Source organism: Girardinichthys multiradiatus, chromosome 5 (assembly GCF_021462225.1).
Source record: "Girardinichthys multiradiatus isolate DD_20200921_A chromosome 5, DD_fGirMul_XY1, whole genome shotgun sequence".
Classification (NCBI taxonomy): Eukaryota; Metazoa; Chordata; class Actinopteri; order Cyprinodontiformes; family Goodeidae; genus Girardinichthys; species Girardinichthys multiradiatus.
In genome coordinates this window covers 39,074,581-39,315,235 of record NC_061798.1, presented here as the reverse complement: position 1 = coordinate 39,315,235, position 240,655 = coordinate 39,074,581, and the positions used below count along the sequence as shown (strand labels likewise).

The window sequence follows — 240,655 nt, the reverse complement described above, 5'->3', positions numbered from 1 at the left end:
AAATAAGACAATCTACATACAGGGGTTGGACAATGAAACTGAAACACCTGTCATTTTAGTGTGGGGGGTTTCATGGCTAGATTGGACCAGCCTGGTAGCCAGTCTTCACTGATTGCACATTGCACCAATAAGAGCAGAGTGTGAAGGTTCAATTAGCAGGGTAAGACCACAGTTTTGCTCAAAATATTGAAATGCACACAACATTATGGGTGACATACCAGAGTTCAAAATAGGACAAATTGTTGGTGCACGTCTTGCTGGCGCATCTGTGACCAAGACAGCAAGTCTTTGTGATGTATCAAGAGCCACAGTATCCAGGGTAATGTCTGCATACCACCAAGAAGGACCAACCACATCCAACAGGATTAACGGTGGATGCAAGAGGAAGTTGTCTGAAAGGGATGTTTGGGTGCTAACCCGGATTGTATCCAAAAAACATAAAACCACGGCTGCCCAAATCATGGCAGAATTAAATGTGCACCTCAACTCTCCTGTTTCCACCAGAACTGTCCGTCGGGAGCTCCACAGGGTCAATATACACGGCTGGGCTGCTATAGCCAAACCTTTGGTCACTCATGCTAATGCCAAACGTCGGTTTCAATGGTGCAAGGAACGCAAATCTTGGGCTGTGGACAATGTGAAACATGTATTGTTCTCTGATGAGTCCACCTTTACTGTTTTCCCCACATCCGGGAGAGTTACGGTGTGGAGAAGCCCCAAAGAAGCGTACCACCCAGACTGTTGCATGCCCAGAGTGAAGCATGGGGCTGGATCAGTGATGGTTTGGGCTGCTATATCATGGCATTCCCTTGGCCCAATACTTGTGCTAGATGGGTGCATCACTGCCAAGGACTACTGAACCATTCTTGAAGACCATGTGCATCCAATGGTTCAAACATTGTATCCTGAAGGTGGTGCCGTGTATGAGGATGACAATGCACCAATACACACAGCAAGACTGGTGAAAGATTGGTTTGGTGAACATGAAAGTGAAGTTGAACATCTCCCATGGCCTGCACAGTCACCAGATCTAAATATTATTGAGCCACTTTGGGGTGTTTTGGTGGAGCGAGTCAGGAAATGTTTTCCTCCACCAGTATCACGTAGTGACCTGGCCACTATCCTGCAAGAAGAATGGCTTAAAATCCCTCTGACCACTGTGCAGGACTTGTATATGTCATTCCCAAGACGAATTGACGCTGTATTGGCGGCAAAAGGAGGCCCTACACCATACTAATAAATTATTGTGGTCTAAAACCAGGTGTTTCAGTTTCATTGTCCAACCCCTGTACAATGCAAAACTTACCATAATTCACTTCTGAGAATACACAAAACGTTTTGATTAAACTGAGTTTAAGTTGTGTTACCTTTAATAACTGGAGGGAATGTGGACAACAGTGGCATTACAAAAACAGGGGTTTCCTTTAACGTTGTTGTAAAGCCAAGACAAAACATTCCAGGGAGGCTGCAAAGAGGCAGACGGTAACTCTAAATGAGCTGCAGTAATTCTCAAAAAGGACCTTTTTGAAACAAAATTTGGATTTTCGAGCAACCAAAAGTAATGTTGGGCTCAAACCCCAACAATCAGAATAACCAAAGGTAACACAATGCCCACAGAAAAAATAGAGTTGGTATCATCATCTCCAATAGGGTTAGCTTTTTAAAAAAAAATTATGAGCAATTCTAAATGCTTCAGGTTTCTGTTACAAAGCTGAGGATGAAGAGATAATCATAGGCTAACTTTCTACAATATTCCTAATAATCACTCATTTAATTGTTTATTAAAGGGCCTACCTTCACTTTCTGTTGTTTTATTGTATCCGAAGAAAGTAGGCTATTAACAACCCTTGCATTTGTTTTTACATTTTCTCTTTTTAGAATAATTGATAATGAATTTTATTGAGATTTTAAGTGACAGACCAACAAAAAGCATAACTGTGTGGAAGGAGACAATGGTCAATGTCTTTTAAAATATTTATGAAATGAAAACATAAGCAGATTTTCTATTGAGTCCACCTGTCTATGCAATAATCCCAGTTTAGAAACAATTGTCCAGCTTGAAGGTAAACACTGTTTCAGTCTCAAGTCTTGCAGCCCCCAACAGGTTTTCTTCCAGGATTGTCTTGTATTTAGCTCCATCCATTTTCCATCCAACTTTGACCAGCTTTACAGTCCCTGCTAAATAATAGCATCCCCACAGCATGATGCTGCCACCATCATGTTTCACTGCATGTTTGCTGTGCTCCCACTGATGTGCAGTCTCAGTTTTCTGCCACTCATAGTGTTTGCTAATTTGTTTTTGGTCAACTTTAAACAGTGCTTTTTGTGTGTTGCTTTCAATAACACCTTTCTTCTTGCCATGCTATCATCAAGGTTCCCTTTAGAGGCAGAAATGTGGAAAATCATGGATCACTTCACATTTACATATGTACCACTTTTTGTTGGTGTGTCTCATAGAATCCCAAGAAAATGTAAAGAGATATTATACCTAAATCACAATATCAACCAGGAACAATGCATTAGGTTAATAGTTTTACAATTAACTGCGGGGTTACTAAAACTTTAATTAGCCACCATTAACTGTGTCAGTAACATGATCAACACTCTATTATAAAGCTGAGCTTAAGGTACTCAGTTGTGAGAGAAGCAAACCCGTTTAACTTGATTTGGGTTTGCTTGCAATGTAGGTTGTGTGTGTGTGTGTGTATGTGTATGTGTGTGTGTGTGTGTGTGTAAATGCGCATGCATATTCAAATAAATTTGAACTTCCCCCAAGGGTTAGATTAAAAAAAATTTCATTGTGAGACAGAGGGCATTTTTTACATTTTTGTGTCATATCTGCACCTTTCATTGAAGGAAAAACACAGACATGCTTAAAAAGGGGAAATGAATGTTATAATAAAGACTTTATTCTTCACCTTATTCTTTAAACAAATGTTATGTCTTTGTTTTTTCATTGGTGTCAGTGACCAAGTTGCCCTTATTTTTGGTGTCTCTGAGGAATGCAGTGGGTGTGATACAAGCAAAAAACAAAATGATTATTCCTAGAGGAGCTGTTTAGTGTTCAGATTGGCTCCATGTTAAAGCTGGGACTGATCTGTGAGTTAAACATCACCGTCAGCTTTCAAATGAAATTAGTAGTATTTTACTTCAAACAAAGGTCAAATAAACAAAACAGTGGAAAATCCTGCTTCAGCTTTATATTTTTTTATTTTCTGGCTCAGCTTTACAGCAGCACTGATTTACTGAAAATCTGGTTGTGACTGCAGTGTAATACACACCTGGAAACCAGTTTGGCTCTGCCCCCTCGCGTCTCACCAGGGAAGCCACCTTCATCACCTGTGACATAGTCGGAAGGCAACACACCCTTTGCAGGTTCATCTGTGTCTAAGGTGTCAGGAGAGAGACGCTCCACCGCAACAAAGGACTCTACAGACAAACACGGTAAGAGATTTACATCTGATTTCAGGGAGTTGTTACACTTTATTTCTGTGCCAAAGGCTTTCTTAATGAAGATCATAAATCATAAACCTTAATGTCTACAACTGCAGATGAGACTTTAAGTTTTTTATATGATTGATCTTTGTAAACAGAAAACTAAGAAATGCTGATTCATGTTCAGTTCACACTGCATGGACTGGTTGTAAAGTGAATGCAGTTGAGGCTGATGAGACTGAAAATAAGTGACGTTGAAGCTGACGCACTTTGATCCTGCATTGCTTGTTTCTCATTTATAAAAAAGCTATATATATATATATATACACACACACATATGTTAGGATGGTTTTAGTTTGTAACCAAAGAATTATAGATAATAAAATTTGCTAAGAAATTGGCAAACATAAAAGTGGAATAAAACTTAAAAACCCTAATATGTAAGCTTGATTTGGGTAACCACATACATTACATACAACTTTATGCCCATAAAGTTGTAATGGTTTTATCCTCAGACACATTCATTTTAATTGTTGTTTAATCTTTTTATTCTTAACATGTTGAGAAGATTTACAGTTTATCAATAAAGATTAAATCACATTTTCATGTATTTTTTATTTGGTTTTGTGAAATTCATCCTTTAACAACAAATCTTATGAGAAATTTGGAATTCTAAAGAAAGCAAAGAAGGACTTCTTTAACATTTTACATTAAATCACTGTGACTTTTTCATTTTTTTTTTCTAATTTAAAGAAGAATTACTTCAACATCTACAGGGAAAGGTATTATTATTTATTGCTGAATGACTCATAAGTTCTCAACACAAACTCTGATGTGTTTTCTTTAACATTATAATTTAGTTTTTCCCCTTAAAACAATTTATTTTAAATAACCTAAGTTGTGTTTGCTCTTTCTTGCCTTTTTTTGTATTTTCAAATGTTTGAACAAATGTTCCTGAGCAAATATTTTTGATTTCAACCCTTCATTTATCCATATTATTTAACAGGAGGGTAAATGCCTCAATACAACACTTTTTGTTCTCATAACTATTACATTTATTGTTAGTCAACTAGATAAAGTCAGCAGCATTAAAAACAAACTAATTCCTAAAGTGAGCTTTAACATTCTGATTTTGTTATGTTGTCATCCAATAAATTCTCTGCAGAGAGCCTGAGACATGTTTGTGTTTCCAAATCTAATGCAGAAACATTAAACAGTTACTGTGCCCACAAATAATTTTAATTGGTGTTATGTTCGGCCTGATAACTGACACTATTAAACTGTGGAAGATAATCTCCCATGTGTTGCGGACTTAATTAATTGTAAAGTAAAAACATAATCAAGGGTTAGTAAGTGGTTTAAACTGAGTCCTTTTCAAAGGGCTTTAAAAACAAAAGAGTAGTAATTAGTACAATTAATTAATTAATGATTACATTTTAGTACCATCATTTTCATCTGCCATATTAGTCTCTTTTTGTCTGTTAATCTAGACTTAATGTTGTTTAAATCAAAGTTCAGTGCCCAGATGAGAAGATAAAAAAATAGGAAAAAATCCTGAAGGCTGAGATACCTTAACAATCTTTGGCAATTCTGGAAGAGAAAAAAGCAAAATGTTTTTCTTTACACCAGGATGACACTTTTTACTGCAGATTTCCTAATGTTCTCACTTTGATTTTTCACTCTCATTTTCATGCATTTACCGGTTTAAAAACAAATTACCAGGGAAGAAATCTATACCAGAAAAAAACCCTGATAGGAAAGTAATACCTTTAAATGGGGTTTGTAAAGTGGATGATTTTTTTTCAGCAGCTCATACTTTACGTCAACTTTTACTGTTGTAGAGTCGATCATTTTTAGTTTTTAAACTTTTTTTTCGCCGAGGCAAAAACAAAAAAACAACCACAACTCCTCTAAATCCTTAATAGATGTTAATTTAAGAAATACGTTGCTGCAGTGTCGTGTTTGTAGTTTTTCTCTGCTGGGACACATCTCTCAGGCTGGAATGTTCTAAATATCTGTGAATGTTACAAACGTTCTCTAACTCTGAGGTGAGTTTGTTTAACAGTATGACGCTGTTCAAATGATTCTGGCTTGAACACCTGCTCATAACTCCAACCTCAGTTTTATTTCTTTTCTCCAAACATTGAGAGAACACAAAAACCTGTGTTCGCAAAATCCCTTTAAAATGTGTCACAGTTACACCTTTCTGTGGACCTTTTAGTGACTCTATGTGTTATAAAATGTAATTGCTTTTCAGAAACATCTGAGATTTATAGCTGAAAATGAAGGCTTATATTTTCATGTTGGGAAACAACCGTCCCCCATCCACTGAGTGAACGAGAGTTACCTACTCAACGCCTACAGAACTAAACTAAAGTTCCTGGATTTTCAGAGGGGAAGAACACTCCTTGTGCAGTCCTTGTTCATTCCAGTTGTTTTAAATTATTGCTTTAAATGTAGATATTGGCAAGCTTAGGACAGTAGCTATTTATATTTATCATTTACTTGTGCCCTTCCTTGAATGGTACCTCTCCTGTCTTTCCCATTTTGAAGAGTGATCAAGAAAAATGGACCTCTTCGTTAGGTTCCTTGACCCTTTTACCAAGTTAAAAAATAATCTTATAAATAATAAAAATGTTTCAATTACATGTAAGAAAGAAGACTTGTTTGGGGTGCCAATAATGGTGCCACTAGTGAATTAGTAAAGACAATTATTTCTTATAGTGGAATCATTTCCCCAACAGAATAAAAGTGTTCATATTAAGGATGATTTTCAGCATTATTATGCTACTGAAACAAAAGACTGATTTATTGTTAGGTGTTTTACTTTCATGGGAGAGGGTGTTTTGCTTTGAGGTTTTGGATTTTCTTTTCAAGAAGCCAAATGCTAAAACAGGTTTTTTTCTCATTTTGACCTGAACATTTCATCTTTCTGATTCATTTCCTTACAATAAAAACTGTACAGTTAATACTTAAAGGGCACCTATAGACATCTATGGGACCTTTAACATCTGAATCTTTTTGCAAACTGAGATTTCAGATGTATGTATTTAAAGCAGTGAAAGCACATATTAATGAGCAGATACACAGTATTTGGGCTAGTTACCATTTGCGTGTACCTACCCTAACCCTAACCCTACCCTCAGCAGGTTGATGTTTACATACTTATATAACACATCAAACATACGAAAGAAGCCCAGCTGGAAATACACACACAAAATGATGTAAAACAGTAAAACATAATAAAACACAACAACACAGAGCATGATAAAACATGTGAAACAACAGTAAAAGTGACTATATTGAACATGATTAATGAATATATGTCCATACCTTTTGCATATTTAATGCACGACTGACAGACTAATGCCAAAAGTGCTTCTGCACATTTAAAACATGATTAATAGAAAGGCCTTTGGCAAAAAAAAACCCTGCTGCATAGGATTCCAACACTGAGAAGTCATTGGTGCCAACCTAATGCAATTGTTAGCATGATCACAAGGTGAGCTCAGAGCCACACCTTTTATTGTTCCTTAAAACCAGAAAATGTATTTACAGTAGATTCTAAGTAAAATGTCTCCACTGTTAGTCATATTAAAACTGATGACAGACAGAAAGATAATAAACATTAAACATGACTCGTAATTCCAGGAACATTTTTACCGTGCATTGTTTTAATGGGGAGATTGACTCGATATCCTAAAGTTCATTGTCGGTATCTGGATGGTGTACAGTTTCAGCATTCTTTCCCCTGATCTATTATTGGCTCTGCATGTGTCTGCTGTTGTGCTAAAGCTCTCTGGATGCCAGATTGACAGTAAAATATCTGATTGCCACTCCCTGACTCCTGTTTGCACGAACCACGCGGGCATTAAGGTGAAAGGACAGGAACAATGGTCAGACAAAGCCTTCTTGACAGCTAACATGTATCAAGCTTTGAAATACATGGCTTTAAGAGGGGTCCCACCTCTGAGAGAAAATGTCACAGTGTACTCATTAACATAGAGGATGAAGCACTCTTATTACTAGAGTTTAGTTCAAAATATAAAAAAGTCAATTACAGATGTTTTTAATACCTAAGCCAGGCTTCTAACCCTGTTAGTCACCTGTTGCTCCTTGAAGAATAATGGCTTATGTCACCTGTGTTGTCTTGTTCTCTCTCTCTCTAGTGTTTTTCATCATAAAGCCCTCTGATCCCATGAGACTGGTCCCATCATGAAACGCTATCTATTCCTGCTTGTTTACTTTCTTGGAACCACCTTTGGTAAGAGCAGGTTTTTCTTCTTTTAGTAAAACGCCCACACTCAACCAAACCTTACAGAAATAAAGAAATCCACCATCCTTTACAATCTATTTAAAACTCTAAACAAAAGACTCATTCTAACACAGTATGTCATTTTGTTCAACTTTTTCCACTCTTAGTCATTGAGATACACTGTTGGGCAAAAGTTTCAATCCAACCACAAAGTACCAGTAATATTGTCAGTCAGTCATGTACTACCACTTCTTCCATAGTGGGTCACGGGGAAGCTGATGCCTATCTTCAGTAGTCTATGGACAGGTCGCCAGTCCAGGGTGTACTGGACTGGTCTCTCCAAATCTCGCAGTTTAGAGAGACCAATTAACCTAACAGTCATGTTTTTGGACCGTGGGAGGAACCCACAAATGCACGGGGAGAACATGCAAACTCCATGCAGAAAGACCCCTGGCAGGGCTCGAACCCAGGACCTTCTTGCTACAAGGCAACAGTGCTACCAGCGCTTTTTTGTTTACATCATTTTCATCCCATAGAAGAAAATGTGTCCATCCTCTTTTTGCAAAAGTTTCATTTTTTCTTTTTTTGCAACCTAAAAATAGTCATAAAATGATGGTTTTTTAAAACTGACCACAAATATATATATTAATTTATCAAAAATTATAAGTTGTCTTTTTTCAAAGGGTCATGCATTATTTGTGGCTCTAAATGAGTTTTATTTAGTTAAACTGAGGGCAAAAATGGCTCTTTAGACTGTAAATGTTGCAGACCCCTGCTCTAGAGTTTATCCTTTTGTCCATCACTGTCAATAATCTTTGAAGTATTTAGAGACTGAAAAATAGCTAACTAAATTAGTGACAACTTACATTGTCACTGTACATTGACAATGACAAAGAAATATGGCATTGTAAAATTTAAAACATTGTCATTGAAAAAATAAACATTGTCAGTGAAAAAAAAATTTAACTGAAAAAAGAAACAGCGACACTGAAAAACTTATAATACTCTGTTTTTACGCTGCAGCTTCTTTTTCTATGAGAGATGTTTCCAACGTCCCTTTAAAGTTCTTTCAGTTACATTGCCAAGCTGGTGACGGGTTAAAAGAAGCATCTCCTTCTCTGGCTTTCCATTTTTCCACTTCCTGCAGTCCACCAATGGAAATAAGCCAATTGGTGACATAAACCTAATACAATACAATATTAGGAAAACCTAAATATATATGAAACAACTGAAGTCTTGAGAATGTCTTTTAATGTTAAGATAGCTGGCAGCTAAAGTAAGCTCTGGTTCACATCTTATAAATCGGCAATTAGCTTATTTTAAAACTAAACTTACAGAATCACTTTACAGCTAATAATGATAAAATTAATGATGTTTATATAACAATAATGATTATAATAATGATGTCAAATCTCTTTTTCGATGTCAATGTTAGCTGTCACTGATTTAGCTCCATAGAAAAAATAGAAATATAATAGTGCAAAAAGAAACAGCTAAAGAAAGCTTAAACAAAATGGAAATCATAACTGTGCCAGGAAGAGACAAGAAAATTAAAGCAGGGATTCTGTCAGGAATCTTGATTATGTTTTGTCTTTTAATGTGTGTCCTTCCGCACTGAGAGCAGATTGTTAATGGAGCATAGGATCTGTGGATCTGTTTGTCCATAACAGGAAGTAAATTCATGTATTTACCTGGGAATCTGTACATACAGTACAATGGATGCAGAGATGATGGTCTATTTTGTAAAATCTGCTCCTAAAATGTTGCAATACAAATGTTACTCTTGGCTCTACAAACATTTTTCAATTTTTTAGATATAAAAATTCTCATGATCTTTATTAAAAACCATCACTGAGGCTTTTATTAATATGATTAAAAGGTGCATTTTTCACCAAGTTTTAGAATAAACCGATGTATAGTTATATTTATGAGCGTAACTTTTGAGTTTCATTCAATTTAAAAGAGGATTATAACAATCACAATGTAACAAGTAATTCAGATTTTGTATACAAGTTTAGTACTTTTGATCTCACTGGAAAATCACAACATAGCAGATGCAGATTAACCATAAAATCTAACAATGAACTCTGTTTGATCCCAACAGGAGAATCTAGTGCAAAAGGGTAAGTTCAATTCCTTTAATATTTCATGAGGAAATCAGATGTAAATCACTTTGGGCATAGTTAATAAAGGATTAAACATTATTTTTAATTTGTAAATATTTCACTCTGTTCTTAATATAATGAGCTCTGAAATATTTCAACTCTAAATTTCTTTATTTACCCAATTAAACCTGCAGAAATACAACATGTGGAACAGAACACTGTGGTCCAAAGCCGGTGAGTTCTTCCTCTGTGTAGTTTAGAATTTGGACAACCAAACATCTTTAGAAGCTGTCACTGTAAAAGTAAGATTTTAAGAATGAATTTTATTAGTTGTTTAAAGCAAAATTACTTATAGTGCTTGCTTATCAACAAATTACAGTTATTTAATAAGTGAAATTCCCCTCCATTCAATACAATGTCCATGAAGGTGGCTGAATTTGACATAATTGTCAGATTCAGCACCTGTAATGTGTGTTTTGGTGAAGAGTCGGTTTTTCTAACTCCTGTTAAAAAATTTACAACACTCCTTTTTACAACATCAGTGAGGTGTTGCCAAACTGCTCCAATCACATTCCAACAGTATTGTCAAGCATCACCTCTTTAGTAAAGTACACTGTAAGCCTTTTTTGTGTAACAGAATTACTGGATTAGTGACGTAGCTAATTCTAACTCTCCACAAAAGTTGGTCAATTCTTTGTTCCATGAGTATGACAAACATGTTTTGGAAAAAACCTGTTAATGAGTTGAGTAATCAATGGAACATACATAACCTCTCAGGATGTCAATGGGAAATTTTAAATATGAATTGTAGGAGAATCCCTTCCCCCTGGTTTTCCTTTGGGTTTGAGTCTTCTACTTTTACACACAGGCGTCACCAGGCCAAATGTCTCAGCTGAAGAGTTTTCAAGCAAACTACAACACACTACCATAGACTACTCGTTCTTATTGTGAAGCTAGTTCTCATGACTTTATGGCTTTTTCAAATTAGGTATTTTAATTTCTTAAAATTTAAAATTAAAAACTGTAGCTTTAAATCATATCCAAATTGATTTAAAACATGCCTTGTACATCAGATCAGTGGCGGTTCTTGCATGTTTACTTCCCTTGGCAAGCCCATCTTTTTTATTATGTACCTTATCAGAAAGATGTAGAACAAAAATTGTCGATCTGTGAAAAAACATTGGTCTTGTACTTTACAAAAATAATTTTATATATGACCCAACTATACCTGTTAATATTTTGGATTTAGAACTAGGAGCAATCAAACGCAGACCAGTTTCTTCAAAAAAATCTAAGAAATAGCCCTTTAATTCAGTTCTGACTTGGAAGCGTCATTAGCTGGCTGAGGTAAACAGCTATGTTTTCTCACAGTGCTTACATGGTACAAAACTTCAGGGAGCGCTGTTCCAATTGACAGGACTTGCAATTAAGTAAAAGCACATTTGTTCATGTTGCAGCTGTGCAACAAATTTGTTTTGTCAGTGCAAATGGTGTACCCCGGGACATGCCGCTCTGGGTGAAGAGCCATAATGCCAATTTAAGAGCAGATGCCTTATCACAGAAAAACACAGTTCACAGACATTTGCATATTAGACCATCTATTGGATAGAAATCTTTGACGTTTGGTCTTTATTTGGAGCAAAGAACATTGAAAGGCTGTGTGTACACCTAAAAAAAGCTAAGAATTGGTCAAAGTTACTTATACCTCAGTAATGGTGCAGAGATGTTGAGGAGGGAAATGTGTTTATAGAGAATGTTATTTGTTTTATGCTAGATTATCAACCTATATTATATTTATTTAAGATTTAAAGCTTTGTTTTTTACCTTTACCCTTCTTGTTGGTCATGTATTCTGAGAAAGATTTATAAGATCCTTCTAGAACCATTTACAGATTTGCTGATAGAATAACATAAGCCTGAAAAACTGTGACTGTCTGTTGGAACTATAACACATCTGGCTCAAAGCAACTCATGAGTGGTGTGTTGTGTCATGGCGGATTGAACAGCATACCTCTTATTTTAACCTAACCCTGCTTTAAAATTATCCACAACGTCATCCCTGACCTGTCTGCTGTGTTCTTTGGTCTTTGTGATGCTGTATGTTTTTCATTATTGATATCTAATAAAACTTGTGACACTTTCACAACAGCCATATCTATACTGAGATTTAGTGAGTTAGTCACGATAATTAAATGACTTCTGTAGGCATTTGGTGGTAATGGATTTTATTTAGGGGTATCAGAGTAAATTGGCTGAATGCAAATGTGTGTGGTACCATTCAGATTTTGATTTGATCTAAGGTATTAGAAAAATTTGTTTTTACCCAACTACAACTATTTTTAGAAAATAATGAGACCTTTGAAAAATTCAAATCGGGCTTTATATCCTGACATAGCACACTACAGGTGCATTACGACATTGCTATGTCTGTCAATGGAATGTGTCTGGTTGTTTTGGTGCTGCTGGCCCTCACAGCAGCCTTTGATACTCTGGATCACTCCTTCTTGTCATGGCTAAACCACTACATTGGTATAGGTGGCTGAGCACTTATGTGTTTTACATTTTATCTTACTGGCCGAACTTTCACAGTTATGATTAATGATTTTGGCATCCTCCAGTGGTCCTCTGTCATGTGGGGTGCCACAAGACTTCATCACATTTGTGTTCTCCCTCTATATGTTGCCACTTTATGTACGATTATAACGTGGTACTACCTGTCTTTAAAACCAACTTACAGTAACCTACAACACTCCCTTCTTGACTATATTTCTACAGTTAAACAGTGATTGAGCCAAAATTTCTTGTTTTTAAATGAGCAAAAGACAGTACATTTTATTTGGTAATAATGCCACCACTGATGTCAGTGCTCTGAATTTTTCTTTCAGTTATGCAGTAAAAATTTGGGAGGGATTTTTGACAAGGATTTTAACTTCAATAAGTAGATTGATTCAGTAGTAAAGCTTTTACCATTGCGGCTTTTAGCTAAAGTTAAGCCATTTTTAAACAATTCAGATCTTGAGAAGGCCATTCATGCTTTTATCAACTCAAGAGTTAATTACTGGAATACTCTTTATGTTGGTGCACTCGGCCGTCTCTCAATCGTCTCCAATTGGTCCCAAATAGCTTCTAACTGGTACCTCCAGATGAAAGCACATCACTCCTGTTCTATTTTCTTTACACTGTCCGTAGATTTAATAAAGCTCCAACTAGTCTGACCCAATCTTATTTATCTAATTTATTGAGTTTTTGTGTGTATGGTAGATCCATGAGGTCTTCATCCCAGTTTTTAATGAATGTTCCAAGGACTAAGTATAAACACTGGGCGTTCTCAGTAGCGGCTACTAGACTCTGGAACCAGCACCCTCTGGACCTGCTCTCTATCACTGACCTGGGCCTTTTTAAATCTAAACTTTTTTTCAGAAAGGATTTTAATATCCAGTAGCATGGAGGCATTTTATTTCGATTTCTTTATTGTTTTCATTGTTGTTTCTGTTTTTGGTTGTTTGATGTTTTTCCTTCTATGACTGTAATATAAAGCACTTTGGTTGCCTGGTCGGCTGTTTTTGTCATAAAAGTGTTTGCGGGCGGACCAAAGTGCAGACAAGAGCTGGGCAGCAACATGTTGCAAAAGGTTTTCAGCTTTATTTCCAGGGGTTATCAAAGAAACCAAACAAGGCACTGTAGATACAAACAAAGTCCAGATCCAAAAACTTACAAGATCGGTCCTGCAGGAACATGGAAAAACTCAGCACAAATACGTGGGTTGAGAACGGGGTATGACAAACACAAGGAACCAGCCACAAACAATGACACAAAACCAACTAATATACCGAGGGATAACAAAGGGCAGGTAATCAGAGAAAACACGGAACTGGTGTGACAAGGAAGCAGAGAGGCAGAAGGAAAAGGTGAAACAAATACAAAGGCAGAGGATGGGCAAAGTAACTAATAAACAATAAACAGAAACACAGACCAAGCAAACATATAGACAAAGATAAATAATCAAATGGGAAATGAGAAAACTAGAATAACCATGACTAAAGTAAACAGAGAAACTAGAGGGAACATAGGAACAACAATAACAACCTAAGAACAAACAAAGAACCCATAAAGAAAACCTGAATACATAAGTAAACAAACATAACCACACTGACTGAATTAACTGGAAAGGAAACAGAAAATAAACTAGTAAACAAGAAGAGTGCAAAGGAACAAATAATAAAACACAATTAAATACAACAATACTAAAGAGAAATAAAACTAGAGAATCCAGGGAAGACCAAGAACTATAATAATTACAATAATAATAAACCATACAAAGTAATAAGAAAACAACCATAAAAGAACTTAAGAAGTAAACACTAGGAGGCGGAAGAGGGAGAAAAGAAAATATGATACAAAAACCAAAACAGAAACATCTAAGCAACAGGTAAACAAACACAAAGCCACAAACAAAGTCCAAAAATGTCACTCCATGACAGTTTTTGAAAGGCAATATAAATAAATAAAAGGAAAAATAAAATATTTGTAAAACCTTTTTTAAAACGTTGGCTCATTATCCTTCCACTACTTTGTGTTCCACAAAAAATAAACAGCATAGACCAACGTTTGTGGTTTTAATGTGACAAAATGTCAAAAATGCAATGCTTTTCCAGGGGCCAGACTCGACCTCCCGGTTCCTGCAGTGTGTCGGCTTGCCCTCCACAGACACAGGAAAAGACCACATGCACAGGCTGAAAGCAATGCTTGAGGGAGCAATGGACGTGTACACCTTCATGGTATGGCTTTTACTGGCACGCAGTGGCAAAAATGTTGCACACATTCCACCCTGACCAGTTGTTGCTGTTATAGTCTCTGCCTATTTTTTTATTCTATAACACTTGTGCTTTTAAAACTGTGACACAGTTGTAGCGAAAAAGGCTTATGCGTTCTATGCTGAAACCTTTTCAGAAACCCATGAACTCTATGTATTAATTTTGATTTTGACAATTATCACAGAAATCCAGCATGACCGGTGTGCCGATCCTGAGCCTGGAAGGAGCTTTGGATTTTAATCCCGGAGCAGAACCTCTCCAGAATGAAGCCCTGGTTCAGATGTGGCTTGAGGTCAAAATAAAACCTCTGCTAGGTTCCATCACCAAACACTTCCTGTCATGCCTCAGCACCAAGAATTTCAGCTGCTCCACTTATCAGACTGTGTATGTCCTTTACTTTTCTTCTCAACATTTTTGTTTTGATTGTAGCTGCTTTTGAACATTTCTGTCTTACTTTTCAGAGTGAGAGAGCTCAGCCACTATTACTCAGAGATGAATCCAGTCAGACAAAAGTGGATCTATACATTCTTTATGTACCCCTTCCTCTCTGGAGACAGAGTTACAGGTAATGTGTATTACTAATGACTACTAAAAGAGTAACTAGATAAGATCAACATATATAAAAACAAGAAAAAGGCAAAGATCTTTGTGGAAAAGACCCAATAATGTGAGAGAAATTTACAAAGTCTGTTGCTGGAGAAACAGATGGCTCTGCACCAGCAGAACAACCAAAACTGCGCACAATTAAACCTAATCCCAGAATGTAAAGTGGAAAGAAAATTCCAATTAAAGCTGAAAGTCTTTTTTAAGTTATGTCTCTACCAGATTTGCACTTTTAGAGACCATTGGCTAGCTAAAGCTTAGTCAGACCAGTTTGCTGTGTTTCTTGGTCTCAACAGGCTGTTTGTTCATTAATGTTCTCTAACAAACCTTTGAAGCCTTTACAGAACAGCTGCATTTATCCTGAGATTTTAATTTCTCACAGATGTACTCCAAATTAGGTTACTTCTGAAGCCAGTTGGTTGTACTGGATTATTTCTAGGGACGAAAATGGACTGAATAAAAATGCACTGCATACTTTCCAGATGTTTATTTAGAAAAAAAATTTAAAACATTTATTCTCCTGCCACTGCTTTGTATTGCATGATTATTTTAAATTTAGACTTAAAATTGCCACTTGACAAATCAAAAAAGGAGTTCAAGGGATGTAAGACCTGTCAACTGTCATATCTGTCTAAAATGTGTGCAATGCTGTCCTCAATTGAGTGCCCCTTGTCCTAGAGATGTTGATAAAACATTATTAATCTGAGACAATTGTGTATAGGCTGTGTTGACCATGATGAAACCAGCGAAGAATGGCTGATGAAGAATTTTGGAGCTTTCAGAGCAATGGCCCGAATAAATGACTTCACCAGCCTCAACATGGTCTTCAGTGGCGTGAGTTAGACTGATTTTGTACAAATTGCCCAAATGGAGTTTGAATGCCAGGAGATCATTGTTACACCACTCCCTCTGTTTTTCACCACAGCTGGAAGTTCTCCACCTGCTGTCTCCTGTACAAAAGGCAGAGCTGCTCTTAAAACCTGAGGTGGCTGGTTTAGACAACGGCACTCTAACTCTGGTCTTCAACAGTTTGTTGTCCGGGGGCTCAGGTCCTCATCCAACTGCCGGCCCTGGAAACACATCTATGGCCCCTTCTGGTTATTCATCTCCACAAAACACACTCACAGAGGTAAATATACTTTATTGTATTTAATACTTTAGTACCTAAAGCAGCAGCTATAAACCCCACTCCTAAATGTTGTGACTGATGTGGTGTCCTTCATATTTTACATAGCTTCCTCAGACCTTTATAAATGGCTTTATAAATGTTTTAATATGTACGGTGAACATATTGTTTTTTTCTGTTTTAGTGCAAACTTTGTGGTAGAGGTGGCTCTTCACATTTACACTTCAAATTAAATATTCACAAAGACTGTTTAAAAATATGCATAAGCTTTTTTTCTTACTGTCTGGCGGTAAATCAAACTAAACTTTTACTATTTTAGATCAGTTAGGTTTACCAAAATTGTTTCTATTTGCTAAATGCCACTGTATGATTTGGCTGAAACGTTTGGATATCCCTCCTCAAGAATCACTATAATTTGCTGAAATTTTGGTCCATTCCTCCAGATAGAACTGGTGTAACTGGGTCAGGTTTGTAGTCCAACTTTTCCGCTTTGCTTATAAATTTTCCATGATACTGAAGTAAGTCCTTTGCAATGCTCACTCCAAAACATTAACTTTCTTGTCCTTAAACCACTTTGTAACTATTTTGGTTAAATACGTAGGTTCATTGTCCATTTGCAAGACCAATTTGTGTGTGAGCTTTAACTTCCTGATGTTGCTTCAAAATTGTCACATAATCTTTTTCCCCATGATGACATCTATTTTGCCAACTGCACCAGTCCATCCTGAACTAAAACATCCACCCTGTACATCACAGTTAGGATAGTGTTCTCAGACTTTTTCTTCCAAATGTAACCCTGGTAATTTTGCCCAAATACTTCAGTTTTAGTTTCATCAGACTATTGGACATCAGTCTTCCTCCCTGAGGGCATTTGCAAACTGTTTTTTGATTAATGGCTTCTTCTTTTCTGAGTGGTCGTTCAGCCCATGTTGGCACAGGACTTATTTCACTCTGGATAAGGACACTTTATTACAATCTTCAGTCAGAATCTTGATCTCTTGCTTTTGTTTTAGAGTTGATATACACATTTCACACCAAAACACGGTCAAACAGGACACTGAACCTGTCACCTTCCTGAAGGTGTGATAGCTGGACATTCCCATGCTGTATATTACTTAAATTCTTTGAAGAGATGAACATGGCACCTTCTGGCATCTGGAAATTCTCTTTTTTTTTGTTTTTCCTGAATTGTTTAATCAATACTGTAGTAATGTTACTGTATACAAACTTCTAAATGTGCAATAAACAATTCTCCAGAAAAATTATCCTCATTATTCTTGCACATAGCAAATACAAATAATTTTGGTAATTTTAACTGAACTAAAACTGGAATTGTTTTGACTTTTTTACTGTTACATAGTTATTTACATAGAGATATTTTTTAGCTTAGTTTAGCTTAGCTTTGCTTGAGATTACGTGAATACATCTAATTATTTTATGACTTTCTGTTTCCCTTTGGTATAAATTTGAAATACCATGTTAGATTTAACCAGTTTAAACTCCTGTTAGTGTGTAAGATGACTGGTCTCTGTTCAATTGCACAATTTATGTCGCAGTTTAGAGGTTGGAGCCACAACTCAACAATATAGGCATAAATGTCATTAATGATTTCGTTAAAGAAATGGGGATCAGAAGGTTGCTTAATACTATGATTCCACAGGTGGACACAAATGTGATGTTTTTACTTTAATGTTTCTGAATTTTGCTTTTGTTCTCATATACTGGTTCTTCCAAATACTCATAAAGGAAAAGCGAAAAAAGGAAGGATTCACATCCCAAACTCATTGAACTTCCTCCAAAACAGGAAAAACAGAAAAACAGAAAAACTTTAATTCACAATCTTTTCTTTTCACATTACAGATCGCAAATGGATTCATGAAGGCTTTCAAACCGATTGGGAGTTTTGCTCATGAATTTGTTTACTTTACACATCAGGTAAGTAAACTCATACAAACACATCCTGAGATATTTAAACTGACCTTTTTATGGTGGCAAGTAGTGCGTTAAAATGTCCTCTGGCCTCATGTGTCTTACAGAGAAATGTTTCAGAAATAAAAAGCACCACTTTGACTCAGTTCCTGCTCAACTGGACTCTGGCTGAGCTCGCAGACGTGTACACTCCACATGAAGTGCCCATGGTCCCAGAGACCCCGCATTTTGATGTGACCAATGTGGAGGACTGGTTCCAGCAGGTGGTTTTGCCGCTGCTACGCAGATTCCTGCCAGACGATGGAGCCCTGATGCACCAAAACATCAAGCTCGCTTTTCACGAGCTGTAGTAAGTCAGACTAAGTTTGAACGGAATACACGCTTCTTTGAGTTATGTGCACATACTTCCTTCTCAACAGCTTTGTTTTATTTACTTTGCCAACAATTTTCTGTTTTAGTGGTTTTTTTTTGTTTTTTATAGTTTTTTGGTCTATTTAGCTTTCATCATAAATTATTTGGTTTGCTTTTTGGCTTTGGATTTGTAATTGTACACAGTATAGCCCAGAGGTGGGTAGTAACTAGATATATTTATTCAGGTACAATTACGTTGGTAACTTTTTTGAAAAATTTTCTTCTAGAGCACAGCACCATACTTTTTACTTCTACTTGAGTAATATTATTTTTGAGATATTGTTACTTTTACTTGAGCACAATTTCTGGATGGATACTCTGCCCATTTTGAGTTACTTTATTGAATCAAGAACAAACATGTTTGAACCAAAAATGAATAGTGAGACTTCTGGTTTGAAAACCAGCTTCATTGTTTTAATGTTATTTTCTATCTGCTGAGCTTGTTGTGCCATATGGAGGTCAAGTGAACATATATAGTAAACAGTATATATTGCTTTGGGATTATTTCAATTGCAATGGACACGGAGAAAGAAACGAAAGGGAACAAAAAAGAAGCAAAGAAGAGAGAGAGGTGGGGCAAGAAGGTAGAAGGGAGAGAAGGAGAATAGAATAAAGGAAAGAAAGAAGGATAAAGACAATACAAGATAACACCCTTGAAGACTGCTTCTACACCTGCAGAAATGCTTATATAACAAAAACAATATTGCTGAAAGTACACGGTACTAATAAATGCAAGATGTATTTAGTGGCAAGCACAGCTCGCGCTTCTGTATAAGGTTTCTCCATAAAAATATTCAATAGTGAGTGTGAGGAGCCTCAGATCTGCACCCCCTGGACCTAGGGTGGGAACGTCCTCCTCCGATACGGAGGTGGACGTTCCCACCCTCATGTATACACATAAAAACACTCACACCCACACACCCAACATAAAGACATACAACAATGGATGCAATGGACTTGGGAGCACTCAATGCTCCCAGGTCCAGGTACTGATACCCCAGAGGGGCAACCAGCCCACGGACCCAGAAGGTGGTCCTTTACGTTCTGAGGTGGAGACTGTCAGACCGCACAAGTCCAGAATAGTGCTGGCACCGCCTGAACCCGAAAAATCCTGGCCCAGACCCTGACCCTGGCCCCCAACGACCCCTGTCCCCATCCAGAGAGAGGGCCACGAACAAAAGAGGGGTTCACCCAGTCCAAATGAGTCTGCCAACCAGAGCCGTCCCAGGACAAAACGGTCCCAACCACCACAATGGATTCTGATCTCAACACCATGAACCTCCCACCCTGCATCAATGAATTTCCACGATTATAAGATTTGCATTGTAAAATTAAGATTATCAGGCTCAATAACTGCAACTGAAAACTGTGATCATGAAAACCTGTCAACAAAAAAATAATAATGCATCAATAAATAGCACAACCAAACTAAATATCATTCGCAAACAAAATAAAATGTATGTATTTTATCAAATAAATAATGTAAGACCTAATAAAGTGTATGTTTAGTCATTTTCACACTGCTCTGTGGTATTTTAATCAGAATTTCTAAATATGTCTCAAAAAGTACTGTGATAACAAGATGTTTTAGTAAAAAAAAAAAAAAGTGTAAACAGTAAACACATGCTATAACTTTAAATGGACAAACTATCAGATGCATACTTTTTTGTCCAACTGAGACCCTCTAGTGGCCTAGTGAGGCTTTGGTTGACCACTCAACCACCATCTATGGCCATTTTAAAGGTGAAGGAAAGTAATTTTATGGTAATTGTTGTCTGAAGCTGTGTATTCCATCTTTGTGCAGCTTTTTGGACAATGGTGAGGAAAATGAATATGATGAAATCCATGATGTATGCAGTGTCACCCTTGATAAGGGCCCTTGTGGGGTAAGGCTTTTACTTTTATTCAGATTTACTCAAAATGTTTATATGTTTCTTGAAAATCTAGAAAACTATTTCCTCAAAGCTGATAATCCTGTTTTACCTTCACTCTCATCATGTAACGATGCCCTCAGCTGACGGATGCAGTGGAGAACATAGCCCACATTTTGCACTGTGCTGCTCAAAGTGAGCTGAAAATGACTGAGACAACAATCATGAGACTGATCGAAGAGCTGGCTGAACGTCTAAACTCCCTGATCAAAGAGTTCTTTACAACAGTGAGCATATTAACATCTCCGATCTGCCAAATATTAGATTTTATTGTGAACGCCATCACTGTGATAGTACTTCTGTGAGTTTTTACTGCTCTCGTGACTCGAACAAAAACGCCAGTCAGTGTTTTGTTGTCCTGTAGAACTTCGCCGAGCTGGCGTCTGAGTTTAAGGAGATATTCAGCGAGAACGAGTCTCCATCTCTGACCCAGCATCACTTGGACGATCCAGAATTCATCAAACTTTGGTTCCGGATCAAACTACTGCCCTTGCTACCAGACATAAACCCAGACCTTCTCTCCTGTCTTAGCACCAAGAACTTCTCCTGCCCTGTTTACCAAACCCTGTGAGTTCAAACGATTTTCTTGATTAAAAAAAAGGTTATTTCAAGGTTTAGTCTCACCATCATCATTCTGTTTTCGACATGCTGTGTGCAGAGTGGCGGCACTGAGTGAGAGCATGATTTACATGGATGCTGACATGATGTACAGTCAGAACATCTACAAACACTTCATCTACCCTTTCCTGCTAAATTACAATGCCACAGGTAAGCAGAAACATCAACTGAATAAAAAATAACTAATAACAAATTGAGAACATTATAAATCATATCAAAGGTTTTTAACATCCTGCACAATTCGACAGAAAACAAACATATCTATGAAAGACAATGTAAAACTTTTAAATGCAGCAAAATGGTTGCACAAGTCTGTACTAATAGTTAGTCAAGACAGCTTTTGGAAAGACAAATCTTGACAATGGTTGCCCATTCTAGCTTGCAAACGTTGTCCAAATCTGTCAGATTGCGAAGATATCTGTTGTCTACAGCGGTCTTCAGGTGATCCCGCTGATTTTCGGTTTAGTTCTGAACCCTAGCTTGGCCATTCCAAAAAGTTGGACTTACTTCTGCCATTCTTGTGTTGATAGTGATATATGCTTGGACTCACTCTTCATTTTTTGTTTTCCAGCAGACAGGTTTTGGGTCACAACTGACTGCTATTTTGAACCGTTTTTGATTTGATTCACCTTGAGAAAAGTCTAGTTCTATCTGAAGAAAAGAAACCACAGATCATGATGCTGCCACCACCACATTTCACTGGTGGTCTTTTAGTGTGAAATTTGTTGCCAGAAGTTTAAGCTTAATTTATTCAGACCGTTTTCCAACAGATTTCTGTAAGATTTCTGCCAGGCATGTATGTTTTCTTTGTAAGCAAATGGTTTTGTCTTTCAACCTCACTCCTTAGTCCAGACAAATGTAGAAAACAGTTTTTTTCCCTGTTTAATCAGATTCTCTAAGCAGGTGTGTGCCTTAGAAGACTGAATGCTGGATCTGATAGTAAAATATGCTTCAACAACGTAACAGTTTAGGGGGGAAAACACTTTTTAAATTTTCGGACATTGTACAGTTTCTTTCTTGGGATTAAATTGTACAGGGTATGATCCATTAAAGGTGGTAAAAGATGAGGAAATATTTATCAAAGTCTCATTTTAATATATAATCAAAGCCTAGCATTTTAACATTGATGTGTAGGCTTTTTACAGGATCTAAAAGTTTTCTAGCACATCTTTACCTACTGAGAAAGAGCATGAAGAGGGAAAAACCTTACACACTAGATTTTTTTTGTATTGAATTTACTATGAGCACATTTGTCAGTTTGTTTTAAATCTTCTATTTAAATATATTTTAAACAACCCTGCTGATTTTCGAGGTCCCTATGCAGCAGCTTATTTCTCTTACGTCTCAGGCTTGTGCTGCTCAAGTACACAAAACTGTACACCACAGATTCATTAAGCCTTCATTAAGCCTTGAGTGGAAAAAGTGCTGCAGCACCGGACCATGAAATAAATATGAAATATTCAAAACATATTTGTTAAACCATATATTTGATAAATTATGTATTTCGTTAATCATTGATTTTGTATTTCCAATTTATGTGTAAAAAATGTTTGACGCATTCATCATAAATATAGGTTAACATGTTTGATTGTCCAAAATGTTTCAGAACTTCGGTGCGTCTCTTCAGCAAATCAAAGCGCAGACTGGGTCAAGATGAACTTTGGGTTCTTCTCAAGATTTGCCTCTCTCCTTGACTTCTATGAGCTCAACCCCCATTTCTCTGGAGTAAGTCTGGGAACTGTTAACGTGCTGGATAAAAGCAACCAAAGCCTTGTGCCAAAGTATATAGAAACATATTTTTCCCCTTTTTCTTAGTTGGAAGCTCTGCAGGTCCTGTCCTCAAAGCAGCTTGCAGAGATGTTGCTGTTGCCTCTTCGTACTCCACCAGAGAGAGATGTTGTGATCCACAGTGTGTTTAACTTCTTGTTGGAGTCGCCAGAAGACAGAAAATTTGCAGATGTTCTGCACTTTATGGTTCAGCTTGCTGGAGAGGTAACGTCTGTTTTTTTAATCTTCAATGAACTGCTAAGCAAAGTTTAACAAGTCCTGAAAGACTGATTTTCAGTTCTATTATTTTTTTCAGGTGAATCCTCCATGCAGTGTCTACAAAACCATGTGAGTACCTTCTAAATTCTTTTTTAGATATGCAGACACATCAAGCTTGCTGAAATGCCTTCTAGTATTTTCTATTTTGAAGAGTGGCTATGAGAAATAAGCTCTATGTCACATCATGACACAGAGAGCTCGGTGGCGCTGATTGGCAGCCTCACCACTGTCAGTGTATGATTGGATGAATGACTGATTGTAGTGTAATGCGCTTTGGGGTCTCTGGGGACTTGATAAAGCGCTATACAAGTTCAGGCCATTTACCATTTACCATCATATTAACACCCTAAGAATACATGAAATTGTGAACTAATATGAACCTTCTGCACAATTTGATTAGCTTACCAAGTGATGTTGAAATCACAAAACAACTTTAGTTACCTGGATTATCCAAGTGTTGTTAGTATGGCTGCTAATTCAGGTACTGAGTTTATAAAACATTATTTCATAATCAGTTTTATTCATGATGTTTTGTTTGTGATTATTTACTTAAAATGCACATAGTTTTAAGCCAAAGCCAAATTATAAACAGTAGGATATTTCTAACATACATAAAATCTGTTTTGATTTGTTCTTTTTTTATGTCAACATTTGTGAATTTTCCCAATTCACTGAAGCTCATAAAATCTAGTTTTCCTTTAGGTTTTTTATGCTTGTGGCTTAATTTGTTTTGTTTGTTGTCTTCATTGCATCAGTTTTGATCGAATGTATGGAGCCATAACAATGATTTCCCCAAACCTGGAACCAGTTATTTGGGCTGGCATAGATGAACTGATGAGCATTGCACCAGAGGGTGAGTCTCTGGCAACAACGATTAAAAGTTTAATTTCTATATTTGTGCTGTTGTTGACTAAATATACATTGTTTTTTTTTTTTGTTTTCGACAGAGTGTGTACCAGTAGACATCACAGTGAGTATTTTATACTAAAGTCATAACAGTAACTTGTTTTTTTTTCACAATATCAATAAGCATTTAAAACATTTATTCATTCACAGTGCCCAGACACTCGGATCAACAGTAAGAATTCTGTGCCAAGTTTTATTTTGTCATTCATGAAGTTTATATATGTGTTTTTAAAATATGTAAATAATATTAAATATATTAATAATATTTTTTACCTATTGTTTAAAAGGTACTTACATCTGCCGAGGCATCAACAGGTAATTCCATTTTGGATAATTTGTACCCAATGCAATAAAAACAAAGATTATCTTTATACTCACTCAAAATTATTTCTTGCAGCTCTGATCTTCAGTCTTACCTCAGCAATTCCAAGCAAGTTTCATGTAAATTCACCTTGGAGGAATATGCTTGTGCACAGGTGACTGCTGCCAACTGAGTCAAAGTCAGGATGGAAATATTCAGATGTGTTGCAGATTTGTCTCACTATCTTATCCTTACAGCTGGAGGACTTCACGGCCGAACAACTGGCTTCCCTGATGAGATGTAATCTGCCTGGTAACAGCAGCCATTCCAGGGTGCTGTGGAAGTTGCTGCTCACCAAACTCTCCAATGTTTTGGACCCAGCACTGGACATGCTGGCTAACACGGTCAGTAGCTTTTCTAATATGTAAAATTATGCAGACTTATTTGAGGCTTCTATATTCTATATTTTAAGCTTGTATTCTATTAAATGGGTTTATCTCTCCTACAGTCACCAGGAATAATCCCATCAGCAGATACAATCTTGGATGTAATTGAGGAGATCAGGTTGTCAGCACTGACCGCTCAGGACCTGATGAACAGCAGCGTGATCAGGCTGTGGTTCACAGAACGTCTCAGCAGTTTCTTGCCATCTGTATCGGGGCAGTTTCTGCTCTGTCTGACCAGCAGGAACTTTAGCTGCGCATCATACCAGCAAATGTGAGTTAAAACACTGTCAACAAACCAACACCGTGTTGGAGTGGTAATAGTATGTTTGGTTCTTGTTTTTTCATAGAAATATTATAACAAAATCTTAAATATTAATTTTAAAAACATTTCAGTTATACCAATTCTTTCAGATTTAAGCAATTTTACATTTACTACAGTTGGTTCATAGTTAAACTGAGTTGATTGAGATCATTTTAACCTTTTTGCTATGTGACCCAAGATGTCTTTGAAAAGATTTCATCCTTTTAGTCTTGTTGTTTCAACTTGACATGTTTACATTCATTAAAGAGATGCAAAGTATTTATCCCTACATGTAGCTTTAATGTATCATCAGGCACCTATTTTGATCCAATTTAATATTGTGGGATCTGATATTTGTCATCAGACTACAGGTATTTGTTAAGCACTTCGGGGAGATGCCGTTACAGCAGCAGCAGGTGGTCTTAAGGGATTTCATCCTACGTTTCCTTCTAAAACCCTATTCAGGTACTCACTCTTTAAGAAATCTGCACTGATATATTCAAAGTCTTTAAGTATTTACATATCTTACTCCATCTTCTTGACCTGCTCCAGGTCCAGGATGTTTGTCCTCCTTCAACAACAGTGCACAGTGGCTGACCGACAATTTAGGTCCATTTTCAGAGCTTCTGCTCGTCAGCGAGCTGCTTCATCTCAACCCGCTCCTCAACCCTGTGAGACTCGGATTTATCAAAAATCATCAGCACCTTTTAAAATAAAGCCAAGGGGCAGCTGTTACAAATAACTTTGTTCTTTTTGTGTAGCTGGAAGCCATACAGGTCCTCACACCAAAGCAGAGAGTTGAGCTGCTGGCCCTGAACCTTTCTGTAAATACAGACACTGTCATCAACATGCTCTTTGAATACATGACCGCAGCGCCAGAGGAAAGGGGACTTACAGAGTTCCTGTCACACCTTGTCATGTTCACTGAGATGGTAAAAAGATAATTTATTCTTATTTTGGATATTTGAAGGACTTTGTGTTTAAGGTAAATAATTCTTTTCACTTTTTGTTTTGGTCCAATAGGGAAACCTTTCCTGTTCATCCTACAAAACATTGTAAGTTCAGATGAACCATACAAGACTGTTTGGAGAATTTTTATTCAATTCAGCAGTTTGCATACAGTTGATCACAATACTTGAAAAGCTCCGTGGAAGTTGAGCTCCGTGGAAGCTCAACTGATAATTTCATGGCTTTGCAATCGTTTGACTTAAGTTCAATGTTTGCACATCTGTGGATGCATTGTAAGGCAACACATGATTCATTCTGTGATAAACTCAGAAATTTATCAGAAGATATCAGGACAATTGTGGACCTTCACAAGTTTGGTTCATCCTTGAGTACAATTTCCAGATGCCTGAAGGTGCCTCTTTCATCTGTTTAAATGATTAAATGCAAATAAAAACACACCATGGAAATGTCCATGTCCTAATTTAGGTTTAACAGGGACCGAAATGGGGAGTGCTCTTACTCTATTAGACGTTAAATAGTATTCATTAAACCAATGATTAAAGATATAGCCGGAGATGCCGATGCAGCATACGATGTATATCTAAATTGGTTGTTCTGAGATAGTATTGCACCTTGGGTGTGTCAGCTAAGGAAGTGGTGCGATGTAAGGGAGTACATCGCATCACAAAGGCAAAAAATCTGTTCTGTTTTAGCAGATGGGCTCATAGACAGCAGCTGAAAGTGAGGCTCACAGCAATTGGAACCAGACCCTCCGGCAATTAGCAACACTGGAGAAAAACAAGAACACAGCCAGCAAAGCCCCATGGTCAGGACAGTCCATTAATAAATCTGTTAAGAAAGCGGACAGATTCTGTGTCCTAGAGATCAATATGTGCATACCAATCTCACAATGGAGCAAAATACCTTCTATAGTGTCATCATCCACAGTCATATGAGTCCTGTACCAACATGGGCTGACCATACTGTGATAAAGAGGCATTACTCTGAAAGCAACGTTAAAAGGCAGATTACATTTTGTAAATGCACTCAGGGACAAAGACCTGCACTTTTTGAGACATTTCCTCTGGAAGAAAATACAACTGAAGTGTGATGACCTTTGTAGTATTTGGGGAAAATAAGAAAAGCTTACAAGCCTAGGAATGCCATCCTAAATGTGTAGTACATGAGTGGCACCATCACGTTTTGGGAGTGTTTTTCTGTAGAAGGGACTGGTGAATATTGAAGCAACATCTAAGTGCATCAGATAGGGAGTTAAAGTCTGGGTAAAAATGGGTCTTTCAACTGGAAAATGACTATGTCCAGTGACAGTATACAGCTAAATTAGTTAGAAAGTGGCTTAAGGACACAAAGGTCTATGTTTGGAGTGTCCATCATAAAGCTCAGATCTTAGTTCCATGGAAAATGTTTGGACAGCACTGAAAAGGTGTGTGTTAGCAAGGTGGACTACAAACCTGACTCAGTTGCACCACTTCTGTCAGGAGGAACGGGTCAAGGTTTCAGCAAATTATTATGAGAAGGTTGTAAGAGGAAAACCTAAACATTTCATCCAAGTCATACAGTTTAAAAGACAGTTCCACATAAAATACTAAGGAAATGTTTGTAAATGTATGTTTTGCCTCACAGGTTCACCAGACTGGATGACGCCATGGCAACAGCTTCTTCTAAGATAGCTTCATCCATCACATACACCAAACTGGCTTTATCCAAACAACTACCACTTGGTAAGTTTTACAGAAACAAGAGAAACCTATTTACTTGTCTGTAGAATGCAGCTGTTGTCATTTATGTTAAATCTGTTCGCAATATTTTGTTCTTCTTTCATTTTATTGACCTTATTTTACATTTACCTAACAAACTGCAACACCATTTTTGATTTTAGTAACATATAAAGATGATAGCACTAAGGTACACTTAATTTCCTAGCATTTCACTACCATATTAACTATAATGAGAGATATAATATTCGAAATGCAACTATACTGATTGCTGGTCATTACTATACTCAAGGGTGTAACTTTGGGTCTAGCTTTGGGGTGGGTGGGGGGTTGGTTGGGGGGTTAAGTTCTCTGCCTAGTGATTTATTTATTGAATCATTTACTTTTGTAAATGAGTCAGGCAAATTTGGTGTTCCTGTTTTATGGGGGAGGGGGTGGGGGTAATCTTCATCAGACAGCGGCCCAGTTTATAAGTCACTTAAAGTTACAGTAACACAAGACATGTTGTAGCAGCTCTCTGCCTTGGCTAGGTTTTCACTGAATGTAAATTATTGTGAATCAAACAAAAAAGCTTCATAATAATTTGACTTGGTTTTAAGTTTTTGTTAGTTGACGTGAAGGATAAAGAGAAACAGTTTACAACTGATGAAAAAAAACATTTGGCTGAAGCAGATAGTGACATATTTGTGATATTTAGAAAATACTTTCTGCTCAGTCTGTCTGACTAAAGTTGTTGTTAAACTCAGAGAAACAGTTTATTGTGGCTCAAATAAACGTGTTTCTTTTCTCATTTATGTAAATGACTTTTTTAAATTTTACTCTCTCACTCTCACCCTCCCCTGAGGCTGCATTGTCATAATTTCTTACATTTCAAAAAGTAAAACTGGTATAAAATTGATTTTCATAGATTTTAATGGAATGGTAAGACCCTAAAAACACATTTATCTGTTTTAATTACGCTATCTCAACATGTCATTAAAATATGTTCCTTCTTTGATGAACCTGTTCTGTTTTACTGCCATCTTTCCAGCCCTTCATTCACTTAGTCTGTTGTTCTCCACTGAGCCATTAGTTCAGTCTTTACTATTAAACACTTTCTGTAGCGACAAATGTGTTTAAAATAGAACATGGAGCCTCATTCTGGACCTTTCTTGGACTCTCACCTTTTGTCCTGTCATCAGTACTAATATTACAGATATTAGTAAATGTATACATAAAGTGGTATGTATTAGATTGAGTAAAACTGTATCCTTGTTTAATGAGTTTAGTTTATATATTACAGGGGTTGGACAATGAAACTGAAACACCTGTCATTTTAGTGTGGGAGGTTTCATGGCTAAATTGGATTAGCCTGGTAGCCAGTCTTCATTGATTGCACGTTGCACCAGTATTAGCAGGGTAAGACCACAGTTTTGCTCAAAATATTGAAATGCACACAACATTATGGGTGACATACCAGAGTTCAAAAGAGGACAAATTGTTAGTGCACGTCTTGCTGGCGCATCTGTGACCAAGACATCAAGTCTTTGTGATGTATCAAGAGCCACGGTATCCAGGGTAATGTCAGCATACCACCAAGAAGGACGAACCACATCCAACAGGATTAACTGTGGATGCAAGAGGAAGCGGTCTGAAAGGGATGTTCGGGTGTATCCAAAAAACATAAAACCACACCTGCCCAAATCACGGCAGAATTAAATGTGCACCTCAACTCTCCTGTTTCCACCAGAACTGTCTGTCGGGAGCTCCACAAGGTCAATATACACGGCCGGGCTGCTATAGCCAAACCTTTGGTCACTCATGCCAATGCCAAACGTTGGTTTCAATGGTGCAAGGAGTGCAAATCTTGGGCTGTGGACAATGTGAAACATGTATTGTTCTCTGATGAGTCCACCTTTACTGTTTTCCCCACATCCGGGAGAGTTACGGTGTGGAGAAGCCCCAAAGAAGCGTACCACACAGACTGTTGCATGCCCAGAGTGAAGCATGGGGGTGGATCAGTGATGGTTTGGGCTGCCATATCATGGCATTCCCTTGGCCCAATATTTGTGCTAGATGGGCGCGTCACTGCCAAGGACTACTGAACCATTCTTGAGGACCAAGTGCATCCAATGGTTCAAACATTGTATCCTGAAGGTGGTGCCGTGTATCAGGATGACAATGCACCAATACACACAGCAAGACTGGTGAAAAATTGGTTTGATGAACATGAAAGTGAAGTTGAACATCTCCCATGGCCTGCACAGTCACCAGATCTAAATATTATTGAGCCACTTTGGGGTGTTTGGAGGAGCGAGTCAAGAAATGTTTTCCTCCACCAGTATCACGTAGTGACCTGGCCACTATCCTGCAAGAAGAATGGCTTAAAATCCCTCTGACCACTGTGCAGGACTTGTATATGTCATTCTCAAGACGAATTGACGCTGTATTGGCCGCAAAAGGAGGCCCTACACCATACTAATAAATTATTGTGGTCTAAAACCAGGTGTTTCAGTTTCATTGTCCAACCCCTGTACATATTACATGCATTATTCAGAAGCATAATTAATGGTCCAGATGTGATTAACAATGATTTATTTCTTATTAAGTCTGCACCTTAGAATAACCCAGAGCTGAATGTTTGGAATCAGAAGATATGAAAGAGAAGAGGGAGGCTTACTTTTGCTCTTTCTACTATGTCTTTCTGGCACCAGGCAATATTTTCATGGTGTATTGAGCAACACCTGTTTCTGTCTACATGTAGAACCGGACTATAAGCCCGGCTGCAGCCATGAGGTGCAATGTGGTGATCTGAAGGACCTTTTAATATGTTTAGTAACTTTAAGATTAAATGCTTTGATTTTAACTGAGGTAAAGGATCAGATATTTTTTACATCATGATGCAGATCCAGCTAGAAGCTTACCGAGAGGATTCCTACTGTTTTCTATCATGGCCAGGTCATTTAACTTTACCTGTAGCTCAGGTGAAAGACCCTCATTATGACCCTGATGACGCTCATTTGTGAACCTCCACCTCATGTCTTGCTGGGTGAATAAGTGATTAGCGCTAGCTTACAATTAGCCCATTCTGACCCAGCTCTCAGGTTTAATGCTAACTTCAGTCTGGGTTAAGCCGCTCTGCTTCCACCTGTTCCTGGGCGAACACACCCACCAGACTCCCTTTCATAGCTGCTCTGAAATGAGCCATCTACCCTATTGTAGCCCTGTTTGATACGCTCAGAGTAACTTTTCGGGTAACGCTCCAGGACTGAACAGCTGTTCTGGACCTTTCCAGAATGGACAAATTGCCAGTCCGCCTGAGCCTGTGCGCGTAGTTGCTCGGTTGCAGTGCAGCGTGTGCGCAAATTACCACCTTTTCTCTTCTTTTCCTTTAGACTCATTGTCAAGTTAGGTGGATCGGGCAGTGATTATATGGAACACAATGGAAACAAATCTGATTGTTTTTAAATAAAAATGTCAAGTCGGTCATTTTGGGGTTTAATGCGTCTTTTGAACAGACATGAACTCCTTAATGTCTTCTTTCGCGAGATTCGGGGCTATTCTGAAAACATTTGGAGCTTCAGTTTCAGAGGTCTAGGTGACAGGTAACAAAGCACCTGGGTACCACTGTATTTCGGAGCTAGTCTACATGCACCACCATTCACTGTGTCTGTGTATCATCAGCTAACTTAACAATACATATATATTTACCTGAATTAGATTTTTGCTCTTTTTACAAAGGGTTGTTGTCAACCAACATTAAAAAAGCGTCTGTCCGCTTTTTTGAGAGTACAACCCTCCTCACCTGCGACTGAATCAAAAGTACAGCAAACTGTGAATGCTTGGTGGAGACAGCTAGTTGAGTGATACCAAGTTTTTGGGAGGAGGAGGAGGGGTTACAGAACCAGATGATGATGCTACTTTGCTGGCAAATGGAAATTGAAGAAAATTAACACGTTCTTCATGCGGGATATACAGGTCCTTCTCAAAATATTAGCATATTGTGATAAAGTTCATTATTTTCCATAATGTCATGATGAAAATTTAACATTCATATATTTTAGATTCATTGCACACTAACTGAAATATTTCAGGTCTTTTATTGTCTTAATACAGATGATTTTGGCATACAGCTCATGAAAACCCAAAATTCCTATCTCACAAAATTAGCATATCATTAAAAGGGCCTCTAAACAAGCTATGACCCTAATCATCTGAATCAACGAGTTAACTCTAAACACCTGCAAAAGATTCCTGAGGCCTTTAAAACTCCCAGCCTGGTTCATCACTCAAAACCCCAATCATGGGTAAGACTGCCGACCTGACTGCTGTCCAGAAGGCCACTATTGACACCCTCAAGCAAGAGGGTAAGACACAGAAAGAAATTTCTGAACGAATAGGCTGTTCCCAGAGTGCTGTATCAAGGCACCTCAGTGGGAAGTCTGTGGGAAGGAAAAAGTGTGGCAGAAAACGGTGCACAACGAGAAGAGGTGACCGGACCCTGAGGAAGATTGTGGAGAAGGGCCAATTCCAGACCTTGGGGGACCTGCCGAAGCAGTGGACTGAGTCTGGAGTAGAAACATCCAGAGCCACCGTGCACAGGCGTGTGCAGGAAACAGGCTACAGGTGCCGCATTCCCCAGGTCAAGCCACTTTTGAACCAGAAACAGCAGCAGAAGCGCCTGACCTGGGCTACAGAGAAGCAGCACTGGACTGTTTCTCAGTGGTCCAAAGTACTTTTTTCGGATTTAAGCAAATTCTGTATGTCATTCAGAAATCAAGGTGCCAGAGTCTGGAGGAAGACTGGGGAGAAGAAAATGCCAAAATGCCAGAAGTCCAGTGTCAAGTACCCACAGTCAGTGATGGTCTGGGGTGCCGTGTCAGCTGCTGGTGTTGGTCCACTGTGTTTTATCAAGGGCAGGGTCAATGCAACTAGCTATCAGGAGATTTTGGAGCACTTCATGCTTCCATCTGCTGAAAAGCTTTATGGAAATGAAGATTTCATTTTTCAGCACGACCTGGTACCTGCTCACAGTGCCAAAACCACTGGTAAATTGTTTACTGACCATGGTATCACTGTGCTCAATTGGCCTGCCAACTCTCCTGACCTGAACCCCATAGAGAATCTGTGGGATATTGTGAAGAGAACGTTGAGAGACTCAAGACCCAACACTCTGGATGAGCTAAAGGCCGCTAACGAAGCATCCTGGGCCTCCATAAGACCTCAGCAGTGCCACAGGCTGATTGCCTCCATGCCACGCCGCATTGAAGCAGTCATTTCTGCCAAAGGATTCCCGACCAAGTATTGAGTGCATAACTGTACATGATTATTTGAAGGTTGACGTTTTTTGTATTAAAAACACTTTTCTTTTATTGGTCAGATGAAATATGCTAATTTTGTGAGATAGAAATTTTGGGTTTTCATAAGCTGTATGCCAAAATCATCCGTATTAAGACAATAAAAGACCTGAAATATTTCAGTTAGTGTGCAATGAATCTAAAATATATGAATGTTAAATTTTCATCATGACATTATGGAAAATAATGAACTTTATCACAATATGCTAATATTTTGAGAAGGACCTGTACAGGGGTTGGACAATGAAACTGAAACACCTGGTTTTAGACCACAATAATTTATTAGTATGGTGCAGGGCCTCCTTTTGCGGCCAATACAGCGTCAATTCGTCTTGGGAATGACATATACAAGTCCTGCACGTTGGTTAGAGGGATTTTAAGTCATTCTTCTTGCAGGATAGTGGCCAGGACACTACGTGATACTGGTGGAGGAAAACGTTTCCTGACTCACTCCTCCAAAACACCCCAAAGTGGCTCAATAATATTTAGATCTGGTGACTGTGCAGGCCATGGGAGATGTTCAACTTCACTTTCATGTTCATCAAACCAATCTTTCACCAGTCTTGCTGTGTGTATTAGTGCATTGTCATCCTGATACACGGCACCGCCTTCAGGATACAATGTTTGAACCATTGGATGCACTTGGTCCTCAAGAATGGTTCAGTAGTCCTTGGCAGTGACGCGCCCATCTAGCACAAGTATTGGACCATGGGAATGCCATGATATGGCAGCCCAAACATCACTGATCCACTCCCATGCTTCACTCTGAGCATGCAACAGTCTGGGTGGTACGCTTTTTTGGGGCTTCTCCACACCGTAACTCTCCCGGATTTGGGGAAAACAGTAAAGGTGGACTTATCAGAGAACAATACATGTTTCACATTGTCCACAGCCCAAGATTTGCACTCCTTGCACCATTGAAACCAACGTTTGGCATTGGCATGAGTGACCAATGGTTTGGCTATAGCAGCCCGGCCATGTATATTGACCTTGTGGAGCTCCCGACGGACAGTTCTGGTGGAAACAGGAGAGTTGAGGTGCACATTTAATTCTGACGGGATTTGGGCAGCCGTGGTTTTATGCTTTTTGGATACAATCCGGGTTAGCACCCGAACATCCCTTTCAGACAGCTTCCTCTTGCGTCCACCGTTAATCCTGTTGGATGTGGTTCATCCTTCTTGGTGGTATGCTGACATTACCCTGGATACCGTGGCTCTTGATACATCACAAAGACTTGCTGTCTTGGTCACAGATGCGCCAGCAAGACGTGCACCAACAATTTGTCCTCTTTTGAACTCTGGTATGTCACCCATAATGTTGTGTGCATTTCAATATTTTGAGCAAAACTGTGGTCTTACCCTGCTAATTGAACCTTCACACTCTGCTCTTACTGGTGCAATGTGCAATCAATAAAGACTGGCTACCAGGCTGGTCCAATTTAGCCATGAAACCTCCCACATTAAAATGACAGGTGTTTCAGTTTCATTGTCCAACCCCTGTATTTGTAAATGTTAATTGGAATGATGTCATTTTATTGGGGGGTTGTATTGACTGCATCAGATTTTTTTGGGGTGGTCATAACCCCCCTAACCCCCCCCGCAAATTACGCCCTTGATTATGCCCTTTAATAATTCAGGTACAGCTTCATTGAGATTAAACATCTCTTTTATTGAATAAATAATTTAGAACTGCCTTTACAATTATAAATGTGTGTCAATTGACAATTATTTTCTTATTTCTATAATAATTAAGATTTGTTTTCACTAACTGAACTGTTGTGCTTTTATCACAGGCTGCATCATATACAGTGGAGAGGTAAATATATGTTTTTGCGGATAGTTTATCTTCACTTTACTAAAACTTGTCTGGTTTTTGAAGATTCATAACCATTTTAATTGTTTTCTCCGCCTAGTGTGATGTAACAATGCCAAATGGTAAGTATTCTCTCACTGCATAAGGACCTTTATTTACTGAGATTTTAAATTATTTATTATATTTATATTAATACTTTAACCTATCTTGTAACTTTTTACAGAGACAGAAATCTGCATTGGAGTCAACAGGTAGGCTTTTGAAACCATGTAATATCTCACCTCTAACATTTCATGTTAAATAAAAGAAACATTCACAATAATTTTGTATCACAGCACAGAGCTTCAGATCCGCCTAGACAACGGAGCGATGGCCGGACAGTTCTGCAGCTTCTCTGTTGAGGAGTTTGCCTGTGCCTCAGTAAGACTGTCTTTACATTGCAGCTGTGTGAAAATATTACCAGGCATTGTTCAACATCTGATCTGTTTTCATTTACCTTATCAGCTGTCAGATTTAACAGCCCAGGACCTGGCAGCCATGCTGAGGTGTGATAGGGCCTTTAACACAAGTGGCTCCAAACCCGTCTGGAAGCTGTTCCTCTCCAAAGCCACGATGGTCCTGGATGAAGCTCTGGATCTACTGAACAACACTGTAAGAATACATTTTGGTTACAATATGAAGTGTTAAAATTCCAGGTCTTTAAAACCTATAGTTTCAGGTGAGCCCACAGATTTTTAGTCAGATTTAGTGCTGAACCTGGCGAGGTCATTCCAAACATACATTTTCTTCCGATTCTTTTGTTGATTTGGATTTAGGTTTAGAAGTAATGTGATGCTTAAAAACAGAAACTCCTCCTTATGTTCAGCTTTCTAAGAGACACCTGAAGAGTTTTGCAGCACAGCTGACTTATAATTGGAACAGTCCCAATTATCCACCTTGATAAAAAACCCAGTTTCATCTGACAAAAAGTTACCACAGAGCATGATACAGCCACCCCATGTTTTACTGTCGATGTGGTGTTCATGTGATGTTTTGGAGCCAAACTTATAGTTTAGAAATATGGCCTAAAATTTCCAGTTTGGTTGTTTCATACAATAACACATTTTCCCACAATATTTTAGGATATTTGATCCAGGCCTGGATGCTTTTTTTTTTTAAAGAGGCTTTTATTTTGGAAACATACATGTGGAGAACAGGGCTGCACGGTGGCGCAGTTGGTAGCACTGTTGCCTTGCAGCAAGAAGGTCCTTCTGCATGGTCTTTCTGCATGGAGTTTGCATGTTCTCCCCGTGCATGCATGGGTTCTCACCGGGTGCTCCGGCTTCCTCCCACAGTCCAAAGACATGCCTGTTAGGTTAATTGGTCACTCTAAATTGCCCTTAGGTGAATGAATGAGTGTGTGCGTGGTTGTTTGTGTGTTGCCCTGCGACGGACTGGCGACCTGTACAGGGTGTACCCTGCTTCTCGCCCATAGACTGCTGGAGATAGGCACCAGCTTCCCTGCGACCCACTATGGAATAAGCGGTAGAAAATGACTGACTGACAAATGGAGAATACAGAGAATTGCTGTCATATATAGAACATAGACTGTACTTGGAAATTGCTGCAGCTCCTTGAGTATTGATGACAGCCTTTAGGCAGCACATGTGACAAGCGTGACAGAGTCTGGAGACACTGTGGACAGCGATCTGCTGCCTGCAACATCCTTCAGCATGACTGGTTTGGCAGTGGGTCAGAAATGGTATGGGGTGGCATTTCTTTGGAGGGCCGCAAAGCCCTCCATGTGCTCGCCAAGGTAGCCTGACTGCCATTAGGTACCGAGATGAGATCCTCAGACCCCTTGTGAGACCATATGCTGGTGCGGTTGGCCCTGGGTTCCTCCTAATGCAGGACAATGCTAGACCTCATGAGGCTGGAGTGTGTCAGCAGTTCCTGCAAGATGAAGACATTGAAGCTATGGACTGGCCCACCTGTTCCCCAGACCTGAATCCGATTGAGCACATCTGGGACATCATGTCTCGCTCCATCCACCAACGTCACGTTGTACCACAGACTGTCCAGGAGTTGGTGGATGCTTTAGTCCAGGTCTGGGAGGAGATCCCTCAGGAGACCATCCGCCGTCTCATCAGGAGCATGCCCAGGCGTTGTAGGGAGGTCATACAGACACGTGGAGGCCACACACAATACTGAGCCTCATCTTGACTTGTTTTAAGGACATTATATCAAAGTTGGATCAGCCTGTAGTGTGTTTTTCCACTTTAATTTTGTGTGTGACTCCAAATCCAGGCCTCCATTGGTTAATAAATGTGATTTCCATTGATGATTTTTGTGTGATTTTGTTGTCAGCACATTCAGCTTTGTACAGAACAAAGTATTTAATGAGAATATTTCATTCATTCAGATCTAGAATGTGTTATTTGAGTGTTCCCTTTATTTTTTTGAGCAGTGTATAATATTTAATGCTGCAAATGTGTTTCTCTTCTTCTGGCTGACCCCTTTGTACAATGGGATTATAATTTGATATTTAGCTAAACATTGCAAATGAGCAAATGTCAAGGATATCCTTCTTATTTTAGGTTTATCATGATAATTTTAATTGTTGGCTGGTTTTTGATAAAGTTTAAGGATTTGGACACTTATGCAATCAGATTAAAAAAGCTTTTAACAGGATTTTAACAGGTGTTTGTTCACTTTTGATAGTTGCTGTACATTATGATGGCAAAAAGATTATTGGGAATCTTGGTTGAATATTTGTTTTACTTGATGCTTTTAGGTTGATATCAATGTAAATTTGAAAAAACTTTATTAAAACTTTATTAAATTATTTATTGTTGCAGATGCTTGAACCCCAGAATCCTTCTGCCTCCATGATCCTGGACTCCATACGAGAACTCCGGTTGGATGTTGCCAAGACAGTCATCCTCAACGATCCCACCTTCATCCAGATGTGGTTTGGCCGCCGCCTTCGTCCATTCCTGCCGGCTGTTTCCCAAGACTTCCTTTCATGTCTTACGACAAAAACACTAAACTGCAGCACCTACCAGTCCATGTAAGCATGAATTGATTTGTCCTTTATATTTACCTTAGAAATATCTGCATTTCTTTTATTTGACATATTTCTTATATTTTTTGATTTTCAGCGTGCAAATATTGGGTGAGATCCAGCTATACATGAGGAATGGAAGGGAGATGTCTGTCTTCACACACTTCATACAGGTTTTTCTGACAAAGAACAACACTGCAGGTAGGAACCTTGAAGCTGCTAACACACTGTTCCTTGCCATGTATGTTGGCATATTGAAAACTACGTGTTACACAGGTCTGAAACATAGAGAAATAAAGGGGTTTTGGGAAACATCAAGTCCTTTCACTTCTATAAAGTATATGTATTGCTTTTGAAACACAGAATGGGGTAGGAGTATTAATGTTTTCATGCATATATTTTAACCTACAGCTACCAACAAACACATAACATGTGAAAAAGGTGAAATTATATTATTAATGTTTGAAATAAATACATAAAAATGTGAAACAATGTGTTTCCATCATTCAGCATGAAAAATTCCAAACACTATATTGAGCTAATGTCAGCTTGGTAGGTGTCCTTTCTGTGTCACAATATATGTAATAGTGTGGAATATTTTGCAACCTTTTCCTAACTGATACATATGTGCAATGAGATCCTTTTGATCCTTTGTAAAATCTCAGCAAACTGTGGCTTCAGCAAGAGGATGCAAATGCAAGAAAAGGTCAGAAAAATCCTACCAGGACATTTTCACTATATTTAAAAGCAGGTGTGTGCTCTACAAGAATGAATCCTGGATCTGATATTAAAATGTACCTCAACAACTTGTACTTATGCATTTAGATTATTGTAACTTCATTTATTTTTGCACATTTTTAAATTTCTTTTTTGGGGTTAAATTGTAGAGGATGTGATCCATTGAACGTGGAATAAAATGTGAAAAGATTACAGATCACAGTCTCATTTTATTAAATAATAGTGTGACAGTGTGTGGACTTTCTTCAAGACTCCAAATGTTTTTCAGCACAACATCACATATTTAAAAGATGCATAGAGAGACAACTCACTTAAAACTGTGCACATATATTTATATTATATTGTAGATATGTTTATACTGTTTAATTTGTACTGTATTGCACCGACTACGCCAAAACAAATTCCTTGTATGTCCAAAAACGTACTTGGCAATAAAGCTTTTCTGATTCTGATTCCGGAACCCTTACTCACTGGACCTATTATATAAGATATATGATGCATGTTTTGATCTAAAAATATTATTTAGCTTGTAACAAGATGCCACATATTTACTTTGGTTGAAGCTCTTTTTGTACAGTCATGGTAATGAGAATATATGTATTAGGAATGCTAAAAATGATTTGGTTTTTACCAAGTTCTAAATAATTTTAAATGCAACCTAAAGTACAGGCTAGAGCAAGTTTGTATGGGCCTATGGGGAAGTAGTTCTGGGGCCAACTTCACCAACAAGTGAGCACACCATTAATGACATTTATTTTATATTATCCATGTTTTTCCATTTGTACAATTCTGCATTTAAAGCTACATATAATTAAATTGATCTTATAGTCATTTACAGTATTTGATTCATCTACATTTCCCATTATATGTAAAGATTTATTTTCAGACATGTAACATTAAGGTTTAGATGAAATGACCAGCAATGACCCAAGCAGCAGAAATCATTTAACACATTAGATTATGACACAACATAACTTTTAAACTGCAAAGGCTTTATTATTATGTTTATTTTGAGTACATTTGTCAGTTTGTTTTAAATCTTATATTTAAATATATTTTAAACAACTCTGCTGGTTTTGAGGTCCCTATGCAGCAGCTTATTTCTTATATGTCTCAGGCTAGTACTGCTCAAGTACACTAAAATGTACACCACAGATTCATTACTTGTTAGATATAAATGAAGTCAAAATCCATAAGCCTAGATTGGAAAAAGTGCTGCAGCACCATGACATAGTGAAATAAATAAATAGTCAAATAAATATTTGTTAATTAATAATATATTTATTAAGAAACATATTTCATTAATCATTGGTTTATTTATTTCAAATTTACATGTTCAATAAAAGGTTAATGGATTCATCATAAATTTGGGTTAACATGTTTGATTGTACAAAATATTTCAGAACCTCGGTGCATCTCTTCAGCCAGTCAAAGCGCAGACTGGGTCAAGATGAACTTTGGGTTCTTCTCAAGATTTGCCTCTCTCCTTGACTTCTATGAGCTCAACCCCCATTTCTCTGGAGTAAGTCTGGGAACTGTTAATGTGCTGGATAAAAGCAACCAAAGCCTTGTGCCAAAGTATATAGAAACATATTTTTCCCCTTTTTCTTAGTTGGAAGCTCTGCAGGTCCTGTCCTCAAAGCAGCTTGCAGAGATGTTGCTGTTGCCTCTTCGTACTCCACCAGAGAGAGATGTTGTGATCCACAGTGTGTTTAACTTCTTGTTGGAGTCGCCAGAAAAAAGAAAAGTCACAGAAGTTCTGGACTTTATGGTTCAGCTTGCTAGAGAGGTAACATCTGTTTTTATCTTCAAACAACTACTCAGATAACTTTAAAATGTCCTGAAGAATTGATTTTCAACTCTATCATGTTTTTTCAGGTGAATCCTCCATGCAGTGTCTACAAAACCATGTGAGTACCTTCTGATGGTTTTATATTATACACCCCAAGGTTGGTAATGTACTCAGCCCTTAACATTTACCATATACAGAAATCTTCATATTTATTGGCACCTCTGGTTAAGATGTGTAAAAAGGCCTTAAAACAAATGAATTTTTTACTACACTAGATTATCGTCCTCTAAAGATTTTTTTTTTTTAGAAACATTGTATAAATCAAGTCACATCTGCTTTGCTGAAGTGCTTTTTGGTCTTTCCCATTTTGAAGGGTGGCTAGGACTAATGAGCTCCATGTCACATAATTTTAAGACCCTAATAATGCATGAAATTGTGAATAACTAATATGAAGTTTTTGTACAATTTGATTAGGTTACAAAGTGATGTAGAGATTACAACGGCTTCAGTAACTTGTATTTTCTGAGTATTGTTATGAAAGCTGCAAATTCATGCTGCTTTATCTGAGTTTTTTATCCATTTCTTCCTCATTAAAAAAAAAAGGACTAGATTTCGGTCCTTGCCAACAGCAGGTTGTGCAGAGTAGCTGTATGCACTCCGGGATGTGTCAATAATTATTTAAAAATAAAATAAACCTAAAACACACAAAGTTTTAAGCATAGGTCAAAATATAGAGAGTAGGATATTTCTGTTTTGCATGCAAAAAAAAAAAGATTTGTTTTATTTTTTGATGCCAAAATTAACAGTGTCTTCTTTAATTGAAACTAAATTAATCTAGTTTTGTTTTAGTTTTTCTATGCTTGTGGCTTAATTTGCTTTGTTTGTTGTCTTCATTTTGTCAGTTTTGATCGACTGTTTGAAGCCAGAACATTGATGCCCCCACAATTGGAACCAGCTATTGGGGCTGGCATAGATGAACTGATGAGCATTGCAACAGAGGGTAAGTCTCTGGTAACGATTAAAAGTTTAATTTCTACATTTGTGATGTTTTTGAGTAAATATATATTGTTTCTTTTGCTGTTTTGGACAGAGTGTGTACCAGTAGACATCACAGTGAGTATTTTATACTAAAGTCATTAGCAGTAAGTTGTTTTTTTCATAATATCAATAAGCAAAAAAAAACCAAATAATAATAATCTATCATTCACAGTGCCCAGACACTCGGATCAACAGTAAGATCCTTTGCCAAGTTTTATTTTGTCGCTCATCAAGTTTATATATGTGTTTTGAAAGTATGTAAATAATATTGTATATAATATGAATTTCTTTACCTGATTTTTGACAGGTACTTACATCTGCCGAGGCATCAACAGGTAATTCCATATTGCATGATTTGTACCCAATGCAATAAAAACAAAGATTATCTTTATATTCACTCAAAATTATTTCTTGCAGCTCTGATCTTCAGTCTTACCTCAGCAATTCCAAGCAAGTTTCATGTAAATTCACCTTGGAGGAAAATGCTTGTGCACAGGTGACTGCTACCAACTGAGTCAAAGTCAGGATGGAAATATTCAGATGTGTTGCAGATTTGTCTCACTATCTTATCCTTACAGCTGGAGGACTTCACGGCCGAACAACTGGCTTCCCTGATGAGGTGTAATCTGCCTGGTAACAGCAGCCATTCCAGGGTGCTGTGGAAGTTGCTGCTCACCAAACTCTCCAATGTTTTGGACCCAGCACTGGACATGCTGGCTAACACGGTCAGTAGCTTTTCTAATATGTAAAATTATGCAGACTTATTTGAGGCTTCTATATTCTATATTTTAAGCTTGTATTCTATTAAATTGGTTTATCTCTCCTACAGTCACCAGGAATAATCCCATCAGCAGATACAATCTTGGATGTAATTGAGGAGATCAGGTTGTCAGCACTGACCGCTCAGGACCTGATGAACAGCAGCGTGATCAGGCTGTGGTTCACAGAACGTCTCAGCAGTTTCTTGCCATCTGTATCGGGGCGGTTTCTGCTCTGTCTGACCAGCAGGAACTTTAGCTGCGCATCATACCAGCAAATGTGAGTTAAAACACTGACAACAAACCAACCAACTCACGTGTTGGAGTGGTAATAGTATGTTGTGATTGGTTCTAGTTTTCTCATGGAAATATAATGATTAAAAACTGAATAAGGATTAAAAAAACATTTGACAGACATACAAACGTCTTTTAAATTTAGGCAATTTTACATTTACTACAGTTGGTTCATAGTTAAACTGAGTTGATTAAGATAATTTTAACCTTTTTGCTATGTGACCCAAGATGTCTTTGAAAAGATTTCATCCTTTTAGTCTTGTTGTTTCAACTTGACATGTTTACATTCATTAAAGAGATGCAAAGTATTTATCCCTACATGTAGCTTTAATGTATCATCAGGCACCTATTTTGATCCAATTTAATATTGTGGGGTCTGATATTTGTCATCAGACTACAGGTATTTGTTAAGCACTTCGGGGAGATGCCGTTACAGCAGCAGCAGGTGGTCTTAAGGGATTTCATCCTACGTTTCCTTCTAAAACCCTATTCAGGTACTCACTCTTTAATAAATCTGCACTGATATATTCAAAGTCTTTAAGTATTTACATATCTTACTACATCTTCTTCACCTGCTCCAGGTCCAGGATGTTTGTCCTCCTTCAACAACAGTGCACAGTGGCTGACCGACAATTTAGGTCCATTTTCAGAGCTTCTGCCCGTCAGCGAGCTGCTTCATCTCAACCCGCTCCTCAACCCTGTGAGGCTCGGATTTATCAAAAATCATCAGCACCTTTTAAAATAAAGCCAAGGGGCAGCTGTTACAAATAACTTTGTTCTTTTTGTGTAGCTGGAAGCCATACAGGTCCTCACACCAAAGCAGAGAGTTGAGCTGCTGGCCCTGAACCTTTCTGTAAATACAGACACTGTCATCAACATGCTCTTTGAATACATGACCGCAGCGCCAGAGGAAAGGGGACTTACAGAGTTCCTGTCACACCTTGTCATGTTCACTGAGATGGTAAAAAAAAGTTTATTGTTATTTAGGATATTTGAAGAAGTATTTGTTTAAGGTAAATAATTTTTTTCACTTCTTGTTTTGGTCCAATAGGGAAACCTCTCCTGTTCATCCTACAAAACACTGTAAGTTCAGATGAAACATGTGAAATATGTGTGTGTGTGTGGTTGTATGTATGGTTTCTTTTTTTCAAACTTTCTAACACCGTTTCCAGATGCCTGAAGGTGCCTCTTTTATCTGTTTAAATGATTAAATGCAAATAAAAACACACCATGGAAATGTCTATGTCCTAATTTAGGTTTAACAGAGTCTGAAATGCAGAACACCTTTACTCTATTAGACATTAAACAATGTTTATAAACAAATGATTAAAGATATATCCAGGGATACCAAAGCAGAGTAAGATGAATGTGTAGGTTGGCGGTTCCAGTAGCCCTTGGTGGACCTCCAACGGTACTACCGCTCTGTACCCACACCTGATCCCCCAACCCTACACCAAGACGGGATCAACTCACCGAGCAAGCAGTCCTCAGCAGGCGGCACACACCCAGAGCCAACGGCCCTACCATGCCCCGGCAAACACATAACATCACTGCCACTGCAATGCCACCATGGGGAGAGCCACCAACCTGCTCACATCCACCGTCACTGCCCAGACAATCCAAATGCTGGTGACCCCACATCCAAAAAGGGATGCAACATCCCTCCACACACGCTGCAACCCCCTCTGTGCCAAATGCACCCATAACAGCCTCTTAAAAAATAAAGCTCCCCCATGAAAGTGCACCAGCACAATGCACTCCCTGAAGGAGAGCGCACCTGCAATGAGATGATAAAAACAAAAAAGAACTGCTCCCCACCAGCTCAGGAAGCTCCGAGGCCCACCAATGCATCAAGGCCCTCATGCCAAGGCCAACACTGGCGCATACACGGGCTCAAAACCCATAGCTGCCAGGACCCAAGCCCTGCAGGCAGGACCCCAGCCTGGGGGTGACATGTCCTGTGAACTCCAAGCCCACCCCTGACCCAACCAGGAGCAGAACGGCCACCAGGCCAGTAACCTGGGGGCCTACAAACCTAAGTTGCACCACTTCTGTCAGGAGGAATGGGCCAAGGTTCCTTATTGTGAGAATAAAAAAACATTTCACCCAAGTCATACAGTTTTAAAGGCAATTCTATCAAAATATTATGGAAATGTATGTAAACATCTGAATTTGATAACTTTTCCAAACAATTATCTCTAACCCTCTCTGTTGTATTCTAGTGTTTGGCACACAAATGAGTTTTGTAATCCTAACTGAGCACAGAAAAAGCTCAGACTGACCAAATTAAAAATGTTTTGCCTCACAGATTTAGCAAACTGGATGACATCATGTTGACAGCTTCTTCTAAGATAGCTTCATCCATCACATACACCAAACTGGCTTTATCCAAACAACTACCACTTGGTGAGTTTTACAGAAACAAGAGAAACATATTTACTTGTCTGTAGAAAGCAGCTGTTGTCATTTATGTTAAATCTGTTCCCGATATTTTCTTCTTTTTTCATTTTGTTCACCTTATTTTACATTTTCCTAACAAACTGTAACAACATTTTTAATTTTAGTCACATATAAAGATGATAGCACTAAGGTATACTTAATTTTCTAACATTTCACTACCTTTTTAACTACAATGAGACATGTAATATTCAAGATGCAACTGTACTTTTGGTAAATTCATGTAAGATGAAAATTAATTTCTTATTTCAATAATAATTAAGATGAGCTTTAACTTACTGGAATGTTTGTGCTTTTATCACAGGCTGCATCATATACAGTGGAGAGGTAAATATATGTTATTGTGGATAGTTTTTTTTTTCTATACTCAAAATTGTGTTTTTTTAAGAATCATAACCATTTTGATCATTTTCTCTGCCTAGTGTGATGTAACAATGCCAAATGGTAAGTTTTCTCTCACTGCAAAAGGACCTTTATTTACTGAGATTTAAAATTATGCATCATTTTTACAATAATACCTTAACCTATCTTGTAACTTTTTACAGAGACAGAAATCTGTATTGGAGTCAACAGGTAAGCTTGTGAAACCCTGTAATATCTCAACTCTAACATTTATTGTTAAATAATAGAAACATTAATAATTTTGTATCACAGCACAGAGCTTCAGATCCACCTAGACAACGGAGCGATGGCCGGACGGTTCTGCAGCTTCTCTGTTGAGGAGTTTGCCTGTGCCTCAGTAAGACTGTCTTTACATTGCAGCTGTGTGAAAATATTACCAGGCATTGTTCAACATCTGATCTGTTTTCATTTACCTTATCAGCTGTCAGATTTAACAGCCCAGGACCTGGCAGTCATGCTGAGGTGTGATAGAGCCTTTAACTCAAGTGGCTCCAAACCCGTCTGGAAGCTGTTCCTCTCCAAAGCCACGATGGTCCTGGATGAAGCTCTGGATCTACTGAACAACACTGTAAGAATACATTTAGGTTACAATATGAAGTGTTAAAATTCCAGGTCTTTAAAACCTAAAATTTAAAATCATAATACATCATTTTTAAATATTTTTCTCTTTTAAAATGACATATATCCTATACAATCCAACGGAAAAACCAAAAGATCTGTTAGGGCTAAAAGTGCAATGCCCCGGTTGGTTAGGTGTAAACACCCTTCAACTATTTCTTTGTCAAACCGCTTACAAGTTTAAATTCTGCATTCTGTCTTCTTTGATTGGAGTCTAAACGTATCCAATATCTTCACAACTCCAGCTTCTTCTGGTGAGCCCACAGATTTTCAGTCAGATTTAGTGCTGAACCTGGCGAGGTCATTCCAAACGTACATTTTCTTCCGGTGAAGCGATTCTTTTGTTGATTTGGATTTAGGTTTAGAAGTAATGTGATGCTTAAAAACAGAAACCCCTCCTTATGTTCAGGTTTCTAAGAGACACCTGAAGAGTTGTTCAGCACAGCTGACTTATAATTGGAACAGTCCCAATTATCCACCTTGACAAAAAACCCAATTTCATCTGACGAAAAGTTACCACAGAGCATGATGCAGCCACCTCATGTTTTACTGTTGGCGTGGTGTTCATGTGATGTTTTGGAGCCAAACGTATAGTTTAGAAATATGGCCTAAACATTCCAGTTTGGTTCCTTCAGGAAATAAAAAAGTTTCCACAATATTTTAGGATAGTTAATCCAGACCTCTATAATATATATATATATATTTTTAAAGAGTTCTATACCAGATTCTGTCCAGTTTTTTTCATCAATTTGAGAAAAACATTAGGTTTTTGTTACATATTTTCTCCTATTATTCATGATTCTTTTCAGTGTACAAGATATATATAAATATTTATTGCTCTAAATGTGTTTCTCTTCTCCTGCCTGATGCTTTTGTATAATAGGACTATAATGCTATATTTAGCTAAACATTGCAAAGTTCAAGAGTATATTTCTTATTTTAGGTCTATCAAATTAATTTTAATTGTTTGCAGGTATGACCTCCAGAATAATAAATGCTTAAATTGAATAAAAAATGTTTTTGATAAAGTCTAATTTTAAGGATGTGGACGTTTATGCTATCAGGTTAAAAAAGCTTTTTAGCAGGATTTTGTACCCCTTTTGACGGTCACTACATTATTTAATGAGATGGCAAACATTTGACTGGGGATCTTTGTTGAATCTTTGTTTTTGCTGAATCTTTTATTTTCATAATGTAAATTTGGAAAAATAAATTTAGATTGGATCATTCATTGTTGCAGATGCTTGAACCTCAGAATCCTTCTGCCTCCATGATCCTGGACTCCATACGGGAACTACGGTTGGATGTTGCCAAGACAGTCATCTTCAACGATCCCACCTTCATCCAGATGTGGTTTGGCCGCCGCCTTCGTCCATTCCTGCCGGCTGTTTCCCAAAACTTCCTTTCATGTCTTGCCACAAAAACACTAAACTGCACCCCCTACCAGTCCATGTAAGCATGGATTGATTTGTCCTTTTTAATCGCTTTAGAAATATCTGCATCTCTTTTCCAATCTGTGATTATCAAATTACTTTAATTTTCAGCGTGCAGATATTGGGTGAGATCCAGCCATACATGATGAATGGAAGGGAGATGTCTGTCTTCACACACTTCATACGGGTTTTTCTGACAAGGAACAACACTGCAGGTAGGAACCTTGAAGCTGCTAACTCACTGTTCCTTGTCATGTATGTTGGCATATTGAAAAACACGTGTTACACAGGTCTGAAACATAGAGAAATAAAGGGGTTTTGGGAAACATCAAGTACCTTTCTTTCACTTCTATAAAGTATATGTATTGCTTTTAAAACTTTCCAAGTATATAAACAGTGTGTGTGTAATGGGAATTCACTGTGACTGCGTGACAACAGGGTACTGCCTTTGCGGTGATGCCACCATGTTTTGTCATACTTAAGGCTCAACTGACCATGTGGGAATGACATTTTGATGCTCTATAAGTGCCCCAAATGGTCAGATAATTATTAACTGAAATAATCAGAAAGTAGGTCATGCAGTCACATTAATTTTTGGTTGTAAACCTCTGTCATCCTAAGGTGACATCAGCACAGGGAGTGTGCTTGGATAATGTTTAAAAAGTCCAACAGAAAATGCATTTTCATAAAATCCCAGCAGGACACTGTTTCTTTACTCTGTTTTAAGGCTACCTTCTGAACAGCAAAAAAAGAAAAGCGGTGTAACATGACTACATTTTTGTTGTTCAGAAAGGTTTTCTTAAAACGTATTTCCATTGTATTTTACAGTGTCCTGATTTAGGAAAATATGTTTTTTGTGTGACTTTTCAAGCAGACACATGGTAAAAGTGGCTATTTGTGTCACTTTTGGATTGCCATTCTTTTGTCTCTATTAAATGTGCGGCATTAATTCTGTAGAACCAAAAACAACTAAAACTGTTTTTAAGTGATCACTTCTCCCAAACCAGAAAACATCAGAATCTCTTAAAGTTACAGTAATGCACCAGCATAAAAAGAAACACAATGTGCAAATCACATCCCAAAGAGCAAAGTATGCCATCACTGCATTAAGAGTGTTCAATAACCTCCATAAAAAATATGAAAATTGTGGTCTCAGAGAAATGGAGGATATCATTTGTGAAAGGGGGCCCTATTTAGAAATGCCATGTGTCAGGACAATTGTGAAAAGTATGTATTTTATTCTAAAGGGACAAAATTGTGAAATAGTCAAAATAATTAACGTTAGCAAAGTAGAAACATAAATTGGTTTAAAAAATAGACAACAATAAATCAATAAATAAATAGACATCTAAAAATATCAACATGAAGAGCAGTTGTTAAATCCAGGTAAAAAGAAAAACCACTGTAAAATGCATGAAGACTTTCTTTTTTGTGCTTTTAAAACAATACAGGAAAGAGTCATACAACAGCAAACTCTGCACACATATGGAATAAATTCATAAGACTTTAATAACAGACTCCAGGCTACAACAATGCAATTAAAACTACCAAGCAAAATGTAGGAAGAAAGAAAACTAAAGAACTATAAACAAATGAAGGAACAAGTGAACCGATAAAAATGGTGCAATGGTATGGCAGTTCAATGCGGATATTTATGCTTAAGAACAAATGTTTATTTTGGGGAACTTAAAAGTGAGGTCAAAGTAGTTTTAAAAAAAAGTTGAGGATAATAATTTGTATGTCTTTAAACAACCAGTCACGCTGCAATTCAAAAAAGTAGATAAAACATAATTTTAATAAAATACAATTTTAAATATTTATTTGTCAAATTAGAGATCAACCTTTTGGGATAATGTATAATCTGCCATTGTTATTTTAGTGAAATAATATTTAAGAAAATATTATTTGTTGGATTAGAAACTGATAGGCTTTGTGGATAATTGATTATTTTTTGTTTTGGGCACTAGTGGCCTTTATTAATATGAAAAGTATTTTTGAAAGTGAGCTGACAGGGAATGGGGTGGAGAGAGGAGGAAGACATGCTGCAAACGTCACTGGGCCGGAACTCAAACCCATGACAACCGTGTTGAGGGCTAAAGGGTAGAACATAGTTGGGCGTACTGTGAACAGCGCAGATTTTGCGCGCACTCTTCATGGACATTTATGCTTCATAGTCAAGCATACTAGTTTCCCACATTCCTGGTTACAAATGTCTACATTTTCTGCTATGGGCTCATTGGACGGGGAGGCATAGCAAATTTGCCTTGTAGCTTTGGAAAAACAAAAAGAAAAGAATGAGGTGGTCAAGGCAAATAATCCACACTAGGGATGAAGACGGGCAATACACCTGTCAGTGCAGAGAGTGGCACTCGCTACTGTCTGCTTGGAGCAGTGTGTCACATATAAAACAGTTCGATGTGGAGATTTTTTCCCACCGAGCAGGTTTTTATGTGACAGCGCGTACACATGCGTAAAAATTGAGGTTTGTGCGGGCAGGTCCGGCAGATGTCTGCTTTAAGGCTACGTGGAGTCAAGTACGCGCGACTATATTTTGCCCTTTAGGCCTCCGTACATGAGTTGTGCGTTTAGCCCCTGCAATTCTGCCGCTGAGATGATTCATTTTTAATGTTGTTTAATTTGCCATCCTTATTTTAGTAACATAATATTCAAGAAAATAATATTTGTTGGATTAGAAACAAACAACCTCTTTGGATAATTGATTCTTGATGTTGTTTATTTAGCCATCGTTATCTTAGTAAATCATACTTATGGAAATATTCCATGGATCAGAAATCAATGTGGGTTTCCTTGTTGCCTTCTTGCTGCATAGTGCCCCTTCCAGGGTCTCCATTATTCTGCTGGGAGACTTCAACGCCCATGTAGGAAACGACAGTGACACCTGGAGAGGTGTGATCGGGAGAAATGGCCTCCCCGATCTAAATCGGAGGGGTGTTTCAATATTGGACTTCTGTGTTAGTCACGCAATGTACATAATGAACACCATGTTCAATCATAAAGGTTTTCATCAGTGCCGTTGGCACCAGGACACCTTACGCAGAAGGTCGATGATCGACTTTGTTGTCATGTCGTCAGACCTTAGGCCGCATGTTTTGGACACTAGGGTGAAGAGAGGGGCTGAGGTGTCCACTGATCACCACCTGGTGGTGAGTTGGATCCGCTGGAAGAGGAGAAAGACGGACAGACTTGGCAGGCCCAAGCGCATAGTGAGGGTCTGCTGGGAACGCCTGGCGGAGCCCTCGGCCAGGGATGTATTTAACTCCCACCTCCGGGAGAGCTTTGACCAGATTCTGAGGGATGTTGGAGACATAGAGTTCGAGTGGACCTTGTTCCCTGCATCTATTGTCGATGCTGCTGCCCGTAGCTGTGGCCGTAAGGTCTGCAGTGCCTGTCGCGGCGACAATCCCCAAACCCGGTGGTGGACACCTGCAGTAAGGGATGCTGTGAAGCTGAGGAAGGAGTCCTTTCAGCTGAGTTTGCCTTGTGGGACTCCTGAGGTGTATGACAGGTAGCGTGAGGCCAAGCGTGCTGCAGCCTGGGCTGTGGCAGAGGCAAAAACTCGAGCCTGGGAGGAGTTCGGTGAGGCCATGGAGAAGGACTACTGGCTGGCCTCGAAGCAATTCTGGCAAACCGTCCGGCGCCTCAGGAGGAGGAAGCTGTGCTTTTCCAACACTGTTTAAAGTGTGGGTGGGGAGCTGCTGACCTCGACATTATCGGGCAGTGGAACGAGTACCTCGAGGATCTCCTCTCCTGCCGTCATGCATTCCCTGGTGGAAGCAGAGGCTGGGGCCTCGGGGTTGGACTCTTTCATCACCCAGGCTGAAGTCACCGAGGTGGTTAAAAAGCTCCACAGTGGCAGGGTTATAGGGGTGGATGATATCCGCCCTGAGTACCTCAAGTCTCTGTATGTTGTTGGGCTGTCATGGTTGACACGCCTCTTCAACATTGCGTGGCAGTCGGGGACAGTGCCTCTGGACTGGCAGACTGGGGTGGTGGTCCCCCTTCATAAGAAGGATGACCAGAGGGTGTGTTTCAACTATAGGAGGTTCACACACCTCAGCCTCCTTGGTAAGGCCTACGCCAGGGTATTTGAGAGGAGAGTCCAGCCAATAGTCAAAGTTCGGCTTCGGGAGGAGCACTGTGGTTTTCGTCCCGGCTGTTGCAGGGTGCTCGAGGGTTCATGGGAGTTTGCCCAACCGGTCCACATGTGTTTTGTGGACCTGGAAAAGGCATTCGACTGTGTCCCTCATGGTGTGCTGTGGGGGGTGCTCCAGGAGAATGGAGTCAGGGGCCCTTTATTAGGGGCCATCCGGTCTCTGTACAAGTGAGCAGGAGTTTGGTTTGCATTGCCGGCACTAAGTTGGACCTCTTCCCGGTGCATGTTGGACTCCGGCAGGGCTGCCCTTTGTCACTGGTTCTGTTCATAACTTTTATGTACAGGATTTCTAGGTGCAGCCAAGGGCCGGAGGGGGTCTGATTTGGGGACCAGTGGATTTTGTCTCTTCTTTTTGCAGACGACATGGTCCTGCTGGTCACCTCTAGTCAAGACCTACAGCATTCGCTGGGGCGGTTCGGAGCCGAGTGGGAAGCAGCTGGGATGAAGATCAGCTCCTCCAAGTCCGAGGCCATGGTTCTTGACCGGAAAAGGGTGGTTTGTCCTCCTCAGGTGCGAGGGGAACTCCTACCTCAAGTGGAGGAGTTCAAGTATCCTGGGGTCTTGTTCACGAGTGAAGGAGAATAGAGCGGGAGATCCACAGACGGATCGGTGCGGCTACCACAGTAATGGGAACGCTGTGCCGGTCCATTGTGGTGAAGAGAGAGCTGAGCCGAAAAGCGAAGCTCTCGATTTACCGGTCGGTCTATGTTCCTACCCTCACCTATGGCCATGAACTTTGGGTCATGACTGAAAGAACGAGATCCCGGATACAAGCGGCTGAAATGGGCTTCCTCCATAGGGTGGCCGGGCACTCCTTTAGAGACAGGGTGAGGAGCATGGCCATCTGGGAAAAGCTCTGAGTAGGCTCGGGCATCTATACTGGATGCCTACTGGATGTCTTCCTCAGGAGGTGTTCCAGGATCGTCCCACCGGGAGGAGGTGAAGAGGACGGCCCAGGACATGCTGGAGGGACTATGTTTCTCGGCTGGCTCGCTCACTGCCTCTCCTTTAGCTGCTAGGCAGTAGGACAGAGAGAAGGGGAGAGTGAAAGTGTTTTTGTTAGTGGCTGCATCTCGGGGATTCCAGATGTGACTCCTCCTTCCTGCGCTGGGCTAAAAGTAGGCTATTGCTGTATTTAAAGGTGCAGAGTTACCTACAAGCATATTTGTTAGTTTACAGTTCAGTCTAGTGTTTTTATCCAAGGCTGGGGCACAACAAGTATATATGTTGATATGTTTATATTTTGACCTACAGCTACCTACAATGACATAACAAGCGAAAAGGGTGAAATTGCAATAATATCAATGTTTGCAGATCTTCCAAATACATCCAAAATTAAAATGTAAAGCACTATATGTTTCCCTCATTGTGTAATGAGGTGTGACAGTTTGTGAACCTTTTTCAAGAATTCACAAATATTTACTTTGGTTGATGTACACTTATGGTAAAGAGAAAGTATTTCAATACCGAGGTTTATATTTAAATGTTTATAACCTGGTTTTTACCAGGTTATAAACAATGTTGAATGCAACCTAAAGTAAAGGCAAGACCAAGTTTGTCTGGGCTTATGGGGAAGTAGGTTTGGGGGCCCACATCATCACTCACTAGTTACCACACCACTAATGATTTTTCTTGTATATTGTCCATCTGTATATATGTCTGCATTTGAAACTAAATTTTATTTATTTCAGTCATGTAAAGTATTTGTTTCATATACGTTTTCAATTATTTGTAAAGATTTATTTGCAGACATATAAAGTAAAGTTAAGGTTTAGTTGAAATGACACGCCAACACTGACCCAAGCAGCAGAAATCATGTAACACATAAAATTATGACACAACATAACTTTTCAACTGTAAAGGCTTTACTTTGTATGTTTGTTATGAGTACATTTTTCAGTTTGTTTTAAATCTTTATATATTTTACTATTATATATATATATATATATATATATATATATATATATATATATATTAATAATAAATTTAATAAATTATGTGTTTTATTAATCATTTATTTATTTATTTCAAATTTAAATGTTAAATAAGAAGTTAATGCATTCATCATAAATTTGGGTTAATATGTTTGATTGCACAAAATATTTCAGAACCTCGGTGCATCTCTTCAGCCAGTCAAAGCGCAGACTGGGTCAAGATGAACTTTGGGTTCTTCTCAAGATTTGCCTCTCTCCTTGACTTCTATGAGCTCAACCCCCATTTCTCTGGAGTAAGTCTGGGAGCTGTTATTGTGCTGGATAAAAACAACCAAAGCCTTGTGCGTATTTAGAAACATATTTTCCCCCTTTTTCTCAGTTGGAAGCTCTGCAGGTCCTGTCCTCAAAGCAGCTTGCAGAGATGCTGCTGTTGCCTCTTCGTACTCCACCAGAGAGAGATGTTGTGATCCACAATGTGTTTGACTTCTTGTTGGAGTCGCCAGAAGAAAGAAAAGTCACAGAGGTTCTGGACTTTATGGTTCAGCTTGCTAGAGAGGTAACATCTGTTTTTATCTTCAAACAACTACTCAGATAACTTTACATGTCCTGAAGAATTGATTTTCAATTCTATTATTTCTTTCAGGTCAATCCTTCATGCAGTGTCTACAAAATCATGTGAGTACCTTCTGATGGTTTTATATTATACACCACAAGGTTGGTAATTTACTCAGACATTAACATTTACCATATACAGCACTCTTCATATTTATTGTCACCTCTGGTAAAGATGTGTAAAAAGCCAAATTAATCTTTTATTATACTAGATTATCATCCTCTAACACTTATTTTAGAAAACCTCATGAAAATCAAGACACATCCACCTTTCTGAAATGCCATCTGGTTTTTCCCATTTTGAAGAGTGACTATGAGAAATGGGCTCTATGTCACATCATATGTACACACTAAGGCTACTTGAAGTTGTGAATGACTAAAATTAAGTTTCTGGACAATTTCATTAGCTTACAGTGATGTTAAAATTACTAAACAGCTTCAGTTACTATTATCTTATGAGTGTTGTTAGTAGGGCTACTAAATCAGGCGGCTTAATCTAGGTTTGTTCTTCCATTTTTTCCTCATTAAACAGAAAAAGACTAGATTCTGGTTCTTGCCAATAGCAGGTTGTTCAGATCAGCTGTATGCATTTCTGATAAATAGTTTGTGATTATTTAGCTGATTCCAGGATGTGACAATATTTATTTAAAAATAAAATCAACTTAAAGTGCACATTGTTTTAAGCATAAGCCAAAATATAGACATCAGATATTTCTGTTAACTTAAAAAAAAAAGATTTTCTTATGCTTGCAGCTTAATTTGTTTTGTTTGTTGTCCTCATTCAGTTTTGATCGACTGTATGGAGCCATAACAATGATTTCCCGACAATTGGAACCAGTTATTTGGGCTGGCATAGATGAACTGATGAGCATTGCACCAGAGGGTGAGTCTCTGACAACAACAATTAAACGTTTAAATTCTATTTGTGATGTTTTTGAGTAAATATATATTATTTTTTATTATTTTGGACAGAGTGTTTACCAGCAGACATCACAGTGAGTAATTTATACTAAAGTCATAAGCAGTAAGTTGTTTTTTTTTTCACAGTATCAATAAGCATTTAAAACTTTTATTCATTCACAGTGCCCAGACACTCGGATCAACAGTAAGAATTCTGTGCCAAGTTTTATTTTGTTGCTCATTAACTTTATATATGTGTTTTTAAAATATGCAAATAATATTATATATATTAATAACATTTTTTACCTATTGTTTAAAAGGTACTTACATCTGCCGAGGCATCAACAGGTAATTCCATTTTGCATAATTTCTATCCAATGCAATAAAAACAAAGATTATCTTTATATTCACTCAAAATTATTTCTTGCAGCTCTGATCTTCAGTCTTACCTCAGCAATTCCAAGCAAGTTTCATGTAAATTCACCTTGGAGGAATATGCTTGTGCACAGGTGACTGCTGCCAACTGAGTCAAAGTCAGGATGGAAATATTCAGATGTGTTGCAGATTTTTCTCACTATCTTATCCTTACAGCTGGAGGACTTCACGGCCGAACAACTGGCTTCCTTGATGAGATGTAATCTGCCTGGTAACAGCAGCCATTCCAGGGTGCTGTGGAAGTTGCTGCTCACCAAACTCTCCAATGTTTTGGACCCAGCACTGGACATGCTGGCTAACACGGTCAGTAGCTTTTCTAATATGTAAAATTATGCAGACTTATTTGAGGCTTCTATATTCTATATTTTAAGCTTGTATTCTATTAAATGGGTTTATCTCTCCTACAGTCACCAGGAATAATCCCATCAGCAGATACAATCTTGGATGTAATTGAGGAGATCAGGTTGTCAGCACTGACCGCTCAGGACCTGATGAACAGCAGCGTGATCAGGCTGTGGTTCACAGAACGTCTCAGCAGTTTCTTGCCATCTGTATCAGGGCGGTTTCTGCTCTGTCTGACCAGCAGGAACTTTAGCTGCGCATCATACCAGCAAATGTGAGTTAAAACACTGACAACAAACCAACCAACTCACGTGTTGGAGTGGTAATAGTATGTTGTGATTGGTTCTAGTTTTCTCATGGAAATATAATGATTAAAAACTGAATAAGAATTAAAAAAAACATTTGACAGACATACAAACGTCTTTTAAATTTAGGCAATTTTACATTTACTACAGTTGGTTCATAGTTAAACTGAGTTGATTAAGATCATTTTAACCTTTTTGCTATGTGACCCAAGATGTCTTTGAAAAGATTTCATCCTTTTAGTCTTGTTGTTTCAACTTGACATGTTTACATTCATTAAAGAGATGCAAAGTATTTATCCCTACATGTAGCTTTAATGTATCATCAGGCACCTATTTTGATCCAATTTAATATTGTGGGGTCTGATATTTGTCATCAGACTGCAGGTATTTGTTAATCACTTCGAGAAGATGCCGTTACAGCAGCAGCAGGTGGTCTTAGAGGATTTCATCCTACGTTTCCTTCTAAAACCTTACTCAGGTACTCGCTCTTTAATAAATCTGCACTGATATATTCAAAGTCTTTAAATATTTACATATCTTACTCCATCTTCTTGACCTGGTCCAGGTCCAGGATGTTTGTCCTCCTTCAACAACAGTGCACAGTGGCTGACCGACAATTTAGGTCCATTTTCAGAGCTTCTGCTCGTCAGCGAGCTGCTTCATCTCAACCCGCTCCTCAACGCTGTGAGGCTCAGATTTATCAAAAACCATCAGCACCTTTTAAAATAAAGCCAAGGGGCAGCTGTTACAAATAACTTTGCTCTTTTTGTGTAGCTGGAAGCCATACAGGTCCTCACACCAAAGCAGAGAGTTGAGCTGCTGGCCCTGAACCTTTCTGTAAATACAGACACTGTCATCAACATGCTCTTTGAATACATGACCGCAGCGCCAGAGGAAAGGGGACTTACAGAGTTCCTGTCACACCTTGTCATGTTCACTGAGATGGTAAAAAAAAGTTTATTGTTATTTAAGATATTTGAAGAACTATTTGTTTAAGGTAATTAATTTTCCCACTTTTCGTTTTGGTCCAATAGGGAAACCTCTCCTGTTCATCCTATGAAACACTGTAAGTTCAGATGAAACATGTGAAATATGTGTGTGTGGGTGTATATATCTCTGTATGTATGTGTTGTTTCTGACTCTATTGGTCAGATGCTTGAATAAGTGCTGTGTTTGGAGAAACATATTTATTAAATTCAGCAGTTTACATACACTAGATCACAGTACCTGTAAACGATTTGGGGAAGCTCAAATGATGCTTTCAAGGCTTTGTAAGTTTTGGACTTGAGTTCAATGAAGTCAAATGTGGATGCATTATAAGGCAACACCTCAAACACTCTGATTCATTCTGTGAAAACCTCAGACGTTTATTAGAAATCTGTCAAGACAACAGGATGACAAATGCGGGCCGCCATTAGTATGGTTCATCCTTGAGTACAATTTCCATATGCCTGAAGGTGCCACTTTCATCTGTTAAATGAATAAATGCTAATAAAAACACACCAGTGAAATGTCCATGTCCTAATTTAGGTTTAACAGAGACCAAAATGCAGAACACCTTTACTCTATTAGATGTTACATAATGTTTATTAAACAAGTGATTAAAAATAAAGCCAGAGATGCCAAAACAGAGTAAGATTTATATGTAGGTTGGTGGTTCCAGGATAGTATTGCACCTTGGGTGTGTCAGCAAAGGAAGGAGCAAGCTCAGTGTGTCTGAAAGGTACAAGGTGAGATTCAGCTGAGTACAATGCACCACAGAGGCAAAAACTGTTCAGAAAGGGGACAGAATCTGTGTCTTAGAGATGAATATGTTCTTATGGGAAATGTGCATTTCAACCCCAGACAAATCAAAATACCTTTTATAATGTAATCATCCACAGTCATATGAGTCCTGTACCTACATGGGATGAGCACTCTGTGAGAAAGAGGTATTACCCTGAAAGCAACCTTATAAGGCAGAGTACATTCTGAATATTTTCTCAGAGACAAAGACGTACACTATTTATACTTTTATAGACGTTTCCTGTGAATGAAACTAAAACTGAAGTGTTATGACCTATGTAGTATTTGGGGAAAAGAAGAAAAGCTTGCAAACCGAAGAACACCATGCTAAATGTGTAGTATGTGAGTAGCAGCATCATGTTGTGGGAGTGTTTTACTGCAGGAGGGACTGGTGCACTTCACAAAATAAATAGCATAAAGAGTAAAGAAAATAACATGGAAATATTGAGCCAAGATCTAAGGGCATCAAATAGGAAGTTGAAGTCTGGGTAGAAATTGATCTTTCAACTGGACAAAATTAGTTAGAAAGTGGCTTAAGGACACAAAGGTCTATGTTTGGAGTGTCCATCATAAAGCTCAGATCTTAGTCCCATGGAAAATGCTTGGACAGCGCTGAAAAGGTGTGTGTTAGCAAGGTGGGCTACAAACCTCACTCAGTTGCACCACTTCTGTCAGGAGGAACGGGTCAAGGTTTCAGCAAATTATTGTGAGAAGGTTGTAAGAGGAAAACCTAAACATTTCATCCAAGTCATACAGTTTAAAAGACAGTTCCACATAAAATACTAAGGAAATGTTTGTAAATGTATGTTTTGCCTCACAGGTTCACCAGACTGGATGACGCCATGGCAACAGCTTCTTCTAAGATAGCTTCATCCATCACATACACCAAACTGGCTTTATCCAAACAACTACCACTTGGTAAGTTTTACAGAAACAAGAGAAACCTATTTACTTGTCTGTAGAAAGCAGCTGTTGTCATTTATGTTAAATCTGTTCGCAATATTTTGTTCTTTCATTTTATTCACCTTGTAAAGATGAAGAAGATGTAAAGATAATAGCACTTAATTTCGTAGCATTTCACTTCCATTTACATTAAAATGAGACATGTAATAATCGAAATGCAACTTTACTGATTCTAAATTCATGTCAGTTGACAATTCATTTCTCATTTCTAAAATAATTAAGATGATTTTTAACTAACTGGATTGTTGTGATTTTATCACAGGTTGCATCATTTACAGTGGAGAGGTAAATATTTGTTATTGGGGATGGTTTATTTTCACTTTACTAAAACCTGTCTGTTTTTTGAGGATTCATAACCATTTTAATCATTTTCTCTGCCTAGTGTGATGTAACAATGCCAAATGGTAAGTTTTCTCTCACTGCATAAGGACCTTTATTTACTGAGATTTAAAATTATGTATTATATTAATAATAATACTTTAACCTATCTTGTAACTTTTTACAGAGACAGAAATCTGTATTGGAGTCTACAGGTAAGCTTGTGAAACCCTGTAATATCTCACCTCTAACATTTCATGTTAAATAAAAGAAACATTCACAATTTTGTATCACAGCACAGAGCTTCAGATCCACCTAGACAACGGAACGATGGCCGGACGGTTCTGCAGCTTCTCTGTTGAGGAGTTTGCCTGTGCCTCAGTAAGACTGTCTTTACATTGCAGCTGTGTGAAAATATTACCAGGCATTGTTCAACATCTGATCTGTTTTCATTTACCTTATCAGCTGTCAGATTTAACAGCCCAGGACCTGGCAGTCATGCTGAGGTGTGATAGAGCCTTTAACTCAAGTGGCTCCAAACCCGTCTGGAAGCTGTTCCTCTCCAAAGCCACGATGGTCCTGGATGAAGCTCTGGATCTACTGAACAACACTGTAAGAATACATTTAGGTTACAATATGAAGTGTTAAAATTCCAGGTCTTTAAAACCTAAAATTTAAGATCATAATACAAAATAAAAATAAGAAATCCTCTTTAAAACGTCATATATCCTGTACAATTCAACTGAAGATCCAAAAGATCTGTTAGAGCTAAAAATGAAATAACCCGGTTGGATAGGTGTTTAAACCTTCAACTAATTCTTTGTCAAACCGCCTACAAATATTAATTGATTGGAGTCTAAAAGCATCCAATATCTTCACAACTCCAGCTTCTTCAGGTGAGCCCACAGATTTTCAGTCAGATTTAGTGCTGAACCTGGCGAGGTCATTCCAAACGTACATTTTCTTCCGATGAAGCGATTCTTTTGTTGATTTGGATTTAGGTTTAGAATTAATGTGATGCTTAAAAACAGAAACCCCTCCTTATGTTCAGGTTTCTAAGAGACACCTGAAGAGTTGTGCAGCACAGCTGACTTATAATTGGAACAGTCCCAATTATCCACCTTGACAAAAAACCCAATTTCATCTGACGAAAAGTGACCGCAGAGCATGATGCAGCCACCTCATGTTTTACTGTTGGCGTGGTGTTCATGTGATGTTTTTTAACTTATAATTTAGGAAAATGGTCTAAAATTTCCAATTTGGTTCCTTCAGTCAATGACACATTTTCCCACAATATTTTAGCACATTTGATCCAGGCCCAGATGTTTTTTTAAAAGGCTTCTATTTTGGAAACAAACATATAGAGAATACAGAGAATGGCTGTCATATGTAGAACATAAACTGAAATTGCTGCAGCTCCTTGAGTATTGATGACAGCCTCTTGGCAGCCTTCCTGACCAGGTTCTGTTTTGAATTTTATTCAGTTTGGGAAAACAAAGTTTTTGTTTTATATTTTGTCCTATTATTCGTGATTCTTATCACTGTACCATGACATATATAAAGATTTAATGCTGTAAATGTGTTTAACGTCTTCTGGCTGACGCCTTTGTACAATGGGATTATATAATAATATTTACCTAAACGTTACAAAGGTCAAGTAAAAAGGCTCCTTATTTTAGGTGTGTTATATTCATTTTAATTGTTGGTAGGTATGACATCCAGAATAATAAATGCTTAAGTTGAACAAAAAAAATTTTTTGATACAGTTTAAGGATGTTGGCGCTTTTGCAATCCTGTTAAAAAAGCTTTTTTAACAGGATTTTCACAGGTGTTTGTACTCTTTTGAGAATCGCTGTACATTATAATGGCAAAAAGATGATTGGGAATCTTTGTTAAATCTTGGTTTTTGTTGATGCTTTTAGTTTGATATGAATGTAAATTTGGAAAAAGTTTATATTAATTAATTTATTTTTGCAGATGCTCAACGCCCAGATAACTTCTGCCTCCATGATCCTGGACTCCATACGGGAACTACGGTTGGATGTTGCCAAGACAGTCATCTTCAACGATCCCACCTTCATCCAGATGTGGTTTGGCCGCCGCCTTCGTCCATTCCTGCCGGCTGTTTCCCAAAACTTCCTTTCATGTCTTGCCACAAAAACACTGAACTGCAGCACCTACCAGTCCATGTAAGCATGGATTGATTTGTCCTTTTTAATCGCTTTAGAAATATCTGCATCTCTTTTCCAATCTGTGATTATCAAATTACTTTAATTTTCAGCGTGCAGATATTGGGTGAGATCCAGCCATACATGATGAATGGAAGGGAGATGTCTGTCTTCACACACTTCATACGGGTTTTTCTGACAAGGAACAACACTGCAGGTAGGAATCTTGAAGCTGCTAACTCACTGTTCCTTGTCATGTATGTTGGCATATTGAAAAACACGTGTTACACAGGTCTTAAACATGGGGACATAAAGGGGTTTTGGGAAACATCAAGTCCATTCATTTTTATAAAGTATATGTATTGCTTTTAAAAGTAAAACAATGTGTTTGTGTTGGGATCAAGGATGGGGAATTGACTGCATGAGGACAGGGTACTGCTGTTTTGTCATACTTAAGGCTCAACTGACCATCTCGGGATTACATTTCTATGCTCTATAAGTACCCCAAGTGGTCAGGTTAGGCGGTCACGTTAAGGTTTGGTTGTAAAATTCTTCTTGAGGTGAATTAATTTCCATCAGCACAGAGAGAGTGCTTGCATAGTACTGCATGAGATTAAGTAATGGTATTTTCAGGTCATTGCAATACTGCAATATTTGACCTGCAATTATTCAAACGCTGTAGATTTTTGATTCTATGCCTCTTATGTCCCCTCGACATCATCAACATGACAATTTCCTCATCCTTCAATGACAACAAAAATGTTGGGCTTCTCTGGATCAGATTGCTTTTCTGAAGAACCTCAGAAAGAAAGTTTGATAATAGATTGTCTTAATTACCACTTTCACTTGAATGCTGGATTACTCGAACAGCAGATCATTCTTAACTTTTGGTTGTTGTTCGATTGGCGGGTACAGAAACACCAGATCATAGTCAGCACTGGATTAAAATTTGAAGAATTATTCGGCCAGCAAGTCGGACATTCAGTTTGTCGCTCACTGCCTCTCCTTTAGTTGCTTGGCAATAGGATGGAGAAAGGGGGAACAGGGAAAGTGTTTTTGTTAGTGGCTGCATCTCGGGGATTCTAGGGGTGACTCTTCCTTCCTGCGCTGGGCTAGGTTAGTGCTGTATTGAAAGGTGCAGAGTTACCTACCAGCATATTTGTTTGTTTACAGTTCAGTACAGTCCATGTTTTTATCCAAGGCTGGGGCACAACAGGTAAATACATCGATATGTTTAAATTTTAACCTACAGCTACCTACAAAGACATAACACTTGAAAAGGTGTAACCTCTCAGCAAGCTGCGGTTTCAGCTAAAAGATACAAATGCAAAAAAAAGGTAATAAAAATCCTACCAGGACAGTGTTTCCCAGTATAATCAGATTATCTATAGCTGAAGAAAACCTCATTAAACTGGGTGCCCTAGAAGAATGAATGCTGTATCTGAAATTTATCGTGGTATAATTTTTTTTTTTTTAAATAGTGTGATAATGTGTTTACTTTTTTCGATATTCAAAAAGTCTTCTAGCACAACTTCACCTATTTACATGGAGAGAGACAACTCTTACTAGACGTTTTATATCAGATATATGATGCATGTTTTGATCAAAAAATTGTATTTAGCGTGTAACAAGAAGTCACAAATATGTTCTTTGGTTGATGTGCTTATTTTACAGTCATGGTAAAGAGAATGTATGTATCAGGAATGCTACAAATGATTTGGTTTTTACCAAGTTCTAAAGAATTTTAAATGCAACCTAAAGTGCAGGCTAGAGCAACTTTGTATGAGCCAATGGGAAAGTAGTTCTGGGGTCCACTTCACCACTAATGACATTTATTTTACATTGTCCATGTTTTTCCATTTGTACTATTCTGCATTTAAAGCTAAATATAATTAAATTGATCTTATAGTCATTTACAGTATTTTATTCATCTACATTTTCAACTATTTGTCAAGATTTATTTGCAGACAAGTAAAGTAAAGTTAAGGTTTGGATTAAATGACACCCCAGTAATCACCCAAGCAGTAGAAGGGATTTAACACATTTATTTATGACACAAAATAACTTGTAAACTGCAAAGGCTTTACTTTTTATATGCATTCAATTTGTTTTGAATCTTATATTTAAATATATTTTAAACAACCCTGCTGATTTTCGAGGTCCCTATGCAGCAGCTTATACCTCTTACATCTCAGGCTGGTGCTGCTCATGTACACAAAACCACAGATTCATTACTTAATAAACAAACATGAAGCCAAAATCCATAAGCCTTGAGTGGAAAAAGTGCAGCAGCACCATGACATACTTATTAAATAGTCAAATAAATATGTATTAATTACTGTATTTGTTTATTTATTTAATTAATCATTGATTAATTTAATTTAATTCAAATTCAAATGTTAAATAAAAGGTTAATGCATTCATCATAAATTTGGTTAACATGTATGATTGTACAAAATGTTTCAGAACCCCAGTGCATCTCTTCAGCAAATCAAAGCGCAGACTGGGTCAAGATGAACTTTGGGTTATTCTCAGGATTTGCCTCAGTCATCAACTTCTATGAACTCAACCCCTATTTCTCTGGAGTAAGTCTGGGAGCCGTTAATCTGCTGGATAAAAACAAGCAAAGAATTTGTGCCATTGTATTTAGAAACATATTTTTCCCCTTTTTCTCAGTTGGAAGCTCTGCAGGTCCTGTCCTCAAAGCAGCTTGCAGAGATGCTGCTGTTGCCTCTTCGTACTCCACCAGAGAGAGATGTTGTGATTCACAATGTGTTTGACTTCTTGTTGGAGTCGCCGGAAGAAAGAAAAGTCACAGAGGTTTTGCACTTTATGGTTCAGCTTGCTAGAGAGGTAACATCTGTTTTTATCTTCAAACAACTACTCAGATAACTTTAACATGTCCTGAAGAATTGATGTTCAACTCTATCATGTTTTTTCAGGTGAATCCTCCATGCAGTGTCTACAAAATCATGTGAGTACCTTCTGATGTTTTCATATTATACACCCCAAGGTTGGTAATTTACTCAGACATTAACATTTACCATATACAGCACTCTTTATATTTATTGGCACCTCTGGCTATGTGTAAAAAGCCTTAAAACAAATTAATCTTTTATTACACTATTTTGTCATTTTTATTATAATCTCATGAAAATCAAGACATATCAGCCTTTCTGAAACGCCTTCTAGGTTTCCAATTTTCAAGAGTGACTATAAGAAATGGGCTCCATGTCACATCATATTTACACCTTAAGGATACATGAGGATACAGATTCAGTCTACACTCAGGGGGACAAAGGCGGGCCAGGCCGCCTGCGACTGCCTCAGCCACAGAGGGGAATCTTCCAGAATTAAGTTCCTGCACAATTTGATTAGTTTATAACGTGATGTTAAAATTATAAAACAGCTTCAGTTACTTTTGTCTTAAGAGTGTTGTTAGTAGGGCTGCTTAATACATACTGCTTAGTTTAAGTTTCTTCCTCTATTTCTTCCTTATTAAACAAAAAAGACTAAATTCTGGTCCCTGCCAGCAGCAGGTCGTGCAAAGCAGCCGAATGCATTACTGATGTTTTGTTTTCGATTATTTAGGAGATTCCGTGATTTGTAAATAATTATTTAAAAATAAAATGAATCTAAAATACACTTATTTTTAAGCATATGTCAAAATATAGACAGTAGGATATTTCTTTTCGGTTTTTTGATGCCAACATTAAAACAGTTCTCACTGAAGCTTAAAAAAATCTAGTTTTATTTTAGTTTTTCATGATTGCGGCTTAATTTGTTTTGTTTGTTGTCTTCATTGCATCAGTTTTGATCGACTGTATGGAGCCATAACAATGATTTCCCCGAACCTGGAACCAGTTATTTGGGCTGGCATAGATGAACTGATGAGCATTGCACCAGAGGGTGAGTCTCTGGCAACAACTATTAAAAGTTAATTTGTATATTTGTGTTGTTGTTGACTAAATATATATTGTATTTTCTTTGCTGTTTTGGACAGAGTGTGTATCAGTAGACATCACAGTGAGTATTTTATACTAAAGTCATAAGCAGTAACTTGTTTTTTTCATAATATCCATAAGCATTTAAATAATTTAAAATAATCTATCATTCACAGTGTCCAGACACTCGGATCAACAGTAAGAATTCTGTGCCAAGTTTTATTTGTCATTCATAAAGTCTATATATATGTTTTGAAAGTATGTAAATAATATTGTATATAATATGAATTTCTTTACCTGATTTTTGGCAGGTACTTACATCTGCCGAGGCATCAACAGGTAATTCCATATTGCATGATTTGTACCCAATGCAATAAAAACAAAGATTATCTTTATATTCACTCAAAATTATTTCTTGCAGCTCTGATCTTCAGTCTTACCTCAGCAATTCCAAGCAAGTGTCATGTAAATTCACCTTGGAGGAATATGCTTGTGCACAGGTGACTGCTACCAACTGAGTCAAAGTCAGGATGGAAATATTCAGATGTGTTGCAGATTTGTCTCATTATCTTATCCTTACAGCTGGAGGACTTCACGGCCGAACAACTGGCTTCCCTGATGAGGTGTAATCTGCCTGGTAACAGCAGCCATTCCAGGGTGCTGTGGAAGTTGCTGCTCACCAAACTCTCCAATGTTTTGGACCCGGCACTGGACATGCTGGCTAACACGGTCAGTAGCTTTTCTAATATGTAAAATTATGCAGACTTATTTGAGGCTTCTATATTCTATATTTTAAGCTTGTATTCTATTAAATGGGTTTATCTCTCCTACAGTCACCAGGAATAATCCTATCAGCAGATACAATCTTGGATGTAATTGAGGAGATCAGGTTGTCAGCACTGACCGCTCAGGACCTGATGAACAGCAGCGTGATCAGGCTGTGGTTCACAGAACGTCTCAGCAGTTTCTTGCCATCTGTATCAGGGCGGTTTCTGCTCTGTCTGACCAGCAGGAACTTTAGCTGCGCATCATACCAGCAAATGTGAGTTAAAACACTGACAACAAACCAACCAACTCACGTGTTGGAGTGGTAATAGTATGTTTGGTTCTTGTTTTTTCATAGAAATATTATAACAAAATCTTAAATATTAATTTTAAAAACATTTCAGTTATACCAATTCTTTCAGATTTAAGCAATTTTACATTTACTACAGTTGGTTCATAGTTAAACTGAGTTGATTAAGATCATTTTAACATTTTTGCTATGTGACCCAAGATGTCTTTGAAAAGATTTCATCCTTTTAGTCTTGTTGTTTCAACTTGACATGTTTACATTCATTAAAGAGATGCAAAGTATTTATTCCTACATGTAGCTTTAATGTATCATCAGGCACCTATTTTGATCCAATTTAATATTGTGGGGTCTGATATTTGTCATCAGACTACAGGTATTTGTTAAGCACTTCGGGGAGATGCCGTTACAGCAGCAGCAGGTGGTCTTAAGGGATTTCATCCTACGTTTCCTTCTAAAACCCTCTTCAGGTACTCACTCTTTAATAAATCTGCACTGATATATTCAAAGTCTTTAAGTATTTACATATCTTACTACATCTTCTTCACCTGCTCCAGGTCCAGGATGTTTGTCCTCCTTCAACAACAGTGCACAGTGGCTGACCGACAATTTAGGTCCATTTTCAGAGCTTCTGCCCGTCAGCGAGCTGCTTCATCTCAACCCGCTCCTCAACCCTGTGAGGCTCGGATTTATCAAAAATCATCAGCACCTTTTAAAATAAAGCCAAGGGGCAGCTGTTACAAATAACTTTGTTCTTTTTGTGTAGCTGGAAGCCATACAGGTCCTCACACCGAAGCAGAGAGTTGAGCTGCTGGCCCTGAACCTTTCTGTAAATACAGACACTGTCATCAACATGCTCTTTGAATACATGACCGCAGCGCCAGAGGAAAGGGGACTTACAGAGTTCCTGTCACACCTTGTCATGTTCACTGAGATGGTAAAAAAAAGTTTATTGTTATTTAGGATATTTGAAGAAGTATTTGTTTAAGATAAATAATTTTTTTCACTTCTTGTTTTGGTCCAATAGGGAAACCTTTCCTGTTCATCCTACAAAACACTGTAAGTTCAGATGAAACATGTGAAATATGTGTGTGTGTGTGGTTGTATGTATGGTTTCTTTTTTTCAAACTTTCTAACACCGTTTGTCAGATGCTAGACTGAGTGATAGGTTTGGAAAAATATGCTTATTAAATTCAGAAGTTTATATACACTAGATTACCATACCTTTAAATGATCTGGGGAAGCTCAAATGATGCCTACATGGTTCTGTAAGTTTTGGACTTAAGTTGAATGAAGACACAACTGTGGTGGATGCATTATAAGGCAACACCTCAGACTCACTAATTCCCTATGTGACAAGATAGAAATCTGTCAAGATATAAGGAAGACAATTGTGGACCTTCACAAGTACTTGAGTACAATTTCCAGATGCCTGAAGGTGCCTCTTTTATCTGTTTAAATGATTAAATGCAAATAAAAACACACCATGGAAATGTCTATGTCCTAATTTAGGTTTAACAGAGTCTGAAATGCAGAACACCTTTACTCTATTAGACATTAATCAATTTTTATAAACAAATGATTAAAGATATATCCAGGGATGCCAAAGCAGAGTAAGATGAATGTGTAGGTTGGCGGTTCCAGTAGCCCTTGGTGGACCTCCAACGGTACTACCGCTCTGTACCCACACCTGATCCCCCAACCCTACACCAAGACGGGATCAACTCACCGAGCAAGCAGTCCTCAGCAGGCGGCACACACCCAGAGCCAACGGCCCTACCATGCCCCAGCAAACACATAACATCACTGCCACTGCAATGCCACCATGGGGAGAGCCACCAACCTGCTCACATCCACCATCACTGCCCAGACAATCCAAATGCTGGTGACCCCACATCCAAAAAGGGATGCAACATCCCTCCACACACGCTGCAACCCCCTCTGTGCCAAATGCACCCATACCAGCCTCCTAAAAAATAAAGCTCCCCCATGAAATGCACCAGCACAATGCACTCCCTGAAGGAGAGCGCACCTGAGATGATAAAAACAAAAAAGAACTGCTCCCCACCAGCTCAGGAAGCTCCGAGGCCCACCAATGCATCAAGGCCCTCATGCCAAGGCCAACACTGGCGCATACACGGGCTCAAAACCCATAGCTGCCAGGACCCAAGCCCTGCAGGCAGGACCCCAGCCTGGGGGTGACATGTCCTGTGAACTCCAAGCCCACCCCTGACCCAACCAGGAGCAGAACGGCCACCAGGCCAGTAACCTGGGGGCCTACAAACCTAAGTTGCACCACTTCTGTCAGGAGGAATGGGCCAAGGTTCCTTATTGTGAGAATAAAAAACATTTCACCCAAGTCATACAGTTTTAAAGGCAATTCTATCAAAATATTAAGGAAATGTATGTAAACATCTGAATTTGAAGAATAACTTTTCCAAACAATTATCTCTAACCCTCTCTGGTGTATTCTAGTGTTTGGCACACAAATGAGTTTTGTAATCCTAACTGAGCACAGAAAAAGCTCAGACTGACCAAATTAAAAATGTTTTGCCTCACAGATTTAGCAAACTGGATGACATCATGTTGACAGCTTCTTCTAAGATAGCTTCATCCATCACATACACCAAACTGGCTTTATCCAAACAACTACCACTTGGTGAGTTTTACAGAAACAAGAGAAACATATTTACTTGTCTGTAGAAAGCAGCTGTTGTCATTTATGTTAAATCTGTTCCCGATATTTTCTTCTTTTTTTCATTTTGTTCACCTTATTTTACATTTTCCTAACAAACTGTAACAACATTTTTAATTTTAGTCACATATAAAGATGATAGCACTAAGGTATACTTAATTTTCTAACATTTCACTACCTTTTTAACTACAATGAGACATGTAATATTCAAGATGCAACTGTACTTTTGGTAAATTCATGTCAGATGAACATTAATTTCTTATTTCAATAATAATTAAGATGAGTTTTAACTTACTGGAATGTTTGTGCTTTTATCACAGGCTGCATCATATACAGTGGAGAGGTAAATATATGTTATTGTGGATAGTTTTTTTTTTCTATACTCAAAATTGTGTTTTTTTAAGAATCATAACCATTTTGATCATTTTCTCTGCCTAGTGTGATGTAACAATGCCAAATGGTAAGTTTTCTCTCACTGCAAAATGACCTTTATTTACTGAGATTTAAAATGATGTATCATTTTTACAATAATACCTTAACCTATCTTGTAACTTTTTACAGAGACAGAAATCTGTATTGGAGTCAACAGGTAAGCTTGTGAAACCCTGTAATATCTCAACTCTAACATTTATTGTTAAATAATAGAAACATTAATAATTTTGTATCACAGCACAGAGCTTCAGATCCACCTAGACAACGGAGCGATGGCCGGACGGTTCTGCAGCTTCTCTGTTGAGGAGTTTGCCTGTGCCTCAGTAAGACTGTCTTTACATTGCAGCTGTGTGAAAATATTACCAGGCATTGTTCAACATCTGATCTGTTTTCATTTACCTTATCAGCTGTCAGATTTAACAGCCCAGGACCTGGCAGTCATGCTGAGGTGTGATAGGGCCTTTAACTCAAGTGGCTCCAAACCCGTCTGGAAGCTGTTCCTCTCCAAAGCCACGATGGTCCTGGATGAAGCTCTGGATCTACTGAACAACATTGTAAGAATACATTTAGGTTAAAAAGTATACATATATTATATATATATAAATACAAAATCTGGACAAGATACAGTTCTATAATCTATATACACAGTATACACAGAAGGATGATATAAATGAGGTGAATAAGTATTTGCTGTATTGTCCATGATGATGTCAGCAGCCTAAGCCTAAATTGTCATCTACAACGCTGCCCGTCTGTGGAGAACGTCTCAGGTGTGCTGCTATCTCCTCTCTTCCTTCTGAATGCAGCCGGCATCACATTCCATGTTCACATTCCAGACTAGTGAAAGCAGAGGGAATGACACCATGATCTGCTTGGGAATGCATGTTTGTTCGCACCGTGACCAAATCTACCTTTCAACACTTCTATTTTCTCCTCCACCAGCAGGTTCTGCTCCTCTGTTGAGTTCGGTTTTCACCACCTTTTTTTCTCCATTTTGGTCTAGTCGTTTTACCAAACTAAACCTCATTATGCAAGAAGGAGATCACAGTAAAATGCTGAATTTTATTATTAATATGACATTAATTAATATGAAATAGATGCAGTATAAAAATGACCATCATGGCGAGTAAACATGATGTAAAAGCAAATCAAATTAATTATGAGCATTTAAATAAGAAGGAGGGGGCTGATTAACACAGAAGAGCAGGGAACTATAGAATGCAGGAAGGAACATAAGTCAATAATTAAACAATGGGATTAACTAAACATAAACAGGGGTGGAAACAGATGGACATTCAAACTAAAACAACTAACACAGAGGAATCAAAGAAAGTGACGTAAACACAAGAATGAACAATGAATCTGATCTAACATGAACAGCAACTAAATAGGGAAGTGCAAAGAAATAGGCAAGAAACTTAAAACACAGAATCAGAATCAGAAAAGCTTTATTGCCAAGTACGCGTTTGGACACACAAGGAATTTGTTTTGGCGTAGTCGGTGCAATACAGTACTCAAATTAAACATTATAAACATATCTACAATATAATATATGTGCACAGTTTTAAGTGAGTGAGAGTAAATATAGAGCAGTATAGGATGCCAGAGCAGTACAACAGACATATTATGACATACGGTATATCCTGTACATCCAACTGAAAAAACAAATTATTTGTTAGGGCTAAAAATAAAAAAGGTGCCAACATCCCAGTTGGATAGGTAGAAACACCCTTAAACTAATTATTTGTCGAACCGTTTACTAATTGAATTTAATGTTATGCCATTATGATTTAGCTCCTAGCCGCTGCTAGCTGATGGCTGACCAGCCCGAACAATAGCTGTAAAAAAAAAAACACACAGGGACCAGCGGGGGGAGAGGGTCAATAAACAAGATGACACTAAAGAATGATCAGATCCAGTGCCAAGGCTCGGATCGCAGAATTACTTTAAATAACATCAATAATTCAACTTTGACTCACGGCTGACTTGAAGTCGGCTGGTCGAAAACACAGAATCACTTTCAAAACAAAGTAAAAACACCAATATTTAATCAAACTTTTCATAGGAGTATTCAGCTTAATGGCTGGTTGCACACAGTTCAGAGCATATTGAACTCAAACAGTGATGATCCTGGATCCTCCTACTTCAACCTACTTCATCTTGCCTAAACTATAAGAAAAGTACCAAACGAAACAAATTTACTTGATTGACGTCTTCTCTCCAAGGAGGTAGAATCGTTTCTTTGGGGAATCCCTAGTCGGATTCTGCAGAACCAGGATTGCAAACTGCTGTAATCCAAGTCATCGATCGGGATAGATGGGAAATCTTCTTGTTGCACCCAGCACGTCTGCTGAGAGCTGAAAGCAGACAGCTCACAGATTCCAAAAACATGCGAATGAGCAAGGATATCCTCCTTATTTTAGGTTTATCAAATTAATTTTAATTGTTGGCAGGTATGACCTCTAGAACAATTGAATAAAACATGTTTTGATAACGTTTAAGGATGTGAACACTATCAGTGCAATCAGGTTAAAAAAGCTTTTTAACAGGAATTTGTACACTTTTGAGAGTCTCTCTACCTTATTTTATGAAATGGCAAAAAGATGATTGGGAATCTTGGATCTTTGTTTTTGTTGATCCTTTTAGTTTGATAACAATGAAAATTTTGAGAAAAACATTTAGACTGGATCATTTATTTTTGCAGATGCTCAACCCCTTGAATCCTTCTGCCTCCATGATCCTGGACTCCATACAAGAACTCCGGTTGGATGTTGTCAAGATGGCCATCCTCAACGATCCCACCTTCATCCAGATGTGGTTTGGCCGCCGCCTTCGTCCATTCCTGCCGGCTGTTTCCCAAGACTTCCTTTCATGTCTTGCCACAAAAACACTGACATGCAGCACCTACCAGTCCATGTAAGCATGGATTGATTTGTCCTTTATAGTCGCTTTAGAAATATCTGCATCTCTTTTCCAATCTGTGATTATCAAATTACTTTTTTAATTTTCAGCGTGCAGATATTAAGTGAGATCCAACCACACATGATGAATGGAAGGGAGATGTCTGTCTTCACACACTTTATAAGAGTTGTTCTGACAAAGAACAACACTGCAGGTAAGAACCTTGAATCTGCTAACACACTGTTCCTTGCCATATATGAAGGCATATTGAAAAACACGTGTTACACAGGTCGTAAGGATAGGGAAATAAAGGGGCTTTGGCATCAAGTCCTTTCACTTCTATAAAGTATATGTATTGATTTTGGAAATTTCCAAGTTTGAACAGTCTGTGTGTATTGGGATCAAGGATGGGGAATTCACTGTTTGACTGCATGAGGACAGGGTACTGCCATTGCCCTGATGCCACCATGTTGCTGTTTTTCTTGTTTTGTCACACTTAAAGCTCAAGTGACCATCTGGGAGTTAAATGTCAATGCTCTGTAAGTGCCCCAAGTGGTCAGGTCATGCAGTCAAGTTAATGTATGGTTGTAAACATCTGTCATCCTGAGGTGAATGAATCTCCATCAGCTTGCATAGTGTTACGTTAGATTAAGTAGTGGTATGATCAGGTCATTGCTGCAATATTTGAGCTGCAATTATTCAAATGCTGTAGCAGAATTTTAAAATCTAGAGAAATGGGGATATTATTTCTGAAAGGGAGCCCTATTTAGAAATGCCCTGTGTCAGGACATCTGCAAAAAGTATGTGTTTAATTTAAAAGGAACAAAATTATGAAATAGTTGAAATAATTAATGTAAGCAAGGTAGAAACATAAATCAGTTTAATAAATAGACATCTACAAAAATATCATGATGAAGAGCAGTTGTTAAATCCAGGTAAAACAATGGCACTGTAAAATGCATGAAGACAGTTGTTGCTTTGCCTTTTTTGTACTTTTCCGGTTTAACAATGAAAAACCGAAAAAAATCAAAAGTTAAAAATTTGCTAAATAGTTGTTAAACTGCTAAATAGTTGTTAAACTGAGTCACATAATGGGGTTAGATTATATATGTTTATATTTTAACCTACGGCTACCTACAAGGACATAACATGTGAAAAATCTTAAATTATAATATTATGAATGATCTAAGATTTTTACAGATCTTGTAAATAAATTAAATGTAAAGCACCATGTGTTTCCTTTATTGTGAATGAAGACTTAAGTGAGCTTATATCAGCTTACTGCAGAATGGCACTAATGGCCATACAACAACCCTGTTTATTTTAGTATTGCAACTAAGTGGCTGTTTTCTTACATTTTTGTGAGGATGTCAAGTACCAACAGATCTGTTGTTCTATAAGTTGACACTGAAAATCTTTTCAACATATTTTTCTCTACTTGTTACAATCCTAATGTCCCGGTCTGCGGTTTTGTTGGACCAAAATGCAAACAGGCGCTTGGGCTCAGCATGTTGTAAAACAGATCTTTGAATTTAGGCTCAGAATGCAGCACTTACAAAGTCTCAGGAGAATCACAGAGGAGATAACTCTGGTAGTGTAATCAAAGAGGCACAGGGAGCTTGAAGAAGAGCGTGACATTCATGGATTACATGAAGTGAGGAACCAACGGAAAATAAGAACAACCAGGTGTATGGGAGAGGAGGATAGTGGACCAATAAGAGGGGAGCTAAGGTGATCAGATGAGAAGTGGAAACAGGTGCGGGAACCAGCTGTAGGGACTGAGGGAATGAATGGTTACTATCGTGACAAATGCTGAGGAACGCAGGGACACGGGGAACTAAACTAGACTGAAAACATAAACAAACTAGAAACCAGGAAGTTGGAGACTGAGTAGGGAAGGGATAACAAATACTGAACTAACCGGGGGGTGCAGAGAAAGCGAAGACCTAAAATAAATAATAACTAAAACATAAACAATAAGTGGAAACTAAGCCTAGCAGGAGCAAATAACCAAATACTGAAAACTGCCAGAGAAGAACTGGACAGAAGGAACTAACAGAGAGAACTATACAAGAAATCTTAACTGGGAAAATAAACAAAAAACTAAACAAGGGGAAAGCTATACTCGAAGTAAGGCTGGGGAGAACTACTAATATTAAGGGAAACAAACAGAGTAAATAACTAAAGGGGATCTAAGGACAAGGAAGGAACTAACAAACTAGTGGGGCGGAAGAGCAGAAGAACTAATAAACAAGAACGCGGCAAGGGCCTAACAAACAGTAAAACAAACACGAGAGTAACAGGTGAGAAACTAACTAACCAAAGAAGGGAAATAAACAAAGAGAACTGTATATATTAATAAACCTGAGGAAGAACAGTTCAAAGGAATAAACAACTGAGTAAAATAATAACCAAAGGAACCTAATAACAAGGGAAGAATGAACTAACTAAGGGGCAGCAGTGTAGACAGTACTAAAACACCAGGACAACAAAAGGAATAAATAACTATTAAACCAAAGGAACAGGAACACCTAACAGCAAAATCAAACAAACATAAAACCCCAAATAGCAGATCCCGACACTTAAAGCATGTAGAAAATTATCCACTTCTCTATGGAAAAGTTAAGATTGACTTTACTATGTTTTTTTTTTTTATCAGATCCTGCCTGCAGCTCCAACACAATCAACAGCAGTGACTGGGTGCAGAAGAACCTGGGAGGGTTTTCTGTCTTCATCTCCATCCAAGACCTTCAGAAGCTCTACCCCAAGTTTTCACCGGTAAATTATGTTGCATGGCTTCTCTTCACGTTATTTCAATGTTTTTTTTTTGTTTGTTCTTTTGTATTTTTCTCTGTCAAGCATTGGTGTTGCTGTAAATATGGATGTGTTTGTATATGCACAGCTGGAGGCCCTGGCATATCTGTCTGTCGGACAGCTGGCGGCCATGTCCGCCACACCTGGCCAGCTCACATCTCCTGACCAGGTTACCATGGTGATGAAATACATCCCTGACCTAAAGCTTGCCTCCTTCTTTGATGACTTCTCAGCTGCCATCGCGGTTAGCAAACAGCTTATTTTACCTGTAATGTGTTAGATGACACAAGGAATCATAATAAAATTGTTTTACTACGTATTAAAAAATTTTCATTTGAAGATAATTGATTTTCAACTTGTGTTTGTTGGTGGCTGTTTTTTCAGGGCAATGAACTCCTGATGCCCCCTACAGTGCGGTCTGCCATGCTGGAGGTTGTGTTCAGCCGTGCAAACCTGTCCTATCCCTCAGTGGAGGATTCAGTGGTAATCCAGTGGCTCCAGTATCGACTGCCTCCCCTGCTCATCAACCTGATCCCCTCCCAAGTCAAACCATATTTCCAGATACTAGTGAGAAGGAGCTGCAGCATTGAGCATCAGGGGTGAGTGTGAAAACCACAAGAGCAAGACTCAAGATATAAAATACTTTAACAAAAGTATACTTACATTTTGAAGTCGCTCAAATGTTGTCACATGACAAGCACCAATTGTAGCGTATTGCCTTGGAATGTCATGTGACACACCAACATAAAGTAGTGCATAGTTGTGAAATGGAAGGAAAATTATTTTTCTTCACTAAAGTCTGAAAGGTGCGTTCTGCCCCATTTATACCACAAAATAGAGAGAGCATTATTTAAAGAAGCAGCCAAAGGGTCCAGCGTAACTCAACCGTTAGTTGTCTAGCCTTTAAATCTAGTCTTTAAGAGTAGTTAAAAGGCAGTCAGAAGAAGTCTAGTTTTTAGTTTTCTACAAGCAATGTATGGGACAGATCAAACACATGGAAGAAGGTGCCTTGGTCAGATCAGAAGAAAACTATACTTTTTGGCTACTTGGGGTAGAAAACTAGTACTGCAGATAACCCTGAACACACAAACTCCAGTGAAACATGGTGGTGGAAGCATCATGCTGTTCAGTTGCTTTTCTTCTTCAGCAGAGAAAGGGTCAGTGGCTCCACAATACTTAAAACTGGGTCTGAGGTTCATCTTGCATCCAGCAAGAAAATTATCCCAAACGTAAGGTCAGAGCGACACGTTTAGATCAGGTTGCTCAAGTCTAGTCCTTGAGAGCTACCATGATGAAAATTATAGCTGCATCCATTCTCCAACATACCTGAATCCAGTGAATGGCTCGCCACAAGGCATTTTCAGAGCTGAATTACATGCTGATGAGGGAACAACCATTTGCTTTAGATCAGAATCAGAATCAGCATCAGCTTTATTGTCAAGTTCGTACATACAACAAACAAGGAATTTGACTCCGGTACACTTTGCTCTCTGGGTTTTTTGTTTTCTTTTTGTTTTTGTTTTTTTGCGTTATAAGATATATTCTGCATATATCTTTATGTCCTTAAATACATATATCCAATATACAAATATACAAAGGTGGAATTGCGACTTCAGTATGAGGTTGTTTGGTACTTTATTAAATGTTCCTCAGAGAAACAGCCTGGGGGAAGAAACTGTCTCTGTGGCGGCTGGTTTTAGTAAACAGTGCTCTGTAGCGCTAACCTGAAGGTAAAACTCTAAACAATTTATGTGCAGGGTGTGTGGGGTCTGCAGAGATTTTAGCAGCTCTTTTCCTGATCCTAGACCTGTATAAGTCCTGGATGGAGGGAAGGTCAGCCCTGATTATTTTCTCTGCAGTCCTGATTATTTGTTGCAGTCTGGACTTGTCCTGTTTTGTGGATGAACCAAACCACACTGAGATGGATGAAGACAGGACAGACTGAATGATGGCAGTGTAGAAGATGACCAGCAGCTCCTGTGGAAGGTTGAACTTCTTGAGTTGCCTCAGGAAGTACAGTCTCTGCTGGGCCTTCTTTCGAACAGTGTCTATGTGTGAAGACCATCTCAGGTCCTCAGAGATGGTGGTTCCTAAAAATCTGAAGTGGTCCACAGCTGACACAGTGTTGTTGAGGATGGTGAGCGGGATGTATGGGGATGGTGTTCTCCACCACCATTTCCACAATCTTTCCAGGTGTCTTGGTATCAAAAGTTGCAGGATGTTAGCTCTTAAGTACTGGACGCTTATTTGTGTGTTAGAATGGCCCAGTCAGAAACTTGAGAACAAATGTTTGCAGACACTCTCCTTCTTATCTGACTGAGTTTGAGCTATTTTTGAAGAAAAATTGTCAGAAATGTCTAAAGTTGGTAAGGACATAACCCAAAACCGTGAGGCTGACAGGGTGAAGTTATTTTCAGACACAATTTTCTGATTTTTCTTTTCTCTAAAAAAATCTAAATTCAAATATTTAATCATTTTACTTTCAAATAACAGTTATTTACTAGTTTGTATTGGTTGATCACATAAAATACATTGAAGACAGTGGCTACAATGATGGAAGGTGTGAAAAACTTCAAGGAAGGATACGTTTTGTTACTTTGATTCTTTTTTGTTTGTCTATTTCAGTGTAAAGCTTCTTAATTCGACAATCCACACACTCAGTGCGGATTCACAGAAAGAAATCTACAATCACATTGTTCTGGCTCTTAAAGGTAAGGAAATTGGGACCAATAAGAAGATTGAAAGATTCTTTTCATTTTCATTCAAACTGATTGTTGATGGTCGGGAAGTTCAGCCAGCTGAGCAACATAACCAGCTGCAAGACACTGACTAAACACTTATATAATTGTTGTGGGTTATTTTCATTTTTATAATAAACTAGCTTTAAATCTTTAAAAGTCATAAGTATCATGTGGTCCAACAGTCTGCGTACTGCTTACCTGAGCAGTACATAGGGGCTTGTATACTGGTCAGGGTAAGCAGCTAAAAATTCAAAAGGAATTTATCTCATATTTTTTAATTTAAAAAAATATGAGATAGGAGGGAGCTAAGCCCCTCCCTCCTACTCCCGAACCCTGAGAGGTTTGCTCAAACCAGCTCTCCATCTAACTGGATCTCCCTAAACCTGACGAGCATTACCCTGAACAGGATTACTGAAGAATCTCTTTAAGCTGGCGTCAGGATGGACATGTCTAGCGTCTAACAGCTTACATCCAAAATCCGATGAATTGGCTGGACAAGTCACCACTCCCAGTTCCCCATTTATCAGCATCTCCCTCTTTGCCCTACTTCAGTTAACATTACATTTCCTCCTAAACACTGACTTCGAATCTTACAACAGCATTACTACTCAACAGAATTTACTTCAGTTAGTTTTAAACCATTACTTTAACTTCATTCTTTCTATTCCTACATTAGAATTGATTCACAATATTTCTCTTACATATATAGTAGATTAACAAAGTTCAATAGCACTTATGAAAATCAAACGTTATGATATTACTATTCATCAATCATCAGTGTGAAAAACATGATTCAATCACACAATCACTGATATATGTTCAACATAAAAATCAAAGAAATCACCCCTTATTCTTCTCTTAATTTCTTGTTATATATTATAATCATTCATATCATTTGACAGTTCAAAGAATCGTTTCTCTTTTAATCACCTGTAATTTCTTTAATCAAAATCATGGTTAATACATCTGTAAAAGGAGAGATAAATAATACATGACTCCATATAGGCCTCCCAGGTATATATTTAGAATGTGAATATTTACTGCTTTCATTTCATTGGTTTATTTCTGATAATCTAATAATTTCTGCATGAATGCATGGAAGGATCTCACCTCATTTTGACAATCTCCAAAAGCAAAACCTACAGAGCACCAGAATATCTTTTGCTTTTGACAGGCTCTTCAGCTCTCCGTTGCTACGGTGACAACTACAACAACAGTTTCTACAGCTTCACTGAGGATTCGTTCATGGGATTCCAGTTCCCCAGCCTGACCACCTTCCTGTCCCTCATGCCCCCCGATCGAATGCATCTGGTGTGTTGAAATGAAAGCTGTCTGGTATAAATACAGCTAAGAAAAAGCAAATCGACTCACTTTATATAATTTCTGCTCTTCCAGCTAGTGAACTCTATGCCTCCGTCACATCTGGGGAATTTGTTGCGCCGCCCAAATGGTATTGACAACGAAGAGCAGCTCTGTGACCTTTACAGAAGCTATGCCCAGACACCAGTGTTTTTGGAGACTGTATGTACCACACGTACTGGAATCTCAAACACATTATTGCAATGATAAATATATGTTCAAAAACAACAACTTGTTTATATACTGCAGGAGTCTTTACCAGAAGTGGTCAGGCGCCCTACACTGCCCTGTGTTTGGCCCATGGCCCTCAGGAGTTCCAGCAGGTCAGAGGTTAACGCTTGGTTTGACCGCCGTCTCCAGAACTACTTGGTCTTCCTCTCGAAGAGTCTGATCAGTCCAGATGTTACATACAACACCTCGTGTCTGGCCTTTCAGAAGCTGTATGTTTTTAAGCAGCTTTTTGCTCTGTTTGAAGTTTTTAGTTTTGTTTCTGTGTCCTGACTGAATTTTGTGCTGTTTCAGTGTCTTGGTTCTTGGTCAATACAACTACACTGCAGCAGATTTTACGCAGCAAGACATGTTCAACTCCATCAGGGCTTACCTTCAGTCAGGTGAGTTCAAATGTAACTCCAGAATAATCTTACACTTATATATGTCCCCCATTTTCATTCACTTTAAATTTAAGATATCAATACATATTATGGCCTGATACTTACAAGTGATTTATATAGGGTCCATGCAAGATATACTGTACAAGGTAACAAGTCACCTCATAAAACAGACACATTCCTTTCCATGTTATATTTGTATCCCCATAGGTTTGCCATAAGCAGTCTTATAGGTACCATGTAGGTTCCTTAAAGGTACATGTTAAATACAGGAGAAAATGTTGCCTGTCAATACCCATGCGTACATAGGTTTATGTACACTGTAACCTTCAGGTACCTTCAAAGGATCCTTTGGGTAATCTTTAAAGACCTATAAGTACACCCCTAGGTACCTCATTAGTAACCTAAAAGATAACATGTTGGAGTTAACTTGTTATTAGTGTAATCACCCAAAAAGTACGAGATCCTTACAAGGTACCCTTTAGGTAAGTCATAAGGATGCCCCAGGTAACTTGTAAGAACCCCTAAAGTAGCCTGTACTGTGAGTACTCTAAAAGATACACATTTGATTCCATGTAAAAACCTTAGAGGTACTCTGTTGGTGTCTCATAGTTACTGCGAGTACCCAAAAAGTGTCCCAAAGGTACCCTGTTATGGTACACAGTGGGTACACTGTTAGTACCTTCTTAGTTCCCTTTAGGTACAGTTAAGCCCAAAAGTATTATACCCTTGGCAGATTTAAAGTATTTTTATTTTTATTTTATCAACATGTTTCTTCTGACTGGAAGTAATATCAACATTTTCAAGTGGCCATGTTCATCCTGACAGTAGACCTACGAAGGGAGATGGCAATAAAGATTTATGTTATGTTAGTAGAGACAGGAAAAGGATTTTAACATGCCATCTTTTTTTAAGAAATGCAAAAAAATATTTTATTTTAAAAACATTATACACTTTTTATATTCTATTATTTTATGAGAGATACCATTCAGAACCACATATGTACCCTTTAGACACCCTGTGAAAGCCCTGTAGGTACCTTGTTAGTAACCTCTAGGTAGTATCTGTTAGAACCCCAAAAATAGCCTATTAGTATACTTTGGGCATCCAAACACTGCCCCCTCAACCCATGCAATTATGTACCTTGTTGGTACGTAGTAAATACCAGGTGGTGTTAAGTATTGCTACCAAATGTTAAAATTTTAACCAAATTTTAAACTGTGATGTTCAGGACACAATGTTGTATTTGTAATATAAGTTTTAAACTTTTGATAAAAAACAACATACAGTCTTTACATAGTCGCATGATGGTGAATCACATTTTCATCTGTTGTAAATACAAAACCCTCCCACCTAAATATTTTTAACCTTTCACTGTAGCAACAACACCAAGATGTTATGATCCCAACAACCCAGTACTCAACTCTACAGCTTGGTTTGCTGAGTACATTGGCGCTTTTATGCCTTTCCTCACTCTGGAGATTCTTCAGACGTTTGGATCGGATGAGGTACTGAAATAAACTTTTAAATAATTCAGGTAAATTTAACAAAAGAGATATAGGAGATTTGATTGTTTTTGCTTCTTATAGGCTCTCCAGGTGTTCACAGTGAACCCCCTGAACATCGCGCTCCTCAACCACTCAGTTTTACCACAGAACCTCACCGACTATTACACTAGGCTGATCTACCAGCAGGACAGTAACTTCAATCCCCTTCTGTGAGTTCATGTACACTGATCAGTCAGCTTTTACAAAGATGTAGTGTTTTTGTCTTTATTGTATTATTTTATTACATTCTCTGCAGTCTTCCTCTGCTGTGCCGGTGCGTTGCTCCTGCTTTGGCATTCACCCAGTTGACTGCAGCAGAAAGTTGGATAATGTTGAAAAACCTCACCACTGTCTGTGTAAACCTCGATAAACAGGTAACAAGCACACAGATGGAAAATAAGGATTTGTTTATGTTAGCATTTTGGGTGTAAAGCCATTTTTGACAAAAAGACAGGAGACAATTTCAAGAAATTACTAACGTGAACAATGTCCAGCATTTGCTTTATATTACTATAGAGTGTCTGAGAGTTTTGTAGGAGAAATAAACATTACAAGGAGTTTGTATGTCACCTTAAATGGGGATTTAAAATATCAAACTTGTTTAGAAATAATAGTGTGTGCAAACATATGAGCTAAAATGGGCAAATGTGCTGAACAACATGACTCACTGTCCTGTATACATGAAAAAGGTCTGTTACTAAAAAGATTTTCCATTGCACCTGTAGATTTCTGTTGCTCTGACAAGTAACTTCGGTTCAAACATTGATTCCAACACCATTTCTGCCCTCGGCAATGAAAGCACCAGCATGTCTGCGAGTCAGATCAAGGCCATTCAGCCTGAGCAACTGTTGATCGCCCTCAGCACTCTCAGGACTGTGACTGGCTGGAGCGAAGGACAGGCTAAGAACATCATTGCGTCTCTGATGATGATAATGAAGGTATAGCTTCTGTCTTCACACATTTCAGTTTTAAACAAACAATCCTGCCCATGAGAAAGTCGTGTTTATGCTTAACGCTCTCTAATCTGTGTTGCCGTTATTGCTTTCTTTATCCTACCAGATCAACAGCTCTTCATCACTTCTTACACTAGGTTCTCTTATCATTGGTGTACCCGCCAGTGTTTTCAGCAGAATTAACCCCTCTGAGATTTTGGCCGCATCCAAAAACCCGTTGCTTATAGGAAACATGATGTCTGCTCCAAAGGTCGTCCAGCAGGTTTTTGTCACTCAGGTATGCCAATATGATTTATGGTACAGGTTTTCAGTTATTAAATTACCTTAAATACCCAGAAAAAAATAGAAAATTAAAGAAAAATAAAGTATTTTTAAACAAAAATATATTTATTTTAATTAAAAAGTATTACATTTATTCAATGAACAATTAAATTAATTTAAATTTGCTTAAAATAATTATAGGATTTAAAAAAAAGTTTGATTTGAATATTAATTTGGAATTTATTTTATATTATATTTTACATTTAAGAAATAAAAAACATTTTTTATTTGATTTAAAAAAATATATTTTTTGTATTATTCTATGTACTTAATGTTTCAAATACAGAGGTTAGAGGGTGCTGATGAAATGATGTCTTAAATTTTACTAGAAAAACATGCAAACAGTATCAGGACCACTATTCTGTCAAAACATACTTTCTGTTGGAAAACAACTCTAGGTTCTGCAGACGTTATAAGCAATCAGACTGATTTAATTCACAAATATAGCTATATCAAGTCTGGGTTCATCACAAATCAAGGCTCACCATTCTTCTGTCAGATTATATCCTTTAACAGCAACGGTGAGATGATACTCCAGAACGTTCCAGATGAAATGGCCACTGATGTTCCTCGGGTTCAGCTACAGGCCTTTACATCCAGCAGCAGCAGCGTCATCACCAACCTCAACAAGAAGAAATGGAAACAGGAGCAGGTAGAAGAGATTTTTCATGATTAAAACCTGCAGATGTTTTTTCATTCATATGTTGTCAGAACTGCTGCTTGAGTTGATGACTTGTTTTGTCAGGCTGAGATGTTTTTTGATGTAATCGCTGTGGAAAGTGCCACAACTATGCTAGGAGGTGCAAACAAGTGAGTTAAAAATATTTTTAACAGACTGGTGTGAACATATTTATGCTGTCTTTTGTACCCGTATGTTTTAGATTGCTTAGTGATCACAGTGTGTATGTGTGTGTTTGTGCAGCTTGTCCTCCTCTGTGCTACAAGGATTCACATGCACAAGTGTGAGATCAATTGAAAAGGTGCAGATCAAAAATCTGATCAAAAGCTGTCGGCGGAGAGGCCAAAATAAAGTCAAACTGGTGGAGACTCAGGTGAGGTCAGGGGGTATAATTACACTGCTGATATTAAGGAAAACATCCAAACACTGTCTAAATAATGATGGCGGTCTTGTCGTAGAAAAAGTTGGAAATCAGATGATTTGCTGGCCATCATTTTCTTGTTTATCTAAAAACATTCCCCCTGAAAGGTTTCTGTTATTTTTGCTTCGAATCATCAGACAAATTTTAATATCAGACAAAGACAACCTGAGTAAAAAAACAAAACGTAGTTCACAGATGAGGATTTCATTCATTAAAGGAAGAATCTATCCAAAGAAACATGGCTGTATTTGAGAAACTAATTCTCATCATCAGTTGAAAACTGCCTTGTATACTTGCTTCGGTTATTACATTAAAAAGTTTTAATTTGTTTTACAATCTGAAACATTTAAGTGGGGCCACAAAATTAAATAAACCGAGGAAATCAGTATGGGGGCAAATACCTTTTTCTTCAGCTGTAAGAATACAGCATACAGTACTCTACATACCGTCTGTATCTTTGTAATATCATTTTACCCAGTTTTATAAATACCATCTAATTATCTCTGTTGTTACTGTTTCTAAATCAGCAGTAAAGGCAATATGGAGTAAAATTGGTAACAAATATATGATATTTTTTGTATCCCAACTCATCAGTTGACCTGCATGTACAACCAAATCAAAGGAGAATCAGACATCAGCACCTTCGACCTTTTCCCTCCAGATGTTCTGCTGTACTATGAGTAAGTCCCTTGTTATGTCTCATCTGTGTTAGATTATTGATTGAGTGTTGATTTCATGATCTTTGTTTCCCCGCACAGTTACTCGCTGGTGCCGCAGACCAGCTGCATTTCCTACTTTAAGGAGCTGGGTGATGCTGACTTCTCAGTTTTCTCCTCAGACCTCAGCTACAAACGAACCGCTCTGCTTAATAATGCCAGAAGCTGCCTGGTAAGGACAGCAAAATAAGTTATATTCTTGCACAAAGATTTACTCACCTTGGCATGTGAAATACTGACACAGCAGGGGGGTTGGGTCTACATTGTGATTAATTCAACAACTTATTATTGGACAACTTCAGCGCACTAGCAAAGGGCATTGAACTTTCATCGCCAGATGGTTAGATGTTATTAATTTAGGCAAGATTAGCTAATCCTCATGCTGGACCACAATGTACATGTTACACTTTTCACTCCAAAGCACATGCGCTATACAAAACAGGGAGACATTTATCATAAAGGTGACAGGAATTTTCACAAAATGTGCTTAATTTCATGTAGACCTTGGTAAACAATGTTTACAGAGTTATCAGTATTTGTGGTAAGATAAGAAGTTGTGTGAGGCTTTTCCAGAACCCAGGTTATTTTTCTGAGGTCTCTATTAACCCCCTTCGTCTATCGTACATGTACCAGGGTAAGAATTTACCCCTGAAAAAAGGCCCTGGAAGGACAGAAGTACTTTATTAGACAGGGGAGGAATTTTGTGGAAAGAGAGTGCTAAGTATTTTAAATTAGGTACATTTTTCAACCTTATAATTTAGTCACATCAGTTTAAAGTCATCTACAGCTCATATTTTCTGTTAACTTTAGCTGTAATATTTTAAATGCTCCACATCTGATTACAGGCAAATTTTAGCGTTTCAATCATTTCTGTTGTGAGGCGCAAATAAAAACATCCACATCCCTAGTGTGTCATTAATAGATTTTTAGGAAAACAATGTGCTGCTGCTGCAGCGCTGTGTATAATTAATGCTAATGGAACATGTCTCTTAGGCTGTAATTATAGAATATCAGTGAATGTTACAAATTTCTTCTGACCTTAATGGATTATAATACAGTCTTCGAGTGGAAATATTAGAAGTTTATGAGTAGATCAATTGGTTTTCATCCCCACTGGACCAGTCACCGCTTGCTCTTCTCCTGTCTCAGAGGCATGCAAATTCATGCTGGTAAAATAACATTTGTTACAGTTACACCTTTCTGTGGAGTATGTAGGGACTCTATATGGGTTGCAACGTGTAAAGGTATCAATGACTGTAGTTTTATAGCAGAATAACAATGATGTTAGCCTCTCACTCCCACTCTGAGCAGCTAAACCAGAACTCGGTCGACGCACCTTTTGGTGTTATCAGAATCAGAATCAGCTTTATTGCCAGGTTCGTACATACAAATAAGGAATTTGACTCCGGTACACTTTGCTCTTTGGTTTAGTTTTTGCATTACAGAATATACAAATTTACAATTTACAATGTACAATATACACATATATAATAAAAAAGGTGCATTTGCAACATCTGTATGCTGTTGTTTTGTACTCTATTGAATGTTCAACAAAGAAACAGCCTGGGGGAAGAAACTGTCTCTGTGGCGGCTGGTTTTAGTAAACAGTGCTCTGTAGCGGCGGCCTGAAGATAAAACTCTAAACAGTTTATGTGCAGGGTGTGTGGGGTCTGCAGAGATTTTAGCAGCTCTTTTCCTGATACTAGACCTGTATAAGTCCTGGATGGAGGGAAGGTCAGCCCTTATTATTCTCTCTGCAGTCCTGATTATTCGTTGCAGTCTGGACTTGTCCTGTTTTGTGGATGAGCCAAACCACACTGAGATGGATGAAGACAGGACAGACTGAATGATGGCAGTGTAGAAGATGACCAGCAGCTCCTGTGGAAGGTTGAACTTCTTGAGTTGCCTCAGGAAGTACAGTCTCTGCTGGGCCTTCCTTCGAACAGTGTCTATGTGTGAAGACCATCTCAGGTCCTCAGAGATGGTGGTTCCTAAGAACCTGAAGTGGTCCACGGCCAATACAGTGTTGTTGAGAATAGTGACGGGGGTGTATGGGGGTGGCGTTCTCTGAAAGTCCACCACCATTTCCACGGTCTTGAGTGGGTTGAGTTATGTTCGCAGTGCTTCCGCTACCAGAACTCGAAAACAAACACCTTAACCCAAAATACCATGAAAAAAGCTCAAAATTGCAATGTTTCTAATGAAAAGTGATTGATCACCACTTTAAAACCCAAATCTGCCAAAAAAAAAAAACTCCTGACCATTGATCATCATAGCATCACAACAAGCTTTATATGAATAAAGGTCTGTGGAAAAAAACCTCATGTTATAGAAAAGAACACTCAAGCCAAGTCCTGCTGGCCAGTGGTGAAAAGAATATTGCGATTATTGAAGATAACTAATTTCTCATCAGATTAACATCCTATTTATTAAATAGCTAACCAAATAAACTAAATAAAATGTAAAATATCCCTATATTTTACAACAGTTGTGTAGGTAAAGTGCTCTAAGGCAACTTCCCCAAACTTTTGCAGTGAAAATGTATTCAATATTTTATTTCATATTATTTATTAGCTAAACATTAGCATACTAAAATCAGAATAGAAGCAGTTAATTTAGCAGCCCACACAAATATATATTACTTATTTAAAGATGGTATAACATCAAAACCTAATCGGAAACACACTCTAGAGTGAAGAAAGCATCTTTTCTGCAAACCAGGGTTACATTGGGAAGCTTGAGGAGAAAAAATACTTTTCAAAAACCTATTTTATGCATCTAATTCATCTTCGTCTTTGGTCATAAACAGGTTCAGTATGAGAAAATGTTCAAAGGGGTGATCATGGGGAGGGCACTGATCATTTGAGTTGGCACATCTACAAATAAGCCCAAAATTACTCATAACCCTGGAAGATTTATGTTTTAAGCAACCTTTTAATTTTAATGTTTCTTCTGACTGGAAGTAATTATAGGACTTTAGAGCAGCACAGCCAGAGTCCTGACTTGAATCTGGTATAGCATCTGTGGAGGGAGCCAGAGATCAGGGTGATGGCAAAGAGGCCTTCCAAGCCTAAAAACATGGAGCTCATCACCAAACATAAATTGGTGAAATACGAGTGGAAATATGCAAAACACTGGTCCGCAATTACAAGAAAGGTCTAATAGCTGTAATGTCAACCCTATATTTTACCATTGGTTACTGGAAAGGGTATAAATACATTTTTGACCTGCTGTTTTTCAAAACATTGTAAATAAAAACAGCAAAATCATTTTCTTCAAAGTGACATTCCCTTTAAATTGTTTTATTATGTCTTGAGAGATTCTTGTCTCATTTTCTATCGGAAACGTAGATGAAAATCATTTTAAATCTAAATGTGCCACTGGTATGAGTAATTATGAGCCTAACCACAAACAAAAAACCTTTGAATTTGCTGTTGAGTCTGACCAAAACATTACATTAAGAAATTACTTATTTTGCTTTTCTTTTACCTTTAATCAAAGGGAATAACAGATACAAGCTTGACTAGGGATCAAGTAACCGTTTTGGGAAACATGTGTTGCTACCTGAATGCGTCCTACATCATGAAGTCTGATGTGTCCATCTTGGAGAAACTGAAGACCTGCCAAGATCTCTCTGATACTCAAGCAGCTGCAGTGGAAACTTGTCTGATCAATGAGAACACTACATATGGGTAAACTGCAGCAGCAACATAGCACTCACTTTTTAGGTCTCAATAAAAGATCTGCATCTTTGGCAGAGATTTATTGTCTTTGTCGCCCAATAAAAGAACCATTTTCTTTGTTTTTTGATATCCAGACATCCTTCAACATGGACTGAAACCACTCTGAGGAGCCTTGATATATTGCCTTTGTACATGTCTTCAGCTTTTTATGACAAATTTCCCAAAGTGAGTAACTAATGCATGTATTCCTTCAGAAAATATCTTTTTATATGCCACTGAAGGAAGATGATGTTTTTTTCTCATAATTTTCCTTCCATTCCCGTTTACAGAAAACAACTCGGCAATTCCTGAAGTATTTCCTGAAAGTTCTGCAAAACAATGGAGTCCGTAGAGCAAAGAGACGGAGAATGCAAGCAGAAATAGGAAAATCTGTTAAAAGCAGAGTGAAGCGAGCTGCATGTCAGTCACTAATCACTTGTTTTTTATGTCTGTTTGTTTATCCAGTAAATATTGATTTTCATATTCCTTTTATTTTAGTCACTGAATGCACCGTAGGAACAATCACACAGGCAGTTATCGGCGATCCCACCTTCCCCTTTGACTATGACGACATCAATCAGTTCAACAGCTGTCTCAGTGCTCCGACCGTCAGAGACAACCTGGAAGGCATCACTCAGAAGGTGGATCAAGTGGATTACCTAAAGATTGTTCTCAGCAAGCTGCAACAAGTAAGCACCCTGAGCCTTTTGTTTATAACAGGGGGGATGAGGCGGCAACAATCATGATCCATTGCCTGTTCCAGTCTGTCACTGTACATGAAGTTTTTGTGAAAATGTTTTAGAGGTGTTGTAGAGTATCCAGCCGCTACATGATGTATAATTAAATTATTATTTTCCCAGCTCATGTACAGTATAACATGTAGAAATGTTTTTGTCATGATTCAGTGGATGCAAGCCTGCGTATCAACCTGTAGCCACAGTGTCTGTACGTCATATACACTTAGATTGTTTTTTTCTTGCTGTGAAATCTAGACAGTTGAATTGTTTTATGAGCTGTTGTTAATAACAACTGTCATATTTTTAAATGAAAATTTGTAGATGTTAAAACACTTCTTGAATGATCTTATTGAATGTGGGCAGAAAGCACTGAACTCATTTGACCTTAAGGTCAATGCCATCTACAGTATAAGCGACTTCTACGGAGCAGTCAAATCTTAAACTACATTTTGTCCATATTCAGTAAGAAACATTTGCTTTGTGACACTGCAGAATCTAGGTCTCCTGTGTTGTCCCATCTGGAGTTTCTACAAAACAGCATAAATATGTAGGTCCAACATGAGGGTAGCAAGCTTAGGAAACTGCCATAATGTCCTCTAATGATTTCATAGTTTGCCTGAAAGTATATATTTAGAGTCTTCAGTAAACCTTTGTCTTTTTCCTGCTGATGATTTGCCTTGTAGACCCGTTTTCAGATGTGCAAGGCTAACGTTAGCATGTCTGCTCATTGTTTTGATATTGAGACTCGAAAAAATCAGCTTGTAACATTTTTCAGTGCAGTTCAGATTCATTGTGTGTAAACGAAACATACAGAAAAAGTTGTTCTTCTGCTTCATTACATTATTTCTTTGTTTTGTATGAGTTACTGAGAGGTTTTTCAGGCACTCTTCACAGTTCTCACACACATTTGTAGCCATCTGATCACATCACATTAAACACAGACAGGAAACTGCAGCAGCCAATGGCATCTCTCACAGTGGACATCATTATAAAGTGTGAACAAGTCTTAGAGAGAAACATGTAACGTGAAAAACCTTCAAAGTGTTAGAAAAAACTGAGATTCTTTAAAAAAGGAAATGAATTGCAGGCAAAATAGGATATGAGTTGTAAACGATGTCTGCACACATTGTGGTATATATTTTGCTGAGGGCTCAGTTGAAATAAAATCACTAATGATAGAACAACTACAGGTAGAGTATGTTGAGGTTAGTCAAGGACTGATCATTTAGAGATCAATCAGGATATTCCTCTTTACAACCTATTTTCTTGCTATTTAATCTATATTGGACCTGGGACCTTTGTAGGTTATTCTCATGCTGGATGGGTACTAAATGGGCCCAGGGTCAGAATGGATGTCTGGTATGGAACCACTTTTAGTGTAATAAATACAACTCATGTTGGCAAAGCCTGTTGGCCACCCTGTGTAGGTCTTAGCTGGGTCCCAAATGGGTATTAAGCTGTATGGACCCATATGGAACCCAGTTTTTATCCAGAGTTAACATGCACTAAACCTACATAAGTATTTTAAGTTGGGCCCATTGGTAACCCATTGACAAACCCATCTGGGGTGCATTCTCCAGCCTATTTCCTACCCATATGGGTCTCACCATAAATATTGGCTAGGTGGCAACCTTTAATTGTGCCTGTAATAAGGCAGATTCTTGGTTTGTGCCTGTTTATGTTGCATTTTGTGTACTTTGTTATTTGTGGCTCATTTTATACCATTTCATACAAGGAGCCTAATTAACATTTAATTGGGCTCCATGCAAATAAAACCTGATAATTTTAGTTGCAGATTCCCCAACATATGTTTAGGGCAAAATTAAAGTAATTATTTTTTCAGAGACAAAAATAAACCTGCTCTGAGTCAATATTTTTTTTTGGACTTGTCTCCTTAACTTTTTTTCTTATCTTTGTAAAATACTTGTAGGCTTACACCACCACCATCCCTGAAGATCAGGTTCTGGTCTTGGGTGCAGCATCCCGTGTTGCCACAGTCGATCAGATCAATACATGGACTATCACTCAAGTGGACACGCTCGCGTCTTTGATGGACACCTCAAATGAAGAGTGGGATCCAAGCTTGGTGAGCAAACAGTTAAATGTTTCATACTTGTATTTGCCACCTCTAGGCCAGTTTGATCACATAAGTGTATGTTTCCGCTTTAGGCTAAAGCTATTATCTTAAAGTATTTGAGAGTGCAAGGCAACAAACTTGGCAGCACAGAGCTTAATACCATTGGAGGACCAAACCTGTGCTCTCTGGATGTTGAGGTTCTTCACAACATTTCTCAGCAGAGCTTGAAGTAAGTACCCACTGTTTGTGTTTGACTCTTAATCCTATTGGACGGACCATCCATCCATCCGTCCGTCCGTCCATCTCTCCCTCTGATTTTCAGACGATTTTAAAGTTCAATTCCCTTTATAACTTAAAAATCTCAAAACAAAATTATTAGTATGATTAAATTACATATTTGGTCAAATAGGACTCAAATTTTAAAGCTTACAACTTTGACTGGACTCCAGACTTGAATGCCTTGACTTTGGGACTTGACTTGATACTTGGGTGGAAAGACTTGATACTTGCAAAACAATAACTTGGTCCTCTGGCATAATCCATTTCAGAAATGAGCAACAGAGTTTGGAACATTTATTCTTCTAGAAGCAGCTTCTTTTGCCCCAGTAGAACAAACCTCTGATGTATTACAGTCTGATCGTAACTTGATGAGGCACATTCAGATGCTGAACTCTTTCAAGTGTTTCAGTCACACGTTTTAAAGATTTTTTCCATTTTTGATTGTCTCAGAGAGGCCGATGCTCTGGATGTGTCCAACTGCACCGCAGATAAACAGAAAGTACTTTTCAACATTTCCAATGAAGCATTTACAGCTGCCAGCAAAGCACTCATCCCCGTTTCAACGTACCAGCTTGCCAAACCGTACCTCGGTGAGCAGACAGACACTCATACACACGACTGCAACGGCAAACATAACTCTTTAACTTGAAGAAAGAGTTAGTCAACACACTTTTTTTTTGTCCTGCAGGGGGTGCATCTATGGAATTTGTGCAACGTTTGGCAGCGTCTAACGTCAACATGGACCTGATGACGTTTAAAAACCTGGATGCAGCCGTTCTACTGGTCAGTATCATCCAGAAGTAGTCTAGGGTTCAGAAATCATGCCACATATCATGATTTCTGCTAACTGTGTGGGTTCATTTTTCATGCTTTGTTCATCTGGTTTGAAAATAAAAATTGATCTGCTTTGCTCTCTGAAGGGTCTGACTGTTAACGAAGTAAAAAATCTTCTTGGCACCAACCTGCCAGATTTAAAGAGCTTTGAAAATACGGCAATAATACAGAACTGGATCACAAGGCAGTTACAGAGTGAACTCAACACACTGAATATTGGTCTTGTGGGAGGCCGAGCTGACACCACTACAGTTCCAACGGTTACCACCCCTGCTGTCACCAGTCAAACTACTCAAACTACCAAAGGTGAGTCTTGTTGAAAGAAGTTTTCAGTAGAAACAATATTCAGAACACAGTGGAATCGAACCCACAGGTTTCCAATTTTCAGATGACTGCTCTTCCCACTGCTCCACAGTCACTCCACAAAAATACATTGATCCCAATACACATGCACTATTCAAACAGGGGTGCATCAAAACCAACACACACACTTCAGAGATGTGACAAAACTTTATGTTCCACAAGCAACTCCTTTATTTCCTGACGTTTGGGTCTAAGTAACACGTTTTCCAACACACCAGTACACATGGCAACATAGGAGACAGTGGCTAGGTGGTACGGCATTTTATAAACATTTTATGGGTCAGTTTCTGTCTCATAGCTCACAAAAGTACAGGCTGAAAAAATAGACTTAAGTTGCAAATCTCTAACACGGTTTAAGCAGGATTACTTATAAGATCGCTTATCTTTTGTAAAAGTGTGCTTTAAACCACTTTCAGGTATACGCAAGAGACAAAAACAATTAAAAGATTTGAAAAGCTGACCAGAGCTCTGTTGAAAAGTGTCAGGCTGTTTACTTTATGTGACCCCAAAAGTTCTGTTTGACCTTATGAACCCCAAAGCTTGCTCAACGTTTCACACAAGGAGATGGCAACGTGGTTTTTGAGTGACTGGTTCCCAACAAACACAAGATATTACATGTAATGTGTTCTGGTTAAAATTGGGTTTTCTTTTTGTGTGTGACCATCTGGGGTAAGTTTGGATCTGTTCCCAGTCTCTAAAACACGTTTCTGTTTTAGCTGCTGGAGCCCGGATCCAAGGAGACTGTGCTGGCTTGACCTTCCTTGTTTTCCTCGCTCTCCTCATCTCGTCCCATCAGACTGTGATCTGAAGAAACACATGGCTGATTATCAAGCACACACTGTGGGCTAAAATTAATGTTTGGATCCAAGGGTGAAATTATTTTTCTATTTATATCTAAATGAATACAATTATATTATGCACACTATGCTGCTTACAATTAACAAAATGTCTCTGAACAAGAGTGGGTGCAAATATTGTGCTTGTGATTAAATAATTATCTATTTTAACCACCGTTACGTTGGATCGTTAATATCAGATGTACTTTGTTATATTACAATTCGGTTTAGATATGTGTGAAAGAAGAAATATTTGTTATTTTTATCCACCTTATATTTTTTCTGATACATAATGCGAAGGTTGTCTCTGTTAACAATCATTGAAATAAAATGTTTTTTGTTACCTCTCACTGTATTCATCATGGAACAAGTCATATTTGCATTTGTCTCTATTAACTTAAACTATAAAACTTTTACTGATTCATAAATATCTGTTAAATGCAACCATTTATGAGTGAGGTTATATGCTTTGGTGAGTTGAAGCAAGGTTATTCTCACTGTATTTTATAATAAATCTAGTGTCTGTTCTGCAATGATGTTTCAACATTTCTTCGTCTGGTGGTGATAGTTATAACAGCAAAAAGAAAGCAATTGAAAGCTCCTCATATTATGCAGGATGATAAAACAGAAGAAAAGCACATGAAAAGGCTGCCAATGCTGGAGAAAGAGCAAAAAAAAAAACTCAACAAATGATTAAATGTTCTGCCTGCAGCAAACAGATATACAAAAAATGTCATAACTGGATATTTATCATCTAAATCCTTTTAAAATGATTTAAAGGAAAAATCAAGGTGACTGAATCATGACAAGGACAAACAAAAACGGCTAAAATTGTCAGTTGACAAAAAAAAAGTGATTTTAGGTGTGTTTTATTTCAGATCAGGTGATTTATATATGAGCCGCCGGTTTATAAGCGTTTATACACTCCCAGGACAGTCCTGCAGGTAGGACAGGTGTGCTTGGCATCTTTCAGACGATCCACACAGAACGGGATGAGGCAGCATCCTAAAACAAAGCTGGAGAAAAAAAGTAGATAGATATTCAGAAGCACCTCTTTAAATCAATGCAGAAAATGAACAGCACATTGGGTTTTTAATACCATCATAACTCGGTAAATTATATATAATTATATAGAATTTTAGACTCAGGTCCATCAAACTGATTGGCTGTCACTTGTCACCAGCTCAGAAATGTCCTCAGTTATCCAGATTTGTAATGATCAAGAAATCAAGGGTGTTTTCAGAAAGTTTTCAAAGGGTTGTCCAGGTGGGGGCTATTGATAACCTTGGTTGGCATAAAAAGCAGGTAGTCGTTTTTGAATTTATTTATACTGCTAATATATTGTTCCTACATTTATTGCAAAACCTACAGTGTATGCAGATTTCATGACATTCAATTTAGCATTTGTGTGAATTAATGAATTTCTAAAAATATATAAAATATCTTCAACAACACAACAACTAGGTATTAACATATGAAACGGCGAAGGAAAATGTGGCTTTGAATGTGCTGCTATAGGTTTTTCATTAAGTGGTTTATTTAGGAAAATAAGTACGAATGTTAAAAGCTCTTCAGGCACTGAAGATGTACAGTATGTGTAAAAAAAGTTCTAAAAATTATAAAAACAAGCACAATGTTTCATCAGTCTGATCTGACCAATCAACCACTGCATATGAATTTTTAGGTGAAAAGCAGCCAATATTCTGCAGTGATCAAGCTGTCTGGCTGAGAGATGAAACCTAAGCATCAAACAAACCTGCATCATTTTATAAAATCTTGATTGTATAAGAAAGATGGTCGCTCATGGGAATTACTATTTCTCTAGTGTTTAATTTGGGATATATGACAACGTGAGAACAAGCATCCAATCCCATTTTTAGGAATTTGGTCACTGATTGTAATTGAAGAAAATGGCAGAGTGTGTTTCTATGCGCTCTGGGGGGGAATTCATAGAAAAATGAAAATCTTAGAGCAAATAAAGCTAAATATGGTGAAAGTAGATAAAAATGTTGATGTTTTTATTCATGAATTGTTTATGTAAAGTTAAAAGCATAACACCAGGAAGGACTTGTTTCTACATATTCAAAGATAAAACTGCCCATAGAGCTTTCTGATAAAAACACAGATATGTTTTTGTCTCCAACAAATATCTTTCATGGGAAACTGGTAAATGGTACCAATAATCATTTTGAATTATATGTGACAGTAAGGTTTAAAAAAGTCAAAATGTGCCTCAGTTGATGTTTTTACATTGTTTCTTTTATAACATATGGAAATGTAAAACCACAATTCAGTTTGAGCTTTTCAGGGAGGATTTTGCACATAACTCAGTGGTAGTCCAGTTGTGGGTTCCCTGCAAGCTGGATGTAATGACAGAAAATCCTAAATCCAGCATCAATGACAAGCACACGTTGTGAAACTACACAAAAATGCCTACATTTTGATGTATAAGGTGTTTACAAAGAGTAACATTTGTAGGAGTAAGAAGCATTGGTTTGAGAAAGTTGGATTTTGGATGATGTCACCCACTCTTACCTCATTCTTTAGCAACGATTGCAACCAACGTATTTTGGTGAAACTGGTCTACATAAAAGTAATACTTTGATTTCAGAACAATGGTAACAGAAACAAAAAAGATAAATCAGTTGGTAACAGCACAATGTTTCCTGGCTCATTTAAGGTCTGAATGGTGTTTTAAAGACTTCAGTGAAGCACAGAATAACTCAGAGTCTCAGTATAAAAAATGCTTAATCTTCTGAAGATGAAAATACTTTCTTGTTCAGCAATAGGATTTTATGTGTATTATGCAATATTGTTTTTTTGCTACCTTTATAGAAATATTTAATTTGTTGTTTTTTTGTTTTGTCAACTGATTGAGGCGAATGTAGGGGCTGGAAACATACTCAAGGAATTGTCCATCATAAAGCTAGAAATATAAACCAGCTGAGAAAGTACAATGCAATGTTGCACTGCAAATCTTCATCATGGCAATTCCTTTTGCTTTTCATTTTCACAAAATCTTACTAGAAAACAAACAATAATACCCACAATTTCATCAAAATGAGCAAAGAGGAGCAAATGAAGAAATTTCTTGAAAAGCCTGGACTTTTTCATTGTACGGTATTCATTTTCACTCAGACATTTTTAGAAGATAAACTAAACACTGTTTTTTCTAATGGGTTTTGTGTTTTTACTTTTATAAGCATCTTTAATATACATGACTGTAAGTTTAAAAATATGGTTGATTATATGCGCTCATGTTAATTTGAACACCGGTACAAATGTTGGGAAAATTCACTTATTGACTTCTTGTCTGTGAGAAACATTGAAAAATGAATCTTTCTTGAGTTTATTTAAATCGGGTAAGCAGTCGGCTAATCTAGATTGGCACTGATGAAAACTATTGTTAAATAATTGCTGCTAATATTAAGGCTGCTTAAACATTTAGGGTCAAGCGGTTTCTCTGTCAGCTATTATTATACATCATTAAGGCCACCCCCTCCAAAAACATTCAGTACCAAAGCAACAGTAAAGTTTCTCTTACCCACAGAGGAATAGTCCTCCACAGAAAAGGTAGGTGAGTAATCCAGAAGTATGTTCTACCTTGGAGAGGACAGTCTGATGGCACTTTGGGCAGGCAATCTGAACTGGATTGTCTCCTAAAGGGCCGACCGTCACTAAAGAGATATCAAAAAATTATTGATGTTGAAAAAAAAATCTTTTTGAGACTTTTAGAAAACCATTGTGTTGACTCACCAACGGGCACTTGTATATTTGACATTTTCCTGTAAAGTGTGAACATTTGTTAGTGTAAAAACTGGCTATAAAAATATAAAACTTTAAAAATGTCATAACTGTCGCCAACAGAAGAGAAGAAACCAGAGAAACTGCGTCTCTTCGTAAAACATTTTAAGATGAAATCACTCTCATTGATTTTACAACAGTAAACAGTCTCCCTGTGTATCCAGATCCAAGGTCATTATGCAAACAAATGGAAGTGATACGAATATAACATGGTAAAATATTATTCCGAAGTACTACTTACAGTCTGTGTGGGATGGTATTTGGCTTCAGAGTGGCCAGTTATCCCACAGAGATGATGATCTGCAGGGCCACACCTCTGTTTCATTGGGGTCACGAGATGCTCGGGAGGAACACAGACAATACTGAGACTCACTGAACTTTTCCATCGTTTTTCAGATTGGATCCATTGCCCAATCTCTATACAAATGTTAAGTGTTTGTATTTCACCATGAATTTTATTTTTATACTGTGAAACAAACAAAAAGGTTTGCAGCTAGCGTTTGTGAGATGTAAAATAATCTACTTAGTGTAACAGGCACAAAAAGGTCTCTGTTTCTGAGAGAGCTGTGACCCTTAGAGTAGACACAGGCTGCAATATTCAGTCTGGAATTAGAAGCACGTGTTCCTTGCTCATCCAAATTAGACGTGGCGTCTTATTTCTCCTTCCTAATCAACATCCGAAATCTTTGTCCTAGAAACAGGTCTTTACATTACATTAGAACAATCTTCAAAACACAAAGAAGCGCATAATTGTTAGGAAGTATCAAGAAATGCACAAAAATACGTATTCAGAAGTAAACACCTCATGATTCTGACTTGGTCTGGGCAAAAAGGCATTCATCAAGGTGGGAGATTGAACTAATAATCTTTTGTTCCACAGTTCTGAGACTGTCTAGTATCAGGACTGTGCAACCTGTGGCTCTTTAAACCTTCCACAATGACTCTTAACATCTTTGGCTAAACATGATAAAGAGCCAACAAATATTTTTAAATAGAGATAAAATACCAAATGTAGGTTTTGGCAGTTTTTCTGTCTTTTCATGGAATAATGCATCAAATTTCCACAACAGAATGATACTAAAAGTACCAGTAGTACTTGTTAAGATTTTTTTTTCCGTGTCATTAGGTTGGAAATCTTCAATTTTCTACAAATAAAGTCCTGTAAGAAAATGTATCCATCCTCTTTGTTGCAAATATGTTATGCTTTTCTTTATTTTATAACCTAAACATTTTAATAAAATGGTGTTACTAAAAAATGGCAACAAATTTTCCATAGTAGATATTTATCATAAATTATAAGTTGACTGAAAGCAAAAATGGCTGTTATATTGTAAAGGTTGTAGACCCCTTGTCTAAATGAAATGTTTATGACTATGAAGATGTTATGATAAACTGTTTATCTTGATGCATGTGAATACATATCAGTACTAGTGAAGTAGAGAAGCCGTGTCTCTTCTTAATGCAGGTCTCACACCTTGGGTTTAACACCGATCCAACCAGAACAACAGGAGGTTTATTTTGGAGTTCTGTCTCTCCGGGAGGCTAAACAAAAAAAAGCCTGAAAGAACAATTCATCTGGAGTATATAGTAGTTTTATTCTGGGATGAACTTCCTTAACTTTACAGCCTTTAAAGGAGTTTTAATTTTTACATTTACATGAATGTAAAAAGTGCACCGTGGCACAGTTGGCAGCGCTGTTGCCTTGCAGCAAGAAGGTCCTGGGTTCGACTCTGCATGATTGTTTGTGCCGTTTGTCTCTGTGTTGTCCTGTAATGGACTGACAAGCCGTCCAGGGTGTACCCTGCCTCTCACCCGTAGAATGCTAGAGATAGGCACCAGATCCCCCGCAACCCTGTACTGAAGAAGCATGGAAAATGGATGGATGCTTTTGTAGACTCTTTATATAAATGTAAAAATAACATGAGGCTAAGAAAGGTAGTTAACTCATTTCCTGCGGATTGTAAACAAAAATAAATGTCTCTTTCCATTGATCACTGTCTAATCACATTGAGCCTATGTTTCCAGGTGTAACCCAACAAGAACATGCTGAGCCTACAGTCTATTCATGAACGTATGAGATAAGTCAAGTAAAAAGTGTAACATTTGAATTAATTTTAGTCTTCTAAGAAACTGATGGGTGAGGTGTGAGAATCGTCATCAGAGATGCCCGATCCAAGATGAAGCACAACAGCAGAGTAAGAAAGACAGAAAGATGTTTAATCAGTAAAAATCGGTGCAATATTTCACATGTAAACAACTGCAGCATCTTATTATGAATACCTGAATAGTTACATAGTTCCATCTTTGTGACTCAATTTCTTTAAAAATAAATCAGTGTAGCAAACCCACCATTATATCCCCATTAAAACTGAAAAAACAGAAATTTTCTCTCACTGTAAGATCAGACGAGGGGTTTCCCCCTTCTGGTAAATTCAGCAACACTTCACTGAAAAGTGTTGCTAAAAACAAATTAGTGATTTGCTCTTTTTCCACAAGGTTTAGCTGTAATCTGCATGTAAAAAGCAACAAAACTCTGCAGATTTACACTAATAATTAGGAAAACATCCACATGATTGGGTAGAAACGTGGAAGCATCTTATTGCTTGACAATTTAGATCAGCAATAAATGCAAAAATAAAAGCTGGAAAACTTGTAAAAAAATACATTATACATTCAATGTATTTTTTTAGATCATATTTCTTGACGAAAGAAATGAACAGTTCACGCTCCAACGCAAACCGATAGTAAAGTAAAACATCTTACATTTGATACTTGGACAGCAGGTGAGTCCATACTGAATAGGTGTATTTAAAAAAAAAGGCCCTTCATTCAGGAAATTCCTTATTTCCCAGATAATTTTTCCATAAGCATGTCCAAAGCAAAAGCTTCCACTTTCCCAGTTAACATGACTGAGACAGCTCCTTTGATAAAACAACAGTCTTTATTTATGGCGCTGCTTTTATTGTGAAAAATGAATGGAAGCAGCTGGAGTTTTCATCCCAGTTGGACCGGTTTGATCAGAAACAACAAGCTGATTGTTTGAATCATTTCCTCTCTCAGCCAAACCTGTTGTCTGTTTCCACACATTTAATTATTCCTCCGTTTACTAGTGTTGAACTTTGTTGCCGTCATTAAAGTTTACAGGAATCAAAAATGATGAAAATGATTTTTTAGAACTGAATTCCTAACAGTCTGTTTCCATGAGTGACCTGATTTAAAGCACTTTATAACGGCTCCTTTCACTCCTTTACTCTGGAGTGTGTCCTCTTTTAGGACTCCAGGTTAGTCTCAGTGTTAACAAACCAACAACCTTCTTTATTAAGATTTTACATGACATCCACTTTCCAAATGCAAATATTCCCCTTCTATCTGCACTGTAGGTCTAATCACAGCTTTTCTTCTCTCCATGTTCAGTCTTTCCTTCATTTTTAAGCCCACTTTCCTCCTCCTGAGTCGCTGCCCACCATCCCTGCAGAGTTGGACTCACGGAGCTTGATGGCTTTTTTCCTGTCCCGTCTCTTCTCTCTCCACCTCGGCCTGCTCTTCAGCTTCTGTCCTGTTCTTCAGCGCCCTCAGCAGGACTTTGAGCAGCATGTTCTCATTTAGCAGGGTCTCAGAAGCGTCCGCCAGCTGTTGCAGCCGCCCAAGCGCCTCGGCGAGCTGCTGGCTTTTCTCCTGCACCTGCCTCTCCAGACTCTGCTCAATGCTGCGTATGTCAAACTTAAGCTGTCGGTTCTCACGCCAGACTTGCGCCAGCTGCTGCGAGAGACGTTCGCGGGCGTGATGCAGTGTTTGGACTTCGCGCTGGAGTGCCAGGAATTCTGAGTGGAGGACGCCGCCGGGTCCAGATCCCTGTGCTCCCACGGAGGACCTGTTGCGGTGATGCAGTGAGCCGGAGTGTTGCAGGATGAAGCGGAGGAGGTTTGGTAACGTGATGGGTAGGTTGTCAGGATACTTCACGCTAAGAGGTTTCCTTAAAGAGAAACAGAAAGATGATCACAAGGACTGCGCCAGAATTTATTTATTTATATATATTTATTTTTCAACTAGACGTTGTTAGATCATTGAGAAAAAATAAAGTACACCTTGTTTCAATTCCATTGTTTTTCATGTCAAGAAAATAATTCAGTCATTACCCATCTCTAAAAGCAATCATCGTTTAAAAAAAAAAAAAAAAGTACTTACCGGTACTCCTTAAATAAAGAGGCAAAATGTAACAGCTGTTTGTGGTAAAAACTAAGTATACCCTATGATCTTCCATAAAAACTTAAGAGGAAAAGTGGCAGCCAGGTGCTCACATAAAAAGCATCATAAGCCTCTAACAGCATGGGTTTTGTTAGTTTCCTGTTCTGTAGCAAACAGGTGTGTGTTAACACAATGCCAGGGAGAAAAGGCATCAGCAATGGTCTAAGAGCAACAACTGTTGCTAGCCAACAATCTGGAGAGGGCTTCCAAACAACAAACACACACAATAGTGCTACAGAGAGAAAGACAGGAAAACATTAATGAGAGCTACCAATCTTCCCAGGAGTGAATATCCCAAATTTACCCAAAAGTCACACTATTCAATGCACTGAGAAACTGCAAAAAACCCTAGTTCCATCTTAGACTTTTCAGGCCTCAGTTAGTGCATTAAATATAAAAAAAAAAAAAAAAAGATTATACAACCCTGCCTGGTTTGGAACACTTTCTTTCCTATCGGATTATGGCAGCACCACTTAGGTCTGTCACACTGCATCTGAATCAACTATAAGCACTTTGGAACAATGTCCACTGGACAGATGAGACCCAAGTAAAGACATGTGGCCAAACTGCACAGCAGCAAAGGTGCATATTAATATAGAAAAAACACAGTAACTGTAAACACACCAGATTGAATCTCAGCATACAACACAAGAAGTCATATAGGAGCGGACACACCAGAACCTGAATATAAAATGATGAAACATGAGTGTGAACACAGCAGACAGAGCATCAGAAAGGAGCTGGGAATATTACCCAGATCCCGTCTGGACTAGGGTTAAAAACTGCTGAGAAAACACGTCCTCACTTACTGCACATATTAAAACATGATTAAAATATTCATGTCCAAACAGCTATCACACACGACTGAAAGAGTTATGTCCATACGTGCATATTAAAACCGCTTTAAAAGGTTGACCATGTTGAGGTTTATCCGACAGGTCACAGCGAAGTTTGGAAGAATTTCTGGAAACTTCAATTATTTTTTTTTTATACAAATATTTTAAAATTTGTATTCATAAATGCTCTTGCTTTTGAATGATAGCAAAATTGAATGGGAAACTTCCAGGAACTGCAACAACACTGGAAATAAAAATGACTCCTCCAGAACAACACAGAAAACAACTACAGAGAAGTGTTGCTGCTGGAGGTGTTGCATTATGGGATGTACTTGTGAGGTAGACTTAGGGTTCCCTACATATTTTTCATGGCAAAATCCAGACTCTTCCAGAGTCATTTATGACGATTCACTGTAAGATGATGGAGGATATTTCTATACTTGGCAGTGATTAAAAGAAAAGGAAAAGTAGAGTAAAGTAGAGTAAAGATACAAGGAAGTGATGTGGGAGACAAGGATGGAAAGTAGGAAGGACACAAGGAAGAAAATAAAGAATAAAGAACACAAAGAAGGAATTAAGAAAGGCAAAAGGAAGAGAGGTGGGACAGGGATGAATACAAGAAAGGACAGAAAGAATGAAAGAAAGAAGGAGGTCACAAGGAAGAAAAGAAAGGAAAAAGAGAGACAAGGAAGGTAGAAAAGAATAAAGAAAAGGACAACATTTAGACAATGGAAGAGGGACTAAAAACAGGAAAATAAACAGTCAGACAGTCATTTTCTACCACTTCTTCCATAGTGGGACCTGGGTGCCCATCTCCAGCAGTCTATGGGCAGAAGGCAGGGTACAACCTGGACAGGTCGCCAGTCCATCGCAGGGCAACACACAAACAACTAAGCACACACTCATTCACACACCTAAGGGCAATCTAGAGAGATCAATTAATCTAACAGGAGGAAGCCGGAGTACCCGGTGAGAACATGCAAACTCCATGCGGAAAGACCCCCAGCCGGGAGTCGAACCCAGGACCGAAAATAAACTGAAACTAATACAATTCTTCCATACGATTACTCTCTCTTTCTACACTTTTCCAGACCTGGGAAATAACTGAAATCAAATTCCAGAGTTTTCCAGACTGCACAGGAACCCTGTGAAACAAGGTGTACTTTCTTTTCCCATGACTGTACATTCCAGTTTAATTACATTAAACATGTCACAAAAAAACGAGTCAAAGTGTTGCTCTAACAGAACAAACTGATGCAAATTCCACAACATTCTGTTAATTATGAAAACATACTGAGATTTATTACCAGAAACAAAGATAATATTTACTCCCCCACTCGACAGAAATTAAACCCTGCTTTGCCAGTGATTAGGAGCAGTTTCTGTGTGAAGCTCTAAATATCCTCACCTGTATCTAGGGAACAGCAGGATCGAAGGGACGTGATCCACCATGAACTCCCAGGGAAGGTCATTACGAGCGACATTCACCCTGAAGACACAACAGGGACCTTACAGTGTTTTCATTCCTATGAGAAATGAGCATTTGACTCTATGATGGAGAGGGAAAAAGGGCACCTGGCCACGGTGATGGTGCCGTTTCCCTGCAACAGTCTGGCCAGCTGGATGAGGACGTGGTTGAGGACAGAGCAGAACCCGCACCACTGAGTGTAGTAGAACAGCAGCACATCCTGGAACAAACGAGTTCACATTACCTTTGGGCACTTCAGCTCTGAGATCACCGTTTAAAACTTGACTGAAAGCTCAATAAGTCCCTCGCGTTGTTCGGATCCCACATTTAAACATGCATGAAGTTTGTTAATGCTTCACGTTTAGAGTTTCTTACATGTTTGCTGCAATTTGATCATTTTTACGTAGCTTAAACTTAAAAAAAATGAATAAACACCTCAGAGCCAATAAAATAAATTCTAGTTTATCTTGGGATAAAAGGATTTTTTTGTTTTAGCTAGTTTAAAATTGCAGTTATTGTACATCCTAATATCAAGGTTCCTACACATTTCATATTTTAAAAAGTCCAATAACACCACAGAGTTCAATTTCCTGATTTTAGGTTGTTAAAAATGAAAATCTAAGAGTTCGCCATGAATTTATGGCAGAAATGTCTACGTAAGAAAGGACAGACAGATGGACTGACATTGTCTGCATTCGTCCATCTGATAGGATGGACGAATGCGTGGACAGACAAACAGGCGGATGAACAGATGGACAGGCGGTTGGACGGATGGATATATGGGAGAATGGACAAATAAATAGCTGAAGAGATGGAAAGAAAAAAACAGATGAATGGACAGATGGATTGAACTTTGATATATGTGTGGATGGATTGCAAGAAAAATGGACAAATGGATGGACAGACAATGCCAAACAATAACAGACATTGTTTACAGTCTCCTGTAAACAATGGGTCAGGGAATAAGGTCTTAAAATACTGGTATTTTTCAAACTCAATTAAAGCTGAAACAATTGGATTAATCGGTTATTGAAATAATCATCGAGTAATTTAGTAATTGAATAATCGGTAACTGGAGTATACAGACTATAAAACATGCCATCTGCTGAAAGAACAACCGACTCAGAGCAGCAATTAGGCCAAAACTGTACCAAACAATACATATAATTTGTATTTAAGATGAAAAACATTCTTTGTCTGTAAATATGCTCTATCCAGAACTCCTCGAGTGGCAGAGCTTTAGCTTTACCTGGTTCAAACTATAAAAAAATCTTCTATTAAGTTAAACAAACAAATAGTCAGATTAATGGATTAGCAAAACAATCATTAGTTGCAGTACAACTTTTTTTCATTGTTATCCAGATCTGAATCATCCATACTTTTGCAGACAGTCTACGCGCCCTCAACTAAAATATATCTTAGGTACAAAGAATAAAATCATTTCAACTTAATTTGAGGAGTAGAGATACAAAAAGAGGCGATCAGTGTGTTTTACTCACCATTTGCTGATCCATGATAGAGGCCACGAAGGAGGAAGTGGTCAACTCTGTGATGAGGCGGCGCTGAGGAAGCCACTTCTGCTGCTGTTGCTCTAGATGCTTGGCTTCGTCTTCACCTCCCTTCCTGTCATCCTCTCCAACCAAATATCTCTGCAAATGACTGTAGGGTGAGCTGAAGTTCCTGATGAACGCCTCTTTGTCGGGAAATACACAAATACACATTTGGTCTTAGCAAAAAAAAGGAGTAAATCAATAAAAAGTAATAAAATGTATTGATAAAAACAACCTGAGAACATCTACACAATATTCAGTCAAGTATTAGAGTGAAAAATCAAACTGATAGTCGGGTGATCAAAAAGCGTAAAATTATTTTGTATACTTTAACAAGGAAAATAATGTTGTACAACAAAGTAATATTGTAAAATTCTGTCTGAAAAACAGCAGAATCTCAGTCTAAATCAGACAAAGCCAAAACAGGACCCTAAAGCTGCATCCGTTCCAGCAGCTATAAGATTTTGAACTTGGATAAAAAAATAAAAAATAAGTAAAGTTGACTCTGGTCTGAACCTTTCAGTGAGTCAGAGGTTGTTTTAGTCACATACTGATGCATCCTGCAGACAACCACCTTAGACTCAATAGCGAGACCCTGATGTGCTGCTGGCAGAACAGGCTGTAAGATCGTTGCATCACAGATACTAAATATACTGTAGCATAAAATGTTAGAAGCAGTTTGAGTTGAAATCTGCAAACATCCTGATTTATAATCAGGAATTTACCAAAAGTTGTGAAGGAGACACTCTGATCAGAGACGTTTCTGGTAGTTATGGGTCCTCACTTCTAAATCTGGTGCTGGGTTCAAATCCCGGTCCGGGATGACTCTCTCTCTTGTCTTGCACGCGTGGGTTCTCTCCAGCTACAGTCCAACAACATCACTGTGAGGTAAACCGGTTGCTCTCAGTTGCTCTTAGGTGTGTGTGTATGGTTGTCTATCCTGTGCGTCTCTGTGTTCCCCTGTGATAGACTGGCAACCTGTCCAGGGTGCACCCCTCTTCTTGCCTAATGACCGCTGGAGATAGGTAGCAGCCCCCCTGCGACCCTGCAAGGCCAAGCAGCTGGATGGGATTAATGGCATGAGTGAGGAGTTGATGACTTTTCTATGTCAGCAGTGAAACTCAAAGATTAAGATCAATGCAGTGGGGCGCATCAGTGGCGCCAACTCTGAGGCTACAGTCCTCGATGCAGCCATCGCAGGTTCTACTCCCAGCCCCGTTGACCTTTGCTGCATCTCTTCCCCTCTCTCTTTCTCTCCATCCCATTTCCTGTTGGTCAGCTTACAAAATAAAGGCCACTAGTGCCACAAAATAAATAAATAAGGCAATTGCTCTGGTCAATAAAAACAAAATCAGGTGTGCAGTCAGCACATTTTGGTTCGAAGCATCTCAAGAAAAGGGCTAAAAAATAACTATAAAGAAGAAATTTGTTGGATTTCAGTCAAAGTTGTAAATATTCCTTTAGTTTAAAACAATAGAATAAGAATAATTCAGGATAATTGAGACTCCTCAAGAAACGTATTGCTTTACATTTCAATACATGATTTAAGAACATATAAAAAACTAATAATCAGCCTTACCCAAAGACTCTGTCAGTGTGGCGGCTGGGCTGCGATGAAGAACATAATGAACCTCGTCCTTCAGGTTCACGAGAGCCACAAACGACCCATCACAGCTCCTGTCGCCTCCTGCGGAAGCCTCTTGGTGTAGGGACGAGTTTCTGTGGCTCGACGCTCCGAGCCGCTCTGCCAGAGGCCAGCTGAGACCAACATCCAGCACATAAAACCTGAGAGTCCTGTTAGTTCGACAATTTAGCCCTGTGATGCCATCTTCCTCCTGCTTGGGAGCAGAGGATGGAGGGATGGAGGGAGGGGGAGGAGTAGGAGGAGGTTCCGGCTCTTCTTTGGCTTTAGATTCATTAAGCTGAGATTCTACTGTTTTACAGCAGGCACTGAACTGAGTAAAGGGACTGTAGCTGTTCACAAAATGACTACAGCCCTCAGAGGTTGCAGTCTTTATGGATATGGGAGAAGGTAGCTGGTGAAGGCAGCAGTGTTCAAGATGAGTCCCAGATCGGTCTCCTTCTTGTAAAATGGAAGGCAATGAGCAGCGTGCTGAGGAGCTGGGGAGGCTCGGCCCGGACAGCTCGAGGCAAACTTCACACACACTTGTTCTGGACTCTGGAAGAGGAATGGACTGGCAGCACAGCGATGTGAAAGAAGGGAAGTGGTCGTCTGAGCTGGAGCGGTCGCAGGAATGGTAACGCAGAGCAATGTCTGCAAACTGAAAGACGGAAAAAGCCAATCATGAACTGATGATAATTCCCCACATAAGACTAGTCCATTAAAAAAGGTAAAATACCCCGAGCATTTATATGGACAGACTCACTCTGACAAAACACCATCTGTGTGAGAAGTTCACCTAATACAGAAAATACTCAGTACCGATGCTTTCTGGCTGATGTTTTGGTCACTTTTGAATGTTGGTGGTGCTTTCACACTCGTGGTAGCATGAGACGGACTCTACAACCCACACAAGTGGCTCAGGTAGTGCAGCTCATCCAGGATGGCACATCAATGCGAGCTGTGGCAAGAAGGTTTGCTGTGTCTGTCAGCGTAGTGTCCAGAGCCTGGAGGCGCTACCAGGAGACAGGCCAGTACACCAGGAGACGTGGAGGAGGACGTAGGAGGGCAACAACCCAGCAGCAGAACCGCAACCCAGCAAATTAGCCACTGGCGCCCTGTGCTCTTCACAGATGAAAGCAGGTTCACACTGAGCACATGTGACAGACGTGACAGAGTCTGGAGACACCGTGGAGAGAGATCTGCTGCCTGCAACATCCTTCAGCATGACCGGTTTGGCAGTGAATCAGTAATGGTGTGGGGTGGCATTTCTTTCCATGTGCTCACCAGAGGTAGCCTGACTGCCATTAGGTACCGAGATGAGATCCTCAGACCCCTTGTGAGACCATATGCTGGTGCGGCTGGTCCTGGGTTCCTCCTAATGCAGGACAATGCTAGACCTCATGTGGCTGGAGTGTGTCAGCAGTTCCTGCAAGATGAAGACATTGAAGCTATGGACTGGCCCGCCTGTTCCCCAGACCTGAATCCGACTGAGCACATCTGGGACATCATGTCTCGCTCCATCCACCAACGTCACGTTGCACCACAGACTGTCCAGGAGTTGGCGGATGCTTTAGTCCAGGTCTGGGAGGAGATCCCTCAGGAGACCATCCTCCGTCTCATCAGGAGCATGCCCAGGCGTTGTAGGGAGGTCATACAGACACATGGAGGTCACACACAATACTGAGCCTCATTTTGACTTGTTTTAAGGACATTACATCAAAGTTGGATCAGCCTGTAGTTTGTTTTTCCACTTTAATTTTGTGTGTGACTCCAAATCCAGGCCTCCATTGGTTAATAAATTTGATTTCCATTGATGATAAAATACCTATCCCTAACCTTTTGTTTCTGAGGAGAGGAGATACCTTTTCCATGCTGGAAGACTAGATCTGTCATTGGAAAGAAGCAACATCCTACATTATTGGTATTTTGTTTAGAAACTGAAAACATACTTCTAATGAGCTGAACAGAACAGGTTATCTTTAAAATAAAATGGGGCAAACATAAGTTAAAAATGGCTCAGTGCAGGATTTAGAATACACTTCTAAGGTAAAGTTATACACATGTGGACAAAATTGTTGGTACCCCTAAGTTAATGAAAGAAAAACCCACAATGGTCACAGAAATAACTTGAATCTGACAAAGATAATAATATTTTGTTGCACAACCTTTTGAGGCAATCACTGCAATCAAATGATTCCTATAACTGTCAATGAGACTTCTGCACCTCTCAGCAGGTATTCTGGCCCACTCCTCATGAGCAAACTGCTCCAGTTGTCTCAGGTTTGAAGCGTGCCTTTTCCAGACGGCATGTTTCAGCTCCTTCCAAAGACGCTCAATAGGATTTAGGGCTCATAGAAGGCCATTTCAGAATAGTCCAATGTTTCCTCTTAGCCATTCTTGGGTGTTTTTAGCTGTGTGTTTTGGGTCATTATCCTGTTGCAAGACCCATGATCTGCGACTGAGACCAAGCTTTCTGACACTGGGCAGCACATTTCTCTCTAGAATCCCTTGATAGTCTTGAGATTTCATTATACCTGCACAGATTCAAGACACCCTGTGCCAGATGCAGCAAAGCAGACCCAGAACATAACAAAGCCTCCTCCATGTTTCACAGTAGGGACAGGGTTCTTTTCTTTATATCTGTCCATAGGACATTCTCCCAGCTTTGTGGCTTGTCAACATGTAGTTTGGCAAATTCCAGTCTGGCTTTTCCATGATTTGTTTTCAACAATGGTCTCCTTGGTCGTCTTCCATTAAGTCCACTTTGCCTCAAACGTCGGATGGTGCGATCTGACACCGATGTTCCTTGAACTTGAAGTTCACCTTTAATCTCTTTAAAAGCTTTTCTAGGCTTTTTTGTTACCGTTCGTATTATCCGTCTCTTTGTTTTGTTGTTAGTTTTCCTCCTGCGGCCACGTCCAGGGAGGTTGGCTACAGTCCCACGGATCCTAAGTTTTTTAATAATATGTGCAACTGTTGTCACAGGAACATGAAGCTGCTTGGAGGTGGTATTATAACCTTTACCTTTAACATGCTTGTCTATAATTTTCTTTCTAATCTCCTGAGACTCTTTCCTTCGCTTCCTCTGGTCCATGTTGAGTGTGGTACACACCATGTCACCAAACAGCACAGTGACTACCTGTAGTCCTATATATAGGCCCACTGAATGATTACAAGAATGTAGACACCTGTGATGCTAATTAATGGACACTTTGATTTAACATGTCCCTTTGGTCACATTATTTTCAGTGGTACCAACATTTTTGTCAAGGCCTGTTTCATGAGTTTATTTTTCAAAATAATTCTGTTGAAGCATGTTTGAAAAGCAATTTCTGACTTTCATTTGTTCAATTTCATATAGTTTTTATTCATTATTACCTTTGTCAGATTCAAGTTGTTTCTGTGACCGTTGTGGGTTTTTCTTTCATTAACTGAGGGCTACCAACAATTTTGTCCACGTGTGTATTTTGCCAAAGCCTCATTTGAAAGAGACAAGATTAAAAAACACCAAAAACTATAATCAACCACCCACTGCTCTACCCACAGTTTCATTACAGCAAGTTATTGAGAACATTTGGTACATGAGTGATCACCTGCTGTAGTATGGCACTTGGCTCAGACTGCAGGGGGTTGTGTGGCATAAACAGAAGCAGTGCAGGGCCTTTCGTCAACTCCTCTTCCAGCAGGCGGGACTTCGTCCCTGGCGGCTGCAGCCACTGGAGGACCGTCTCGTAGTGTTCAAACACCCAATTACAGATGGCTGAGGATGTAAAGTTTTGCTCCTTTCTTGGAAAAATCTGGAGGGAAAACATATCCACAGTTTAACAACAGGCATTATTAACATTTTAATTCTGTGTTTCAAACAATATTCGATTGGCCCTGTGATGCTGCTTACCAAAGAAGAGTTAAATCTTCTGTACAGGTACACCGTTTCATCCTCTCCAAGCGAGAAGGCCTCTGCCACATGTTTGCTCGTCACAACGCCAAACCGCACAATGCCGTGGTAATCTGCACCGTAATTACAGCATAAAATCATCAACTGAGGAAAAATTCAATTAAGTAAATTAACGAACTCTTCTGTTACACACAGCTTTTGAATGAGAGGTGCACTTAATTATTCACATACTGTATTGACAGTCATTTTCACTTTACCTTGACTGTACATAAAATCTCAAAAAAGGATTATAGAGATAATACCGTCATCCTTAAACAGTGGGTTTTTCTTACCTCTTCTTAAGGCCTGCAGGGCAGAGGAAAGATAGGTGATGTACCCTGGTGGCTGTGGAGAGGAATTAAACTGGAAGACACCCACCACACCAGACTGCCAATACACAAGAGACAGTCAGAGAATGTCAGTAAGTAGCAACATACAACCGGTCAAATAGTAAGTTGAATATAATAGTCAACAGCATTCTTTAAGCTCCTAAGTGCGCAGAAACTGTCAGAAGACACAGCTGGCAAACTTTCCTTTGGTCAGGTCTCCATTAAAACAAATTAAAACCATAAAGTACCTCATGGTAGGACAGGAACTCTTCAAGGTGTGCTCTGGTTGGGAGGTAAGTTAGTGGTGTGATCACTTTGAGGGTAAAACGTTCAATATATGAAGCCACAAATGGACCTCTGTACTCTATTGGCCCAAACCTGCAGGAACACAAGCAAGCAACACATAAACTACTCAGATGTAAAATGGGGTTTATTTAACAATGAAAAAAAACAAAATCTCATGGGATATTTTTTTCTGTTGTTAAGGTTTCATGTTTGTGAATGCAACTGGATAAATGTAGCTCTAGCGTAAAGTTGTCGGCATGACTGGAAAAACGCTAAATAAATTCAGTCCATTCACCATTTTTTTCAACAGGAAATGACAATGCCAAATCTAAGCAGTGACAAGTGTCTTAAAGTACCTAAAAAAACACAAGTCTGGATCATTTGCATGCATAAAGCCCGATGTCTGCTTTAATTTCACTCAGCAGGACCAGCTCTAGGGTGGCACCATATCAGAAAAATATGTTCTTGCAATATTATTAATGAAGAATCTGACGTTGACATCAATTACGGTTCTCTAACCTTTGACTGTCTTTAAGATTGTGCATTGTCTCCAACACTCTCTGTGAGCTTTAGCATCTCCACTACTAAAACTCTACATTGGGTGTGGCCATTAAGGACAGTTTGCGTCCATTCAAATGGCCAAATCACACTTGATAATAAAACTAAAGCTACATAAGAAACACAAAGATTTTCACAAACATCAGTGAGCCTGAATATTTCCATGTGTGTGGGCGTCTACACACAGGTTGGTTTTTACTGCTACATACACTGTAAAACAAAAAAGCAAAACAGCTCTTCACTAAATACTGATTTCAAACGAGTTTTAAATAACTTTTTTCTTTTAAATCATTTTCTCACATCACTGGTTACTGTTTTACACTCAAAACGATGGTTCTTCCTTACCTTCTGTAAAACAGATGTATGATGGGGTAGTGATAGAAACGGTTCTGCCTCCTGCATTTCCCCTGACTCCACCAGCAGTTAACGGCCACAAACTGCACCTGCAACACAGAAACCAACAACGCTGCACAAACAAAGCTAAACCAAACGGAGTATTTGCTGCAAATGATTTCAGTCACGCTTATAAGCCGACTAGACTCCCTCACTGGCTTCACCAACAGGCTCGCCGAAGTGAGCTTTTTTTTTTTTATGTACACTAATGACCAAAGGTTTTGAGACTGACAAAATTATGTTTTCATTTTTATGATGGCAAATTGCATTGCATCTACGTTTCTATAAAGGCTGATCAGATACAATTTTATGAATTAACAGAAACCTAATTTGTGATTTGGGTCCAGAAAGCGTGATATCCCACTACTAAAGGAGGATTTAACTCAAAAAGAATTATAAAAAAAATTAAGATGCCACCAGAGCAGAGCTCGCTCAGAAATGGCAGCATGTAGGAATGATTGTTTTCCTACACACAGTGAGACCTTTGGACACAGGGCTGGTGTGATGAAGGTCAGCAAAGAAGCAACATTATGCAAGGAAAACATCAAGGACAGACTGAAATCAGAATCAAGTTGCCAAGTTCGTACATACAACAGACAAGGAATTTGACTCCGGTACACTTTGCTCTCTGGGTTTCTTTTTTGTTTTTTTGTGTTATAAGATATATTCTGCATATATCTTTATGTCCATAAATATATATATACACTATACACCGCATAAATACAGCAGAAAGCACCTTTACTGGACTGCAGAGGACTGAGGTAAAGTTATTGTCTCCAGTTAAGATCCTTAAGACTATCTGGGACATCTGGGAAAAGGTCTGAAGAAGAAATTGTGAACTTTAAACTGGATCTTGCCTCTTGCAGACAGCAAAGCATCCTGAGACGTTTCATCTGTGTTGATGCCTCTTTTTTAAAAGGGAGTGGAGTTACATTCTCGAGAAGCAACTTTGCCCAAATTGTATTGTAGATATGTATATAATGTTTAATTTGTATTGTATTGCACCGACTACACCAAAACAAATTCCTTGTATGTCCAAAAACGTACTTGGCAATAAAGCTTTTCTGATTCTGATTCAAAGATCCAGGACCAATTTGTTGATGACCAATATTCTTTCCAGACCAAACAGGCACATCAAGTGTCTCAGAGATGAAACATTGAAATATTGGGTCCTTGACCATGAAAGCACGTCCAGAACCTGTAGTCAATCCTCAAAACACAAGTGAAAACAAAAAAATGTGACCACCTCGAAGCACTGAAAGCTATAATTGGTCACAGTCAGTCAAGCTTTAACCCAGAAGCTAATATTTAGTACAGAGCAAACAGTGGAAGCCTTGACCCTTAGAAGGTTAACACTGTATATATTAAAATTTTGCATAAATCTGAAGCATTTTTTTTAATAAAAGCCTTTAAAAAAGGTATAAAATGTTTATTATTTAACTTCAGTAAAACATAGAAACATTGGATCAAAACACAAACAAAAAACAAAAGCTGAGACTGCAAAATCTGTTTACGTTTTTGTCAGATTCTAAACTTTTGGCTTGGAAAATGCATATTTTATGGACCTGCATGAATTTAGATCTACAGGTATATTTATCTTTACAGATATATTTACCCATCTGGATGTTTACAGCGTTAATGAAAGAAAAAGCCATCGTTTTAAGCTGCCTCATCACTGGCTGTTCTGTAGATGTTTCCTATTAAAACACTCCTGCAGGGAGGTGGTGCTGGTAGCAGTTTTCTCTTTGTGTGTTTCCATACTTGTTTGGCCAGCTTCTTCGCAACCTGCTGTACTTCCTGTCGGGCAGCCATCGAGTGGGCACACCAAGGAGCGTAAAAGAAAATAAGAGACACCTCAGCCATGCTCCTAAGACGTTCCACCTGCAGAAAAACATGCAATAATTTATCTATGGCACAGGGTTTACTTTGGGTCATGCTTGTAGTTAGTGAGTTGGGAATACCAGCCAGTATACCTGTTCACAATGTAATGAAGGATATGGGGAAGGAAAATCAATCGATATAGCATTCACAGCTTTTGGTACTCTTCAGCCTCTTACCGTATGTTTTGGTAGACTCCGACATGTTCGAACTTTTGTTTTACACCTTACTCATCACACAGCGTTACTGATTCTCACCTGGTCCAGCTGACCCAAGTAGAGGTCCACTACCGGGGCCTCGGCAGGGAAGAACCGGACAGGAGGCCGAGCTGCTGCCACCACATTCTTAGCACGGCTACAGATGGAAATAATGCAAGAAGGGGCGTAAGGAACGTTCAGAAATAATGCTTATTGGTTGCAGCTCTACATTAGTAATGGTCCAAATCAAGAGAGGTAGTGATAAGACTCCTTCTGTCCACTTTCAATTTTCCTTTTAAGGTCAATAACACAGAAATTAATTTCCCTAAATTCTGTTTTAATTCAATATTTAAACGTAACAAACACCAACCAGAATGTGTGTAGCAGGTTTACTTTTAGAGGTAGTAGTTTTAACAACTAAAAAGGAAAAGATAGTTTATTTCCATTTATGCATCAAGGCAAACTTACTAAATTCGTAAAAAGGTGCATAAAAGAACAAGCTTTGTGTTGATGCGTTTACAGACTGAAAGAAATGGGAGCTTTCAGTTTTGATGCATTTAATACACAAAAAAAAACTAGGTTTTTGACCTGCAGGTCAATTGATTTCTGAATCACTAATCACAGATTTATGTTAGGCTACTGCAATTCGAGAGATGCAAGAGTATAGACCAAAAGTGTTCATTTATTGTTAAAAATTATATTCAATTACCAAAAGAACTGCTGGTATTGCTCAGTTTATGAATTATTTTTTTGATTCCCTCACTGAACATTTTGATGTTATCTTTCACTATTAGATAACTTCTTTGCTCCATATTTCTATTTGTGTCAATTTCTTGAATCGACACTTGGAACTGATCAGAAAATGACGGGAATTATTATTATTACTACAAGGCTGGTTTTGCAAACGCTGTGTAATCCAAACGTGGATTATAAATTCGACTGGTACTACCAATTTTTCCATTGTCTATCCCCACTAGTCCGTGCAGAGTGTAGAGAGGGCTGGTGCCCATCTCCAGCAGTCATTGGGAGAGAGGCGGGGTGCAGCCTGGACAGGTCGCCAGTCACAAACACACAAGGCAGACCGTCGTGCATGCACTCACTCATGCCTGAAGGCATATTAGAGAGAGCCAATTAACCTAACCTGGAGTACCCGGTGAGAACATGCAGAAAAACCCTGATTCGGATTCGAACATCTTCCAGCCTTGCTTTTGGAAGGACAGATTTTCTATTAACATTTTACAACAGAATGGGAAAATCAAATCGAGAAACCGAACATGGCATGTTCTATAATGTCACACCAAACTCGTAGCTTTAATATTTGTTAAGGCTGTGCTTTGTTTGAATCTACTTATTCTGAAGAAACTAATTAATGAGCAACAGAACCAGAAACACTCTGCCTGTTTAAATGGAGAAACTCGTTGGTTAATCCTCTTGTCCGTCAGCACACGTCAGTTTCAGATTAGCTACAATGACTGGATAATAGTAGCTCACTTACAACCCAACTGTGTCACAACTCAGCAAAACAAAAGCGTCCCTATTTCTGGTGTTCGGAGCTTAGACTTAAATTAGTCACAAAATGCCACTATAAGAAGCGAAAGCCTTGAGTACCTGCATGTGAATTTAACCGCGAGTAAGAGCAGGACGCTGAGCACGATAGCCCCGCAGAGAAGGTCTGGTCTCCGGGCCATCAGTAACAGCACCTGCCGGAGAGACTGCCGCACCCGGCGCAGCATTACCGCCTCGGATCTGCTCTCCACACCATTTATTTATACGCCCCGGATGCCGCTCAGCGCGTTCATTTGGCTCCCGGGGGAGGACGAAGACTGGTTCAACCAGAAACGAAGCGGTGCTGGATTGGACATGGGTGCTGTTAGTGTTTAATGTGTTTAAACACAGCCAGACCAACCTTTCTTCCACACGTAGACTTTTTACTTCCGCGACAACGGCGTCAGGGAGATTCCACAAAGGGCTAAACACGGATAAAACGTACAATATGCTGAACGTTATTTTACTCTTATGAATTGAAAACATCACCAAAGCCCGCCAAATTAACGTCAAAGATATATCAAACAATTTTAGACTAAACTTAATTATTATATTCTTTCTGCGCGAGCGAGTTTGTGTCTTTTTGCGTAAAAACTCGAAAGGGCTTCTTTAAGACAGTCCCTAAACCGTTTTGACGTTAGTGACGTTGACGTGACGCTCAATAAGATCTTTAAACACTAGGGGGCAGTCGTTTCAAAATCAGAGGATAAATTAAGTAGTTAAATAAATGTTATAAAATATAGCTCATTAATTTACATTAACACTGCACTGTGTGAAGGTTAAAGTCCGCACTTAATTTCTTGAAACGCTTCATACCTGAATGAATCATAGGTCAGAGATAACTGGCTTACCCGAACAATCTAAAACAAGAAATAAGAATCTGAAAACGAGCATGTAATGCCAAAATGAGTTAACACGAAAATTAACTTTAAAATAGGTCATAAACAAGATATAATAAAACAAAATGAAAATCATCTGGTAATGCAAAAATATAAAGTAAAAAGAAGTGCATTTAACAAAGATCAGATCACTGGCTTAAATGCACAACAGAAAACAAAATAAAATAGATCCGAAAATGATTCCGAAATGCTAAAAATAGGTCTGATCGAGACCTAAACTGGTCTAAATATGCTAAATAATAAAATAATATTCATATATACTTTATAAAGTTTTATACATGAAATATATCTAACCATTTCCTATACCAAGCTATCCTTGCAGGGTTGTGTGTGTGGGGGGGGGGGGGGGATATTTGTACCATATATATATTTTAATATCAACTGTTGCTTCCATGCCGGAGGCATTTTCCACAGGATGAAAAAATAACTGAAAACTAAATGCCTTAAAAAACTTTATTTCATTCATTCATTAGAGAACATAAAAGAGCTTTATCACAGTTTTGAAATTTAAGTGCAAATAGTAAAAAAAACTATTCTCTGATTGGCTTGGTCCAACAATTAAATGGAAAAGAACTTGAAACAAATGTTCTTCTGAATGGTAAAACATGTGCAACAGTATTCATCAGCAGTATAAGCAACTGAAAACAAAAAACAAAACACATTGTTAAAAAAATGCAATTTCTATCAGCATCTCAACAAGCTTTACGATTTTTTTCAGCAAAAAAATAAAATCTGGGAAAGAAGTCTTCAACATCTGAACAGAAAGAAGTATAAACTATAAAATGCAGTAGTTACCACATTGTAATCTCACTAAATCTCTCAAATGGAGTTTTTGCATGGATTTGTAGCAGGAGAACCAGTGTTGCAATAAAGATGCAGAGTACCTCAAAATTTTGTATCAAATATTATGATCTTTATGAAGCAGATGTGCATTTCATTCCTTGATTACGTTTCCAGCAAAAATCTTTGACAACAGAAGTCAAATTATCAGAATGAAGTAAATTTTGTCCTCTATAGCGACCATTCATTTAGTATTCACTGAACTAGTCATGCTTGATAACTCTTTACTACCAGCAGTGTTCAGTTCTGACTTTCCTTTGTATAATTGTCACTGGGATCCTATGGTCATTGTGGTTTTTAATACACAGAAGACATCCAGATATTGCAGCAGTGATCAGTTGTTCCTCCTATGACAGCTTGGAGTCTCTCTCATTCCACACTGCATAATCTAGCAAAGATTAAAGACAGGAAGACAGAAAACCTCCCATCAAACACCAAATGAAGCCACTCTGAATTTATGGCTGAAAATAAATCCTTCGGTCCTGCAACCGGATGTCAGACTGGGCTATTTTGGTTTGCCGTCAACTTTACAGCATAGCATAGGCACTGACATATGCAGTCTGTTACCGCGCCTGTGTCTCAGGGTGCATTAGTTGCTGCACCACCAGGTCTATGTTAATAATGGGACTGAAGTAGAGCGCCCAGTAGAAAAGGCAGTTGCACACAAACTGTGGGACAAAAGGCCACAGGAGGGCGAAGGCGAATCCCTGAGAAAGCATTTTCCACAGGTGGTTCCACATCTTCTGTGGCAGAGTCCTGCAAAAAATGAGACGGTACAAATTAGTTAAAATTCTAGGATCGTTTCATAATTTTTCACTCATCCTAGGCAGTTGTTTAGGCCGTTGGAAACTTTAGTCTGAGAATGTACTCCTTGGAACTTGAAGTGAAGAACCTGTAGACGTCCACATCTGGAGCAAGAGAGACCACCACCACTGTCTTGTGTAGAAGTGACCAGCAAAGCACCAGTTTAAATGTGTGTCTAAGTCAAAGAAAGGATAGAGAGAGGAGCCACATATCTGTGGGGAACTGATAGTACAGCACAGTGGTCAGACCAGCAGTTTCCCCTCTTGTGCAGAGTGGAGAAAATGCTACGGATTCTCTTACTTGTGCATCATGTTTCTTATTTGTTTTATAGTTATTTAGGTTTGCTTTTTATTTCATTTAGTCAGAGGTAGACTAATTAATATTGGGCATTATATTTCTCCCTAAAATCTTTATTAAACTGCTAGATTCTCTATGATTATCTTTCCAACATGTAATACACAAAATAAAAAGAAATCTCTTCCCTGTTTAATAGTACAGATGTTAAAAATTGAATGGAAGGGTGGGATTCATGCTATGTATAAACAGTTGTTTCATCAATAATTTATGAAAATGATTTGCTTTTGATAACCAGTGAGGTTGGTTGAGTTATTAACATTAAAATGCCTGCCTGCCTTCTGGGAATAAGTCAAATCTAATACATTACATTTTGACCTGCTTTTGGTTTGCCAGCTTTTTATGCTACACGATATACAGTAGGAATAATAGTTACTACCAAACTGTGATGCATTTTTAGTTTTTAAAGTCAATAAAAAAACAATTAAGTGCCAGTTGCTGTTTTGCATTTTCATCCGTGAGGGTGACCTGTTTATTTCAGAGCAGTAGAAAATACGTGTGAGAACAGAGAGGAAAAAAGAAGCAGAGCGAAAGCTTCACCCAGTTTTATCTTTGGAAGTACCTGATCGGGGCTGTCGTCCAGAGCCTCCACAGAGAGCAAGCCTCAAGCACAGAGAGCAGCATGGCGTTGACGATGATGAAGCGGGACGTCCAGTAGTGGACGGCCAGCCAGTCCCAGGCAAACTCGGCGATCAGCTGGTATGGAAGCACGAAGTATTTCACGAGAAACTCTGCCCACTGCTGCCAGCTGGGCTCCAACTAACAGACACAGGAACATGGCACAGACTAACGAGCAGACATCTGAAATCATTGAAGCTAATAAAACACACGGATCTGGCATGTCAATGTGTTGGTGTCACAATGAGGGCGAAGAAACTGACTAACTCACATCAACCGCTTTCTTTGCTTTAGTCATGTAACTTTAAATATAAATAAAAAATAACTGGGACTTTGAGTCTTGCTATTTGAAGCTCAAAGGGGAAACTGTTGAGCCTCCACCTCTTTATCTTCATCTACAGCTCCCTCATTAATTATTAAGATTTAATGTGAGGCTTTTAAGGATGCATAGAACCATAATCTTTTATGGTGAAATAGTTATATAGATTAGGTAATAATATAAGTATATAAGCATTATAGATATAACACAAAATTCGCTTAATATATTAATAAATGTCCTTTAGCAAGTAGCAGAAAAAACGCACACTGGGTGTAACCTTCAACAAGGTCCTCACATGCCTGACTAAATATTTGAACATTCTTCTTTAAATTGGTTGGTTTTTTTTATTATTATGGAACCTATTTTTACAGCATATTTTGACACATTTTCAATAGGACTGAGGGCCAATGTAGAAACTTAATGTTAGCCTGATTTATTCATGCTAAGACTAGTTTTGCTGTGGGTTTGAGATCAATGTCCAGCCAAAACACCCAACTGGTTCCAAGTTTCAACCTTCTAGTTGTTAATGAGGTGAAGTTAAAGAATTTGGAAGTAATCTACCTGTATATTATACTGGCCAGACATATACTACACACATCAAAAAAACTAAAAATAGTCGGAATATTTGCACAGTTCATTTAACTTAAACTAAAACTACTCTGCTATGTTTTTATTGCAATAAAATGTCCGGCATCTCTGTTTGCCTTGAAGTTAATTGTCAAATTCTTATTTTGCAATTATAATTGCATTTGTCTTCTGTTAACAGTGCAATCTCTTGTCAAGAGAAAACAATCTTAGACAATGCAATCCATAAAGACTAGGAGTAGTCACAAGACAAATATCAATTTACCAACTGGTTTTCAACTCATTACTTCTGATTGACTGCTTGGTCCAGGCTTAAAAAAGTGTGTTACCTGTGTGTAGAGGAACCTGCTTTCCACAGTGTTATCGATGTGTGAGATGGCCGGGCAGCAGGTGTGGAGGAAGGGCAGGAACGTCTCCGAATAATCGAATAAATAGAAGTAAAATATTGTGAGACGAGGAGAGCGTTTCAGTGCATACAGCAAGAACAGCGATTTTCCTGCATTAGCCGCCTGGAAAAGACCAACAGAAACAGCAAGAGGACCGTTGTTTATATGATTGAATAGAAGAACAAAACTCCGCTATCATCATCTCCACTCTGGGTGCTGCAGGAAGCAGTGTGACAACATCTTTGCAAACACACTGTTGAAACCAGATATTTATGTACACTGTAAAAAGTGTTTTTCGCAATAATAATAAAATAATGATTCAAACGTTAAGAATAAAACTCCTGTTTTAGGTCAGTTAGGATTACCTAAATAATGTCTAGTTGCTAAATGCCAGAATGATGGGAGAGAGAATTTTTATTTCTTATTTAACGTCAAACGGTTACATACACTAAGATTAATACGCCTTTAAACAATTTGGGAAAGCCCAGATGATGGTGTCACGGCTTCGTAAGCTTAATTCACAACATTTGAGGAAAAAGGCCGCACACCTGTACATTTATTTTAGGGCAACATCTCAAACACAGTGTTTTCTTGGCTGACATCACAGAGAAATCAAAAGAAATTAGCCAAGATATCAGGAAGAGAATTTAAGATCTCAATGTCAGGGTTTGGACGTAGTGTTTAGTCACTTTTTATGTTTATATTTAGTATTTTGGTAGTCATGGTTGTTTTGGTTACTTCCACTCACTCCTGATTATTTATTTCCCCCCTAGTGTTGTCACCCTCCTCGTTCATTGCTCCTTTGGTTATTGTTGCTTTCTTAGTTTTGACTTAGTATGGTTTTCTCTGTTTTATTATTATTATTATTATTATTATTTATTGTAGTGCTCTGGTTTCCTTGTATTTCCTAGTTCAGTTTCCCATTTAGTATCTTTGTGTTTATTTATGGTTTGGTATTTGTCATCTTTTATATTCTACTAGGTTACTAGTCTTATTTTCTCTGTGTTAGTTTCTTTCCTAGTTGTAGTCCTTTCTCGTTTAGTTCCTCTAGTTTAGCTTTATTCTCCAGCCCCTCTGGTTAGGTTTTGTTTACTTATTGTTTATATTTTGTTTGTTTACATTCTAGTCCTCATGTTCTCTGCTTCCCATCCAGTCTATCCAGTCAGTGGGCTTTAGGTTTGTTTACTTTTGTAGTCAGGGTTTCTTTATGGTGTTGCTAGTTCTTAAGTTGTTGTGTTCCCTCCGTTTTCTCAGTTTCCTTTAGTTCATGTTTATTCTTGATTTTTATGCTTTATTTATCTTGGTCTATTGTTTCAATTAGGTCTGCTCACTGTTGTGTTAATTAGTCCCTTTCCTCATGCTTAGGTTCACCTGCTCCTTCTGCGTCCCTGCCTCATCGTCTCACTTGTTCTTAGTTCCTTAGATTACCTGCCTTTGTTCTCCCTCATTATATTAGTTGGTTTTGTTTCATTGTCCTTGGCTCGTTCCTCTCATTGCACAACTCTGGTCTACCCTCTACAGCCATGTATACCATGTTCCTGTAGATGTAAGTTTTGGATCTCTGGTTTACCTGCAGGGATTTTGTTACGCTTGTAACTTTGAATAAAGCAGAAGATTATTCGGAATGCTGCTGCCAAGCTCTTCTCTGCACTTCGGTCCACCCCAAAACCTCACTGTGACACTCAACAAGTCCGGTTCTTCCTTGGAAACATTTCCAGATGCTTAACAGTGTCCTATTCATCTGTTCAAACAATTATAAGCAAGTTTAAACATAATGGGAATGTCCAGCCATCAGACAGGTTCCCTGTACCAGAGAAACAGTATTATATGGAAATATTAAAGCTCAAGACATAAAACATACAGGACATTAAAACTTGGACACAAATGGGTCTTCCATGGATCATTGAGGGGCCAGAAAGTGGCTTAAGGACAACAGTCAACGTTTTGGAGTAGTGATCACAAAGCCCTGACCTCAGTCTCATAGAAAGTTTGTGGGCAGAGCTGAAAAAGTGTGTGTGACCAAGGTGGCCTACGGACCAAAACTACCATCAAACTACAGTCAAAAGCTTGTGGAAGGATACCTAAGATGTTTGACCCAAGTCTAACAGTTTAAAAGGCAACTCTGTAAAATACGAAGGAAATATAGGTAAACCTCGAAATTTGAAGAAAGTAAACAAACATCTTTCTTACTATTTAACAAATAGAAAAAAATATATAAGTATCTGGTTTCAACTGTATGTTGATTGAACATGGTGCTTACTTTGTATTCCCAGAGGTTCTGTGGAGGTTTCACCCCCAGTGCTTTAACGCGTTCCAGTTCTGCCAAAACAGCCCGCCTGTGTGTCTGATTCTCTATGCTGAACGGTGATTTTAACAGCTCTTCGTCTCCCAGCATCAGCAGTAACCTGAAGCACAGTAAATAAATCAATACATATATATAAATAAGAGATAACTAAACCATAAATCATTCCAACATGTCTACCTTCCATTAACATTCTCCAGCTGGAAGGGTTTTCTGTAGTTCTCGGTCCACGGACCCAGCTGTTCCAGCCATGACACAACCTCCTCTGGAGTCCAGTGAGACACTGGCTTACTAATCAACAAGTCATTCTGCTCCACTACTCCACTGCCCCAGTGGTACACCAACACCACCACCTGGACGCAACAGGATATTACAAAAATATAAAATATATACAATAACTTGACACAAATTTTGAGATCAAAGCTGAGTTTTGTACAAAAAAATGCAAAAAAGTAACGGTGCTCCGAGTTCAAGGACAAATTACAAAATAAAGGACTGCATAAAAATTGAGATCAGAAGATGCAATATCTTCTTGGGTTTCTTTATTCAACCAACGAAAATGGCTTTTTCTTCCACTACCAGAAAGCATATTTTTAATTTTATGCTGGGTTTATGTTTTTGTTCATCAAATGCTCCTGGACGTGGTGAGCTCTATGACATTGTTATTCCAGTAAATGGTTATTTTAAATGTCAAATTAAGGTTGTCCCTCCACCTCATCCAGCAAACATTGGATCTCCTGACTCAAGAGTTACTTTCTCAACCAAAACATGTCTAAGTGCCACTGTGTATGGCTCAGGTCCAGCCACAGAGTCAAATTTGTGCTATCTTTTGTGTTCAAATGCCTTAAAATGACCAAATACATACTGAACGCACAGACATTACGTTGTCCGACAGAGAATAATAACTGAATAATATAATAATGTGCTTTAATGATAGTTAACCAACAGGAACATGTTATACAAATGTTATATATATATATATATATAACATCAAACTTCTGTGAAATCAAACTGTCCACTTAGGAAGCAACACTGATTGATAATTAATTTCACATGATGTTGTCCAAATAGAATAGACAACAGGGGGAAATCTTTGGTGATTAGCAAGACACTCAATAAAGGAGTGGTTCTGCAGGTGGGGACCACAGACCACTTCTCAGTACCTATGCTTTCTGGCTGATGTTTTGGTCACTTTTGAATGTTGGTGGTGCTTTCACACTCGTGGTAGCATGAGACGGACTCTACAACCCACACAAGTGGCTCAGGTAGTGCAGCTCATCCAGGATGGCACATCGATGCGAGCTGTGGCAAGAAGGTTTGCTGTGTCTGTCAGCGTAGAGTCCAGAGCCTGGAGGCGCTACCAGGAGACAGGCCAGTACACCAGGAGACGTGGAGGAGGCCGTAGGAGGGCAACAACCCAGCAGCAGGACCACTACCTCCACCTTTGTGCAAGGAGGAACAGGAGGAGCACTGCCAGAGCCCTGCAAAATGACCTCCAGCAGGCCACAAATGTGCATGTGTCTGCACAAACGGTTAGAAACCGACTCCATGAGGATGGTATGAGGGCCCGACGTCCACAAAAAGGGGTTGTGCTCACAGCTCAACACCGTGCAGGATGCTTGGCATTTGCCAGAGAACACCAGGATTGGCAAATTCGCCACTGGCGCCCTGTGCTCTTCACAGATGAAAGCAGGTTCACACTGAGCACATGTGACAGAGTCTGGAGATACCATGGAGAGCGATCTGCTGCCTGCAACATCCTTCGGCATGACCGGTTTGCCAGTGGGTCAGTAATGGTGTGGGGTGGCATTTCTTAGGAGGGCTGCATGGCCCTCCATGTGCTCGCCAGAGGTAGCCTGACTGCCATTAGGTACCGACATGAGATCCTCAGACCGCCGTCTCATCAAGAGCATGCCCAGGCGTTGTAGGGAGGTCATACAGGCACACAATACTGAGCCTCATTTTGACTTGTTTTAAGGACATTACATCAAATGTATCAGTGGGTTCTGTCACTAACTTGAAACCAAAAACTAACAATCAGTTGGACAAAAACATATGTGGACTGTAAAGATTAGCTTAAATAAGGAATAAAGGCTGGAAGTTCATACAATCTCTTACACTCAATTTTCTTTTTTCCATACTTTTCCATAAAATTTCAGACCTTTCCACACTTTTCAAGACTGTGCGGGAAATCTGTAATATAATCAAGCAATGAGCGCTCATGAGAGCAATACTAGAAGAAAAATATTTTGAATGTTTTTTTTATGCAATCTTATATTATAGACCTTTAAAGACTAATCAGAATTGTCTAACAAGCTTTACAAAAATCCGACACAAAATTCTGCTCAGTGCATCTCTATCTGGAGTGTTATTAAAGCAAGGAGCTTTTTAGCTGCTATGATTGAAACCAACATCAGTATTAGACAAGTGCTTTTGATACTTATTGATAAAAATGCACCGCTGTTTTCAGGCAAAGCTTCTTTTCAATTCAAATAATGAGGGCAAAGTAAAACACAAATATGGAAACTGGAAAAAAAGAACAAAAAACTAAAAATCTGCACATAAATCAATGCTGAGCTTTCTTTAAGTAATCTGAATAAACCTGATCCTTGATGATGTTATCTATTTAAACTGTCTTTTATTTACATGGTACAAGTGAATACTAAAATATACAAACATAAATGTACTGCCACGTCGCAAGGCACACATTGACATTGCTCCCAAGTGCCACATGGACAAAATACACATTATTTTGACATCAAAAAACAACTGACCCTTTGAGCTACTGCTGTGATAACATTTCAGCTATTAGATACTATTGTGGAGCAGTATCATGGCTGTTGGAAATACAAACATCCAATGTAATTATCAAACTGTAAAAGATGCTTTTAGTGCTCTAAGTCAGTGGGAAATAACAGCATGGCCAAGATTATATTTATGTACTGTATATAACATATTATCAAAATGAAAGAATAGCAAAACATCTTTAAAGCCCTCATGCTCTGCCAGTTGCCACTTTAAACCCACAAACCTTACAAACAGTTAAGCAACCATTTAGTTTACTATTGTACTTACTGCCACACATGTCAGAGCAGTTAAAACTCCAGAGAAGAAGAAACCCGCTCCCTTGTTCTGGCTTGTCCTGGATCTACCCAACTTGTCCCCGTACCTAAGATGAGCAAGAGCAAAATTAAATGTTTTTTACCCTAAACACAAACAGAAAATTGTCAAGGTGAAATTCTAAATATTGTGAGGATTTTAAGTCCCAAATAAATTCACAGTTACAGAAAATTGTTAAATTTCGGATTTAATACTATGATAACACTTCATTTGTAGGGAATGCTTTTAGGTGTCAACAGTCAGAAGCATGGCATTATAGGATTGCAGGGATTGTGTTATAACTTCCTGACAATGTGAACAGAAATACAAGTTGAGCCTCTACGGTAAATGTATTTAATACAAAAAAATCTGTGTAGAAAGTACAAAAAGTACCTCTGAAAGGACAACAAGCTTCGGGAGATTTTGGGGTTTGCCTGGATTTCTGCTTTCCTCCTCTGAACGACCTCACTGAAAATCTTCTCGGTTGCATCCCTGAGAAGAGAAAGACTGTAAAACCATGTCTGTGGAAAGTAAAAGCAAAGCACAAGGTCATACCTGCCAACTTACTCCAACAATGAGTGAAAACTTTTGCAATGTTCGGGCTTTGTGATGTTTCTCTTTTTTAACTACAGTAATTCTTGAAAACTTACCCATCTTCAAAAACATACAAACACAACACAAACCTCAACGGTTATCAGCCTCCCTGGTAAAGATGAGTAAAAACCCTTAAACTAAAGACATCTTTAATGTCCTTGCACTGAGAATCTCCCTGTATGCCTTAGATGAATTTTAGTGCTGATTCGGCCTTTTACTTCCTTTACCATCCCGCTCATTGTGTCTGTGGTGGCAAAAAAAATAAACTTGGTTCCTTGTCTATTCTTGTTTATCACCACACTGGTTTTAAACTGCAGATAAGGGTATGTTAAGGTGAATACCCATTTCCTTGTAGGCATTTCCCTTTACAAATTTCAAAACATCTGCCTTACTTAAACAACAAGTTTTCTAGTCTTTTATTGAAGAGTGGCTAACAGAATGGTCTATGTGTCACATCTTATTTATATTCCTGAGAAATCAGGTATTCATGGATTACTAATTAAAAGTTTTTAAGTTTAAAACTAAATCTGACAGCAAATCTGTGCAGTCACCAGAAAAGGGCAAGAGAGGTTCTCACAATCTAACAGATTTGGAGAACTTAACATGTAGACTACATTTACAGAGGCCACCATGTGGAGCTACTTGCAGCTTCTTGTTTTGTACCTTCTTAACCTCGAGCACAAGACATTGGTCCAGTCACTCGGAAGAGTTTACAGTGATTTCAGCTTAAGTTTTGCTACACAATGGAACTGACTTGTTAGACCATTTTATAAGATTTTGTCAAAAGCACAAACATTTTAAGCAATTCTTTGTACTAAAACTGCTGGAAGCAGAGAGGAGGATCTTGCGTTCACACAGACACAGTTTAAAGATCAGGATCTGGTAATGCCGAGCTCTGTGTTAATCACCCGGCATTTACACATAAGACCATTCCACGTGTGACCAAATACATCGTCCCAATTGGAAAGCTTTTACTTTCTAACAAACACACTCTGCTCCCCCTAAAAACTTTGTTTTTGCACTCAATTCAGAAGGAATTAACATTTTCGCATTCTTCTTCTTGCACCCAAACTTCCTCTCTATGTGAGCTAAATCTGCTTGGCTCAAGTCTGTACTCTCTCTGCTTGCGGATTCATTTCATTCTCTCATGCATCGAAGTGGAAAATCTGCCTAGTGACAGGTCCAGCCAAAAGAATGACAAGAATCCTGCTTTTCAATTGAAAATGTATCCTCCTGTACACAAAGAGACAAAAATCTTGAACATCTGTATGGACATTAATGTTATCTACATATCCACCACCACGTTGCCACGGCAACAATGGATCACAATAAACTTCACAACTTCAAATCTGTACATTTTAACTAACTGACACAAACACTTGAAAGGAGATGTGATTTTTCTTTTAAAAACAGCCTTCTATCAATTGATTGCTTAAATGAACTTCTACATATATTTCAACAGAACAATCCTACTGAGCTACTGAGGGACAACGGAAAATGCTTTTGCCACATTTTCAGGATTTCTTCCTGCTCTCTTTGGATTTTTATTAAGGAACATCTATTACTATATCAAAAAAAATATATTGTTATTTTACTCTAGATTTTTGGAGGAAGACCATGATAAAAACACACAGAGCCAATCTTCACCCGAAGACTACTTTTCTCTCATCTTTCCACCATTTCCATCTTTTCAGATGTGATGTAAAAGCCTCCTTTTATTCTCATAAAGGGACATGTTTTCTCTATTTTCTTTTGATATTTTCACGTTTTAGTTTATGGTTTTGCAATCAGATTCTGAATTTTCATATCATCTCTATGCAGTCTTGGAGATTACGCGTGTAATTTGAATTATCAGTCTGTATTTAGCTAAACCCACGTATTTCCCACGTAAATTAAGGCACAATTTTATACAGACTCTCAGGCATCACAAAAATGTCACAAAGTTTAAAGTTCTGCCCATCCCTATGCTCTAAATAAGCTGACATTCAAACCCTAACAGGATGCAGCTGTTAAAAGCATACCTCAGCAGTATGTTGATTTTAGGAAAGCCTTCCCACTTCTCCCGACACTCTGGGCATTCATTCTTGTGTGAAGACTCCCACCACAGAGCCAGACAGTGGCGGCAGAAGTTATGGCCACAGGTTAAGGTGGTGGGGTTGACCAAGATGTCGTAGCAGCAGTGGCACGAGAATTCAGCCTCTGAGATGTTGCTCGTCCACGGCTTTGACTGACGAGATTCGGATGTGTGGAGGGGCTCGTCGGTTAACATTTCCAGAACATCATCCGCTGAATCCCAATCCATGTGGTGCAACATATCCAAACTGAGGAAGAGCAAACACATAATTACTAAGGAAAGAGTATACTGTCGAAACGTTATTGCTGGAAATATTAAACATATCTGTAAAGTCTATGAATGAAAGGCAGAAGTTGATGTGAATGATCATCACATTTTTGCAACAAATTGTTTTTCAGAAGGTGTTAAGCATATAACCGCATGCACATATTTTAAAAAAATGTCCTATGCTGTTTAAAAGAAGCCAATATCTTGCCACAAACATTTTTACCGACCCCTAATTTCTTTATACCTTAATCCCAAGGAGTCACGATGTCTTGTAATTTCTTAAAGGGATCTTCAAAAATAAAACTCCAGGCTTTCTTTCGATTTTTTTCTTTGGGCTTGAGCAGCTTTTTAACAAATTTCATTGTACCGTATCTGTCAACAAGCGCAGGCCTGCATGAGAATAAGAAATCAAATAAATGTCATAATAATCACTGAATATTGCGACGATGCTAGCAGCTGCTATAAATCCCAATTTTTCTCACTTTCCTTCTCTACAATCAGTAATAATGATCCTGCCTGTTACCTTTAGGATATTTAGCTCCATCATCTGTTACAGGTCTGACCATATACCGAGAGCGGAAGCATAAACGGATGACACTTGGAATACATAGCCAACAAATACCGCAATCCAAACAATCCTCTAAAATATTAATATTGCACACAAATATTGCAGTGACAATATAATTGCAATAAATTGTTCAACTAGAACAACTGGACAAAATATAAATACACACACTCTACAGCAGAGGAGCAAAGTACAGGATTAATCTAAAAGAAGTAAAATCCAGCAAAGATCTGACAGAGGACAGGGTTTGAAAGTGCAACTATAAAAAGCCTGATCAGTGAAAATATCAATTAGTATATCACATGATTTTTACAACATTTGGTTTGATACCATACCTGGGTCTAGGTTCTGACTTTAGGGGTAAAAGGAACAACAAGGAAACTCAGAACTCTTTTGCTCCAGAGCTTTACCCTGGCCATTGCTGTGTGAGCTTTTCCACTGTTGAGTCCAAAACAGGTCTGCAAATGTGGAGGAGGTAATTCCTTTTGCTGCAGCAGTGATGACCGAGTCTTTTTAGACCACTACGTTTGGAGGGAGGCTCCTGACATGAAACCAGAAAGCTGTGATGTTCAGCAGTTAGATTATGACTGATGATTCTGTTGCAGCAACTACCCTTTCTAACTTGTAAACAGTCTCAACAAAGTCCATGACAACAAAGTCCATGACAACAAAGTCCAAAACAGCTTTTGGGGTTTAGAGGGGAGAGAAGATGAGAGACAGCTGCAGTCAGCTTTTAACCCTGGTGTTCTAGCCACAAACTTGTGAACATTTCACAGGGTTTATGTCGTGAAACTGAATCACATTCACTTCAAAATCTGACAAATTTTGTAACATTTACAGATATAAAAAAAAAAAAAAAAACAGACTAGAGACGTGTCCCAAAGGAGCGTTGATGACACGCACAGCAGCACCAGTTGCCCTGTTTCTCAACTTCAAACCTGTTAATGATCCAGATGGAATGTGGTTGTTAATTTTGCCTCCAAACATTTAAAGCCTTAAATATTTACTTTGTCTGAATAAATTTTTCTACCCTGGTCATTTTTTTTTTCACTCGAGTAGAAATGAAAGGGGGTAAATAATGATCCCAGAAAACTATTCAGGGCACTCAAAAGGTTTCCAGCAGTTCAGAGGTAACAACCAACACTTATCTGTTTAATCACAGTTAAATTGTTCATATTGAACTTGAAAACAATATGCACTGATTGCAGTTTTCTGGCCAATCATCGATCTTTAAAAAACCTGACCTGCTGATTCCGATTTTGGCCGATGCCAGTTTTTTTTTTTAGAACTGACACTGTCAGGTAGTATAAAGTCACAACACACCACAAAATAATACAAACTTGTTTTAACTGCATTTGAGGTAGTGCTCTGAAATATAAATGAAAAGTTTAGAGCATTGCAGTTCCTTCAGTCGTTCATTTTCTCCATTTTAAAAACAAACAAAACTTGCTCAACAGGTTAGAGAAGTCGATAAGATCAGTGAATAAGATCAGTTTCACATATAAGTATCGGCCAATCACCGACAACCCAACATTTAGGAAATCGGGGCTGATACTAACATTTCTTGTGAGTAGGGCTGAATGATATTACTGATATGATTATACTGGTAAAAACTGCAATGACGATATCAGTTGCGATTTATGCAACTTTGGTGGCCTTTCCTCTCTCATCTGTGCTTCCAACGCTTTGCGATCTTTACCATTTTGGCCAATGTCATTTGTGTCCAGTTTGAGCATCTGCTACTATGAGACCCTGTCCAACTGGCTAAACAATACATTAGCATTTAAAATAAAGGTTCATAACACTTGGAATATATTAGCCAACAATTATTAGGCAGCAAACCCTCAGTTAGAACCTTTACAGGCAACCCAAATGCAACCTGTGGTGTTTGCACCAACGATGCAAACCTTGGATTTATGGTGTGCCATGTTTTTGTGAATCTTCTTTATTACAGTATCTATAATACTGTCTGTCTGTTAAACTGTTATCCATTAGTAACTGTAAACAGATTCAACTAAATAAATGGGAACAAATTGGTCCCTTGAAATAAAGCAAGTGTAAACGCGGCTCAAGACCAAAGTAAACTATAAAAGTCTTTTAAGATAGGTTAAATCAGTTTGCAAATGACAAGGTTCGATCTTTGTACAAAAAATTATAGATGTGAGCTAATTAGCTAAATTACAATAAAAAGTTATTTTAAAATCATATAAAATGAAGTTACAAACATCTAAGCAGACCATCGGGGCATAATAAGCACTAATTTGTTCATTATTCTACATTCAAAATAAATCAGTTTAAACAAAAATATCTACAGTTTGTGACGCTAACTGTCACATCCATACGAACATGTTAGCTAAATCATGTAGCCACTAGTACTGTCACCAGTTGCTAGCTAACTACTGATTGGCTACGAGGTAAATTAGCGCTAACATTTTGTAGTGTCACGTAAAGCAACTGATAGCAACAACTGATTATACAGGTAGAAATATGCCAACATTAGCTTTCGGTCGGATACGTTAGTTAGCTTGCTAATGATAACTTTAAAGAAGCTAACGGTGGAGCTAATATGGTAACCTAAACCGTTATTATGGTAGTTAACCAGACTAACCCTCTTCTTCCTCGGCTCGGGGACGGTGATCAGCTGGAGGAAGACATGACTGTCTGGCTAACTGTCCTGTGAGCCCCTTTAGTCAATGAAACCCAGCGTCCAGGCAGAGCAAAGATATTTCTGCTAGAATAGCCGTCGCCATAGCCCCCGTTGTCGTGGAAAAAAGCCTTCCTCTGTATTCCTCGCGTAAGTCGGAGCATCTGAAGAAGGAAAGTTTAGTTCCGAGCTTCTAAAGATAAAAGCTTGACCCACAACTGATCTGATCTTTTAAAAGTTGCCTTAGATCAGACCAAAGTTCAGGTGTTCCCGTGAGTGAAGCCCCTGACCTGGACTACTTATTTCCCACTGCGATGATAATGAAACTAACCTATTACCTTACACGTAGGCTTGCATGATGCAGGGAAGTGCTTGTTGCTCACGACTGCCACTGACAGTATTATTTCCTGCATCCATGCCCCCTCACTGGATTTTAATTGTTCTTATTTTGAGCAAAACATTTTTCTTCCTAATTTATGTGTTTTCAGGAAAGTTGGAGTGAAAAAAATGCAGCCTATATTCACTTTCTTTTGAGAAGTAGGCCACAAAAATAAAAAAAATAAAAATCACAGTTGCTGCAATGCAAATCTCCAAAAACAATCAAATTCAAATACTGCTGAAACCACATGTTTAAATATACTACATCAAAAGATACAATCTCCTTTTCTCACTGTTATTAAATTAAACCAGACTAAGCTTTTCCTGCTTTAGATCGCATCATTGGTGTCCTATAATATACTGGAGTATGGCCCGTTCCTCCTGACAGAACTGGAGTAATTTACACTTGCACCCACCTTTTCAGCTCTGCCCTCAATGTTTTGATAAGCCTGAGATTAGGGCTTTATGATGGCCACTTTGAAACACTGACTCTCTTGTCCTTACCCCACCTTGTAACTAATTTGGCGGAATCCTTGAGGCTATTCGGAAGACCTTTTTTAGGCCCAGGCTTTAACTTCCTGGTTGATGTCTTGAGATGTTGCTTCAATATTTGTACATAATGTTCTTTCCTCATGATCTATTTTGTAAAGTGTACCACTCACTCCTGCAGCAAAAATATCCCAAAACCATTATACTGCCTCCACCATACTTTACTTTTAGGATGATGTTCTCAGGCTTGCAAGCTTCCCTTGCAGCTTCTCCCAGATGTAGCATTGCTCATTAAGGCCAAACACTTCAATTTTATTTTAATCCCACATTTGCACTTGCAAAATGTGATTTGGCTTTGTATGTTGATTTTGGAGTGATGCCCTTTTCCTGTCTGAGTGGTCTTTTAGTCCATATCGGTTGAGGTGTGCCTTAAAATAGACCAATGAGTGTGCCTCTATTTAATGCAAATGTTGAGAATTAACCAATCATAAGCTTACAAAGCCATGACATTATCGTGTGAACTTCCCCAAATTGTTTGAGGTTGCATGGTTACACCAGTGTATTAAGAGCGTATCTGGAAAAAATAAATAAGAAAATAAAAAATTAAATAAATAAAACAAATTGCAACTAATTCTTTCCTCTCTTAAATTGATATTCATAAAAATATATCATGCATATAAAGCTGTCAGACTGGATAGCAGGGCACTGGGTGGGGCACCTACAAATGGTGGCAATTTCACACACCCCTTCCACTTGTTCTTACCTTGGTACAATTGCTTTAGAGTCTTAATAATCAATCAATCAATAAAAACAATAAAGTATGCATTTAACAAATGCCAAAATAAAATACTAAAAAAATATTAATTGCTTTATACATTGTTTATATAGACTTAAATTAACTTATGCACAAATTCACAGCGAATCAGGCAAAGTGGCTGAATCTGCCAGATGAAAGAATGCTTAAGTGAAATTAAATGGCAGATAAGACTGCAAAGGAGGCCACTGAAAACAGATTAGTGGATTTAATTATTATTTTTAGTAAAACAGAAATGAAAAAATAATTTAAAACAAAAAATGACAGAGAAGATGCAAAAGCAATGGGAAAAAGAAAGGTTGTTGAAGACGATGGTTTTTTAAAAATCCAAAGGAAAACTGGAGAAATTAGAAGTACAGGGATGAGGAAAGAAACAATCATTTCATGTCTCACATTAGGGCACACAGGGCTAAACAGCACACTATTTATTATAGTCACATTGCAATGGAGAATGTACAAAGTATGGAGATGATGAGGCAATAAAGCATTTTATATTACACTGTCAGAAGTATGAGAGAAGAAAGAAGACAACTTATTCAAAACCTAAATAGAGTGAAAGTGAACCCGCCAATAAACACCAAAAAGAAGAAGCAGAAGTCAGAAAGATGCAAAAACAGGCTGACGCGTTCAAGCAAACCTCGGAAGACTGAGACCAGGAGGCAGTAAGCAGCGGTGAAGATACCTAAACCCTCGAAGAAGAGGAGGCAGCTGGAGAAGAAGGCCGAATTAAAAAAACAAAAAAACACAGACTAGTTCGTAGTTCCTGACAGCTGCTGCTCGCCTCTGGAATAACAAGCTTTAAGTTGGCTTCATCCCTGTTTATATCCCGGGTTTTCCCGTGACATCCTTCAAAGCTGTCTCCCGCAACGCGTTATGTTTGAGGTAAACGGAGCTGCCGTTTGTTTGTTATTAGCTAAACAGTTACAGTCAACTAGCTTGGTTAACCATGCAGACAGATGAGAAAGATGTTTCTGCTGTCACCCTGCATGCATTTATTCATTAGTCCGGAAGAAAAAGCTTCAAAGCGATACTTAGTGTTATTTAGGAAGTCCAGGTTGCAGGCAAACTAACGGGGGGCCGCAGAATGCTGCTAATTTAATTTAAATGTGATGTAAACTTCAAATATTAGGCCTTCTAGGCATATAATGAAGCTTAAAGGTAGCCAGATGATTGCAGTAAGTCATGCACAGTATGTCAGTGTGATAAATATTTTAGGTCATATTATGAGACGTGAAGCCAAACTTTATATATATTTAATGTTGTTTTTCTTTTTTAAATCTAAGTCTGCATCTTTGCATCACTCCTCCCTGATCCCTGACAGAAGAGATATCCCACATTTTCACTGACTAGTTTCCAAAAGTCATCTTTTTCTACTAGACCTGTTTCTAATAGACTTTTAATTTGGCAGGGAAGGTGTTGATTATATCAGTCAAACCGCTGGACAAAGAGGTTAAACAGAAATTGGTAAAGTCTTGTCTAAGTATTCACATCAAGAAAAACATGGAGAAACCAGTAATATGTAAAAAAAAAAGACAGTCAAATCCAATTTTCTGCAGATATAGGTACATATAATTAAAGGAAATGCAACATTTAAAGCACTCCCACATCAGATTGAAAAAAAGCCTGCTGCTAGGGCTGCTATATTTTGTTAAATAAAAATAAAACAACATTATTCTGGTGCATATTGACATAATAATCAGTTTACATGATTTGAAAACACGCTGTTCTTTTTTTTTTTTACACATTTCAATTGAATTTAAAACTACTTTCTTCATCCCAAAGGGAAATTAATTGTTGTTGTAGCTCATAGTATGCAGATTTAGGTAAATTTTCTTTTTGATCAATTCAATTAATAAACATACCTTCTAATCATGTTGTGCCATTAACCTCATGGATGCCGGGATCCAGTTGGCTCCTATTTGCCAGTTTTTACATTTTTAATAGTAAAAATCTTTGCAAGTGTTAATGCTAATCACATGAAATGGTTTGGACCGAGGTTAAAAAGTGCCACCTCACATCTCAACACACATTGACTGTTTAAAAGTTGTACGTCCATCACCCACATAGGACCCTTGGCTCAAACGTTTCCCTATTGATGATCATTCTAACTAAATCTGTTTTGGATATTCTTAATTTAGACGTCACAAAATCCTACACCTGTGAATACCTTACCTCTGTGTTTTTTTTATTTCATTTTTTATGAAATTACATGTTTAACCACTAGTTGGCAGCAAAGATAATGTGTTCTAAATTGAATCCAGCTGTTGTATTTGGTTGCATTACGGTATGGAAATAAAATATATTATTGCAACACGAAATAATCTTGATAAATCTGTAAGGATTATGATTATTAAAAAATTGTAATTAAAAATCATAATTCAGGAAAATACGAATAGAAGTCAAAGATGTCCTCTGGTGTTGTGATTATGGGCTCAAAGCACTTAATAATTACAATTATTAATTATCATTAATAATTATTGACCAAAACCACACTAAACGTCACTGTTTAATCAACCGCTTCGCCATCGATGGGGAAAATTTGACCTTATTTTGACAGATAAATCACTCTTGCACGAAATAAACACAAACGCTTCTCTTATATATATGTGAATTTATTGAAACCATGTAGCCCTGATATAATTACTACTCAGGTCCAAAATCCTTCACCTAACTAACAAGCTCTATTCTACACAAAGGGGATAAAAAATGACTACCTAACAATAATGATTAGAAAATATATGCGCATTGAGTGTCTATGAAGATCAAACCAGCAGTTTTATGGACAAAATGTTCAATTTGGGTTAACTTGGAAAGAGAAGTCCTCCTGGTGCGCTGATGTCTTGATTTTCAGCGACCAGCTGGTAGATGGTGGGCTGGGTCCTTAGCCTCTAGCAGCTGATTGCCTCAAATCTCAAACAAAGAGTCATAAAACTCTGAGGCGGGAACTCAGTGGAAAAACTCCAGTAATAAAACTGGGACAAAGGAGTGGTCAGGCCATGAAGCCCAGACCGCAGCTGCCTTGAATGGAAAAATTTTAAAAGTCCAACCTCTAACTCCTGGCTGATTTGGGATCAGCCGGACAAAACATGAACACGCACCTTGCACAGCAACTCAAAACAGCTCAGCATGAAACACTTCAATCAGTATAGCATGCAACAAGTTGATACCTTGGATTAACTACTGGTGATTCTAAATCACCGTAACTATGCCGCATCTTGCTCAGACCTCTATATACACCTATCCAATTTAATATATAAAAAAAGGAACTAAATTGCTTTGACGTTGATTTCTTCTCTTCACTGGTGTGCAGATAGGTCGTAGGTCTGAAGAAGAAAAACGGGGGGCCAGAGTGACACGCGTCCATGATCAATTCAAAAACGGTAAACTTCTCATCCGTCCCAAATGGGGAAATTATGAGGAACCATTGCAGTCGTCGAGTGTCGGCGGGGTCTTCGATCGGTATATGACATCACTGACCTTGTTGTATCAGACAGAATTCCAGCTTTCAAGCTCTTCCGGGAATGGCCATGTGGAGGAAAAAAGTAACTCGCCTGTGAGTTACTGTCGCTCCAGATATGCGCCTCCGTTGCGTCGTCTCGTGAGACACGCTGGAAATGGTGGTTTAAGAGTTTGTTTCTTCAGCTTTTAAAGCTCTGATGAGGTCAGCTTCGATGTCCATCGCTGCAGCAAAGGCTGAGCTGCACATGTTGAACTGCGCAGCCCAGTCGGCCCAAATGGATGACCCCAACAAATCAAACATAATTCTGAAACTCTGTATTTACCACTTCGTAAATTATGTGTCTTTCTTGATTAAATAAAGGGGGCTATTGTGAAAAAGTGGCATGTATATGTATAAAATATTTAAAACAAATGAATAAACCTTTTCATTCTGCTTAGGACTAAAGCTGTTTTAAAGATTTAAGCTTTGAAAGTGCTAAAAAAAAATACATTTCAGTAATTTTTATAGTACTTTTTTTATTTTTATTTGCAGAGACTCCTTCGAGTCCCAAGGGTCCTAAGTGTGAGTTTTTATCCAGGGCCCCAAATGGTTATGATCCAACAGTTACATCAGTGCAGTTTGAACTTAATAATTATACATATAATCAAAATAATTTCAATAATCTTTTTTCTTGTTGATTTCCTAAGAAAATATGAAACGCCGATTTGAAGAATGTCACAACCCTACTTGCTGGCAGAGGCAGCTGAAAAACCCAACATTTTTAACACTGTGTTTCATAGTCTTGCACAAGAATCTTCTATTGACTCGCAGTTCCACTGTTACTAAAAATTAGAAAAAGGATGAGTGCAATTAAACTTTCAGCAAGATTTGAAAAAAATTGCATTCAAGTGCAAAGAATTGACTTTTTAATTCCTTGCAGGTTGACCAATAGTCATAATGTTCTACACTGTCCATAGATGACATTGTGATCTATAGTGGGAGAAGGATGAATGTGGAAGAGAGGTGGAGGTTTACTCTGGAGAACAGAGAGGGGTCATGTTTTTAAATGAGACGGGGACGGTTGAAAAAGTGACTCTGGAAGGAGTAGAGACATTGAAGATGGATGAATTTAAGTTCCTTGGGTCAACCATGCAAAGAAATATGTCAGCAGCGCATAAGAGAGCCAAAGGTATTTCAAGCAGGATGGAAATTACAGAAAGAGGAAGGCAAGAGTAAAAAGGTATTGCAGAATGTTCTCTGTTGGTGTTTTTATTGTTGAAAATATCTTATTTGACAGTAACAAGCTGTACCTTAAGAAGTCAGTTAACTGATATTTACTGTAAAAATTGACATGCCTACAAGAACATTTACTAAAAGATTAATGGTCATTTCTAGTTATGAAATTAGGCTATTTTTGCGATCTTTCAGTTAAAGGGTTTTGTGTTTTACTGTAAACTGAGAACCATCAAATTGTTCAGTATTTCATTAAATATGCTTTAGCTTTTCTTATTTCTAGCCTTGCTACACGATCTGGGTTCGTTTGAACTGTCTTTGAATGTTCTTTAAAATGAAATGTTTGGTTTCTGATAGCTCTAGCAGTATAACTACTCACTCTCTGCCCATCACTAGGTGTTATTTGTGCGTGTTGCTATTTTTTTCAACCCTTGTTCTTTCATGGGTCCTAATAGGATCCTGGGCTCCAAGATCCGTTGTCACTCAGTCTGAATGGAACATATTGTGGCCAGACATCTGGCCAACAGAAGGAGCAAAAAGCACCAGGAAGCCTCGGTTATACCTGTGACCCACCAGAGATCCAAGTGGTCATCAAAGAGGAAGATGAGAACTGGACTGTGAGTGAAAATTGTGAGTGGAAAAGATAAAAAAGATAGCTCATAAAAATATACATATGTACTGAAGTGGGGCGCTGTTGAGAGGTTCTCAGCAGTCAACATTTCACCCGCAGTAAATCTTTTAGCATCTTCTCATTGATTAGGTTTTAGCTAAATGTTTTCTTTATGGCTGCCCATAACCTGTTATCAAAACCCTATTCAAAAAACTAAACGAACCTCTCTGAACATGCAGTCACTTACTTGTGATTTTTCTTTTTCTCTTTTGATTTCCTTTATAAAACACAGAAAAGACCCTTGGTACAGAGGGAGGAAAGAAAAGAAACCATCCAGATGCTCGTTTTCCTCGCTTTAAGGCCTTCAGGAAAGAGAGTTCTGCTGCATGTGGTCTAAAGACACATCAGAGAGAACATCCAGAGGAGTTGGATGGTCAAAGTCTCTGTGTGCAGAATCCTACTGCAAATGACGACAGCAGAAACACACGCTTACAAGCTCTAATCAGAAACTTTCTGGTGCTCATGGCAAGGAATCAGAAAATGTCTGTGAGTGGAAAAACACAGGACAGAAGCCATTCTCCTGCCTAGTACTAGACATCTCACCAAGTCACAAAGCCAACATGAAATCCAACCTGAGAACGCCGGCAGAGGAGGAGTGTACCCTAGAACAGAGCACATCTTCAGACGCAGCAGAAGATCTCCACCACACAAGCAAATCAGCACCTTACCAAACTGTATGAAGTGAAGTGTTGGCCACTCAAATGTCATTCAATGTTTTTTTTTTAGATTCATTCATTAATATCATAATGGGCCTCATGCAGAAAGGTTTTTATTTAGCTTTATTGTTTTAAAATATTAGTTTTATATCACTGGCTGGAGTTTACAACAGCATTAACATTTAAACAGGATATAATAAGATTGGGAAGATTTATCAGGACTGCAATTGGATATTCACAATAATATTAGAAAACATGGCATTGTGCAGTGAAAAATAACAGACACATTTCAGTTTAACTGTGGAATAGAAAAGGAATGCTACTTTTCCCCCATAACTTTGTAATAAGAGAAGTTTGATATAAAAATCCCAGCTTTAAGGATTATTATATAAGTATTTTCTGCTTTTTTATGTTATTTTTTTAAATGACAGGTGTCTTCTCAGATTAGCTTTTTTTATGTGTGTTAATTGCCTTTTCTGTTCAAAGCCCTAAGTATTCAGTCAAAGTCCAAATAAACATTTTCCTACCCCTCTCCTTAAAAAACAAATGGAAATGCTGAACTGTACAGCACTCTTTGTCCAGGTGCTCTTATAAAAATGTTTGCATGTTCTGTGAATGGCCATATACAGAGCAGATTGTAATTATAGCAATTTTAGTTTTCCCACTGTTTAGAGGTTAAAATCAATCCTCGTTTTGTGCTGAATTGTTTTTTAAAGCTGTTTTTAATCTGCTGTGAGTTTTTAGTATGATATAAGCAAAGCAATATATTATCCCACTAGGCAGCATTTTAATATAAAACTTTGTTTTTTGTTTCCAGTGTTGGGCTATTTATCACACTTAGGATAATAGCAGAAAGTTCCAGCCTGCAACCTTTCTAGTATAACTTCGCAGAAATGTAAACCCAATTTTAGATTGTTTGCAAAATCACAAGGGATGTTGTTACTGGGACCTTCTAAGGACAAATTTAAATAGTATTGTAAGCTCTAACTGTAAGATAGAAATATTTGTAAAAATACAATGCTTTATTTTAATCTCAATTCAATTCAGTTTATTTGTATAGCGCCAATTCACAACACATGTTGTCTCAAGGCACTTTACAAAAGTCAGGTACATACATTCCAACTAATCCTAATCATTGAACAGTGCAGTCAGATTCAGTTATTTATTCAAATTGGATAAAAAGTTTTTCTATCTAAGGAAACCCAGCAGATTGCATCCAGTCAGTGACTTCTCAAACCCCCAAGTAATTCATTACTTTGACACTTTTACTTTTGATTTAATTTTTTTTTTTTTTACCGATTTTCTTTGACTAATTTCTTACTAAAGTTTTTTGCAGCAGTTCCAAGGAAAAGCCTATGTTATAATTGGAGGGTTACATCTGTCAGTAATACCATAGTAAGACACTTTTCATTGTTAATAGCTGCCATTATTGCAGTTGAAGTAAAGAATTTACAAAGAATAGTGTTGAAATCATTGTAAAGTAAAAAGAAAATGTGAGATATGAATATGAAAATAAATACATTCTGCAGGAGACCCATTGATAAAATGCATTGAGTTTTGTAATTATCTAAAGGTATCAAGAAAAACAGAATCTTCTTGCTTCTTGACATCAGATGTGCTCTGTGTTTAGTATTCCTCTGAACGTACCCACCCAAAGGTTGCCTCTGCCAACCTGAACAACAGAACGCTCCATTTAACTGTCAGACTTCAGACCGGGCAAAAGGAGGATGAGCAAGAACCGGTGGAAGAAATTGGTGGCTTAATCAACTCAGATGGAGAGGTGGTGGCATGGGATGAAAGTAAGTTACTTAAAAGTTGAATCTTGTTTCTTTCATGTGTAAATTCAAATTTTTTTTAATGGCTTATTTTTTTAAAAAGCTCTAGAAACAGTGAACTAGTACTGGTGCCACTCCACATAAAAAGCCTTTAGATTTACATCCCAACACTCTTCTGGTTGCAATCAAGGATTTCACCAACCTTTGCACACACCTCCAAATTGCGCCTATCCGAATAATTTATTTTTTTCTGCGGCGGTTTAAATACAAAGAGGATTCGTCCATGTGTCAAAAAAGAAGCCCTGATGGGAGGAGAAGGGAATGTAGCCAAATGTGTAAAATGATTAGACAATAGTCAGAATGCAACTTTAAAAAAAAAAACAGCTTCAGGCATCAAACCTTAGTGGGTTCAGCTAGGAGTAATCAATGTCATCACTTTTTGAGATATGCACTTGGAGTCATGCATCAGGTTGAAATTAATGGGCACAGATGGCACACTAAGGGTAAACACTGCTCTGTGTAGAAAATGTGTGTATATATATATATATATATACATATATGTATATATATATATATATATATATATATATATATATATATATATATATATATATGTATATATATATAATATATATATATATACATATGTATATATATATATTATATATATATATATATATGTGTATATATATATATATATACATATATATAATATATATATATATATATATATATATATATATATATAATGTGTATATATATATATATATATATATATATATATATATATATATATATATATATATATATATGTGTATATATATATATATATATACATATATATAATATATATATATATATATATATATATATATATATAATGTGTATATATATATATATATATATATATATATATATATATATATATATATATATATATATATACATATACAGTACAGACCAAACGTTTGGACACACCTTCTCATTCAAAGAGTTTTCTTCATTTTCATGACTATGAATATTGTAGCTTCACACTGAAGGCATCACAACTATGAATTAACTCATGTGGAATTATATACTGAACAAAAAAGTGTGAAACAACTGAAAATATGTCTTATATTCTAGGTTCTTCAAAGTAACCACCTTTTGCTTTAATTACTGCTCCGCACACTCTTGGCATTCTGTTGATGAGCTTCAAGAGGTAGTCACCTGAAATGGTTTTCCAACAGTCTTGAAGGAGTTCCCAGAGTTGCTTAGCACTTGTTGGCCCTTTTGCCTTCACTCTGCAGTCCAGCTCACCCCAAACCATCTCGATTGGGTTCAGGTCCGGTGACTGTGGAGGCCAGGTCATCTGGCGCAGCACCCCATCACTCTCCTTCTTGGTCAAATAGCCCTTACACAGCCTGGAGGTGTGTTTGGGGTCATTGTCCTGTTGAAAAATAAATGATGGTCCAACTAAACGCAAACCGGATGGAATAGCATGCTGCTGCAAGATGCTGTGGTAGCCATGCTGGTTCAGTATGCCTTCAATTTTGAATAAATCCCCAACAGTGTCACCAGCAAAGCACCCCCACACCATCACACCTCCTCCATGCTTCACAGTGGGAACCAGGCATGTAGAGTCCATCCGTTCACCTCTTCTGCGCCGCACAAAGACACGGTGGTTGGAACCAAAGATCTCAAACTTGGACTCATCAGACCAAAGCACAGATTTCCACTGGTCTAATGTCCATTCCTTGTGTTCTTTAGCCAAAACAAGTCTCTTCTGCTTGTTGTCTGTCCTCAGCAGTGGTTTCCTAGCAGCTATTTTACCATGAAGGCCTGATTCACACAGTCTCCTCTTAACAGTTGTTCTAGAGATGTGTCTGCTGCTAGAACTCTGTGTGGCATTGACCTGTTCTCTAATCTGAGCTGCTGTTAACCTGCGATTTCTGAGGCTGGTGACTCGGATGAATTTATCGTCCGCAGCAGAGGTGACTCTTGGTCTTCCTTTCCTGGGGTGGTCCTCATGTGAACCAGTTTCTTTGTAGCGCTTGATGGTTTTTGCAACTGCACTTGGGGACACTTTCAAAGTTTTCCCAATTGTTCGGGCTGACTGCCTTCATTTCTTAAAGTAATGATGGCCACTCGTTTTTCTTTACTTAGCTTCTTTTTTCTTGCCATAATACAAATTCTAACAGTCTATTCAGTAGGACTATCAGCTGTGTACTATATCCACCTCCTGCACAACACAACTGATGGTCTTAACCCCATTGAGTATAGTGAGTATAGTATCTGCTCGCTACAACACCCCATTTATCAAAACCTAGGAGGCCTTGACCATTTTTTTATCCTACAAATACTTAATTTTTCCACTGAAGTGTTTCTCTTCATCCATCTTTGCAGGAGATAATTCTGACGAAGATTGCGCAGAGGTTTCTCATTCTGAGAAGGTAAATATTTAAAGACATAACATGTAAAAATGATGCTGTCCCCTCTACTGGTCGCTGTAAAAATCCTTGAACATGTTGAAGTGACCAGCACACAGTACAAATTAAACTTGATATTAACATACACCACATTAGGAAGACACGTCTTTTTAGTCTCACTGTCTGACATGAAACCAGACTAAACATTTCCTGTTTTAGGTCACTAAAATTATTTCTGTTTGCTAAATGCAACATTTATGAAAGAGAGAACTTTGAAAAGTTTTTTAAATTTTTTAAGTTTACACTGTCTTGCTTAATAGTTGGTAGAATTTCCTTTTGACCATTTGGGTCAGATGTCCTGGATGTCCTTCTATAAGCTTCTCTCATTAGTTTGACAAAACTTTGGCCTATTTCTCCTGACAGAGATGATGTACCTGATGTTACAGCTTTGTAGGCCACCTTGCTCACGCACACCTTTATAAGCTTGCCCACACAAGCTTTAACTGCTTGGCTAATTTGTTGAGATGTTGCTTCAATATTTCCTACATAATGTTCTTCGTCGTGATACCGTCTATTTTAAAGGTGCACCAGTCCCTCTTCTGGCAAAACATACAAACACATCATGATGCTACCACCCCCGTACTTCACAGTCTGATTCTTAGGCTTGCAGGTTTCCCCCTTTTTACTCCAAATGTAACCATGCTCATTATGGTTAAACACTTTTAGTTTTAGTTTCATTAGACAACAGGACCTCTTTCCGAAAAAAGGTATTTGTCTCTTTGCATTTGCAAAAGGTAATCTGACTTTTTTTTGTTGTTGCTGCTTTTGGAGTTATGGCTTCTTCCTCTCTGAGTGGCCTTTCCGCCCATGTTGGTACAGGATTTGCTTCAGAAGGTTCTGGGGTTGATATGCACATTTCGCACCAAAACACCTTCATGTGTGTGACACAGAACCTGTCTTCTTCCTGAATAGTATGATGATGGTTGGACATTCCCATGCTGTTTATCCAGTTGTATCATTGGTATAACAGAAGAATGTGACACCTTAACACATCTGGAAATTGGACCCAAGGATGAACCAGACTTGTGGAGGTCCACAGCTCTCTTCCTGATATCTTGGCTGATTTCTTTTGATCCTTCCCTGATGTCACACAATGAAGCAGTAAGCTTGAGGTGTGCCTTAAAATACATCCATAGGTGTGCCTCCCATTAACTGATACGCTTCAAATTAACCTTACAGAACCTTACCAAGCCATTACGTCATCCTCTGAGCTTTCCCACATTGTTAATGTCATAGTAATCCTACTGTATAGAATTTCAAAATTTGTGAAATAAAATCAAAAGTCTCACTATCACTAATTGTAAATGTATATTTGGGGACATTTAGCAAATAAAAATATACATTTGGAAATCCTAACTAACCTAAAACAAGAAATGTTCAGTAAGACAGTAAGAAAAATAATGTTCTGTGTCTTTTAATACAGAGGATGTGAATATCTGCTTTTAGCTGTAAACAACTGTTTTCATTTTAAAGACGTCTTGGCTTATCACTGTTCTTTCTGGATCATTTGGTCTATTAATCCCTAAATTAATGCTCATTCACACAATAAATTACCCTTTTTGGCAATAAAGACGTCCACAATGTTGAGTAAACTACCAGTCCATATTGATCTGGTTTTACATGAAATAGTGAGTTTTATGTGCCATTTGTCAAGCTCTAAGTTGGTGGTTACATGTAGTTTTAGTTTGGTTTGTTTTCCAGTCTGATTGTGCCCTAATAAACCTTCACGGTTTCCTAAGGTTTAGAAAATTCTTCTTGAGTTTTATTTTTCTCAGTTTTACAATAATTGTCACCTTTGAAGATTCACATTAAAACATGCTTGCAACAGTAACAACTTATTAGCTGCAGTCGGGTGGCGTTTCACCAAACATCGTTACTCAACCATTGCCTTCCATCATCAAAATGAAGCAACCCAATTCCCAGAGTTTGGACCACATCCTGTGGAGACAATTATGAAATGCACTTTTATGCTCTAACAGTGGACTGTAATGGCTTTTAATGATGGTGAATACAGGAAGTCATCCTGGTTGATTCTCAACTACAAGACCAGAGGGACTGCAGTAGTCCAACACTCATCATGGAAGTTGTAGGAGAAGACGAAGAAAACGAGGAAGGGGAGCAGGAAAAGGGAGTAGTAAAGATGACCAGGATCCTACCCTTACATTCTGGTAAATACAACATTAGAGAATAATAAAATAAACATGCAGATAGAAAATATGATTTGCTTTTGAGAATTTTCTCTTAATTTTTAGCAAGAACGCGAAGGAGACGACTGAAAAAGGTTAGGGTGCAATCTTTAGAACACCCAGACAAAGGAGAACATGTTCCTTTAAACGCTGGTAGGTGATTAGAAGCATAAAAGTTGTACAATTTCAAATGGATCTTAAGATACTGTTTTATTTAAATTGATATATAGTGTAAAAACATGTTCTGTCTTGTACAGCAAGAAGAAGAGTCAGGAGACAGATTTCTCAAACTTCACTGCTGTGTGGGGTGGACTCAGATACGAATGAAGGAGGTGAATCTTTTTGGTCTTCAGTTCTTGTCAGATGTTTACGTCCACTGATTCTGGACACAAATTCTTAAATAATTTTGGGCTTTTAATGATGATTTTGAACTGTTCTGTTTTTTAGTTATTATCTAAAAAATAATCGGATGCACAAATTAGAATTCATCAGAGATTTTCTCTAATTCACACAGCTTGTGAAAATCTTGTTTTTTGTTTCATTAACGTTTTATGTTATACAATTATTCCAAAATGATTGAAGAAAAACAGCATTAAAGAAATTCATTTCCACATAAACTTCTCCCTCAAGCTTTTCAGGGAAGTCTAATTAAAATGTAATTTTTCATGTTGCTGTTCTAATTTCACTTTTTTATTATAAAGTATCAAGACGTAGCCGAAGAAGAAGAAATATCTGCACCTATGCAGAACCAGAAGAAATAAACTCAGAAACTATCCCCTGTGTTACTGGTAAGGCCAGAAAACATTTAACAGTGGATTATTTAAACTGACTGGGAATCTTGATTTGTTTGAAATTATTTACAAACTAAATAATCTAGGTGTAAATGCATTTTGTCAAATACTTTGTGCTTTGTTTGTAGTTCCTTTTTAACATATTGCAATTAATCTTTTTTCCTGTTACAGTAAAGCAACCTTATCAGAAGAAAGATGCCAAACATTCTGCTGAAGGAGAAAACAAAAGTGTTTTAACTGGTAAGAGCGGTAATTAGCTTAATTTATTCTTGGAGATGTGTGAACGCATCCTGAGTTATGACTTGTTCACTGAAGGAAACAGAACTTACATACTTTTACTCTACGGTTTTTCAGTTTCTGTCTTTGTTCTAACAATGTTTTATCCACCACTGATGGCACATCTTGTAACAAGAAAAGTTATAATAATCATTATGTACCTTTTTAAAACGATAATGGTTTATGTAGGGCTGCATGGGGGCCAAAAATTATAAGGTGAATTTGGAAACTTTCAAGAACTGTTTAGCTGGAGAATTCTGGGAATTTTTCAAACACGAAACTTCAATTTAGAAACATGGAAATATATGGGAAATAATTGAAAATTGATCGTTGAATAAACTGTATTTGTCTCAAATAAAAAACAATTTGTTTTGTCATAGACAGACATCCATTTGTTATCTGCATATTAACCATTAATACAACACATCGAGGATATTTGAAGTCATCAAATGTTACTTCACTTTATATTCTCCACACATTTAAAAATGTGGCTTCACTACTTTTGTGCTCTGGGCTGAAAATTCTGGCCTTACCAGTCTGGGGTTCTGGAAAGCCTTTGTTGAAGTGTTCCCCTGCACTAAGCTGTGTCAATGTGATTCAGGAGTAACAAAGATATACTGAAGAGTGTTTGCATGAAATCTGCTTGTTTACTGTGGATTATTTGTGGATTACAATTAAATATTGATTATCCTCTACTGTATTTAAAATTCCCATTAAGGGAATTCAGTAAGCCCACATTTTTGAATAAAAATGTGTTTATTGGTCTAATGTAATAATCTGATTTTGAATGTCATCATAAAGAAATCAGTCAGTGTAATTCATCTCTATAATCTGTTTCAGTTGGTAAACTGAGTTTCTGAAATAAATTACCTTATCCCATTTAGAGCAGTAATTAGGGCCAAAACAGTACAAAAAAGTATATCCATTTTGCATTTAAGATTAAAAACTTTTTTTGTATGTAATTATTCTCTATCCAGAATTCCTCTAGTGGCATAGCTTTAGCTTTACCTGGTTCACAATCTGTAAACAAATCTCCCATTATGCACCTTTTGCTATTATTTAATTGAACAAATATGGAACAGATTAATTGAGAAGCAAAATAATCGTTCGTTGCAGCCCTAAATGATATTCAAATTTATGGAATGTGACTGTGTCTATTTATTGTATGTATTGTAACAGTAAAGGAACATGCTTACAGAAATAGGTAATACAATTCTATGTGTGTCACTGGTTTACTGTGAATCTCCTGAGGTAGCCATTTTGAATTTGAAGTGGGATGCGCTAGGTGTTTTTTCTTGCATGGAACTCATTCCGAAGTGAACTGAAATGCACCATGAGTGTAAGACCGTGTTCACACTAACACGGATATTTTGCAAATTGGTGTGTTTGTGTGTGTGTGTGTGTGTGTGTGTGTGTGTGTGTGTGTGTGTGTGTGTTTGCACCTTCTTTCAACATGCCAACTGGGATTTGGTTAGATAAAAAAAAGGATCCAAAATAGAGATTTTTGAAAGCTCATGTTGCTGGTGTCCACATGTGGACTGGATATCGGGAGATTTTTAATAACGCTGATGTCAGGGCGTACTTTAACCTGCCCACTGTAGCTGGTTGTGTGACAAACTATAACAGTATTTCCTCCACATCTATCTCACTCAAAACTAGGAAAACAAGGCCTAGGATCTCAAAATTGGGTATTCATGTCCGACATCTCTCTATAACCCTGTGTTAAAGTTTGACTTTGTCTAATTTTGTGTGAATGCAGGAGAAGTAAAAATGTTACTTCTGCAAACTAATAAATGCTACTGGGAGCAGATCTGGTTGACATCATATTATACTTTTTTTAATATTACCACAACTTTATTTCACAGTTATTTTTGTTCTTCTTTATAGGGAAGAGGCACCCTCGGAGAAAGATGTTTCGTTTACCAATAGATATACCTCCTGAGCTCCTGAAACAGCCCAAGGAGAAAATCGAGTACCGCTGTTCAGTTTGCGGCAAAGAATTTCCTCACGCATACAAACTAGAGCGACACGAGTTGATCCATACCGGAGAAAAACCTTACTGCTGCTCTATTTGTGGCCGGGGCTTTAACCAGAAGGGGAATCTGAAAACGCACTACAAAGTCCACCTTGGTGAGAGTTTTCAACCATGCTTTATAGGCTCACCTTAGTATATTGGAAGATCATCAAAAAGTTAATTCATCTCTGTAATTCTGTTCAAAAAACGAATCTCATATATAATATAGATCCACTACACAGATTTTATATTGCTAGTATTTCTATCTTTTATTTTGATCATTAGGGCTTACAGTTAATGTCAATTTTTGCATGAATTACTGCAACAATGCGGCGTAGCATGCAGGCGATCTGCCTGTGGGTCTCCTGAGGTGTTGGGGAAGCCCAAGTAGCTTTGACAGCAGCTCGTGTGCATTTTCAGATCTGCTGTCTGTCATCTTTGTTTGGACAAAACCCCCTTAGATCCGTGGAGAATTTCCTGGTCAATTAAGCACAGGGATGGATGGTGATAAAAGCAGGTATTGGTATTTATGACAGTCTGGGCAGGTCCCAAATCTTGCTGGAAAAAGAAAAAAGCCCTTCAGCAGAAGGATGCTTGAAGTGCTTTAAAAGCTCCTAATAGGCAGCTGCATTGTCTGTGGACTTGAAAAAACCCAGGAGACCAACACCAGCTGATGGCGTGGCTCCCCAAACATAACTTAAAGTGGAAACTTCACACCAGAACTCAGTAGGTCCCGATGACCATGACTAAAGTATTGAGCAATGATCAAGAAGCTGAGCTGAATAGGTTGCGCAATAACTAAGAAGCCTAATAAGGGCCTGTTGAAGGCATCAAGCGCTATAAAAACAATGCTGAGAGCAGAAACGGGGTTGTTTCCTCGCAGAAGACCAGCGAACAAGATCGGACGGAGAAAATAAGCTTGGATGGAAAAGGAACAGAGACACAGCCCAACTGATCGACTGCATTAAAAAAGAGGATCAACACGTGAGCTCAGAAAGGACTGTGCCTCAAAATTAAGAATCTGATTTCATCTAAAGCCTTTTTATCCAGACAACAGATCGGTGAACAGCTGATTGCTCTAAGTTTCAGGCTTCTGGAAGTCCTGAATCAACTTCATTTATGTCTCCGGGTTTCCTTCAACTCTTCAGCCTCTGGAAACTACTGTCTTCGGAGACAAATAACAACAAAGATCCTGTTTAACCATTAAAGTCTGGAGTATCAGTGCCTGCCACTTAAAGGAAGAAAACTGAAGATTAAGTCGTATTCCCTTCAAGAAACCACTCGTTGTTACCAGAAGAAACATCTCCATCAGGTGCATGGATGAGCCTCCATCTTCAAAGCCTCTTCAAACTCACTAGTTTCAGCATCAGGGAAAGACAGGTTGAGTTAACTGATTCATTTCTATTATTGAAATTATTTTGTGTTGCCGAATTTAAGCTGTTACTGACCCCTGCAAAAGCGTTACTAATTAAAGAAAGCATATAAAATTCTAGTTAAATCGTGGACATTCAATTATTTGAGTCACCGTATTTTTTGGTTTTTCATTGGTGGTAAAAAGTTTTGTTGCCTGGTTCTAAGATATTTTAGGAGGTTTTTATAGGTTGCCTTAGTCAAGTTTGTTAAAACAGCGCCCTTGGAGCTCATGCTGAGCTACTAAAATTAACCTAGCCCATATACCAAGAGCCAGTTGTAAATTAGGGAATGAGCAGCCGTGAACAAAAGTGACTGTCGAAGGTGTGGATGACTGTGATAGGCTACTCGGTCGGCCGGACCTCCAGTTGAAGAAGGGCGAGACTTTTGGACGAAGGCTGTCAGAGGCTAGGCAAGTCATTTCCCGACACCAGCTTAAACAGAACTTTCAGTAAACCTGCTTAGTAAGATCTTTCAGGTTTAGGGAAGTCCGGACACGTTGGATGGATTGAGCAATCCCTTTAGACATGGGGAAGTAGGAAGGAGGGGTTAGCTCATCAAACAACGAAAGTTTGTTTGGTTCGCTGTTATCCATTTTCTACAAACTATTCCTTCCACTCAACTTTCCAGTAATAAGCTTAGATACAGCACTGTAAACAGCCAGGTTCCGTAGCTATGACTTTTTGCTGCTTACCCTACTTGTGGAGGATGTCAGTGTTAGCTGGAGAGCTGTCAAACTAGCACTGTTCTCCATGATTTTGTAGGCCTTAACATGATCAAATTGTGACATTTCTGTAATCAAAATTCTTTTTTTTTTGGTCTTATGTGATGTTCAAATGTCTGAGAAACAGACCTTTATGTTTTCATTAGCTGTAAGCCTGAGTTATAAACGCCTGAGTTATATCACTTTATGTGTGATGAATCAATGTAATATATGAGCAGTACTTTTTGAATTATTGTTATTTTGTTTAAACAAAATAACCTGTTAATACCCTAATTTATTAGGATGGACGTGTACATTTGGATGATTAAAGCTATTTTTTATTTGCTTTCGAACTTCAGTGGGGTAAAGAATGTACGTAAATGAGCTGATTGATGATTTTAAAAACCTTAAAGGATGAATCTGGTCTCTTTTTTTCTTGCTTAGGCCGAAAAGATGCAGTGGACTTTGAAGATGAGGGGAATCCCTCTCCATCCGAACTCTCAGAGTATTTGAAGTCCCTGCCAGGAGAATCAAAAATCCGGTCGTCCCTCCACTGCCTGGAATGTGGGAAGGACTGCGAAAGCCAGTCGGCTTTACAAGCGCACCACGTTACTACGCACAGCCAGGCAACAGCTGGACCGGAAACAGCCGAGCACAGCGCATCACAGTTTGTCTTCTGCCACCGCTGCAGCATTCAGTTTGATGACAAAGAGAAGCTAGAGGAGCACATGAAAACCCACATCAAGGAGAAGCGCTACTCGTGCCCAGACTGCGGCAAGAGGTTCATCAATGAGAGCTACATACAAATTCATCAGCGCATCCATACAGGTGAGCGACCCTTCCTGTGCTCGCTCTGCGGCAGAGGTTTCCACACAGCTTCCTCCCTCAAACTCCACGAGATGCAGCACTCTGGCGAGAAGCCTTACGCCTGTTCAATCTGCGGAAAGACATTTCAGATCAACTCCTACCTGAACGCACATTACCAGACCCATATTAAGGACAGGCCGTTCATTTGCAGCGTCTGTGGGAAAGGCTACTCCAGAGCCGAGGAACTGAAGGTCCACCACAGGCTCCACACCGGAGAGAGACCCTACAAGTGTGGGGAGTGTGAAAAGAGTTTCATTTACCGGCAGGGGTTGCGGCAACACCAGCGGACGCACGCTGGACGACGTATCGGGCCGACTAGGCAACTTGGCAGACCCAAACAACAGAGCAAGCTGGAAATCTAACAGCTTTTTTCCATTGATGCATTCCTGGTATAAACTGTTCAGCAATGTTGCAGTAAACTACTCTTCATCTTCTATCTTCCATTCCTCCCACCTAGAGCAGAGACGGTTTCTATGTCGGGAAATGTGATACAGAAAAAAGACTGGAGGCTTACTGTTTCATCTTTGTTGTGTTTAGGTTTTGTGCCTATGTTTTAATGTCTCCTCTTTGCTGGTAGCCCTTTTGTTCAATTTCAGTGCCTTTGTATACTGCATGCCAAAAAATAGTAAATGTTGTTCAAAAGATGCACTAAATTGATGTTATTTTAAACTCCACGTTGTTGAAATACAAACATTTGTTAGAAACACACCTGTGATTTATTTATTTTCTACATATTTGTCAATACAGTATGTATAAAAGAGAAATATTTTAGGGGGTTAGCTCTGTTTTTCAAATTTAAAGTCATACCAACCCAATTCAAGTGAAGTTGAGACATTGTGTAAAAGTAAATAAAAACAGAATACTATAAGATTGAATAACAACACTCAATAAGTCAAGAAGTGTTTGGGAACTGAGTATACTAATTGTTGAAGCTTTATGTATCTATTTTTATGTACATTTGTGAAAAATATAAAAAAATATATTTACAACCTTAATTAAACAATTTTTGGCATGGCAGCAATCAGAGCCTGCCTATAATTGCTGACCAGCTTTTTGGACGTATAACATTTTTTGATGTATTTTGACGGTTTCTCTTTGGTGATAAGGTCTTTGAGGTTGGAAGGCCTCCTCACCATCACCCTTATCTAAACCCTAAATTGATACAAATCCATTTTTTATGACATGGATGACACAAATGTCTTACGTTGAATCAGTCTCCGTTTTAGGCTTTAAAATGTCAGAATTATGTTCATATTTTCCATTATGGGTCTTAAATGTATTTTAGATATAGTTCATACCCCTGGCAGATTTAATCACCAAGTCAACACAGAAATGGTCAAAGTCAGTTTTAATTTGCTCCACAGGCAGACCATTGATGGGTGTCAAAATAAATCATATGCAAGAAGCCGCTATGTCTAGATCAGCCACCAGAAGGCATAAGTGATGACAACATGAGTGAAACAGTGGTGTCACAGGTAGCCACCGGTGTGTCCAAGAGTCAGTTGGAACAGTGAGCGAAGTGTCAGCAGACTGACTCATAGACGCATCAGACAGCATCAGACAGCACCACCAGCAGGTGACAAAGTTCAATGGGGTTGTACTGCAGGTTTGCATGGAGCTGGTTGTACAGATCCATTAACCTGGCTTATGGGGCATACAGATGTCACAGTGACCAATGAAGGGACCAGACATCTATAGGCTCCACATGCCAGGTAACAACACAAAACGCCCACCCATGCTCACTAAGTGGCTTGTGGGGCATTCAGTTGTAATGGTGACCAATATTGGGACCAGATATCTGTATCCGCCACATGCCAGCTAATGGCACGACATGCCAAACCAGTGTCATTGCCTGGCATGTGGGGCATACAGATGTCCTCCAGTCACCAAATACCTCTATTGTCCTCATGTTTTAGCGGAAGAAAGAGATTTACCTGCAGCAGTCTCCTGTTGAATACTCAGAGTTTATTCTGAAATTAGGAGAAAATGAAAATGTGAGTTTTTATTTTGCTCATAAATCGCAGATGAATAGAGAAGTATTAAGCTGTTAAATAGTTGCTGCTTGTTCAGAGGAACAAAGGACCATACATAACCTAAATATTCTGTGATTATCAGGCACAAAAAAGAAAAAAAGGAAAAGCTGAGCATATGTTAAAAATGTCACTTAAATAAATGGTAAATGGCTTGTACTTGTATAATGCTTGATCAAGTCCCCAGAGACCCCAAAGCACTTTACACCACTTTCAGTCATCCTCCCATTCAGACACTGACAGTGCTAAGCTACATTGTCGCCACAGCGGCCCTGGGCCAGACTGGCGGGAGCAAGGCTGCCATACAATCGGTGCCACCGAACCCTCTGATCACCATCAGTGAAGTGTCTTGCCCAAGGACACAAAAACTGAGACAGACAGACAGACAGAGCAGGGTTTGAACCTGCAATCCACTGGTTGCAGGAAATACCTCTACCAACATTGCCACGGTGGTGGTAGGGGTGGTGATACAGAGCACCACCTGGATCAAGGATGTTTTTTTGAAGGATCCTGTATCATTGCTAGACAATGGTGCCCAACTTGGAATGTCCACATGGTTCGTCACCCTGTCAGCAGCTGACATACAGTGGTCGGAAGTCATCCAGAGTATAGCTCATCAATGTGGATAAAAGCTGACATGCGTCAATGACCCTATCGCTTTAGCAGAGGTCTGCTCTCTATGAGTCCTTTTCTAGTTTATTTTTATCATGCAGTATATTGGGATTACTAATAATACAATTATTAATCCAATATAATTATTTTATTTTAAATTGAACTGTCTGTATTGTGATTCTGAGAATGTAAATATCTTCCTCTAATTGAGACATTGAATTTATAAGACTGATTGTTTATCCTGTGCAATTATGTATGAGGTTTTTCTTTCACTTTGAATTCACCAGTAAAAATATCACCGGCTAGAAATCCAGTGTTATAAATTCAATGTCCATAAAGAGTCTTATTCTAATGAGATTATATTTCTTCCATAATATGCCACCTCAGAGAGGCTTTTATTTTTTAATACATTTTTAAAAGAGACTGGTAAGACTTTTAATACATAAACATTATTAAGCGGTCTTATAATTTACTCCATTTATTTACACACAGTTAATTAGCCATGATCCTTCCCTACAGCGGTTTATAAATAAATGCACGCAGTTATATTGTTTAAGGCTTTTATTGTGATAACCGGAAGTTCCGAGAGTGTGTAACATTGACTCCAGCTAGAAGTGTTGTCATCAGTCGGTTATCTAGCGTGACTCGTTTGATGGTTTACAATCATTTCATGCACTGTTTTAACACACGGAGCACGGACCTGATGCATTAACGGACTTATTGCCACTTCGTCGCGATAAATTATTTTGAAAGCGACTCCTTTTACCCGAGTGAACAATCTATGCAGAGGTTGGTCAACATGTCCATTGTCTGTCGTTAGCTAGTCGAGTTAGCGAGGGTTATCCACAGTTGAAAGGGGGTCTTGTAGAAATCTGACGAGTTTCTTACCTGCTCTAATGATATATTTTTTAAATTCAGGTCATTATAAGCTACTTGTTAAGATAAATGATGCGGTGAAACCGGATGTCGCCGATAGCTGGCTGTCGACGGTCCTCTCCAGAGGTGGAGGTGGTCGTTGACCAGCTTGGTGGTGACCGCGCTCTGTCACGATTAAAACAACTTGTTTCCAGGTCAGGTTCTGCCTGATCTGCTCACCTTGTCTACTCAGGGTGGTGTATTTGTTCCTTCACTGCATTAAAGAGTTATGTACTGTGACAGGTTTGTGAGGTCATCAACTGAAAACAGTGAATATGAGACAACAGATATACAAAATTAGCCCTTAAGCTAATGCTACTGCGTTAGCTGCTCTTTTCACATTGAATTATAAAACGTTTAGGAAACTTAGTGGCAAATTTCCATCAGATTATCAGACTTATGGCAGTGGGAACGCTGGTCTTCTCATTTAGTGGCATCCACAGCACCTCCCGCCCACTGTTTGGCTGTCCTTGAGCAGGACGGTGGATGTCCTCAAGGGTGGAGGCTCAAGAAACGATCCACACCCTTTAACTTGTTTACATTGTGTACCACTACAAACACAGACTTCCATGTGCTTCACTGGGATTTTGTGTCATAGACCATCATAAATGTTTTTAATTGTGAAGATCAAGGAAGGTGATGCATTATTTTCAGTTTTGTTTTATCTACAAATAGTCATCTTAAAAGTGTTGTGCTTTAAATTCAATTATTTGTCAAAACATGGTTCACTGCAATCACAGCTGCAAGTCTTTTGGGGTATGTCTTTACCTGCTTTCCTTATCTAGAGAATGAAACCTTTGTCCATTCTTCTTTACAAAATAGCTCAAACTCAATCAGATTTGAAGGAGAACATCCGTTTCCAAATCTTGGCAGAGAATGCCAATTTCATTTAGCTCTGGACTTTGATATGGCCATGCTAAGACATTCAAATGCTTTCATCTAAACCTGTCTATTGTATCTCTGGCTTTATTGTTAATGTCTTTCTGAAGTTTCAGATCGTTTGCAGTCTCCAAAAGATTTTCTTCACGGATTGCCCACCTTGAACATTTTATTGCCGTCTTTCAACCATGGCTTGCTTCTTGTCACTCTTCTGTAAATGCCAGACTTTGGAGTGTTTAACTACCTGTTGACTTCTTCTCCCACCTTATCTATGGATCTCTTCAGCTCTTCTAGAGTTACTACGTCTTGGCTGCTTCTCTGATTAATGCTCTCCTTTCTTGGCCTGTCAGTTTAAATTGATGTTTACGTCTTGCCAGGCTTGCAGTTGTGCCATACATGTTGTTTCCAGCGTTATCTCTAACCTGCTCTGTCTGCTGTGTTCTTTTGTTTTCAGCATGCTGTTTTTTCACTCATGTCCTCTAATTCTTTCGAGAAGAACTTTACAATACTACAATAAGTTTACTTCCAGGAGTATCCTATTTAATTATTAGGTGACTTCTAAAATCAGTGGGTTGGTTGGGGCTGAATTCATTTACAACCCACACTTTCTTTTTCTATGTTTATATTTAAAAGGTTTTCATTAAGAGCGAAGTCAAATTCCTTGTTTTGTGCACAAACTTGGCCAATAAAGCAGATTCTGATTCTAATCCTTTTCAGATATTTGTTTGTAAAGATGTTGAAAACCATGTATACATTTCCTTCCATTTCACAATTATGAGCTACTTCACATAAAATGCCAATAGACTTTGTGGCAGCAAGATGACAAATTGTATAAACAAAAATTAAACAGGTACGTTTCAACAGTTTGTCAGCTGCTCTACCAGAGAAAACAAAACATTGGATTTGTTTTATGCAAATGTCAAGGACTCATACATCTCTACAGCAAGACCTCCTCTAGGCAAATCAGATCACAATCTTGTTTTTCTCTGCTCGAAATATAAGCCCCTTATTCAGAGGCAACCTGTAATAAAGAGGACTGTGAGAAAATGGTCACAGGAAGCTGAAGAAGCTCTGCAAGGTTGCTTTGAGGCTACAGACTGGGACCCACTGTGCCAGCCATATGGAGAGGACATTAATGCCATGACTGAATGTGTAACCGACTATATAAACTTCTGTGTTTATAACCTCATCCCCACCAGAACCATCAGATGCTTCCCCAATAACAAACCTTGGATCACCAGTGACCTGAAGGACCTGCTTAACAAGAAAAAAAGAGCCTTCAGAGAGGAAGACAGAGAATTATTGAGGAGTTTACAGAAGAAACTTAAAGTCAAGATAAGACACTGCAAGGAGGTGTACAAGAAGAAGCTGGAGAGCAAGCTCCAGCAAAACAATATCAGAGATGTGTGGACAGGGATGAAGAAGATCACGGGCTTCAGGCACAGGGATGATCGGACCGATGGAGGTCTGGACAGAGCCAATGAACTGAACACATTCTTCAATAGGTTCAGTTCAGAAACAAGCTTCGCATCCTCCTCTCCTGCTCACAGCCAAACAGACATTCCACATTCCTTTGACCCACAGCTGTCCAGTAACACCTCACATTTTTTATCTTCCACCTCAGCCCTAGACCTTTCTGCTTCTACATGTTTACCTTCAACCATATCAGAAGATGCTGATGCTTCCTTTGCTTCCCCCTTCTACCTGTGTGTCTCAAGAAGTCAGTTGAAGATGCAACTGGAGAGACTGAATCGGAATAAGGCTGCAGGTCCAGATCATGTCAGCCCTAGAGTCCTGAAGGCCTGTGCAGAGCAGCTCTGTAGGATTCTGCAGCACCTCTTCAACCTTAGCCTGGCCCAGAAGAAGGTTCCGGTGTTGTGGAAGACCTCCTGTCTTGTTCCGGTACCAAAGAAAACTCACCCATCAGTCCTCAATGACTATAGACCTGTTGCCCTGACATCTCACATCATGAAGGTCCTAGAGAGACTCCTGTTGGCCCAGCTGAGTAAGCAAACAATAAACTATCAGGACCCCTTTCAGTTTGCTTATTGCTGTGGAGTTGGAGTTGAAGATGCCATCATACACCTGCTTCAACAAACCCACTGTCATCTGGACAAAGCCAGTAGCACTGTGAGGATCATGTTCTTTGATTTCTCCAGTGCATTTAATACAATCCAACCTGATTTGCTTTGTCAGAAACTCCAGAAGACTCAGGTGGAGGCCTCAACAATCTCCTGAATCAAAGACTACCTGACAAACAGACCACAGTTTGTGAGACTGAAGGGTTGTGAGTCTAACCAGGTAGTCAGCAGCACAGGAGCACCACAGGGGACTGTACTCTCACCATTCCTTTTCACTCTGTGCACCTTAGACTTCCAGTACAAGACAGACTCCTGTCATCTGCAGAAATACTCGGATGATTCTGCAGCCGTGGGGTGGATCAGAGATGGACAAGAAGCTGAGTACAGGATGGTGGTGGACAGCTTTGTGGCATGGTGTGGAAACAATCATCTCATTTTGAATGTGACTAAAACAAAGGAGATGATTGTAGATTTTAAGAGAAACAGAAATAAGTCAAAAACTATTTCTATCATGGGAGAAGAAGTGGAGGTGGTGGAGGAGTATAAATACCTCGGTGTTCACCTGGACAACAGGCTAGAATGGAGATGTAACTGTGAAGCCATCTACAAGAAGGGACAGAGCAGACTGTACTTCTTGAGGAAGCTTAGGTCCTTTGGTGTTTGCAGCAAGATGCTGCATATCTTCTATAAGTCTGTTGTGGAGAGTGTGATCTCTTCTACCATCATCTGCTGGGGAAGCAGCATCAGAGCCAAGGACTTAAAAAAGCTCAACAAGCTGATAAAGAAGGCTGGTTCTGTTCTGGGGACTCCTCTGGAACCTCTGGAGATCATTGTGGAAAGACGGATTCTTCATAAAATGGAGAACATTATGGAGAACCCTGAGCATCCTCTTCATGAGACTGTCCTACAACAACAGAGTGTCTTCAGTCAGATGCTTCTTCAGATTTTCTGTAAGATCGAGCGCTACAGAAGATCCTTCCTGCCCACAGCCATCAGCATCTACAACGGCTCTTTGAGGAAACCTACATAATATGAGCTACAACAAACATTTAATTTCCCTTTGGGATTAATAAAGTATTTTTGAATTGAATTGAATGAATATTTTTGCAAGGCACTATATGCTGTCTGGCTATATTACAATATCAATACTAAAAACCTAGTTTGTCTCATTTATTTTACTTGATTCTGGTTAAAAATGGACATCATAAATTCATTAATATGATCCTAAACATGATGTCAGGAGTCTGCAGTAAAGACACGCAGTTACTTCAGTTAATTGGGATGAACTAACCCTGTGCTTGCCCTTGCTATGATGGTGCTTTTTCACAATGGATTGTCTCGTTAGACCAGACATTAACGTGGGTGAGTCAGAATTATGGATTCATTCAGATCCGCTTATATATTCATAGAAGGTTTTTGTTTTATCCATATTCCCTAAGGCGTGTCAGCGTAAATCTTTTCTTGAAGGACCACCTGATAGCCTGGTGTGGTTTCACACCTACCAAGGTGCTGCCACCTCGGTCTTTTACGCTTGTCTTCACAGCTTAAATAAGGATGAAAAACATCTCTCATTTTTGTATTGTTTAATTAAGCTCCTGTTGTGTTGATACTTGCCCTATATTGCAGTAATAACCAATATATTTAAGTACATCATTGTTATGTAGTTGTCTACACTGATAAGATAAATATAGACAGGGCTATCACTTATCAAAACCTCTGTTATTGTATATATACTCACCAAGTAATATATCTGAATAGACTAAGAGAAAAAGAGGATATATTTGCACAAGCCATCCTCTCATTGATTCACAAAACTCAAGGCTAGTTTTTTTTATTTGATATGCCTGTGAGTGGAAATAAAGTAATTTCTAAATACGTATCTATCTTCTCTCATACACTACATCACCTATGATCCCTGAGATCAACCTGATACAACACCTTTGGATTAAATGACAGGGGAGACTGTGAGCCAGGCCTTCTTGTCCAACATGAATGTTCTCCTGGAAAGATGTTCAGATCTTCCCATAAATACACTCCGAAGCCTTGTGGGATGCCTTCCCAGAGCAGCTGCAAAGGGTGGGCAAATGTCACATTAATGCCTATGTATAAAAAATGGGATGTCATTAGGTCAATGTGTGGACAAGGTGACCCAATATTTGTAGCAACATACTTTATGTTATTTTATTGACACCTTACTTTAAAACATCTACTTGGACAGTGTTAAAAAAAAAGTTTGGAAAATTATTGTAAACCAGTAAATAAAACAGTTAAATATATTGTTCTCCTTTTTTCTAGGTCTACAACTATACCAGAGAAAATTACAAATGGTTAATTTTCCATTTTCAACCCTTTACAGAGTCTTGACCATATGTAAACAGGAGGAAGTTTAAGTAGAAAAATGTCTTATTGTACAACGGAAAAACATTAATGCAATGAAATGATATGGTTTCCAATTCTGTCATAGTAAAACATGGACTTCTCTTTTGTTAGATTGTATATTTAAGAGATGGGTTCGGAGAACTCAGACCACTTTGGACCAGCGGTTGTCCTTGTCGACGAAGATGAGCAAGAAGTAGGTGGCCTGATCAACTCCGACGGGGAGGAAATGGAGTTCTCCGAAACCAGTACGTAAATAAAAAAGTTAAGTTGATTGTAGAAAGTTTGTTTGTAAATTCATGTTCGTAAATTTATGTTTTTCTTATTTCTTATATTTGAAAGACGAGAAAGTGAAACCTGGCTTCTTTTTCTTTAGAAGAACCTGACTAGAAAAAATTCAGCATGTAGCTTTAGTAGGAGATTCATTTACAGTAGAAACAACACAGCAGACTCTTAACAAAACTTGACTCTCATTATTTGATTTTTAAACAAGTAGAGGATCTACATGATTGGTCGCTTTCAGTAGCTGAGCATATACTTTACTAACATTACTTTAAAATAACTGAATGTAAACTGATGGCAAGTCTGCTGTTAAGTTTGTTTTGTTCTCATCAGGGTGGTGTGTGTGTATGTATTCCTGATTATCTTTTGCAATTTTTAATGTATTAACGTCTGCATCATGACTCACTGAAAGGCTGACCGTTCTGTTATTTAATTTGTGTTCACACAGGAGTAAAAGCCATCTCAGGCACTGTACCTGCAGAGGCTCCCTCCAACAAACCGGTTCAGAGTGAGAATGAAAAACTACCTTCCCTCCACAGCTGCTCGGTGTGTGGGAAAGACTTCCCCTATGCCTCTAAGCTTCAGCGGCATCTGCGTACTCACTCAGGAGAGAGGCCTTTCCCCTGCTCTATGTGTGAAAAGAGATTTCCAGAGAAGGGGCTTCTCATGATTCACCAAAGGGTCCACACCGGCGAAAAGCCGTACCCGTGTACTTTCTGCGAGAAGAAGTTCGCCAGTCAGGGGGAGCTGCGTCTACACCGGCGGACTCACACGGGCGAGAGGCCCTATCATTGCTCCATCTGTCTGAAGAACTTCTCTCGGCACTGGCACTTGAAAACGCACCTGGAGGCGATGCACTGCGAGGTTGTTGCAGGCTTCACAAGGAAGAAGTTTCCCTGTTCAGACTGTGAGAAAAGCTGTAACTCGGCAGCCGAGCTGAGGGACCATCAGAGAACTCACACCGGCGAGAGGCCCTTCAAATGCTCATTCTGCGACAAACGATTCGCCTTGTCAGGAACACTTGTGAGACACGAGCGCCTCCATACTGGTATTACCCCCTACCACTGCTCCGACTGTGGCAAGACCTTCGCCCAGCAGTGGACGCTCACTACGCACATGAGGACTCACACAGGGGAAAAGCCGTACAGCTGCACTCAGTGTGATAAATCATTTGTTGCTCCTGGGGAGCTTCGGAGACACACCCGGATCCACACTGGAGAAAAGCCGTACACCTGCAGCGACTGCGGACGACATTTCTCGTTGGCAGGAACTCTGAGAAATCACAGGCGGTCGTGTACGCACAGCAAGAGCGACTCTGTTACTGATGTCACCGCAGATGTGACACAAGCTTCAGCAGATGAATCTTCCCAGGAGGGCCAGGCCAGCTGCATCAGCTGTGAGGTAACAACATACACATAAGTATCATTTTACAGCTCGTTTTTTGTTTCTCACTCAGTTTGTTTTTATGAAACTGTATTAAAAGGTGCCTGAAAGCCAGACCCCTCCAAATGCAGCTGAGCCGCTTTCCTCACAGCCTCCTAACTGTGTCACATCACCTCAGCTAGAAGTTACTCCGAGGGATAGAGAAGAGCCTTCAGGGGACCACATTTCAACTCCCCACATGAATGTAATAGTGAAAGAAGAAGAAGAAGAGGAACCCTTATACGGTACTTAAAAGCATTCCAGATTTTCATCTCATTCTTAACTTTATTAGAAGAACATATAACTCTAGTGTTAATATGTAATGATTATGTGGGTGATTTGCTTATTCTGATAGAGGAAACTCCAGACCAGGCATCGGATGGGGAGAGCTATGAGACTCCAGAGGAAAATGAAGAGCGTATTCAGCAAAGCAACACAGAGATTAGGATTACAGTAAAGGAAGAAAAGGAGAGGCCAGTAGGCGGTAAGGAAACAGTCTGACACCACCCCTAATGTCACTCTACACAAAAACAATGCTAGAGATGCACACATTAGGCCTATTTCATCTCTGAGGTCTGTCCTGCCAATTTTTTTTCTAAAGACTCTGACACATACTGTAAAGGGTAATTGGTGTAAAGTTGGTTTTTAATGTAACAGTTGAATGTAAAAGAGAGTGAAAATATCACAAGATTATCCCTGTTAATCGATTAGTGAATACTGTGCCCTGCAATATGATTCACAGTCTGTCACAGTACAAACAGAAACTCAATAAAACCTAACTGTGAAGTTATTACACACTGCAGAATAACCTTTGAAGGCACTTCGGGGGAATAGATTTTATTTATGGCTATAAGATAAAAGGGGGCTGGATATGAATGCATGTCACAGTTCAGAGATTTTTATCTTTAAATCAACAAAAAAGTATTAAAAAAAGCCTTACCAAAAAATCCCACGACTCCCCTGCAATACCTCCACAGACCCACTAGGGGTCGGAACCCAATCATTGAAGTGATTGAATTAGAGTATCAGAGGTTATTTTATTTAAATCAAATCAATTCAAAACGTGTCGCTCATATATTTCATTGATTCATCACACATAAAGTTATATATCTCAAGCATTTATGCCTTACACCCATTGAAGACACAAAATTTCTTAGAAATTTGAGTATTATATAAGGCCAAAAATTATTTTTAACACAGAAATGTCAAATTTTGTGAAAAAATATCAATGGGTGTGACAACGTTTTTCATGGCATGTGCCCCTGAGCTTTCTAAGAGTTTTACTAAACTCAAAGGCTGATCGGCAGATATGTTATGCCTATTTTTATCTTTTTTTCTATCTTTGTTTGAGCAAGCACAAAAAATGTTGTTCTGTTCTCTCACTGTATCATGCTTTTAAACCTTTTCCATCCAAATTGTCTACAGAAAATCCTGATACTGATGAAGACAGTGAAAAACACGGGCTTCAAACATCACCTGCAGAAAAACAGAGTAGAAACAATTCAAAGAAGAGTTCCTACTGCTGTGGGCTCTGTGGAAGAGACTGCCACAAGATGTCAGCGCTTCAGATCCACATGCGAATTCACTCAGGTGAAAAACCCTACCAATGCTCCCTCTGTGGGAAACAGTTTACTCAGAAAGGCCAACTAAAAGGTCACTTTAAAGTCCACACAGGTGAAAAGCCATATTCCTGTCCAGACTGCGGCAAGAGCTTCGCCCACTCGGGTGCCATGAACAGACACAGGCTCACCCACACAGGCGAGAAGCCTTACCACTGCTCCGTGTGCGACCGGAGCTTCAATCAGTCCGGCCGATTGAGGGAACACGAAAAAATTCATTTGGGGGAGAAGTTCGACTGCCCTGAGTGTGACAAGAGTTTCACACGTGCTTCAAGCCTCAAAAATCATGTCAGGCTCCACACCGGTGAGAGGCCGTACAGCTGCGACATCTGCGGGAGAGGCTTTAGTCGCTCACAGAGCCTCAGGCTCCACAGGAGGAAACACTTTGAGACAGAGAAAGCGTCTCCAACCACTCTGACGAATGAAGACTTCTACGAGAGTGACAATAACTCCCCGATTAATATGTGCATAATAGAGAAAAATGACTGATCTATTTATTTAACCAGATATGTATTAGTAGTGTTAGTAGAAGATTAAAGGTCTGTAAAATAAACGGAGAAAGTGGAAAGTAGGCACGTACCTCTGTGAATTCATTGTTACCTATCTGTGATGCTTCTATGTAAAACATTTATCTCTGTGAAGTGTGCAAACAGCTTAATGAGTAGAAACACGCCTGAGGTATGTACCACAAAGCAGGATTAGTAACGGTAACTTCAAGCTAGGTTTGCGATTTTCCTTTTTTTGAAGAATCACAAACCTGGTTCATTTCTTACCCGGGGTTCATCATCTTGGGAAATTTACACTGAAGCAGATTAAATTTGATTTACTGATCCACACTCATGAATCCAGTCAGTGTGTTTTAAAAAAATTTTTTAAAAGGTGGCGGGTTTCTTGCACCATTAAACTAGACCGTCATTAAGAAAAGCCTTCATAACAGGTATGTCAGTAGAATCTTTGCTTATTGGCTCTAAGTTAGTTACTTGTTTCCCCGAAAGAAAGAAATTCCTGAAGCTGAAGACTAAAAATCAGATGTTTATAATAGTTCTGATCTATAAAAAAATTCTCCCCATTTATCTGTAATTAATTAGAGCGTCGGAACATCATACATTAAACCACCTGTTTATGCTCTACTGTTAAGCAGAAAATTTTTCAAACCCCTGGCAAATTTACATTTAAAATAATTTTTGTTCAGACAGGAAGGTTATTTCTGCAACAAATGAGACGGGCGTCTGTCAAAAGATAATAAAACAATAAAAAATTACATTACAGGACACAAAGCGTTTTATCTTCTGCGCCTGCTTTTTGCATGTTTGGCGTTATGACAATTCATCTGTGGTGATGAGCTCCAAGTCTGAGATCCGAAGGCCTCCTTGCCATAACCCTAATCTTTAGCTCCCTCCACAGACTATAGATTCAAGTTTAGACTCTAGCTGGGTCACTTCGAAACATTACTCTTACTTTCAATTAGAGGAAACATGTCGGTAAAATTAAAATATGGTATTAAACCTAAATCTGGCAGAAGTATGAATAACTCTACATCATCTTATATGTTTATTTTTAAAGATTTCATAAAACTACATAACTGTTTTATAAAGTCTGGATGGCAGTAAATGAACCCCAGACGTGTTCCTAGTTGAGCATAAAACTGAACCCTGAATCTCCCCTGGCCTGTTTGTTTTGTGCGTTTCGATCGGCTGCTGCTGTTAATGTAAATTATGAGAAGCTGATAGATTCGCCCCACCTACAGCTTGCTGAGCGTGTGAGAAAGGGAAAAATAAAAAGTAGAGGTACACTGATCAGGCTCTACATGGATTTTACAAATTCAAATATTTTCTTTATGTGATTTTTTTTAGGAACAATAACAAACTGTGCTGCACTTTCTTTAATAAAGGCAGTACCTTATAATCCAGTTTAGGATGAAAGAAAACAAAACATTCGCCATTTATGCATCAGAGCATATCCATCTAACCTTTGTCTGAATTTTTTATTAAACCATAAATAAAGTGCATGAAAGTATATGCTGTAGGTTAATGCATTTATAGGCTGAACATGATGGAACTTTTCTGAGCATTTAATGAATAGGAAAGAAAATGGTTAAAAAAATGTTTTACTTAGTACTTGACCTGCTGACCCCAGACCAATGCGAAATTTCCATTTTAATGATGCATCTCTATGAAGAAGCTGTGATTTTCCGCCATTAAAACTTTAACTTAGGATTCTGTAACAGCTGCTTCATACCATATTTCCTGTTAAAATAATCCAAACTCTGTGTGAAGCTTTAATTGCAACCACCAGGATTACAGCAGCGGTAAAATGACTTTATGTAGTTAAAATAAAATTAAAAGTTCCTTCAAACCACTTAGGAAAATTGTATCGACATCAGACGTTCAATAACTGCACACCTCAGTGTGTCTTGTCTCTGAAAATCTGCAAGTGTTACACATTCCTACGGGGTTGGCATTGTTTTTTATTGGCGCTTATATAAATCTCATCTCATTTATTCTTTCTTTACAGATCTCTGAAACCTGTTGCAGTTAAATCTTTAGCACCGTTCCTCCACAAACCTCCACCTTTAAGGTTCAGGGCAAACCCCTAACAGGGCTGTTTTCTGAAGGAACTTTCTAACCAGGTAATCTGTTTTTTACCCTGGTAGATGGTGTGGGATTGAAAGAATGACCCCAGGAAGCTACCCTGGGTCCTGGAAAACATTGCTGGATTTGAAACATGCCTCTTTGCTTGCCAGACTAAACTTTTTTTCTTTGTTGCTTATATAGTGCCAAGAAAAAAAGAGTTTAATAACCAGCATCGCAGGACGACTAAGTGATTTCAGCATTGTTATGGTTGGTTAAGCCAGACCTCTTAAAGAAACAGCAGATTTGTCAACCCTGCTTTATAGTTCAGGCCTCAGGTACAGTTGTGTTCAAAATAATGGCAGTGTGTTTATTAAATGGGGTAAAGCTCAACATACATATAGCAGCTCTTATTTACATAAACAGAAATACATTAGGAACGCTGCATGTTCTATCCAAAATAAAAACTTGAAGGAAAAACTTATCTAATTTGTTACCAGTCTACAGAAAGTGAGGAAAAGGCATCATCAGGATGTAAAAAGAGGATGTTCGATTCATTCATTTTCCAGGCAGGCTTTTCCATAACATTAGAATGGTTGATCTAGAACCAACATACTGCTCACTTGCTGGTGTGTTTGGGATTGTCATGTTGAAACGGCCATCTTAAGGACAATCTTCTCTTTGCATAAAACAACATGACCTCTTTAATTCTTTTGATGTTTTCAAACTGATCCATAATCTCTAGTATGTGATAAATAGGCCTGACAGAAAGAAACATGGCTCTAGCATGATCCCTGAGTTTCTGTGATTCAGTGTACTGTAGTAGTTGAGGTAATGTTGGTCTTCTATTACTTGGCAACACCAACAAGTAAATTATTTTCGATGTAAAAATATAACTTCTAACACAAATTGTGTTACATCTGGTTAGTGATGTTGGACCGCTATTATTTTGAACACAACTGTAGTTTATCTGCAACTAACATGTTAAACATGACTGGATCATCACTCAAATCACACAAGTTTCATGTTTCTGCAACTACCATAGCAAGGTCTCATTTATTGTCATTTATTATAACCACTTGTTACATGTTTGTGTATTTGACTAGCATTTAGAGTGGTTGCACAAGTTGTTGTCAGAGGTTTCACTTTGTCCAGACAATGCTTCTCATATAATGGATTTTGAATGTGAACATGGAACAGATAATAATATTTATTGGGTCTTTCTGTGGCCATTAGCCCATTTACTCCAAAGGCTTTTTTGTTTTTAAAGTCTAAAACTTCAACTGTTTAAATACACTGTTGACCAAACACATGTGGGAGGTTCAACATTTGTTTGATATTCTTCATTGTTTAATTTTCCTTATTCTTTTAGGAAAATACATACATACTTATTAGGTGTATCTTGAAAAATATGAAACAGCACAGAAAAAACACAAGTTTCCATAAGGTCTGAACCGATTAAACTGTTGGAAAATCCAGGTATATTGGTAACACAAGTTAACACAACACAAGATTGTGATATGTGTCAGATACTTAAAAGTAACATTTAAAAATAACATTTAAACAATTTTGTGAAATGGTTCCCATTTGTTCTGTAAAGTAAACTAATATGTTTTAAAAAGTTCAAAACTGTCAAACCATTAAAAGAATAATATATCCAAATGGACGCATCTTCCAAAGAGGAAATGATTTTATGCTTTGTTGATGGTGGATATTGCCCACTCTGCCTGTCTAGCTGTATGAGATGTGATCTGCCCTACAATAAAAGTATTTAACATTGTATTCTGCCTGGTTTGACTATGAGTAACAGGGTTAGGGTCAGGTCTGACTAAATTAGATGAAAGAGTTAAAAATACTCTGGCAAAATTGACTAACTTTAATTTGCCAGGCAGGTGTATATTGCAGGGTGTCAATGATTCATTTATTATTTTACAATCTGGGTTATGGTTGGGAATCTCATATGTACTCATGTTTTTGCTTGTTTTTTCTTTTTTTGCTTTGATTTGTAAGTTTTAACTTTGTTGATGTAATGAAAAGTTGACTGGTTTTATGCTTTTTTAAATATGAATTAAACATACAACAGGAACAACAATAATAATAATAATAAATTAGTATTACAGTGTACGAGTTGGAAATGAACGCACCACTGAGCGGACATAAAATGCTGAATAAGAAAGCGCAACAAATGGATAGTCAACGGGAGATATCGGCTGGACCACGAAATGCGTAAAGCATTTTGTACGGATAACATACTCTTTAAAACAATCCGCTATTCTTCATTATATAAAAGGAAACAATTCGGTATAGCTAAGCATGTGATTTTCTTTGATTAATTTACAAAAGAGGACATTGTCGTAGGGTCATAAACCGGAAGTTTAAAATATTCCGAGGGATCTTAAATGCGACACACAGATAAACAGACCTACAGCATGCAGATAGGCGACGGGTTTATCAGTAGGGAGAAACACTTCGTTATGCTGACATTAGTTTAAAGAAAAGGCTGTCTTGTTTCGCCGTATGTTGTGCCTGTGAAGCTCGGAAAAGGTTCAGGTAAGAGGCTGATAATATGACGCTTCTTCAGCTAAAGCTACGACTTTAGCTAAAATTACTCTGCTGCTAAAGTTAGCCAACAATAAAATCAACCGAATGCTACATATTAGCATACCTTATTCTTCAGTGTCTGTTTGCTGCTTTCATTGCATTATTACTTGAACACATCCAGCTAGTTTTTAAAACCGGACTTTAATTAGTAGCGACATTTCCCCTTTTTTGTTGTTTAACCTTCACAATAACGGCTGAATACAAATACAAGATATAAAAAGGAATACGCAATGTAAATGCATGATTACTATAACACACATGGCGCCGCAGATGGTCGCCTCGGCGTGTTGGTGCGCATTGTTTTGTTTTGTTTTTTGCTTTAAAACGGTCTTCTGTGATGGTACCCGGAGCTCTCTCACCAGAGAAGAACTCATGAACATCAGGGCTACTACACCAGAGGAGTTATTTCCAACTTTTCTGTCTACTGCTCTTGAATATTTGGACATTCTGGTCAAAGGTGCGCTCACCTTTGTTCATGCGGTGAAACGCCGGAAGAGAGGGAAACGGGCTGGGGTGCTGGTACGTTTTCGCCAGCGTGGACTACGAACACCGTTACCTGGAATATTTCTCTCTAACGTGCGCTCACTTCCCAACAAAATGGAGGAACTACAACTGTTGTTGGGGAAAAACAGGGACTTTTATTCATCGGCAGTTTTGTGCTTCACGGAGACGTGGCTGTGTGGATTAATACCGGACTCCGCGCTGCAGCTGGCAGGATTCCAGCTCTACAGAGCGGACAGAGACACGGAACTCTCCGGCAAAGCGAAAGGTGGAGGAATTTGTTTTTACCTCAACAGTGGTTGGTGTAACGACGTGACAGTGATTCAGCAGCACTGTTCTCCAGACCTGGAAGCCTTCATCATAAACTGTAAGCCTTTCTATTCCCCCCATGAGTTCGCTTCGTTCATCCTGGTCGGTGTTTACATCCCACCGCAAGCTAACGTGCAGGTCGCACAGCGCATGCTCGCTGACCAGATACTGAGTGTGGAGCGGACCAACCCGGACTCCTTAGTTATCGTCGTTGGCGACTTTAACAAAGGTAATCTGACCCACGAACTCCCCAAATATAGACAGTTTATAAAATGTCCGACCAGAGAGGACAACATTCTGGATCACTGTTACACCACCATCAGAGACGCTTATCACGCCGTCCCACGTGCTGCACTTGGCCAATCCGACCACATCATGGTCCACCTGATTCCTGCATACAGGCAAAAACTAAAGCTCTGCAAACCTGTTGTGAGGACGACAAGGAAGTGGAGCAGTGAGGCTGTGGAGAATCTCCAGGCGTGTTTAGGCTGTACAGACTGGGATGTGTTCAGGACTACTACCAACAGTCTGGACGAGTACACAGAGGCTGTGACTTCCTACATCAGCTTCTGTGAGGACAGCTGTGTACCATCATGCACCAGGGTGAGTTACAACAACGACAAACCCTGGTTCACAGCTAAACTCAGAAGGTTAAGACTGGATAAGGAAAAGGCCTTCAGGAGTGGGGACAAAGACATATACAGAGAGGCAAAGTACAAGTTTGGCAAGGCAGTGAAAGAGGCCAAACGACTGTACTCTGAGAAGCTCCAAAACCAGTTCTCAGCCAACGACTCTGCGTCTGTCTGGAAAGGGCTCAAGCAAATCACCAACTACAAGCCGAAAGCCCCCCACTCCACCAACGACCGACGCCTCGCCAACGACCTGAACGAGTTCTACTGCCGCTTTGAAAGACAAAGGGACAGTCCTGCAACCATCTCCCACGACGCCCCCCAACAGCTGCAGCCACAATCCACCACCCCCATCTCTCCAACCTCAAGAGGGGCCTTGGCACCTCCAACCCCCACCCTGAAGTTCCCCCCCACCAGCCCCCTACCCACGCCGAGGACGGCTCTTTCCATCCAGGAGAGGGACGTCAACAAACTCTTCAGGAGACAGAACCCCCGGAAAGCTGCTGGTCCGGATTCTGTCTCACCAGCCAGCCTGAAGCACTGCGCTGATCAGCTGTCTCCAGTCTTCACAGATATTTTTAACACCTCACTGGAGACATGTCATGTGCCAGCCTGCTTCAAGTCCTCCACCATCGTCCCTGTTCCCAAGAAGCCAAGGACCACAGGGCTTAATGACTTCAGACCCGTCGCCCTGACCTCTGTGGTGATGAAGTCCTTTGAGCGCCTTGTGCTCTCACACCTAAAAGACATCACCGACCCCCTCCTGGACCCCCTGCAGTTTGCCTACAGAGCCAACAGGTCTGTAGATGATGCAGTCAACCTAGCCCTTCACTTCATCCTCCGGCACCTGGACTCCACAGGAACCTACGCCAGGATCCTGTTTGTGGATTTCAGCTCTGCCTTCAACACCATCGTCCCAGTTCTGCTACAGGAGAAGCTCTCCCAGCTGAGTGTGCCCGACTCCACCTGCAGGTGGATCACTGACTTCCTGTCTGACAGGAAGCAGCGCGTGAGGCTGGGGAAGCACGTCTCTGACTCCCTGACCATCAGCACCGGTTCCCCCCAAGGCTGTGTTCTCTCTCCTCTGCTCTTCTCCCTGTACACCAACAGCTGCACCTCCAGTCACCAGTCTGTCAAGCTTCTGAAGTTTGCGGACGACACCACCCTGATCGGACTCATCTCTGATGGTGACGAGTCCGCATACAGATGGGAGGTGGACCATCTGTTGGACTGGTGCAGCCAGAACAACCTTGAGCTCAACGCTCTAAAGACAGTGGAGATGGTTGTGGACTTCAGGCAGAACCCAGCCCCACCTGCCCCCATCACCCTCTGTGACTCCACAATTGACACTGTGGAATCTTTCCGCTTCCTGGGAACCATCATCTCCCAGGATCTCAAGTGGGAGCCAAACATCAGCTCCCTCATCAAGAAAGCCCAGCAGAGGATGTTCTTCCTGCAGCAGCTGAAGAAATTCAACCTGCCAAAGACTATGATGGTGCACTTCTACACAGCCATCATTGAGTCCGTCCTCACCTCCTCCATCACCATCTGGTACGCCGCTGCTACAGCCAAGGATAAGGGCAGGCTGCAGCGTGTCATTCGGTCTGCTGAGAAGGTGATTGGCTGCAGTCTACTGTCGCTCCAGGAACTGTACACCTCCAGGACCCTGAAGCGGGCAGGGAAGATTCTGGCTGATCCCTCCCACCCCGGTCACAGACTCTTTGAGACTCTCCCCTCTGGCAGGAGGCTGCGGTCCATCCGGACCAAAACCTCACGCCACAAGAACAGTTTTTTCCCATCTGCCACCAGCCTGGTTAACAAAGCCCGGAAACCACCCTGACACTGTCCCTTTCCCCCACACCCCCCTTTATACTGACAGGACACCTGTAACCTGCAACTCTATGAGTTACATTAACGCTCAGCTTGGACTCCTGCTTTACTTGCACAATGATCACCTGCACTGTTGTATTGCTCTTGCATCTTATACTGCTCTATATTTACTCTCACTCACTTAAAACTGTGCACATATATTTATATTATATTGTAGATATGTTTATACTGTTTAATTTGTACTGTATTGCACCGACTACGCCAAAACAAATTCCTTGTATGTCCAAAAACGTACTTGGCAATAAAGCTTTTCTGATTCTGATTCTGATTCTGATTAACACCGTGCAAACATCTTTTCACTGTCATTGCTTCTCGTCACATCATATAAAGCAGCTGTATCACATTTGTTTTAAACACATTATGCATAAAAAAAAATCATTATAAATGTGATGGATTCCCTTTAAATAGGTATTTTTAAAGTGCTGGAGTTTGGACAGTGTTTCATGTTTTTTCATTGGATTTCTGATCAATTGGAAGAAACATGTGACCATCCTAAACTGTAACTGTTTTTCTCCAACTGTGACAGACTCACGTTGCCATAATGGTTTCTTACAAGAGGCTGAATCCAGAAAACGTTCAGTTTTCTGGTGCACTTTTATCAGAAGAGCATCATCGTCCATTTCAAGAAGATGTGGCAGTGAGTTCTCTTCGGACCTTCTTTACTTGTTCTTGCTGTTTTGACAATGACCTCTGTTTTTTAAATTGAAACTCCAAAAACAGAAGTTGATCACTTTCTTTGTTGTATTTCCTGACTATATATGCAGGTAGACCTTTTTGGCTTGCAAATGTGGGATTTTTTACAACATGGATTTTGCACAAACCATTATAACCATTTTTGTTGATTGCTCACAGTGTCAACAAAATTCACAAAGAAACAAAAGGGTTTTAAAATGATAGACAGCACTCTGTGAGATGTTCAGACCTTGGGGGATTGCTTTAATATAAACTCTTCTTAAACATCTCTACAATGCCATCTCTGACCTTTGTGCTGTGTTCCTCAGCACAACACAACACATCTCTGACCTCTGTGCTGTGCTGTGTTCCTCAGTCTTGAACAGGGGTCTCAAACTCTAGCCCTAAAGTGCCAGTGTCCTACAACTTTTAGATGTCTCTTTTTTAACACACCTGAATGAAATAAATTTGTCATTTGCAGAGCTTTGAAGAACTGGATTGTATGCCCACTTGAGTGATGTGCCTCGAACCAGGGACACATCTAAAATTTGCAGGACATTGGGGCTTGAGGAATGGAATCTGAGACTTCTAGTCTTCATTATTCAAAAAACCGTTCTTATTCTTATATTTAAGTCAAAACAGGTGGATTCCATTTACTAATTGGGCTATTTTTGACTCAAATCACATAAAACACACAAATGTTCGATAAAATGCATTAAAGTTTGTAATTATAATGTGAGAAAATGTGAAAAGTGTAAAGGGTATCAATATTTTGGCACTGTATTAATTGGTTGTTTTCTTTTTTTGATTTCCCTGTTTTTCAAGGTGCCACAGCCAGACAATGCCTCACTGCTCCCCCGAAGGCTGTCATGTTCAATCACCAAAGGTGTCCTAATACTCGGCTGCCTGCTGCTGCTCCTCTTCGGAGGATGGCTGGTCCACACCATATACTGGCTACGGAGTACATCCAGCCAGGCACACAGAGCACCAGCTCCAGGGCAGGCTTCAGGCCCTGTATTGCAAGCAGAAGTAAACAACACTGTGATCACTGCACGCTCCAACGCTTGTAGTATAATCCCAGAGGGGTGGAGGTTCGATTGCTACCCTGAAAGAGGGGTGGTTGTGAACCGAGAGTTGTGCGAGGCAAGGAACTGCTGCTTTATTCCTGCTTCTAGTTCAGCTAGAAGCAAATCTAGAAAAAATGGTATCCCATGGTGTTTTTATCCTACTGATTTCCCTTCATACTCTTTGGTGTCACTCAATGACACGTCAATTGGACTCAAAGGTGCTCTTGTAAAAGATGTGAAGACTTACTACCCTGGAGACATTCTTACTCTGGAGATGGAGATAAGACATGAAACAGACACCCGCCTGCATGTCAGGGTAAGTAAAGAAGAAGTTTTAGTCCTCTAAACCATCTCTTATTTGTTGGGCCAGTACAGAGTGATTCCTGCGCAGTGACACATCATAAAAGATCTTGGGAGTTTATTCTGGAGAATATCCTGAGAAGGTTTTGAGAAATGGATGCTTTTATGAAGAGTGTCTATAGTACAGAAATGTAAGAAAAGGAGGTCAGTAAGGCAATTGTTTGCCTCCTCTTACACAACTAGATCTGTTTGAGCTTTTAAATCAATGTAACATTGTTCTAAACTGCAGTTAGCAGCACAAACCTTAGATATGTTTTAACAACAGAAGATATTTCTCTTGTTCTTTATCTGTATCACACAGACTGAGATTTACTGACTATTTACTTAAAAGGGGTTGCAAAAACAGTAAAAAGTTCGAACAAAACCTTTATACCCCTGTGACTTTATTGCATATCTGCTTTTTGTAGAGAGATAATTGGCTTTAGGTAAATAACATCCCAGTGCCACTGTTTTACATATCTACATATCCTGCAACATGCGTGATTTGATCTCCAGCTAATGGAGGCTGCCATGGATTTCTTTGGACGCTCACCACTGCCACATGACTTGTTTATTTATTAATTTTACCTGTAATGATTACCTTACCTGTAGTAGAAAGTTGTCATATCACCGTGAGCCTGTTGGAAAAGAAAGTACATCCTTTAAATGGTGGAAGACAACAAGCTAATAGAATAAAATAGAATAAAAAGGGATAGAAATATACTTTATTGTCCCTCAGTGAGGAAATTCAGGTTTACCAGCAGCAAATCGATGGAAGTATGCAGGTAAACACATAAAACAAAACCATAAGAATAAGAGATTTTACAGTCAGGGTGAATTTATGATGTAAGAAAATAATACTTCAAAATAATAATTCAAGACACCCTCATGAGGACTACACAAACGAGGCACGTGACATCGCCCGGTATGGCGGAGCCGGGGTCCCACCCTGGAGCCACGCCTGGGGTCGGGACCCGTCGGAGAGCGCCTGGTGGCTGGGTTGCTCCTCGCAGGACCCGGCCGGGCCAAGCCCGAAGGAGAGACGCGAGGCCATCCCCCAGTGGGCCCACCACTTGCAGGGGGATCTATGAGGGACCGGTGCAAAGAGGATTGGGCGGCGGACGAAGGTGGAGACCTCAGCGATCCCCAGATGCTTAGGCTGGCTCTAGGGACGTGTAATGTCACCTCACTGGGACGGAAGGAGCCTGAGTTTGTGTGGGAGGTCGAGAGATATCAACTAGAAATAGTCACCACCCCGACGCACAGCGTGTGTTCTATAACCCATCTCCTTGAGAGGGGCTGGACTCTCTTCTACTCTGGAGTGGCCCACAGGGAGAGGCGGCGGGCTGGGCTGGGTTTGCTTGTTGCCCCCCAGCTCAGCCATCTCGTGTTGGGGTTTACACCAGTGGATGAGAGGGTCGCATCCCTGCGCCTTCAGGTTGGGGACAGGTCTCTGACTGTCGTTTCGGCCTACGGGCCCGGCGGTAGTGCGGAGTACCCGGCCTTCTTGGCGTCCCTGTCGGGGGTGTTGGATAGTGTCCCTCCTGGGAACTCCATTATTCTGCTGGGGGACTTCAACGCCCACGTGGGAAAACGACAGTGACACCTGCAGAGGCGTGATTGGGAGGAATGGCCTCCCCAATCTGAATCCGAGTGGTGTTTCGTTATTGGACTTCTGTGCTAGTCACGGATTGTCTCTTATGCCCAAGCATAAGGGTGTCCATCAGTGCACTTGGCACCAGGACACTAGGCAGGAGATCGAAGATCGACTTTGTTGTCGTATCATCAGACCTTCGGCTGCATGTTTTGGACACTCGAGTGAAGAGAGGGGCTGAGCTGTCCACTGATCATCACCTGGTGGTGAGTTGGATCCGCTGGAAGAGGAGAAAGCCGGACAGACTTGGCAGGCCCAAGCGCATAGTGAGGGTCTGCTGGGAACGTCTGGCAGAGCCCTCGGCCAGGGATGTATTCAACTCCCACCTCCAGGAGAGCTTTGACCAGATTCTGGGTGATGTTGGAGACACAGAGTCAGAGTGGACCATGTTCTCCGCATGTATTGTCGATGCTGCTGCCCGTACTTGCAGCTGTAAGGTCTGCGGTTCCTGTTGCGGCGGCAATCCCCGAACCCGGTGGTGGACACCGGCAGTAAGGGACGCTGTCAAGCTGAAGAAAGAGTCCTATCGGCTGTGGTTGGGTTGTGGGACTCCTGAGGTGGCTGATGGGTACCATGAGGCCAAGCGTGCCATGGCCCGGACGGTGGCAGAGGCAAAAATCCGGGCCTGGGAGGAGTTCAGTGAGGCCATGGAGAAGGACTACCGGTTGGCCTCGAAGCGATTCTGGCAAACCGTCTGGCGCCTCAGGAAGGGGAAGCAGTGCTTCGCCAACACTGTTTATAGTGGGGGCGGGAGACTGCTGACCTCGACTAGGGACATTATCGGGCAGTGGAAGGAGTACTTCGAGGACCTCCTCAATCCTGCCATCACACATTCCCTGGTGGAAAAAGAGGCTGGGGACTCAGGGTTAGACTCTTTCATCACCCAGGCTGAAGTCACCGAAGGTGGTTAAAAAGCTCCGCGGTGGCAGGACTTCGGGGGTAGATGAGATCCGTCCTGAGTACCTCAAGTCTCTGGAAGTTGTAGGGCTGTCATGGTTGACACGCCTCTTCAACATTGCGTGGTGGTCGGGGACAGTGCCTCTTGACCGGCAGACTGGGGTGGTGGTCCCCCTTCATAAGAAGGGTGACCGGAGGGTGTGTTCCAACTACAGGGGGATCACACTCCTCAGCCTCCCTGGTAAGGCCTACGCCAGGGTATTGGAGAGGAGAGTCCGGCCGATAGTCGAACCTCGGCTTCAGGAGGAGCAGCATGGCTTTCGTCCCGGCCATGGAACACTGGACCAGCTCTATATTCTACAGGGTGCTCGAGGGTTCATGGGAGTTTGCCCAACCGATCCACATGTGTTTTGTGGACCCGGAGAAGGCATTTGACTGTGTCCCTCGTGGTGCCCTGTGGGGGGTGCTCCAGGAGTATGGAATCGGGGGCCCTTTACTAGGGGCCACCCGGTCTCTGTACAAGTGGACCAGGAGTTTGGTCCGCATTGCCCGCACTAAGTCGGACCTGTTCCCGTGCATGTTGGACTCTAGCAGGGCTGCCATTTGTCACCGGTCCTGTTCATAACTTTTATGTACAGGATTTCTAGGCGCAGCTAAGGGACGGAGGGGGTCTGGTTTGGGGACTAGTGGATTTCGTCTCTTCTTTTTGCAGATGACGTGGTCCTGCTGGCCCCCTCTAGCCAAGACCTACAGGGTCTCCGTTTAATCACATCTGATTCAGAGGATTGCATTACCTCCTCAGCATGCCATCAAGTGTTGTAGAAGCCCGTAATCACTCATTTATTTAAGTCAGGTGATTACCAGTTGGGAAACACCTGCAACATGCAGGACAGGGTCCTGAGGCCTTGGTTTGAGAACCACTGAACTAGGAGGTTTAACTGTGATCAGACATCTCATTTACAAGGGGCCACAGAAATCAAAACTGAATGGAATAATTATTTTTAATGTATATGGAATGATTATAATTATTGTTCAACTAGTTTTTATTTGACCACCTAACCACTGATCATTTTACGCCGATAAAGACCATCCCAAGATGGTCTGATGGTTAATATGGACAAAACATTGCAAGACAGTGACATCACCGCAAAAGTAACTCTATTCGTATACAGTAGCACACAGATGTAGTTCTACACATTTCTTAATGTGTAGAACTACATAAAACACCTCTTTAGATTTACCATCATGGTGGTGAGATGGGAAACGGTGTGAGAGTAACTTCAGGACTCCTGTAGTCTTGTGCTCTGTAGTACGTTTTGCATTAAATTAAAATAGTTTGATGTTTTTTGTCTTTTTTTCGATTAGATACCTATTTTTGTGCTGCATGTTGTAAATTCTCCTGCACACTGTATATTTTTCTACAAACTTCTCTGAATTACAGATAACAGACCCCTCAAGTTCACGCTTTGAGGTTCCAATCTCCGTGCCCACCGCCACAAAGAAAGCAGAAAATCCCCAGTACATCATAGAGCTTTCAAAACAGCCCTTTGGTCTCGTAGTGAAGAGGAGATCCACAGGAACCGTGCTGTGAGTCTGACCTTAAAACATTTTAGTTTTCTTCTCTTTATTTACCAACACTTCAGTTTTTTCTCAGTTACCATGAATTTCTCCCACCTTCTGTACCTGTGCTTCTCACAATGTGACCAAGGTTAAAAAGACCCTAAGTGACCTAAATAGAAGGGATTTTTTTTTTTTTTTTTAAGATATTTTCTCGGCACTAGTGGCCTTTATGTTTTTTTTATTTTTTGACAGTAGGCAGACAGGAAAGGGGGGTAGAGAGAGGGGGAGACATTCGGCAAATGTTGCCGGGACCCGATCCAGGGACGGCTGCTTCGAGGACTGTAGCCTCCGTATATGGTCGCGCGCTTAACCCCTACACCATCAGCACTGCGCCCGAAAGGATTTATTTTTCTCAGAAAGATTTATCCAGATAAAATAGAACCTGTTACTTCCTGTTTTTTTTTTTTTGTGCAAAAACAGAAAAGAAATAAAAGAAAAGGTCCCCAATAGGACTTAATTACTGCTCTGAGTGGGTTGTTCTTTTAGCAAATGGCATGTTAGAGTCTGTATACTCCAGTTAACCAATATTCAATTACCAAATTAGTTGGCAATTATTTCAGTAATCGATTAATCGGATTAATTGTTTCAGCCCTAGATGATACAACAATAAAACCACTTGAAAATGGTCAGTGTTGATGTTTAGAAATTTAATAGGACAGAGCAGACAATAAAAGAAGTTTAAACCACTTTGGAGTTGTTTTGCTATCTAGACAGTTCAGTGGACGAGATGTACTTGAATGCTGCAGGCAGCTTGATTTGAACAGATTTTTCTTCAGTATCAGTGATGTTTATACTCAGCTTGATGTTTCTCCAGGTGAGTAATTAATTTACATGCAGAGCGAGCTTAGACGCGTACTCTGAGTTCTCCCTGTTTTATTTTGGTGTCACTATTTAAAGTTGCGCTACAGAACGTTGCATTTCGCGCTTAGTTCTGCAAACAAAGATTCTGCAGGTGTTCAGGTGTAAAACAACGTTTTATTCGTTCAGTACACGTGCGCACCAAACCGGCAGGTTTATACCAGATATTCACGGTGCAAATATGTGTGCTGTTATATTCAATTCAATTCAGTTTATTTATAAAGTGCCAATTCCCAACACATGTCGTCTCAAGGCTGTTTGCCTACGACAAAGTGTCTAAGTCATATGCATTTATAATGTGGGTAATATGTGCGTTGTTTTGATTGTTTTTTTTCCTCTTTTATTAGCCTGAACACCACTGTGGCTCCTCTCTTCTATGCTGATCAATTCCTTCAGTTTTCTACCACCTTACCCACTCGGTTCATTTATGGCCTGGGTGAACACCGCTCCACCTTTTTGCACAGCGTTCAATGGAACACACTCACCATGTGGGCCAGAGATGTTCCTCCTATGGTAAGCACAGTAATCAAATTCAGTTTACATTTTCCATTGCTGTAGTCCAGTTAGAAAAAATTTAAAAAAGATATTTCAGCCTTGAATCTTGATTCTAAATAGCTGAGCCTTTGATCAGGGTTGGGACAAATAATGAAATACAGCTAAGATCCATTTTATTATTATATCAGTGCCTGTTTAGTCTTGTCTAAATGATAAGATTGAAGTAAAGGACGTATAAATATGTTTTTCCTGCTTTATAGGAACAGACAAACCTGTATGGGGCGCATCCATTTTATCTGGCGATGGAGAACGGTGGAGATGCGCATGGCTTCTTCTTGCTGAACAGTAATGCAATGGGTCAGTCTTTTAATCATCCAGATACCTCTATTACTAATCAGGTGGAGTTCTGGAATACAGAAAATTAAAACAACAGTCCTGATAATTATATTACACGGATGAATGAGGCACAGAGTTTTACAACAGTTTGAATGAGAAATGCTGACAAAGTTAAGAGATTCGAGAAAAGCTGACATTGGTCTATCATGTGATTAATTTGAGTTTCATTATTCCACCTCAACTTCCTAATTTTGTTAAGAAGCATAGCTTCTAAACTTTACATGTAATCATTTATTTGTTTAAGATCTTTCCTTTTATTGCAGAGCAGACATAAAATTCAAAGCTTAAGTTGACATGAAGAATAATAAGTGTCTTTGAGGTCTATCTTTGTCTTTTGGCTATTCTTCTAATACTAGCTATTACTCATAGAGAGTAATAATTACATGTCCGTTCAACTTATGAACACACTAAACATTTCCCTTTAATCTCAGGGGACAGTTGCCAGTAGCATTACGCTACTAGAATGGCCCTGACCCAAAAATGTATGAACTATGCTTAAAAGCTATGTCTCTGTGCCAGGAGTCCTACAAATATAAATGAAGTCTAACTATTCGGCCAAGGAGAGCAGTCAAATATTTTCATCAGAGTTATGCTGGAAGCTTTTTCGTGGTTACAAAACGGTTGGGATCCAGGTGCTGAGGAACTTTCTGAGGGACTTGTGCATCCAGTTCTTGTTTTTGAAATCTAATGCTATATTTATTTTCTATATAATCATCTTCCCCATGAAAAAACAGAGGTATCATTAAGAGCCTAAAAGTAATATGACATTCATTCCCATTTTCAGTGTATTACAACTGTATACCATACAATACAATCTTTATTTATAAAACACTTTAAAGTAAACTAAGGTCCACAAAGTGTATATGCAAATGACATAAACAATTAAATTAAATAAAACACATAAAATAAAATATGATATATAAAAATATAAATATTTTTTATGGGCAAATCATTCCCCATCTTTGGAGCAGCTTCAGCAGAAGCACAGTCACCTCTAGATTTTCTCTTGCTGTAGGTAGTTCTTCTTCGACGTGCTGTTAACTTGCAAATAAAGGCCTTGTTTTCAGGTTTTCCCAGTGTTGAAGCTGTTTTTTGTGTTTGATCAGATGTGGTCCTCCAGCCCGGCCCTGCCCTAACATGGCGTACCATTGGTGGAATCCTAGACTTTTACGTGTTCCTCGGACCTGATCCTGGTTCAGTCATTGAGCAGTATGTGGATGTCATAGGTCAGTAAGAGTACTTTGATCAAGCTTTGTGATGGATAATGACTGAAATAATAATCTGTCGGTATGAGTTAGTTGTCCTGAACACTGTGACGTTACACAGAGGAAGAAAAAAGATGTTATCTTTTTAAAATGCATTTATAATCAGATGCAAAACTAAACACTGGACCTCAGACTTTATCATTTTAAGATCTTCTTTGTCCTGTCCCATCTTGTCTTCTCCCAGGACACCCAGCCATGCCCATCTACTGGGCCTTAGGGTACCACCTCTGTCGTTGGGGCTACAGGACCAGCAATGCCACCTGGGAAGTTGTCAAGAACATGAGGAATAATGGAATACCACAGGTGAAATTTCATGTGCATCAGTCAATCTTGTTTTTTTTTAATTTTTTATTATAATGTTAAATTATGTTATACATTATTTCTCATGACAGTGAGAAAAACGAATCCTCAAATAAACTTCTTTGTAATGTCAGATGTTTGTTTGTTTTCTGGAGAACTGAGTCATGTTTGCTTTTTCCCTTAAAGGAAGAAGAATTTTCTATAGATAGACTGCTAAGACTCAGTTTTTGTATAAACCTATTAGTTGTTTTTCTTTATTTAATTAATATTAAAATTAAAATTTTATTGGAGATTCTAAATTAATTTTTTCACTTTTTACTGTATGGGTGTGTGTAAGTGTGATTGTGCTATATGTTCAGCTGGCTGTATATCTATCCCCCAGGATCTAAATAAAGCATTGATGTATTTATTGATTCATGCCCACTGCAAAGTATGGTGGTGGATCTGTAATGCTATGGGCCTGTTTCGCTTTTAAAGGCCGTAGGAGCTTTGTAAGAGTGCACAGGGTCATGAACTCTTTGAATAAAAATCAGTCTGCCTCTGCCAGTGACTAATTTTTATGGCTTGTCGTTGGATCATTCATCAGGATAATGCTGCAGAACATCTGGCCAAATCAACACAGAAATGGTGCATTGAACGCACAATCACCTTTCTTTCATGCCCATATCAGTCTACACACCTGAATGGAGAGTATTATATATTATTTATAGTGACTGCTGTTTCCTGTGGTTGTTTAATTTCAGGATGTCCAGTGGAATGACATTGACTACATGGACCAAGCCAAAGACTTCACCTTTGATCCGACAAACTTCAACACCCTTCCTGATATTGTCAGGGACCTGCACGCTCACAACCAGACTTACGTCATGATCCTGGTACATAGATGTTCATAACTGTCTATTTTTGATGGATCCGATTGGATAACTACGTTATTTTCCAACTACAGGATCCAGGAATCAGCAGCACGCAGCCTGAGGGCTCATACTGGCCTTTTGATGAGGGACTGAAAAGAGGCGTTTTTATTAAGGACGCTGAAGGGAAAACACTGATTGGGAAGGTGAGAGAGGACCTGCGTTGCGACATCAGCTGGTCACGTCCTTCCTCGTGATTTTCACAAGATGTGATTACACGCTTGCACCATTTTTTGTTATTTCTGCAAGATAAGCTATCCTTGTAGCTGCAATTTAGACAAAGGGTTTAAAGCTGTGATATCTGTGTTTCCAAGATTAGATTTAAGTGCACAAGACTTCTCTCGGGTTTGCTCTGAGCTGAATTAAACAGCAGCATTATATTTAAGTGGCAGGCTTGATAAGAGCTGGACTAAACTAAGACTGTTCACCAGATTAAAACTGTTGTGAATTAAATGTACTAGTTCTTTAGATAATATTCGGTATAGTAGATTTTGGACGGAATGATATCAGGAAAACATGCAATTCCGATACAGCTGCTGAAAATGTCAATTAATCCAGATTATACTGATTTATTTTCTTTCTTGACAGTAACACTGTTACTGCAGAATGCTGAAGGAAAAACAGAGGACCAATAAACGTGCTTTAAACATTTGGTCAAACACAAAAAGTTTAGTAATGGAAACAGTTTAGAAGATTAGATATCATTGCCATTTTACATTTTCTGGCTCTCTCTGTTTGGTCTTTTCAATATTACATTTATGAAATATGTATTTGCTCCACTCCACTTGTTTTGAATCAGCAATATTGGAGGGTTTTTCAGACTGAAAGAAGATTATGCCACATCATCTCAGATTTAGTTCTGGGCTTTGACTAGGCCCGTCCAAAACCTTAATTCTGTCATTTTTGGGCCAATCAGGAGTTTGCTTGCTGGTGTGCTGCTACATTACTCAAATGCGGTTAAGAGCAGTTTTCACAGTTACATCAATTACAGCAAATGATCCAGGTCCTGAAGCAACGAGCAACCCAAGTCCATAATGCCACCACCACCATGTTTAAATGTCTGTATGATTTACTGAAATCCTGAGTTTTAAACTTGCTTAAAACTTCTTCAAAAGTAAAATTTTACTCTCATCAGTCCGCTGAGCATTTTCCCAAAAGTCTTTTTTTTTTTTTTTTTTTTTTTTTTGGGAAATCCTTTGTGCTGTTTTGCTCAGCAGTGGTTTTCACCTATCAACTCTCTCTTATTGTTGAAGCAGTATTTTTTTAAATGGCAAATGGTTGGCTTGGTTTATTTTCAACAAATGTTTCCCCCTGCTATTCTTTTAGGTGTGGCCTGGTCTGACAGCATTTCCAGACTTCTCTAATGAGGTGACACATGAATGGTGGTATGAAAACCTGAAGAGGTTTCATGAGAAGGTGCCATTCGATGGATTGTGGATTGTGAGTAAAAAAAAAAACTCTTGAATTAAAAACTTTTAAATTCAAAGCATTTATTATGTAGAGTACCTTGCAGTGGTATTGTATCGTTTCAACTTGTTAATATTTTGTCATGTTCAGTGAAAGGAAGGAAGATGATTCATGATTTTCAAGATTTTTACTAATCTGTAGTGTCCATTTATATTAAGACACTTTTACTCTCTAAACACCCAAATAAAATCCAGTGCAACCAACTGTTTTTGGGCAGCATCATGAAGACCAAGGAACACAGCAGACAGATCAGGGATAAAGTTATACAGATGTTTAAAGCGGGGTTAAGTTATAAAACGATATCCTAAGCTTTGGAGCTCTCCCAGGGCGTGGTTCAATCCATCATCCAAAAACAAGGTATGGAACAACAGAAATCCACCAAGACATGGCTGGTCACTTAAACTTGCAGCTCAGGGAAGGAGAGCATTAATCAGGAAGGCAGCCAAAAGGCCCATGATAACTCTGGAGGAGTTCCAGACATCTACAGCTCAGGTGAGAGTATCTGCTGACAGGACAAGTATTTGTCGAGCACTCTGCAAATTTGGCCTCTGTAAGAGAGGCAAGAAAAAAGCCACAGGAAGGTCCATTTTAAGTTTACCACTAGACATATAGGAGATATACTAAACAGGAGTTTAAACTAAACAGAAGGAGACCAAAAACAAGTGGCACTTCCCATTACCTTGAACACGCTGTTCCCACAGAAAAACACAGGTGGCAACATCATGCTGTGTTGATCCTTGTCTTCAGCAGGGGCTGGAAAGCTAAACAGGAGTAATAGGATGATAGCTGGAGCTAAATACAGGACAATCCTGGAAGAAATCCAGCTAGAGGCTCCTAGGGGCAGAAGTTCCTCTTCAGCAGGACAGCGACCCCAAGCAAACAACCAGAGCTGTTTAGATCAAAGCAGATTTGTGTGTTAAAACAGCCCGGCCAAAGTCCAGACCCAGTCTAATTAAGAATCTGTGGCAAGACTTGAAAAATCTGTTCATAGAAACTTTCCATCATACGTGCACTGCAAGTAGAAGAATTGCAGCAAAGTACTGATTTAGGGGGTCTGAAAATGGCATGCTACACTTTCCCAGATAATACATGTAGCATTTCCTTCCACTTCACAATTATGTGCTACTCTGTGTTGCTCTATTGTAGAAACTCCCAATAAAATCCACCAAAGTCTGGGATTCAAAGGTGCCAAAAGAGGAAACATGTTTAGGGCACTGCACATATTCTGATATCATTTTAATTTTGTTTTAGGACATGAATGAGCCATCAAACTTCCTGGATGGATCTACTGTTAGCTGTCCATCAAATAATCTGGAAAATCCACCTTATACACCAGGTAAAAGACATTAAATCAAACAACAAACCAAATATGCATCAAAATGTGATTTACAACATGAGCCTTTTTTTTTTCTTTCAGGTGTGCTGGGAGGTTTGCTGAGATCTAAAACTGTATGTGCCACTGCACAGCAGAAATTGTCAACACATTATAACTTGCACAATCTTTATGGACTTATGGAAGCTAAAGCCACTGCAAGGTCTGGACTTCAAATGCAGGCTGGGATACACCAGGAAACATACTAGGAAATATCTTTGTAAGTTATGCATACACTTTGTTTTCTTCCCTTCATCTTGTTTTTTTTTTTGTTTTTTGTTTTTTTTTACTCAGTGCTCTGAAGAGGATTTTGGCAAAGAGACCCTTCGTGATCTCCCGCTCCACGTTCCCCAGTCATGGATTGTACTCTGGTCACTGGCTGGGAGACAACAGGAGCCTGTGGAAGGACCTTTATACTTCCATCGCAGGTCAGAAGCTCAGTCACGTTTCTTTGCGTTTACAGGAATATCATGATATACATACAGTATGTTGCTGTAAACCTTCATCTGTCGTCAGCAAAAAACATGGGTACTCCTTCCTTTACTGTCATCTATGTTTTTTGCGCTGCAGTGGTTCTTTTATAGTTAAAAAAGATGCATTTTCTCATTTCTTGCAGCTGTTATATTCTTTCCCACAAAAAATGCAAACCTGCAACATTTAGTAGTTTGAAAATGCAATCTCTCCACCAGATGGCACTAAATCCCACATACTATTTGTTGTAATTCTTTGTGTATTTATTTATTTTTATTTATCTCTTTTTTACCTCCAGGCATGTTGACCTTTAACCTTCTGGGTATCCCTTTGGTGGGAGCAGATATTTGCGGCTTCAGTGAGGAACCGCAGGAGGAGCTGTGTGTCCGCTGGACTCAACTGGGAGCTTTTTATCCCTTCGCACGAAACCACAATTCTCTTGACATGGAGGTAAGGAGAGCTGAGTAGAATGAAGATGGCTTTGCTATGTTCCAGATTGAGTTTTAGATGATTGTGTCTAAACAGCATCTTAATTAACCGCTGAAAGTTACAGAAAATATCAGTGATAAAATTTAATGATATATTTGTTTAACAGGCTGTTTATTCTTATATGTTCCATGCTGTTCTGTTCTATCTTGTTCTGTTCTTTATTGTTCTGTTCTGTTCTGTATTGTTTTGTTCTGTATTGTTTTGTTCTGTTCTGTATTGTTTTGTTCTGTATTGTTTTGTTCTGTTCCATTCTATCTTGTTGTGTGCTGTTCTGTTTTATCTTGTTCTGTTGCTTTAGTCCTTATGGTGCGTTCATTTTGTACTTGAAAGTCAGAACTATGGAGTGGAGTGCTGTTCTGTCTTAGAAAGTCAAAGGTCCCAGAACCTCTTCATGGTCGGTGTCCAATATGGCTGCTGCATGTACCAAATGTTGTCAGAGTTTCAGGATTAAACTGATTATTTGCACATGTTATATTTATTTTTATTAAAAGATTGTTAACGACATATACTGTAATACAAGAGAAAAACACCTAAAACTGAAAGCACAAAAACGTCAACCTAACTCAGTGCAGGTGCAGTAGCAAACTCAGGAACATTTAAAAATGATCTCCAAACGGTGCCAAATGTTTGAAGCTGGATGTCGCAATATCCTTCTGTTGTTGGAATAAATTGAGAATCAAACAAAGAGGTGTAGATAGTTTTGTAGATGCAAAAAAACAACAGTAAAAAGAGGAAATAAAAGGTAAAAAAGAAGAACCAAACATGCTTTCAGTGAGATGGTCACAAGATTAGACAGGTGGAGCTGGAAATTAGACAAATATTTCAAGAAAAGCTCCAAGATCTGATCAAATTTGTCACTTCGGCAGCAGCTTTCTATCTCACCAAAAGGCCACATGCGTAATTTTCTATTTGCATTTTTGATGGCCAATAAAGGGAGGCAGTCATAGTACTGTACAGTGTTTATGTATTAATTTGCTTATTTTGTTATGGTTTTTAATGTGTGAATCTATAGAGTAGAAAGAAATGCATAGTAATCATCTTGAATTGCTAGCATTGAGTTGTTAGCACAACCTGCACCTACTGATTCAGTCCAGGTGTGATGTCATTCCCAGAACTGAGTTAAAACATCTGCGATAAATTTACAAATAAAGCCGAGGTGTTACTCCTGCTTCTACCAAAGTGTTGCGTGGCTAAGGTTGTCAATAACAGAATAAAATAAATCCTTGCTTTCCTGGTTTTGGTTCTCTCTCATTCTCAAAAAGTGACATGTGTGAATAAATTTTGGGAAGAAAATATGATTTTTTGTTTTTTCTTCGTTTCTTCAGCCTCAGGATCCGACAGTTTTCAGCCCGCTGGCCCGAACAGCCATGAAACAGGCTCTGCTGCTGCGTTACTCCTTCTTCCCTTTCCTCTACACCCTCTTTCATCACGCTCACGTTAAAGGACACACTGTTGCTCGGCCGCTTATATTTGAGTAAGCACAAGGCTGATTACCTACATTTGGACATATGCTTTGTTACTTGTACTGGATGCTGATTTAATTGTGCTCGACGTAACCACCAGGTTTCCCAAAGATATAGAAACCTACGGCATTGACAGACAGTTTCTTTGGGGAAGAAGCTTATTAGTGACTCCAGTGTTGGAGCCTAGAGTCGACCATGTGGACGGGTACTTCCCTGAAGGTCTGTGGTATGACTACTACACGGTAAGACTGCTTATTGTAAACAACATCAGTACATGGTGTTTACATAAAGGGCAACAAACCAGCTTGAACCTGGTGCTTATTCACCTATGCTTGTCCCATTTTACCTCCCAGGGCGACTCTGTGAGCAGCAAAGGTGAGAAATTTCATCTCGGTGCACCTCTGGATAAAATCAACCTGCATCTACGTCAGGGCTCCGTTATACCAACACAGGTATTTCAATTCAGTTGGTTTTATTGTGTTTTTCTTACCTTTCATGGGCTCGAAGCACCAACACTGTAATGTTTGCTCCCATTTAGTTTCAAAAAATCAAAAACTTGACTGTCTATCCCTCCGTCTGTCATCCGTTTGTATGTCTGTCTATCCTTCTCTTAGTCTAACCATCTATCTGTCCTTCCGTTTGTCCATCCATCCATTATCTATCTAGCCATCTGTTTGTTCAAAGATCTGCCCTCCATCCATCCATTCACACACACACACACACACACACACATACATACTGTGAATCAGGTCATTTCTCATCCAGTTGTCGCTACCTTCTGTTAAGATTTTCTATCTACTTCTGCCCAGGAGCCCAAACTGACTCTGTGGGTTAGCAGCGGTCAGCCTCTGCATCTGGTCTCAGCTCTTTCCGACGACGGCTCAGCCAGCGGAGATCTGTTCTGGGACGACGGGGAAACCATCGACACCTACGAGACCAACCAGTATACATATGTTGTGTTCAACATCTCCCAGGTGCTAATGCTTTCCCCGCTATCTTTGTCCAACAGTGCTTCACCCTGTCCCACTTTGTCAGGGATTTTATTTAGCATAAGATGGTTAATGACAGCAAACTAGAAATTTGTTTGATTTAAAAAAAACAAAAAAAAAACTAGAGTTTGTCTTGAGTATTATTCATCTTATTTTCCAGAATGTGATGACCTCCCACGTGCTTCACAGCGACCAGGAGGGCTCATTCATTACCATTGACTCAACCTCGTTCTATGGGGTCAGGGAGAAGCCAAGCAGAGTTCTGGTGAATTCCAAGGAGGTGCCATTCCTCTACAAAGACAACCAGGTAAGGTCTGGTGTTCTGGGGAAAGTAATTTTGATACCTGTGGCTGTTTTTAAGGGGTCGTTTTATTTATGATCCTGAATAGATTCTCAGTTTAATTAGGAAATCCTGTGAACAGAATAATATCTAAAAACTTGCTGACAAATGAATAAGACAGAATTTTAGGTTGAGAAAAAAGTTATTTTATTTGTTTTTAAAAGCGAAAAAGGTCAATAAATCAGAGCCAAATTTGAAATCTTTGTTTCATTTTCACATCCAAGTCATTTTGATTCCATGTAACGCTGAGAACACACTATTAAGATTTTTGCCAGATTTGAGGTCCATCTTTAAAGTTTCTCAGTTTACAGTGTTTACTCCTGTCGTTGTGTTCAAACATCTCCAAAAAAGTTCACGTTACAACCCTTACAAATGCCCCTATTTGATCCTGTTCATGCACATCACTGGCAGATGACCTTTCTCTTTTCATCAAGAAAAACTGACTTTGTTTTCTTCTGTATGCTTCAGCAACTGTGGAAGAACCAGCAAATCACTTATTTATAATATTACATTTCAAGTAGAAATATGAAATGGATTTAAAATGACAAAGCAAACTGGCTTTTTTTTTTTTTCCTGTAAAACTGTTTTAATTGTCCGTTTTTATTTCCTCCTGCAGGTCTTATCAGTAGCAAACCTGGGTCTCAGTCTCATTCAGAACTTCACCATCAGCTGGATGTAATAATCAGATTGTTGGTTTTATTTTACGGCTGTCGTCACAACTGACACAGAATGTAGTGTTTTATCGTTTCTGGCTTTTAAATCCTAGACACTGGATATAAAAATACAAACATGCCTGTAACTGTGACACTTCATGGCTGAGTTACGCCTTTTACAGCACAGGGTTTTATTTTGCTTTCTGCTTGAAAGCTAGTCTCCAAGATCAGAGGGTAAACCACTGGAAGGTAATCTGTTAAGGCATAACAAGCCTCTTTTCAATGTAGTACCCATATGTTGTTGAAAGTAGAGCTCATACACCATTTTGACACCCAGGACCCTCCATTAAATGGGCTACTGTTGCTGATTTGGATGATGTGGTTCCAAAGTTCAAGTCAGAACCCCATTTTTGGGTCACAAAACAAAACATGGGTTCTTTAGGATGATTTACTAGACTCACATTCATTTTAGAAATGATTGCCATATTTTACTATAATTCTTTGAATAGAGTAGATAAATATAGATACGGCTTATTGGTCTGTTGCACCGTTTTATGCTTGCATACTTACCGAGTAAGAGCTGAGGTCAGAAACTGAATTGTTTGGCATTCACCAATTTAGAAAACAAAATGTTTCGGCAGTCAGAGATGAAAGTGAAAGTATTTGGGAGCAGGTCTGATCAAGTTTGAGGTAATGTGCACTTCATTTGAAAAAGTTTCCATCAAAAAGGGTTCATGTTTGACTCACTAACACTGATCCAAGTTTTTAACACTGCTTTTTTATTTAGATGTTTCCTAATGAAAGCTTCATCGTAACTAAAGTGCTGGATTTGGTTCTATCTTCTGATTGATCAGAACGGCATTTTTAAAACTTCTCATCTGCAGGAAGGTGATGTGCAATAAACACACAGGAAGGTTGTCTTCCATCCTTAAAATATGATGAATCTGAATGTAATTTAAGACTTTCAGTGCTTAATGAAGTCGCTTTTTTTCCCTCACTGTTGTTGCTGCAGTATTTTAAAGTTAGGGAGGGGTGCCTTATGATTGTTTTGTTCTTCTTCTAAGACTTTTATTTGTTTTTACTGCTTGTCATAAGCAAGTTGCCCACAGTGATTGCTGGAATGCTGTCAAGCAGAGAGACGTCTTGGAAATTTAGTCTTGACTAGATGCAGTTTTTTATTGAAGCAACATTGATGAGACATTCAAGTGTGACTTGTATATCTGTTTTGCAATGTGACGCCATCGGTTAGATGCATTTTATCAAAAAGAGGTTGGGTTTAATTTTCCTAATTTTCCTACAAAGTTTCTGTTTACCAGTAATTCATAAGAGAATGAAGTATGAAAAAAAACATTTATTTCAAAATAAAATTTGTTTCTGATTCTGACTGTATTCAAAAAAATTTTTAAATAAATATTGTTTAGATGGTGGTGTTAAATTCACCACCACAAGATGCCACAGTTTCTCAGTCATTTTTGTTTTATTGACACTGCTGTTATAACCTCCCTAGCAACTTTACATGTTTTCTGGCATATTTTGTCCTTTGTCTAAAAAGCAGGTATATGCCTCTAAACCCGCAATGCTCAAACGTAATCAGAACTCCTACTTTGCCATCTAATTACTGCCTCCTCTGTGCCATTTATAAGAAAATAAAGGAAAGGTTTTTTGAATTTATTCTAGACGAGGAATTTCTTAATGTGCATGGGTATAACGCGGATATTCGTTTGAATTTGTTTCTTACGTTTCTGTGTTTATTTGAATAAAAAAACTGCATCAAGTAGATGGATAAAAACCAAAGTTCTTTTGTGATCAATAAATGTTTGAATTCTTAAAAAAATATATAGATTTCCTCTCTTTTACACAATCTTTGCTTTGTGTGAACCATCAGGTCAGTAGAAAGATTCAAAGCAACGAACATTTGTGTATTTTTATTTTAAATGACATGTATCACAGATGATGTTAATGAGCAACAATTTTGTTTCAATAAATATTTTTTTGAATCTTCTGATTGTGTTAAAGTCTCGTGTTTTATTTCTAAACACTATATTCCCAAATGTATTGGGTCATTTTCCTTTATACATACACATCTTTAATGACATCCCGATTATAATCTAAGCTATTGTATGGTTCCTTTCCCCCCTGTGTCTGCAAGGGCTGCTATCCAACTCTTGAATACCCTATTGATGTTTGGTTTTGCATATGTTGGGGAGGAGGGGATGGGCACCAAGGCAACGGGTGAATCCCTCTGCTATGTGAGGTTAGACACTGATGTTGGATGATTTTGGTATAACACTGCATCCATCTGTCTGTCCGTCCAATAGTTTCAATACTTTTGGGAAGGCTTTCCCAGGTTTAAGAGTGTTGACCAGTCTTCCAGAAATGCATTTGTGAGGTCAGACACTGATGTTGGACAACAAGGCCTGACATGCAGTCTCTGTGTAAATAAATCCCAGAAGTGTTCTGTTGGGTTGAGGTCAGAATTCTGTGCAGGTCAGTCAACTTCTTCCACACGAACTCACTCATCCATGTCTTTATGGACCTTGCTTTGTGCACTGCTGCGCAGTAATGTTGCTATAGGAAAGGGGTGTCCCCAAACTTTCCACAAAGTTGGGAACATAAAAGTGATGCTGAAGCATTAAAAGTTCCTTTTACTCGAACTAAGGAGCCTAGCTCCTGACAAACAGCCCCATGCCATAATCCGCTCTGCACCAAACTTTACACTTAACACAATACTTTCAAGCAAGTGCTGTTCTGACAACTGCCAAACCCAGACTTGTCTCGCTCTATTTCTACACAATTTACTTTCATAAAGATCAGCTTTTTGTGCTATTGAATTCTGACACAAGAGGGCACTATTTTTCTAGTGTGATTATTGTTGGATGTATTTTAACTTTTTCATTTTTCATCACCCCTACATAGTTCAAAGGCATATTTTTCATGTTTCTGAGAAGCTGTTAAGAGTCTAAATCCACAACTGCTTACAATTACCCAAACTCCTACTTTAGCATCTGGTAACTGCTTTATCTCTGCTATTCATCTGGAAATAAAAGCTCTAGTTAATGTTTATCTTTTTTCATAAGCCACCACAGTCACTCTTGCAGTCATTAACAGTTCTAAAGTCTGAGATGGCTTTCTCTTCGTTATTTCCTTGTCAGTTGTCCTCAGATATACCCCCCCACACACACATAACTTTCCCTCTTTATGACCTTTTCCTCTTTGTCTATTGTTCTCCTTGTCACTGCAAAGATGCTGTTAACTAAGCGTGTCTTTTCCTCTTCATACAGAGCTGATTCATCACAGGATTTTGGTGAATTTCCTTTTAAAATCCTGAACAACTCTCCAGTTGAACGCCAGGAAACATGGAGGGAGGGAGGGGGAGGGGGAGGGGGGGGGGGGTGCTCTGATGAAGACTTCTGTAGAATATTTAATGAGTAATGATTCACAAGCACAGAACGCACACGCCTGGTTCCTGCAGAAAGTGAAAGCCAACGTTTCGTCTCAAATTCTCCCCTCTGATAGCTGGGTTTAAGGTAGACTCCACAACTGATAAACTGGACTTGCTGCAGACATGTTTTTACTGGCAGCGTGTGAGTTTTCTCAGGCTAAGTATTTCCAGATGGGCGTTTGAAGAGGGCACATGCATCATTCAGCGAGGGGGAGGATGGAGAGAGGGAGAGAAAAGGAATAGGGGGGGTCTGTCAAAAGTATTGTGCTCCACTGACGAGAACATTTCCTGTCTGGATTTAGAAGGATTAAGTATTTGTGGGGGGTGGTGGGAGCATGGATGGCATGTGGAAAGAGGAGCAAAGACCAAGGCACTTAGATGTTCATGACCATGCTTGTAATGTGCATTTATGAAATGTGCTGAAAAGAAAAGGTTTAGTGTCACCGTTTCTTCAGAAACAATTCATGTTGTTTCAGCTGCAGCTCTTGAAGCTGACTCTTATTTACGTGGAATGTCGTGTACAGACCATTTCACCACATGAAAGCAGTTATGTTCAATTTGATCTTAAGCTGAAGTTGTATTTAATCATTTTGACACGTGGTTATTGTGTGGGAGAGTTATGGGAGTCATCAAAACAAGCTAAAAGCAGCTTCATTGTTCACTTCAGTCCTTTTCTGGTAAGAAGTTTTTTTAATGTTAGAGTTGGTGGCATTTGATTATCCTCAGCAATTGCACAATGGTCCTTTTCAGCTCTTTGTGTCTGTGTGTTAGGCTCTAAAGTTTATGATATACATTCATATTCGATAAATTTGAATATGTGATTCGATGAGATTTGGTTGTCAGATTAAAAGTACCTTTTTAAATAGCCTTTAAGCAGGTATTAAACATACTTCCATTTCTAGATTAAATATGTTTTTTATTGGTCTGATGTAATATTCTCATCTTAAATGTCAAGTTTTCATTAGCTTGTTCTGCTCGCACGTTGTCTTCCGCTTTATCCGGGACCGGGTCACAGGGGCAGCAGACTCAGCAGAGACGCCCAGACGTCCCTCTCTCCAGACACCTCCACCAGTTCCTCCAGGGGGAGCCCAAGGCGTTCCCAGGCCAGCCGAGAGACATAGTCCCTCCAGCGTGTCCTGGGCCGTCCCCTGGGCCTCCTCCCGGTGGGACGTGCCTGAAACACCTCCCGAGGAAGGTGTCCAGGAGGCATCCGGTAGAACCACCTCAACTGGCTCCTCTCGATGTGGAGGAGCAGCGGCTTTACTCCGAGCCCCTCCCGGATGGCCGAGCTCCTCATGGCCATAGGTGAGGGTAGGAATGTAGACCAACCGGTAAATCGAGAGCTTCGCTTTTTGGCTCAGCTCTCTCTTCACCACAACGGACCAGCACAGTGACCTATTTCTGCAGCAGCCGCACCGATCTGTCTGTCGATCTCCCGCTTCATTCTCTCCTCACTCGTGAACAAGACCCCGAGATACTTGAACTCCTCCACTTGAGGCAGGAACTTCCCTCCAACGTGAAGAGGGCAAGCCACCCTTTTCCGCTTTGTTTTCATTAGCTGTTAGAGGAAAATCCTTAATTAAAAACTTTTATGGACAGGATTTCTAGGCGCAGCCAAGGGCCGGAGGGGGTCTGGTATGGGGACCAGAGGATTTCATCTCTTCTTTTTGCAGATGACGTGGTCCTGCTGGCCCCCTCTAGCCAAGACCTACAGCATGCAGTGGGGCGGTTCGCAGCCGAGTGTGAAGCAGCTGGGATGAAGATAAGTTCCTCCAAGTCCGAGGCCATGGTTCTCGACCGGAAAAGGGTCGAGTGTTTTCTATCTAAGGACACCCAGTTCTTTGTATAGCTTATCAACTTTTACCTGCATAGTAATCTTTGGGGAAGGTAAGGGTGCTCAGTGTGTCCATTTTTTTATGTTGCCAGTAGGCGTCTAGACGTCCATTTGAGAAATTCCAGTTAGAAAGGTCTTATTTTGTCCAGAGAACAAACACATTTTTTCTCACAGCAATAGTTAGCCACGCTCTGTGGTTCCAGATAACACTTTATAAGTCAATTAATGACTGCATCTGTTTTCTGATCGCCTTCCTCCAGAGGTTCTCGCATCAAAAAAGTTCATGTAAAATAACTAATTGCTTTGAAAAATAAGGAAAAAAGAAAAGAGCTGAAGATTTTGTAACCCAAACATATTATAAAATATTGTCTTCAGCATTGCATAACTGGCAGTTCTGACTTCCATCTGTACCTCATCTGATATAAACACATAAAGTGTTGCCAGAGTTCCTTATTTTCCTGAAGCTTGAATGTTTTCCACTTCTGGATCCTTTTTGGGTGTTTGCTGATAGACAGACAATGAGTGAATTGATGATATATTTGGATGAATGCTATGTAATGATCAGAACAGAGATGAATGGCATGAGTTTATTTTGTTACTCAGAATTAAAAGTTTAAACCCACAGATATACAAAAATAACCAGATATTTCTGTAAAGCAAATGTGTCGTTTCCTGTCGAAGGTATTAATCTGTGTCTCTGTGCCAACTGCTGTTGAGAAGGTTTTCTCCATCCAGCTTGAAACTCAGCTAAATAATGTTCCTACCATCAGCTAAACGTTCTTGCTTTTAGTTTCACTCTGATGATAAACACAAACCTAGCATCTGCATCTGCTCTAAACAGAAACTGGAGGTTTAGTTGAAATCCCCCTAAGTGCCCATCCAGCTGGCAGTGTCAAAGATGGCAGAAGCTTTAATTTATGTTGATGATTCCAGTGACGTCCATTTAATTGGTCCCGACTCTATATTTTCCATTGAGCAGGCAAGTAGCTTCTGACTTATGACTAGGAGGATGCTCATTTGACCTGTTTAAACTTAAGGTCATCCAGTTTGACCTTTTCTTTAGAGAGAGGTACATGAAGATGAATAAGAGAGCATTACTCAAACACATCAAAAGACTGCTCATTTACAGCCAACCGTTTGTTAAACAGGTTTTCCTAAAAGAACAAGAGACTACAACAGTTTGGCTAGAAATAAGGGGTCTGCCCAAACACAAATGTATTAATTAATCACATAGTAATTCACCTAAGCGTATTTATATACATTAAAAATGAATTAAACACATTCAAATTTTATCATATTTACAAACAGTGCACTCAAATTCGGCTCTTAATTGGTTAAAGGTTATTTAAGTAAGAAGAGGCAAATGCATCAAGTCATTGACTCTGCAGCAATCCCTGATACTGAGCAAGCATGTGGTGACAAAGAAAGGAACAACGCTCTTTTAACAGGAAGAAAGCTTCAGCTGAACCCCAACTGAACCCCAACTGAACCCCAACCGACTACAGACTGAGAGGACAGATGAAAACATACCATGACACAGAACCCCTGCTCCAGGAGTACTTTCACTCTAAAAGTACCCAGAGTTCATGGCAGCAGTAACTCTCTAAGTGGTTTTGTATAGAAGCTAGAAAAATACAGGTAAATGCAGAAGCTTTAAAAAAATGGTCCACAAAAATGCCATGAAATCAAGCAATATTGATATTTTTCAGGACAATAGGAAGCTCAAGGTTTCCTCTTAGGATTTATGCAATAAACCTAATGTGGAGAATGTGGTGCTTTGCTCACCAGTCGGAAATCCTTAGATTCTGAAACATTAAAAAACATGCTGGGAGCAAGTTTTCCTGAGAGCACAAGATAAATGTTTGCTTCTAATAAAGGTTATATTGTAAGAATATGAAGACATTGTAAATCATAACCATATAATAGACAACCTTTTATTCCATCACTCTTTATTCAGTTATTAAATTTCAACAAATATGACAGGAGTGTGTTCGTTTTTGCAAGTGTTCACATTTTTTCTTCTTTCCTGAGATATTAAATAACAATAAAATGTACTTATCTTTTGGGTCAATTGTATAAAACAAAACTGCAGACTAAAAACAACTTTCGTGATGGGCTCTTCTGATTGACAATTTGAAGCTTAGAGTACAAACAGTGATGCCTACTGAGAAACCTTTAAATGCGGTCTCCTCCATGTTAACTTCTCCCTGTGCAAAACTGAAACACATGTTGCCTCTAATCTGTGTGAAAGGTTTACAGTCACCACCCAAGTTCATTTAGTTGACTTTTAGCTCAAGTATTATGCTGTTGACAGTCTCTGCCAATCATAGCTTCTCTTTTGTGTTTGTTTTTTACTAACTCTTGAAGCAGACATGTGGCTCTTTAGCTGCCAAATTGCTCCCTTTTTGGTGTTTTTCCACTCTTTGGTAAAAGACAAGATCTACTTACATAATTACAGGTGGTCAGGCTACAGGTACATTTCCACTCCTACTGAACTACCCGATTATAGGCAGAAATAAACTGATCACCATTAGATATTAGATAAAACTGCAGTTTCAGAGGGACTTTAGAGAATCAACTGCTGAGTGTTGCACAACTCTTTCAAGATGGGATGAAAATGTACAAATGTGTTTATACAGTCAGTGAGTTCAGTGCTGCGGTGTGTATGCTTAAAAATAGATATTATTCCTGACCAGTTACTGGTTCACAGTGTTTTCACAGCACTCTCCAAGAGCTTTATACAAAAACCAAAAACAGCCATACCTGATCTGTAATAAACAGTGAGACATTTCCTTATGTTTATCAGCAACTCACCTACTTCTCCGTGACATTTATGCCTCTTTTCCACTGGCTCGATTTGGCCCTACTCAACGCTACTTGGCTTGCTTTCCGAACGTTAACATTACTGTTTTTTCCTTACCGGTACCTACTTTTTTTCAGTCAGACCTGCTCCTAAGCATGTCCAACTGGGGCTGAGTTGGACTATACATGTAATGTGAACAGGCTGCTGTTCACTAATTGGCCAGGGGACCAGGGGAAATTAAAGGTTTTCCAAGAGGTAGTGCACGGAAAAGTTAATAAAACTCAAGAGCGACTAGAATAGTATTAAGGACCACAATGGCCAGAGCGGGTCAAGACAAAATATAATTTTTCTATTTACAAATCATAAACCAGGCCAGAAGCCTAAAAGAAAAGAAAAAGGGCACATGAGCTTTCTGAATTACACCAGGAAGGGGGCGCTGTATTTAACAACATCCTAAACCAGCTGATTGCACATAAAATCAGCTGTTCAGGTGCACAAACATTTCCCCCAAAACACACAAAAAAATACCACCATGAAACATCATGTTTGGTTTAGAAATTTATTGACGGACCTTAAGCGAACCACTGTTTGCAGAAGGAGGGAGCAGGCAGAGAGTAGCTGCCTTCTTCGTATCAAACGGGAGGACCCACTGAATCCAAGGGGCATGAATATCCATTATCCAACCTAAAACTAACTTCATCAAAAGTGTATTTTAAAGTCCTTGTTTTCATTATTGCCATGGCTGAGACAAAAACTCCCTGATAAAGCCCAAAATTGTAACTTCTTCAGGCAAACTTTGGAGCTTCACCAGCAGCATCTCTCCTCTTTGCTCCTCCTGCCAGACCCCCTCACATCAGAACCCCTGAGCCTTATAGTAACATTTTTTTTTATTTTGTTTATTTAAGTTTTTATTTTGTCTTTATGGATTTATTTTTATAGTTTCATGCAGATTATTTTATGTGACAATCTCACACAGTAACGTTAATAGCAGCACAGCGTGCTACACTGACACCTGGAGGCGAGGCTTCAGTCGCCACAGGCTCAGTGGGTCAGTGGAAACACAACTGGTGCCGTACTGAGTAGAGCGAAACCGTGTGGAGCGGAGCAGTGGTGCCTAAAACGAGCCAGTGGAAAAGGGGCATTAGATGCAGGGCAGAAACGGGTGATAGAGTCTCTCTCAAGAAAACAACTTGATCCTAACTCATTACAAAATGAAATGAGGATCCCTGAAATTGTTCACATTATGAAAATCTGTTTAATTTACTGAGCTTGACAGCGAACATTTGTCTCCTGTCGCTAAAAACTCCCAAACTCTAAAAAAAATGCAGCCCTGACATTTTGTCCAAGGTCCCCTGGGCTTAAAATTATGTTCAGGAAGTGTTTGAGAGCTAAAGAGAAGTACGTCATCTTTTCCAGCTGAGAATAAAACAAGTCACTCCTCTTATCTCCATCACCGCCTGAATTTTACTTCAAATTCTTCCCTGACTGTCTTGCTTTCTGAGGCTAAATAGTTTACCTTAATTCAGGAGAAGACAGCAAATACTACCCTGGCATAACTTTATTTTTTATGTCCATATTTGCAGCTGTTAATGCAGAAAAAATGAAGCTCACTTTGCCATTTTAATACATTCATTTACAGTCAGATAACTCCTAAAAGAGGAAGTAACCCACTGCTGACATTTTGACAATTGAAAATTGAGGCATGTTGACCATAAAGCTCACGTATATTTCTGTCAGGTTGCCAGCTACCAGTTTGACCTCAGTTCATTTGCAAACGTTTCCTGTTACCCCAGGTTCTATACTCTCTGTTTCTCACAGTAATAATGTACTTTAACTGTTGTTTAGCATAATTTTTGACTAGCAAATCGTTTTAAAACAAAAGCCCTATGAAATGTTCCCTCCCTAAAATCAGCTACAATAAAAAGAGCTCTGAAAACAGTGTAGAGAAAAGGCTTTAGTTCTGTAAAACGTTTGTATTTTAACTAAATTATGCTTAATTGACATGAAATTCAATAAAGATCTCAGGAAATGCTGCTAACATTTGGAAATGAAGCCATCATTTGTCTTCCTTAGAAAGAAATTAAGCGTTAACATTTTAGATTGAATGCATTACTAAAGACATAATGGTAACACATGATATTAAACAGCTGAAAGTTTAAAAGGTTGTTGCATGTGTTGAGAAGGATAAAGGTGGCAAAACTTTTAAATAAGTATGACATTTATGACGGATGCTCGCAATATTTTACAAGTACAAACTTTGTGGCCCAGTCAGCACAAGTAACATTTCTCTGTTCTTAATTAAAATAAATCATTTGACTAAAATCCACTGGTCTTACTGTCCCAACGAGCCTGCAGATAAACGGGGAAGTTGGCGAAATGGTGCCGTGGCTGCAGGTATTTACATGTCTGAATTACCAAAACAAAGCCACCTACTCTTTGTTGTTACTCTGATGAACAGAGGTGTCAGGTGACTTTAGTGAGCAGACACAACCCACCTCCTTTAACACACCCAGCTGAGCGGGACCGGACAAGCTGGATCACAGCCGCCCAACCACACCTCTTTAACTGTTTTCACTGTTTATCCCTGGGTTACTAAAATAGCTGCACAAGGGACAATATAACATATTGTGCACATGAGTTAACACTTGGTAGCTAATAATAGATTCCTTGTTATTGTAGCTCCACAGGCTCCTCTTTTACCCCTTTTCCTGAAAGCAACTCATTTTGGTACTTTAAATGCTAATGAGGCACTTCACACCCCGCCCTCCTCCCCGTTCGGCCATTTTTGTAGTTTGATAACAGAGATGCAATTAGCGCAGAAACTCTTTATTCTCAAATTGATTAAAAGATGTCAACAACAGAAGAATTGTCCATCCAGCCTTATATGTTTGAGCCAGAGTCTGACCCAGAGCCAGACCCAGAGCGAGAACAGAAGGTCACGATGTCACTGCTATCAAAACAATGGCCAGGACGTCATATCAACACACAATAAATTCATTTCGAAAATAACGTTTGTTGTCATTTTAGCGTTATTTGCAGCTTACTTCTTTGCTGTGTCCGTCGTTTCCACATAGCCTACAGAGGGAACTGACCCCTTAATCAAATGAAGTCTTTGGGCAAATCCTTCTTGATACTGGCGGAGGTTGCTGAAGAACTCATCCTTGAAGTGTGTCACGCAGACAAAGAGGAATTTCCCTGCTGATGTGGGTACATTTCCATGAAAAATAAAATTTAAACTGGTACTTTGAAGAGGTTCTGATACTAGTGGACAGTAAAATGAATTGTGTGGGTTAATACACTCAACAACCAAACATTTAGACTTATCCACTTTCAGCTTCGACATACTTGGACGCCAAAATCTCAGCGACAAATAAAAATGCCGGATTCGCAAAAGTGCTTTACTGGGAGTTCATGACCTTGTTTAGCAGCAAATACTGTGACATAATAATTAAAAAAATTTAATAAGGAATTGAGAAAACAGAACAGATAGAAAAATATGAAGCCGAACAGAATATAAAAATATCTGCATTGGAGAGACTAAATTCAACTTTCCTGCACTCCTACAGACTCCAAGTACACAACAAAAATGTATTTAAGGGCTAAAAAAGTGGATTTTGCATGACATGTCCTTTAAGTTCAAACATACAGAGCTTCTGCTGCTGTTGTATATGAGTTCTAATTGGAAATTAGGCTTTATGCAGAACAGTGAAATTTTTGTTTTACAAACACTAAATCTTTTTCATCTGTGGTGTTACCCATAAAGCATCTTGCTATCAATGCACAGCCTGTTCAGCTTAAATGTACAACATGAATTTATATGTGTTGTTTTTGCCGGTAAAGTTTTACAACTGAAAACAAGATCAAAAAAATTAGTAATTTCATATTACATCAAATTAACCTTTCTTTATGTACATTTTTTTTTTTTTTTTGTACTTTCTGGCATTTCTGTTCAGTTTGTCGGCCCATTCTTCCTTACACCTTTTCAACTCTGGTCGATAATTTTCTGTGGGACTGAGACTGGCCCCTCTAAAACAAAAAATTTCAGGTCCTTTATGATTTTAAAATACTGTAACTCCCCTAATTGTTCATAAAATTATATGATCTAGGTATTATTTATGGACAGGAACAAAAGGGACAAGTTAAAGAAGAAGCACTGTGAGAAAGGACAAGAGTATTAAATAAAACAAATGTTGCAAGTCTTTATGGCATGTTCTCTTCAATTCATAATAGGAACATTAATAATACACCAATAAACTAATAGGGCGGGGTTAGGAGGGTAATCAGCTGTTTTTAGGGGCGGCTTTTGCACGCCTTTGGTGACGATACTTTCGGCCCCATGCAGCACTGATCCGGCCCTGTTGTGGTCCATAAACGCATTAAAACGGATTTACAAACGTTTTGTTAAAGTTGTCAGAACATTATTGATTCATTTTGTCTTTAAATTAATCCATGTAGTCCAGGGGTTTCAAATGTGGGACTAACACACAAGAAAAAGCTGAGCCCCACCCACACCGTCAGACCCAACCTTCTACAGGTGTCACAACCATGTTCTTTCCACTATTGCAGCCGTGGAGAAGAGGGTGACTCTAACTGACACGCTTGTCTGAGTCAGCCTCTCAACTTCCCTGATCCAGCGTGTCCGTGGGGCCGTGGAAAGTTCCCAGAGGTTTGCTGGCCAGAGTTGGTGTGGGGGAGTGAGGAGGAGCTCCGAGAGCGCCACAGCCGATCTGCGGCTCTTTCTCACGGTGCTGTGCGGGCTCTGAGGTCCCGGTATGGCGGCCGTGAAGGCTCTGCAGCAGTGGTGCCGGATCCAGTGTGAGGGCTACCGGGATGTGTCCATCACCAACATGACCACGTCCTTCAGGGACGGCCTGGCTTTCTGCGCCCTCATCCACAAACACAGATCCGACCTCATGTAAGTAGCGCTTTAACCCAGAAAGCAGGAACTCTGCGAGATGTGCCGTGTTCGGGTATAAAACTCATTGCAGGATCTGTCTGCGCTGTTTGCTGCTCAAACATCAGCTGCAGTTTTACTTTCAGCTTTATGGCAGATTTAAGAAGTTATTTTCGAGGGAGCAAACCTCTTAAGTCTGGGTCTGTGGAGAAGTCTGGAGAAAACGTTCAGCTGTGGACTCAGTGGATCTCAGGGTTCAAAGGGACTTGTGATGTGCTGAAGGTTCTGCAGAATAGTTCCTTGAGATCTTCCTCAGAGATTAAACAGAATAACTATAGTGATCATGGTGAAATAATGTCTATTGGAAATATTACAGAGAATAAAAGAAGGATATTTCAATGAATTATATAATTAAAACTTTAATAATTTTCAATACAGAAAGTAAAACGTGTATGGCCTAAATTCATTAAATACAGAATCATATATTTCAAGTGTTTATTTCTGTTTTATTTGGATTATTATGGCTCACAGCTAATTATTTCTAATTCTAAAAATCAGAAAATTTGAAGATTATCAAGATCCCATAGTCTGGAGGAAGAGTGGACAGAATCCACATTGCTTGAAGTCCAGTGGGAAGTTTCCACAGTCAGTGATGATTTGGGCTTCCATGTCATCTGCTGGTGCTGGTCCATTGTGTTCTGTAAAGTCCACAGTCAACGCACCCATCTACCAGGATATTTTGGAGCTCATGATGCTTTCTTCAGCTGACAGGTTTATAGACACGCTTCATTTTCTAGCAGGGCTTGGTGCCTACCCTTGCTGCCAAAGGGACAAATACTGATTTAATGACAATGACAATTACTGTACTTGATTGGCCAGCAAACTCTCTTGACCTAAACCAATCAGAGAAACTATGGAGCTTTGTCAAGAGTAAGATGAGAGACACCAGAGGCAACAAAGAAAATGACATATACAGGGGTTGGACAATGAAACGGAAACACCTTGTTTTATACCACAATAATTTATTAGTATGTTATAGGGCCTCCTTTTGCGGCCAATACAGCATCAATTCGTCTTGGGAATGACATATACAAGTCCTGCACAGTGGTCAGAGGGATTTTAAGCCATTCTTCTTGCAGGATTGTTGCCAGGTCACTACGTGATACTGGTGGAGGAAAACGTTTCCTGACTCGCTCCTCCAAAACACCCCAAAGTGGCTCAATAATATTTAGATCTGGAGACTGTGCAGGCCATGGGAGATGTTCAACTTCACTTTCATGTTCATCAAACCAATCTTTCACCAGTCTTGCTGTGTGTATTGGTGCATTGTCATCCTGATACACGGCACCGCCTTTAGGATACAATGTTTGAACCATTGGATGCACATGGTCCTCAAGAATGGTTCGGTAGTCCTTGGCAGTGACGCACCCATCTAGCACAAGTATTGGGCCAAGGGAATGCCATGATATGGCAGCCCAGTTCTGGTGGAAACAGGAGAGTTGAGGTGCACATTTAATTCTGCCATGATTTGGGCAGCCGTGGTTTTATGTTTTTTGGATACAATCCGGGTTAGCACCCGAACATCCCTTTCAGACAGCTTCCTCTTGGGTCCACAGTTAATCCTGTTGGATGTGGTTGGTCCTTCTTGGTGGTATGCTGACATTACCCTGGATACCGTGGCTCTTGATACATCACGAAGACTTGCTGTCTTGGTCACAGATGCGCCAGCAAGACGTGCACCAACAATTTGTCCTCTTTTGAACTCTGGTATGTCACCCATAATGTTGTGTGCATTTCAATATTTTGAGCAAAACTGTGCTCTTACCCTGCTAATTGAACCTTCACACTCTGCTCTTACTGGTGCAATGTGCAATCAATGAAGACTGGCTACCAGGCTGGTCCAATTTAGCCATGAAACCTCCCACACTAAAATGACAGGTGTTTCAGTTTCATTGTCCAACCCCTGTAGAGCTGAGATACACAAGAAAACCTGATACTGTTCAGAGAGATCTCAGTGTAAAATAATATTCAAGGTTAAACAGAGCCTTAAATCTTCACAGCAGAATGGTCAGATTATAAATTGTTTACTTTGTATAAGACAGGATTTTATCCACTTAAAGGCTCTAGTATTAGTACTTTTTATTAGTACTTATCATTTATCTGTCCTATTTGATCCTTGAGGTACTTACAGTTAGCCGTTTTTTATTAACTGCTTTATAAACAAAGTATGCGCTCCTAGGAAACATACGATGACAGGTTTGAAAAGTACCTAAAAAGCAATCGGTATCCAAATAAAAGTTTTTGTAAAAGCTTCAGGAAGCTTGGAGAAAAACTTTAAAATTCGGCCTTATGGGAAGCTAAATGTAACTTCTGCAGTGTTGTGCATGTCTCACATTTTTCTCTTGTGTTTATCTTTGGAGAAAAAAACCAAAAAAAAAATCTAGTCAGCTCTTGATTGTGAAGAAATTTTTGAATACAAGCAGCTTTCACCAGGGGAGAAATATGTAAATATTATCATTGGTAGTTCTGATGTTTCTTTAACAGCACCATCCTATCAAACACAGATAAAACTGATCCAGTATTCTCCATCCCGGTTTCTACCACTGGCTAGACCACAGTATTGTGGCACATTTAATTTTAGATTTATTTGGAGCTCTAAACAGTGATTAAATGCATTGCTGGAGTTGCTCAACAACGGGCTTCATGCTGACAGAGCTTTGTCTTGGTTTCAGTTTTGCAGCATGGGATTAGTGACAGAGCAGTCAGCTAATCAGACTCACTCACCCTGTCATGTCAGGTCAAAGTGAAGAAACTATGCATGACTAAACAACACATGTCACTGCTCCAAAACTAATAAAGGTAGCTGGGAAAGTTTGATGTCATGTTTTTTTTTCTTACTTTCTATGTTGCAGTGATTTTAATTCCCTGAAGAAGGAAGATGTCTACGAGAACAACAAGTTGGTAAGACGTTTTGTTAACATGTTACTAGGTTTTTACCTCTGGCTGACCTGTTTTTCAGGTAAATATTTTGGCTTGTATTGCAGCAGCTCCAACAATCCTGACAATCACATAAAAAATCCCTCCTATCATTATTTTTAGGTGAATCCAGTAAGTGCTGTTGCAGTGAAATAATGTTTTTGCTTGAAGGTCCAAGGTGCAAACAACTGTGCGAAGAAATGATCTCTGTCATAAAGGATGGTCCAATGTTTTATATACAAAGGGAGATAATAAAGGAAGCACTGTAGCTTATAGATAGTTTCAACAGCTCTTATCATGGCTGCCCCTCCTTTTCCTGTCATTTCACTCACTTAGGAAGCTACTTAGCAAAAGTGACTTTTGGAAAGGCCCCTGAAGAAGTATTTGGCTTTATAAGTAGTGGCTCTGGTCCAGCCTTTTGAATAACAATAAAGTATTTTAACATATATTTGGTGGAGTATGTTTTGTACATATTTCCTTAATCAAAGATATCTTCACTTTTTGTTTTGAACCAACAACAAAAATCTGTTGATTGAGCTTTCAGTCACTTACCAATAGCCCAAAGAACTAAGTTAATTACAAATAGTAGCAGCTTATTTTTCTAACCAAAGACCATGATAACAGATGACACCCCTTATCTGGGTAGGTTGTGTTTTCGGCTTGTACTTGGAAATTTGATTTTTCAAGTTTCCAGTGGATAATCCAACAATAATGCACTCGAAAGTTGAACTTTCTACGTGGAACGCCAACCCTACTATGGCTGCTGCGCATGTGAAAGTTGCAGCCATAATTTACTTGTAAAACTGACTGTTTATATCTAAAAACAAAAACAACAGCACACATGAAGAACTTTACAACCTCAATTTGCGAACATGTTTGAACCCATAAAATGGGGGAAATACATTGTTATCGATCGAACAGCCCATCTCGGGGCCAATGCAGGACTGGCAGCCTGAGGGCTGCTAAGCGAGGCCATTCAAACCTAACATTTTTGCCCTTGGACTGGTTGACGTACCTGGAGAAACTAGAATGTGCAAAACAGCCCCTGCTGAGATTTAAACCCAGCATCTTCTCTCCCTCACCAGCATGCAGCCCTATAAATTGTCTTGTGAAATACATCATTAAATATCTTCCTGTCATGTTCCAGCCCATCATCACCTCTAAACTGATCTGAACATTTTTAACCAGGCTATACTGTCAATGTGGGCAATCTGATTCTGGCTGCATTGTTTATTTGTGAACTGTGTAAAACAAAAAGGGGCTAAAGGTGAACCATGGAAAACATCTGCTGCTCTTAAGTGAAAGAGATTTATAGCTCATAGATTTTTCTGTAAACCAGTTCAGTTAGTGAAACCGTTTCAGGATGCTTGCAGGACAAATCAACAAACGAATGAACTGAGCTTTAAAGGCTCCTCTGATGATCTGATTACGCCAAAAATCTGGTGGTCACTGGCTTGCCTCAGCTTGTTTTGGTTCAATAACTGGTGAATGTCAACTCTCGAATTGCTAAACTACTGTTCCTCACTGCCTTTCGTTCTGCATGAGCTGTGAAGAAAACATGCTGTGAGATGTTTTTAATAACAGGCAAGCAGGAACAAATTTCTTTCTGAAGATGAGAAACCATGATCACATTTATACTCATTTCTAGTTTGCTGATTAAACATAATTTTTATTTGCAGGCCTTTAAGGTTGCAGAAGAACAACTGGGAATTCCAGCTCTACTGGACGCAGAAGACATGGTGGCTCTTAGGGTTCCCGACCGCCTCAGTATCTTGACGTATGTCTCTCAGTACTACAACTACTTCCATGGACGCTCCCCTAGTGAGTTATAATGCTGCTTTATCTTTTCCATCTACATTTTTGTCCGGTTTTATTTCATTCCATTCTTCTCACGTCTGCATGCAGTTGGCGGTATGGCGGGCATAAAGCGTCCAGCTGAAACCATCAGCAATGAACCTCCTGGGAAGAAGAACCAGGCGGTGACTGCCAAGGTGTTTCCAGGGTCGAAACCCGCTAGAGAGAACAGTCCTCCTCGCTCTGCAAACATTACAAAGCCATCTCCTTCACCTAAACAGATCAGAAATTCAATGCAAGTAAAGGTGAATATTTCATGCCGCATCAGGAAGCCGCAAGACTGATGTCTTCCTTTTAAAGTCTAAAAGGATGTATCTTTTGAAAGTTAATTACTGACAACAAATGTTAAAAAGCAAAATTGTAGGTGACATCTATTCAAAATGATGTATTTAACTACAGATAAAAGATTTGTTGCTTTGCCTTTTGGCATCAGATAAAAAAATCCATTTCCAAATAAGTAGATCCACATTGCTGTTAGTCAGTCTTCAGAAAATCTTATCCTTGGCCATTGTCGTTTTTCTGTCTTTTAGGATGCTCATGTAGAGAAATCTCATCAAGCAGGAACGTTAAGCAACAAATGTGTGTCATGTGACAAACACGTTCACCTGGTGCAGCGACATCTAGTGGAGGGAAAGCTGTATCACAGGAACTGTGCAAAGTAAGGACACTAATGGGAGAATGCATTACTGAATTTTATTTTAATCACAATAAATATAATACTTGATGAAATGGAAAAAGCTTAGGAAGTCCAGAATGGAGGTTAAGTTGTTTTGTATTTAAAGTGTAGATAAGGAACATTCTACAAAATAGTTAATATTAGTAAACTAATTATCTTCTAGCTGTATTTTATTCTCATACTTTAATACCAGAGCCACTGGTGGTACTCAGGATGCCTTTAGTTGGGATCAGAAGACACGTTGACACATTTATTTGCTAAATATGTATGAACAACCAGACGGCACTAAAAGCACCATCAGCTGGAAAGATGAGTTGTTTAAGCACATTGATCTTTCTTTCATCAACTCGGAAAAGAGGGAGACTGGAATACTCCCAGTATAAACTGGCTAGGATGACATTAAACCAGCAAGAGGAGCTGGTGGTTGTTTAAGTTGCGCTCCATTTTGAAGTCAAAATTTGGATCTGGGAATGATCTCCAACCCAACTAAACCTTGTTCCCCTTCTAGGTTAAAATCCAGTGGTATTTTCACCTTGTACTCAGCAAAGAGCAGTGCTACTGTTAGCATTTAAATGTCATTAACAGTTTTGATTTATCCACAGCATCTTAATTGGATTTAAGTCTAAACTTTGACTAGGCCAATCCAAAACCTTTGGTTTTTTTAACCATTCAGAGGTGGAATTGTTTGGATCGTTGTCCCTCTGCATTCCCCAAGTGTGTTTGAACTTATAATCACAAACTGCTGGCTGAACATTCTCCTTCAGGATTTTCTGGTAGAGAACAGAATTAACCCCCAGATCATTACTACCGCCGCCATGTTTGACTTTAGAGGTAACTGGACTCAGACCTACGAAAATGTCTCATTTGTGTCTCGTCTGTCCACATACCATTTTCCCAACAGTCTTTGGGATCGTCAAGTTTTGTTAAGAAATGTGAGACAAGCTTTTGTCTTGTTTTTTTGTCAGCAATGATTTTTGCTTTGGAATTCATAACATAGATACCTATTTTCTCAGTCTCTTTCTCTTTGTTGAATCGAGAACACTAACTTTAACTGTGGCATGTAAGTTTTGCAGTGCATTAGTTGTTGCTCAGGGTTCTTTGTGACCTCCAGGAGGAGTTATCAATGCTCTCTTGGAGTGAGTTTGATGGGACAGCCACTCATGGCAAGTTCTTTGTTTTCTCCATTTGTGGATAATGGCCCCTTACATAGGTTAGTTTGAGTTGCGAAGCCCTAGAAATGGCTTTGTTACCTTTTCCAGACGGATAGATGTCAGTGACTTTGTTTTTCATCTGTTCTTGAACCTCTTTAGGTCAGATCATGACGTGTTGCATTTTGAGATATTTTGTCCTACTTCATGTCCTACTAATGGTCGTATTCAAGTGATAATCAGGGCTTGGTGTAGCTTGTGAAATGAAACCAAACAAAATGTGCTTACAGATAATTTGGAATTGGTGTAATTATTCTTCCACATTTGGCCAGGTCCCTTCATAAATTCATTTGAAATCTGCTTTTTGTATTCATTCAGGTTAGCATTGTCTGAAGTTTAAATGGGTTTCATGATCTAAAACATTTACAAAACAGAAGAAATCAAAGGGAAAAACAGTTTTCATAGCGCCGTTCGTCAGCTCAGATAGAATTTCTTCGATAAAACCATGTTTTCTTCTATGTATTTCAGGTTGCTTTCAACAAACACAAGCTCTCTGTTTCGTGATCTCCCCACAAACACCCAGGTTTCCAAATTCAGTCCCCAACCTGATCTCCCTAAACCTGCCAAAGATACTGCGGCTAACACACCGTCCAAACTGGGACTGACGTGGCTCACTGAGAAGCCCAACTCTCCTCCAAACAGCTCCAGTTCATTTTCTGCCTCACCTTCTTCCCAGCCTGCATCAGCTCCAGCTTCTGCTGTTAAAAAAAGCCCAACAGTTTCTGTATCCAAACCAGCTGCACCAAGTGGCTCTACCTTTACGACCAGCATCAGCACCAAGCCCACGGCTCCTCCTCAAACCTCTGTCACTGCGTCTAAGACGTGGGAGTCCAAGATGAAGTTTTTACAATCCGATTCCACGACTAACCATGATGAGAAAAAGACATCAGTCTTTAGTACAACTGTGAATAAAGGTCAGACCGTGAATAGTAAGGGGCAGGAGATGTCGCCAGGGCAGAGTGTAACTGTGGTCGTCAATGTTAAAGATGTAGATAAAGGTGGGGTTGCAGCCAAAACAACTGCTGCTGGTAGCAAAGTGAGCACAAACGCTAAAGAGTATGATAATAAGACAAAAGCATCAGCAGCAGCCCTCATCTCCAAGAAACTGACTGAGAACAACAACAACAACAGCAAGCCATCCTGGACAAATGTATCTCTGAGAAAAACTGATAAGTAAGTCCAATTAAGGAAGAATTATCCTTTCTTCTGCTGAAGTCTGACCTCTACTTGTAAAGAATGGCATTGAATGACTCTATTTTTTTGTATTCAGACCTCAGCATCAAGAGGAGACACCGAAGAAGGAAACGGGAGGTGTCAGGGGAAGGGTGAAGCTGAAAGCAGACCCATCTCTTCTGGCTGATCTGCAGATTCCAGAGCCTGAAAAGCCTGTTACCAGCTCAATCAGTTGGAGCGGAGGCGCAGACAAGACTCCTGACAGGGGAGGCTTAAAACCTCCCAAAACCTCCCCCAACACATCAGGTTAGACACATTCCCTCATATATTGGTCAATGATTTATTCTCATCTCATATCCTCTCATCTCTTCTTACATGGCAGTCTAAATGTTATTTTCAGGGTACCGGTTGTATTTTGTATGTGAAAAGTAACAAAGTTTATTAGTACTAAGCACTTTATGAGGCGACTCATATAAAATGGAAGCTAAATGAGACTCCAAAACATCCTTAACTGACGTGTTTATTTGTATAGCAACATACATACACTATATATATAGTACAATGTGCTTTACAGCAAAACCGTTTCTGTACGTGACAGGTTTTTAGGCAGTTGGTTCCAGAGCTGAGGACCATAGAAACAAAATGCTGCTTTCCCTGTGTTGTTCTGGTCCTGGGACCACAGAATAAAAAAGTATTTACTGGGGGGCCCAACATTGTTCAGACCAGACCAGCACCAATCTTCGCAAGCCACACGGCTGCCTGACTGTCTTTTTCTTTCTGAATTGAGGCTGGTATAAACATCATTACAATAATCTACTGAAATTCAAATCATGCATCTGTTTTTATGTTTAGATAGAAAACTCTTTTTTGGCAATGTTTTTAAGGTGGTGGCTGGCAGATTCAGTGACAGAATTTTTGTGGTTGTTAAACTTCAGGTCTGAATCCATAATGACACCTCAGGGTTTTAGCAGGTTCTGTGGTCTTCAGCCTAATCGAGTCTAGTTAAGTGCTGATTACTAACCTGTATCGGAGGTGGCAGGGGGGCTTGAGGATGCGGCAGTCCCGGCCCACGGTTACGAAGGGGCCCACGCCGCCCACCGCCAAACTGATGGTGAAAACAACAAAAATTAAAGTCGGAAAGTCGGTCTCTTACTGCTCTATTTGTAAGGATATACAGTAAGTGTAAAAAACAGGGAAATATCAGTCCAGATCAGATTGTTTCTGAAATAAGATTAAGCGGTAATGTGACCATGTTGCTGAAATAGCCTATCAGCAGTGCTAGATTATCAGCGGTTGGCTGCTGAAATAGCACAAGTTGTGCTGCGCAACTCATCCTAATCCACACTCTCTCCATTTTGCCCTTTGCTCTCCGTTTGTTTGTACGTAATATCTGACTGTTTGCAAAGCAAATTGAGTCTCTTTGTAATCTATGATTATGTTTCATTTATTTTTGATGGTTCAAAGTGTGTTGCTTTTTATTTTTCGAAGCTAAAGCCATTCATTCAGGCCCTTTTTGGTAGCGACCAAATACAGCTCAGATCCATGTCAGATCCGTAACGTGAATTCTTAACAAGTGAAATAGCCAAAAAGCTATAAGGCCCACTACAAGTCCCCGCCCCCTTTGCAGTGTGACACTGGCTCCACGTCTGTCACTAACCTTTAATTTTTGGGAACAAAATCATGACTTCTGCCTTTCAGCATTATTTTGGGAAAATTCAGACACTATCCACTTATAAATATTATGGACACTGACTCTGTGACTGTATTGGAAGATGGACGTGTGGTGACCCAGAATAAAACTGTTTATCATCTGCATAGATTTGATAAGAGCTGTTGTAGTACTCACTAGTCTCAGCTAGTGGGATCCTATGGATATTGAATAAAAGTGGCCTGAGAGTGGAGCCTTGAGGAATCCCACATGATCTTTGTTTGTTCAAATGAATAATTGCCCAAATAACATAAACTAGTCCTTGCCAAATGGGATCTGAACCAGTTTAGCATAGCACCAGAATAGCCCGTCCACTTTTCTATTCTATCTATCAGGGTTAACACATGATTAACACATCACTGAGATTCAGTAAATCAAGACAGAAGTTTTTTATCCATCACCGTTAGGATGAATGTCATTTAAATGCATTGTACAATCTTGGTATTGAATATTATTTTTGGGCTTTTAATGATTTATTTGAACAGTTTTGTTTTCCAAGGTGGAATGATTATATGGTTACATCTCAATAAATTGGAAAATGTGTTCCGAAGAGGTTCCTTTTGTCAGATTAAAAGTACCTTTTTGAAAATAACATATAAAAACCCTTTAGGGAGGTATTAAACACTTTTCATTCAGCCCACATTTCTGTATTGAAAAAGTTTTAATATTCTAATTGTCTAAGAACTTAAATGTAGTTTTTTTTAATTAGCTTTAAGTGGAAAATCAAAATTAACAGAAACAGAGGCTTGATAACATCAGTCCTAAATTAATCTATATAATGTGTCTCACTAAGGGAATTGAGTCACTGGAAAAAATTTACTTTTCAATAGCATTCTAATTTATTGAGATGCATCTGTACAATGTGCAAAAGCAATGATTTTTACTTAGTTCTTTGAATTTATTGTGATTTTTCTCAAATTCACGCAGGGTCAAAATTACTCCTACAGACTCAAATACAGGGGTTGGACAATGAAACTGAAACACCTGTCATTTTAGTGTGGGAGGTTTCATGGCTAAATTGGACCAGCCTGGTAGCCAGTCTTTATTGATTGCACATTGCACCAGTAAGAGCAGAGTGTGAAGGTTCAATTAGCAGGGTAAGAGCACAGTTTTGCTCAAAATATTGAAATGCACACAACATTATAGGTGACATACCAGAGTTCAAAAGAGGACAAATTGTTGGTGCACGTCTTGCTGGCGCATCTGTGACCAAGACAGCAAGTCTGTGTGATGTATCAAGAGCCACGGTATCCAGGGTAATGTCAGCATACCACCAAGAAGGACGAACCACATCCAACAGGATTAACTGTGAACGCAAGAGGAAGCTGTCTGAAAGGGATGTTCGGGTGCTAACCTGGATTGTATCCAAAAAACAAAAAACGACGGCTGCCCAAATCACGGCAGAATTAAGTGTGCACCTCAACTCTCCTGTCTCCACCAGAACTGTCCATTGGGAGCTCCACAGGGTCAATATACACGGCCGGGCTACTATAGCCAAACCTTTGGTCACTCATGCCAATGCCAAACGTTGGTTTCAATGGTGCAAGGAGCACAAATCTTGGGCTGTGGACAATGTGAAACATGTATTGTTCTCTGATGAGTCCACCTTTACTGTTTTCCCCACATCCGGGAGAGTTACGGTGTGGAGAAGCCCCAAAGAAGCGTACCACCCAGACTGTTACATGCCCAGAGTGAAGCATGGGGGTGGATCAGTGATGGTTTGGGCAGTCATATCATGACATTCCCTTGGCCCAATACTTGTGCTAGATGGGCGCGTCACTGCCAAGGACTACCGAACCATTCTTGAGGACAATGTGCATCCAATGGTTCAAACATTGTATCCTAAAGGCGGTGCCGTGTATCAGGATGACAATGCAACAATACACACAGCAAGACTGGTGAAAGATTGGTTTGATGAACATTAAAGTGAAGTTGAACATCTCCCATGGCCTGCACAGTCACCAGATCTAAATATTATTGAGCCACTTTGGGGTGTTTTGGTGGAGCGAGTCAGGAAACGTTTTCCTCCACCAGTATCACGTAGTGACCTGGCCACTATCCTGCAAGAAGAATGGCTTAAAATCCCTCTGACCACTGTGCAGGACTTGTATATGTCATTCCCAAGATGAACTGACGCTGTATTGGCCGCAAAAGGAGGCCCTACATCATACTAATAAATTATTGTGGTCTAAAACCAAGTGTTTCAGTTTCATTGTCCAACCCCTGTATATACATACACCCTCACTAATCTTACACCCCACTAATCCTTGGAAAGTTTCACCTCAGCCAAACATTTTCTATAGCTACCCTCAACCTTCTGCCACAGTCTAGAATCGGTAGAGTAAATTTTAACTGTTCCTTATTTCCTGCTATGGATCAGGCTTTCATTTGAGGGTGGTGAAAGAAAGCTATTTTTGTTTTTTAGCTAGTGAAGCTTTCAGTACAGTTGTATTGAAAAAAGCCTTTTTGAAGCTTTTCAAATCAGATATTGATGGGGACATCTGCTGGTCAAAGTTAGGAAAGGCACCATGTTGCAAAATGTGCCACAACCAACCAGCACATGCATGTCATCGAAACAAAAATGAATTGATTTGGAAGTGAATAAATAAATAAACATAATAAGTAAATAAATCAGAATAAGAAACAAAGGAGATTCAAAATAAATTCAAATAAATAATTATGTGATTAATTTTAAAGCAACAAAGAACAGATAAAGTGCTTACAGGGAGGGAACAATGCTTTAAAAGTTTAAAACTTGGATAGATGCATTGCTCAGAAATATTTGTATTTATAGATAAGTATTTGTATTGTATAGTCAGCGATAGTGGATTTAAAAACTTTTTATTATGGATAGTAATGGAACTTGTAGATTGGTCAGGGGAGCATTAATTGGTGTGTATTTGGTGCTTGTGTGAAATCATGCACTTAGTTAGTGGTCCAAATATTTTCACTTGGGTTGAGGTCTATTCCAGAAGCTTCATGTTAGACTGCTTTTTCAGGATCTCAAACTAGTTTTCATGTAAGTTTGTGATCATTGTCTTGTTGGAACAGACAACTCTGTCTGTTCCAACAAGACAATGGAGGAAGTGGGGGTACTTTTTTCCATGCACTGGTAGTTTCAAAGACCCCCAGCATGATGCCACCACCACCATGCTTGACAATTAACAGTGGTTTTAGTTTTGAAATTATTTTGACTCCTCCAATCATGCTTCTTCTCATTGGTGGCAGTCAGCTTAATCTCTGTTTCATGACTATAACATCTTTACCCAGAAAGATGTCAGCAGCTTTAAATTTCCCATGGTGCCAAGACGAGTGGTCAAATATCCAACCAGAATTCTTCCTCATGTTTGTGGGTACTAAAAGCATGTGGCCCAGAAGAAACTTGCAAAGTACGGAGCCCGCGAAGGGACATGGTGTGATTTTTTTCTCTTTTGTGTTGCTCGCAATACTTTGTGCGTTCTTACGCAATAGTCTTTGCGATATCTCGCAATACTTTGTGGGGATAGCTTCCAAACCAGACAACTGCAAAAATAGAACAAACGCTACACCTGTTTTGGGGACTTATTGAGTTTTATTTTGCAATCGGCCTTAAATAAAAGGATATTCAATCAGACGTAAAGACAGTTATTATCTACGGAGCCTGCGAGGGGGTGATGGGGGGTATTGCGAGCCAATGCAAAAGTATTGCGTGGGGACGCAAAAGAAAAAAAAAATCCCCCCATGTTCCTTCGCGGGCTCCGTAGACCAAATGTGGAACAACAATAAATTCGAACTTGCACCACCAAATCTTTTTTTTTTTTATAATTGCAGTCTTACCCCTTTCACATTTCTCTACACCTGCAAAAGTTTGAAAAAAATCAGATTCTTGTCCTCAGTGGGAAGAGTAGTCCTCTTGCAATTCTGGGTTCGATTCCAGCTGGTCTGATCTACTGTATCAGTGCATGAATCTGTGTGCAACTGGGTAAATGTAGCTCTAGTGTAAAACTCTTTGAGTGATCGGTATTACTGGAAAGGCGCTATATAAATTCAGTCCATTTACCATTTACTGCAAATCTTAAATTATGTGGACCATAAATTCCCAATATCTCTGTGCTGGAGGGGTCTATACATTGTTCAGCTGATGCAGAGTTTGAAGAAACATACATTGATTATTTATTTTAATGATATTAGAGGCTTGAGTCCTCTATGTATTGGTAAGCCATATGTGTGATGAAGGAACATGACAAGAAGGATAAAAAAAAAAGACATTTATTTTTTTCCCCTTTTGTTCTTTTTGCAGTGTCAGAAAATGCGTCTCCTACAGACTGGAGGTCAAAGCTCAAGCCTATCTCCAAAGAAACCAAGTAAGAGTTATTTTATTGACTGACATTTTGTATGAGATGTTTTTGTCTTGGTAACTTCTATCCTCTGTTGGCCCAATTCCCTCTTGTTCTAACAACAGGGAGTGTTTGTACATAGGCGGGCTCTCAGCATATTGACATGGAGCATTAATTGTTGGAGATCTTTTTTCCCTCCTCATGTCTTGTCCATCCTGCTATCCCTCCTGTCTTCCATCCATCTCTCCAAACATCCCTACCACAGGAAGCGTTAACCTGCTGCTCGTCCAAATGGTTCAGACATCATTTGTGGTCAGACCTCTCAGTCTCTCCTCTTCCGCCACATGCATGTCGGCCCCAAATGGTGTCAGGACTGAGTGGAGTTTTCTGCGGTGCAACATATGTTCCTGAGAAATCCCCTCCCTACCTTACCTTTTGCTTTGCCTTCATAAATCAAAGCTAAGGACTGTATCAGAACAGGGATGGATAGAAGCAGATGAAATTAGGTTGATTAAATTCTCAGTTTCTTTGCCAAATTTTAACCTTTTCTGTTCACAGACCAACAGGTCCTCCCCAGTCTCCCCCTAAAATGTGGAGTAATGGAGCCACAAAACCTTCAGAGCCCTCTGTTTGCTCTCCTGCGATCAGCGCTAGCAGTTCTTTACCTACGCCTGCATCAGAGGGTAACAGCATAGTCAACTACAATGAGATTTTACTTAATTATATTATAAAGCAGAGAAATGTCAATGTAACACTTATATTTGGAATTTTATCTCTTTCTTTTCAGGATTTCAGAATGGTTCGAAAGAGCAAATTACGAATGGGACCAAGTCAGAGTCAAAGAATTCTAAGGTATCGGCCTTAAGACATCCAATGCTCCCAACAATGCAAGCAAGGAAAAAACAAACAAACTTCAGCCAAAAAAGGAAACAAGCCAAAAAGCAAAAAGGCAGAAGAAAAACAAAGAAAGAAAAAAAACAGCTTTAAATACTTAGCAAGCTAAGATGAGAAAACAACTGAATACTGAAACAGGGGAAACGGGGATGCTCAGATATTCTGTTCAACTACCTCATGTACAGCCATGCTGTTGATAAACTAATACATGTTTCCAGGTTTTGTGATGTTACTGCAAAATTCCTATTTACCAAAGGAAGAGATCACTCAAATCAGCTTTATTACAACCTTAACAAGGCAGAACAGTTTTACAATGTTGATGACCGTGGACATAAACAGAACATCTGTAAATACTCAGCAGTTCACAATTCACATGTGTCATTTGGTTCCCTTATGCTTGTCAATATCTTATCTGTTCTCACACCATTTAAGAAAAAAATCTGAGTTCAATTTTATACCATTAAAATTGTGAGGCACGTGGAAAAGATGCATGTGTTAAATCTTTCAGATTTTTTAAACTTTGCACAAAACTCTTATTTGAATTTATTTGTAGTATATGCTATATCTGATTAGCAAGAGTTTGATCTCTATCACACCTGTTTGAACACCATGTAACTGTCTGTTAAATGATCAGTTTGTTTTCTAAAAATTTCACCCCTACTTTTATTGTAATTTCTTTCTAAAACCAACTTTTCCGGCACTAGTGGCCTTTATTCAATGTAATCAGACAGGAAGAGCGAGGAGGAGGGAAAACATGCAGCAAATATCCCAAGGGCCAACAGCCTTTGTAGATTTGGGGTGTTTGCTCTATCTCTATGCCTTGCCCTGCATCATTTAAATTCAGATTTAGACAATAAACTATAAATAACTTGGTACCCAATATTAAACTTTGTGGAACACCACAACAAATTTTTTTAAAAGTTTGATCCTGTTGAAATGTAAGTTTTTCAAGATGCAGCAAATAATGTTTAGTGTAAAGTGCTTCATGTAAATGAATAGGCATGCCCTGAAAAGGTTTATCAACACCAGTTATATTTAAGCTAAGCTCCTTCTCATCTATAGATGCTTGGATTTTCTTGTGTTTGTCCTTTTTCAAGTTAGTAAAAAACGTCAGTAGAGCAGTTAAAATAAAAAAGCCGGAATAAACAAGTCAATTATGAGGACAGTTTCAATGTTACAAAGTTATTTTGTTGTCTCCATGTTTAGGTCCACATTTTCCGATTAATATTGTGTGCCCTTGTTTGCTTATGTATGCAACGTCTGCAGACAAAGCCAGGTTACATTCCTAAAGAGGAAATCATGAAAGAACTTAAGGAGATTGAAGAAAATTTGAATGAACTGGAAAGGGTAGGAGTGGAGATGGAGTTGAAGCTGCGCAAGAGCGAGGAAGGTGGGATAAAGGCTGTCGGAATACACATTTAGATGGTTATAAAGGGAGATTTAAGGGAAGGAGTGTGTCTCTGATTAAATGTGTGTGTTGTGTGACAGAGGGCGACGATGATGCTCTGACGGACGGGCTTATGGTTGACTGGTTCAGCCTGATCAGAAACAAGCAGGTCGCCATGCGTCGTGAGTCAGAGCTCGTGTATATGTGAGTACACACACACACATACACCCACACACGCGTTAAAAAACAAGGGGTTTTCAGTCATTAGTGGAACAGACTTGTGGCCAGACGGTCGACAGTTTGAGTTCCCAGTGGCTGCCCTCCTCCATCCCACAGTGAGGAACAAGGCAGATGAGCCCCCCACTGACCACACTGAACAAACAGAAGTTAGAATCAAGATGATGTTTAGAATAACAAATTTACGACCTTGGAGATACTAGACATCATCAGAATTTCTGGAAACTAACCAGTACTTTCAATTCAATTCAGTTTATTTATATAGCGCCAATTCACAACACATGTTGTCTCAAGGCACTTCTCAAAAGTCAGGTTCATACATTCCAATTAATCCTAACCATTGAACAGTGCAGTCTTTCATTGTCCGATGAGCTAACCCCTCCCTCCTACTTCCCTATGTCTAAAGGGATTGCTCAATCCAGCTCTCCATCCAACGGGTCCGGACTTCCCTAAACCTGAAAGATCTTACTAACCAGGTTCAGTTATTTATTCAAATTGGATAAAAAGTTTTTCTGTCTAAGGAAACCCAGCAGATTGCATCCAGTCAGTGACTTGCAGCATTCACTCCTCCTGGATGAGCATGTAGAGACAGTGGACAGTCACTGGCGTTGACTTTGCAGCAATCCCTCATACTGAACATGCATGTAGCGACAGTGGAGAGGAAGAACTCCCTTTTAACAGCAACCTCTTAGAAGAACTTGGAACAAAAATGTATTGTTCATACCAGATCCAGATACGACATTTAATACACAAGGATCTGTTCTATTGTAGCACTGAAAGGCTCATAGTAGAAGAATATATTATTAATATTGCAGAGCTTGTAATAATCTCAGTAGGGACCCAAGCAGAGACTGGTTCCAGGGCACATTAATCTACTTGGAAAAAAATAGAGCTGCCTTCACTCGGGATTAAGATCATCTTGTGGTCTCCCGTGTCTTCAAGACCATTTGAAAGATACTGGATTGTTACAATGTGAATGCAAGCATGACTACTGCATTCACAGCTTCTGGCACAGATGAGGCTTCTTTCCGAGTTATTCTACCACAGTGCTACCTCATGAAGATGATACTGCAGAATTCGCGGTATCATCAGAATTCAGGTTAAAATATTTGTGCAAAAACGTTTGCTTGGAGGTGTACTGAAACATACCACAGAAACTATACAGCAACTGTACAGAAAACACCTAACATGCTTTCTGTCAAGCTACTAATCACTGAGAGCTGATCGCACTGAAGATCTGAAGCCTGCTTGCACTTTATCCTTGTCCTCCTCCCTTTTTATTGCAAAAAACGATACGAGGGCTTCTTTTTCCCCGTGTGAGACATACATTTAGCATTTGAACTGCAGGGGAAAGAACTTTCTCTGTCTCCCAGCAACCTCCCAAAATGGGCAATTTGGAGGTGTGTGGTACAATTTCTTCTTTTATAAGGAGTGTTGATTATTTTTTAAAGCTGCTTGGAGAGATACTTTTTGTTGCAGCGAGATCAGAGACCATTTTGGATGATTTAGAACGTCATGTTGTGTTTTTAGTGTGTTGTTAATGAAGGATAACTGTAAACACGGTCTGAAAGCAAATCTCTAACCCCACAACTGTTGTCATACCTACTTAATATGAAAATTATCACAAAAAATTAAAGGATGTTTATATTAGAGTAGTTAATATAACCGCTCATTAATGACAGGCCATGGTTGAAATGATTTGCCATTTAATTTAAGTGAACTTGTTTTTTTTTTTTTTGTTTCTCTTATCTGCAGAGCAAGAACTCAGGATCTGGAGGAAGAGCAACCGAGTGTGGAGCAGGAGCTCAGGAGACTGATGGAGAAACCAGGTGATGTCTTTAGAGAAATGGGTTCAGTACAGCGTAGAGTAAAATCCCGAGCTTTGGTGTCCAACTAAAATCTTTTCGTGTCTGCAGAACACTTAAAAACTATCCGGGACAGAGAGAGAGAAAAGCAGCTCATGGAAAAACTGATAGGGATTGTCAATGATAGAAACGCTATTGTTGAAGGTCTGGATGAGGACAGGCTGAGGTATGTTTTCCTTTTATGAAATTGTATATTGAAGCTTACATTAAGGACATGATTTAGAAGATGAATATGATCCTGTTTTCACGTTTTAAGCTCCGCAAGCATATCTTTTCAGAACAGCTTTGTTACTTTTTAAATTGGCAACTACAACATGTTGCAAATCTCCTCATACCACTTGAACTTTTTCAGATTTTGTCACATTATAACCTCCAACGTGCATTTCTAGGGTTGTACTGTATAGGATCAACAAAGAGTAGTGCATAACTAAAGTGGAAGGATTTTAAAATGCTTTTTAAAATGTTTTATGAATAAAAAAAACATGAAAACTGGGTCAGGGATAAAACTGTGGAGAAGTTTAGATCATAGTTGGTTTGTAAAACAGAACCCCCGGAAAGCTGCTGGTCCGGATTCTGTCTCACCAGCCAGCCTGAAGCACTGCGCTGATCAGCTGTCTCCAGTCTTCACAGACATTTTTAACACCTCACTGGAGACATGTCATGTGCCAGCCTGCTTCAAGTCCTCCACCATCGTCCCTGTTCCCAAGAAGCCAAGGACCACAGGGCTTAATGACTTCAGACCCGTCGCCCTGACCTCTGTGGTGATGAAGTCCTTTGAGCGCCTTGTGCTCTCACACCTAAAAGACATCACCGACCCCCTCCTGGACCCCCTGCAGTTTGCCTACAGAGCCAACAGGTCTGTAGATGATGCAGTCAACCTAGCCCTTCACTTCATCCTCCGGCACCTGGACTCCACAGGAACCTACGCCAGGATCCTGTTTGTGGATTTCAGCTCTGCCTTCAACACCATCGTCCCAGTTCTGCTACAGGAGAAGCTCTCCCAGCTGAGTGTGCCCGACTCAACCTGCAGGTGGATCACTGACTTCCTGTCTGACAGGAAGCAGCGCGTGAGGCTGGGGAAGCACGTCTCTGACTCCCTGACCATCAGCACCGGTTCCCCCCAAGGCTGTGTTCTCTCTCCTCTGCTCTTCTCCCTGTACACCAACAGCTGCACCTCCAGTCACCAGTCTGTCAAGCTTCTGAAGTTTGTGGACGACACCACCCTGATCGGACTCATCTCTGATGGTGACGAGTCTGCGTACAGATGGGAGGTGGACCATCTGTTGGACTGGTGCAGCCAGAACAACCTTGAGCTCAACGCTCTAAAGACAGTGGAGATGGTTGTGGACTTCAGGCAGAACCCAGCACCACCTGCCCCCATCACCCTCTGTGACTCCACAATTGACACTGTGGAATCTTTCTGCTTCCTGGGAACCATCATCTCCCAGGATCTCAAGTGGGAGCCAAACATCAGCTCCCTCATCAAGAAAGCCCAGCAGAGGATGTTCTTCCTGCGGCAGCTGAAGAAATTCAACCTGCCAAAGACTATGATCTACACAGCCATCATTGAGTCCATCCTCACCTCCTCCATCACCATCTGGTACGCCGCTGCTACAGCCAAGGATAAGGGCAGGCTGCAGCGTGTCATTCGGTCTGCTGAGAAGGTGATTGGCTGCAGTCTACTGTCGCTCCAGGAACTGTACACCTCCAGGACCCTGAAGCGGGCAGGGAAGATTCTGGCTGATCCCTCCCACCCCAGTCACAGACTCTTTGAGACTCTCCCCTCTGGCAGGAGGCTGCGGTCCATCCGGACCAAAACCTCACGCCACAAGAACAGTTTTTTCCCATCTGCCACCAGCCTGGTTAACAAAGCCCGGAAACCACCCTGACACTCCCCCCCCCCCCCCCCTTTTTGCTGACAGGACACCTGTAACCTGTAACTCTATGCGTTACATTAACGCTCAGCTTGGACTCCTGCTTTACTTGCACAATGATCACCTGCACTGTTGTATTGCTCTTGCATCTTATACTGCTCTATACTTACTCTCACTCACTTAAAACTGTGCACATATATTTATATTATATTGTAGATATGTTTATACTGTTTAATTTGTATTGTATTGCACTGACTACGCCAAAACAAATTCCTTGTATGTCCAAAAACGTACTTGGCAATAAAGCTTTTCTGATTCTGATTCTGAATAAACTTTGTTAGAGATATTGTACTGTTAAACACCCTTCAATCCAGCATTTACAAATGAAAACTATGGAGCATCTGCAAACCTGCAAAGAAAGAACTGTCAATCTCAACGGTAAGCCGGGCAAGGAGAGCGTCAGTTAATTAGAAGCATCCACGGTATCTCTGGAGGGGCTGAAGAGATCTGCAGCTCAGATGAGACCATCTGTTGACATGACAACTATTGATTTACTCCAAAAGCCTGGCCTTGATGGAAGACCAGCAAATAGGATGGAGAGAAGGAAAGAGCTGTTAAAAGAAAGCCATAAGAAGTCACGCTTGCCACAAGCAATGTAGGAACATATCAAACATGTGGAAGAAGGTTCTCTGGTCTGATTAAACCAAATTTAAATGTTGTGAAAGTTAACACTGCACATGAACCCCGAACAGATAACCCTGCACCATGTTTCATTTGGAAGTATAATGCTGTGGGAAACCTGACAGAGTTGATGGAAAGATGGATGGAGATGCATAGAGGGCAATCCTGGAATACCTGAAACTTTGATTTGAAAACTGACGTGTAGACGTTCTCCATCCAATCTCACTTGAGATATTCTCCCAATATGATTGGGTGAAAGGTTTGGGTCTCTGGATGTTCAAAGCTGTTGGAAACATACCCCTAAAACACCTGCTGCTGTAATTGCAGAGAAAAGAGGGGTTGTACTTTATCCTTCACAAACACAATGTTTTCTCACTGCTATGAGCTGTTTTTAAACTTTGTTTGCTCTTTGTGCTTGATTTATGTATTTATTTATTTTTCACAGGGAGGAGGAGGAGGATGAGGAGCTAAACAAGATGATGATGAGTTTCAGTGAGTGTCTCCATCACCTCCACCACCCCCCTCTCTCCATTATGCTCATTACTGATCAAAACCTAACTGTCACTGTGACTTAGTTGGCTTCTAAATGAACAAATAACAGATTTCCATCGTGCACACGTCTAACTGAAGTGGATAAAACTTGTGAAAGTTTGTCTGTGGAAACATTTTCAAGGGAGCTACCGGGGGATGTTTTCATCTAATTTGATTTAATGTCTGCTAATGGAAGAAGCATCAAAAACAAAAAGGCTTTCTCTGCATCTTTGTTAGACAAATGGTTAATGCACCCGGTTAATTTGACCCTTTAAAATCTCTGTCGGTCATTTGCAATTCATGATTGGGAAAGCAGAGCTAAAATTGAGGAGATTTATTGAAAATAAGTGAAAGGTCAGCGAGTAAATGCTGAACGTGGGCTAATGATTAGCCATTTAACTTTAATGTATTCACAGAGTTAATGCCAAACTTTCAGTATTTATTTATATATATTTTACTCTGTGTAAAGTCCTATTTTGGTCTTGTTTTCTCTTTTTCTCCCAGACATAAAGAAGGACAAGACCAAGAGAAAGTCTCAGAAATTCAAACTGTTCAGCTGGGGAAACAAGAAGGAAGCATGACGATACTGGAAATGCACACCACCATGTTTTTGTCCCATGTTTCTGCTGCTTTCTGTCGATGTGCTCAGCCTGTGATTCACAGGATGATGGCAACACTGCCTGTGTGTGTGTGGGAGAGTGGTGATCGTCAGCGGTTCTTAAAAAATGCTCTTTCCTCTGTCAACTGCATCACTCATGATCTGGTATTACTCCTGCCTGTTGGTGGAACACGAACGCACACACACACACACACACACACACACACACACACACACACACACACACACACACACACACACACACACTCTTGTTTTGCTATATGTAGTGAGGACCATGTGTTGACTCCCATTGATTTTCAGTCATTTTCAACCCTTTCTATGCCCTAACCCTGACAATAACCCTAAACCTGACCATTACCAGTGCATGCCTAACCCTAACCTTAACCTTAACTCAATTCACATCTTAGTCCTAAACCTAACCGTTAGCAAAATAGGTCGTGAGGACCAGCAAAATGTCCTCACTTTGGTACAAACGGTCCTCAATTTGATGGTGAAATCGTGAAAATGGTTCTCACTCTGATGCCAAGACAGGAACACACACACACACACACACACACACACACTCTTGTTTTGCTATATGTAGTGAGGACCATGTGTTGACTCCCATTGACTTCCATTGATTTTCAGTCATTTTCAACCCTTTCTATGACCTAACCCTGACAATAACCCTAAACCTAACCATTACCAGTGCATGCCTAACCCTAACCTTAACCTAAAGTCAATTCACACCTTAGTCCTAAACCTAACCGTTAGCAAAATAGGTCGTGAGGACCAGCAAAATGTCCTCACTTTGGTACAAACGGTCCTCAATTTGATGGTGAAATCGGGAAAATGGTTCTCACTGTGATGCCAAGACAGGAACACACACACACACACACAACTGAGCGGTCCTCACTTTGCTGGTGAAATACTAAAAATGCTCCTCATTCAGCCACAAAAACAGGAGCACACACACACACATATACAATGTTGAAGGGGTAATGACTCACTTGTTGTCATGAGATTGGTTTCAGCGCTCCGGTTGTTTGGTTATAATCTCCTAGTCTTAATCTGTCAACTTTATGCCCCTAGATTTTTAGTATCTGACTTGAATTTTCTTGCAAAACGTATTTAAATGCTGTGTGTATTCTGTAACATGGATGTAAATAATGGGTAAAGAACAAAGCTTAATTCTGAGATCAAGCAGTGTTATTTTACTCACATTTACAGTCTCCACAGAACAATTGTTGCTAAACTTTGCCATGAAAGCTATGCCCAATTATTCCTGGTTTTCTCTATCATGAAATACCCTCAACATAAAATACCCTTATTGGCACTCTGGTAAAGATGTTTACGGACATCCTAAATTAGCTTGCTAAAGAGACGTCTTTACACCAGGATGTGACTTCTTGTTGCAGTTCTCTACGGGTGAGCTCTGGAGATTTCTTTTTAACCTCCCTTACCATCCTAATTGCTGTGCTGTTGACTTCCAACCTCATCTGTCAAAGTTGGACTTGTTTAAAATTTTTCAATTATTGCTCAGATTTGATATACATACAAGTTTTGGTGTGTTGCTATTTTCCTTTGGCCATTTCCTGCCTTTACGTTTGAAGAGCACCATCTAACCACAATGCTTTCTGTGTAGCTTTCTGATTCAGGATGGAAACAGCACATTTTTCTTTGACAGTTTCATTGAATGCCCCATCTAGTGATAAAGTAAAGGTTTGTTTGAAGTTGTTTTGAACAGAGATTATCTGCAGATAATCTTCAATGAACTGTGCCATATCTAGACAGATTCTTACTGTCTAAAAACAATTAGTCTAAAGTAGATTTAAAAAAAACATGATGTAAACCTGCAATCCATCTGAAAAAGTCTGCATAATGGGACGTGTTTCTGGACACAGGAGACTCAGACTTCTGCATTAACAACCATCTTATTCGAGCGTAAAAGGGTTTTAAAGGGTTGTTTGCATTAACGGCTGGAGCATATTTAAAAGAGAAGTTGCTTTTTCGTACAAGACAAGTGCTTGTGGTTAGGCTCTGCTATCTGTTGGCTCTAAAATTAATCTGTTTTTTCAAGGCACTAAGAGAGTTATCCACTATGTTTGTGATATTGACTGCTCATAGGATCTAAATAGAACTCCCACTTTAAAACAAAATTTAAACTATCTCTGTAAGGAAAGATATTTTTTCAGACCAATAGTTCTCTGAAAACATTAAGCAGAACGGAAACATATTCATATGAAAAATCAGGTTTTCCCTTTGTAATTTCTGTTTTGTTTAAATAATGATAGTACATAAAGGCTGTTCATGTGGGAAATCCTCTGGTTTGTGCTTAAATTATTCTATAAATAAGATACTTATAATCTTTTTGGAAGTGTAATATTAAAAGGAACAATAATTGCATCTATGTTACCTACATGTGAAAACTTTTTATGGCTGCATGAAAAAGAATGACTCTAATTTGTCTCATGTGACCTTTGCTATGTGTAATTACAGGTATTTCCTTAACAAATGGTTGTGAGTCAGTATAGCACCAGATGTGGTTCACATTGGACCTTAAAATGTGTATGTTTGTTATATTTGCATCCTGTATCAACTAAATATTGTCACAAATAAATGTTTTTTTAAACCGGTTGTCGAGGCATTAAGGCAAATTTTCTTCGGTTGTGACCAAACTTTACACATTAAACTGAGTTGGTGGTTAGAAAACCTGGACATTTTTTATTATTATTTTCAGTTTATTTATATAGTGTCATTTGAAAATAATGGTAACATAAAAGCATTTTACTTCTGTATACTTCTGTGTACTGTTCAGTGAAAAAGTGTTTGCACCTTACAGATTTCTTCTGTTTTTGTCACACTTAAATGTTTCAGATCATCAGACCAGTTTTAATATCACACAAAGATAACCTGCGATAACACAAAAATCGGCTTTAAATTATTGATTAATTTATTAAGGGAAAATCCTCTAGAAACCAACCTGGGCATCTGGGAAATAGTAATTGACCCCTATACCTAATAAGTGGTTGTGCCACAGTTGGCGACAACATCTGCCAACAAACGTTTCGCATAATAGGTAATGAGTCTTTTACATTACTGTGGAGGGATTTTGGTTCACTTTTCTTCACATAATTGTTTCCAAGCAACCTGTTTAAGATTAGGCCTCAACGTCTCAATTGGATTGAAGTCCTGACTTTGACTAGGCCTTTCCAAAAACTTCATGTTTTTTTTTGTAGTCATTCAGAGCTGGACTTTCTGGTATATTGCAGATCATTCTTCTGCTGTATAACTCACATGTGCTTAACCTAAAGGTTACAAACTGATGACTAAACTTTCAGGAGAGCAGACTTCATGGTTTCCTCACTTATGGTAGGTCTTTCAGGTCCTGAAGCAGTAAAGCAGTCCCAGACCATCACACCACCACCACCATGTTTGACTAGGACTGATTTTTTTTTTCTGAAATCGTGTGTTAGTTTTTAAACAATATGTAGGACTGACATCCTTAAAAGAAATCCACGATTGTCTCATGAGTCCTCATAATATTTTCCCAAAAGTCTTAAGGAGCAGTAAAGGTATGTTGTGGCCAATGGGAGATGGGCCATCTTTTCTTTTAGGTCAACAGTGGCTTTTGCCTGGGAATTCTATTCGCTGTCATTTTTGTCCAATCTCTTATTGTTGAATCATGAACAATGACCCTTCCTGAGGCCAGTGAGGCCTGCAGAACTTTAGATGTTGTTTGGGGTTTTGTGACCTCTTGGATCAGTCATTAAAGCTCATTAATGTTGCAAGTCCAGGCACCCCTAGTAAGGTTTTCCACTGTTCATGTTTGTGGATAATGTCTCCCACTGTGTTTGCACGAGTCCCAAAGTTTTAGAAATGTATTTGAAATGAAAGCTGTTCGACACTAATAACTTTGGTTCTCATCTGTTCCTGACTTTCTGTAAATCGAGGCATGATGTGTTGCTTTTTGAGATCTTTTAGTCTACTTCATGTTGTCAGACAAGTTATGTTCAACTGAACACAGCTTTACAAAATATGTGGTCAATACCAATTAAATTATTATTTAATAAGTGGGGCAATTATTTTTTAACATAGAGCCATATTGGTTTGGATAGTTTTTTTTCCCTTAATAAATCAGATAATCATTTAAAAACTTGTTTTTCATATTTACTTTGTTATCTTTGTCTGATATTAGTTTTGTTTGTTTGATCAACAACAATAAAAAAAGAACAAAACAGAAGAAATCTGTAAGGGGGGAAATTTATTGTATTTGTATCTTTTACCGTTTAAAAAAAGTCTATTTGATTTATTTTGTACTATATGTAGACAAGTCTGTTTTTTAAGTATATATTTGTAACAAAAAATATAAATATTTATGTGATGCATATGAGTTAAATAAGAAAATTATAAAAGTAAACAATGCTAAGCTAAGTTGCAACTAATATATTTAAAAATAAGCAAAAAGTGCTTTTAGATACATAAATTTAAGAATGACATCCACTATAAGCCAATTTTAACAAGTCAGTATAATCAATCGATTATCTTAATAATTTGGTCTATATTTTATGATCCCAAATGTAAAAAAAAAAATGGATGGAAATGTTTTGCTCAGTTTCGCTGCATCGTCTCCAACCACTAGGAGGCAGCATGTGACTAGCCAATGAGCACATTATTGAAGAATAGACTGATGGTTAATCACAGAATCTGGGTGACAGCTGGTATTTTTGGGATTTATGATAAATTAATTTTGGATTTTGTTTTTATTTGCTGTAACTAAAGGCACACATGTCTGCATTCAAATGTAAATCCCTAAAGATTTTTAAATATCAGGAATAACCATTAGATTGGATAAAAATAAAAATTGATCCAAACTCCTGTTTTAAAAAAAATTAATTCATCTTGTTCCATGCAATCAAAAATATAATGCAAGAAAATAGACAGTATTATACCACAGACAGGGGGTGCATCCCTTGGACTTTATTGTGTTTTAGGGATGTAGCTCCAAGTTGTGGGTCACATTGTTTCTCTTCTTGTCAAAAATCTTGCAGCAAGTTGATTCTCGTTGTTTCAAAAGCTACAGGTGAAGTTTTGCACTTGTGAAACAAACACTGCATTTTAAAGCTGACTGCAAACAGAAGTAGAAAATAATCATTTTCTGCTACAGTTAGTTATTCTGTGACAGGAGATGAAAAACTGCAATAAAAGAGGAAAAAGAGCAAGGAAATGGGCTTTTAGCTTCTCCTTAAGTAGTTTTTTTAGTGTGAAAACACAAAACGGTGTAATCTTTCTTTCTCTAAAGGCAACATCTGTTCCTGTTGTTATGTGTGAAAATGTTTGTTGATTCCTCCCTCAAGCCGTGATAAAATGTTCCATCACTGCGCCGCTGTGTGTCTGAATCAATCATGTCTCAGCTTAACTTGGGAACATGTTTATCTTTGAAGGGAGAAAATGTGCCTTGAAGTGGACTCAATGAGGTTCAGTCATAATATGAGGGAACTTTCTGAGGTGGGTTCATCTACATGGCACAGTGGGTCCTCGCACATTATTCTCACAGAGTTTCAGTTTCAGTGAGTGTTGGCCATCCCCGACCCGGTTCTGTTATGATGTGCTGGGACCATTTTTCGTGGCTCATATCTGTCTGATCTTTGTTAAACTCAGATATATTTGTCATGAGCACAACTCAAACTTTTCACACAGCCTTATTTTCTCTTACTCCCTTTTTTAAGGTTAAAAAGGAAGTTAAAATCTTTACAAGTTGTTTATTTCCAATTATTAAAACAAAGAATATTGAAAATTACTTTAAAAAACAAAAAGAAATAAGCGTGGGATAAAGTTTTATAAATATGTTAAAAAAAGATTTTGCATAAATATTATGGGGGTGGTGGGTGTTGTCATTGTGTGAACGATGAGGTACATCCTGGACAGTCCACCACAGGGCAACACAATCATGCTTCTGAACTATGTGAGAAGCCATAGTGCCTGGAGCAAAACAACACTTTAATAGGCAGAACAAATTAAAATACCATAATAAAAACTTTATTTCCGTAATTCAAAAAGGGAAATTCATTTTTTATATAGATTCATTACACGTGTGATGTGTTTCAAGTGTTTATTTCTGTTAATTTCACAAAGACCCAAAACAGTCTCTCAAAAATGTAAATCTTTCTTGAATAAAACTTATTTTTAGTACACAGATGTCATGGCCTTCATCATCACGTGGGTGTCCAGATAACCGTCATTGATGTCCTTCAGAAAGCATTTAAGCCATAAATGATCACTGCTAAAAGAAACAGGTTGTTCACAGAGTGTAGCCAAACATATTAATGGAAAGTTGAGTGGAAGAAGGAAGTGTGGCCAAGGCCGTGGGAAGTTGAGGTTGGTGGAGTGTTCTGCAGCACTCCCTTGTGGATGATAGGTCACAGATAGAAAATATGCAAACAAGACATTTTATAATTTAACCAGTGTTGTTTATTCTTATATCACCACTATAATTTGAAAAGATTCTTAAAAAATGTGGTTTATCATATGATAAAATTAGGAGAAAAAAAGACTGGACTTTGTCTCATCAGTTCCCAGATTATTTTCCCAAAAGTCTTAAGGATCAGTAAAGATATGTATTAGCTAATGTAAGATGGGCCATCTTTTCTTTTAGGTCAGCGGTGGCTTTTGCCTGGGAATTCTATTCGCTGTAATTTTTGTCCAATCTCTTATTCTTGAATCATGAACACCGACCTTAACTGAGGCCGGCAGAACTTTAGATATGGTTTGGGTTTTTGTGACCTCTTTGATCAGTCATTAAAGCTCATTAATGTTGTGAGTCCAGCCACCAATGTCTCCCACTGTGTTTGCACGAGTCCCAAAGTCTTAGAAATGTATTTGAAATGAAAGCTGTTCGACACTAATAACTTTGGTTCTCATCTGTTCCTGACTTTATGTAGATTGGGGCATGCTGTGTTGCTTTTTGAGATCTTTTAGCCTACTTCATGTTGTTAGATAGGTTCTTTTTAAGTGATTTCTTGTTTCTATAGGCCTGGCAGTAATTAGGTCTGGTTGTGGCAAGAAAGACTGAACACAACTTTACAAAAAAAGCACCCCAGAGTGCAGCCAAACATATTAATGGAAAGTGGATGAAGGAAGCGTGGTCAAGACCATGTGGAAGTTGAGGTTGGTGGAGTTTTCTGCAGCACCCCCTTGTGGATGATATGTCACAGACAGAAAATATGCAGTGTTGATTATTCTTATATCACCAATATAATTTGAAAACATTCTTAAAAAAATTTGGTTTATCATGTAGTAAAATTAGGATGAAAAAAGACTGGACTGTTCCCTTTTTAGATGAAAATGCATTTTGCATTTCAGTTGGAAAATCCAGAACCTAGAGCCTGGAAGAAGCTTGTTATGAAGAATAATGTTGTTTGCTGGTGTTGGTCCTCTGTGTTTTGTCAATCCAATGGTGGTGCAGACATCTGTCAGGAAATTTTAGGTAACTCATTGCCTTCCTATGCTGACAAGCTTTCAAAATATTTCATTTCCCAGGAGGACTTGGCATCTGCCAACACTGCAACAAATACCCCTACCTACTTTAATGACCATGGCATCACTATGCTTGATTGACCAGCAAACTGTTCTGACCTAAACATCACAGATAATCTATAGCGTACGGCCAGGAGGAAAATGAGGGCCGCTATTAAAGCAACCTGGGCTAATTACCTCCATGCCATGCTGGCCTAATGCAAAAATTCACACAATACTAATAATATTGTAACATACATGAACATATTTTTCAGTGTGCTGACATTTCTATGTCAGTAATACTTTAATATTAAATTTTTTGAAGAAACTGAATGTGGGTTTTTCATCAACTTTAAGCCAACGAGTCATCCAAGTCATAAAAGAACAAGAATATAATTTGTGATTATATTCAAATTTACTGAGATGCGCCTGTTTATACCTGAATATATCTGAAAGGTCATCGACAACAGCCACAAGCTGAGACATGTTTCCCTCCGCATGAACAAGTAAAGGTCTATCAAATACGTCCAAACTGCAGGGAACAAAACATTTAAAGGCCTGGTAGAGCCAATGTTTTTATCCCATTTGGGGTTATAGATTAAAGAAAATCCAAATCAGATTTATTTTTCAAGTTTGTGTACACAAACCAGAAATCAGGCTTTGGTTGCAATTGCTCTCTCAATAAGGATTTTTTTTTTTCCAGAAATATGAAAGGGAATAAAGATGTTTTTGCAAATATGTGTATATACCGCATTTTTGCAAGAGAAAGACATGGCTGAATTGTACAAATATGTATGGTATCGACCTGACTGTTAAGTGTTTATCAGAGAGACAGCCTGGGAAAAAACTGTCTTTGTGGCAGCTCGTTTTTGCAAATGGCGCTCTGTAGCGCTAGGTGTCAAAGTAAATGTCTACAGTTTATTTGCTGGATGTGTGGTATCTGCAGCTGCCATTTTTCTGACCCTAGATCTGTACAAGTTCTAGATGGAGGGAAGGTCAGCCCTGATGACCTTCTCAGCAGTCCTAATTGTGATAAACTATAAACATAAACAGCTGATTCTGATGTTTTTGAAAGTAGAATGTCTTTTCATTTTCATGTCAAACTACATTAAATAAAATCTGAGCTTTGAAATATTTAGGAGGATATCAGGAGAATATATATATAAATATCTATATATCTATATATAGATATATATATATATATCTATATCTATGATATAGATATATATCAAAATATTGAATAGAAACAACAAAATAATTAACCTGCTTATATGAATGCAAAATACAGATTTTAATAGTTAGTTTTGATTCAAACTTATAAATATGTCTTTTTCTCTTGATGTGAAAATAATTTGCTCCTATGACTTCTTATGTGACTTTATGAGCAGTGTGAGGTTTTAAACATGATTTTTATGAACTTCAAGATGTTCCTGAAAAACCAACCGGACAAAGAGCAAAGGGACAAGGAGCAAAGAAGAGCACATAAAGTATTATATATCACGCTGTAGACTGCTTAACTAAAAGAAAACAAACATTCTGACAATTGTTTTTGTTCACAAACATCAGCAAATTATGTTTCACTTTGCTAAAACAGTGTGCATAATGTGTTAAAGTGAAGACGTATTTTGCTTGAAGGGAGTTTTATGTGTTTAGAATCCACGACAAAGTGATTTTCGTGTGTGTTTTTCTGCTAAATTACAAAGTGGAAAAAAATGTATTTTTTAGTATAAGCGTGTCTTTGTGACGATAGAGGGCTGGAAAAGCGATCATAGCCCAGGGACTCCCTAAAGAACTTCTGGATGTCGCCCGTGGAAACCCTTTGCCTGTGGTCTCCACTAGCAAAAACACTCAGAAACGGCAGAATTGCACACAAACCTTGGCAGTGAAATGAGGGAAAATCATAGCAGGACTTCTGGTTCAGCTCTTCTTCTTCTTTATATTTCTCCAAGTGACTGTGACAAGGTAGCAGCATAGTGTGTTTGCGTGTGTGAGGTTAGTATCTTCACACAGATATTTCTGTGAAAAGGTAATTGTAAAATACAGTGGAAATGGGCTTCATAAACCGTAAACATTAAAGATTTGGGCTTTTTGAATGCTCAAATGAAGGTAAGTACCTTAAGAAGTTATCTGAACTGCAAAAAGAAATGAACAAATGCCATCTGAAAACAATTGAAATGGTTTCAGGTTCCCAGGGCTGAAGCAGAATTTGATTATGGAGCCTATTTGCAGGTATGACTGTCACCCATCAGCCAGTAAAGTGGCACATTTTTGTGTATGTCATAGTGCGCCTGTAGATCCGTTCGGTTTACTTGTTGAATAAATGACACCAAGGAAAAAGTATTTTAAAAGGTGAAAGCTGTAAATAAATTATGGTGATTATGATATTGTTATGAATTACCTTTAAATTCCTCATTTGTTCTTGCAATGTTCAGATTACATTGTTTTAACACACATTCAGTGGAGTTGGGAAGCAGGGTCCAGGTTTAGTTTCTTACTTTCGTATATCTAAAATTTTCAATTATTTGCTCAGATTCATCAGCAACCAGTGTGATCCCCAGCTTAGCAAAAGCGACAGAAAAATATATTATAATACAGCATTATTAAATTCTGACACAGTTGTCAGTGGTTTTAATCTTACTTAAGTTGAAAGGCGTATTAACTAATTTTAGTTATTTGGGACTCAAATTCTTTTAATTCTGGTGTTTAAAAAATACTGAAGAAAATTTTAAGTTGGATCATTCATGATACATTTTACTACAAATTACAACAGAACAAGTTCTAATTCTTAGACTGGAGATAATTAAAGGACTCTTGGGGTTGCCTGCTGGTCCAAGGCCCTTAAGCAGTAGCTTAGTTCGCTTATGCCTTAGGCCATCTTTGCTTGTCCCAAACTGACAACTTTTCAAAGCATTTTGTCAGTGAGGCATCAAAACATAGCAAATGCATACATACATTTTAAATTAAGTTCTAAAGGTTTTTGATTTTAAATTGGACCCTGATATTGCACAAGAATCTGTCATTGCACATTTAAAATAAACTGTTTCTTTAGTTCATTTGACATAATAACACATTAAGCAAGCATTTCTAGTAACATATGATCCTAACATTTTATTCTAATCACAGTTGAGGCAGACTGCAGATTTAATGACAGAAAAAATATTATAAAGAATGCAGTGTCATCCTCTTTTAGAAGACAGAAGTTGTTCTTAGGTATTTTATTAAATAGAATACAATTGAACAGAATAAGCCTTTATTTGTCTTCTTATTTGGGAAATTCCCTGTAAATAAACAGGAAATTGAGATTTGAAGCAATAATAATAAGAAAAAATTGAAAATTAATTATAGCTTTGCAAGTAAACAATGGGAACATCTTTGTTGGCAGTACAGCAATCAAACCCTTCATGTAACTGCTGACCAGCTTTTTGAGGCAGGAAGGTCTCCTAACCAACACCTTAATCTTCAGCTACTTCTACAGATTCTCTGTCTGATTCAAGTCTGGACTCTGGTGGGTCACTCCAAAGCATCAATATTGCTTTCAGCCAGAAGAATAAAAAACAACTTGTATATGTATATATGGTCATGAAACAAACTCCACTTGTTTGTGTTGACACACAAAGCGCATGCTTTGTTTCCATTTCTGGAGATTCTAAGGTGTTTGTCTATTGTAGATGATGCTTGCCTCCTCTTTGCTCAATATGAAGTATTTTTCCACTCTCCAGACGTACTGTCCTGCACGGTTTATTTGTTTCTTTGCTCAAACACACCTGATTCATATAAATCACATCCTCAGCGGGTCATTGAGGTCAGAGGCCTGTTATGGACAAGTTGTTTTAAATCAGGGATGTCAAAAACATGGAGACATTTTAAATTTCAACAACTTAAAAAACAGAACTAAAGGACTTAGGGCTCACATACACACACACACACACACACACACACACACACACACACATACACACACACACACACACACACAGTCAGCATTTAAACATAAAAGCAGGAGCAATAATGCAATAAATACACACAATAATAATGCACCAAAAGTCTTGATTTACATTTGCTTCTGCTTTGGTTATGGGTGCAGTAGGCACATTGTATTTTTGGGTTATTCTTATTATGTTCATCCCTTTTGTTGTTGTTTGCCTGGTTCGCCAAACACAGAGGTCTGCAACCTGTTTCCTCCACTGCAACTGGGTTAGAAGGTCCAAAGAGCCATTTCCATAATGGTTGTTAATAACATTAGCTAAAATGATAATGATATCAACGATACCAACCATTGTTTTTGACTATAGATAGAATAAAAAATTCAGGTATTAGCCATTTTCTTCATGGAATTATTGCATTGAATTTCCACAAAAAAATGACAATGAAACTAGGCTACTAGTAATATTAATTTTAGATCTCTTTTTCTTGTCATTAGATTTTAAACTATGTTCCTGTTTTTACACAATTTTCCACAAATATCAGAAGAATTGTGTCTATCCTCTAGAAGTTTTGTTGTTTTTTTATTTTAAAACCTAAAACTAGAACAAAACGGAGGTTCTTTAAAATTGACAACACATTTCCAATTGTATATTTATACAAAATTATGAGTTGTCTTTTTTCAAAAGGTCATGTAACATTTGCGGCTCTTAACATTGTGTTTAATTTAGCTGGACTGAAGGTAAAAATGTCTTTTTGGATTGTAAAGGTTGCAGAGCTCTGCTCTAACCCTTTTTTTATTGCCTGTTTTTTTGTCAATGCCTGTATAATAGTAACGTGCCAATAATTCACAAAAAGTCAGCTGTACAACATTATATTTATATATATATATGTATATATATATATATATATATATGTATATATATATAAATATATATATACATATTTATATATATATATATATATATATATATATGTATATATATATAAATATATATATACATATATATGTATATATATATATATATATATATATATATATATATATATATATATATATATGTAAATATGTATATAGTTCATGTAGGGCATCATTTTTGTCTTTATGGTAAACTTGTAACTCGATCCCATTTTCCCATTTTTTACTCATTTAAACTGGCATCTTGCGTCATAATTTAATGAAATGCTTATAAATTTATTGAAAAGTGACTGTATTGCTATATGTAATTTTTTTAAGCCATTGTACATAAGAATATCGAAAGCCTTGCCCAGATGCAAAAATAAATCTATGTGTTACAGTTTCATAATTTGCTCAGTGACAATAGTGTTAAAGAAGAAGGTGAGCAAAGTGCATAAAAACGTGTAGTTGTGTGCTTCTGGGTGCATATTCATTAATTAAGTAGAGTTGAGATCTCAGCAGAAAATGAAGGAAACACTCATGTGGCTAAAAATGTTTTAAAAGAACAATGGTGAGAAAGAAGGGATGAAAGGAGGTGATTTACAGCATTAATCCATATTGAATTACATTGATAACATCAATTCTTCTCTGGTTTAAATTCCTTTTTTCCCCATTTCATTTCAAACATCCACTCAACTTATTGCTCCTTTTGAGTTTCAGATTAAAACCGGAGGTTGGAGTTTTGGTGAAGGGGTAATAGCTGCCATATTGATCGATACAGATTTATTTACAAACACAAAACTACTGATGAACAAACATTAATCAGTGCATTATTATTAGACTCTCTTTCCCTCTTATTCCTACTCTCCCTTTCACTGTTAATAGTGTAAATTAGCATATAAATGAGAGATAGTACGTGAATGAATCTGCCCTGCTTCAATCGGTCCATTGGGACATATGATTACCATTTTCACCTAGTCTTTTTACACACTCACTATGACTTGATTCCCTCTCTCTGTCTGCCTTATTGCTTTTTTTCCTCCCCAATATTTTCACTGCAGTTCATATTATTCCTTTATTCTTTTTGTGTTTTTATGCCCCCTTTTGCAGTAATTAATCAGTGCTGTGGAAGTGAGTTTTTCTGCTTGTGATTATTTGTTTACCAGGAAGTGTGTTCAGCCTGCCTCTGTGTGCAGTTAGTGTAAATGAACTTAATTGCTCCTGACTAATTAGCAGATGAGTCGAGGCATTTGGGGATCACATACCATACAGACGCACAAACGTTCCCATAAACATACTCACACACATTTATATGAAATCAGGCACAAAAACACACATTTCTTGCACCTCGTTTTATTTTGTGTTGTAAAGTGTTCGTCTTCAGCTCCTTCCCCCGTCTTTGCTTTGTGTCCCCAGACGGTTGAAGCGCAGCGATACGCAGCGGGAGGTGTTAATGATGTGAGGGCTCAGTGTTCTCTGCTGGGAGTGATCTGTTGTGTGTCAGCTTCTGTCTGTCACCACACAAATGAGAGAGAGAGAGAGAAAAAAACATCTTTATAGTTTCTATATGTGTGTATTTGTGCGTGAAGGTTTTTCACTTTCTAAATGTCTTTATCATTTATGAGTCACTTTCATCGGCTGTATTTACAGGTGAATCTCAGTAAGTTAAAAAATCTTGGAATATGTATTATTTTAGTCATTAAATACATGAAGTGAAACTCATAATGATATTATACTGATTAATTACACACAGAGGGATGTGTTTCAGACTTACTGTAGTTTCAAACTGAGAGGGCAGAGGAGAATGGCCAGACTATTCTGAGATGATAGGAAGGCAACGGTAGCTCAAACACTCATCACAGCAAAGGTATGCAGAATAATGTCTCTCACAACATGTTGAACCTTAAAACAGATGGACTACAGCAACAGAGGACCGCACCTGTCGGCTAAGATAACCTGCAAGAAGAAAACCAAAAACAGTAAGATAGTAGGGTCAGAATTTGGTGTAAAAACATGAAAACATGGATCCATTCTGCCTTGTATCAACTGGCTGCTGGTGGTTTAATTGTGTGAGGGGATATTTTCTTGCTATACTTTGGGCCCCTTGGTGGTAGAACTGGAGACACATCTATAGGAACCACGTGATACTTTCA

At 38.9% G+C, this 240,655-nt stretch overlaps 9 protein-coding genes across 18 annotated transcripts; 6 read left to right on the top strand and 3 right to left on the bottom strand.

Moving 5' to 3' along the window:
• The first annotated feature begins 14,437 nt into the window (after window positions 1-14,437).
• LOC124867727 lies at window positions 14,438-38,111 on the top strand. Its single transcript, XM_047364307.1, has 30 exons — window positions 14,438-14,572; window positions 14,793-14,992; window positions 15,070-15,173; window positions 15,933-16,045; window positions 16,137-16,340; window positions 18,198-18,272; window positions 18,374-18,615; window positions 20,482-20,563; window positions 20,692-20,835; window positions 20,973-21,175; window positions 21,267-21,376; window positions 22,833-22,951; window positions 23,042-23,218; window positions 23,310-23,341; window positions 24,028-24,125; window positions 24,466-24,493; window positions 24,576-24,654; window positions 24,737-24,883; window positions 24,988-25,196; window positions 25,591-25,691; window positions 25,779-25,897; window positions 25,988-26,158; window positions 26,250-26,281; window positions 27,819-27,916; window positions 35,039-35,061; window positions 35,159-35,180; window positions 35,282-35,309; window positions 35,394-35,478; window positions 35,563-35,709; window positions 37,896-38,111. The coding sequence occupies exons 1-30, from the start codon at window positions 14,438-14,440 to the stop codon at window positions 38,109-38,111; spliced, it is 3,543 nt and encodes a 1,180-aa protein (XP_047220263.1).
• Window positions 38,112-40,251: 2,140 nt separating this feature from the next.
• On the top strand, window positions 40,252-94,151 carry mslnb (mesothelin b). Its single transcript, XM_047364306.1, has 72 exons — window positions 40,252-40,361; window positions 40,452-40,628; window positions 40,718-40,749; window positions 41,534-41,631; window positions 41,722-41,744; window positions 41,842-41,863; window positions 41,977-42,004; window positions 42,087-42,165; window positions 42,248-42,394; window positions 42,499-42,707; window positions 43,115-43,215; window positions 43,303-43,421; window positions 43,512-43,682; window positions 43,773-43,804; window positions 45,030-45,127; window positions 45,483-45,505; window positions 45,601-45,622; window positions 45,724-45,751; window positions 45,833-45,917; window positions 46,002-46,148; window positions 47,439-47,650; window positions 47,743-47,846; window positions 53,914-54,032; window positions 64,244-64,420; window positions 64,510-64,541; window positions 65,379-65,476; window positions 65,571-65,593; window positions 65,688-65,709; window positions 65,823-65,850; window positions 65,933-66,011; window positions 66,094-66,240; window positions 66,345-66,553; window positions 66,953-67,053; window positions 67,141-67,259; window positions 67,350-67,520; window positions 67,611-67,642; window positions 69,145-69,242; window positions 69,599-69,621; window positions 69,717-69,738; window positions 69,840-69,867; window positions 69,949-70,033; window positions 70,118-70,264; window positions 72,415-72,626; window positions 72,722-72,825; window positions 75,271-75,389; window positions 75,514-75,669; window positions 75,810-76,024; window positions 78,051-78,136; window positions 79,341-79,477; window positions 79,562-79,687; window positions 79,775-79,965; window positions 80,048-80,136; window positions 81,514-81,641; window positions 81,723-81,850; window positions 81,937-82,054; window positions 82,406-82,618; window positions 82,740-82,910; window positions 83,454-83,606; window positions 83,700-83,764; window positions 83,877-84,006; window positions 84,649-84,734; window positions 84,813-84,942; window positions 88,272-88,462; window positions 88,588-88,678; window positions 88,783-88,912; window positions 88,991-89,181; window positions 91,160-91,315; window positions 91,399-91,535; window positions 92,036-92,175; window positions 92,274-92,368; window positions 92,506-92,725; window positions 93,499-94,151. The coding sequence occupies exons 1-72, from the start codon at window positions 40,290-40,292 to the stop codon at window positions 93,588-93,590; spliced, it is 7,989 nt and encodes a 2,662-aa protein (XP_047220262.1). The 5' UTR covers window positions 40,252-40,289; the 3' UTR covers window positions 93,591-94,151.
• A 320-nt stretch (window positions 94,152-94,471) lies between these two features.
• Window positions 94,472-97,701, bottom strand: LOC124867835 (lipopolysaccharide-induced tumor necrosis factor-alpha factor homolog). Its single transcript, XM_047364476.1, has 4 exons — window positions 97,664-97,701; window positions 97,375-97,403; window positions 97,163-97,295; window positions 94,472-94,634 (listed from the first exon to the last, which is right to left on the bottom strand). The coding sequence occupies exons 2-4, from the start codon at window positions 97,397-97,399 to the stop codon at window positions 94,526-94,528; spliced, it is 267 nt and encodes an 88-aa protein (XP_047220432.1). The 5' UTR covers window positions 97,400-97,403; window positions 97,664-97,701; the 3' UTR covers window positions 94,472-94,525.
• Window positions 97,702-99,618: 1,917 nt separating this feature from the next.
• Window positions 99,619-116,821, bottom strand: txndc11 (thioredoxin domain containing 11). Its single transcript, XM_047366663.1, has 13 exons — window positions 116,328-116,821; window positions 114,780-114,876; window positions 114,406-114,525; window positions 112,597-112,694; window positions 111,657-111,786; window positions 111,373-111,466; window positions 111,041-111,153; window positions 110,739-110,942; window positions 107,101-107,803; window positions 105,471-105,664; window positions 104,079-104,191; window positions 103,912-103,992; window positions 99,619-101,395 (listed from the first exon to the last, which is right to left on the bottom strand). Exons 1-13 carry the CDS (start codon window positions 116,450-116,452, stop codon window positions 100,906-100,908), a joined length of 2,562 nt encoding a protein of 853 aa, XP_047222619.1. The 5' UTR covers window positions 116,453-116,821; the 3' UTR covers window positions 99,619-100,905.
• A 781-nt stretch (window positions 116,822-117,602) lies between these two features.
• On the bottom strand, window positions 117,603-132,957 carry LOC124868937 (bifunctional apoptosis regulator-like). Of its 3 annotated transcripts, XM_047366598.1 has the most exons (10): window positions 130,306-130,530; window positions 129,650-129,795; window positions 129,086-129,385; window positions 126,864-126,962; window positions 126,447-126,540; window positions 123,552-123,724; window positions 123,330-123,474; window positions 121,013-121,192; window positions 119,724-119,920; window positions 117,603-118,759 (listed from the first exon to the last, which is right to left on the bottom strand). In XM_047366598.1, exons 3-10 carry the CDS (start codon window positions 129,376-129,378, stop codon window positions 118,567-118,569), a joined length of 1,374 nt encoding a protein of 457 aa, XP_047222554.1. In that variant the 5' UTR covers window positions 129,379-129,385; window positions 129,650-129,795; window positions 130,306-130,530; the 3' UTR covers window positions 117,603-118,566. The 3 variants fall into 3 exon arrangements, with proteins under 3 accessions (XP_047222554.1, XP_047222552.1, XP_047222553.1); XM_047366596.1 differs by lacking the exons at window positions 129,650-129,795; window positions 130,306-130,530 and adding an exon at window positions 132,579-132,957; XM_047366597.1 differs by lacking the exon at window positions 129,650-129,795.
• A 2,009-nt stretch (window positions 132,958-134,966) lies between these two features.
• Window positions 134,967-153,491, top strand: LOC124868663 (zinc finger protein 660-like). 5 transcript variants are annotated; one of them, XM_047366154.1, is made up of 13 exons: window positions 134,968-135,177; window positions 138,675-138,974; window positions 139,423-139,597; window positions 139,870-140,311; window positions 141,924-142,092; window positions 144,454-144,500; window positions 146,551-146,704; window positions 146,789-146,875; window positions 146,980-147,054; window positions 147,424-147,510; window positions 147,685-147,753; window positions 149,677-149,919; window positions 152,361-153,491. In XM_047366154.1, exons 4-13 carry the CDS (start codon window positions 140,198-140,200, stop codon window positions 153,143-153,145), a joined length of 1,830 nt encoding a protein of 609 aa, XP_047222110.1. In that variant the 5' UTR covers window positions 134,968-135,177; window positions 138,675-138,974; window positions 139,423-139,597; window positions 139,870-140,197; the 3' UTR covers window positions 153,146-153,491. The 5 variants fall into 5 exon arrangements, with proteins under 5 accessions (XP_047222112.1, XP_047222110.1, XP_047222109.1 ...); XM_047366153.1 differs by lacking the exon at window positions 138,675-138,974 and having other exon boundaries at window positions 139,423-139,584; XM_047366152.1 differs by lacking the exon at window positions 138,675-138,974.
• Window positions 153,492-155,995: 2,504 nt separating this feature from the next.
• Window positions 155,996-165,570, top strand: LOC124868661 (zinc finger protein 250-like). 3 transcript variants are annotated; one of them, XM_047366151.1, is made up of 7 exons: window positions 155,996-156,214; window positions 161,791-161,924; window positions 162,407-163,359; window positions 163,442-163,625; window positions 163,736-163,864; window positions 164,806-164,970; window positions 165,046-165,570. In XM_047366151.1, the coding sequence occupies exons 2-7, from the start codon at window positions 161,807-161,809 to the stop codon at window positions 165,486-165,488; spliced, it is 1,992 nt and encodes a 663-aa protein (XP_047222107.1). In that variant the 5' UTR covers window positions 155,996-156,214; window positions 161,791-161,806; the 3' UTR covers window positions 165,489-165,570. The 3 variants fall into 3 exon arrangements, with proteins under 3 accessions (XP_047222107.1, XP_047222105.1, XP_047222106.1); XM_047366149.1 differs by having other exon boundaries at window positions 155,997-156,214; window positions 164,806-165,570; XM_047366150.1 differs by lacking the exon at window positions 155,996-156,214 and adding an exon at window positions 160,432-161,376 and having other exon boundaries at window positions 164,806-165,570.
• A 539-nt stretch (window positions 165,571-166,109) lies between these two features.
• On the top strand, window positions 166,110-193,219 carry gaa2 (alpha glucosidase 2). Of its 2 annotated transcripts, none has more exons than XM_047366148.1 (21): window positions 166,110-167,628; window positions 174,026-174,136; window positions 174,997-175,554; window positions 179,570-179,715; window positions 180,954-181,119; window positions 181,362-181,458; window positions 182,604-182,723; window positions 182,947-183,065; window positions 183,806-183,937; window positions 184,009-184,119; window positions 185,300-185,413; window positions 186,692-186,776; window positions 186,858-186,975; window positions 187,107-187,240; window positions 187,582-187,733; window positions 189,098-189,246; window positions 189,336-189,477; window positions 189,589-189,687; window positions 190,045-190,209; window positions 190,385-190,531; window positions 191,181-193,219. In XM_047366148.1, the coding sequence occupies exons 2-21, from the start codon at window positions 174,041-174,043 to the stop codon at window positions 191,241-191,243; spliced, it is 2,913 nt and encodes a 970-aa protein (XP_047222104.1). In that variant the 5' UTR covers window positions 166,110-167,628; window positions 174,026-174,040; the 3' UTR covers window positions 191,244-193,219. The 2 variants fall into 2 exon arrangements, with proteins under 2 accessions (XP_047222104.1, XP_047222103.1); XM_047366147.1 differs by lacking the exon at window positions 166,110-167,628 and adding an exon at window positions 169,962-170,119.
• A 10,539-nt stretch (window positions 193,220-203,758) lies between these two features.
• Window positions 203,759-226,467, top strand: LOC124867932 (MICAL-like protein 2). The gene is made up of 16 exons (XM_047364638.1): window positions 203,759-204,211; window positions 207,103-207,151; window positions 208,846-208,987; window positions 209,072-209,265; window positions 209,551-209,678; window positions 211,373-212,077; window positions 212,175-212,383; window positions 218,065-218,128; window positions 218,660-218,784; window positions 218,889-218,953; window positions 220,262-220,385; window positions 220,484-220,586; window positions 222,375-222,448; window positions 222,536-222,650; window positions 225,485-225,531; window positions 226,075-226,467. Exons 1-16 carry the CDS (start codon window positions 204,069-204,071, stop codon window positions 226,149-226,151), a joined length of 2,364 nt encoding a protein of 787 aa, XP_047220594.1. The 5' UTR covers window positions 203,759-204,068; the 3' UTR covers window positions 226,152-226,467.
• The last annotated feature ends 14,188 nt before the right edge of the window (window positions 226,468-240,655 follow it).

What these genes read in the sequence shown, in the direction of transcription:
- LOC124868937 (XM_047366596.1), bottom strand. Translation starts at nt 129,378, where the DNA reads ATGTTGCACCACATGGATTGGGATTCAGCGGATGATGTTCTGGAAATG. An exon ending in AAAATCAACATACTGCTGAG is followed by an intron (nt 126,963 to 129,085) that starts GTATGCTTTTAA and finishes TTCTCTTCTCAG; the next exon opens with GGATGCAACCGAGAAGATTT. An exon ending in GCAGGTTCCTCTACACACAG is followed by an intron (nt 119,921 to 121,012) that starts GTAACACACTTT and finishes TGTGTCTGTTAG; the next exon opens with TTGGAGCCCAGCTGGCAGCA.
- LOC124867835 (XM_047364476.1), bottom strand. Translation starts at nt 97,399, where the DNA reads ATGTCAAATATACAAGTGCCCGTTG. An exon ending in AAATATACAAGTGCCCGTTG is followed by an intron (nt 97,296 to 97,374) that starts GTGAGTCAACAC and finishes ATATCTCTTTAG; the next exon opens with TGACGGTCGGCCCTTTAGGA. An exon ending in GGAGGACTATTCCTCTGTGG is followed by an intron (nt 94,635 to 97,162) that starts GTAAGAGAAACT and finishes TTTTTTCTCCAG; the next exon opens with CTTTGTTTTAGGATGCTGCC.
- LOC124868661 (XM_047366149.1), top strand. Translation starts at nt 161,807, where the DNA reads ATGGGTTCGGAGAACTCAGACCACTTTGGACCAGCGGTTGTCCTTGTC. An exon ending in AATGGAGTTCTCCGAAACCA is followed by an intron (nt 161,925 to 162,406) that starts GTACGTAAATAA and finishes GTGTTCACACAG; the next exon opens with GAGTAAAAGCCATCTCAGGC. An exon ending in AAAGGAGAGGCCAGTAGGCG is followed by an intron (nt 163,865 to 164,805) that starts GTAAGGAAACAG and finishes AATTGTCTACAG; the next exon opens with AAAATCCTGATACTGATGAA.
- LOC124868663 (XM_047366153.1), top strand. Translation starts at nt 140,198, where the DNA reads ATGAAATCCAACCTGAGAACGCCGGCAGAGGAGGAGTGTACCCTAGAA. An exon ending in GGTGGTGGCATGGGATGAAA is followed by an intron (nt 142,093 to 144,453) that starts GTAAGTTACTTA and finishes CCATCTTTGCAG; the next exon opens with GAGATAATTCTGACGAAGAT. An exon ending in GCACTACAAAGTCCACCTTG is followed by an intron (nt 149,920 to 152,360) that starts GTGAGAGTTTTC and finishes TTTCTTGCTTAG; the next exon opens with GCCGAAAAGATGCAGTGGAC.
- LOC124867932 (XM_047364638.1), top strand. Translation starts at nt 204,069, where the DNA reads ATGGCGGCCGTGAAGGCTCTGCAGCAGTGGTGCCGGATCCAGTGTGAG. An exon ending in GAAATTCAATGCAAGTAAAG is followed by an intron (nt 209,266 to 209,550) that starts GTGAATATTTCA and finishes TCTGTCTTTTAG; the next exon opens with GATGCTCATGTAGAGAAATC. An exon ending in GAGTCAGAGCTCGTGTATAT is followed by an intron (nt 220,587 to 222,374) that starts GTGAGTACACAC and finishes TCTTATCTGCAG; the next exon opens with AGCAAGAACTCAGGATCTGG.
- txndc11 (XM_047366663.1), bottom strand. Translation starts at nt 116,452, where the DNA reads ATGCTGCGCCGGGTGCGGCAGTCTCTCCGGCAGGTGCTGTTACTGATG. An exon ending in CGAAGAAGCTGGCCAAACAA is followed by an intron (nt 112,695 to 114,405) that starts GTATGGAAACAC and finishes TCTGTGTTGCAG; the next exon opens with GTGCAGTTTGTGGCCGTTAA. An exon ending in CTATCATGGATCAGCAAATG is followed by an intron (nt 104,192 to 105,470) that starts GTGAGTAAAACA and finishes CGTTTGTTCCAG; the next exon opens with GATGTGCTGCTGTTCTACTA.
- gaa2 (XM_047366148.1), top strand. Translation starts at nt 174,041, where the DNA reads ATGGTTTCTTACAAGAGGCTGAATCCAGAAAACGTTCAGTTTTCTGGT. An exon ending in TGTGGTATGACTACTACACG is followed by an intron (nt 189,478 to 189,588) that starts GTAAGACTGCTT and finishes TTTACCTCCCAG; the next exon opens with GGCGACTCTGTGAGCAGCAA. An exon ending in GCTCCGTTATACCAACACAG is followed by an intron (nt 189,688 to 190,044) that starts GTATTTCAATTC and finishes ACTTCTGCCCAG; the next exon opens with GAGCCCAAACTGACTCTGTG.
- LOC124867727 (XM_047364307.1), top strand. Translation starts at nt 14,438, where the DNA reads ATGCTTTTCCAGGGGCCAGACTCGACCTCCCGGTTCCTGCAGTGTGTC. An exon ending in ATCTGCCGAGGCATCAACAG is followed by an intron (nt 24,494 to 24,575) that starts GTAATTCCATTT and finishes TATTTCTTGCAG; the next exon opens with CTCTGATCTTCAGTCTTACC. An exon ending in ATCCAAACAACTACCACTTG is followed by an intron (nt 27,917 to 35,038) that starts GTAAGTTTTACA and finishes CTTTTATCACAG; the next exon opens with GCTGCATCATATACAGTGGA.
- mslnb (XM_047364306.1), top strand. Translation starts at nt 40,290, where the DNA reads ATGAACTTTGGGTTCTTCTCAAGATTTGCCTCTCTCCTTGACTTCTAT. An exon ending in TGGTTCAGCTTGCTAGAGAG is followed by an intron (nt 64,421 to 64,509) that starts GTAACATCTGTT and finishes ATGTTTTTTCAG; the next exon opens with GTGAATCCTCCATGCAGTGT. An exon ending in GACAAAGAACAACACTGCAG is followed by an intron (nt 72,826 to 75,270) that starts GTAAGAACCTTG and finishes TTTTTTTATCAG; the next exon opens with ATCCTGCCTGCAGCTCCAAC.